Below are 267991 nucleotides of genomic sequence, written 5' to 3'. Positions count from 1 at the left end.
GGAAGACCTTAATGTTTAGAGTAAGCTTCGGAATATTTGGAGAATGTCCTTGCTTAGTTAGGAAACTCGATGAGGAACTTCAGTTGGTTGGTGTTATGCCACCTGATGAGATTGTGGCTTTGAGGTCAGAGACGGCAATATTTGTATATGTTAAATTAAAGAACGAAGGGAGGGAGGAAGAAGCAAGACACCTCAGGTTTGAATGCTTTACAATTGGCGAAATTGACAAGCATATTGATGTTGATGAATCAAATTACATAAGCTTGTTCATTCAGGTCTCTAACAAGCTTGATACAACGCTTCTTAGAAAGGTCATTGAGATAGGTATTTTTGCTACGATACCTTCTACAAAAAGAAACACTTCTGTCAAAAATATTATTTATGGTGCTATGTTGGTTTGGAAAATAGCTATATTTCCACGTACTTATCAACTTAGGGTATATAAACTTCACGAAGATGAACGTGGGAAGGTCGTTTTTTAGTGTCATATCGACGCTACGTGTTTCAATATCGATTACTTTTTGGGAGTTGGCTATGCTTCTACTTTGGCTCTTGACGAGGAATTTTGGAAATTAGCTACAATTACTCTTACTTCAGATTTGCTCGTATTACACATCACTTTCTTGCAAATTATTAAATGGTTACGTCTACCGTGGGAAGATGGCGAGATGATTGTTTTTAATTCCCTAAAGTTAATATTGAGAGAATCAGTGACATATGAGATTGGAATTGATGTTGGCGATTTCTGACAAATTGGTATCCTTCAGATTCAATGCAAAATTCGTTCAAAGTGGGAATTACGGATCGCCATGACAGATTACATCGTATGTGGGTGTATCAACTTGTTTTCTTCATCGAAATCGGTTCGGGACGAACCTTCTGGGGAACGGGGTGCTGATGCAGGCGCATAACACGTGGGCCCACGTCCACGCGTGCCCACGTCCCGGTCGGCCACAATAGTGGTCCTAATTAGTATTGGATTAGGAAGTTACTTTAAATTGGTATTTCTTTATTTAGAAGTTTCTATGTTTTAAGTATTTTATTATTTAGGAATCCTAGTTTGAGTCTATCTAGGAAAGTCTGTTATCCTATAAAAGGAGGTCTAGTCTATTTTATTATTCAGATTGAAGAGAAAAACCTTTGAAGTTAATTAAGTTTTAGTTTATTTATCGTTTTCTTTACAGTTCTTCGTTTATTTTATTGTTCTTATTTTAATTCCGCTGCGTCTACATCAGTCAAATTCTGTAAAGTAATCTGCTACCTGAAATTCAAGATCACTTGATTTTGAAGCGATTGATGTACAGAAAACAAGATCAAAAGGATTTTGATTGGTGGTCTTGGCGTGGTCCTCAACCTGACAAAGATTCATTTCACGATAACTCGGACGTTTAGATGTACTATAATAAATTATTAGGACTATTCACGTATTATACTGGGCTCAAGGATATGCGAAGGTTCCCATTTCTTGTAAAGGGTTTCTATATTGGATGACAAGAGATCACGATGAAATCGTTTCTATCGACATACACAACGAGACTTTTCATGTGATTAAGCTTCCACCAAAATGTATTCGTCACGGTCATGAGCCGTCTGTTCGTCATATAGAGTTTAGAGGAAATCCTTATCTTGCATTATTGGACAAACAACCCCTCCGAGATGATTCTAGTGCTAATCTTCGCTTGTATACCTTGAGAAAAAGCATAATGTGCAAGTTTGGATGGAGGAGTTGTTTTTAATAAACTCAAAATTGCCTCTCCATCAATATGTTCAAAATATGAGCTTCCCTAATGATATTTTATTATGTTGGTTGAATAATGATAAGGATCTAGACGTATTTAAGTTATACAGTTTACAGACGGGTCTCATAAAAATTGTGGGACACCCTTTAGGTCTTCGACGTATTAAGTTTTGTGTGTCTAGTGAAGAACAAAACTTGTTATTTTCTTTACGAAGTATGACAAAGAAAGGAATTCCAAACTACCCCATTCTTGATTAGTTTTATTTATTCAAATTTATCAACAAAGTTCAGTATTTTAGATTAAATCTTCTTAGTTTAATTTCTATAGTCTTTAGACGAAGATCTAAGACTTTTCAGAGTTTTCCGCTGCGTCAGCTGGTAAGTATTGACGGAAGTCTTCTTGTGCTTGTAAAACAAGATGTTCATCGTCCCATTCATCCCTGTAAGTTTTCGGCTGAACTTTCGATCTTTTAAGAGTTCCCATCTTCATCTGCTTTCTCCAATCTTCACAAGGCAGAATTCCACACTCAGTAGTAAGCCAATCAATGAACTCCTGAATAAACAATCAAACTCCTCTTCAGCAATCAAATATATTTGACTTTGTGTTCTTACCAAATCACTATGACTAGTATTAGATGAGACTATTTCTAAGTATACCTTAAAGTCCCTCACTCTATGAGTGTAGTGTTTTGGCACGCCTTCCGCTTCAAGTTTCGAATAGAAAGCTTCCACGTCCTCCATCATTTCTCTTTGAGATGGAAGCAAAATGCGACCAGATAGAACACCGGCTACCCACTTGCTCTCCATTTCGAATGCGAAGAAAGAAAACCCCTGATATAAATTATAGACATTAATTTATTTGTATCAAATGCGCAGCAAAATGGAAAAAAAGAAAGTACATATTGTCAAATTGGACTAACTATGACAGGTATGCCGATGAAAGCAAGCCCAGGAGCCAATAACGGAGGGAAGATTTGCTTATATAGTGGCCCGACACGATTGTCATCCACAGTCACAATGTTGTTGATCTCTAGGAAAGGAAAATCGTAGGTGTACCTAAAATGCAGTGAACAGAGAAAATTAAAAGGAAATATTATACCAAAGCAAGTTATGAAAGAACAAGACAGTTAGTCTAGTAGCTTACTAACTGTTAAGTTTGTGGCCATCTAACTCAAAACCAATTGACAATGAGTAGAGATGACCTATACATTATATTTTTGGTTGCTAGTTACCCTTCTCCCATGTAAAACTATTCTCACACGCCCCCCTCACGTGTGGCGTGGTTAGCCTAACACGTGTTTTTTTTTCGAATGACGTGGAACACGTGTGGCTTTTAAGCCTATCACGTGTAGGCTTAGCTCTGATACCATGTTAAGTTTGTGGTCATCCAATTCAACCAATCTGTTCATTAGAGTAGCCTATACAAACATCACCGTCCAAGAATAACATACACAACTAATCTGGAGATAAAGACATCAACAAAATGATTCTAGTGACACATACCCAGTGCAATGTAGAATGATATCAACAGAAACTACACTTCCATCTTCGAAAGACACAGTGCCGTCATCATGTGCACTCTTGATCTGCATTTCATTCAAACTATTGTTACTAATTAACTTCAGAAGTAATACATAACATAGATCGACTTTCTTCGAGACTGTTGAGTGATTCTCAAATGCTACAAGATGGTGTTCTTACCATAGAATGAAGCTGCATTTTATCATCGTCAAATTGATTTGCAAGTATTTCCTTTGTCAAAGATTTTGATGCAACATGAACTTCTCTTGCAACTCCGACAATTTCCTTGGATATGTCCCAAGCACTGGGACCATTCCCTATCACAAGAACAACCTATAAACAGAAGAGTAAGAGCAGATGTACAAGTCATTATGAAGAAGATTTCAAGTACTTTTCTTTGCAAAAAAATAAAGTAGTAGAAAATCCAATAAATTCTTTACGGACACATACTTGATTGCGAAAAGGTTCAGGAACACGGTAATTGTGGCTATGAATTTGCTTTCCAGGCCATGCATCAATACCTAGCAACAACACATATAAGTATACAACAACCACAAGTCACGAAAGATAAAACTGCAAGGAACATAATTAGCTTTCAAGATTCTTAAAGATCATGTATTCACAGGACAGTGTTTTTTTTTTCTTTCTTTGTAAAGGGTGGGGCCCTTCAACCCGTTCACAATTTAAAAAAAAAAGTAAACTTAGAAGTGATTTTCAGTGTAAAAACAAACGATCTAGAATTGACGGCCACACTTAATAAGTAAACGCCTTCAAAGCAAAGTACGTAGAAAACTTGAGAGGACAACCCACATCAAGTCAGAAATACCGCCAACAACCCTTGGTTGGAGTGGTAAGAGGTTTAATCTTCTACCTTAGAGGTCAAGGATTCGAGGCACGCTGACAATTCAAAAAAAAAAAAAAGTCAGAAATACCTGAAATTTCTGCAATTCTTGGTTTTGTGTAGTGCCCATTACAAACAACCACAGCATCAAACACCTCATCAACCACATCATCAGCTCCACCAAATTTTCTACTTCTAGATGATGATTTGACTAGCCATTTTTGATTTCCATTGTCCCCAATCAATCCAACATGAACAACCTCAGTTTCAAATCGAATCAACTCATGAAGATTGAAATGATCTGCAAAATTTTCTAAATAATTCAAAACCTCCCCATGACTTGGATATCTTCGAGGGTCCCTCTCGGGATCGTTATTGATAGCAGCAAATGGGAAATCACGAACACCCATAATTTCTCTGGGAAGATTAGTTCGAAGAGATTCGTATAGACTAGTATGAACTATTGTTCGAGATGGGTTGAGTCCTAATGGATCAGTCTCGACATTTGGATCGTAAACCCATAAGCCTCCCACTCTGTTACTGCGTTCGAAGACTACTACATCATGACCTTCTCTACGCAATTCTCGAGATGCGACCAGACCAGCAGCACCAGCACCGATCACAGCTACCCTTCTTGAGGTTAGGTCTGAAGAGGGAATTTTCGGGGACTGCATGGAGAAAATTTGCAGGAGATTACAAGGAAAAGCGGAGAGAGGGACAAAAACAAATAAAAAAAATAAGTTGGTGGTAATTAAAGGTTTTTTTGTTAGGGAAATGCTAAGTACACATGCAAGATTTTTGACAAAATTCTTGACTCGAAGAGACACAGGTAAAAGAATGGTCTAGATCTAAGTTAACCTTCGAAATTTTTTGAAAAAACTTTGTTAAGGACTTTTCGTTGTAGCACACTCCTTTTTTTTTGTTAAGGATTTAGTGAAAATGAGTCATTAAGCCAAGGGTTTTGTTAAAAATTTTGTCATTGTAGCACCTCCCTTTTTTTTTTGTTAAGAATTTTGTTAAAGATTTTGTGAAAATGAGTCATTAAGTCAAAGATTTCGTTAAGGATTTTGTCATTGTAGCACTTCCCTTTTTTTAAGGATTTTGTTAAGGATTTAGTGAAAATGAGTCATTAAAGTCGAGGATTTTGTCATTGTAGCACTCTCCTTTTTTTTTAGCACTTAAAAGTGATATCACTTACTAAGTGTCATGCCGTTTGTTTTCTATCACTTCTGATGTAGAAACGCAGCGGAATTAAAGATATAAAATAACTAACTAAGAACAATAAAATTAAAGATCAAATAACTCTAAATAATAAACTTTATTAAAACTTCAATGGGGTTTTTCTCTCAAATCTGAAGATAATAGACAAACTAGTTATCCCTCTTATAGGGTTTGGACTTTCCTAGATAGACTTGAATAAAAATTCCTAAATAATTAAATACTGCAACTTACCTAAATAACTGGACTAACTCTGGACCTTTCCAATTATTGGAAATATTAAAATAGCATAATTCCTAAACCAAATTAATTAATAAATATACTAAAATAAGAACTTTCTAAGTCTTCTCTCTTTGGCCAATTGGACCATGACCGGGTCCGGTCATGGAATTAGTCTCCATGCCGGGTGCCCCTGCATCAGCATCCTCTTCCCCCAAGAGGTTCGTCCCGAACCGTTTGTGAAGAGCATGTAGTTCCTCCGATCCATCTTCAATTGGTAACAATGTCACAATGTTCTTCTTCCAAGGAAATTCATAAACATTCAAACGACCACGGTAAGTGGCATCAACATCAGATTGCCATGGACGTCCTAAGATGATGTGGCATAAATCCATATCTGTAACATCACAATTAACTGCAGACACATAAGAAGAACCAATAGAAAGGTTAATGGTACACATATGATCAACTTTTGTAGTAGTACCGGACTGAATCCAAGCAGTTTTGTATGGTGAAGATTTAATCACTGTAGGAATACCCAAGAAATTGACTAGTTTAGTAGAAATTAAATTCTCTACACAACCATTGTCAATCACAATAGTACAAACTTTATTCAGTACTGTTCCCCGTGTAACGAACAAATTCTTTCGTTGAGATAAATTCCTCTTGAAAGGTGTGAAAAGAACTCGTCGAGTTAATAACATAACCCTATCACCATTGTCGGGACTAGTGTCAACTCGTTCAAATTGATCCTCATCTGTATCCGAATCAGCTTTCTTTTCTACCAAAGTAGCCTTACCGCGAGAGGGGCAAGCATTAGAATAGTGGCCTGTTTCAAAACAACGATAACACTTAACTGGTGGAGGCTTTTTATATGGATTTTCTGGTAGTGATTTAGTACCGTCTTCCGCCTGCTTTGATTGATCTAAGTCATCTGGTAGAGTTCTGACAGTTTGATTTCTTGTACTATGCCCTCGGAAAATTGAACGGGAATCAGATTCAAAAGACCGAGCTACACTAATACATTCAGAAACCGAATTAAAAGCTCTCAAATTAACCAAATCTTTAATATCATTACGAAGTCCATCCTTGAACTTTTCTACTTTCATTGACTCAGAATCTGGGAGATTGAGTCTAGTAATAAGTCGTTGGAATTCCGAAGCATATTCCTCAACGGAACGTCTTCCTTGGCGACAACGTAAATAATCAACACAAAGTTGGTTCTCATAATCCGGAGGGAGGAAACGGGAGAACATTAATGGTTTCAATTCTAACCATGAAGAAATAGGAGGGAGGTGTAATAAACGTCGATTCTCAGATTCCTGTTTCCACCAAGTAAGAGCAGTTTTAGATAAATAACCAGTTACACAACGTACCTGTTCAGGGCCTTCAACTTGCATAACGTCAAAAAAAATCTCAAGTCTAGACACATAATCCAAGAAGTCTTCAATATTAATCGAACCATCATACGAAGGCACTTCCATTCGAATACGGTATGAAGAATTAGTGTTTGAACGTTCGGTGTCGGAAAGAGGAGTGTAATTCTCACGATCGGTTTGAGTGTAATGGCCTACCAAAGGATGTCGTTGAGGTGTGTTTGTAGGACGGTTTGAAGGAGGAGTAGAGTCGCGGGTTTGGGACTGGGAATGGGTTAGGTTATGTTCTCGGTTTCGGTTGAGGGAAAGGGATTGGTCTCGGTTACGAAGGTGTGTAGTGTTGTCGGGTTGGTCATGGTGGATGGGAAACTCGGTTTCTAGTGGGCGGCGGTGAAGTGAAGGTTGTAGAACCGGGTCCATAACTGATGTGGTTGTTCGTATCTCGGAATGGGGATTTGGGTGGTTGTGATGTTGTTGGTAAATTGGGTGTTCGGTTTGGTTAGTAGTGGAAGGAGGGAATCGGGTATATGGGTATGGGTTACTTGTTTCTTGATAAGTTGTGATTGTGCCGAGAGGTGTAACCGGTTGGGTTGGTCCGGGTATGTTTCGGTTGCTGGTTTGGTGGTTGGGTTGGAGGTGGTGTTCGGCCGAGTAGAGGCTCTCGGGTGGTGGTCGGTTTTGAGTCGTTGTTGGTTCGGTGAAAGAGAATGATGGTGGGGTTGACGTGTGTGTGTAATGGTGGTATGGGGTTGTTGGAAAAGTCGAGTGTGGGGAATAGGGGTTGATGAACGGTGGTGTGATAATTGGTGGAGGGTGGCTAATGGTGTGGCCGAATAGTGGTGTTGTTGGCTCGGGTGGGAAACCTAGAGAGGGAACACGTGTGGTGGTGGTGGTGGTGGTGCCCGATAGATGTGTGGGAGTGTGATGTGTGATAGTGGTGGGAGGTGGAGATTGGTTTTTACACATACCTTCAAGTTGCTTGGAGATGATGGTGATTGATTCATTGAGTTGATCGAATCTTTTATCGATGTTGTTGAATTTTTCTGTTGTTTCCTTCTTATACTCATTGAACCCTTCTTCCAATTTTCTTCCTGCAGATAATCCTTCTTTGATGTTGTCCCATTCAGAAGAGAAAGTTGGTGATTTCTCCTTAGTTGGTGTAGTAGAGATAGTAGTATTAACCATGATGAGAAGATTGATTAAAAAAAAAAATATGGCTCTAGATACCACTTGATGTAGAAACGCAGCGGAATTAAAGATATAAAATAACTAACTAAGAACAATAAAATTAAAGATCAAATAACTCTAAATAATAAACTTTATTAAAACTTCAATGGGATTTTTCTCTCAAATCTGAAGATAATAGACAAACTAGTTATCCCTCTTATAGGGTTTGGACTTTCCTAGATAGACTTGAATAAGAATTCCTAAATAATTAAATACTGCAACTTACCTAAATAACTGGACTAACTCTGGACCTTTCCAATTATTGGAAATATTAAAATAGCATAATTCCTAAACCAAATTAATTAATAAATATACTAAAATAAGAACTTTCTAAGTCTTCTCTCTTTGGCCAATTGGACCATGACCGGGTCCGGTCATGGAATTAGTCTCCATGCCGGGTGCCCCTGCATCAACTTCGAAGTGTAATGTCGTTTGTTTTCATCACTTATAAGCGCTGTAAAAAGTGTGAATTGTCTAGATTATCCTTACACACAACCTAAAAGTTAATAAATAAGTTTGAGATGGATTATACGAAAATGTTAATGCCGAAAAAGTATATTTTGTTTACTAAAGTTTGTAATGAATTCTTTTTGTGCCATAAAGAATACATTAGTCAACAAACAATGCAAAATTAAATAAAATAATAAAGAACGAAAAGTAAAAAAGACATATTATTTGTTGATGAACCAAACTTATTTGTATATTAATCAATGAATAAGGCAACACAATGATGAATGTATCGCCTTGGAGAACGAGAGGACTAATACTCGACATTCATGAAGTATCAAGGGGCTTTGGAGACATAAGATTTCGTTATACTCCAAGAGCCTCTAGCAACGCTGCTCACTGCTTCGCGTCGTTCGCGTTAACAAATAATTGTACTGGAATAGTGATAATCCATCTTTATGTATCAAGAAAGCTATCATTGTTGATGGTCTACCAAATTTGACGCCGGTTATTAATGAATAAATAGGCAGCTAGCCTTTCTTATAAAAAAAAGAATGATGAACGTATAGCTAAAAAACAAAAACAATATTATATTAACTAATGAACAAATTTATTTAGTGTAAATAAAAATGAATACAAACAAATAACCATCAGGTAACAAACTAATTAAACAATGAATAATAAGAAAAAGATATGGACCTTATCTTAAAAGCTTTTCTTCTTTGGAATTTTTTGTCTTCTTAGAATGTCGTGCATGGTAGGGAGGGGTGTCGCTAAATTCCCTTTAATCAATAAATTTTGGAGTTTTATAATATTAATATGTAGGTGTTTTTCTAACTAAACTCTATGAACTTTGAAAGCAAATTCATAACTCTCAGAATGACACGAAATTTGGACCATTACTGTAAAATGACTTCCCCCATAAACATCCATAGCTTCGTCATGTTTTGAGACTTAGTTATAATGCTTATTTATTGAAAACAGTATTTTGAAGAAAACTCGTGTACTACCCCCACTGAATATAGAAAGAAAACTCTTAAATCTCGAAATCACACGAAATTTGGACCAGTGGTGTAAAATGACTTCCCCATCAACAGCAATAGCTTCGCCTTGTTTCAGGGATTAGTTATAATGCTTATTTATAGAAAATCGTATTTTGAATAGAACTCGTGTATTAACCCCAATGACCTTTGAAAGAAAACTCTTAAATCTCATAATGACACGAATATTTGACTCTTACTGTAAAATGACTTTCCCATAAACATCCATAGCTTGTCATGTTTTAAGGCTAACTTATTGCAAACTGTATTTTTAAGAAAACTCGTGTACTACCCCCTATGAACTTTGAAAGAAAATTCGCAACTCTCGGAATCACAAAAAAATTGGACCAGTTATGTTAAATGACTTTCCCATCAATATCCATAGCTTCGCCATGTTTTTGGGCTAACTTATAATACTTATTTATTGAAAATCGTATTTTGAAGAAAACTCGTGTATTAACCCCTATGAACTTTGAAAGAAAATTCGTAACTCTCGGAATGACACGAAATTTGGACCAGTTATGTAAAATGACTTTTCCATCAACATCCATAGGTTCTCCATGTTTTATGCCGAAGTTATAATGCTTATTTATTGAAAATTGTATTTTGAAGAAAACACGTGCACTAAGCCCAATGAACTTTGAAAGAAAATTCTTAACTCTCAGAATTACACGAAATTTTGACTATTGCTGTAAAATGACTTTCCCATAAACATTCATAGTTTTGCCATGTTTTAAGGCGAAGTTATAATGCTTATTTATTGAAAATCGTATTTTGAAGAAAACTCGTGTACTACCCCTCTATGAACTTTGAAAGAAAATATATAACTCTCGAAATCCCACAAAATTTGGACAAGTAACGTAAAATGACTTCCCTATCAATATCTAGAGCTTCGCCATGTTTTAGGGTTAAGTTATAATGCTTATTTATAAAAAATCGTACTTTGAATAAAACTCGTGTACTAACCTCTATGAACTTTGAAAGAAAACTCTTAACTCTCTGAATCACACGAAATTTTGACCATTATTGTAAAATGACTTCCCCATAAACATTCATAATTTTCCCACGTTTTAGCCTAACTTATAACGCTTATTTATTAAAAATCAGATTTCGAAGAAAACTCGTGTACTACCCCCCTATGAACTTTGAAAAAAAATTCGTAACTCTCACAATCACACAAAATTTGGAAAATTACTGTAAAATGACTTTCCCATAAACATCTACAGCTTCTCCAAGTTTTAAGGCTAACTTATAGTGCTTATTTATTTTTTCATACTTTATTTTGACGAAAACTCGTGTACTACCCCCTATGAACTTTGAAAGCAAATTCGTAACTCTCGGAATCACAAGAAATTTGGACCAGTTATGTTAAATGACTTTGCCATAAACATCCATGGGTTCGTCATGATTATGCGGAAGTTATAATGCTTATTTATTGAAAATCGTATTTTGAAGAAAACTCGTGTACTAATCCCTACGAACTTTGAAAGAAAACTCTTAACTATCATAATCACACGAAATTTGGACCATTACTGTAAAATGAATTCTCCACAAACATCCATAACTTCGCCATGTTTGAAGACTAAGTTATAATGCTTATTTATTGAAAATCGTAAAAGAAGAAAGTTCGTGTACTACCCCCTATGAACTTTGATAGAAAATTTGTGACTCTCGAAATCACACAAAATTTGGATCAGTAATGTAAAATGACTTCCCCATCAAAAGCAATAGCTTCGCCATGTTTTAGGGCTTAGTTATAATGCTTATTTATAGAAAATCGTATTTTGAATAAAACTCGTGAACTAACCCCAATGAACTTTGAAAAAAAACTCTTAATTCTCAGAATGACACAAAATTTTGACCATTACTGTAAAATTACTTTCCCATAAACATCAATAGCTTCGTCATGTTTTAAGGCTAACTTATAATGCTTACTTATTGCAAACTTTATTTTGAAGAAAACTCGTGTACTACCCCCAATGAGCTTAAGAAAACCCCTAACTCTCAGAATGACACGAAATTTTGACCATTACTGTAAATTGACTTCCCCATAAACATCCATAGCTTTGCCATGGTTTAAGCCTAACTTATAATGCTTATTTATTAAAAAACGTATTTTGAAGAAAACTCGTGTACCCCCTATGAACTTTGAAAGAAAATTCGTAACTCTCGCAATCACAAGAAATTTGGACCTGTCATGTTAAATTACTTTCCCATCAACATCCAGATGTTCGCCTTGTTTTATGGGAAAGTTATAATGCTTATTTATAAATTTATAATTCAAAATATTATTTTGAAGAAAACTCGTGTACTAACCCCCTATGAATTTTGAAAGAAAATTCGTTAATCTTGTAATGACACGAAATTTGAACCAGTACTATAAAATAACTCCCCCATCAACATTCATAGCTTCACCATATTTTAAGGCTAAGTTATAATGCTTATTTATTGAAAACCGTATTTTGAAGAAAACTCGTGTATTATTCTCTATGAACTTTGAAAGAAAAATCTTAACTCCGACAATCACACAAAGCTTGGACCACTAATGAAAAATGACTTCCCCATAAACATCCATAGTTTCTCCATGTTTGAAGGCTAAGTTATAATGCTTATTTATTGAAAACATTATTTTGAAGAAAACTCCTGTACTACCCCCTCTGAACTTTAAAAGAAAATTCGTAACTCTCAAAATCACACGAAATTTGGACTAGTAAAGTAAAATGACTTCCCCATCAACATTCATAGCTTCTCCATGTTTGAAGGCTAAGTTATAATGCTTATTTATTGAAAACATTATTTTGAAGAAAACTCCTGTACTACCCCCTCTGAACTTTAAAAGAAAATTCGTAACTCTCGAAATCACACGAAATTTGGACTAGTAATTTAAAATGACTTCCCCATCAACATTCATACCTTCTCCATATTTTAGGGCTAACTTATAATGCTTATATATTAAAAATCTTATTTTGAAGAAAACTCGTGTACCTATGAACTTTGAAAGAAAATTCTTAACTTTTGGAATGACAAGAAATTTGAACCAGTGCTATAAAATGACTTCCCATAAACATCCATAGCTTCGTCATGTTTTAAGGCTAAGTTATAATGCTTATTTAGAAACGTATTTTGAAGAAAACTCGTGGACTACCTCCTATGAACTTTGAAAGAAAATTAGCTTAATTGTGAGCCCTTGTTAACCTCTAGTTTTGTATGTTCAACGATACTTAGGATCATAGAAGAGATGTATCTCCAAGTACCCGAGAATTTTGAATATTTTTCATCATTAAGGAACCAAAGGGAGGCTCCTCCCTTATATTCTTCATGAATGATCTATTTCCGATCCATAAGCTTTGAGGCTTTAGCCCAATCTCCAAACCCATTTACCGATTAAGGCTTGGTTCAACAATTCCAAATTTTTTATACCTAAGCCTCATGGCTTTTTGCTGATATTTTTTTTCGACCAAGAAATCCAATGATTCTTCCTCTTGTTATCAGTTGAACCCCACAATTTATTTTTGATAATACTATCAGTCTTCGTCCAGATGCATACATGCATTCACTTCCATGAAACGAATCTCTTTTGAAGTTCATCTATAACAGAATCCCAGAAGGACTTGCATTTTGGGGATTTTCCTAGAGGCATCCCCAAATAGGAGAAGGGGAGGTCTTCTTGTTTGCAATGCGGTGCGCTTTTGACTTCATCTAGAAAAACTTGCTTTGTATTCACCCCAATGATATTAGTTTTATCTCTTTTGATACGCAGTCATGTAAGAGATTCGAACAATTCCAAGTTTTATAAGCTTGGGAAGTTGAGAAGCCTATAAAAATTGAAATATGGACCTATTTAATTCGGATATATACATATATGGAGTGATATTCGAGGAAGACAGAAAGATGGGTATTTGTCTCCCAGTAGTCTTGGGCATATCTTACGTCAAAAACTAGCTCAAGAGGTGCGACTTTCCCCCTCACATTTGTAACATGACTACCACCGTTCTCCCATCATTTATGAGACTAACACCAACTATCTTTCTCTCACACGTTCAACCTGGAAGACTATCTTGCCCTCAACAATAGACTCTGAAGACTTTGGGAAACCTAGACTATGATACCATTTGTAGTTGTGGTCCATAAGCCTCACTTGTCTCCAACTGGTCTTGGACTTGTCTCTCCCTAAAACCTTGCTCAAGAGGTGAGACCACCACCACTCCATTTCGTCTGAAACTAACACAAATAGGTATAGCCGAAACAAGCTCACACAAAAATGAAATCTTTTATACTAGTAGTGACAATTTAATGGGAAGTAACGTTGCGAAGAGTCCATTGATATGACGGGTGCTTCTAAAAGCACGCGACTTTTGTGCTATTAGCAAGCGGTGTATTAGTTTGTAGTCAATGAACATTTTAAGTGAAGTATATGAAGAAGTGCTTTTACGATAGTTAAGTGTTTTTTTTTTAAAAGTAGTCTGAGTGTGTTTATCGGCACCCTAAATACGAATACTTTTTCTTGACGTTAAGGTCAAGGATTATATCAAAACCCTAATGAGTCGGCACATAATATTGTATAATTTCAATATATACCATATACAACTTCCAAAGTTTATTGTTTCCAAACTAAAAAAAAAACTTCCAAGTTTATTAGGGTTTTGGAAAAGTTTCCATGAAAGCTCAAAAAGTAACCTATTTAATTCTTTCAATCGAAAGGAAAACAAAAAATGTAGATACTTCCAAGTACAAGAGAAGCTGTGATGGCGAGAAAGAGTCGATCGAAAAAGGTACAACCGAAGAATGTCCCGTCGAAAAAAGTGAATCCTTTAGATATTCTTCCTGATGGAATTTTTCTGAATATAATATCTAGGATTTCTCCAGGTCCAGGTAATGTGATTAGATGTAGTTCCGTTTGCAAGTCATGGTTCAATTCAATCAACAGTAATCTTGAATTCTTTCAATCGATAAACAAGCCACTTTTGATATTCAAGTTCTTTCGAGGTGATTATGTATATTTAGAACAACATATAAGAAACGACTTCTTTTATTTAGAAAAAGACAGTTATGATCTTCGCAAGATAGGAGAAATTAGTAGTACTTACTCAAGAGAATTATGTTGTTATTATAATGGTTTGGTTTGTTTATACATTATAGAACATGAAATTATAGAGATTTGCAATCCAACTAGACGAGAAATCCTCGCCATCGCCTCTCCTTATATCAATGATAAGTTTGTTGCTTCTAGGTATGGATTTGGGTACGCTTGTAAGACGAATGAATATAAGTTGGTCTGCATTACGAAACTGTATAAGTGCTTGGTTTTTACATTAGGAACCGATTCATGGCGAAAAGTTACTAGTGTTGTTCCTAGTAGAAAGTTATCAGGACTATTCATGAATGCTATTGACCTCGATGTTCCCATTTCTTGTAAAGGGTTTCTATACTGGATGACAATAGATCATGATGAAATCGTTTCTTTTGATATACACAACGAGACTTTTCATGTAATTAAGCTTCCACCAAAATGTGTCCGTGGCCGTTATGAGCCGTCTGTTCCTCATATAGAGTTTAAAGGAATTCTGTGTCTTGCATTATTGGACGAGCAACAGCAACCGCTCGAAGATGATTCTAATGCAAATTTTCGCCTGTATACGATGGAAGAAAAAGATAATGAGCAAGTATGGAGCGAGGAAATGTTTTTAATAAACTCAAAATTACCTCAGCAACAATATGTTCAAATTGTGAGCTCCGGTAATGATATTTTATTATGTTTGGAGAACAATAAGGAACCCGACGTATTCAAACTATACAGTTTGGAGACTGGTCTAACAAAAATGGTGAAACGCCCTGGTGGTCTTCGAAGGACTAAGATTGATGTGTCTAGTCAAGAACAAAACTCGTCACTTTCTTTACAAAATCTAATAAAGAATGGAGTTCCAAAATATGTCGACTCTTATCCCGATTTAAGAAGTTCTTCGATTAAACGATGTCAAACACCACGGGAATTATTCTTGTTTGTAGGTCGCCCTAAAAAGCAAGAACCAAGGAGCGAATTATTCTTTTGATGGTTAAATATTGTTCTCAATTGTTTTCTTGTTCCTTCTCCATGAACCATTAATCTATTAGTTGATTAGTTACTTAATGGATTGTTTTGTTTTAGTTTTTAATTTAATAACTGAAATAGACCATTGTTGCTTGTTAGATTTAGGGATGGGGTGTCTGACCGTTTTGAACAATTTTATAAAAATTGGGGAACACTTTTAATTCGGAGCCGTGGCGCGTCCTTGACACATCTGTAGAGGCCTCTAAAACTTTCCCTCTTTCTTTTTACTAGATCACATCCTAATGAGGAAAAGAGTAGTAGGGGTGGGAATCCGTCCGAGTAGAGGTGGGTTATTTCTTTCTATCAAAGATCTGCAGCAACCCCCGAGACGTTTGTATGGTCTATGGGTATTACTTGACCCAAGAGGTGAAGCTTTCTCTCACAGATCATCGTCCTGATCCACGACCAATATGGACTAAACACCAACATAAACCTGGCTGGTTTCTAAGCTGAGTCTAGGCCTAACTGACTCATAAGCTAACTGAGCCTATGCATTGCTGAATTGTAAGCTAACTCAGCCAATGACTTGTATTATAATCTAACTCAGCACATGCTTTGCTGAATTATGAGCTCACTCACTCTATGCCTCGCTGATTCCTTTATTTGGTACCAGCCCTTGGCGCCAGTTTTTGTTATCTCGATGGAGAGTTGAGAACAAAACCCCAAAAACCTTAATTGGAAGCAACTCCTACTCTTCTAATCTAGTAATTCCACATAACTCGGTGTTTCCAACTTTTCGTTGTTGTTAAACCAAGAAGACGATCTCCTCTGTTGTTTCGTTATGTATGGAACTCAGATCATAAGCTAAATTTTGTTTCGATATACACGAAGAGACTTTTCATGTAATTAAGCTTCTACCAAAATGTGTTTGTCACTGTTATTCGTTGTAGCACTCTCCTTCTTTCTATTAAATTGCATCCTAATGGTGAGAGAGTGAGAGAGTGAGAGAGAGGTAAGGGTGGGAATCCGGTGGAGTAAAGAGGGTCATCTTCCTTCACCAACAATCTAGATCAACCATTTGTAAGGTCGTCGGTGCATTCCACGGGTATTACTTGCTTAAAGTGGCTGAATGTCTATTACACCAAAAAGCTAGTTCAAGATCTGAGGTTTTTTTCACATATATAAAGTGACCACCACTATCTTCTCCAAACCACCAATGTGGGACTAACACAACAATTTTTCCCTTACACATTGGATTCAAAAGACTATCTTCTCCTGAACAGTGGACACAAAATATTTTCTGTCAACGACTTAATTTTTGTAACTCCTTTCACCTCCACCACCACCACCACCACCACTTTCCCCCTCTTCTCTCTCTCTGACGACTTTCTGTAGGCGACTATTGTGCTTTTAGCAAGTAGTTTATTAGTTTGTCTAGTGTCAATGAACATATCAACCGAATACATTTTAAGCAATTGAGCTTCTAGATTTTAAGTGTTATTTTTCTATCATTTTTCCCACCAAACTTAGAAAATAATCAATAACTGTTCTTCTGAACAATTTTTGGTCAAGGAAAAATCTACAGTGAAGTATATGAACATTGCTTAACCTATTATTTGATGTTTGAATGCGTCGTCTATAAGGGTTAACAAGTGCTTATACAAAAGTTAAATGCTAATAATTTTTTTAAAAAAATAGTCTGAGTTGTAATAGAGTCAAAAGCTTAAAGCAAAAAAGTCGAGTGTCTGTACTAGCACCCTAAATACGACTACTTTTTTTTTACGTTAAGGTCAAGGATTATATCAAACCCCTAATGAGGCGCACATAATTTCGTATCAAGTAGAAGAATCCAGATTCAGTATATTAATTTCTACGTCTGTTTTTTTTTTTTTTGAGTGGTCAGTGTACCTCGAACCCTTAATCTCTAATGTGAAAAACTAAACATCTTACCACTCAAACCAAGGGTTGTTAGCTCTAGGGTTGGTATCTTGCTGCTAAGGTAACTTCCTTATTGGTTGGGTTGATTTAAGACTTCCAAGTTCCTAAACTGTTTAATTTCAATATATACCAGTTAGAACTTCCAAGTTTGTAGGTCGCCCTAAAAAGCACGAACAAAGGAGCGAATCATTCTTTTGATGGTTAGACATTGTTTTCAACTGTTTTCTTGTTCCTTCTCCATGATTCCATGAACCATTAATCTATTAGTTGATTAGCTACTTGATGGATTGTTTTGTTTTAGTTTTCAATTTAATAACTGAAATAAATTGTTAGATTTTGGGATGAGGTGTCCGAGCGCTCTGAATAATTTTCTTTTTTACTAGATGAGGTGTCTGAGCGCTCTGAATAATTTTCTTTTTTACTAGAACACATCTGCAGCAACCCCCGAGAAGGTTGTATGGTCCATGGGTCTTACTTGATATTTCGGCCCAAAAGCTAGTTCAAGAGGTAGGGTTTTCTCTCACACCAATAAAGTGACCACATCTCCACCAGAACCACCCATGTGAGACTAACACCAGCAACTTTCTCATACACATTTGAGCCATAAGACTATTTTCTCGTGAACAATGGGCATGAAAAACTTTAGTTAATCTTGGCTCTAATATCATTTAGGTGTGGTCCATATGCCGATAGGGGTTACATGCTCCCAAGTGACCGTGGCGTATCTCACCCAAAAAAAAAAACAGTTCAAGAGGTGAAGCTTTCTCTTACAGCCCAATATAGACTACACACCAACATAATGAGCAAGTTTGGATGGAGGAGTTGCTTTTAATAAACTCAAATTGCCTCTCCGTCAATATGGTCAAATTGTGAGACTCGGTAATGATATTTTATTATGTTGGTTGGATAATGAACTAGACGTATTTAAGTTGTACAGTTTACAAACGAGTCGCATAAAAATTGGGGAACACCCTTTAGGTCTTCGACGTACAAAGTTTTGTGTGTCTAGTCAAGAACAAAACTTGTCTTTTACTTTACGAGGTATGACAAAGATAGGAATTCCAAAATACATAGACTCTTATCCCAATTTGAAGTTAAGATGATCCTAGAGGTACTTGCATTTTGGCGATTTTCTTAGAGGCATCCCCAAATATATAAGAGAAGGGAAGGTTTTCTTATTTACAATGCAGTGTGCTTTTGACTATATCTAGATAAACTTGCTTTGTGTTCACCCCAATAATATTAGATTTGTCTCTATTGATACATAATCTTATAAGAGATTCAAACTTCCAAGTTTCATAGGCTCGAAAAGTTGAGAAATCCATAAAAATTGAAAAGGGGACCTATTTAATTGGGATATATACATATATGGAGTGATATTCAAGGAAGACGAAAAGATGGGTAGTTGTCCCCAAGTGGTTTTGAGCCTATCACGTAAAAACCTAGCTCAAGAGTTCTTCCTCACCTTTGTAACATGATTACCACCGTTTTCGAGACTAACTCGAACAATCTTTCTCTTACACCTTCGACTTGGAAGCTGATCTTGCTCTCCATAATAGACTCGTAAGAGTTTGGGAAACCTTGACTATGATACCATTTGTTGGTGTGATCCATGAGCCCCACTTGTCCCCAAGTGGCCTTGACTTATTTCTCCCGAAAACCTTGCTCAAGAGGTGAGATTTTCCTTGCAGTTATAACCTGGGTGCTTCTAAAGGCACCTGACCAAAAGACTGTTAGCATCCGGAAATTTTATTGACTCGGGTCAATGGCCATTGACCCGAGTTCTCTATAAGCACCGGTTTTTAATTTGGGTGACGTTCACCTTCGCTTGCTTCTTCTATCTTCTTCTTCCAAAATAATACTTATTTATTTTTCTTCTAAAACCAACTTGACTACATAAGCTGTTCTTTTTTTTGTTAAGGATAGACTACATAAGCTGTTGTTCAAACAAAGGGAATAAAAAATGGAACAAGTAAAGGTGAGTTGGTTCATTTAGGATTCTCTATGAACTTCCTGGCTTAACTAATGAGTGCGTTTCTAATGGGTCATCCAATATATCAAACCCAGATTGTTGCTGCTATTATCAGAGTAAAGTGATTTTTGCATACTTCCCAATTCCCATTCTCTCTTATTTGTCTGGTTTAATTATTTATAATAATCTCTAGAGAGAGAAACTGAAAGTGAAAACATAGAGATAGAATTTCTTCAGTAACCTAGCTTGGACATGATTTTAGTGTTTCACTTGTTTAATTATGTTCTAAGATTAGTGACCCTAGTATGCTTACCCATACGGCCATACCCAGCTTCAAGCTTATAATCAGGGACCCCATGTCATGGCACCACCTAATTAAGTTACTTTTGTTGTTCACAATACCTCTCTATTAATTAAGGTTTTAGAGTTTTCCGAGCCTTGCCCTTGGTTATCTTCTTCAATTTGAAAAAATTATGTGATAAAAATTATTTGCAAGGTGAGGAGTCTCTTTAGTGATTCTTATGAACAGTAGAGAGAGTACAACCAGTGGAGAGAGAGTATGACCAAGGTGCCTACATAGTTGTACGGTGCTAACAGATAAATGAGCGGTTGAGTTTGGTGCTAACAGAGACGGATGCTAACAGCCTTTTGGCCAGGTGCCTTTAGAAGCACCCAAAAGTCGAGTGTCTGTACCAGGCTACCAGCTACCTAAATACGAATATTTTTATTTGACGTTAAGGTCAAGGATTATATCAAAATCCTAATGAGCCGGCACATACTAATTAGGGTGGTGATTCATTGAGCTCGAGCTGCTAGCCGTTGATTCACTGGGAAGGGAAAGTAAATCTCCCAACCGAAGCAATTCTTCAGTTGTTGACAGCTAGCATCCTATGTTGTTGTAACGGGGAAGTTATATACATAGAAATAGGCCATTTAAACTAATTTATTTACCAAGCTTGCCATTGACTTTAACTCAACTCTCTCCTCTCACACGTTCACTTATGGGGCAGTATAGTTTCACCAACTGAAATCTCATGATTTACATGTTGGCACATGCAATTTCATGTGTCACTTGGTCTTTGAATTGGTTTGGCTAATTATAATTCTAGTGATTGGAGGAGGAAGACATTGAAATTTCCAATGGTAGATCCAGAAGTATTTTCACGTGGAGGCACGTTTTAGTTTATAAATACAATTTTTGATAACACCTCTTTACTATTTCTTAATGTCCAAAAGTATAGTAATATGAATTCGATTTAGAATAACCTTTAATATATTACATTACAGAATATTAGTTGGTTGATCAAATATGTTCGACTTAAATTGGTCGGTCAAAATAGAAGACCATATCCCTGTCAATAAATTCATTAAGAGATGCCAAAATCATGTGTCTGGGTCAACGCTATTTCACCTAGATTAGTTCAAATTACTTCAGGCATAATCGCATAAAACAATTAGTCTAAGACTAGCTCTAAATTTAGAATTTGCTTCAGGTAAAATTAAACTCAAAGGAGTAAAATCTTTTGACCATATCTTATAATTTTGATACTATAATTTTAAATATTACATTCTTACTTGCAAGAACTAAACATATTTTTGTAACTTCGGTCTAGCAGAAAACACCATAATTCCCTTTACATCGACTATGTAAATTAGTTTATGTTATAAAACTAAGTATGTGGTTCTCCACACGTGTAAAATTAGCGTTTTTTACTTCAATCGTGGGCGACCAAATGGACAAAAGAAAATAATTTGAATTACTCGTATAGACGGCAGTTTTGTAATTCTTTATACATAACATGGGTTGTTATTTGTGCACATATAACAATCCCTTAAATCATGGGTGATTATTTGACGTGGGAGATATTCTCCAAAGAATTAACGAATAGGAGCTCAAGCTCATATTTTCATTCATGAGGTTGAGTTCATTGAATCACCACCCTACTAATTACTAATATTCTATTTTTTTTTTTTTTTTATGAAACATAAACATAGTGTCGTATCAAGTAGAAGAATCCACATTAAATATATTAATTTCTAGATCTGGTATTTTTTATTTTTTTAAGTGGTCAGCTTGCCTCGGACCCTTGATCTCTAAAGTGGAAAGCTAAACATCTTCCCACTCGAACCAAGGCTGGTTGGCTCTAGGGTTAGTATCTTGCTGCTAAGGTAACTTCCTTATTGGTTGGGTTGATTTAAAACTTCCAAGTTCCTAAACTGTTTAATTTCAATACACACCCGTTAGAACTTCCAAGTTTTTAAGGGTTTTGGATAGTTTCCATAAAAAATGAAAAAGTAACATATTTAATTCCGGATATTCTATGAAAACAAAAAATGGTAGATGCTTCGAAGAGAAAGCTATGATGTTGAGAAAGAGTCTACCCAAAAAGGTGAAACCAAAGAACGTCAATTCGAAGAAAGTCAATCCTTTAGATGTCATTCCCGACGAAATTTTTGTGAATATAATATCTAGGGTTTCTCCAGTTCCAGGTAAGGTGATTAGATGTAGTTATGTTTGCAAGTCATGGTTCAATACAATCAACCGTTATGTTGAATTTTTTCAATCGAAAAACAAATCACGTTTGATATTCAAGTTCTTTCGAGGTGATGATGTCTATTTACGCCAACGTATAAAAAACGACTTCTTTTCTTTAGAAAAAGATAGTGATGATCTTCATAACATAGGAGAAATTTGTAGTACTTACACAAGAGATTTTTGTGGTTATTATAATGGTTTGGTTTGTTTACACGTAAGAGAACATTATATTATAGAGATTTGCAATCCAACTAGACGAGAAATTCTCGCGATCGCCTCTCCTCATATCAATGATAGGGATGTTGCGCGTGTTGCTTTTAGATGTTGCTATGGATTTGGGTATGCTTATAAGACGAACGAATATAAGTTGGTCTGCATTAGTAAATTATATAAGTGCAAGGTTTTTACATTAGGAACTGATTCATGGCGAAAAGTTACTAGTGTTGTTCCTAGTAAGTTATTGGAAGGACTATTCGCGTATGATATTGAGGCTCCTATTTTTTGTGAAGGATTTCTATATTGGATGACAAGCGATCATGATGAAATTGTTTCGTTCGATATACACAACGAGATTTTTCATGTAATTAAGCTTCCACCAAAATGTGTTCGTCACCGTAATGAGGCGGCTGTTCCTCATATAGGGTTTAAAGGAAATCTTTGTCTTGCATTATTGGACAGACAACCAGTCGAAGATGATCCTAATGATTCTAACGTTAATCTTCGCTTGTATACGTTGAAAGAAATTAAAGATAATAAGCAAGTTTGGAGCGAAGAGTTGTTTTTAATAAATTCAAAGTTACCTCTGCATCAACATGTTCAAATTGTGAGCTGCGGTAATGATATTTTATTATGTTTGGAGAACAATAAGGAACCCGACGTATTCAAACTATACAGTTTGGAGACTGGTCTAACAAAAATGGTGAAACGCCCTTGTGGTCTTGGGAGGACTAAGATTGATGTGCGTAGCCAAGAAGAAAACTCGTCACTTTCTTTACAAAATTTAATAAAGAAGGGAGTTCCAAAATATGTCGACTCTTATCCCGATTTAAGAAGTTCTTTGATTAAACGATGTCAAAGATCAAAGGAATTATACTTGTTTGTAGGTCGCCCTAAAAAGCATGAACCAAGGAGCGAATTATTCTATTGATGGTTATATATTGTTTTCTTGTTCCTTCTCCATGAACCATTAATTTATTATTAGTTGATTAGTTACTTAATGGGTTGTTTTGTTTTAGTTTTTAATTTAGGGTTATTTCTCTAATGGCCCCCAACTTTGTGACCAGCTTCCCGCCTGACCCCCTACTTTACGAAAAATTCTCATATGGCCCCCTTCCGTTATAACACCGTTACTCTCTCTCTTCCATTTCTTTTCTCTCTCCTCCAACATGTTTTCTCTCTCTGCCACCTCGTTAAAACCTGCCAACTTATCATCTTCTCCGGGAAGGTCGCCGGCCGACCAATTTTCCGGCCGGCGACCAACCTAAAAAAAAAATTTCATCTCTCTTCTCTCTCTCTCAAAAATTTTTTTTTTTTTTTCACCTCCCTCTCTAAACTCCGGCGAGGGGGTTACCCTTCCCCGGAGGACCTTGAAGGTCTGCTCGAACAGACCTTAAAAAATGTTTTTTTTTGAGAGAGAGAGAGGAGAGATGAAAAAAAAATTTTTTTTTTTAGGTTTGAAGGTCACCGGCCGGAAAATTGGTCGCCCGACGACCTTCCCGGAGAAGATGATGAGTTGGCTGGTTTTAACGCGGTGGCAGAAAGAGAAAACATGTTGGAGGAGAGAGAAAAGAAATGGAAGAGAGAGAGTAACGGTGTTATAACGGAAGGGGGTCATATGGGTATTTCTCGTAAAGTAGGGGGCCAGGCGGGAAGCTGGTCCCAAAGTTGGGGGCCATTAGGGAAATAACCCTTTAATTTAATAACCAGAATAGATCGTTGTCAGATTTAGGGATGGGGTGTCTGAGCGTTCTGAACAATTTTCTAGAAATTGGTGAACGCTTTTAACATGGAGGCGTGGTGCGTCCTTGACACAACCGGAGACGCCTCTAAAACACATTGTAATGAGGAAAAGAGTAGTAGGGGTGGGTTATTTCTTTCTACCAAAGGTCTGCAGCAACCCCCTGAGACATTAGTATGGTCTATGGGTCTTACTTGACTCAAAGTGCTCGTAGGCCTATTTCGGCCCAAAAGCTAGTTCAATGATGTAGAGGAATTGGCCGAGAAATATATGGATGAGATCGAAGCGGCCAAATACAAGGGTGACAGACTAAAACGGCCAAAATCGAAGCTACGGGTGTCGGAATTGGACGAAATTTTGAGGGATGGTCCGAAATAGCGTTCCGGTCATTCGTCGTAGCTTCGCCACAACGGACCCACTTTGAGGGGCAAATTCCATCGTTTAGGGCCTCAAAACGGACTTTTACTAGTTTTTTTCTATTTTTGGTAATTATTTTCAGTTTAGGATTACTACTATTCTAGTATTTTATTTTTAGGACTTTCTATTGGAGTTTGACCAAGATTAGGAAACCCTAAGTCTATATAATGAGGGCTTAGAAGTTGTTTCAGTCATTCATTCAATCAATAAAATTCAGTATTTTAGTATTCTTGTTATCAATTTCGGTTCAATAGTCTTTAGACGGAGTTCTAAGGCTTTTTATCAGTTTTTTCGCTGCGTCAGTTGGCATCAAGAGCGAGGTTTCTCCTGGCTTAATGGCAGAAGACGAAGCTAGAAACGCAAACCTCGACGGTGAACGAGGTAACGATGCTTTGTGGGTAAAAGTTGACGGTTTGAGTCATCAACTAAATCAGATGATGGAGATGATTAACAACCTGAATGTCAACATAAACCCTAGGCAACCTATTAACAGAGAACGTGTTGAGGGATTCGCCCACAACCAACCTGTTAATGGAAACGAAGGCAGACCACAAATACTTCAACAATATGCTGGCAACCAAGAACGTGATGGTAACTATTATCCTAACCAACATTACCCGCGCAGAGATTATGATGAATACAAAATCAAGGCAGAAATTCCAATCTTCAGTGGCTATTTGCCGATCGAAGAGTTCCTTGATTGGCTACATGAGGTGGAACGACAAGTGGATATGTCCTATACTGTTCCTGGCGAACAGATGGTAAACATTATCGCTTGTAGACTCAAAGGAAGTGCTGCGGTTTGGTGGGATGAATTACAACGTCAAAGAAAGGGGCAAGGAAAGGCTCCAATCCAGAATTGGCCATCTATGAAAGAACACTTGAGGGAGAGGTTCTTACCCCCTGATTATCAACAACACTTGTTCAGGATCTACCAAAATTGTAAACAAGGGTTGCGTTCGGTGGGAGAGTACTACGAGGAGTTTTTAAGATTGGCCCAGAGAAATAGGATGGAACAATTGACAGAATCAAATAACGTGTTAGTGGATCGTTTTATGAATGGTTTAAAATTTAATCTAAGGGAAAAGATTGGATTGGTTACGGTTTGGACTATCCAGGACGCGTACAATTTAGCACTAAAGGCGGAATCCTGGGAGAAAGATCGTCGAAATTCAGGATTCAATTCAGGATTCAGAAGAGACGAACAACCTCGATTGACTGCTGAAAAGAGCAAGGGACTCGGGGAAAATACTGAACCCCCACGAAACGTGACAAGAAGCAGCTCCAGTACTGCTAATCAGAGACCCCCAGCTAACACAGGAGCCAATCCAAATCCATATACAAAATTTCGTGGGACTAAGTGCTACTCCTGTCAAGAAATCGGCCACACGTCAAGTAATTGTCCCCAAGGAAGGAACAGAAGGTCAGTGAACGTCGTGGCAGATAATAGAGAAGATGGTTTTCCGGAAGAAGACGAAGATGGTGGTGAAGATTATGAGGGTTATGAATGTGCCGAAGAGGAAGGTGAACGAGTAGCTTGCATGATTCATCCAGTCTTACTCACACCAATGAAGGAAGATCGTAGCCAACGGAAAAAGATCTTCCGATCTGAATGTACTATCAAAGGAAAAGTGTGTTCTCTAATCATTGACTCCGCAAGTTTTGAGAATTTTATTTCTAGAAAACTTGTTGAGCATCTACAATTACCCGTGGAAGATAATCCATCACCATACACCATTGGTTGGATAGAACCGGGACATGTTAAGAAAATTGTCAAGACGTGTCGAGTTCCTATCTCTATCGGAAAGTACTACAAACAGGAAGTCGTATGTGATGTGACCGATATGGATGCTAGTCATGTTCTTCTAGGACGACCATGGCAATGGGACACCGATTGTACCTTCAGAGGCCGATCCAACACTTATACATTCGATTGGGAGGGACATAAGATTCTCATGGTGCCCCAAGGAAGTAAGGTTAAAAGTATTTCACCTACCTCCTCATCTAAAGAAACTTTTCTTACATTGAGCAGGTCAGAGGACGAAGTCTTTGCTGATGTGAAGGAAGCGCAAGGAGTCTATGCCATTGTCGTTAAGGCAGCAGTGGAAGAAGGAGTACATAAGCCGCCAATCCAAATTCCCGAACAGGTTGAGGGAATACTGGGAGAGTTTCAGGAAATCATTGCTGAAGATTTACCTGAAAAGCTACCTCCTCTTAGGGACGTACAACATCATATCGACTTCATTCCAGGAGCCAGCTTGCCTAATATGAGACATTACCGTATGAGTCCGAAGGAAGATGAGATTTTAAGAGAGAAGATCGAAGAATTACTCAGTAAAGGATTCATCCGCCCAAGCATGAGTCCTTGTGCTGTACCTGCTTTATTAATTCCAAAGAAAGATGGAAGTTGGAGAATGTGTGTGGACAGTCGAGCTATCAACAAAATAACTGTGAAATACCGTTTTCCAATTCCACGACTAGAGGATATGTTGGATAAATTAGAGGGCTCCCAAATCTTTTCCAAAATTGATTTGAGGAGTGGATATCATCAGATCAGAATCCGACCAGGAGATGAATGGAAAACGGCTTTCAAAAGTAAAGATGGACTGTATGAATGGTTGGTCATGCCCTTCGGTCTTAGCAATGCTCCCAGCACCTTCATGCGAGTGATGAACCAGGTACTTGAACCTTGTATTACTGGAAAATTCGTTGTTGTTTATTTCGATGATATCCTTATTTTCAGTAAAACTGAGGCGGAACACCTCGTACACCTCCGAAAGGTATTGATGGTTCTACAGGAGAATGAATTACACCTGAATCTAAAGAAGTGTACTTTCCTCACACATAGTCTTATATTTCTGGGCTTTGTAATAAGTTCAGAAGGAATTCATGTTGATAACGAAAAGATACAGGCTATACAAGAGTGGCCGACTCCTAAAACAGTTACTGAAGTTCGTAGTTTTCATGGATTAGCCACCTTTTACCGAAGATTTATTCGGAATTTTAGCACTATCATGGCACCTATCACTGAGTGCATGAAGAAAGGAAAGTTTGACTGGGGTGTCGAAGCAGACGAAGCCTTTTCCCTTATTAAGGAAAAATTATGCAATGCACCGGTCTTAGCCTTACCCAACTTTGATAAACCTTTCGAAGTCGAGTGTGATGCTAGTGGGGTAGGAATTGGAGCAGTTTTATCACAAGAAAGGCGTCCTGTAGCTTTCTTTAGTGAGAAATTGAATGAAGCCCGACAAAAGTGGAGTACTTATGACCAGGAGTTTTATGCAGTAGTTCGAGCTTTACAACGTTGGGAGGTTTATTTGTACCAGAATGAGTTTGTCTTATACTCAGATCATCAGGCCCTGAAATTCATTAACAGCCAGAAACAAGTAGACAAGATGCACATCAGGTGGGCCACTTTTATTCAGAAATTCAACTTTGTTATTCGACACAAATCTGGAGCAACGAATAGAGTCGCAGATGCACTTAGTAGACGTGCCACACTGTTGGTAACGTTAACACAAGAAGTTGTGGGTTTTGAAGTATTAAAAGAGTTGTACGAAGATGATGAGGACTTCAAAGAAATCTGGGCTAAGTGTAAGGAAGATCAACCTGTGGCAGATTATCTTATTTCATAGGGTTACCTATTTAAGGGCAGCAGCTTATGCATTCCCAAAACATCCCTACGAGAAAATTTGATCCGCGAGTTACACGCTAGTGGATTAAACGCACATCTCGGAAGAGATAAAACAGTTCTGAGCTTATCCAGTCGATATTTCTGGCCAAAGTTGAAGAGAGATGTGGGGAATTATGTTCAGAAGTGTTATGTTTGTCAAGTCTCAAAGGGTCAGACACAAAATACAGGTCTTTACATGCCTCTTCCCATTCCAGCAACCATTTGGGAGGATTTATCCATGGATTTTGTGTTAGGACTCCCTCGTACACAAAGGGGAGTAGACTCAGTTTTTGTGGTCGTCGATAGGTTTTCGAAGATGGTTCACTTTATTCCGTGTAGGAAGACTTCGGATGCTACCCATATAGCAAAATTGTTTTTTCGTGAAGTTGTCAAGCTACATGGAGTACCCAAATCGATTACTTCAGACCGGGACTCAAAGTTTCTTAGCCATTTTTGGGTCACCTTATGGAAGATGTTCGGCACTTCTTTAAACAGAAGTACTACAGCTCATCCTCAAACAGATGGACAGACAGAGGTAACAAACCGAACTTTAGGTAACATGATTCGATGTATCTGTGGTGATAAACCCAAACAATGGGATCATGCATTACCTCAAGCAGAATTTGCCTACAACAATGCAGTGCATAGTGCTACTGGAAGAACTCCATTTTCTGTCGTTTACGTGAAAGCTCCTAATCACGCTGTAGATTTAGCGAAGTTACCCAAAGGAATAGGAGTTAGTATAGCAGCAGAAAACATGGCCGAGCAAATTCAGACAATGCACGACGAAGTGCGACTTCGCCTCGAGGAGACTAACGCTAAGAACAAAGCAGCTGCCGATAAACATCGTCGAAAGAAGGTATATAAGGAGGGAGATGAAGTGATGATTTTCTTGCGAAAAGAGCGTGTTCCTGCAGGCACATATAATAAATTGAAACCTAAGAAGTATGGTCCATTCAAGATCTTGAAGAAAATCAATGACAATGCTTATGTGGTGGATCTTCCTCAAGACATGGGAATTTCAAATACTTTCAATGTTGCTGATATCTATACCTTTTATCCAGATACACCACTTTATCCTAACAATCACTCGAGGTCGAGTTCTTTTCAAGTGGAGGAGACTGATGTAGAGGAATTGGCCGAGAAATACATGGATGAGATCGAAGCGGCCAAATACAAGGGTGACAGACTAAAACGGCCAAAATCGAAGCTACGGGTGTCGGAATTGGACGAGATTTTGAGGGATGGTCCGAAATAGCGTTCCGGTCATTCGTCGTAGCTTCGCCACAACGGACCCACTTTGAGGGGCAAATTCCATCGTTTAGGGCCTCAAAACGGACTTTTACTAGTTTTTTTCTATTTTTGGTAATTATTTTCAGTTTAGGATTACTACTATTCTAGTATTTTATTTTTAGGACTTTCTATTGGAGTTTGACCAAGATTAGGAAACCCTAAGTCTATATAATGAGGGCTTAGAAGTTGTTTCAGTCATTCATTCAATCAATAAAATTCAGTATTTTAGTATTCTTGTTATCAATTTCGGTTCAATAGTCTTTAGACGGAGTTCTAAGGCTTTTTATCAGTTTTTTCGCTGCGTCAGTTGGCATCAAGAGCGAGGTTTCTCCTGGCTTAATGGCAGAAGACGAAGCTAGAAACGCAAACCTCGACGGTGAACGAGGTAACGATGCTTTGTGGGTAAAAGTTGACGGTTTGAGTCATCAACTAAATCAGATGATGGAGATGATTAACAACCTGAATGTCAACATAAACCCTAGGCAACCTATTAACAGAGAACGTGTTGAGGGATTCGCCCACAACCAACCTGTTAATGGAAACGAAGGCAGACCACAAATACTTCAACAATATGCTGGCAACCAAGAACGTGATGGTAACTATTATCCTAACCAACATTACCCGCGCAGAGATTATGATGAATACAAAATCAAGGCAGAAATTCCAATCTTCAGTGGCTATTTGCCGATCGAAGAGTTCCTTGATTGGCTACATGAGGTGGAACGACAAGTGGATATGTCCTATACTGTTCCTGGCGAACAGATGGTAAACATTATCGCTTGTAGACTCAAAGGAAGTGCTGCGGTTTGGTGGGATGAATTACAACGTCAAAGAAAGGGGCAAGGAAAGGCTCCAATCCAGAATTGGCCATCTATGAAAGAACACTTGAGGGAGAGGTTCTTACCCCCTGATTATCAACAACACTTGTTCAGGATCTACCAAAATTGTAAACAAGGGTTGCGTTCGGTGGGAGAGTACTACGAGGAGTTTTCAAGATTGGCCCAGAGAAATAGGATGGAACAATTGACAGAATCAAATAACGTGTTAGTGGATCGTTTTATGAATGGTTTAAAATTTAATCTAAGGGAAAAGATTGGATTGGTTACGGTTTGGACTATCCAGGACGCGTACAATTTAGCACTAAAGGCGGAATCCTGGGAGAAAGATCGTCGAAATTCAGGATTCAATTCAGGATTCAGAAGAGACGAACAACCTCGATTGACTGCTGAAAAGAGCAAGGGACTCGGGGAAAATACTGAACCCCCACGAAACGTGACAAGAAGCAGCTCCAGTACTGCTAATCAGAGACCCCCAGCTAACACAGGAGCCAATCCAAATCCATATACAAAATTTCGTGGGACTAAGTGCTACTCCTGTCAAGAAATCGGCCACACGTCAAGTAATTGTCCCCAAGGAAGGAACAGAAGGTCAGTGAACGTCGTGGCAGATAATAGAGAAGATGGTTTTCCGGAAGAAGACGAAGATGGTGGTGAAGATTATGAGGGTTATGAATGTGCCGAAGAGGAAGGTGAACGAGTAGCTTGCATGATTCATCCAGTCTTACTCACACCAATGAAGGAAGATCGTAGCCAACGGAAAAAGATCTTCCGATCTGAATGTACTATCAAAGGAAAAGTGTGTTCTCTAATCATTGACTCCGCAAGTTTTGAGAATTTTATTTCTAGAAAACTTGTTGAGCATCTACAATTACCCGTGGAAGATAATCCATCACCATACACCATTGGTTGGATAGAACCGGGACATGTTAAGAAAATTGTCAAGACGTGTCGAGTTCCTATCTCTATCGGAAAGTACTACAAACAGGAAGTCGTATGTGATGTGACCGATATGGATGCTAGTCATGTTCTTCTAGGACGACCATGGCAATGGGACACCGATTGTACCTTCAGAGGCCGATCCAACACTTATACATTCGATTGGGAGGGACATAAGATTCTCATGGTGCCCCAAGGAAGTAAGGTTAAAAGTATTTCACCTACCTCCTCATCTAAAGAAACTTTTCTTACATTGAGCAGGTCAGAGGACGAAGTCTTTGCTGATGTGAAGGAAGCGCAAGGAGTCTATGCCATTGTCGTTAAGGCAGCAGTGGAAGAAGGAGTACATAAGCCGCCAATCCAAATTCCCGAACAGGTTGAGGGAATACTGGGAGAGTTTCAGGAAATCATTGCTGAAGATTTACCTGAAAAGCTACCTCCTCTTAGGGACGTACAACATCATATCGACTTCATTCCAGGAGCCAGCTTGCCTAATATGAGACATTACCGTATGAGTCCGAAGGAAGATGAGATTTTAAGAGAGAAGATCGAAGAATTACTCAGTAAAGGATTCATCCGCCCAAGCATGAGTCCTTGTGCTGTACCTGCTTTATTAATTCCAAAGAAAGATGGAAGTTGGAGAATGTGTGTGGACAGTCGAGCTATCAACAAAATAACTGTGAAATACCGTTTTCCAATTCCACGACTAGAGGATATGTTGGATAAATTAGAGGGCTCCCAAATCTTTTCCAAAATTGATTTGAGGAGTGGATATCATCAGATCAGAATCCGACCAGGAGATGAATGGAAAACGGCTTTCAAAAGTAAAGATGGACTGTATGAATGGTTGGTCATGCCCTTCGGTCTTAGCAATGCTCCCAGCACCTTCATGCGAGTGATGAACCAGGTACTTGAACCTTGTATTACTGGAAAATTCGTTGTTGTTTATTTCGATGATATCCTTATTTTCAGTAAAACTGAGGCGGAACACCTCGTACACCTCCGAAAGGTATTGATGGTTCTACAGGAGAATGAATTACACCTGAATCTAAAGAAGTGTACTTTCCTCACACATAGTCTTATATTTCTGGGCTTTGTAATAAGTTCAGAAGGAATTCATGTTGATAACGAAAAGATACAGGCTATACAAGAGTGGCCGACTCCTAAAACAGTTACTGAAGTTCGTAGTTTTCATGGATTAGCCACCTTTTACCGAAGATTTATTCGGAATTTTAGCACTATCATGGCACCTATCACTGAGTGCATGAAGAAAGGAAAGTTTGACTGGGGTGTCGAAGCAGACGAAGCCTTTTCCCTTATTAAGGAAAAATTATGCAATGCATCGGTCTTAGCCTTACCCAACTTTGATAAACCTTTCGAAGTCGAGTGTGATGCTAGTGGGGTAGGAATTGGAGCAGTTTTATCACAAGAAAGGCGTCCTGTAGCTTTCTTTAGTGAGAAATTGAATGAAGCCCGACAAAAGTGGAGTACTTATGACCAGGAGTTTTATGCAGTAGTTCGAGCTTTACAACGTTGGGAGGTTTATTTGTACCAGAATGAGTTTGTCTTATACTCAGATCATCAGGCCCTGAAATTCATTAACAGCCAGAAACAAGTAGACAAGATGCACATCAGGTGGGCCACTTTTATTCAGAAATTCAACTTTGTTATTCGACACAAATCTGGAGCAACGAATAGAGTCGCAGATGCACTTAGTAGACGTGCCACACTGTTGGTAACGTTAACACAAGAAGTTGTGGGTTTTGAAGTATTAAAAGAGTTGTACGAAGATGATGAGGACTTCAAAGAAATCTGGGCTAAGTGTAAGGAAGATCAACCTGTGGCAGATTATCTTATTTCAGAGGGTTACCTATTTAAGGGCAGCAGCTTATGCATTCCCAAAACATCCCTACGAGAAAATTTGATCCGCGAGTTACACGCTAGTGGATTAAACGCACATCTCGGAAGAGATAAAACAGTTCTGAGCTTATCCAGTCGATATTTCTGGCCAAAGTTGAAGAGAGATGTGGGGAATTATGTTCAGAAGTGCTATGTTTGTCAAGTCTCAAAGGGTCAGACACAAAATACAGGTCTTTACATGCCTCTTCCCATTCCAGCAACCATTTGGGAGGATTTATCCATGGATTTTGTGTTAGGACTCCCTCGTACACAAAGGGGAGTAGACTCAGTTTTTGTGGTCGTCGATAGGTTTTCGAAGATGGTTCACTTTATTCCGTGTAGGAAGACTTCGGATGCTACCCATATAGCAAAATTGTTTTTTCGTGAAGTTGTCAAGCTACATGGAGTACCCAAATCGATTACTTCAGACCGGGACTCAAAGTTTCTTAGCCATTTTTGGGTCACCTTATGGAAGATGTTCGGCACTTCTTTAAACAGAAGTACTACAGCTCATCCTCAAACAGATGGACAGACAGAGGTAACAAACCGAACTTTAGGTAACATGATTCGATGTATCTGTGGTGATAAACCCAAACAATGGGATCATGCATTACCTCAAGCAGAATTTGCCTACAACAATGCAGTGCATAGTGCTACTGGAAGAACTCCATTTTCTGTCGTTTACGTGAAAGCTCCTAATCACGCTGTAGATTTAGCGAAGTTACCCAAAGGAATAGGAGTTAGTATAGCAGCAGAAAACATGGCCGAGCAAATTCAGACAATGCACGACGAAGTGCGACTTCGCCTCGAGGAGACTAACGCTAAGAACAAAGCAGCTGCCGATAAACATCGTCGAAAGAAGGTATATAAGGAGGGAGATGAAGTGATGATTTTCTTGCGAAAAGAGCGTGTTCCTGCAGGCACATATAATAAATTGAAACCTAAGAAGTATGGTCCATTCAAGATCTTGAAGAAAATCAATGACAATGCTTATGTGGTGGATCTTCCTCAAGACATGGGAATTTCAAATACTTTCAATGTTGCTGATATCTATACCTTTTATCCAGATACACCACTTTATCCTAACAATCACTCGAGGTCGAGTTCTTTTCAAGTGGAGGAGACTGATGTAGAGGAATTGGCCGAGAAATACATGGATGAGATCGAAGCGGCCAAATACAAGGGTGACAGACTAAAACGGCCAAAATCGAAGCTACGGGTGTCGGAATTGGACGAAATTTTGAGGGATGGTCCGAAATAGCGTTCCGGTCATTCGTCGTAGCTTCGCCACAACGGACCCACTTTGAGGGGCAAATTCCATCGTTTAGGGCCTCAAAACGGACTTTTACTAGTTTTTTTCTATTTTTGGTAATTATTTTCAGTTTAGGATTACTACTATTCTAGTATTTTATTTTTAGGACTTTCTATTGGAGTTTGACCAAGATTAGGAAACCCTAAGTCTATATAATGAGGGCTTTAGTATTCTTGTTATCAATTTCGGTTCAATAGTCTTTAGACGGAGTTCTAAGGCTTTTTATCAGTTTTTTCGCTGCGTCATTCAAGAATTGGGGCTTTCTCTCACACCAATAAAGTGACCACGTCTCCACCCACAACCACCCATCTGAGACGTTTCTTGTTTTTGAAGAAGCAAAATATTCATTAAGCAAAACAAAGCAAGGGTGGAAGCCAAGATAGCTAACCAGCCCGTGCAAACAACAAAAGCTAAACCACGCACGTGAGACTAACAACACCAGCAATTTTTCTCATACACATTTGAGCCATAAGGCTATTTTCTCGTGAACAATGGACATGAAAACTTTAGTTAATTTGGGCTCGAATATCATTTAGGTGTGGTCCATATGCATTACATGCTCCCAAGTGACCGTGGCCTTTCTCACCCAAAAAAACAGCTAGCTCAAGAGGTGATGGCGTTTTCTTTCACAGACCATCGTCCTCCTCGATGGCTCCATGACCAATATGGACAAACACCAACATAACCCTGGCTGATTTCTAAGCTGAGTCTAGGCCTAACTTACTTATAAGCTGAGTCCATGACCAATGTGGTTATTTGTAATGGTTTGGTTTGTTTATACCTTAGGCATGAGAAGATTATAAATACTCGGACTAGACGAGAAATTCTCGGTATCGACCCTCCTTGAAGCAATAATTATGTTGGTCTTGGATGTTGCTACGGATTTGGGTACGCTTTTAAGACGAACGAATATAAGTTGGTGTGCATAGGTAACAATTTTGCGTGTTCGGTTTTTACATTAGGAACGGATTCATGGCGAGAAATTACTAGCGTTGTTCCTCATGAGTTATTAGGATTATCCAGGTATAATGGTATATTTGAGGATATCTACAAGAAGATACCTCATGACTATAAAATCGTTTCTTTTGATATACACAACGAGACTTTCCACGTAATTAAACTTCCAACAAATTGTGTTGGTATCCTATATTCACTGTCTATTTCACGTATAGAGTTTAGAGGAAATCTTTGTCTTGCGTTATTTGAACAACGGAGGGCATGGAGATGTTTATAATGCTAATCTTCGCTTGTATACATTGAAATAAAAAGATAATGAGCACAATTGGATCGAGGAGTTCTTTTAATAAACTCAAAAGGGCCTCGCTGTCAATGTGTCCAAATTGTGAGCTTAGGTAATGATATTTTATTATGTTGGATAAACGATAAGGAACGAGGTGTACTTAAACTATACAGTTAGGAGACGGGTCTTACAAAAATGGTGCTACGCCCTTCTGGTTTTCGAGGGACTGACTTTCGTGTGGCTAGTTAAGAACAAAACTCGTTACTTTTTTTACGAAGTTTAATTAAGGAAGGAGTTCGAAAATATGTAGGCTCTTATCCTTATTTAAGAAGTTCTTCGAATCCAAGATCACCCGTATTATTTTTGTTTCGTGGTCGACCTGAATAACAAGTACGAGAGAGTGATTTCTTCTTTTGATTTGTCAACTGTTTTATTGTTCTTTCTCCATCAACCATTAATCTATTATCTATTAGTTCATTAGTTATTAATTATTGTGTTGTTTTGTTTTAGTTTGTTATTTAATAACTGAAATAGTCTAAGGATGGAATTTTTAGTGTAAAATCTTTGTATGACATTGCTTCCAATCAAGATCATGGTCCAACCCAATTTCCAGCGAAGAAAGTTTGGATGGAAAAGGTACCCATTAAGGTCTCCTTCCTTTTATGGGCTTGTATCCTCAATTCAGCCCCCACTATGGACATGCTTCAAAGGAGGGGCTTTCAATACCCAAACATGTGTCTATTATGCAGATCGGCTGAAGAGAATGCCTCTCACTTGCTCATCTCTTGCAGCTTTATTGAAACCATATGGAGATACTTCCTCTCGGTGATCGATTGTCCGCCTCCAATGCCATCCACTTTGGATACTTTCCTCAGGTTTTGGAAGTTTGAGAAGTCAGGTACAATGAAATGATTCCTTCAGCAGATTACTCCCTTTGCCATTTGGTGGTGTATATGGTTAGAGAGGAATAATCGTCTTTTCCGTGATGTTGCTAACTCCACTGATAGAGTTATTATGTCGATCAAGGCCACCATTTTCAACTAGGGCTTGCCGACTAGGTACTTTGAGAATTTATCTGTGGGTTTTTTGTTAAATTCTTGGGAGACTATGGTTTCTAATATGTAAAGTCTCTCAACCTCCGTTGTTTTTGTAGTTATTTTTTTCGTACTTCCTGAGCACTCGGTTAATATATTATCCTTCTTCAAAAAACAAAAAATTACGAGTGGGAGTGTCGGAGCGTTTTTTCTAGATATCCAAGCCATCTTTGAGGCCTTTTCTCCAAAAGATTTCGAAAGTGAGGACAGGGGTCGACAACTTTCGAAACTCCATCTGTCATTAAGCTTTGTAGAGAAAATGAGTAATTTTGTTTTTGAAAAGCTACGTAATAATCAATATAATCTATATATTTAGGGCAATTCACTACACTCATAAATCCACTCTGCACATTGTATAATTTAATAACGCGCCGCCCCTTATCATTCTTTATTTTTCATATGAAAATAAATAATTTTGTCAAAATCGGACATCTATTACAAAATTATACATATTAGACTTTGGTTTCATAACAGAGTAAAAAATGTACTGAACCACAAATTCATCTCAGGTAGCGAGTCAGCAACAGTAAGGAGATACTGTTCTGAAATTTTGCTAATAACTTTGAGTGTTGTTTTTGTATTGAAAAAGATGTCCCACACAAAAGCGACACTTCTAAATTATTAGTGACGCCTTACTGAAGAATACAGAATAATTATACATATAGTAATAAGGTAAGAGTACCAGGAGAAGAAAGAAACTTGGAAGAATAATTATACATATAGTAATAAGGTAAGAGTACCAGGAGAAGAAAGAAACTTGGAAAAAAAAAATCTGAGTCCAAAAAGGAAACAAGTCTATCTTAGAACTTGGATCTGATTCTATTGATTAAAAAGTACAGATAATTTTTTTTTTGAACTTTTCAGTGTCTTAGATCCTTGACTTCTAGGATGGAAGACTATACCTCTTACCACTCCAACCAAGAGTTGTTGAGAAGTACAGATAAATTTACATTAAATTTTCAAAGTGTAGCAAAATAATGTCCCAACCCTTCACACTAATAAACCGACCACCACTTCTTATCATCTTTTATGGGACTAACATCAACAATATTTCGTTCAACAAAAAAAAGCATCAACAATATTTTTTCACGCATAGAATCTGAAGACTATCTTCCCTTAACTATAGGCCTCACATGCCCCCAAGTGGCCTTCGATCCAAAAACTTGGATCAAGAAGTGAAACTTTATTTATACTTGTGCCCTAACCACCACCACCCCTTTTGGCAGAGGACTAAGGCCTCATTAGATAGCTTTTTTTTTTCGGTGCTTAAACAAAAAAACTTTATAATAAACTATTTATATTGGTGTGACATAACAAAAACACTTTTTTATTTTCAATTGTTACAATGTGATGCTTGGAGGACAGTAGGTCGTGAAATCGTCTCTTTCGATATACACAAAGAGACTTTCACGTAATTAAACTTCCATCAAAATATGTTAATAACGGATGTTCACCGTTTGTTCCTCATATAAAGTTTAGAGGAAACTTTTGGCAGATGAAGAGACCTTCAAGTCTCTTCCAAAAATACAACCCCATTTCAGTTGGACACTTGAAACAAGATCATATATCTGTTCATTCTCCACATTTTCTGGTTCTGAAGATCCCCATTTTCAAACCTCAAAAACAATGGAACAAACTTCTTGTGCATTTACTAGAAAATTTGGAATTCATTCAAGGTGGGGAATAATTCAGCATTTAGTGATTTGTGTTTAATAGGTACAAATAAAATAAATATAGAAAGTTATATGATTTATTCAATTCATATAACGTTAACAGTTGGTAATCCAAGTGGTCCAAGGTGTTGACATAACCTCCAGAAATCTCTAGAGGTATTAGGTTCAAATCCCAGAGAACCTGAAATATTTGGTTATTTGACTTCGAGTCAAATTATCAAAATTACAATATACATTTTGTGGTATCCGCTTTTATTATAGCAGGGGAAATTCAATATACACTCACCATATTTTTTTTTGATAATGATAAGTGAGCAAAACCTAAACCGATTGATTACAATGAAATAAGAAATCATAAACAGCAAAGAAATCAAAATTACATAACTTCATTAGCTCCACCATTTTCTCATCCTCATTATTTCTCTAGAGTGCAATTCTACTGACAGTTGATTAATATTCAATTGAGTGACACCCGGTCCAAGCTTCATCTTTGACAAGTGATCAGCAGCTTGACGTCAGGATGATAAACATAATATCGAAGAGGTATAAGATATCAGACAAAAAAAGAAACAATAAGAACAAGGGTAGTTTTGTACTTTTAAGTACAAAAAAGGGGGCATCCCTAATATCCAATTAAAAAAGGGGACATCCCTAATTAGACATTAGGGATGAGGGGGTATCGCTAAATACCCCAAAATAAAATAAAATAGTTGACAACAATACAAAACCATCAAAAGTATAAAGCATTCCTTGGTTTATGGGTTTTAGGTGGTCTCCCTTCGTCGGAGTAGTTTTAGAGAGAGAGAGAAGAAGAGAGAATTATTTTTTTTTTTTCAGTTTGAAAGTCGCCGACCAGAAATTTGACCGGCCGGCGACCACTGTCGGAGAAGGTGATGAGGTGGCGTTACAGATGATGTGGCGTGACTTGGCAGAGAGAGAAAACATGATGGAGGAGAGAGAGTGACGATGTTATAACGGAAGGGGGCCATATGGATATTTCTCGTAAAGGAGGGGGCCAGGCGGGAAGCTGGTCACAAAGTTGAGAGCCATTAGGAAGTTGGGAGCCATTAGGTAAATAACCCAAAAGAAAAACACTGGCCTTTTTGGTTTTCTTCTTTTAAATCTGTCAATGTTCTGGCAACAATCCCACATTGACAGTGAGAAAGAGTGAGATGCTCTTCACTAGCAGTCCAGAAGGCTGATCCTCACCATCATATAACAGTCAACTAATTAAAAATTCGAAGAGAACCCAAAAAGTAGTCCCACATCTATTCAAGAATATCGTATTCGGTACCAACCCTTGTTCCTTGAGTTGGCGCCATTGTTGCTATCTCTACTGATAGTTAAGAAGAAAACCCCAAAACCCTAATTCGAAGCAACTCAAATCCTTCTTGTGTTTCAATTTCTAATCTACTAGTAATTCATAATAACTCAGATTCTTCATTGTTGTCACACCAAGAAGACTGAGCTCCTCTGTTTTTTCTTCTTCATATGTGGAACTCAAATTTTCCAACCATCAATTAGGGTTTTCATTCAAGGTACTTTTCTTGTCAAACAATTTTACTTCAATTCAGTTATGGGTAGCGCATAGAAATATCTTTCCTAATACAAATCGAATTAGTATATTATTTCCTAAATCATTAAGAACTTCTAAATTCTAGGGTTTCTAATTCTGTAAAGGTGATAACTTTAGGTTTTAGGGTTATTGAAATCTATACAAACTGAACAAGAATTAACCAATTCAGCTAGAAACAATCAGACCACCAAGATGGTGTTGAAAAAGGGTCAATCAGAGAAAGGGAGGATTATTAGTAATTTTGATCTTCTTCCGGATGAAATTTTTCTAGATATAATATCTAGGGTTTCTTCAGGTCAGTATATGATTAAATACAGTTATGTTTGTAAATCATGGTTCAATTTGATCAACAATAATCTTGATGTTCTTCAATCTAAAAGCAAACCCCGTTTGATATTTAATTTCATTAGTCGATATAAGGTAGATGATCCCTATTTAAGCATACTTGGAAGAACCAAGTTCTTTCAATTGGAAGAAAAAGATTGTGATGACAACAATGAGCTTAATAATGTACAAGATTTCATTAGTATTGGGTGTAAAAGAGAATTCATTGGTTCTTGTAATGGTTTGGTTTGTTTCTATATCGAACATCGTAAGAGTATAGAGGTTCGCAACCCGACGAGATGCGATATCAGTACCATATCCTTTCCTTATCAAAATCAATACTGCTTTGGATTCGGTTACGCTTCTGCAACCAAGGAATATAAGTTGGTATGCTTTAGTAAGTCGAATTGTATGGTTTCTACATTAGGAACCAATTCATGGCGAGAAATCCCTAGTGTTGTTCCTCCTGAGTTATTAAGAATATTCGAGTATTTTAATCCGGGTAAAGTTGAGTTGTACTCGGCTTTGTTTTCTAATGGATTTCTATATTGGTCGACTGAAAAAACTTATGAGAAGGTATCTTTCGATATCAACAATGAGACTTTTCATGTAATTCAAATACCAAAGTACATTTCTCTCGATAATTGGAGATATGTTCATGATAATATAGAGTTTAAAGGAAATTATTGTATTGCACTTTTGGAACTAGGAAAGCTAAGAGATGAGTTTGACCATTTTGATATGGGGTTCAATGGAAAGCTTATAATATATACATTAATGGAGAAAGATAATGAGCAAATATGGACAGAGGAGTTGTTTATAATAAGTTCTTCTGTTACTCGTGCTCGTGGTAAGAAAATCGATATTGTGGGTTGCGGTGATGATATTTTATTATGTTGGATGGAGAATGATAAGGGAACACGCGTGTTTAAATTATACAATGTGCAGAGGGGATTTACGAGTTCGGCGAAATGCCCTAAAGCTATTGAAGATACTTATTATAGCCCCTATCGTCTTGAAGATATTAATTATCGGATCACTAGTCAAGAACAAAATTACTTGTTTTCTTTGTATACGATAATGAAAAAGGAAAGTCCAAAATCACCTAAATCGGTGTGTTTACAAGGATGTCGAACTAAAAAGACTTGGGATAACTTCTACCATTGGTGGGCTTAATCTTTTATCAAACTGTATTAAGTTGACTAATTATCAAATTGCGAACATAAGTTTTGTTGATGTTTATAATATAAAGTCCTATTTATTTTTATTATTTACAATTTTTATGCACATATTTGGTTATTATTTTTATGGTCTGAGAACTTTTATTGTCTCGGTATCAGTGTTGGCCCAATAGAGTGTTTTTATCTGTAGTGTTATTTTTATATCTTAGTGCTAATGTGTTGTTGATTTATTTTGAGACATTTATAATTAGCGGACATAAATTGGTTGAAACTACTGAAGTTACGCTTAACAGACTAAAATCAATTAAAAAGTACGGAAATTAGTTTGTAACGCCATTTTTGATTTCATTAAGTTTAGTAGTTATCGATTCATTAGTCATTTTTGTTCATGTTAATACAAGTTGTTTTGATTAGTTACTAATTCCTTCAAAACTAATGATTTTATATGAGTACGTAAGAAGAAGACACTGGTATATTATTTCACATAGCCCGTCCCTTTCATGACTTTGCGGACCAACCAACCCGGATCTGCCCTCGCAAGTCTCTCTGCACTTTGAGAACAGAGCATGCAAAATCGAGCAATGGATCCTAGAAGAACCATTTTTTAGGAACTATCGGGTAAGGGGCGTCAAAAATCAGGGGTTCCTTCCCAAACTCAGCCAAGGGAGGCGGCAGCTCCCACCTCCACAGCCACAACACGGAGGCACAACTCCTTAATCCGCACTACAGCCAATAACTTTCTTCCTCCAGATCGATATATGTTGCTAAACACCCAGATAGAGACAGAGGGTTGTGGGTTGCCCCTGGCTCTTCGGTTTCGAGAGCCTCCCCTTCCGCAATGCAGAAGTCATTCGAGAAAGGATCTGAAATCAAATAATAGTTATTGAAAAAAAAATCAGGCCGCGCTAGCTCAACATTTGACAGACAACTTAACACAAGTTCATGTATTTGTTCATTCTCAACGTGTGGAGATACATTTTCAAACCTTGAAAACAATCGATCGAACAACTCTTTATTTTTGTTGGTTGTTTGACTATAGCTTGACCTTTTGTCAATTTTTAGGAATGTCAAACCAAAGTTACTTTCTGTCCTATCAATTTTCTATTTTGTATCGATCATATAAATTTGTGTAGTGTAACTTGAAAAAAACTATACAAATTGGGGAAGTTTAATTTGAGATACCGCAACTCTTGAGCGCCGCCCTTGACTCTCAAAGGTGCTTTCTCGCCTCTTACGCCATCATATAGTATATATATTATGCCGTAAGGGGCGCATACCCTTTCTTGGTTGTTTAAGCCAAGATTGAAGTTGCTTTCAACTAGGCAAATCATAGGGAAACGTCTTTTTTTTTTTTTTGTTGAAAGGGAATACATTAATATTAAGAAGTCTTTACAATAAACTAAGAAGAAAAACATAAATACAGTAATTAAAGAAATACAACAAAATATCAGAACTGAAGAAGTGCAAATTATAATTTCTTTGTAGAGCAGTCTTCATTCTGTAGCTTGCAAGGCTGGCAGCTCTTCTTGAGTAATATACAACATTTAAACTTGTGAGTTCGTCTGGTATCTATTAAGAGGAAGCTCGAATCTAACTTCTTGTAACACTTAAGATGGATTAAGCATACACCCAACATTTCCGGAAGAAACGAGGGTGTCTGCAAGATGGAATCATAGGATGATTCCGGGGTATCCCGCCAGTATTCTCCATGTACAGAGACCATATCCGATCGAAATCTACAATGTAGAAATAGTTCAGACACCTGGGAAATGGGATCGCCGTCATAGCCCGAGTATGAGTACCTGCTAATCCGACATAAGTACACAATAAAATTGCGTAAAAAGGTGGAAGTGAACATGTTACAGAACTTGGATTCAGAACTTGGATTCAGAGTTACACCTATAATATCACCAAATACACAAGTACTCATCAAAACGTGAGCCGGAAGATAGGTAACATAGTCTTCACGACGAGTATGGAGATTAAAATGCAAAGTATGGTGTCGTCCAGGATCAAAAGGTAAGTTAATACTTATATTGAACCTCTTATAGGATAAACGGTATGAACTCATGATCCACAAAGTCAGTCGATGGATCCACATAAATCTAATATGATTCCAGGAGGTGAAAACTATTTGGGTGCAGTAATGAAGATGACAGGATGAGATCGAGGGTTGAAATTATATTCAGTTGTGGTCGAAGAGATGTGTGCACCTAGGGTTAGTTCATCGGTTACCATGAAAGGGATGAAAAAAACCACCATATGTTAGGGTCTAAGATCGCCCTCTAACGATACAAAGCTAATCATCAACAAAGCAAATAAAAAAGTCATTCAATTCCGATTAAATGAGTATCTAAGAGGCAAGATTTGGTGTTAATAGGTTGAAGGTAAAGACTCCAAATTGATAACAGTCAAGATAGGGGTGTAATAAGTTGTAATAAAAAGACTACAAATTGATACCTAGATGAGATGAATGGTCTCTACTGGTACAAGAAGTGCAATAACCAGATCTGAGAACAACAAATCTATGGTTCGTATAGATTCAACGGAAGTAGAAAGAGATGAAAAGACGATAAAAATAAAAGAGTTAAGATTCAGAAGGACTTTCCTCTGGCCGAAATATTTAGATCTGAAGAGGATAGTTGGGTGATTCTCTTTAGTGGTTATTTACAGCATCTCTTGAGCCTTCCTTGCTTATCTTCTTCTTCTCTGATTGATTGGAGATGTCTATGCTGCTACTCTTCTAGGGTTATTGACTGTGGGTATAATTAGATGAAATCAAGCCTTTATGCATATCTATGATTGGCTAATCGTTTAATTTCGTGGGTGGATGTTTATATGTGGTAGGTGGTGTTTGATATCTGTGTTTGCATGTGAAATTTAATGGCGAGATCGTGTTGGATTTGCAGTAGAAGATAGCAGTTGTAGGTTTTGATTTGAGGAAAAAAGGAGAGTCTCTCTCTCCTCAAAAACCCAAGCTTCTTACTCAAGTATGAGCTTACAACTCTGGGTGAGACTTATAGGGAAACGTCATTAACTAAGTTTGAATTTATCTGAGATTTAATATAGTTTTTACTCGTTAATTATTTTAAATCGGTATTAATTACTTTTTGCGTTTAAAAGTTTATTTTACCTGCCGTATTTTCAGTACAAAAGGGTTCTGGTTGAAATTTGGCACCATACCCCTAAATTGTCGGCCACTGCCCAGCAGGTACAACTCCAACAAGCTCACTCAAAAACAATAATCTTTTATATCAAAACTGTAATGATAGGGCACAGAATATATTGTCAAGTATAAGAATCGGACTTCATAAAAAAAAGTAGTTTAAGAATCGGAATTACATTAATTTCTAGGGCTAGTAATCTGCTGCTGGTTGGGTTGATTAATATTAGTTATGTTTTTGAATTGCAAGTTTCTTTTTTTAGGGTTTTTAAAATTTTCCATAAACACAGGAAAAAAGGTACCTCTATTTAAGCCCCACTTATGATACGCACAGGGAGTGATTGATATGGAGAAAAACGTAAAGATAGATACTTCGAAGTAGAACAGAAATCTATGATGTTGAGAAAGAGTCGATCAAAAAAGGCGAAATCTTTAGATGTTCTTCGTGATGAAAATTGTACGAATATAATATCTAGGGTTTCAGATATGAATCTATCTGATTCAAAACGGAAGAAGTCGAAAAAGAGAGTGAATCCTTTAGATGTTCTTCCGGATGAAATTTTTGTGAATATAATATCTAGGATTTCTTTAGGTAAGTTTGTGATTAGTTGGAGTTGCGTTTGCAAGTCATGGTTCAAGTCAATCAACAATAATCTTGAATTCGTCCAATCGAAAAGCAAACCCCTTTTGATATTCAAATTCTTTGAAAGAGAATTTCATGATCAGTATGTCTATTTAGACAAAGGTGTAAAAAACAAGTTCTTTTATTTAGAAAAAGGTAGTGATGATCTTCAAAACATAGGAGAAATCCGTAGCACTTACACAAGAGATTTATGTGGTTATTATAATGGCTTGATTTGTTTACACGGCAGAAAACATGATATTATAGAGATTTGCAACCCAACTAGACGAGAAATCCTCGCCATAGCCTCTCCTCCTTACATCAATAAGTCTGATGGTTTTTGGTGTTGCTACGGGTTTGGATACGCATCTCTAACCAACGAATATAAGTTGGTCTGCATTATTAGTGACAATAAGTGCATGGTGTTTACATTAGGAACCGATTCATGGCGAGAAATAACAAGTACTGTTCCTCGTAAGTTATTAGCACTGTCCATGTTTTATATGAGCCTTAAGGATATCCACGCACGGGTACCCATTTTTTGTAAAGGGTTTCTATATTGGTTGACAAGAGATCGTAGTGAAATAGTTTCTTTCAATATACATAGCGAAACTTTTCAAGTAATTAAACTTCCACCAAAGTGTGTCAATCGTCTTGGTACTATTCCTCATATAGAGTTTAGAGGAAATCTATGTCTTGCATTTTTGGAAGAACAACAAAGTGGAAGTTATAGTCGTACACTTTACTTGTATACATTGAAAGAGAAAGATAATGACCAGGTTTGGATTGAGGAGTTGTTCATAATAAACTCAAGATTGCCTCGCCATCAATTGGTACAAATAGTGAGCTTCGGTAATGATGTTTTATTGTGTTGGATGGATTACAATAAAGGATTAACCGTATTGAAACTGTACAGTATGCAGACGAGTGTTACAAGAATTATTAGACACCCTTGTGATCTTGAATATTATAAAATTTGTGTGGCTAGTTATGAACAAAACTGGTTAATTTCTTTACAAAGTTTAATAAAGAAAGGAGTTCCAAAAGTCAAGTCTCTTCCTGATTTAAGAAGTTTTTCCAATGAACAATGCCTGACGTCACCTGAATTGTTCTTGTTTGTAGGTAGACCACCTAAAACCCATAAACCAAGGAATGCTTTATACTTTTGATGGTTTTGTATTGTTCTCGACTGTTTTATTTTATTTTATTTTCTTTTCTTACATGAACCATCAATCTAGTAGTTATTTATTTTATATTATTGTGTTTCTTTGTTATTGTTTTTAATTTGATAGTTATTTAGGATATTTATGCCCAAAGTCGCGGCCAAAAGATAAGGGCTGGTTTTCAATTTTCGGATTCAAATTGGGAGGAAAAAAGCACAAAATTGTTTAATTTCCATACCATTGAGAACTTCCAAGTTTTATATGGTTTTGGAAAGTTTCCATAAATACTGTTAAAGACACCTACTTAATTCCATAAATACACAAAAGAGTTGATAGAAAAAGGTGAAACCAATGGACTCAAAATCGAAGAAAGTGAATCCTTTAGATGTTCTTCCGGATGAAATTTTTTTGAATATAATATCTAGGGTTTCTCTAGGTAGTTTTGTGATTAGATGTAGTTGTGTTTGCAAGTCATGGTCCAATTTGATCAATCGTAATCTTGAATTCTTTCAATCGAAAAGCAAGTCTCGTTTGATATTCAAGTTCGTCAAGGAAGAAGGTGCTTATGTCTATTTACGCGAACGTATAGACAACGACTTCTTTTATTTAGAAAAAGATAGCGACGATTTTCATAACATAGGAGAAATTTGTAGTATTTACACAAGAAAATTATGTGGTTATTATAATGGTTTGGTTTGTTTAAACCTTGAAGAAGAGAGGATTATAGAGATTTGCAATCCAACTAGACGAGAAATCCTCGCCATAGCCTATCCTTATGTCAATAATTTTGTTCCTTATAGATATGGTGTGGGATTTTTGTAAAGGGTATCTATATTGGATGACAGAAGATCGTAGTGAAATAGTTTCTTTCGATATACACGATGAGACTTTTCACGTAATTAAACTTCCAACAAATAACCGTTATGAGCAGCGTGTTCTTCATGTAGAGTTTAGAGGAAATCTTTGTCTTGCATTATTGGAAGAACAACCGCTTGGAGATGATTATTCTAATCTCAGACTTCGCTTGTATACGCTGAAAGAAAAAGATAATGAGCAAGTTTGGATGGAGGAGTTGTTTCTAATAAGCTCAAAATTGCTTCGGTATCAATATGTTCAAACTGTGAGCGTCGGCAATGATATTTTATTATGTTGGGACTCTTGGAAGAGCAATAAGGAACCCCACATATTTAATCTATACAGTTTGCAGACGGGTCTAACAAAAATGTTGAAACGCCCTTTTGGTCTTCAAATGACTAAATTTTGTGTCGCTAGTCAAGAACAAAACTGGTTACTTTCTTTACAAAGTATAATAAAGAAAGAAGTTCCAAAATATGTCAAATCTTATCCTGATTTAAGAAGTTTTTCGAATAAGCGATGTAGATCACCCGAATTATTCTTGTTTGTAGGTCGACCTAAAAAGAAGAAAGCGAGGAGACATTTCTACTTTTGATGGTTTTATACCATTGTCAATTGTTTTCTTGTTCTTTCTCCATAAACCATTAATCTATTAATTAATTAGTTATTAATTAATGTGTTGTTTTATTTTAGTTTTTAATTTAACAACTAAAATAAACCAAAAGAATGTTGTGAACTTCATCGGCTGGGTGTCAGATCGTTTTTAACAATTTTCTTCAACTTGAGAGACACTTATAACCGAACGTGTCAATATCACGTGTCGAAAACGCCTGTAAAACTTCCCCTATTTTTTCCTGCTAGACTGCATCCGGTGGAGTATGTGTGTTATTTCTTTTTACAAAATATCTAGACCAACCCCCGAGACGTCGGTATGGTCTATGGACCTTACTTGCCCCAAAGTGGGTGTGTATATTTCATCCCGAAAACGAGTTCAAGAGTTGAGACTTTTTCTAGCACGAATAAAGTGACCACATCTCTTCCTACAACCACCAATGTGGAACTAACACCAACAATTTGTCCCAGGCACATTGGAGCTAGAAGACTATCTTCCCCTGAACAATAGACACCAAAGACTTTAGTAAGTTCGGGCTCTGGTATCATTTGTGGTAAGGTCCATAGACCTTACTTGCCCCCCAAGCGACCGTGCCTATCTCACCCTAAAAACTAACTCAAGAGGTGAGGCTTTCATCCACACTTACAAAATAACCACCGTCATCCTCCACAACCAATGTGGACTAAACACTCACGTAAACTTAACTGATTTATAAGCTAGTTCAACTGATGTGACGCCCAGCTTTTACTACCGCACACAGTTACGGGATTTTGTTCTTGACGAAGACTTCACGAGTCCACTTAAAAGCCCTCTTACTAAGCTCCAGTGTCGCCTATGAGTTCCTTTATTTGGTACCAACCCTTTGGCGCCATTTTTGATATCTCGACGAACTAACCAAAAAGAGTTGAAAAAAAAATCCCCACAACCATAATTTTCCCATTTTTGCCGAATTCAGACCGGTTTAGATGCACCACCAAGATTTAGATAAAGCAGTGAAATCTCTGTTAACCTAAACAGGTAAGGTAGAGTGTAATTTATGTCGGGTCAGCGCTTAGAGATTGGTGTTGACGTTCGCTTATGAGAAATTAGACTTCGGTTTATCAGAGTAGACTCAAATTGACTTAAAAAATCCCACTTTTCCAATCTAAAACTTAACAAGTTTGTTTTTACCTTCTTCATCATATATTCACCACCACCGCTTCGGGAGATAACCACCGGCTACCACCAGCCACAATCACACATCTTTTCTCTTTCTCTCCTCCCCTCGTGTATGAGTTCTTCGTCGAAGAAGGGTAAAGATGTCGAAACGAAATTATTTTCTGTCCTCCTATCAATTTTTGAATTTGCATACTCTAACTTGAAAAAAACTATACAAATTAGGGAAGTTTAATTTGAGATAATGTTGGGGCAATATTAGAAAAACGTCATTAACTGAGTTGGAATTCATCAGCGATTTAATAGAGTATAATTTTTACTCGTTAATTATTTCAAATATGTGATAATTACTTTTTACTCGTCATTAATTGTGTTTCTAAATTGTTTAATTTCCGTACCGTTTAGGACTTCCAAGTTTTTTAGGGTTTTGGAAAGTTTCTAAAAAAACTGAAAAAGGGACCTATTTAATTCCTATATATACACTAGACATAATATGAAGTGATATTCGAGGAAACAAAAAAAAGGCAGAGATACTTTGAAGTACAAGAGAAATCAATGACAAAAAAAAGGCAGAGATACTTTGAAGTACAAGAGAAATCAATGATGTTGAAAAAGAGCCGATCGAAAATTGCGAAACCAAAAAACGCGAAACTAAAGAAAGTGAATCCTTTAGATGTTCTTCCAGATGAAATTTTTCTGAATATAATATCTAGGGTTTCTCCAAGTAAGTCTGTGAGTAAATGTAGTTGTGTTTGCAGGTCGTGGTTCAATTCAATCAACGGTAGTCTTGAATTCATTCAATCGAAAAGCAAGCCCCTTTTGATATTCAAGTTCTTTAAGGAATACCATAATCGTGTCTATTTACGCCAACATAGTAAAAACGATTTCTTTTATTTAGAAAAAGATAGTGATGATCTTCACAAGATAGGAGAAATTCGTAGTAGGTACACGAGAGATTTATACGGTTACTATAAGGGTTTGTTTTGTTTACACCTTAGAGAACACGATATAATAGAGATTTGCAATCCAACAAGACGAGAAATCCTCGCCATCGCGTCACCTAATATCAATAACTATGTTCCTTTTGCATGTGGCTACGGGTTTGGGTACGCTTCTAAAACGAACGAATATAAGTTGGTATTCATTAGTCATGACCTTAAGTGCATGGTTTTTACATTAGGAACCGATTCATGGCGAGAAGTTACCGGCTATGTTCCTCATCAGTTAACAAGACTATCCGATTATTATATTCGGATTGAGGATATCCACGGGAAGGTAGCTGTTTTTTGTAAAGGGTTTCTATATTGGATGACAATTGATCATCAAATTGTTTCTTTCGATATACACAAGGAGAATTTTCACCTAATTAAACTTCCACCAAAATGTGTTCGTAACCTTTATCAGCCGTTTGTTCCTCATCTAGAGTTTAAAGGAAATCTTTGTCTTGCATTATTGGACGAACAATCTCTCGGGGATGATTCTAATGCTGAACTTTGCTTATATACGTTGAAAGAAAAAGATAATGAGCCAGTTTGGATTGAGGAGTTGTTCCTAACAAACTCAAAATTGCCTCAGTTTGATCATGTTCAAATTGTGAGCTTCGGTAATGATATTTTATTATGTTGGCAGAACTATAAAGAACCCGGCGTATTTAAACTATACAATTTGCAGAAAGGTCTAACAAAACTGGTGAAAAGCCCTTGGCGTCTTCGGCGAACTAAGATTTGTGTGGTTAATCAAGAACAAAACTCGTCACTTTCTTTACAAAGTATAGCAAAGAAAGGAGTTCCAAAATATGTCGGCTCTTATCCCGATTTAAGTTCTTCCAATAACCGAAGTCCAGGATCACCCGAATTATTCTTGTTTGTAGGTCAACCTAAAAAGGGTAAACCGAGGAATGATTTCTACTTTTGAAGGTTTTATATTATTGTCAATTGTTTTCTTGTTCTTTCTCCACGAACCATTAATCTATTTAGTTAATTATATTTATAAATTAATTTTTTTCTTTCTGTTTTAGTTTTTAATTTAAGGGTAATTTTCCAAATAGTTCACAATTTTATGATCGGTTTCCTGCCTAACCCTTTACTTTATCAAAACACCTAGATGACTCCCTTTTTAGTTACCGTTATAACTCCGTTAACTAGTCATCAACTCTCTCATTCATCTCATCACCTCTCTCTGCCACCTCATCTTCTCGGCGCCTCATCGTCTTCACCGGTGAAGGTCGCCGACCGGCCAATTTTTCGATTTGTAACGTTTAAACATAAAAAAAATTTATTTCTTCTCTCTCTAGAAAAAAATAAATAAATTTTTGTATTTTCTCTCTCTCTCTCTCTCTAAGTACTTGGACGAAGGGGGTTTCCCTTCGCTAGAAGTCTGTCGAACAATTTTCAAGGGCAGAGTGTCAGAATATCTTTAACAGTTTTCTGGAAATTGAGGACACTTATGACCGAAGGCGTAAATCACAATAGTTGGAAACACCTTTACAATTTTCCCTATTTCTATCAACCAGAGTGCGTCCTAATGAGGGGGGAATCCAGTGGACATTACTTGTCCTTGAGTGGTTATATATCTATTTCACCCCAAAAACGAGTTCAAGAATTTGATACTATCTCTCACACTAACAAAGTGATCACGTTTCTTCCCGCAACCACCAATGTGGGACTAAGACCAACAATTTATTCTCACACACACGGAGCTAGAAGACTATCTTCCCGTTAACAATAGACATCAAAGACTTTAGTAACTTTGGATTCTGATATCATTTGTGGTGTGGTACATGTGTTACTTGCCCCCAAGTGACCGTGTGGTACATATGTGTTACTTGCCCCCAAGTGACCGTGGCCTATCTCATCCAAAAAACTAGCGCAAGAGGTGAGGCTCTCATGTTTACAAAGTAACCACCGTCCTCCTCCAAAACCAATCTGAACTAAACACCCACATAAACTTAAATAATTTATAAGTTGACTCAACTAATGTGGCGTCTTGTTTTAACCACCCCATTTTTCTACATGTTTTTGTTCTTAACGAAAGTTTCACGAGTCCACCCAAAAGGCCTCTTACTAAAAACTCGAGTGTCCACGTATAGCCAAGGCTCCGAACACTCTCTGGAGTGATGTGAGACTAAAACAATCCCCCACACTGGGTGAAGCTCCAACCGCACCTCTGCTACCATTTGTGACTGATGCAGGCGCATAAACGTGTGGGCCCACGTCCACGCGTGCCCACATCCTATTTGGTTATAATAGTAGTTTATTTAGTATATGAGAAGTTACTTTAATTTGATATTTCTTTATTTTTAAAGTTTCTATGTTTGAGTAGTTTATTATTTTAGGAATCCTAGTTTGAGTCTATCTAGGAAGGTTTATTATCTTATAAAAGGAGATCTAGTCTATGTTATTATGCACCTTGAAGAGAAAAACCATTGAAGTTATTAAGAATTTAAGTTTATTTTAGTGTTTCTTATAGTTTTCTTTAATTATTCGTAGTTTATTTTATTGTTCTTTAATTATTCCGCTGCGTCTACATCAAGTGGTATTCAGAGCCATTTTTTTTTTAACCAAATCACAATGGTTAATCCTACCGTTCCTACTCCAACAATCAAAGAGAAGACACCAACTTTTGCCTCCGAATGGGACAACATCAACAAGAAGTTATCCTCGGTTACAAAATTGGAAGAAGCTTTCGAAAATTACAAAAAGGAAAATATGGAAAAATTCGATCAAGTCAATGATTCCATCATGAAGTTATCTAAACAACTTGAAGGCATATGTAAGTCTCCCTCTTTTACCACCACTCCTTCATCTACTACTTCCATTCAAACATCATCACCACAACCACTTCCAACCACCACAAACTCAACCGTTGCAACCACCACACCAATTTCAATACCCCTATTCGGTCAACCTATCACTAACCCATACCCGACCACATTCCTCCCACCGATTCACATCAACACTACACCACCACTCTTACCGGTTTTCCCATTAACATACATAAACCCTACAACCACTCCAACCACACCACCTTTTTCCTTCAACGACCACCAATCTACTACCAACCCAAGTATAACCCAACCATACCCATTCCAGACCCCTCGGCAATATTATTCACCAAGCACCATTCCACTCGAAACCCACCACCAAAACCGCAACCCCGAACCCTCATCTCTACCGACACCACCACCATCCACCGCCCAACAACCCACTTCTTACCCGACTTCCATTAGTCCACCAACAGTACCCACCAACACTTTCAACATCCCAGGAAGTTCCAACACTTATGCCACTAATCCAACTACACACACACTCTTTGGTTTTACAATATACAACCCATGTACCACAACACCCCCACCATTCCACTTTACCTACAACAGTATACCACCCACATCTTCTACACCAATTCAGACCACCAATAGAACCCCACACAACATTACTAGCCCCCACATAACCGCACCCTACCCTCCATTCTCAAACCCACTGTTTCTCGAATCTTCCGCAAACATTGGAACAATTTGCCAACCCATGCTAATATACCATCACATACCCGACCATCAGCCCCCAAACCCTACTTTTTTCGAAAACCCACTACCCACTGCCACATACTTTACAACACCATTAACCACCCTGGGCCACTCAACCCATAACCAACTCAGCTTCTCCCAATTCAACTCTTATAACCACCCACAAGTTTACAATGAGGAACAACAACTACAAGCACCTCCACATCATCTTTCTCCTCATTCTCTACAGGAACCCTTCTCCAACCAAATATTCCACCACACATACACAAACCCAGAATTTAGTGAAGGAAAAGAAGAACAAAAAGCAATTATCAAAACCCATCACAACCAAGAAGAAGAACAACAAGAGAAACAATTAAGAAAAAGAGGAACAAGAAGAACAACCCAGAATTTTCCGAATCAATTATGTCCCACGTCGCCGCTTTTTCTGTCAAATCTCTTCCTACCAAATTTTCTTCAAACAATTAAGAAAAAGAGGATCAATTTCCCAATTCTTACAATGAACCTATTCTCAATGGTCAAAGATCACATACCAATTGAACAACTTCCATCGAGGTTTCACATATCAATTGAAGAAAACAAACAGTGGGCTCTAGGTATTGATCACGTTAGAGTACATAAACTACATGAAGATGAACTTGGAAAAGTCAATTTTGCGTGGCATATCTACACTACATGGTTCCATATCGATATCTTAGTTAGCGATGGTTATGCTTATACTTTGGCTATTGATGAAGTATTTTGGAAATTTGTTACAATTACTCTTACTTCACACTTGCTCATAGTACTTCACACTTTCTTGAAGATTAAGTGGTTGTGCCTACCGTGGGAAGATGGCGAGATGAACATTATTTATTCACTAAGGTTAATTTTGCGAGAATCATTGGCATATGAGTTTGGGTACGAGGTTGACGATTACTTGCACATTAGTATCCTTCCATTCCAGTGCAAACTTCGTTCGAAGTGGGAATTACGGATCGCCATGTCAAAGTTCATCGTCTGCGGGTGCATCACCTTGTTTTCTTCATCGAAATCGATTCAGGACGAACCTTCTGGAGAAGAGGGTGCTGATGCAGGCGCATAAACGTGTGGGCCCACGTCCACGCGTGCCCACATCCTATTTGGTTATGGAGTAGTAGTTTATTTAGTATAGGAGAAGTTACTTTAATTTGATATTTCTTTATTTTTAAAGTTTCTATGTTTGAGTAGTTTATTATTTTAGGAATCTTAGTTTGAGTCTATCTTGGAAGGTTTATTATCTTATAAAAGGAGATCTAGTCTATGTTATTATGCACCTTGAAGAGAAAAATCATTGAAGTTATTAAGAATTTAAGTTTATTTTAGTGTTTCTTACAGTTTTCTTTAATTATTCGTAGTTTATTTTATTGTTCTTTAATTATTCCGCTGCCTCTACATCAGTGACCCCCCAAACCTAACCCGGTTATAAGCTAACTCAGCCTGTGCCTTGCTGATTCCTTTATTTGATACAAATCCTTGGCGCAATTTTTGCTATCTGGATGAGCTAACCAGAGAGTTGAGAAGAAAACCCCAAAAACCCAAATTTTCCCCCCATCAATTAGGGTTTTCATTCAAGGTACGTTTTTTGTTGACCAATTTTACTTGAATTCGGTTAATGGGTAGGGCATAAAATATCTTTCCTAATACAAATCAAATTATTATATTATTTCCTAAATCATTATGAACTTCTAAATTCTAGGTTTCTAATTCTGTAAAGGTGATAACTTTAGGTTTTTAGGGTTATTGAAATCTATACAAACTGAACAAGAATTAACACATTCAGCTAGAAACAATCAGACCGCCACGATGTCCTCGAAAAAGGGTCGATCAGAGAAAGGGAGGATTATTAGTCCTTTTGATCTTCTTCCGGATGAAATTTTTCTAGATATATTATCTAGGGCTTCTTCAGGTCAGTCTATGATTAAATACAGTTATGTTTGTATATCTTGGTTCAATTCGATCAACAATTATCTCCAACTTCTTCAATCGAAAAGCAAACCCCGTTTGATATTCAATTTCGTTGGTCGATTCAAGCCCAAGCCCGATGATCACTATTTAAAGTTCTTTTCTTCGGAAGAAAAAGATTGTGATGACAACAATGAGCTTACTAGTCTACAAGATTTCAATAGTATTGGGTATAGAAGAGAATTGATTGGTTCTTGTAATGGTTTGGTTTGTTTCTATATCAAACTTAATAAGAGTATAGAGATTTGCAACCCTACTAGTTGCGAAATCAGTACCATATCCTTTTCCTTATCTAGATCAATACTGCTTTGGATTCGGTTACGCTTCTGCAACTGAAGAATATAAGTTGATATGCTTTAGTAAGTCTAATTGCATGGTCTTTTCCTTAGGAACCGACGATTCATGGCGAGAAATCCCCAGTGTTGTTCCTCCTAAGTTATTCAGAATATTCAATAAGTTTTGTCAGGGTAAAATTGAGTTTTACGCCGCTTTGTTTTGTAATGGATTTCTATATTGGCCGACTAGCGAAGTTCGTCAAAGGGTACGTTTCGATATCAACAAGGAGACTTTTCACGTAATTAAGATACCAGAGCACATTTGGCGCGATAGTACGAAACATGTTCGCCATAATATAGAGTTTAAAGGAAATTATTGTGTTGCACATATGGAACTAGGAAAGCCAAGAGATGAGTTTGAAGAGCGAAGAGATGAGTTTGAACATTTTGATAAGAGGATCTATGAAAAGCTTAAAATATATACATTACTGGAGAAAGATAATGAGCAAATATGGACAGAGGAGTCGTTTATAATAAGTTCTTCGGTGGCTCGTGACATGAGGATCTATATTGTGGGTTTTGGTGATGATATTTTATTATGTTGGAAGGAATATGATAAGGGAAGACGCGTTTTTAAATTACACAATGTGCAAAAGGGATTTACGAGTTCCGTGAAATACCCCACTGCTATCAAAGATACTTATTATGAGTATATTTTTAACGATATTCCGATCATTAGTCAAGAACAGAATTACTTGCTTTCTTTGGACATGATAATGAAAAAAGAATGTCCAAAAACCACCTAAATTGTTGTTTTCTAGCTACGAGGGTCCTGGGTTAAAAAACTTGGTGATAACTTTTAATGTTGATGAGTTTAATCTTTTCTCAAACTGCATTAAGTTAGGTTTAGTAGTAGTTATCAAATTCATTATCATTTTTGTTCATTTTAATACAAGTTTTTTTTACATGAAATACAATCTTCTTCGTGGTTGACGTCTTGGCACAGAGAAAGGATGTGAAGTTAGGTAATTATTTACTAATTTCTTCGAAATAAAATTAAACTTCACCCGACATCGGGAGAGTAAGTTCCTCAGATGGAGTTTAAAGGAAATCTTTGTCTTGCATTATTGGACGAACAATCACTCGGCGATGATTCTAATGCTAAACTTTGCTTGTATACGTTGAAAGAGAAAGATAATGAACAAGTTTGGTTCGAGGAGTTGTTTCTAATAAACTTGAAATTGCCTCAGTATCATATGTCATATGTTCAAATTGTGAGCTTCGGCAATGATATTTTATTATGTTGGCCAACAATAAAGAACCCGGCGTATTTAAACTATACAATTTGCAAAAAGGTCTACAAAAAATGGTGAAATGCCCTTGTCGTCTTCGAGACAGTAAGATTTGTGTGGCTAGTCAAGAACAAAACTCAGTTACTTTCTTTACAAAGTAGAATAAAGAAAGGAGTTCAAAATATGTCGACTCTTATCCCGATTTAAGTTCTTCGAATAACCAATGTCCAAGATCACCCAAACTATTCTTGTTTTTGGTGGCCAATACGCGGACAACTAATTTTTTTATGTGGACAACTATTTTCGGTTCGGTTGCGAGTCAATTATATGTAATTTAGTTGACTTTTATTTAATAAAAGGACAACTCTATAAAGATTCGAATATTAACTTTAACTAATCTGGGGACCATTTAACAAATACAATAATTAGAAATGAAAACCCTAATTGTTGAAGTATGTAGAAGCTGAATACATCTCGTCTCTGACACTGAACAGTCAAATGATCTTTCAACCAACCAAACCTTGAGAGGTTATTAATAATAAACGATAGGAGGATGAGGATCATAATCTGTTCCATCTTTAGGGTATTAATACTAAATTGAAGGTGTTAAATTTATTTAAACACAAAATTAATGAGTAGATATATTTTATTGGTTAAGTAATTAGAGAGTAAATTTTTAGTGGGGCTAATGTACTAGTTAGTGGAGTTAATGTACTAGTAAGTGGGTTAATGTGCTAGTTAGTGGGATGATTTTAGTAGTGGTCTTAGTTAGTGCTTGAAGTTTTAGTCTATAAATAGACCAGTCTTTGTAGTTAATTTCACATCAAATCAAGTCAAGTAATTCAATTCAGATAAATATCTTCTTCATTCTTCTTTGTTTGTGCAAGTTATAATTTCCTTTATTATTCGGAAATTAAACTCTTTTAATTTCCAACATTTGGTATCCGAGCTAGAATTATTTTGTGATTACTAACCGAATTACAAAATGAGAATTACAAAATGAGTGGATCAATCCAACCTCAGCCCCTTCATCAAAAAAAAAAATCCAACCTCAGCTTCCGCGATTTTGTGTGAAAAATTTTGATCAATGGTGTATCCAAATGAAAGCATTATTTGGCTTCCAGGAAATTTGATAGGTTGTCGAATTTGGGTATGTAGAACCAGTTGATCAGGTAGCACATGAAGCTCTCTCTCAAGTCCAAAAATATAGTTGAGAGAGAACAGAAAGAAGGATAAGAAGGCATTGTTCTTTCTTCTATCAAGCTGTTGATGAGATTGTCTTCGAGAAAATCTCAAGAGCTGAAACAGCTAAAGAAGTGTGGGATTTGTTGCAAAGATCCTACAAGGGTGATGAGAAGGTAAAAAATGTAAGGTTGCAAATTTTACGAGGTGAATTTGAATCTCTTAATATGATTAACTCTGAAAATATTTTTGATTATTTTTTTAGAGTTCAATCTATTGTTAATCAATTGCGGGTTAATGGTGAAAAATTAACTGATCTACGTGTTATTGAGAAAATCATGAGATCATTGACAGGTCGTTTTGACTATGTTGTCGCTGCAATTGAGGAAGGAAAAGACCTTTCAACTATGTCAGTTGAAGGTTTAATGAGTTCATTATGTTCTCATGAACATAGGATGAACCAGAGAGCTGCTGCAGGGTCTATTAAACAAGCTTTTCAAAGCAAAGTGACTCTGCTTGAAAAAGGTGGTTCTAATGGTGAAGAGAGCCATGGTAAAGAATCCAAAAGAATTGGAAGGTATGACAAATCTAAAGTTAGATGTTTTCGTTGTAAAAAAATTAGGTCATTATAAGTCAGAATGTAAAGTTCCCAAAAAATACTCAGAGCATGCTAGCTTTGTTGAAGATGATGTAGAAGAGGGAGAAATTCTTTTATTAGCTTGCAGAATAAATGAAGATTCAGATGAAGATTCGGATGAAGACTTAGATGATTATTCGGTAGAAAGTGATGAAGATGCAGTTCGAGACTGTCTTGTTAAAGAAGATCATCAAATAAAAATTGATATTGATGATGAGACAGTAGCTTCAGGATCTCAAGTAATTGAGATTCCACCTATTTCTCTGAATATTCATGAAAACTCAAATCCAGAATTATGTTCCAGTTCAACTTGTATTCAAGTTATGTCGTCGAGGCCGTAAGCAATGATAATGATGATTTGGACGAAGATTTTGCAGATTGCAATCTTATCGCTTTTAAAGAAGTAGTAAAAAATGTGGGGCAAATTTCAGCTACGGATGATGAAATTCATTCAATTGAGAAAAATGATAATTCGGGGTTAAATTATCTTCCTACAGGAAATAAGACAATTGGGTTGAAATGGTCTTCCAAAAACAAGTACAAACCAGATGATGGTCAAGTAGACAAATTAATTGTGAAAGAGTATGATCAAGAACCAGATTAATGTGCAGTTTTAAATTGAAGAACAAGTAGCTAATATTTTTATTAAGCCATTGAAAGTCCATTTATTTTTCAAGTTGAAGATTATGATGGGCGTTATGTCGTTTGAGTTTAAGGGAGGGTGTTAAATTTATTTAAATTCAAAATTAATGAGTAGATATATTTTATTGGTTAAGTAATTAGAGAGTTAATTTTAGTGGGGTTAATGTACTAGTTAGTGAAACTAATGTACTAGTAAGTGGGTTAATGTGCTAGTTAGTGGGATGATTTTAGTAGTGGTCTTAGTTAGTGCTTGAAGTTTTAGTCTATAAATAGACCAGTCTTTGTAGTTAATTTCACATCAAATCAAGTCAAGTAATTCAATTCAGATAAATATCTTCTTCATTCTTCTTTGTTTGTGCAAGTTATAATTTCCTTTATCATTCGGAAATTAAACTCTTTTAATTTCCAAGAGAAGGAGGGGATAATAACGGTTCCAACTTCCAACTTGGGATAGCAGTGAAAAGGTATTTCATATTTTTAGAGAAAAGTCCTAAAGAGAGTGATGTCGTGATATTGGGAGACAAAAAATCTTCTCACCATCTATTGTTTTCTTAAAAAAGTTTGTGTATTTCTTAATGGATCATTATCTAATGCCCTACAATAGCCAATCTCGGATTATCCCTCTTCTTGGGGAAGAGGATGATGAAGACGAATCTAAAACGGGTTTTAATTGTTTGGTGAATTGATTTGTGGATTTGGTCGTTGTTTTTCCTGAAATCAGTTTTGGTTTCGGAGTTCTAGGGTTCTTTAATTCTTTGAACAAGAAATATAATAAAGTTAGGGTTTAAGGAAGAAAGGAGGGAGGATTTTAAATAAATCTCTAATTCTTAGAGGACAAGTTGAAAAATAACAAGACTGATGTCCCCTTAAAATGGTTGTCCATATAATTTTAAAAAAAATTTAGTTGTTCATATAAAATTGTTGTCCGTATAAAAAAATTGGTTGTCCACGTATTGGCCACCTTGTTTTTAGGTCGACCTAAAAAGCATGAACTGAAGAGTGATTTCTACTTTTGATGGTTTTTGTTGACATTTGTTACTAAAATCAAGAATATATGGTAATAGATTAATTACCGTATATTCTTGATTACCATATATTCTTGATATTCTTGCTCACAAATCACCAATATATTACCACATTATTTGTTACTAAATATATTTTTCTCAATAAGCATATAACTATCCTATATAAGAAGTGTAATGTCTCAATAGAAATAATATACATAAACAAATTTCTTCTCTTCTTTTTTTCTCTTCCTTCTTTCATTGGTGTTCAAACATGGTATCAGAGCCAAGTTTACTATGAGAAAAAAAGAAGGGAAAAAAACCCTCCAAATCATAGATCCATAGTATTATTCAAAGAAAAGAAAAGAAAAAACTCAAATCCTAACCTTTTTCTATATCAAAACCAAAACTAGATTCTTTTCTTTCTTTCGAAGACTATAATATCAATCAAATCCCTTCAAAGAGATTCAAAAAAAAGGAGACATAAAGAAGAAGATACAAAAGGACCTCAGAAGATATTGTTCAACTTGTTGCAGAGTTATCCCTTACCATCTTCAGAGTTCAACCAATAGTTTGTGTTTTTTTTATGTTTTTTTTTTCTTTCTCGATTGTATTTTCTTTAGTAATTTTTTTTTCTCTTTCTATCCTTGATTTAATAAGTATATCCACCATATATAAGAAAAAAAAAGGAAAAAGAAAAAGGGAGAAAAAAAAAGTAAAAGAAAAACAAAAATGAGTGACTCCCATATCCCAGTTGTTATTCAGTCAGAAGGTGCTTTTAATATTGGTGTTCTACTTACTGAAATAAATTATGATATCTGGTCACAACTAATGGAAATGCATATTGTTGAACGAGAAAAATTGGCTTACATAATGGGTACCACTACACAACCTACTGAATCTGATAAAGGTTATGATAAGTGGTATGCTGAAAATCAAAAAGTGAAACGCTGGCTTTTGATGTCTATGTCTCCTGATATCATGAAATGTTACCTTCGTATACCTACTGCGCGAGAAATTTGGAAAACCCTCTCTACTGCATTTTTTGATGGTAATGATGAAATACGGGTCTATTCACTTCATCAGCAGGCATTCTCTGCTAAACAAGGGTCTAGATCTCTCTCTATCTATTATGGCGAACTCACAGAAATCTTTAGAGAACTGGATCACCGTGATAAAGTGGTCATGGAAGATCCAGATGATGTGACAATATACCACAAATCCATTGAACGGATCCAGGTTCATATTTTTCTTGCAGGACTAGATAAAAGCTTAGATCAGCTTCGCCGTGAAATTCTACGACATGATCCTCCTCTGAGCTTGGAGGCATGTTATTCATTAGTTCGTCGTGAATCGGCTCGAGCTACAACTCTAAATATAGATAGTGACATTCTGATGCTTCTGCTATGCTTTCACCACATCGACCACCACAATCATCTCAAGATCGGTCAAAATCCGTCAACTACAAAAATTCTCATAATTCGGAAAAATCTAACTTAAAATGTACTCATTGTCATCAAACAGGGCATTTGAAGAATCGTTGTTTTGAACTTATAGGTTATCCTGACTGGCGGGATCCTAATCGAAACGCCAAAAGGCCTTTTACTGCTGCTATTGCTCAAACAAAACAGGATCACACACCTTCAACGTCTTCCGCATTAATCACCACTACTACAACTGAAGGTACGGTTTTAAACACCTCTTCACATGTTTCTAATAATGCATGGATAATTGATTCCGGAGCAACTGATCATATGACATTTGATGTCGGACAAGTCACAAACTTTCGATCTTCCTCGCAAAAATCTGTCTCCACAGCCAATGGGCATACCACCTCAGTACTTGGGGAAGGATCATCCCTTCTGACTAATACTTTACATCTTGATTCCATCTTAGTTGTTCCTTCTTTAGATTATAATTTATTGTCTGTCTCTCAAATTACTTCTACTTTATCATGTATTGTTATTTTTTGGCCTAATCATTGTGTGTTTAAGGATATTCAGACTCGACAGACGATTGGTTATGGTGTTAAGAAGCGGAAGCTTTACTATTTGGATTTGGAGTCAGAGCATTCTAATCGACTACAACATGCATTGGTTGTTGAGACCACTAATTCCCATAAGAGACCAACTGAAATAAAGCTATGGCATCGACGACTCGGTCATGCCTCATTTGGTTATTTAAGAAAGTTATTTCCTAATTTATTTACAAATTTAGATGATTCTTCTTTTAAATATGATGTGTGTGAACTTGCGAAAAGTCATCGCACTTCATACCCTTTGGTTTTGAATAAAAGTCCTCTTCCTTTTATGGTAATTCATTCTGATGTTTGGGGACCCTCAAAAATCCCCAGTCTAGGAGGGACACGTTAGTTTGTTACTTTCATAGATGATTGTACTAGGATGACTTGGTTATGTTTGATGAAGTCTAAATCTGAGGTTAACATGTTGTTTCAAAAATTCTATAAAACCATTGAAACACAATATAATGCTCGAGTTCAGGTGTTACGTAGTGATAACGGTGGTGAATATCGTGACGCCCAACTTCAGAATTTTTTGGATTCTAATGGCGTCATTCATCAAACCCCCTGTCCAGGAACACCACAAAAAAATGGTGTAGCTGAACGCAAAAATCGCCACTTATTAGAGGTTGTTCGCGCTTCCTTGATTGAGGCTCACATGCCTTTATGTTACTGGGGAGAAGCTCTTCTTTCTGCTGCATATCTCATCAACCGTGTACCATCACGATCTCTTAATTTCAGCACACCATTTGAGACACTTGCTAATGCAGTTATTGCTCCAACGGTATCTAATTTACCTCCTCATGTCTTCGGTTGTGTTGTTTATGTTCACACCCGAGCAGAAAGTAAGTTAATGTCACGCGCTCTAAAATGTGTCTTTGTGGGATATGCCCTTCATCAAAAGGGTTACCGGTGTTACCATCCTCCCACCAAACACATGTTTGTTACTTTAGATGTCGTCTTCAATGAAGAAACTATGTATTTTGCTAAGTCTGAATCTCAGGGGGGGTGTTTTGAGGAAATTCAGACTTTAGAATATAATCTTGAGAATAATGAGGTAGGAATTTCTGACCAAAATATGGTAGGCAATTTAGAATTAAGTGGTCAAGATACTTGTGACCTTGAGAACAATGAAGTAGAAGTTACTGACCAGTTAGTAGGTCATTTGGATCAACATAATCAAAATTCAGATGTGAATGGTGATGACTTGCTAGGCACAGTGAATACAGAAGAAAATGAACCAGAACAAAATGATCAAGTCTTGAATCATTATAATAATGGGCATCCAGAAAGACAAACAGTTCCAGAAAGCGAGTCAGAGATTTTTCCTATCAATACACAAAGTCAATCATTGCGAGAGGAGGTTCATTCTTCGACACCTAAGCCATTCCGGAGACAGTTGCCAGAACGTGTCAATAGAGGTATGCCAAAAACTTTATATGAACCTCAATTGTCTAGTAAAATAAAATATCCCATGAGTCACTATGTATCTACTCATCGTTTATCAAAAAATAATCAATCATTTGTCAATCAGTTATCTGTTGTAGCTATACCTAACAATGTGCATGAAGCATTAACTGATCCTAAATGGAAAGCAGCAATGAATGAAGAAATGACATCTTTACAAAAGAATAAAACCTGGGAATTAGTAGATCTTCCTACCGGGAAGAAGACAGTTGGATGTCGGTGGATCTTCACCATAAAATATCAAGCAGATGGTACAGTGGATCTTCCTACCGCGAAAATCAACACTGTCCGAGTTCTATTGTCCTTAGCTGCAAATTTTGATTGGCCATTACAACAATTCGATGTAAAAAATGCATTTCTTCACGGTGAGCTATCTGAAGAAGTATATATGGATCTTCCACCTGGATGCATGATAACTGAAAAGCAAAAACAGAAGGTGTGCAGACTAAAGAAATCGTTATATGGACTAAAACAATCGCCTAGAGCTTGGTTCGGAAGATTCACCAAATCTATGACAACATTTGGATACAGACAGAGCAACTCAGATCACACACTATTTCTAAAAAGGCAACACAGAAAGATTACTGCACTTATTGTTTATGTAGATGACATGATAGTAACTGGCAACGATCCAGAAGAAATGAAGGCTTTGCAAGAATACTTATCCAGGGAATTCGAAATGAAAGACTTAGGTCCTTTGAAATACTTTCTGGGAATTGAAGTCTCTCGTTGTGATAAAGGAATATTTTTATCCCAAAGAAAGTATGCATTAGATTTATTACAAGAAACAGGTATGACTGCCAGCCAGCCAGTGGAGACTCCATTAGAAGAAAATCAAAAATTGTGTATTGAGACAAATCAAGTGCCTGTCGACAGGGGGAGATACCAAAGACCTGTTGGAAGATTAATGTATCTCGGCCACACAAGACCTGATCTTGCATATGCTCTAAGTGTCGTCAGTCAATTCATGCATAATCCAGGAGAGCAACATATGAATGCTGTTATGCGAATTTTGAGGTATCTTAAATCTGCTCCGGGAAAAGGAATTTTATTCTCCAAAAATACAAATAAAAGAGATATCAAAATTTATACTGATGCTGACTGGGCAGGAGCAGTTGATGATAGAAGATCAACTTCAGGATATTTCTCTTTCGTAGGGGGAAACTTAGTGACATGGAGAAGCAAGAAACAAAATGTTGTTGCACGTTCTAGTGCGGAATCAGAATATAGAGGAATGGCTTTAGGTATTCGCGAAGCACTTTGGCTGAAAAATCTCTTACAGGATTTAGGGTACCCCCTAGAAGATCCTATCCAACTTTATTGTGACAACAAAGCAGCATGTGATATAGCTCATAATCCGGTTCAACATGATAGAACCAAACATGTCGAGGTTGATAGGTTCTTCATTAAAGAAAAACTTGACGAAAAGACAGTAGAACTTCCAAAGATTCGATCTGAAGACCAACTAGTTGATATACTCACCAAAAGCGTATCTAATCAAGTGCTTAAAAAGTTTGTGGACAAGTTGGGCATGTGTGATATATATGCGCCAACTTGAGGGGGAGTGTTGACATTTGTTACTAAAATCAAGAATATGTGGTAATGGATTAATTACCGTATATTCTTGATTACCATTTATTCTTGATATCCTTGCTCACAAATCACCAATATATTACCACATTATTTGTTACTAAATATATTTTTCTCAATAAGGATAACTATCCTATATAAGAAGTGTAATGTCTCAATAGAAATAATATACAGAAACAAATTTCTTCTCTTCTTTTTTTCTCTTCCTTCTTTCATTGGTGTTCAAACAGTTTTATATTACTGTCAATTGTTTAATAACTGAAATAGACGGAAAGAATGTTGTGAGATTCATGGGCGGAGTGTTTTTAACAATTTTCTAGAAATTGTGGACATTAATAACCGGAGGCTTAAATCACACTAAGTTTGAGCTCTGATATCATTTGTGGTGTGGTATTTGTGCCTTACTTGCCGCCAAGTCACTGTGACCTATCTCACCCAAAAAACTGGCTCAAGAGGTGAGACTCTCACGCTTACAAAGTAACCACCTTCCTCCTCCACAACCAATTTGAACTAAACACCCACATGAACTTAATTGATTTATAAGCGAAGGCTTCACGAGTCCACCCAAAAGAACTCTTACTAATCTCGAGTGTCCATGTATAGTCCAGGCTCTGGACACTCTCTCGAGCAATGTGACACTATAACAATCCTCGATGTCAGATGACGCTCCAGCCTCAGCTCTGCTACCATTTGCGGGACTCCCCAAACCCAACCCAATTATAACCTACCTCAGCCTGTGCCTTGGTGATTCCTTTAATTGGTACAAATCCTTGGCGCCATTTTTGCTATCTCGATGAGCTAGCCAGAGAGTTGAGAAGAAAACCCCCAAAACTCTAATTTTCCCCCATCAATTAGGGTTCTCATTCAAGGTACGTTTCTAGTTGACCAATTTTACTTGAATTCGGTTAATGGGCAGGGCATAAAATATATTTTCCTAATACAAATTGAATTAGTATATTATTTCCTAAATCATTAAGAACTTCATTGGTTTCTGATTTCGTAAAGGTGATAACTTTAGGTTTTTAGGGTTATTGAACTCTAGAAACTGAACAAGAATTAACACATTCAGCTAGAAACAATCAGACCGCCAACATGTCCTCGAAAAAAGGGTCGATCAGAGAAAGGGAGGATTATTAGTCCTTTTGATCTTCTTCCGGATGAAATATTTCTAGATATAATATCTAGGGTTTCTTCAGGTCAGTATGTGATTAAATACAGTTATATGTTCGTAAATCATGGTTCAATTTGATCAATAATTATCTTCAACTTCTTGGATCGAAAAGCAAACCTCGTTTGATAGTCAATTTCATTGGTGGAATCGAGGTCCATGAACCCCATTTAAGTGTAAGTGGGCTAGTCAAGTTCTTTTCTTTGAAAGAAAAAGATTGTGATGACAACAATGAGCTTACTAGTGTACAAGATTTCAATAGTATTGGGTATAGAAGAGAATTGATTGGTTCTTGTAATGGTTTGGTTTGTTTCTATATCAAACTTAATAAGAGTATAGAGATTTGCAACCCTACTAGTTGTGAAATCAGTACCATATCCTTTCCTTATCTAGATCAATACTGCTTTGGATTCGGTTATGCTTCTGCAACTGAAGAATATAAGTTGGTATGCTTTAGTAAGTCTAATTGCATGGTCTTTTCCTTAGGAACCGATGATTCATGGCGAAAAATCCCTTGTGTTGTTCCTCCTAAGTTATTAAGAATACTCAATGATTTTTACCCCGGTAAAATTGAGTTGTACGTCGCTTTGTTTTGTAATGGATTTCTATATTGGCCGACTAAAGAAGCTCGTCAAAGGGTACGTTTCGATATCAACAAGGAGACTTTTCACGTAATTAAGATACCAGAGTACATTTCGCGCGATAGTGAGGGATGTGTTCTTCATAATATAGAGTTTAAGGGAAATTATTGCATTGCATATTTGCAACCAGGAGAGCCAAAATATGAGTTTGAACATTTTCATACGAGAATCTATGAAAACCTTAAAATATATACATTAATGGAGAAAGATAATGAGCAAATATGGAGAGAGGAGTCGTTTATAATAAGTTCTTCTGTGCCTCGTGGCAAGAAGATCCATATTGTGGGTTTTGGTGATGATATTTTAATATGTTGGATGGAGAAAGATAAGGGAAGATGTGTTTTTAAATTATACAATGTGCAAAAGGGATTTACGAGTTCAGTGAAATGCCCCACTGCTATCAAAGATGATTATTCCGAACGTTCTTGTTTTAAACATTGTCGGATCACTAGTCAAGAACAGATTTACTCGCTTTCTTTGTCCAAGATAATGAAAAAAGAATGTCAAAAAATCACCTAAATTGTTGTTTTCTACAAGGGTCTTGGATTAAAAAATTTGGTGATAACTTCTAATGTTGATGAGTTTAATCTTTCCTCAAACTGCATTAAGTTATGTTTAGGAGTTATCAATTCATTTATCATTTTTGTTCATTTTAATACAAGTTTTTTTTCTTATTATTTACCAAATTCTTCAAAACTAATGATTTTATATGAAATACAATCTTCTTCGTGGTTGACGGCTTGACACAGAGAAAGGATCTGTAGTTAAGTAATTATTTACTAATTTCTTCGAATCTAACGATTTTCTTTTTCAGGTTTCAACTTTTGAACGACAACTTAACACAAGATCATCTATCTGTTCATTCTCAATATTATGGGGAGATATACAATTTCAAATCTCGAAAACAATGGAATGGAACCTTATTTTGTTGTTTTATCTTGTTGGTGTTTGTCAATTTTTGACGAATTTGTCAAACCAAAATTACGAATAGACTGTGCAAAAATATTATTGGCTTGATGTCATCCCACCAAAAATATTTTCAAGCCAAAATTTGTATATATAACATAAAATGGGACATACAAAATAAAATAAAACTTCGCCCGACATCGGTAGAGAAAGTGAGTTCTAAAGATTTCTTTTTCAACCGTGACATTATGCCCTACACCTTAGTGTAATAAACTTAGTTATACATAGTACAATGTATGTTGGGTAAGCACTTTAGAGCCTTCACTCTCGGTTATGAGGAATTAGACTTCGGTTAATCAGAAAAGAGTCTAACTGACTTAGAGAAGCCCAAGTTTCGAGTAACTTAACAAGTTTGCATTTACCATCTTCATCTTATCTTCACCGCTACCACCTTCGACTATAACCACCAGCCACCACCAACTACAACCACCCATTTCTCTCTCTCCTCCCTTCTCTTTCTCTCTTCCTTTCTCTTTCTTCGTCGAAAAAGGGTAAAGATGTCCCTGACGAAATTACTTTCGGTCATCGTTAACTTTCGAAATTTTGTGTGAAAAATGATAGAGAACAAAAAAAAAAAAACTTATTTTGATTGTTACGGTTCGTGCTCTCAATGATTTTAACCCACTAAACACCTAATCACGACAAATGATACTGATCCACTAATCATCCAATCACGACAAATAACTTAAGATTTGTGTCAGCGATAATATGTTTACTCTATCTTGTCCTCCCCTTGCAACATTTTTAGCATTGGTGGGTGGTGCCTCACGATATTTCTACTGTGCCCCATTCCGTTTCTCTTTCTCTAAAACTCTCTTTCTCTCTCTTCTGTAATTTCTAAGGAAGAAGAAGAAGAAGAAGAAGAGATGATGATCTTCAATGCAGCAACAGTAGCTCGACTGATGACTAGTAAAAGTTTGGATTTTGAAGCAACAGATGATGATATTCCCTTTGGAAGTGTTTGGTGGTTCACTTATGCTGGGATTTCATGTTTTCTTGTTCTTTTTGCTGGAATCATGTCTGGTCTTACTCTAGGGTTAATGTCTCTTGGTCTTGTTGACCTTGAAATTCTTAAGAGAAGTGGTTCTTCCACTGAAAAGAAACAAGCAGGTTCCCATTCTTTTTCTTCTAGTAAATTTTTTGCAATTTCTTGTGTTTGAGCAAATGGGGAATCAAAATATGAGATTTTCTAATGTGATTTTGATGTTTTCTCACCTTTTTATGACACAATTTGGATTTTGAAGTAATGGGTAAATCATGGATTTGCAATTCAATTTGTCTATATGAATTACCTTTTCTTGTTAGTTTTTGGATTCTAGTAATGGGTTCATGAAATTGATTTTGTTTCCCTTATCTTGATTGATGCAGCTATTATCTTTCCAGTTGTTCGAAAACAACATCAGCTTCTTGTGACTTTGCTTTTATGTAATGCTTGTGCAATGGAGGTAAACTCGCCGGATAGAAGACCTTAGTTAGTTTGCTAGAAAGTAAATCTGTAATAGTCCCACATTGCTCAGGAGAGCGTCTAGAGCCGAAGGCTATAGGTGTGTGCTCTAGTTTATCGATAACTGCCTGAGCTATAGGTGCGTGCTCGAGTTTATCGGTAACTACTAAGGCTTGGGGCGGAGCCTTCGGTGGAGCGTCTAGTACGCCTCGTCGCTTTCTTGGAGGAACGTCTAGTATGCCTCGTCGCTTTCTCGGAGAAGCGTCTAGTATGCCTTGTCGCTTTCTCGGAGGAGCGTGCCTGATGGGCTTGAGCAAAACCACCGGCTTATCGATAACTGCTAAGCCTTAAGGTGTTACGAAAGCTTTGAGTAATTGAGAAAAATTACATGGGGTTAGGTGGATTGATAAACTCAAAGTAAAAGTGTATGTTAATACAGTTCATACTACTCATATCTAATTATTGGTTGTTTCGAATTACTTAAAGATCAATATAAACTTCCCCTCGATTTCCTTAGATAGATGTGTAAAGATATGAACTTCCCCTCGATTTCCTTAGATAGATGTTTCGAATTACTTAAAGATCAATATAAACTTCCCCTCGATTTCCTTAGATAGATGTGTAAAGATATGAGGAAAAGATAGAGCATTCCAATTGTAGTTCGGTTTTTTCTTTTCGTGAGGCTCCCAAGACTCATGAATGAGCTTTCATAGTAATATATTATTCATACCAACTTATACTGTTAATTCTGCCATTCGACTTTATAATACAATTTCTTGGTTTACAATGTAGTTCTTTTCCGCTTACTGATTTTGGGGATACTTCTGGCAATGTTTAGGCTCTTCCTATATTTTTGGATAGAATATTCCACCCATTTGTTGCTGTTGTGCTGTCTGTAACATTTGTTCTAGCGTTCGGAGAGGTAATGTTCTTTTCCAAGTCATGGTGGGTCTACTATATACAGGCGAAGAAATAGTGTATTTGGATGAAAGTGAATTTGTTAGTAATATTATCTTCGACAATTGTGTCAGGTAATTCCTCAAGCGATATGTACGAGATATGGCCTAGCTGTTGGTGCAAATTTTGTTTGGCTTGTGCGTATTCTTATGATAATTTGCTATCCAATATCTTATCCTATTGGACGGGTAAGATAAATGGATTGCCTGATATGATAGTTTATTTGTTGCCTTACATTTCAGGGATGACTACCTTTGTCTATGTCGCGCGGGTCTAAATGATATTTTTTTGCTTGTTTCCTTCTATACCGTCGTACATGAGTTGATTAATGTGAAGTGTCAGCTCATGAATGTTATGTGTTTTCCAAGTTCAGTTATTTGTTGAATCACCTACAGGTTCTAGACCGGGTTTTAGGACATCATGAAGCACTATTCCGACGGGCTCAGTTGAAAGCCCTTGTCTCTATCCACGGTCAAGAGGTAAGCTCACTTGATTTGGAAGCATAGATAACATAGGAAAGATTGCGGTATATAACAATTTCGTGGACACGCTAGAGCTAGACCAGAGGTTCTTTCGGCATTCGTTCATTAGATAATATGTTTGTTTTTCTATTTAGGCTGGTAAGGGCGGTGAGCTAACCCATGACGAGACTACAATTATTAGTGGAGCACTGGATTTAACTGAAAAGGTTTGCGTTAGTGGATACATATCATGATGAGCCATGAATTTTACTCTTTATTTGCTCAAGTTGAAATTTTCATTTTATACATCTTAATTTCATCCTTCGATATCACCTTTTCTGGAGATTCTGTTGCGATTTGATTCTGGAGTATGAGGATGCTTCTTTTATGAACAGACTGCTGAGGAGGCAATGACACCTATTGAATCGACATTTTCATTGAATGTGAATTCAAAATTGGACTGGTGAGTTTTGCTTAGATTCTCTTATATTTGTGAATATAGAGCTATAACCTCTCCCCAAATTCCTCACAATTTTTTGTTAAGAAATAACGTAAAATAGAAGAATTCCAACAGCCTTTGTACAAGGGAGTGAGGGACAATACACCATGACGGGTAACAATCGACGCCTCCCAATTTACAGTGGAATCCCTAAAAGAGGAGGTCAAAACCCAAGTCGGTCGGCTTACACCAAAGGTGGTGAATAATACATGAAATATTCATTTTGTTATCTTAGGGAAGCAATTGGAAAGATTCTTGCTCGGGGGCATAGTCGAGTTCCTGTCTATTCTGGAAACCCAAGAAATGTTATTGGAATTCTGCTGGTGGGTTCAATCACCTAAAGATCGTCATTGTTAATTTGTTATTGCATTTTTGGTATAAAAAAGTTAGGCGGAATGGTAATACTGGTATCTCCTTTTCTTTTATTTGTTGGAATTAGGTGAAAAGTCTTCTGACAATTCGTGCTGAAACAGAGACCCCAGTCAGCGCTGTTTCCATCCGTAAAATTCCGAGGTAAAGTCCATTCGACTTTCATTTTCTTATACTTCATTATGTTATTATGTACTATAATGTTAACATACTAGAATCATTTTCCTAGGGTTCCAGCTGATTTGCCTCTATATGATATACTGAATGAATTTCAAAAAGGGAGCAGTCATATGGCAGCTGTAGTGAAGGCTAAAGGAACAACCAAGAATCTTAATGGACGAGAAGAATTCCATGAAAGCAAACAATTTCAAGGAGATTTAAAATTAACAACTCCTTTGCTTCCCACACAGGACAAAGAATCAGAAAACACTATCCTTGACATTGGGAAGGTTCCCAACTCCGTCAACTCTGCTCGACAAGTCTTTTTTCAACAAAATGGTCAGACTACAAATGGGTTTCCATATTCATCGGAGGATATTGAAGATGGAGATGTCATTGGCATCATCACTCTGGAGGATGTGTTTGAAGAACTACTGCAAGTAATCTGCTCTGCTCTTACTACCCTTGTTTGCTCTCCTACAAATGGCTCTCTCTTGACCATTAAACCCAATTTCTGTCATCATGATTCCTTTTAATTTTACTTATTTTTCGGCTCCCAGTTTGACATGTTTGTATTGTTTCCGATGGCAGGAGGAGATTGTAGATGAGACGGATGAATATGTTGATGTGCACAAGAGGTACTGTAGGATAAATTTCTCGAATAAACTGGTAATTATATGGTTTGTAACATGGGCTATGTTTTTATTTAGGATACGAGTTGTAGCAGCAGCTGCTGCTTCATCAGTTGCACGAGCACCACCTGCTCGGAGGATAATTACCACCCAAAAAGAACAAGTAAGTTGCATAGCTTCTTCTTCTGAACTCCGATCTTTTAAGAATTCTACTTAAATATATGTATATATATGTGTGTGTGTGTGTGTGTGTGTGTGCGTGTGTGTGTGTGTGTGTGTGTGCGTGCGCGAGCGCATGTGTGAGTCTGCTCGTGTGTGTGTGTATTATCCGTGTCTTCTAATCAAATCCATTAATCCGTTTACTGGGTGTTTGACATTGTTTTATATCATTTCATCTCAGGGTGGCCAAAACAAGCAAGGGCAAAGAAAAGGAAATCTTGCAGATCCTCTCCTTCATGGGAACAGATAAAGGGGAGAAAGCGAATTAAATAAAAAAGACAAAATGAAAAGAAAATTCTGATACCACCCGCTCCCCTTGGAACCCTCCGTTAAGAGGAAAATTCTCATTATTTTCATATGTGTTTTACTATTAGTTTCTATTATTTTTCGGGAAAGGGAGGGGGTCGGGTTGCCTTTGTTATTGAAGATATGATGGTTACTCGAGTTTTGGTCATTTTCATCAATATAATGGTTTCTGAGAACTACTTACTGTCTACTTATGAGCTACTTTCAACCTGTATGAGAAACCAGACCACACTTTCCTTTTCTTTTCAGATTTAGAAGCAAAATAGAACAATGGGTTGTCAAGTTTACTCTAGAAATCAGATTAAAAGCAAATTAGAGAAAGGAGGTACGGTACGATTTTGGTAGTAATATTCCATTTCAGTTGGAAAATGCTGTCAAATGTTTGGGTAGTATAAATGATCAATGTTTATAAATTCAAACCGGCGTGCGAAGAAAATTCATGTACTATATAGCCTCCAATTTTAGAGGATATTCTTTCAGAGTTACACAAAATTCAGACTGTTCATGTAAAGTTACTTTCCGATCAAGATTCGTAACACTCCCATGAGGAATTTTTAACTCTTGAGCCCGAGTTCTATTTTTAGATATGCAAAACAACATTTTGAAGGAAAATTCCGTGCTATAGGCTTTGAACTTTGAAGGGAATTTTGCCGATCTCAAAATCGCACTGTAATTTGTTCTCTCTTCATTCTTTTCTTCTTCTATTTTCTAAAAATTGAAAGACCGGGGACAGTGTAAGTTTGATACCTTTTTTCAACCAAAAGAAAAAGTTTTCTACCTTAAAACTTTCAGCTTAAAAAAGAAAATTTAGGTCACGATCTTGTTTCTAAAATCTGGAAGATATATACAAGTGATAATTCAAAATAATTTTTTTTTTCAAACAAATTCTAAATCTAAATAAACTTAAGCAGTGATAAATGGCCTAAAAAAAGAAGGCAACCCTAGTCCCTAGCAGATGTGACCTACCCTCATTGGTTGGGTCGTTTCTCTCTCTCTAAATGGTCGGGCCAACGAGATTTCGTCCTATGTTATCTGTCGGGTAAAATCTAGTCGTCCACATTGGATTTTGGTCAAATATTTTGTCCAGCTTTTCCTCGCTGTATGTGTTGTTTACAATTCTTGTTGCCATTTGTTCTTAGAGCATTTTTTGGTGTAGTTTTAATATTTTTCTTTTTCCGAATTTAGATTGTAATAGTTCATGGGCCTTTAGATGTTATAGACAAAGAAAGAAATTTGATTTGAAAATCCTGACAGTACTTCAAGCAGATTTCATATGATTCCTGTTTAACATCAAATTAAAAAAAAAAATCTCTCTTATCTTGATAGACTTTTTCAGTCTAGATGGACAATTGATTTCTATTTAGATCTGGAGTAAGTTTATTTTTGTAGTTTCTTCTATCTTTTTTCTTACCTGTTCTATCTTTTTATATTTTTTAACTTTTCTTTTCGCCTGACTAAGTTTTTGCAGGATACGAAAAACCCAATTTAAGGTACATGCCTAATTCTTACCAACTTTTTTTTGTTCGTAGACAAAGGTTAACATATGTTTCGATCATGTACTTGTGAAGGAAACTAGTTGATAAGATTGCAGTTGCGGGATACTATGTCGTAGCTCCTGATTTCTATAATGGGATGCTTATGTTCCTAATCCTCAGAGGACTTACGAAAGTTGGTTGAAAGATCATCCCGCAGTTAGTTTTCTTTAATTAGTTTTAACCTCAATATACAAATCTTTGATCTGGTTATTTAATCTATTTCTTGTTATGTGATAAGTATGTTTTAGTCTAGTTAGAAACTAAGATGATTTATAATATGTGCAGATACAGAGCTTTGTGAAAATATTTTCTGGAGTAGGACATGGATGGAGTCTGAGATACAACGATACTGACGGAGCAGTTGTGAGATCAGCTACAGAAGCCGGCCAAAACATTTTGGACTGGTTCAACAAATACGTTTAGGGGCGCAAAATTTGGTTTAATTAAGACAATCTTACAAAAGGTCATTTGATTCGACTACATCTATGTTCAATAATATTGACTACATCTATGTTCAATAATATCAATATACTTAAAACAAACAACTAAATTGATGCGGAAGTCGAACCTTGATGATACAAATGCTTAACATTCGTTTGGTAGACATCTTGACAGTAGAAATTAACAAGTATTCACATTTCGAAAGAGAATAAACTAAACTCCCAGGTACCTAAATTATTTTAAAGTTCCCCGCTAGAACGTGACGTCTTCTGTAGAGAAAACTTTTTGTAACGGCCGAGTGGATAATGATTTTTTTTTCTTCACCTACCTCATGATATCTTAAAGACAAAGCTTTGATCATATAAACTTCCCCGATTAGACGTAGGATTCATACTTTTGATTTGGAAAAGTACGGGACGAAATTTTTACTTAAGGGTCCGTTTGATACGTTAGAAAGTCCGAGTAAGAAAATCGTTTTCTTTCTCACAGGAAAGAAAGTCATTTTAACATGGTAAAATGCAAATTTAAGCGTTTGATACAACCCTGAATTTTCGCGAGAAATTCAAATTCAAGTTTTTGGTAAAATTGTGAAGTAGTGAAACAAAATATGAAGTTCCTACTCTCATGCACCATGGGTTGATTAAAATAACGACTTACTGTCTCTCCTGAACGAATAAAAATTAAGTTTCCATTTCGATTCTTGACGTCATGGCCGATAACAAAGAGGAACATTGCAACTTGTTCTTCAATTGTTACAAACCTTCCGTCACATAAGCCCTTCGATTTTAGATTATAACACAATATGCGGGATGAAGTCCTATTCATTCGAAGGTTTTAGATTATCAATAAGCCCTTCGATTTCGATTTTAGATTATTACACAACATTTTCCGAGATCACCATTTTAGTATATGAATCGACATTGATCCGCAAGATAGACATTTAGATTAAATACTAGTAATGTAACAACATATGAATTTAGACATAACAAAATAAACATTTAGATTAAATACTAGTATTCATAGTAACGTAGTTTTTCAGGCTAATGCTATTCAGGTAGCACACCTATCATATGACATTGTCCTATGCACAAAATGCTACATACCTATTCACAAAAAACTACAAAAAGTATTGTGTATTTCCACCACAAACTAGTACCATAAGCATCTCATACCAAAACTATTCTTCAGAAAGTATCACGACCCAAACCGTAGCTTGCACCATTCAAGTTGTTCTACCTCGTCCATCATGAAAAATATCTTTGTCATTGTGTCATTTTGCCCAAGAGCTTCAACTAGTTTCACACGTAAGGCGGCATCTATATGTGAAAGCTTGCGTAGAGACGTCAATAACTCCTCGGGGTCAGGCTTCTTGTACCTTTCAGCTATATGGTTTGCAATGGTTTTGAAAGAAGTCGTCAATTCTATCATCGATGATTCTTTTTCAACATTGTTTGGTTTGTTTCTTTTTCATTTTTCTCCGACTTGAACATGGGAAGTAGGAGACTCTGAGTGAGGAGTTGGCGTAGGTGAGTCACTCGTAACATCATCAATGCCCACTTCTTCCATACTGGGACCAGAGATAGGTGTATCAGGAACATCTGATATATCAACTTCAGCTTGTCCGGGTGTCATTGAAAATGATCCAGTTGCTTGATCTGCGCCAACTAGTGAAGCAATCTCATCCCAGTTTGTTAAGTTCATGTTTCGATACTTTTGAGCTTGAGGATGAACCTGTGCTACAAAATATGACAAACAAGTAAAGAAGTAGCATCATTATATTAAGATATGTTTGCGTCAACAAAACTGTTGTTTAACAGTATCCCTTAACAATTAACTTTAAACCTGTCATGCAAGATATTACAAACAAGTAAGAATGTATATGTCATTCAAGAACAGTCAACAACCAGCAAAAACAACTTGTGTTGTTCCCTGCTTAGACAAAAAATTAAACAAAAAAGATGAACATAACAAACACAAACATTTTCTCCACCTCTTTCACTCACTGCATACTCTCTCCAATCTCACATTTGTTCTCATGGCGATACTTCTTTTTTGCTTACACATAAAAAAAAGAAGTACGAAACAAACCACAACAGTATAGTTTTCATAAAAGAATAAAAACATACCTTGAGATAGTCGGACCACACGGAATCATCGGCTTTAAGTGTATGATTAATAGGACAAATTCCGAACCCGCTGAGATCTATCAACGCTTTTACTGCTAAGTGATGTGTCCGCCATGTCTTAAGTCGGTTCCGTATATTACCTATTGTAATATTTATGCCGACTGATTCTTTTATCTTACCACATACTGCATGATATGCAACTTGTTTCCATCCATTATCTCCTTTATTTCCCTGGGCAAGCTGTTCAATCAGAACATCAATCATGAGTCTATCCATTTCATTAGTCCACCGCACATGTTGTTTCCCTTTTCCGCTGCCATCTACGAAGGGTTGGTGGTGCATTTGAGCCATATTCATCAACCACAACTGTTATACATGGAAAAAAAAAAATAAGAGCTGGCTTCAATATAATCTAGGCTACATGAGATCAATCAAACACATATATTTAAAATTTCTACACCTTAAGGACACATAATTCTGAAATACTAGTCCAAAAATTGGTTTAGTAAATATAACAAACACCTAATAAGCATCCAAAAGCAAAAATTTCTCATAAATTCATACCAATGGAAATATGGTTATTGCAAAACTAATATAGCAACAAGATACAAACAAGATAGAAAGATGTGTATTGCAAATTCATGAAGATAGGTATGTGTTAGATTTACTGCTTACTAGATGATAGTGCAAATCTAATATAAAAACAAAATAGAAATATTTCAGAACCACCAAAATCATAATCTAAGTTGTTTGCTAGATTTGTTGCTTACTGTTGATACATCTAAGGTAGAAGTATTCAAGATTTTTTTTGTAAAATCTCTTATAAATTTGGCTCATAGATTTACCATTGACTTGTTTGTAATATACATTGGATATATTGCTTACTTGTTGATACTAAATAAAAACATTTGACCTACGACAACTTTTTCTATCATAGCTGATCAAAATCCAAGAACAATACCTAAGCTGATCAAAGTTGATCCAAATGGGTATACTGCTTTTCGATTTTGATATATTATGACAAAACAATCATGAAGAACAGAGGTTTAGAGATAAAATGATGGGATTATTACTTGCTCTATTTGTCTTCTCTTGACTCCTTTAATGGATTGAATGAGAGAAAGTGATTAATAGGGAATCAAAAGATTTAGGGTTTTTTTTAATGGATTGAGGGAGAAAAAGGGATTAATAAAGGAAAAGAAAGTCTGAAGATTAGGGAAACTTACGCGGGAGATGGAAGAATTTAGGCGGGAGAGAGATGGAGCGCAAGTTTTTTCACGGGAGGAGAGAGAGCGCGACATGGTGTGGGTAAGAAAAGCCCTTTCTCACCTTTTTCGTCGTAAAATGTTTTAGGACTTTTTCCAACTATTTTTTCCCATAAGAATTGCACTTTCCCACTATTAGACCCAACCAAACGGTGGAAAATCGATTTTCGTACGAAAATCGATTTTCTCACCTTATTTTCACACGTATCAAACGGACCCTAAAAGTCCAAAAAATGACCCTATAACTAGGATTTGGCCCACCATAGATTATTATAACTTGCAAAATCCATTTTTTCAAAAATAATCCTAATCCAACCCAATTTCGGATCCCTAGGTCACTTTTCCCGTCTCTAGGAAGCCCATACTTTAAATAATCCCTACTATACCCTTTATATATATATAAGAGAAGATGCCTGAGTTTTTTTTACTTCCATTTATACCTCTTTCCCTTCTCAAAAATTTTTTTTTTCCCTCTTCAAAACTTTCCATCCATTTTCTCTCTCCTATATCTGCTCTCTCCTCCATAAGAGAAAGAAATCTTTCCTTCCATTTTTCTCTCTCCTCTCTATCTCCTTAACAACTACTAAGCTACACGGATCCGGAAAGTTTTACAGGTTAGAGTTTCCTTATCTTCATCCCTTCATCTTCATCATAAACCCTCATCTTCATCTTCTTTGCATTTTGCTTAAAACAACATAAACCCTCATCTTCATCTTATTTGCACTTTGCTTAAAACATCATAGACACTCATCTTCTTCTGTAAATTTTCGTTTCATAAACCCTCATCTTCATCTTCTTCTGTAAATTTTCGTTTCTTAAAACATCATAAAACTTTCTTCTTCTTTATTTTTTTGTTTCATAAAACTTTCTTTTCATCTTCATGATCTTTATCATCAACACCATGATTTGTTCCATGAACCTTCTTTAGTTTTTAAAGAGTTTGTGTTCATCTTCATCATCATTATCACCAACACCATGTTTTGTTCAACCATATTTTGTTCAACCATATTTTGTTCATTAAACCTTTTTTGTTCTTCATCTTCATTTTGTTTTCCATTTTTTTTTCTTTAAACTTTGTCTATATGAAATTTCGTTTGGTTTTTACACTCAAATTTTGTGACACAACAAGTTATGTCCTAAGAAAAGTCCAATATGTTTTCTGTTTTCATAATTTTCATGTGTATAGTTTTCATAAATTTCATGAAACATATTTTCACTTCCACAAACACAAATTCCTTTGTTTAGAGTATTTTCTGTTTTCGGAAGTATATACTCATGTTTTCACCTTGTTGTGATTTCATGTTATCTGTTTTCATATATTTCATGAACATATTTCCAATTCCACTAACACAAATCTTTTTGTTCAAATTATTTAATGTTAATTTACAGAAGCATATATTGTTGTGTTTATAGGTAGTAAATATTGTCTGCGTTTTTCACATAAAAACTCTTCCTTTTAAGAACATTACATTTGAATTTGTTTTTGTCAGTTTGTTAGGATTTGTCTTCGAACCAACGCATTTTCAGAAACATAAAGTTATGTGTTCTCAGAATATATATTAATTTGAAGACATTTTTTCTACAACACTTGCATATGGAGTTTGACCTACAACCAGATCAGGCACCATGGTGAACACATAACTTTCAGAAACATAAAGATTTTAAACACCATTAATGAGGTTTTTCTTGATGTTTCTAGAAATTTCATATCTGAGTATTACTTCTTCATTAATTAATTTCTTGCATGGTGAACAACTTTTACAGAGTTTTTTGTTTAAGAATTCAAAAAGTACAAACTTAGATCTATTTTTCGGGTTCTCTCTCTAGAAATTACGTTTTAGTAGATATTGATGTTTAACAGACAAATTGACAAGTATTTTAAGCATTTTAGAATATGTTGTTAGCACGATGTTAATACAATGAGCAAATTGAAAAATGTTTTTTGTATTTTTATAGTTGTTACCATCAAAATCCAAATTTCTGTTTTCATAAATTTCTTGAACATATTTTCAATTTCACTGACATAAACTTTTTTGTTTAGATTATTTACTGTTTACGGAAGCATATTTTGTTGTGTTTATAGGTAGTAAATATTGTCTGGGGTTTTCACATAAAAACTTTCTTGTTCATCTGTATGTTTTCGTTGATGTTTCATGTTTTTCAGATTTCATGTTTTATTTTACTTCTTTGCAGGTTTGGACAAAGAAATTGATGTGCTGAAAGCAAATCAGGTAATTTCGGAAACAATTCCTTTTTGGATGTGAACATATTCAGACATGTTTCCATTTGATGAGCCAATTTCTTTTTGGATGTAAACATATTCAGATATGTTTTAAAATACCTAAAATGTGTTATTTGCATACGAAACTTTGTCTGCATTAGACAACATCTGTCCTGTTGTGCATGAAGCATATTTTAATATGTTCAGATAATAAGTCATATATTTTGTGAAATATTTTACTTTGTTCAGATAATAAAATCGTTTATATGTTCTTTAAGGTTAAGGAGGAGCTGGAACCAGAGAGTGAAGAAGAGACAAGATTGTTACAATTCAGTGAAAAGTTGGTTCATCAAGTGAATATGAAAAGTTAGTTTTTCAAGTGAATATGGAAGACAAATTAGGAAATTTATGAATATTATCTATTTTGCCTTCTACCTAATTTTAAGATGTTTTAACTTTTATTTTTGTACTCCCTAACATTTAGTTTTGTGTTCGAGTATATTATTATATCATCAAAAATATTTCCCAACAAATTAGGTTTTGTTCCAACCAAATTTTCAACATCAAAAAGGTGTTTGAACAAATCTTTGGTTGTTCTCAATAATTCTGTAATCCCGAACAAATTCATATATGCTCCAAGGAATTTTACAACCTCAAACATATTTCCGAACAAATTAGATTTTGCATGAAGAAAATTTACAACTTCAAAGATTTGTTTGAACAAATCTTTGTTTGTTCTCAATAATTTTTTGTTTCCGAACAAATTCATATATGCTCCAAGAAAATTTACAACCTCAGAAATATTTCCGATCAAATTAGTTTTTGCATGAAGAAAAATTGACAACTTAAAAATTTGTTTTGACCAAAAAAACATTCGCAACCAAAGTTAAGCAAATATTAAGTATATGCTCCAACCAAATATTAAGTTTTTCATGCCAGTATCATAAGCCAATTACTCTTTTAATTAATTAACTTCAAAATGAAGATCCTCAATATACATTCTCAGACCAGTTAACAACAGAAACAGATTTATCTAAACAAATCTAGATATGCTCTAAGCAACTATTAAATTGCTCCACCAAATATTAAGTTTCTTCGACAAGTTTTATATTGTCTTCCATATTCACTTGAAGAACCAACTTTTCACTGAATTGTAACAATCTTGTCTCTTCTTCACTCTCTGCTTCCAGCTCCTCCTTAACCTTGAAGAACATATAAAAGATTTTATTATCTGAATAAAGTAAAATGTTTCACAAAATATAGGTCTTATTATCTGAACATACTAAAATATGCTATATGCACAACATGACATATGTTGGCTAATGCAGACAAAATTTCGTATGCAAGTAACACATTTAAGGTATTTCAAAATATATCTAAATATGTTTACACCCAAAAAGAATTTGACTCATCCAAATGGAAACATATCTGACTTTGTTGACATCGAAAAATAAATAGCCCGATCCAGATGGAAACATATCTGACTATGTTGACATAAAAAAATAAATAGCTTCATCCAAATGGAAACATATCTGACTCTATTGACATCCAAAAATAAATAGCCTCATCCAAAATGGAAACATATCTGAATATGTTTACATGCAAAAAGAAATTGACTCATCCAAAATGGAAACATATCTTAATTTGTTGACATCTAAAAATAAATAGCCTCATCCAAATGGAAACATATCTGACTATGTTGACATCAAAAAAATAAATAGCTTCATCCAAATGGAAACATATCTGACTATGTTGACATCAAAAAATAAATAGCCTCATCAAAATGGAAACATATCTGACTCTATTGACATCCAAAAATAAATAGCCTTATCCAAAATGGAAACATATCTGAATATGTTTACATGCAAAAAGAAATTGGCTCATCCAAAATGGAAACATATCTGACTATGTTGACATCAAAAAATAAATAGCCTCATCCAAAATGGAAACATATCTGAATATGTTTACATGCAAAAAGAAATTGACTCATCCAAAATGGAAGCATATCTGAATTTGTTGACATCAAAAAATAAATAGCCTCATCAAAATGGAAACATATCTGACTATGTTGACATCAAAAAAATAAATAGCTTCATCCAAATGGAAACATATCTGACTATGTTGACATCAAAAAATAAATAACCTCATCAAAATGGAAACATATCTGACTATATTGACATCCAAAAATAAATAGCCTTATCCAAAATGGAAACATATCTGAATATGTTTCCATGCAAAAAGAAATTGGCTCATCCAAAATGGAAACATATCTGACTATGTTGACATCAAAAAATAAATAGCCTCATCCAAATGGAAACATATCTGACTCTATTGACATCCAAAAATAAATAGCCTCATCCAAAATGGAAACATATCTGAATATGTTTACATGCAAAAAGAAATTGGCTCATCCAAAATGGAAACATATCTGAATTTGTTGACATCAAAAAAGAAAGTGTTTCCGAAATTACCTGATTTGCCTTAGATGAAACAGATTTCATTGTTGGATTTTTAGTGATTTTCCTTGATGTTCCCATAGCGTAAAAACTTTTGCATAATCATAATTGATGATTACATATCAATGAATGTTAAAAACAAATCAACCATGATAAAAAATCATTCTTAAATGTAAAGAAGAAAAAAAAAAAACAAGTGTTCCAAACACTAGAAATCTTCAATAGAATCCTAAATATCAATCTGTAAAATATATTGTTTCCACTAAATATAAAACATAAAACCCTAGATTTCTACATTATTGGCTAATGCAAACAAACTTTCCATTAAATATATTGTTTGCACAACAGGACATATGTTGGCTAGTGCAGACAAAGTTTCGTATGCAAGTAACACATTTTAGGTATTTCAAAACATATCTAAATATGTTTACATCCAAAAAGAAATTGGCTCATCCAAATAGAAACATATCTGACTATGTTGACATCAAAAAATAAATAGCCTCATCCAAATGGAAACATATCTGACTCTATTGACATCCAAAAAGAAATTGGCTCGTCCAAAATGGAAACACATCTGAATATGTTTACATGCAAAAAGAAATTGGCTCATCCAAAACATAAACATATCTGAATATGTTTACATGCAAAAAGAAATTGGCTCATCCAAAATGAAAACATATCTGAATTTGTTGACAAATGAAAAGTGTTTCCGAAATTACCTGATTTGCCTTAGATGAAGCAGATGTCAAAGTTGGATTTTTAGTGATTTTCTTTGATAGCGTAAAAACTTCTGCATAATTAGAAATGTTGATTACATATCAATGAATGTAAAAAACAAATCAACCATGATAAAAAAATCATTCTTAAATGTAAAGAAGAAAAAAAAAACATGTGTTCCAAACACTAAGAATCTTCAATAGAATCCTAAATATCAATCTGTAAAATATGTTGTTTCCACTAAATATAGAACATAAAACCCTAGATTTTTCACCTAAAAATCAATCTATCAAATATATATTGTTTCCACTAAATATAGAACATAAAACCCTAGATTTTTCACCTAAAAATCAATCTATCAAATATATATTGTTTCCACTAAATATAGAACATAAAATCCAAGATATTTCCCAAACAAAACCCTAAAAGTGTTCAAACAGATTGCACTTTTTCACCCTAAATATAAAGAAGAAAAAAACCCTGGATTTTTCACCCTAAAAATCAATCTATCATATTGTTTCTACTAAATATAGAACATAAAATCCATGATTTTTCTCAAACAAAACCCTAAAAGTGTTCAATCGGTCGAGAAATGCTAAGAGATTCGGTCGAGAAACGCTAAGAGATCTTCCAAAATGGGTTTTGGTTTTTTGGAAGGTTTAAACTGTTCAGAGAAAGTAAAGAGAAAAACTAGGAGTGGTAATGGTTTTTGGGAAATTGTTGAGTGAGAAGTTGGAAAGGTTGGGTTGTTTTTTTAAGAAAGTTTAGGAAGAGAGAGAAACTTTTTCAGTCACATCTCAAAATCATTAATTTTGGGCGGGGAAAAGGGAAAGGATATAGGTGTTACTTTATTGTGTAACAAAGGGTAATCTTGTACTTTCGCAGAGTGGGTCTTTTTCTCATTAATATTTAAGACTGGGCCTGATCCTCTCTTGAGTCCCATGTTTTGGGCTTAATAATAACCGCTCTTTGGTCAGTGGGAAAAAATGTAGAACCACTAAGTATCTTTTTCTATGATCGTCCAAATATCAGAAATATAGAAATGTACAATTAGGTATTACGTATGAATATACAAATCCCTCACACGAAAAGTCAGTATATGGATCGAATCTGCATGATCCGCTTACATCCAAATTGTACCTACACCATTATTGCCCTTAGGTATAGTACTATCACTTTTTCTCTCCACATCTTTTTTTGTTGAAGATCTCTAAATTTTGTTTGTCCAGGTACTCTAGACTAAATTCAGACGAGAGACTATCATTTTCCTTTCCATGATTTACATTTTTTTTGAACTATTTTTATGCAAAGTGTTTTTTTATTTGTTGAAACAGAGTAAGAAGTAAAAAATGGCAAAATCTCAATGGTGGAAGAACCCATTACTTCTATTCTTCACCTTTTCTTCTCTTCTATTTTTTATGATGTTCATGGGATACCCAAAATTCTTAAAACATGAACCAGTAATTGATCCTCATGCCATCCATACTAGGATTGATGCTTCTCTATTAACATCATTTGGTTCAAGATCTTATGGTGAAGAAGGAAAAGTTGAAAACTTTGGTGGTCTCAATTCATATATTAATGGATCCCCAAATTCAAAGAAAGGAATTCTTGTTGTTACTGACATTTATGGTGAATTCTTTACTTTCAATTTTTTTTCCCTTTTTCAATTTGAAAGGGTTTTGTTCTTTTCATGTTTTTAGTTATCAATTTTGTTTTTCTTATTATGTTCTTGAATTTAATTTTTGAACTCTGTCTTGTTTGTCCCATCTTTTGCAGGATACGAAAAACCTAATTTAAGGTAATGTCATATCCTTACCCTATAACTTATTTTTATACACGAATCTCTTGTATAACTTGTTAAATATCTGTCTTGAGTGGTAGATACGTATGTTGTCAGTCAAAGTCATAGACTTGTTATCCGTATTTTAGGACTTGAAATTACAGACTGACTGACTGATAGACAGGTAGAGACTTATCGGGTAACGAGATTATACATGTGCCAATGGGTTAGCATCTATACTATACATACAGAATTTCCATATTGATATATCTATCTTGTTGTACCTTTTCGAAGGAAACTGGTGGACAAGATTGCAGGTGCGGGATACTATGTTGTAGCTCCTGATTTCTATAGTGGAGATGCTTATGTTCCTAGTCCTCAGAGGCCTTATGATAGTTGGTTGAAAGATCATCCTGCGGTTTGTTTTCCCTTCATTAGTTTTAAACTCAATATAAACATTTCTTTCATCGGTTTATTTACTCTCAAATTCATTCTTTAGGATTATGACGAAGATTTGGAAATATTATTATTATGTAGGAAAAAGGAGCTCAAGATGCCAAACCAGTGATTGAAGCTTTTAAGAGTAAAGGGATATCAAGAATTGGACTTGCAGGCTTTTGTTGGGGTGGTAAGATCTTCTCTTTTCTATAAGTTGTGTTTGTTTTAGACCATTCGCCGGGAATGAGAAATACATTTTGTTATATTTCAGGAAAAGTAGTTACTCTATTAGCGAACCGTGATGACTTAAAAGCAGTGGCAATGGCACATCCAGCATATGTCCTAGTTGATGACATCAAGGGTATGAATTGTTTTCGTATAGAACTTGAGATATGAGATTTTCGTATCCACACTACTACTAGCTTTCTTGTTGATATCTTTTAGGCTAAAAGTATGATTTTTGATTAATAACATTAGTCTTGCGCCATGTTTTATATTTATGATGAGCAGGAGTTAAGGTCCCCATCGAAATACTAGGAGGAGAGCTTGACACACTCACTCCACCAGCTCTCGTGAAACAATATGAAGAGGTTTTGGCCACTAAAACTCATGTAAGACTTCTCTATTATCTGACATTTATATGAACTATGTACAAAACCTAGTTTGGTAAGAAATTAAGACCGACGAACTCTTTCTATTTCTTCTATGTGTAGGTACATAGCCTTGTGAAGGTATTTCCTGGAGTTGCACATGGATGGACTCTGAGATACAATGAGACCGACAAAGCAGCTGTGAATTCCGCTACAATGGCCCATCGATACATTTTGGCCTGGTTTAAGAAGCATGTTTAGAATTACTATTAGTAACTAGAACATCGTAATTCTTGATTTTTAGGTAGATATATGAAATATAAATAAGCTTCGTTTCTAGAAACTAATCTTTGGAAAGCCTTTTGATTTTACGCCACCAATGTTGAATGTTGTTGTAACAATATCTTTTCAGAGTCATGATCTGCCTACGAATACTATTTATAGTTGAATGTTGTCGTGATAATATCTTTTCAGAGTCATGTTCTCTGCCCACAAATACTATTTATCGTGGTACTCTTGTTATATGCACCAAGTAGTTAGTTACTTGCTCTAAGAACCGAACCGTTCTATCATTTAAAACGTTGACTTGTTTACAAAAGTAAATAGTGTAAGAAATACTATATATGTGTTAAATGTTTTCATCCATATTTGAGCACATTGATTGGAGTGGGGACAAGAAATGGGACACAATATGGTTTGTACTTTGTCCTAACCAACCAACCCACATGAAGAACCATTCTGGCTGTTCATTGCTCAATATTGTCATGTATTGAATCAACCAGCACCATGACTCAATGATGCCTAAAAGTACAAATTTCAAGCCAATGGGGACAATAGCTACTAGCTACTCATGGCCTCATGGCAACTCCATTTCCCTGGCTAGAGGAGTCAAATATCCAATAAGAGAAAATAGGTTAAAGGAAATTATTTCTCTTTTCTTAACATCAAGAAAGACCCACATCTCAAATAAGAAGAGAGGTTACGAAAATTATTTCTCTTTTCTTAAGATCAAGAAAGACCCAACATGTAAAATATGGAACAGAAGAAAAGTGAGAGTAAGATGAAGATACACCGTACACAAGGGAGAGTTGAAAAGAAGTTTTGAAACAAGGAAAGATTTGTTACCTAATACATAGATAAGTCGATCAAATCTATATTCATCTTGTATCTACCTTTCTCACTTAAGAATTTTAGGCAACTCATGTGGATAACTATGAATTTTGAACATCTATTCGATTTTTCATGATAATATCGTTATGATATAAACATGGCCTCATTGACAACAAGATGAACAGAAAGTAGAAAGTCGAAACAAAATATGGACCAAAATGAACATAGACATAGAAAGTCAATACCGGACATAGACCGAAATAAATACATAGACGTAGAAAGTCAAAACATAACATGGACCTAAATGAAAATAGAGGCAAATGAGCATGGACAACCAAAATTGATAGTTCTCTCTTACAGTTTTGTTCAATTATTCTTACTATATAGATCATTATTTTATTCTCTCTTGGGAACTATATGTGTATATATTCCAAGTTTTGCTTGTTTAGTTGAGAGAGAAAATTTGTTGAAAGAGGGGGAAGTAGAAATGTCAAGACTTGAGTGCTCTGCCAACCCACTAGTTGTTTTCTTCTTTTTCTCATTTGTTCTGTTTCTGTCTTTCATGTGGTTACCTGATCTGTTAGATCATCCAACAACGACTAAACCACATAACCTAGTAATAGACCCCCATGAAATCAGAACCAGGATTGACACTTCTATAGTATCAATTCTGGGTTCAAATAATTACTCTGGAAAAGGAAAGGTTGAAGAATTTGGTGGTCTCAATTCCTATATTATTGGTTCTTTGGATTCCAAGAGAGGAATTCTTGTTGCTACTGATGTTTATGGTAAATACCCAATTCAGATTTCTTGCCTTTTTCATTGATTTATGATACTAACTTAACAATTGATTGGTTCTTTACTATTTCTTATAATGATTTTGATTGTGGGTTGGTTTTGTTTTGGTACAAAGTTGGGTTTTGTTTTAGGAGAAATTTAGGAGTTTGATTAGTTATGTACCAACTTGTGTGTGTTAATCATTAAGTTTGTGGTCATTTGACTCAAAATCAGTTAGCAATGAGCGGAGACGACCTAGATATTATATTCTTTGTTAGTAGAGTATTAGTTTTTCATGTCGGACTATTCTCACACTCCCCCTCACATCTGATGTTATCAGAGCCTAACACATGTCTTTTTCTTGTTGGGTGATGTGGAGAATGAGTAGCCGTTTGGCTTGTTAAATCGTGGGCTTAGCTCTGGTACCATATTAAGTTCATGCTCATCTAACTGAAAACCTGATGACTGATATTATTCATTACTAAGTTTATCATTTTCCGATGTGGGACTATTCTCACAATTTCTTCCATGATCTCTCGTTTGCAGGTATTGAAAAACCGAACTTGAGGTATGATTATTACTCCTTATTGTTTCTCATTGGATTCTTTGTCTAAAAGAGTTCATTCTAGCACTTGTAGAAAACATGACTTTGATAGTCTATATGATGTTTGTAACTTATCCTCGTTATAGAGCTCGAGTTATCTGGTTATCTTGTGGAAGTCATTTGAGCTCGAGCTATCTTTTTGTCTTGTAGAAGTTCTTCGAGCTCGAGCTATTACTGAGCTAGTGCCATCGCAACATAACGTGTATAGGCTGAATTCCCTTGAGAAATATTTTGACACATCTGAAGCTTGCTAGGGGGCCATTAATGGCCCGGGCTCAACGGAGTTGATGAACATTATGCACTTCGTTTTACAAACTTTGTCCATCTTGTTGTACTTTTATAGGAGATTCGTAGACAAGATTGCAGCTGCTGGATACTATGTTGTAGCTCCTGATTTGTTTCACGGCGATCCTTTTGTACCGGGCACCCCGAGGACTTCTAAAAGTTGGTTGATAGATCACCCGCCGGTTGGTTTACCTTTTATTATTTTAACTCAACATATATACATGTTTGATCTGATTACCCTCATGTTGATTAGTTACAATTATGATCAGGATTTCGAACTATTTTGCAGGCGAAGGGAGCTCAAGATGCCATACCTGTTATTCAAGCTTTTAAAAATAAAGGGATATCCACAATTGGAGTTGCAGGCTTTTGTTGGGGTGGTAAGATCTTTTAGTGTTCGTTTTTCTTTCGTTTTTATAGCACTTGACTCGAACAATAAGATTGCTTCTGAATATTTCAGGAAAGGTAGCTACGCTACTAGCGGCACGTGATGACCTAAAAGCAGTGGCAATGGCACATCCGGCATATCTCACCGTTGACGACATCAAGGGTATGAACAGTTTTTGCAAGACCTAAATACTTTTCATCTTCGACATTTTTAAGTTTCCATCTTTGAATTAACATTGCACTTTTCTAATAACCAGATGTTAAGGTACCCATTTCTATACTTGGAGCTGAGCATGACAGTCTATCTCCACCAGCTCTCTTAAAACAATTTGAAGAGATTTTATCCACCAAAACTCAAGTAAGACATATTTGTCTCTAGATGGTTTATATCCATCACTTGATTTTTGTTTATAACCTTTGTTTTTTGAGTATTTTTCATGTAATTCTTGCTAAGAGTGGAGAACAATCGGATTTCGGTTATTTAATTTTACCCCATTAAGGAAATTGTGAATGTCTTCAATCTCTGCTAAAAATAATACATCAACTCATACATACCATCACCCTATCTTACACAACTTGTATTATTATGGATTGTATTGTTGAAGTGCCTAGAATATGGTTTGATATCTAATCTAGTTTGCAACCCGCCAAAAATTTGGTCTGATGTGTTTACTTATGTTTGTCTTGGTCTTATAAGGGGGTTGTTATCAATGTAAAAGAGACATCCTATTTTTCCGATTGGGGAGAGAGTTAAAGGCGGCTGTGTGCTAGGATTTTAGCAAGTTACATATATCTAACCGTTGAGAAATCTTTGTAATTTTGTTCTTCAGTCATAGTGAAAATTATCGCGCCATTGTTCTTCGTAGAGTAGGTCCCACCAACCGAACCATATAAATCTCTTGTGTCATGTGTGATTATTTACTTTCGTTATCACTTCTCTTGGTTTGCTTCTTCGTCGTCATAACACATATGCTTCTTTGTTGCTAATTCGTGTCCTATAATGAGAATATCTAGAATATCTTGTACGTTGTTTGATGAATATTTGAGTATTTTTGTCTACTTTCGTTACGATTTTAATCTATAGCTATAGTTAAAAGAAAGTGTCTGGTTTTTCATTTGTGTAGGTACCTAATTTTGTGAAAATATTTCCCGGGGTTTCACACGGATGGACTATGAAATACAACATCACCGACAAACCAGCTGTGAAGTCTGCTAATGAGGCCCATGGATACATTTTGGCTTGGTTTAACAAGTATGTTAAATATTAAGTGAGACATAAGATTTCTATATCTATGTGAGAAATTGTTCGAGTTTATGCATATCTATCTTATTTATTATAAATAAAAGCCCACACACGGGCGAAGGTCGCGTGTACTCTGTTGTAAGATGGAAAGATTTCGAATTCAATAAACTAAGATCATTTGTTTCTCAATACAGTGTTGTGATATCCATGTAGGTGAAGAAGATTTTTTGCCATAACTAACCAAAATGATTGATAATTTCTGTGTATTATAATGTTTTCCTATCGTTGACCTTTATGGTAAGAGATTATAATGTTGATATTTTACATAACGACATAATTCGACAATACGCACGTTTTGGTGGTGATCCGGCTACCTCATTTTAGATGTTTGTGCAAAAACCTGTGCTATTCTTTTTATACTATAAACTATCAAAGATCCGTTCGAGGTATCGTGAAGCAGGAAAAGTGGAAGAATTTGGTGGTGTTAAATCATATATTGCTGGTTCTTTGTATTCGGAAAGAGGAATTCTTGTGGCTATTGACGTTTTCGGTAAATACCCAACTTAGATTTTTTTGTTCATTAACATTGTGTTGTGTTCTTGAGTTAATATTAGTCTCTTACTTGATCTCTCATTTGCAGGTTCTGCAAACCCAAACTTGAGGTATGTCTAATGCTTTTATGATTGATCTTTTTTATGTGTAGAACACTTAATTCTTGTCCAAGGAGCTCGAGCTATCGATTTATCTTGATTTTTTCTCTCCTCTCCTTTCCATTCCTCTTTTGACAAATCATCACCCTTGCTTTCTAATCTCGTCAAATTCTCTTTTTTGAACTATTTTTATGCAAATGTTTTGGTTACCCAAAAATCATGGTCACTCTATAACCATACTTCATCAAACATAATTCCTTTTTTTTTTAGCAACAAACATAATTCTTGTTTGTTCTCTTAGTTCCTGTAGAAAAATCTCAATGGTGGAAGAACCCATTACTTCTATTTTTCACCTTTTCTTGTCTTCTATTTTCATGATGTTCATGGGATACCCAAAATTCCTAAAACATAAACCAGTAAATGATCCTCATGCCATTAACATCATGATGTGAGTCAAAGTCATGGACTTGTTATCCGTATTTGAGGACTTGAAATGATAGATAGATTGACTGACTGACTGACAGGATTTTATATGAACAAATGGGTTAGCGTCTATGCATACAAATTTTCCATATTGATATCTTTATCTTGTTGTACCTTTTCGAAGGAGACTGGTGGACAAGATTGCAGGTGTTGGATATTATGTTGTAGCTCCTATTTCTATAATGGAGATGCTTATGTCCCTAGTCCTCAGAGGCCTTACGATAGTTGGTTGAAAGATCATCCTGCGGTTTGTTTTCCCTTTATTAGTTCTAAACTCGATATAAATTTTTCTTTAGTCGGTTTATTTACTCCCAAATTCATTCTTTACGATTATGATAAAGATCTAGAAAAATAATGTAGGAAAAGGGAGCTCAAGAAGCCAAACCTCAGTGATTGAAGCTTTTAAGAGTAAAGGGATATCAAGAATTGGACTTGCAGGCTTTTGTTGGGGTGGTAAGATCTTCTCTTATCTATTTTTTTTTTGTTTGTTTTAGTGTGTTCGTCGTGAATGAGAAATACATTTTGAATATTTCAGGAAAAGTAGTTATTCTATTTAGCGAATCATGATGACTTAAAAGCAGTGGCAATGGCACATCCAGCATATGTCCTAGTCGATGACATCAAGGGCATGAATTGTTTTCGTATAGAACTTGAGATATGAGATTTTAGTATCCGCATTACCACTAGGTTTCTTGTTGATATCTATTAGGCTAAAAGTATGTTTTTTTATTAATAACATTAGTCATTGCGCCGTGTTTATATTAATGATGAGCAGGAGTTAAGGTCCTCATCGAAATACTAGGAGGCGAGCTTGACACGCTCACTCCACCAACGCTCGTGAAACAATATGAAGAGGTCTTAGCCACTAAAACTCATGTAAGACTTCTCTATTATGTGACATTTATAAGAAATTAAGACCGACGAACTCTCTCTAATTCTCCTATAGTCCTATGTGTAGGTGCATAGCCTTGTGAAGGTATTTCCTGGAGTTGCACATGCATGGACTCTGAGATACAATGAGACCGACAAAGCAGCTGTGAAGTCCGCTACAAAGGCCCATCGATACATTTTGGCCTGGTTTAAAAAGCATGTTAAGGATTAATAACTAGGACAGTTGGATTCTTGATTTTTTAGATAGACATATGACATGTAAATAAGTTTGGTTTCTGGAAACTCATCTTTGAAAAGTCTTTTGACTTGACGCTACCGATATTGACTGTTGTTCTAACAATATCTTTCCAAATTAATATTCAAACTACGAATATTATTTATGTCGTTATCAATGAAGACTATTTATATATCACTTTAGCAAAACTGAAATGTTCCATATACTAAAACCTTTAAGAAATCTTTGTAATCTTGTTCTTCATTCATAGTGAAAATCACTGAGTCATTGTTCATCGTGGAGTAAGTCTCACCAACCGAACCACATAAATCTCTTGTATCACGTGTGATAGTTTACTTTCATTGTCACTTTTCTAGGTTTGCTTCTTCGTCGTCATATCACATACTCTCATTGCGATTTTAATCTATTGCAGTAGTTAAAAGGATCTGTGTGGTTTCTCATTTGTGTAGGTACCTAATTTTGTGAAAATATTTCCCGGGGTTTCACACGGATGAACTATGCAATACAACATCACCGACAAAGCAGCCGTGAAGTCTGCTAGCGAGGCCCATCGATACATTTTTGCTTGGTTTAACCAGTATGTTAAATATTAAGTGAGACATAAGATTTCTATATCTATGTGAGAAATTGTTCGAGTTTATGCATATCTATCTTATTTATTATAAATAAAAAGCCCACACACGGGCGAAGGTCGCGTGTACTCTGTTGTAAGATGGGAAGATTTCGAATTCAGTAAACTAAGATCATTTGTTTTTCAATACAATGTTGTGATATCCATGTAGGTGAAGAAGATTCTTTTGCCATATCTAACCAAAATGATTGATAATTTCTGCTTATTATAATGTTTTTATATCGTTGACCTTTATGGTAAGAGATTATAATGTTGATATTTTATATATCGACATAATCCGACAATAGCACGTGTTGGTGGTGATCGAGTTACCTCATTTTAGATGTTTGTGCAGAAACATGTGATATTCTTTTTATACTATAAACTTGTATTATTTCAAGTATAGAATATATCCATTCTATATAATATATATATATATAATGATCTTAAAATATATACTTGAAGACTTTTATCAAACTTCAATATTCTATATCTATTGTCATTTTCTGGTTAAGCTTAGAGAGAAAAAGTAAATCTGTTTGTTGAAGAAAAGAAGAAAGGGGAAGTAGAAATGTCAAGACTTCAGTGCTCTGCAAAACCATTACTTGTTTTTTTCTTCTTTGGTTTTGTTCTTTTTGTGAGTTTTATGTGGTTTCCAGACCTTTTAGATCACTCGATTAAGTCGAATAAGGTAGAAACTGATTCACATACTATCCGGACCAGGGTTGATACCGCTGTAGTATCAACAATCCGTTCAAGGTATCGTGAAGCAGGAAAAGTGAAAAAAATTGGTGGTGTTAAATCATATATTGCTGGTTCTTTGCATTCGAAAAGAGGAATTCTTGTGGCTAGTGACGTTTTCGGTAAATACCCAACTTACATTTTTTGTTCATTAACATTGTGTTATGTTCTTGAGTTCATTAACATTGTGTTTTGTTTTTGAGTTAATATTAGTTTCTTACTTGATCTCTCATTTGCAGGTTTTGCAAAGCCAAACTTGAGGTATGTCTAATGCTTTCATGTTTGATCTTTTTCATGTGTAGAACACTTAATTCTTGTCCAATGAGCTTGAGCTACCGATTTATCTTGTGAATGTTGCTTCATCAATTCGAGCTCGGAGTTATGACTAAGCTAGTGGTGCGAAACCCTCGCCGAGATGTTTTAGTCAAACATCCCTCACCCGATGGGTAGGGTACCGAGAGACCAAGTCCGTCTCTCTTGGTTCTACTCAGGTTTATACTTGGGTGTGTAGCGGTACGTAGACGGGCTTGCTATGCAGGTAGGCAAACGGGGTCGGACTCAGGTAAACTACTGGGCAGCCTTCTTCACGGAGCCTGTCCCGATAATTCTAGCTGCCTAGGCGGGTATTACCCTTCCACTGTGATGACAAAGAATGAAAAAAAACAAGATGAGTGATAATGAAAGTAAACAATCACACAAAACACAAGGGATTTACCTGATTCGTTTGGTAAGACCTACTCCATGTTGAACAATGGCGCGATGTATTTCACAAAGAATGAAGAATAAGATTACAGATGGATCTCAATTAGGGTTAGATATCGACCCATATTGAAGGCACTTTCAACATCTGGGCATCGGGCTTTATTCCGACCCCTATGTTTGACACGTCGGAAGCTTGTTAGAAACTCGGTGACTGCTCTGGCTCAGATGAATTGATGAATATTACATATATGGTTTAGAATTTCTTATCCATCTTGTTATGCTGTTATAGGAGACTGGTGGACAAGATTGCAGCTGCTGGATACTATGTTGTAGCTCCTGATTTTTTTAATGGTGATCCATGGGTTGAGTATTCGCAAAGGGGTTTTCAGGACTGGTTGAATCATCATCTGGCGGTCGGTTTTCCTTAAGTACCTGTTTGATCTGATTTGCCCTTCGATTTTAATTGTTTGTAGTTATAATGAAGATTTAGAACTAATTTGTAGGTTAATGGAGTTGAAGTTGCCAAACCAGTTCTTGAAGCTTTTAAAAGAAAAGGGATATCCACAATTGGGATTGCAGGCTTTTGCTGGGGAGGTAAGACCTAGACCTTTTCCTTATCCTTATCATATGCTTCTTTTTGTTTTCGTTTTCGATTTTACAGCATCAAACTTGAATAAGATATAATATTTCAGCGAAGTTAACTACGATATTGGCGGCACGTGATGACATAAAAGCAGTGGTAACGCCACATCCGACATATGTCACTGTTGATGATATCAAGAGTATGGATCGTTTTATTCGTACTTTTTATCTTTCATTCTTTTTATAAATTTACAAGCTTTAGTTATCATTCAAATTTTATGATAACCAGATGTTAGGGCACCCATTTCTATATTGGGGGGTGGGAATGACAGCATCACTCCAGCAGCTACTATAAAACAATTTGCAGAGGTTTTAGCCACCAAACCTCAGGTAAGACACCTTCGGCTTTCGCTTACATTCTTCCGAGTCTTTTTTCCTGAGTACTTCTTACTAGGGATGGACTATAGTCGCACCATATTTAGGAAATTATGAATATCTTCGATCGCTTCTTATAAGATGTTAACTTTCGAACATTATATCATTACTATCCAACCCCAAGTTGTAATAGATCGTAGTTCAAAAGTCAAAACTATATTGACTTTAATCTTTAGGCGATATTTTGTATTTTTTCGATGGATATTGAGTACTCCTAATTTGTTCATTGTTGTAGGTACCTAGTTTTGTGAAGATATTTCCTGGGTATCCACACGGATGGACTCTGCTGTACAACGTTACGGACAGACCAGCCGTGAAGGCTGCCAACAAGGGTCACAAATACATTTTGGCTTGGTTTAACAAGTATCTCAAATATTAAGTGATATGTTACGATTTCTATCTCTATTAGGGAAATTGTTTCTAAATAATTTGGGTTAATGAATAAGGTTGCAGACACTATGAATGAAAGATCCTTTATTCGTCGTTATAACGCTGTGATATGTTCGTGATGACGTTAATGTTTTCCTCATGTTTATCGTAACTTTGGCAATGCGGAAAGCTTATGTTATGACTATAAACTTGTTTTCAGCAAATTATCTTAATACTGGCCAGAACTAGCCCAGACAGAGGTACATGATAGTCGGGCAAGACTTAATACCCAAGCGCGCTCACTAAAATCTAACAGTCCAGACTCAATACCCGCTTGCAGGCTTCCGATGTCGATGGGCTCATTCAGACATGGATGAACTGTCGGATATCGGGCTTTCGCGCTTTTGTCCGTCCCGCAACAAGATAGCGTAGTTTCTCCAAATCAGATGTCTGTCTTAAACTAAAATTCCAAAATAAAACCATAGGTTGAAGTAGTGTGTGAACAAAGAGCATGATATTCATACTAAAATCAGACACGCCCTTTTGACAAAGTAGGAGGAAAATTAAAACTAAAGATTCTTAATCATAAACACCAAAATGGAAAATAAGTAAGAAGTTGAGATGAAGGATCATGCACCACGAGCTTCTCGCCTTGTTGCATCGTGAAGGATTTCTGTATCAACTCCATCTGGAGGTAGCTGAACATATCTCACGACCGATCCTCTGATGAAGCAGTTCCTCACTGATAGCTGCAGATATATCAATCAAAACATAGACAATAAACAATCAGGGCAAGTAAAAAAACTACACGCCAAAAAGCGAAGGGATAGGTCATAATATCATATCGACTGCACTATCTCACAAAACTTGTCTTGAGTTCTCGTACTTTCATGTGGTAAGCTTCTAATTTTTTTGGTCGACTTATTTGGTACTGAAACTCCCTAGTCTTAACATAACACCTCATCCCCAATACTCTTGATTTATACCAAAAATGAGGACTAACAAGCTCCGAAGCTTAATCGTTACACTTAGTATATATCGGAAAATGGAAATAACATAACATATAATCAAACTACTTCAAGATCAAATCACACAACCATGAACAACCCTAAGTCTTAAAATTTTAGTTGTCACTTGTCAATACCCTTTATACTTCTATCATCCTTCTTCCAAAACTCTAAATTTCAAATTTCTGACTACTCGAAGATTCATGTCCGAAGCAAGTTTTCAAGGCGCTGCTGGAGTGACGGATGGAGGAGGCTAGGTTAGCCCAAAGATGATTTCTGTTCAATCCGTTTTGAAGACAATATGAACTAATAATTCGAAAAATCTCATATCATATAGTTTAGACATCACAATGTTGAATAATACCTCAGAATTGAACTTTTTGAAACTGTTAAGCAACATACTAAAATCTAAACACAGTAAACTCAAACCCTAGTTTTTTTTTTCATACAAGTCCATTAAGTTTCTTCATTCCAAATACCCAGGATGAAAATTCAAACTATAAGTGAAGTTGATAGAAATTAAACAATGTGAACAAAAACCCTAAACAAGAACAACAAAACCCTAGAAATCATAGAAAGGAATGAAATAATACCATGTGAGGGTACTTGTCTTGATCAACAACCCTAGTATTCTCAAGCTTGATATTCAGGTACTGATCAACTGAATGGAGAGTACCTCTGATTGCTAAATCATTTTTCAATTCAACTGTCACTTCTCTTCCTACTAAATCCTTGAAATAGGAGAAGAACAACTTCACCCCCAAAAACCCACAAATTAAGAAAATTAAACCCCAAAATTCACAAAAAAGTAACAATTTGAATAAAATTCAAAGAGAAATTGAGATACCCAAACAAGAAAAGGGATTGACAAATCACTCACCATCTTTAGTTTTATTGGAAGAAGAAGAAAGGATTCGATCTGGTTTTCGACTTGTGAAGTTAAAGCATAAACCTTTTTTCATGTGTTCTTACTTCTTAGTAAGTAAGCTGTTCTATTCTGGTGCCAATTTTTAGTGGTTCCACAATCTATCCGATACATGGTCTTAACCGGAATGTATAGAAACTAGCCAGAGGTTGGAGATCGGACCGGGTCTGTTCGAGCCCGTGAGGGACCATAGATACCCGCTACCTCGTCTAACGCTAGTTAGTGTTCGGGAGATGGGTCAAGACCTCCAATCGAGGGATACGATTGTTTAAGCCGAGTACCTGTCTGCTTGCTAACCTAACGAAATAAGCTTGAGAGGTCGTATATTAAGATACTGATGGTTAATGACCAGCGGGGTACGTGGACCGATTAACTACACATCTTGTGTACCATTGAACTACGTGCGAGGTCGTTTCGCTCATTAAGAGACCTATGGTTAATGACCGACAGGGACATGGGACAAAACCTCCTCCAATCTTCTATTATCTTTTATTTCTTCTTCCCATCTTCGTCAACTATCGTATTCTTCTTCAAATATCTTTGGTGATTGTGAACATAAGAAAAATTCATGTCCTAGCTTCGTATGAGTGGATATGAGATCTTTTATTAAAGAAGTTAACATGTTAATTTCTTTTGAATTTTGTCTCATAGCACAAAACCGACTTCCCCTCGGACCTACCTAATGTTTGGTTGGTCCGCTAGTTAGTCGCATACCACCAGATAATAGGTGTTGAAATTCCAAAATTAGGCCAAATCCAACCGACCCGAGTATTCCAATGTTCACAGAATTTTTAGACGTGACCCAGAATGTCTTTGGCCGACTGCCCGGATCAATACCCACTACTACTGAATAGGAAAGTTTTATAGGGATCTACGATAGGTGTTATAGGCGCCTCCTTCCTTCAGAAACTCCCTCAAATTTGCCACCTACCACACTTATAGGCCTTTAAAACTACAACTAATGGAATGTCCAATCATAAAAAGAGTAATTAGAAAGGCAAATATTTCTTGACTATGTTAAAAAGTGTCACAATCTTTGAGATCCCAAGAAGCCATTCAAACCATAAGAATCTTAACAAATTGGGTATTGGAATTAATCGAATGGAAACAACAATCTACTTGGCCCAATCTTGAGTCTTTTCCAACCACCCATAACCTTTCAAAAACTAATTTAATATTTCTGGTTTGTAGAACAAACTAGGTGGGGAAGAAGATAGATACATACTCTGTCTTATTATGGAGAAGATTTTGATTCTCAATCAAGGAATGATTACTGTTCAGGAACTTCTTTTCTGAACTTGGGAGTCTTTCTTCTAGTTCTAGAGAGAGATAAGATGGTTGAGCTTTGTCTAATGGCATCTTCTACTTATCCTCATGGGGTTTTTCCCCAATTACATAGTCTCCACAATAAGACTTTCAAGGTAAATTAGGCTTTTTTTTAGTTCTTAGATTTTGTGGTTTGAATCTGCTGAGATTTGCTTATCTGGGTAGTCTTATTTTTCTCATTTCTCAATAGGGTATTGTTGATTTCTTGTGTTTTTGTGAATTTAGGGTTCATATTAGTCTAAACTTTGGGATTTTGATTAGTTTTTGTTTATATTTGTATAGGAAATCCGATCATTTACACCCATCTCTGGAACAAAACAAGAGAAGACACTAAGATCAAATTGCTTCAATCATAAACAAAGTCATATGGAGAATCCATGGACACCTATAGAATGGTTTTCAGATTCTAATCAGTTCACCAATCTTAATTCATCTAGGCAGAAACCTCTACTCATTGATCTCCAAGGTTTGCCTTTTTTTCTGAGTTTGTTAATTTTTGTGACGCCCCTAGGCTTAGCCGTTGTCGAAAATTGTGTCCGCTTTTACCACCTCACTAGTATGGGGTTTTGTTCTTGGCAAAGGCTCCACGAACACCCCCAAAAGGCACCAACACTTACTAAGCTTGAACGTACACTTCTAGCCAGGCTCCGGACGCTCTCATGAGTGTTGTGGGACTATCACAATCTCCCCCACCCTTACCAAAGAGACGTGGGGGATTGTGATAGTCCCACGTCGCTCCTGAGAATGTCCAGAGCCTAGGCTATAGGTGAACGCTCATGATTGTAAACCGTGTGGCCTTTTGGGTGGGCTCGTGGAGCCTTCCGCAAGAACAAAACCCTGTACCTGCGTGCTTGGGTCTGCGGGGACAATATCGTTAACTGTTAAGGCTTGAGAGGTCACAATTTTGCAGTTAAATGTTCTATAGATGTGTTATTGATCTTATTTACTTTTGTTTTTGTTGGCATGAATAACTTCATAGATTTAAGCTCTGGGATTGTTGAGAAGTGCACAAGGCATGATGAAAACATCTCACAATTTTCTCTCTCTAGATTTAGTGAAGCAGAGAGAGAAAGTGTAGATTATCCTCTACTATCTGACTCCATGGGTCTTCATTCATTGACAATCAAAATGAATCCAGAGTCACTATTTCCTATGACAGATGAAGTTTTTGAGTCCCATCAGCCTTCCCTTATCTATCCAAGAAGCAATTTTTTTACTCCAAATCCTTTATTGGATTTTGTTGGGGATTTATCTTCTAGCTCAAGAATGATTATGCAACAAGATGGCAGAGTATTGTTCACAGGGACTGAGGTTGAGACAAAGGATCTTCTTTCTATCATTGAGGAGTTTACTCTCTCAAGGAACTCAATTAAGAAGGATAAATTGCCTAGTTTGGTGCCATACTTCACAAGGTATGAGTTATTTGAGAATTCTTTCATCAAAATATTGTGGGTACCGTAGGGGTTATAGGGCGAGCATTATATTGGGCCGGGGTCGGCGGGCAGTCGGTTGAATGGTTGCGTTCGGCCCGTTTATTCTAGTGAGTCGTACGGGCAGAATCCTGTTTACGGGGCTGCTGATGCCACTGACTGTTATAGGGAGAGCATTACATTGGGCCGGGCATTAGGAGGACAGTTGGTTGAAAACTTTTGCCCGCATCTGGCACGTTTATTTTACTGGGTCCGACGGGCAGAATCCTATTCCCCGGGCTGCGTGCGCGGCTGACTAATTCGGACGTCTGTACCCGCGGATGGACTCCGGCCGCGCTCTTTCAGACCCCTACATGGAGTGGAACTTGAAGCTCTGTGTTTCATAAATGGGAGTCTGAACTAGAGTTGTTGGTTATTCCTTAGAAGGTTTCTTTTCTTCTTAAAGACTATCTCTCCATCTTGGAGATCAACTACCCCTTTGAAGTTTGAACCTTCATCGAGCTATGAGTCACTGGATTTAGAGTCAATATGATTATAATAGAATTCATTAGGAATGTTTTAAAAAAATTAGGAATGTTTTAATACTTTATAATTGACGTCGAAAGACAGCATATATTTTACTTGAAACATCTGAACTTTCGAGTTGATGAAGCTATTTGGTCATTATATTGCACAGACGGGGCAGGAGTGAAGCACGAACAAATGTATGTGATTCTTCTTTGAAGCTGAAAAATATCATGGTTGCTCCTGTAAAGAGGTATAAATCCTTCAACTTTTGCCACTTCCTCGTACTCGAATAGGACTATGCTTTTTGGATATCCATGAAATTATTCACCGCTAATCATTTATGACTGTCCTTCTCACTCTTGTGTCGTTTTGACAATCTAGTCCGAAGAAAACAAAGCTGAAACAATCACCGATGAAGAAAACCAGTAGGAATGGTGGAAGAGAGAGTGATATACACAGAAGAAGCTATCTTCACGCTTGTGAGAGCCTTCTATCGCTAGTCCTAGGAAGAAGAAAGGGCAAAACTTCAATCCTAACCCTAAAGCAATCTGGGCCACAACTACCTCAGCTTCTTACTCAATTCTCCGCTAGCATTGCTGGTACCGGCCTTGCTGTTCTATTTACCGTTCTCTGTAAAGTTGCCGGTGGAAGGGTACCCTTCTGCGCGTCAAAGATGTTAAACACTGGATTTGGGGTTGGGCTCGTTTGGTTGTCATGGGCAGTGAATCAACTGAGAGATAGTATTATCTATATCAGCAAGAACCAAAACAAATTGGGTCTGAAAGATGAAGAGATGATGAGTAGAGTAGACAGAAGCGTAAACGAGATTTTCGTCAGAGCAGCAACGATAATGGCAGTAATAGTGCTGAAAATTGCATGAAGGAACAAAACGTAAAGGATTAGGTTTATTTGTAAGTTGATGTAAGTAACGGTCGAGAGGAGTAAGCAATGAACATCATGTACATTGACTAAGCAAAATTTTGGTTAATTACTGTATGTGATTTCCTAAAAACTTCTATTTTCTTAAACAACACGATTCGAACTCTGATCTCCTTGCTAGAGAGACACACGTGTTACCGTCTAACGAAAGTGAGTTTCACAGATTAGACTTATAAACTTGGAGAAGAAAAATCGATGGCACAAACAAACAACGCAAAAAACACATGAAAATATTTGAACGTTCTTTATTGAACGTACAGATTATGGAAAAAGTTTGTACTCTCGACAAAAACAAGACAGAAAGAGAAAACTGTGTCAGTCTAACTCAAAACTTCATCATGGGCTAAGAGGAGGAGGTTCATTGAGGTCGAACATCAGAGGCTTGCGATGATCTTCTTCATCTCTGTCTTTTTCTTCATCTTCTTCGATTAAAACCACTGATTTAGTAATGGGGCCGGTCCAATGTAGCCTTTCGTGACCTCCTAGAGGCTTGCAATGATCTTCATCTCCGTCTTTTTCTTCATCTTCTTCGATTAAAACCACTGATTCAGTAATGGGGACGGTCCGGTGTAGCCTTTCGTGACCTCCTAGAGGCTTGCAATGATCTTCATCTCCGTCTTTTTCTTCATCTTCTTCGATTAAAACCACTGATTTAGTAACGGGGCCGGTCCAATGTAGCCTTTTGTGACCTCCTAGAGCTTGACCTGTCGAAAATATCATATTGCAAATATTACACTCATGTACACTAGACTTGTTCTTTGGCATAGAGACATCGATCTTCTTCTCCAACTCAACTTGGGTTAGAATTTTCATTGCATCCATACATGAAACTACTTCCTCACTGAATTCATTAGACGTCATTCGCGTTTTCTCGTAATGCATAATATAACTTTCAGCAACCTTCTTCAGGTACATCTCAAAAAATTTCGGTTCTATGGGTCGTTCGTCTAGTTTACCCACCACTAGATAATCATTGCCTTCCTCCTCGTTGGACGATAAATCATCTGACCCAAAGCCCAGCTTAACCATATGGTTATCTAACCAAGTTTTAGACTTCCAATTCTTGTTTTCTTTTCCAGTTTTTGCCTTCTTAGTAGGAAGTTCTGAAACTTCCATTACTCTCTTCTTCTTCTTATTGTTTGGCAAGTTTGAACTTGTCGAAACAAGAATATCGTCACCCTTACTAAGTATTAATAAAGCTTCGGCAACTTCTTCGTCATCTATGGTGGGTTCAGTCAGTAGTCTCCTAGAACCACCACCATTGTTGGCAATCATAAATAAGGTTTCAGCAGCTTCTTTCGCTAAATCTTTAGGTTTAATCCGTCCTCTCCTAGTAGTCCGTCCTCTCTTCTTCTTACCCCATTTGATATAATTCGAAAGACGAGAAGAAGAAGAAGAGTCTAAATTATCAGTGTCAACATCATCATTCTTTGTAGAAAGGAGGTATAAAGGAGAACAAGGAGAAGATTTATCAAAATCCCCATTAGAGAATAATTCCTCATCCATTGATGAATGTTGTTGATTCTTGTTAGTATTTCGATGAAAATCCTTGATTTCTAAACAAGTTTCAGTCTTTTCTTGAATATGGGTTTTTGCTTCTTGATTGATTCTGAAAACTAATCTCTGTTTTTTTGAATTTTCCATGACTATAAGAAAATGGGAGAGTGAGAAATAGAGTGAGATTAAATAAATAAAGAAAAAAAAAAACAGAGTCACTCACCAACAAGATAGGTTTCCTTTGAATTAGAAATAGAAACCCTAAAATAGAAGAATTTAGAAACCTGTAAAAAGAAGAAGAATGCTCTCTTTTTCTCTCTAAACCAGAGAACTTTCTTGCTTTTAGAAGTTTCTATTCTGATGATGATGATGATGAACTCTAGCCTTCTTCCTCCATTGAGTGTGTTTGTGTGTTTTCTCAACCAACATAATCAGGGCTTCCAGCAGCATAAACCCTAGCTTTGTTCATTCTGATGATGATAAACTCTAATTCCTTAAAATTGGAATTTAAAGAACTACTCAAGTTCAAAAAAAAAAAAAATACTCTCACTCAACGGAAAAAACGCTCTTTGGGGCCACGTCATATTTCGGTTGATGTCGGCGGCGAGACAATCGGGCCAGGTACTAGTTCTCTATTAGACCTAATTAAGCTTATTACTCACTATTTATAAAATTTAGTGATGTACATTTAATATCCGAAAATCCAAACCGGATCAAACCAATCCGATCCAAACAGATTTAGACGGTTTGGGGACCACTCCAATAGTTATCCGGATTGATTCGAATACTAAAAAGGTCAAAATCGAGGGGTTTGGTTCAGTTCATGGATTTTGTTTTGACGGATAATCGAAAAAATCAAACCAAACCATTTATTGTTATCTTTTATATATATTATATATTTAAGAATATATAATTAGCAACGATAGATGGTCGAGATTCAATTGTTTATCGTTTTTTTTTATCTTGCTCGAATGTTGATAAACTATGTCAAATTAATCAAGTACAAGTAAACTTAATGATTTGCGAGATAACACTTATTTTTAACATTCTAAATATAACTAACTGTAGCAGGTTTTTAAATCGAAATTTTTTTAATTTTATTCTTGGTAAAATTTTAATTTGGTTCGATTAGCACCCATCACGTAATGATGATAGAGAGAAGGGTAGTCAAAGGAAGGGAACGCGGCGCTCGAGCGCCTCCCCCAATCCGTGATGGGTGCTAATGGGCACCCGAATCTAATAATAGTTTCGACAAGTGCCTTTAGTCAGACCCTTTAGGAAGAGAGGAGACACCTAACTCGACCCGACAATATCCTCAAATTACACTGGGCAAAGCTGAGGAAATTAAAATCCTAACGACTATTCGACCCTCTGCTCCGACCTAACATGTGTTGGAGAAATGCTATTTGGCTTGAAATTCAGGGTCGACCACAGCTCGAAGCTAATGTGGTCGGCTCCCATTGGTCAGGTCAAATCTCTTTACACATCACCCGACTAATGGGAGCCGGCCACAGCAGCCTTTAACTTAGGGTCGGCCCCCATTTTTGGGCCAAATAGCATTTCTGGATGCCTTGGGCCTCCGCCGTCTTATGCTTGTAGTGAGCGTGCTCTCATGGCCCAAACTCACTCCTTGAATCTTTCAAAGTTAAAACAGGTTGTGACATTGCGCTATCCCATCCCACCCGTTCATTTGTGGGATTTGCCGGGCAAGGAATAGGTGGAAGTTCGGTGGACCGACGGGTTTATACAGTAAGATATTAGGTTTTATTTTCTAATATTCAAGTTTGCTTAAGAAACAACATTGGATGGTTAAGAAGACTATATGAGGCACTTAATTGGAGAGAAGCCCCCGATCCCACACCACACTCTTGCAAATGGGGGTGAATGGTTAGAAATGCAATAAGAGGTCCTTAATCGCCCGAAACCCTTCGCAATTCACAGTAGACTTGTGCAAAATCCGTGCCGGGTTTGAGCAACTCAGACTGCAAGTGCAACTTGTGTGGCATGGGTTCGCAATGCTTAAACTGCGAGTGCAACTTCTGTTGAATGGTCATGAATGCAATATGAGGCCCTTAATCGCCCGAAACCCTTCGCAATTCACAGTAGACTTGTGCAATTTGGACAAATAAACCTCTACCTCCAATTTACAGTGTTTCACTGAAATTACACAAGAAGCACGATGAAGCAACTCTTATACGCGATTTTTGGGGCCAATAACAATGCTGCAACCAATGAGATGAAACAAACATCTTGATATCTGTCTCCGAGTCAATTCAGACCTCAAGTCACAACAGATTATATTGATGTGGGAACGGCAATTTATAGAAATGCACCCTGAAATCTTCGAAAAAAAATGGGTAAAAGAGAAAGTGTGGAATATTTTTGCTTCACCATTAGATAAATAGTAGGATATAACAAAACAGGTATTTACACAATCATAACCCAACTAAATGATCAAACAATCATTAATCAACTAAGAACTCAAAAAACTTACAATGAAGTAAGAAAACATTAAGAAATAATCAGATGACTTGCAGATAAGAATGGAGTAGAATTTTGATTAACCTTAAAGAACAGATCTTCGATCAATGCTTGATAGGTTCATCATCATCTTCAATATCCCAACTCAAATCTTCATCTTCATCCGCAGTACTCAACCGTTTCTGCAATTCTGCTCTATTTGGGTTTCCTGAAAAACTTACTTTCTTCTCATCACCACTTCCAACATCTTCAATCTCATCCCACCCAAGATCTTCTTCTTCTTCCTCTGGCATCGATTTCTCACTCGGAATTACAGAGAATTCAATGCTTTTTGAAGACTCAACAGACCCATTTTTCTCTTCGACCACAACTACCACATTCTCCTCTGATTTTGTTGCAGAATCGATCTGATTTGTTTCCGATTCAATTTTCTCACCAGACCCATTTCCGCCATCGTCTTTCACAACATGAACACTCTTATCTTCAACATTAATCGCACCAGATTTCTCAACCTGCAATTCTTCTTCAACAGGTTTAGTTTCGATTTCGGGTTCCTTGATTTCTTTCTTCTCCAACTCTTGACTAACTGAATTCGAAGAATCATCCACCTTGGATTCAGACGCATTAGACCCATCATCATCAACATCCCAACTAAGATCTTCATCTTCCTCTAAAGTAGCTCTCTTTACAAGATTAGCCCTAGCATCTTCAACTTGTTTGAGCTTATAAACTCTATAAAAATACCTAGTCCAAAATACTTCCCCATCAATTTCTTTAGGAACAATTTTTGAATAAATCCCTTCCATAATCCCATTCTCATCAAGCAAATTCTCAATTTCATCACCTTTACCCTCTAAATCAAACCCTAATTTCCATTTCTCAAAATCACCCAAATCATCTGGTTGTTCTAAATATGTATTCTTATCATTTTGAATTGCATTAACATTAGCTTCAAATCTATTATACTTTTTTGAATTTCTATTAAAGTTTTGATTTTGATTATCAAAATCAACATTTTCTTGATTATTATTATCAGTACTACCAGAAAGAAGAGCATCTTTACCTAGGGTTATGATCTCTGATGTTCCACGCCAAACTGAACTTCCATATTCATCAATAACATGAGTGACGGATTCAAGCGATCCGTGAGCTTTTGATGCACCGACTTCAATTGAAGCTGGAAGATCTTTCACAGCACGACTAGCTGCTTCACGAATCGCCACAGTTTCCATTTTCAATCCAGATCCGAATTCTTCAAGATCTCGTTTGTAAGTTTGAATTACTGTTTCGGATTTTGATGTGATTGTTTTGATTAGACCACCGAAGCTCCAAGAATTACTACTAGTACTAGTAGTATCAGTTGGAGAATTAGGGTTAGGGTTTGTGAGAGAAGGATCTGTTTCGTGTTCTTGAATTGATTCGTCTTCTTGATTTTGTTGTTCGACATTTTGATTGGGAGATTGGGGTTTTGAGATTTGGGGGTCATTGAGATCTGATGGTTCTGGATCATCAGAGAAAACAGATTTGAAGAAATTCATTGAAGAATCTCAAGGGGAGAGAGAGTGAGTTAGAGAGAGAGAGAGGGAAGAGACAGAACAGAGAGAGAAAGGTATTCAGTCGGTGAGATAAATCAGTTTTAGATGTTGTCCACACGTGCGAAATGACACTCTTTAGAGGAAGCTACATGAAAGAGACAAGTGGCATAGTATAAGTGGCACAAAACAGGTCGTGTCGACAGTAATATTGTCATAATGGTGATGGAATAGTGGATACGTGTCGTTGAGGTTCAGGGCTTCAACCAGCGGAGGTGGTTAGTAGTGGTAGAGTCGTGGTGATGATGGTGGTAGTGGCAGCGGAATGATGGGGGTGGTTTGAATGTGACGGTGGTGGTTGTGGTGAATGTGTTGGTGGTGAAGTTTTGATGGTGGTGGTGGATGCGTTGATGGACCGACATGTGGTAATATCGTAGTGGTGGAGTTCAGAGTTGTGATGGTGGTGGTGGATGTGTTGACGGAGATACGGTATTGTCGTAGTGGTGGAGTTGTGATGGTGGTGGATGTGTTCATGGACATGTGGGTGGTGGATGTGTTCATGGACATGTGGTTACAGTTGTAGTGGTGGTGAAATTGCAGTGGTCATGGAGTAGTTGTGGTGGTGAAGTGATTGTGGTTGCAGTGAATGTTAGTGATGATGATAGTTGTGGAGGTTCCATGGATGGTCCAGTCATAGTGGTGGAGTTGTGATGGTGATAAAGTTGCAGTTGTCATGGAGTAGTTCTAGTAGTTGATATTGAGTGAATGTTGGTGATATCCATAGTCGTGGAGGTTCCATGAAGGTAACTTTTCGTAAACGTGCTTTATGAAATGCAATTTGTAGAAAGCCAGCTTTTGATTATCGGAGCGAATCCAGTAACTTGATCAATTTATAAATGAGTGGTTTTTCTTTATATATCATTTAAGTTGGGAGAGTTTCACAAACATTGTCATTTCACGGCTTTAAAAGGCATCACTAGAAAATGGTGCTTGAACCCTAATAAGGAGCACCACGCTTCGTCTCCACCGATGTGTGACAGTGCTTCACAGCAAAGTTTTACTTGTATAAAGAGAAGAAGAAAGTAGAAATTTCAGTAGTTAAAGATCCATATAGATCTCTGCAAAATCATAAAGTACTTCGGAAGAAGTCCAAAACAAACACAATTTGGTATTCAATGATCACATAAATGTATAGTTCCAATTTTCAGACTTCATAAACACAGTTCCTAAATAATCGAACTCGGTATTTCATAGCATTAACTTGGTAGCTAAATTCTCTCAGCGTATCACCTGCAATGTTGAGGCAATATCCTTCTTCAGACGCTTTCGAACAACCTTCCCAACATAGCTATGAGTATCTCCAAGCTTGTCAAATTTTCAGGCTCAAATTCACCTGAAAATGAACTATAGATAAGCGAAATCTCAAAATGATATATTCAGTTCGAGCTCATTCATCTTTTAGGTACTGAAACTCATTCTAATAGTGCAATCTTTAAAACAGCTGAACCCGCGGAGATCTTGAACACCCATTACATGTATAAATTAGTACGAAGTAGTTCGGATGAAATTGCCCAACAAGATACATCGGAAGCCTACGAAATTGATAGTAGCAGTAAAAGTAAGAGAAAGGATATACTTGAATATACTAGAAACTTGAGAGAGACTTAGGAGGCAAGGTTTGGTAAGCGAGATAGTCTTTCAATTTCCTTGATGATCATTTCCTTTTCCTCTTCAAATTGTTCGTCTTCGTTACCTAAAAATCAATCAATGACTATCTAAGAAACCCAATAGATACTGAAGAACGAACTCAACAAGAATAGAAAAAAGTTCATGGACGGGTCCACCCTTTTCGAGCAATTTGTGCCAAATACACGTAGTGCTCGAAAATGGTACTTTGTTTCAAAATGCGAAAATAATCACTACGAGTATTCTGCGAATGTTAGTTGTTACCTTTGCCGACAGAAAGGTTATGAAGCAAGGATAGCAATCTCTCATGGTTTTTCGCCAAAATAATGATTATCTCTCGTGGTTTGTTGGGATTAGCAACAAAAACCTGAAAATGTATAAGATGAGTAAACTAAATTTGTTTGAACTGAGATAAAACTATTACGTGTACGGAAAGAAGCAAGAAGAGCACCTTAAAAATGTGAAAAGCAGAGAGCTGAATATTTTTGCTTGAATCCTGCACAAAGTTACAACTTTCGATTACAAGGAGAACAGAAACTTATAATCACCCATAGTTAGGAAGATTTTGGACCTAATTTTCTATACGTGACGAAAAGTAATAAGCAGCATGGGATTAACATATAGTAAGGAAAAAAAATTGTATCGATACCTTGAGTAATGTCATCATGACTTTCAAATATCGAACTTCTAAGATGTATCGCTTCATTATATGGGAGTTTGGAGGCTCCAAAAGGAATTCCGAGAGAAGCTAAAAGTCATCATACCATCATCATTAACTCTTTTTCGTAGAACAAAATTAATCCAAACAAATATAGAGAAATTGAGTAGCTACTAACCTTCAACGATTGTCTTCTTGTTACGTAATTTGGAGATGTCAAGAGTTTCTCATATAGCTCAAAGAACTGAAACCCAGTATAAGAGTAAACAGGAGATTATCCATCATAACACGAGTCTTCCTAAGATGTTCAATAAAGTAAATGGTTTCACCGTGACAACAAGTTGGTATGAGCCAGAACTAAGAAGTAAAACAAGCTAGCGAACCTCTTCATAATGGGCAGTAAGATATTCGGATACGGCAGTTTCGTGTTTGATAAGCAAATCCTGCAAATTGTTCAATCAGAACATAAACTCCAAAAAACAGTAAGGACAGGACGTACATTTTGATTTGGAAATGGGATAAGATTTTAACTGACATAAAATGTTTATTTGACCTTAAAAGTAGCAAAAGCATCGGAAGCAACATCGAAGTTAGGCAGCTCCACGTATTTGAAAAATAACTCAAAGCTCGTCGATTCCAATATGTATCTGAAAGATCACTACAAAAATTTAAATGCATGAAACTTTAAAGTTTGTTCGTCAAATTACAAAACTTCATTGAATGGAACTGTCTCTAAAAGAAACAAGGAAGAAGCCAGTTTATTCCCTTGTCTTAGATAGACATCAAGTGTTTAAAGAAATTGAAACCACATTCCTCGGCTAAAAAAAATGGCACAAAGGATTTAAACTTCAACACTCAAGTGGATCATTTACATGGTGGCTCCTTGGTGATACCCATTCTTTCTTTAGACATGACGTCGAATTACAGCAAAGACGATGGATCATTTACAGGAAAAAAAAAAGTTAGAGGGGACTGATCCCTTGTTTGGCAGGCAAAATTATGGACAATGACGAATTGTCTGCAAACGTTCAAATATTTGGACAACAATTTATTGTTCTATTGCTTTCTTTTTGTAAACACAACCTTAACCTTTGAAATGATAATAAAATAAAACCAAATTAAAGTTCAGAAAAAAAAAACTACAATATGTTAAAACAGGTCTTACTTTGCAAGAGTAGGGAATTTGATGCACTCTCTCAACATACTCCCACAGTGCAAGGCGATGTCTTTGTTATCATAGCTGTTAAGATCAAATACCAATAAGTTCATCGCCGGATCGGACAAATACAGTAATATTTCATTCGAAGAGAAACTTACCACACAACAAGGAAGTCTAGTATATCTAAGTGGTTTTCAATGTATTCAACACAACAATAACTAGAGCCGACCATTTGCCGCAACAAAATGCACCAACAATGCGCTAAATCTTTTCTTGCCTGCATCACAAAAACCATGATGAATGGAAAGCACTTAGGTAAACCCAAATCTGTTAATGGTAGTTCTTACTTCCCAGCCCAATATAGGCAACTTCTGAACGAAAAGGTCAAGAACATCCTCCTTGCAAATCTCTGCGGCTACTTGTGAAACTTGATCCGGATTTGGTTCAACCTCGCCATCTCCAGAAAGGGTTTGTCTCAACGCAAGCAAATTCTTCTCGACTTCTTCTAGAGCCTGTTATTGAAAAGGACAAATAGAGATTGGCATCCTCGGTGTGAAAGAACAGCACGAGTATAGGAATTCGTCGGACCGTTATAATCACAACCTAGAGAATGCTGACAAATACGCGTAACAAGTCTGCCAAAAATACAACTATCTCTTTTACGTGTTTGTATGTGTAAAGAACTATTCCCACAAGATTACTTCAACCCTCATAGTATGCTATTTGGTTATGAATATGACATTGCCGTGTTCATATCTACTTCATGCTATTTTCATCGTTTTTCTTATATTTACGTACAAGAGTTAAATTCCGTTCCCATTCCTGTATCTAGCTTGAAAAAACACGTTGTAGAAGATAAATCATTTGGCCAGTAAGCTCGCCCGACGATTCAGCCATGACCCATGATTGACTTTAATTTGCATCAATCAAATGATATAATGTGAACGTTGTAATTCATTAATTAAGTCCATTGGCAAGTCCTTAAGATCAACCCTAATTCACAAGAGTTGCAAATAAAAGTTCCAAGTTCTACAAAATTAGCAGATGGGTAGGAAGCAAATTCAAACAACACCCAAAAGGGTATGATCAATGCTAAGTCAGAAATCACAAACAACACAATAATAATCAATTTAACCCAAATGATTTGAGCTCAAATAAGATGATCACACTCAACCCAATAACATCAAAATCAAATTTGAAGAAGCTCATTACCTAATTCAGTAAACAAATGATCATGAAATAAATAAATCATAATAAAGATGAGATTTGAATAAATGGGTATCTTAGAAAAAAATGAAATCAAACCTTTTCAAGGGCTTTTACTTCAACGACAGTTTTGGTGTCTAGGGCAAGAAGACTATCTCTGATTGATTTAACAACCTCTGTTGGGGCTTTGGTTCTTGATGGCTTGAAGAAAGAAAAAGACATGATCTTTACTTGTCTCTCTCTCTCTCGTTTGATTTCTCTCTCTCTCTCTCTCTCTCTCTAGTTTGATCTCTGTTTTCTCTCTCTAGTTTGATGATCTATATCTTGGATATTAATTCTTGTTTAGGTCAATTTGATTAACCAAGATCTAATAAAGCTTAATTACTGTTTAGTTTTACTGCAGAAACATTTTTGCTATATTTATGAATCGTTTCGTTCAGCTGGTCAGTGATCCGATTTAGTGAGGTGACTCACTGATTTTTTTTTTCTTTTTTGATAATTTAGCCTAAAAGTCCAACAAATTTATTATTATTCGAGTACTTATACATTTAAAAACCCGAACTCAATAACCATGGATTCCGCTTCCTCTGAGAATCGAATTTGAAAACAGAGTTTTGGAGTTTATGTCACCACTATCAACCACTTGGGCAACCATGTGTTGACTTAGGAGATAGTGCTGAATGGCCAGACTTTCGAGTCCGACCACGATTGAAAAGATGATGTAGTCAGTTTCAATTGGTCAGATTATTTCTCGCTCCTCACGTCTTGGGCTGGCCACATCACCATTCCAGCCGTAATCAACTTCGAAAGTCTAGTCATTTAGCATTTTTCATAGATTTAGATGAATTCGAAATGTAAATAGGCACTTCTTTGGCCTTATTTAAAAAGAAAAAAAATGATTCGTTAAATTAGGAATTAGTCCAGAGCCCATAATCTTAGGGGTAGTGGATTGAGACTTTCATAGACAAAATGTCCCTTAGACATTTCAAAACATCTCGGGTGATTTATTATAGACAAAATGTTTTCATAAACATTTTCAAGACATTGAGTTTGTAGACAAAATGTCTTTATAGACATTTCAAGACATTTGATTCATAGACAAAATGTCCTGGGGACATTTCAAGATCTTGAATCAATTGACAAAATGTGTAATGCATATTATATTTGTACTAATCAAAAATATATTTTTCGACTTTCGTAGACACCTGTGAATATTTGTGGTCATTGATGGACATTTGGTTGACATTTATTATTTTAATATTATTATTATTATTGTTTAATCACATTAAATAATATATTTGTACTAACATTTCAAAAATATATGTTTCGACTTACGTAGACATCTGTGAATATTTGTGGACATTGATGGACATTTAGTAGACATTTATTATTTTAATATTATTATTACTGTTTAATCACATTAATTGTACTAACATTTCAAAAATATAATTTTCGACTTTCGTAGACATCTGTGAATATTTGGGGACATTGATGGACATTTTGGTAGACATTTTGGTAGACATTTATTATTTTAACATTATTATTATTGTTTAATCACATGAACTAATATATTTGTATGAACATTTCAAAAATATACTTTTCGACTTTCGTAGACATCTATAAGTATTTGTGGACATTGCTGGACACTTGATGGTCATTTATTATTTTAATATTATTACTATTGTTTAATCACAGGAAATAATATATTTGTATGAACATTTAAAAAATATAATTTTCGACTTTCATAGACATCTGTAAATATTTGTGGACATTGATGGACATTTGGTGGTCATTTATTATTTTAATATTATTATTGTTGTTTAATCACATGATGAACTCCAAATGTATTTTGTTCTTGTACAGACGTTTTGGGCTCCAAATTTGTCCAAAATCCTTCACAAAATCTATCAAACAATGAAGTCTACCAAAGTCCGCGGACATTTTGTCTATAATTGAATGCTACACTTTACAGACATCCAGGGATTTGTAAATGTCTAGATTTGAATGCCTCAGACATTTCAGGATTTTCAAATGTCCGGATTTGAAGTCTACCAAAGTCCGTGTGACTTAATGCTTCTCATTGTGCTAGAAAAATTTGGTTGATGAGATAAAACAGTGGGGATTGGATTTGATCTCTAGATCAATCAAAAGGGTTGGTACTGTCTAAAATTTAGTTAGAGAGAGCTTTCGAATGATAGTGGTAGTGGTGGGGCGAGGAGGAAGGAGAAGAAGAAGAAGAAGAAGAAAAGATATGATGAAGGGTCGCTGGCAGGTGGTCGGACAGCTCCGGCACGACCCGTGGCTGACTAAGAAAAGAATTGTAGGATATGGAGGGGGAGTACGTTTGAACTGATGGAATGATACACACGGGTCAATTCGGAAGTTGATTATCTTTATGGGGTCATTTTTGGTGAGTTGGTCATCTTTAAGGGGTCATTTTGGCGAGTTGGTCATCTTTAGGGGACCAAATGGATTTAACACAAAATGTTTAGGGTTATTTCCCTAATGGCCCCCTACTTTGTGACCAGCTTCCTGCCTAGCCCCCTACTTTACAAGAAATGCCCATATGGCCCCCTTCCGTTATAACACCGTTACTCTCTCTCTCTTCCATTTCTTTTCTCTCTCCTCCAACATGTTTTCTCTCTCTGCCACCTCGTTATAACCTGCCAACTCATCATCTTCTCCGGGAAGGTCGCCGGCCGGCGACCTTTAAACCTAAAAAATCTCTCCTCTCTCTCTCTCAAAAAAAAAAAAGAAAAACTTTTTTTTTTCACCTCCCTCTCTCTCTCTAAACTCCGGCGAAGGGTAGGACCTTTAAGGTCTGCTTGAGCAGATCAAGGTCTGCCGGAACAGACCTTGAAGGTCTGTTCCGGCCGACCTTAAAGGTCCTCCGGCGAAGGGTAACCCCCTTCGCCGGAGTTTAGAGAGAGAGGGAGGTGAAATTTTTTTTTTTTTTTTAGGTTTAAAGGTTGCCGGCCGGAAATTGGTCGGCCGGCGACCTTCCCGGAGAAGATGATGAGTTGGCAGGTTTTAACGAGGTGGCAGAGAGAGAAAACATGTTGGAGGAGAGAGAAAAGAAATGGAAGAGAGAGAGTAACGGTGTTATAACGGACGGGGGCCATATGGGCATTTCTTGTAAAGTAGGGGGCTAGGCAGGAAGCTGGTCACAAAGTAGGGGGCCATTAGGGAAATAACCCAAATGTTTACTAGATAACTCATTGATTTGGGAGAGGATTTCATTACAGTGCCCAAAAGTTTCATTGGTTAAACCTCATGGATTAAGAGCTTTTCATGTTTATTGTTCGATGACAAGTCATTCTCATGGTTGAGTCAGTTTGTATGGGGAGTTTAAATGTCTAGGGTTTATGTAACTGAAGCATCTAGTTTGCACATTTAGGTATGTATTTAGTTATTACACTGCTAATTTCATAATTTGGATAGTGAGTAATCTTTTATCATCTAAGTCTGCTTCCTCAGGTGTGTTTTAAACTATTGAACCGTTTCAAGATGAGAGTTGGGCCCAACTTTCTATAATGGATACATGTCAATAAGGTGTTTACATTGTTTGCGTTCACTTTTTGTCCGCGCACTCGATATGGTTAAAGTTTTGGTCTTCTCTTCTCATGCATTTTACATGAGTTTTTATGACTTGTCTACGTTTCCACGATTTTATATTTTGATTATTGGGTTGTTTGATATTGAGGTACTTGAAGTACTTGACAAAGAAGTACTTGAAGAAGCACAACGTTCGTGATTGGCTCAGAGTGATTGCTGCAAACAAAGACAAGAATGTCTACGAGCTCCTATACTTCAACATCACAGAGAACGAGGGTGAGGAGGAAGATTAAGGATCTGTGATCTGCTCTCTTTTTTTTGTTCTGTTGATTCGAGTTTCTTATTAGGATATGATCAGATTCAATTTTAATGTTATCTTAAAATTTTGTGGAGCACAATTGAAAACCTTTAACTTATAATGGAGTTTGATTTGGTAGTAAGATATGTTGGTTGTTCTTTCATGAAAAGTTGGATATTAGGGTTCAGGTTTGGAAGTTAAAATTTGTTCCTCTAATATGGTCCCACATTGGCAAGGCGCTTGCTCTTGCCATGCTAGTCATAACATGATACTGGTTTTTTTGAAACTTGGCCAGAGAAGGGAGAAGTTTCGTTCGTGGCGAATGCTCTAAGAACTCACCTGAAAAGCGGTGACACCTACCAAGTTTAAGAAAACATATATAGCCCAGATTAGGTCGCTCTCCCAAACAATGTCCGGATGTTGGATATCACATTATGCATTTTTAGTTAGAAAAATAAAATTGGGTCCTTGATTGAGAATTAGATAGATTGTCGACCCTCACATATTGACTACTTTTTTTTTTTTGCTGTTATTAACCTCGACTTATAGTTCGGGAGATAAACACAAAGGCCAGTAGATAAAACTCGTTTCATCTTTACGCCTAAACTTGCATACCTACAAAAATTCATTGGGCGGGGTAGATTTTACTAAAAACCTTAAAAGAATTCCACACCTAAAGAGTATTAGACTGTTCATCAAAAAAAAAAAAAGTGTTAGACTCAAAAAGGAGTTATATGGCTTTATGGTCAGCATGCACAATGAAACTTCAAAAATGTGTTTTTGTTGTTGGTGGAAAAGAAATGGGAAGATGAATAAGTTGGTAAATTGACACGTAAATAACGTTACGAACTTCGAAAACATAAAAGCGAACTCTAAAAATCATAAACACGTAAATATCTACTACAGTACTTTGTTTATACATATATATATATACTTCAATCCTATGAGATAAAACTAGTTGTACATGTGGTAGTCTTTGTGACTAAGTACACCTTGATAGTCTAGAAACTTAGACATAATAGGTACGACTAACCATGCCACTTCCACCACTGACCAAAAATCACAGAAGATGTGATAAATGAATAATTTTCAAAGAAAGAAGCCCAATCCACACAAAGTATATATTATCCTCAGTAGGCATGTTTATTGAGTAAAGGATTTTCATTTTGTTACCTTAGAGAGCACACACAAACATAAAATATAAAGTAATGTGCCTTCAACAAGAATATCTTCTTGTTTAATCCCTTCATAGAAATTTGATTTATCTTACTTAACTAGTACTCAACAACATATTCATCAGACTAAAATGAATAGAATGTAAACAAATTTGAGAAGAAAAACAGTTTTTTGTATTATTTATGACTTCTTCTATATGTTACAAACATGTTCATATCTTGTCAGACGCGATCCAAAAGAAAAATACTCCCACATGAAAATTTAACTTCTACTTGATTTTCGGTGGACGAAGATAAGGTTCGCCCCACATATCCCGATTCAAGATCCTCCATAATTCATCAGGTAAGTTTCCTTCGTCAGGGTACATCACAACTTCATCTTTATTTTCATATTTTGATAAGAAATCTGCTGCACTGTTAGTCTCTCTATAAACATGCACATAAACTAATTTTGCACCTAGAGAAGCTAATGTACTTTCATACTCTCTAATCTCCTCAATATACGCCATAACGTTCGAAGGAAGACTCGATTGATCTTTTCTTGAAATATATTCGATTGCATAGACGGAATCTGATTGAACGGTAATACACTTCACACCATCTGATATAGCTAGATGAATACCAATTTGCAAGCCTTGTTTGATGGCATATAATTCGATCGCATCGACCGACTCGTGTAGACTAGCTATTGCTGCATATGCCACTACAGGTCTTCCATGACAATCTCTAAATATGCATCCAATGTCGGCTCTATCATTGCTCTTAGCTCCATCTACATTAAGAGCAAGTGATTTTGGCTCAGTTGGTCTCATCCATTTATAAAATCGGAGACCTGGATATAACGTATTTGCGTAACATTTTCTTTCGTGAAAATGATCTTGAACTTCATAATAAAACAAAGAATCTAATGAACGAGGAAGAGGATGATTTGAGGATTGTAGTGAAAGAGGATGAGAGATAGAATAAAGCTGTAATGAAGGAGGAGGAGGGAAATATGAAGATTGTAGTGAAAGAGGATGACAGATAGAATAAAGCTGTAATGAAGGAGGAGGAGGGAAATATGAAGATTGGAGTGAAAGAGGATGACAGATAGAATAAAGCATCATATTTAAACAGAAAATAAGTGAAATCACTTTGTTTAATTTCTTCTTTTTGTTGAACTAATCACTTAGTTAATTGAGAAAGATGATTCTTATTTATAGTTTTAGTATGCCCTGTCTCCAAGAAGAAATAGCATCGGTTGTCCACTTGTAATCATAATCAGATTAGGAGTGGGGGTTATTTCTAATTTTTTTTTTTGTTACTAATTTATTTCTAATTAGGAGAAATCATAGTAAAAGAAAATAGTCAGCAAAAAAGTTTAGGAGAAATCCTAAATCATCACACGCTCACTCTCACCCTCTCTCTCTCTCTCTCTCTCTCTAAATTTTCTCTTTCTAAAAGTATGAGAACCCCAATACTCAGGAGGTATGTGTTCATAAGAAATTCTAGATATTCTTCTCCTCTTCTATTTCTCTGTTTCTTTCTTTAATTGACTAAGGGAGCGTGGATTGGGACTTTCACAGACATTCATAAACAAAATGTCCCGTAGAAATTTCAAGACATTTCGGGTAATTTAGTATAGATAAAATATCTTCATAGACATTTTCATTTTTCAAGACATTGAATTTGTAGACAAAATATTTTTATAGACATTTCAAGATCTTGAATCAATTAACAAAATGTTTAACGCATGTTATATTTGTACTAATCAAAAATATATTTTTCGACTTTCGTAGACATCTGTGAATATTTATGGACATTGATAGACATTTAGTTGACATTTATTATTTTAATATTATTATTATTGTTTAATCACATTAAATAATATATTTGTACTAACATTTCAAAAATATATTTTTCGACTTTCGTAGACATTTGTGAATATTTATGGACATTGATGGACATTTATTATTTTAATATTATTATTGTTGTTTAATCACATTAAATAATATATTTGTACTAACATTTCAAAAATATATTTTTCGACTTTCGTAGACATCTGTGAATATTTTTGATCGAACAAAAAATAATGCTATGTCCGGCCGGAATCTCGGCTGAATCCCGACCGGGTGAGTTGGCTCCCTAGTCGGGCATAGCTAGTGACGTATTATGGGTTTTTGGTGATTACAAAATAATTTCTGAAGAAACATTTCATTAGGAATTAATCAAGACATCTTATATAACTTTAGAGTTATTGTTACATGTTGCAAATGCAAAATTCAACTTCATAAAAAAAAATGCAAAATTCAAATAGAGTATGATACCTTCATCAAAAAAAAAAAAAATAGAGTATGATACTTAGAACCACACGTTTAAACCAAAAAGAAAAAGAACCACACAAACTAATTTAACATAAATACTTAGACCTTCAGAGACCATGGAAAACTCTAAGGTCATGTTTGGCGAGCAAAAATCACGTGAGAATGAAATGTAACTATTGTTTGGCTCACAGGAATGCAGGGGAACTCGATTTCTCCAAGAGTGAGATTCTCCCAAATATAGTGATAGCAAAACTCAGGGAGGGGAGTGGACTTGTGATTCTCATTTCCGAGAATGATTTGGTTTAACATTTATGAACAATATTATCCTTCATAAAATATTAGAATGACTAGTATTAAAACCGTCTTTCACATAATATTCAACTAAAAATAATGTCTATTTACAACTATTAATTAAAGAACTTAAAAAAATAAATACTAATTGAGGAGCAATGTCAAATTCATGAACCTACTCGTGATACAAATGAGTAACTAATATGTTGTCTTCTTTCAACAAAAAAAACTACTCCATATGTTGTCTTTAATTAGATTTGCCTTCTCTTTAAAGAATTGGATCATGTTAGCAAAATATAACAATATTACCTTAAGACACATTTCATAATGATGTTTGGTGCACAAGTATCAGAATGCAATGACATTTGAAATCCAATACAAAAAAGAAAGGACATAAATTTCACTGCAGCCTGGTTAATATATAGTATATCTTTTTAGAAAAAATGAGTGAAAAACCCAAAAATCTAGACCCTAATAAGAAAAAAACCCACTCAAAAATAATAATGTCAAAAAAACCCATTTTTTGAACATTTTTCAAAATGTTCACAATATATGTAATTATGTTGTTAACAAGACAACATATTTTTTTCATAATTCCATTTTTACCCTTATATGTTGACAACATATATCATTGTGTTGTTATAAAATGTTGACAATATCTATAATAATGTCCCGACTTATTATAAAATGTTGGCGTCATATATAATGTTCTTAACAACATATATAATGTATTAGTCAAAATATTATTTGTTCGTTACGGATTTGTTAAATACAAAGGATAATATGCATAACATTTTAATTTTTGTAAAGGACAAATAAATAAATGCTTTAGTCTTTATATTTATGTCGAAGGCAAAACAAAAAATGCCGAAACCATTTATTTTTTCACAAGACAAATCGAAAAATGTTGTAGCCAAAATGTTTGTGTTAGTTTGTCTATGTAAAATGCAAAAGAAAAAAATGCGAAATATTTTGGCAAAACAATGTCTAAGCAAGAACGAATTTGTTCAAAAATTTACAAATTGTTGAGACAAACTAAGATTTGTTCAGAAATTTACAAAATTGTCGAAAGCAAACCAAAGATTGTTCAGAAATGTTCAAAATTGTTTTTGACGTTGATTTGGGCGGAAATTTTCATTTTGGAGGGTAAAATTGTATTTTTACCTTCTGAGTTTTTTCCTCATTATTATTTAGTATTGGGCCTGATTCTCTTTAACTTCCCCATTTTGGGCCTTATAATTACCGGCCCTATCTTTTTAAACCCAATTTTTTGTTTTAGGAAAATATTATTACTCATTAACCAAAAAAAAAGAAAAGAACTACTCCTACTTTCTAGTGTTCCAAATATTGCCTAAGCATAAGCGGCCGGCTGCCCCAGTGACGAGAAGCCAAATCAAAATTTGATACACAAAACTCAAAGAAAGGAGAAGAGGGAAAATCATGGGGATTGGTTCTTCTTCTACTTGTTCCTCTCTCTCAGTTACTAATCTAAATCCACTCATTCTTTCTCCCTGTAAATCAAAATCACCATTACTTCTCAATCCCACTAACCAAAATATATCTCGAATATTTCCTGCCCTTTTCCTTAGAAACCTCACTACCACAATCATGAACAATCAATCTTCAATTTTGTCTATGAAATGTGGAGATGTTGAAGTTGGACAAACCCAAGATGCTGGGATCAGTTCAATTGTTGATACCCTTAATTTGAATCATGATTTGGTTCATAAGTTGGTCTATGATGCTCTTGTTTGGAGTTCTCTCCATGGTCTTGTTGTTGGTCACAAAGGCATCCAGGTTTCTCTCTCTCTCTCTCTCTAACCTTCTTTCTCTCTCTACCCATTTGTTGTCTAGAACTGTTGAAATCAATATTGGGTTTGTCTTCTTTAAGTCAAGTTTTCATCTTTCTGATTAGAGCAATACTTTGTAGTTGGAAAATGGGATAGAGGGTATGTGGTTATGAATTTGATTTTAGTAGTGATGCATATTAAAGTTGCTTGTTTAGATTAAAAGTGTAGTTCTTGACCTGCAGAAATCAGGAAGAATTCCTGGGGTGGGAATGGTACATGCCCCCTTTGCCTTATTGCCCATGTCTTTCCCTCAAAGTCATTGGCAACAAGCTTGTGATGTAGCTCCTATCTTTAATGAGCTCGTCGATCGTGTTAGTTTGGATGGAAAGTTTCTGCAGGAATCTCTCTCTAGGTTCTCTCTCACTCACTCTCTCCCTCGCTCTATCTATATATATATATATTGTGAGCATTGTGCAATATGATCATTTGTTTAAGAAGCAATGATTGAATCAATGGTGATCAAATAGTATTCTCAAATGTCTTTATTCATATATTGCAGAACAAAGAAAGTGGATGCTTTTACTAGTAGACTCTTAGATATTCATTCCAAGATGATGGATATCAACAAAAAGGAGGTGTGTCCAGTGTCCTTACTTGGCATAAATAAATTTTTGGGTTATCTTGTAAAGTGATACTAATGTCGCTTCAATTACGGAAATAGGAAATTCGCTTGGGTTTACATCGATCTGATTATATGCTTGATTCTCAAACTAAAGAACTTCTTCAAATAGAGCTCAATACTATATCTTCTTCATTTTCTGGACTTAGCGGCCTTGTGAGTGAGCTTCACAGGTAAGCTACTTTCATTATCATTATGCAGAACCAGTTCTTCTTAGTGCACGGTGCACGCCCATGAAACTTTTTGCACTACTAGTTACTTACGAAACAAGTATCTTAAATCTAAGTTATTATTTTGCAGAAACTTACTTAAACACTACGGAGAATCACTTGGTTTAGATTTCAAAAGGGTTCCTGAAAATTCAGCCGCCAGTCAGTTTGCCGAGGCACTTGCTCTAGCATGGAAAGAATACAACAACCCCAGGTTGGAATTCATTACGATATGAGTCTTGTAAGATTTTTTTGATTTTACGTCTGACCAAAATATCATGACTTTTAGTTGTTCTTAGCTTCGCTATGTGTTTATACAGGTCTGTTATTCTGATCGTTGTTCAACCGGAAGAACATAACATGTATGACCAACACTGGCTTTCTGCAGTATTGAAGGAAAAATATCCTTTTCCCTTCACAATTACAGCTTACGTGAAAACGTATAGACACTTCTATTTAGTTCGTAAGAATTTTTGTTGCAGAACTATCATACGTTTTCATGATATTTATATGCTACTCTCGTTCGACAGAAGCTAGCTTAAAAACTCCATGACAAGATTTTCTGTATCTTTCTTAACTTTGTAACACACATGATGTGACAACAATTCGAAGAACTTTAGCGGAGATAGATGAACAAGGAGAGCTTCTACCAGATGGATCACTTCTTATGTACGTAATTACCTCGCATATCTATCTATTTCTTCTTATCTGTTATTTTCCGGAGATGAGCATGTGTGGTTTCACAGCAGTAGAATCGCCTTTTTCACCGTAATAGTTGGAATCTTTGTAACACAGAGGTGGGCAAACAGTTTCGGTTGTATATTTCAGAGCTGGTTATGCACCATATGATTATCCTTCAGAATCTGTAAGCACTTACCTTTCATTCTTCTACTTCAGTCTCATGATGGTTATGGACGGTGCTAAAAATGGTTTTCAGTGTGCTTATCCAGTTTATCTTCTTATCGATCAGGAATGGAGAGCTAGGTTACTAATCGAACAATCTTCTGCTGTCAAATGCCCATCGATTTCTTACCATTTGACAGGCACCAAGAAGATTCAACAAGAACTGGCAAAACCTGGTATACTTGAAAGGTACCTACATTTTCCCCCTTAACTTATCGCCTTCATAAAGATTAAAGATAGCTACTCACATTACTCATTTCTTTTGCTTCTTCTGTGAACAGGTTCCTTGAGAACAAGGATGACATTGCAAAAGTAAGGAAATGTTTTGCTGGATTATGGAGTTTAGATGATCAAAATATCGTGAAAAATGCCATAGAAAGACCGGAATTATTTGTCCTCAAACCCCAACGAGAAGGAGGAGGTTCGGCTCAGCTTTCTCTGAGCTCTACACTTTTTAATGTTTGTTTCGTTTCGAACTCTAATGTGAGTTATGGTATTCAGGCAACAACATCTACGGCAACGATGTTAGTGAAACTCTATTGAAATTGCAGAAGGAAGGAAGTGACGAACTTAACGCTTATATCCTCATGCAAAGGATATTCCCGACATCTTCTCCTGCACTTTTAGTCCGAGAAGGCATATGTCATCAAGACCATGCTATATCAGAACTGGGAATATATGGTGCTTATCTAAGGTACGATAGAATACAATCGAATAAAAACTGTTTCTTAAAATCCTTTTACGTGTTAATCAAACTTATCAAGTTTTAATCTTTCATTACCTTTCGAAGTTCAAATACTGTCACGTTTACGAGTTTGAGTCCACAGGAACAAGGAGAACGTCCTCATTAATGACAAAGCCGGTTATCTCATGCGAACGAAGGTATCATCGTCAGATGAAGGAGGGGTTGCTGCTGGATTTGCAGTCTTAGATAGTATATATCTGACATGATTGCTTCCTCTTAATGGAGTAAGTAACTATAGCGGTTTTCATCAATAGCCGGTAAACCTAGAAACTCTGTTTCCAAAATCCAAACCACATGAAATTAACTTATCCATTACAGAACATCCGACGAAGTTTATTGTGACGAACCCATGATTCTTTGACTGTAAATGTACAACCAAACTTGTTTTTTCTCCTTTTGTGTAATTTTAGTTGGAAATGCTCATGAGAACGAAATAAAGAGTTTAATGGATCTTCAATTTTACAATAAATCTTCAATTCTATTTGTCTTCATTTCTGGTTTACTTAAGTAGATAGTAAAGAGCTCAAACTGTACCGGTAAACCAATTCATTGTTATTAACATGCTTGAATAAGACGTTTTACAAGGAAAAAACGGCACAAGGATTATGTATAGTAACATCTTTCTCCTCGGCTCATGATAGATAACGTGCCATCTTCACTTCCTTCGTTTTGATCAAGTTGCAATTTAACCTATGTTTAGTTTACCTCAGACGGGGTATTCTGCAAATGTATGAATTTAGTTTTGATATATCAAACCCGGAATCAATTGTTTATTAGATACTTTCCCATCGATCTTTTACTCTGTTTTTTGCAGCCATCCCATCTGTAGACACAACACATGGTTTGAGCTAAAAAAATTTAACAGAAAAACTTCGATATGGGTTTGATAATGAAGAACCAAAAATGTACCTTCCATGCATACATCCCAAAGAATGCAATTGTATCCGCAGACCAAACAACAGCGAACGATTTCAAGAAAAACGGTATCAAAACATTTAGTAAAGGAACAAGAAGAAACAGATAGTTTAAAGCTTCCTTCTCATTTTTTGTGCAGTCACGAGCTCGTAGAGATGGTATTGCTGCAAAATCACAAGCTTGAAGTCATAAAAAGTACTCAAAGATTAGAAGAAAACCTCATCTGATCCGTGTTTTTTCGAGAAACAAAAGCGGGTAATGGGGAGAGAAGATTCGAACAAAAGAGAAACACGTCTGATTCGTGTTTTCTCAAGTAACAAAAACGGGTAAGAATGAAGTATCTAACTTACTGAACATCCAGATAGACCACATTCCCATTAATCTCCATATATCAGGCTCGTTCGATGGGAATATGACATTGAAAGAGAGTAGTCCACCTACCAACATTGAGACATATGCTTGAACTTCAAAAACAGTGTATAAAGTACTTCCAGGCACTGCTGGGTTCTTACTAGCACTAGAAGCTCTTGGTGCAAAAGTTGCAGCAGTTTTCTGAACAACCTGTTTAGTCAATTGAACATCACACAAAAACCTTCCAGTAAATGAGAAATTCCAAAACCCTAGTCTGAATTGTTTCAAGCCAAAATTCAGAATGTTTATTTTTGTCTCACTCGTTTGAATGAGTAATTCGGGTTGATTTGATTCAGACAGTTCAATTTAAGACGAGCCAGGTTCAGACAATGATAGAAAAACACAACTAAGTGAGAGCCAGATACGGGGTTTTGTTCTTGGCAAATGCTTCACGAGCCACCCAAAAAGCCTCAACCTGTGGGTTTGGGCCGGAGGTGTCATAAACGGGGACAATGTTGAAAACTGCTAAGGCTTGAGGCGCCGCAAGTAGTATTAGAGCCAAGGACGTCTCTTTGCCGACGGTGGAGGACTGTGATAGTGTCACATCACTTGCGAGAGTGCCTGGGCTATGGGTGTATGGTCAAACTTGGTTTCGCGTCACAATTGGTATCATTTTACATGAGAAATAGTGGCAAATCAAAATGACTTTAGACAGATTTTGAATTTTTCACAGAAACACAACAAACCTAAGAAGTTAAAAACCTTACCTTTTTAAGGTCTTTATCAATGGCAGGAGAAGCAGAAGGCTGAGAAGTTTTGGTTTCTTCCTTGGGTGGTTGTGATTGTTCTTGATTTTCTTCTGTTTCTTCAGCAATTGGTGTATTGGAACTGTTTGAATTTACTCCAATTTTTTTAATCTTTCTCTTGCAAATTTTGATATTGTTGTTGGGTTGGATTCTGTTTCTGGGTATGAATGAAACTGCAGCAAAATTTGAAAATCCGTTGGAAATTAACGGATACATTTTTATAATCTCTATTTCTAATGGTTTCTCATTGGGGAGAAGCTAGAGGAGATTACGAGAGCTTGAGAGAGAGAGAGAGAGAGAGAGAGAGATGAGGTGTGTATGGTGTGGTGGGCTTTTCCTTTGGGGGCAAACTCAAATGACCCATTTACCCTTGTCCTTTTTGGGAAAATTATACATATTTATGAGGATTTTGTCAAGTTACTTCCAATCATGATCTAATATCAATGTAGTCTACCTGGAGTGATTGAACGCTCACTCTATATAGAAGAGAAATCTTGAACTTGAGTATAAATAAAGTAAAGATAGAAATAAATGAACTCCGAGACCTTATATAATGGCTTTAAAGGTATTTATATAGCTTTTAGGGTTCAAAATATCTTTGTGATGACAATTATTGAGCTTACTGAATTCATGACGTATCTCATTTAATGATGTAATGACTCTTGAGTCAAGATAAAAAAAATTACTGTATGAGAGGATTGCGCATATAAGAGTTCCTTATTGTTGCGATATTGTATCTTTACTTCAGGGTCCAACGGTTTTAAAAGACAAGGAGATGCTATATTCCTTATAAAGGGCACCCAATTTGGCTTCACACAAATCTACGCTTTATATCACAATTTCCCAAGACCAAATAAGAGACTATCTCGCTGATAATATTTTACAGATGTGTGCATACTAGCCTTCTGTGCTGCTAGTGATATCGTTTGTTTGTTTCAGGGTCTCACGTTTCTAAAATGCGAAAAAAGTGTTTAATTCGTTAAAAACGGCATCACATTTTGTCTCTCACTAATTGAAAATCGCTCTATAACATAACTTCCTAAGATCATATCACAACAGAAACTATTTTGCTAACAAAGTTTTATAAGATTGTACAAATTTACTTTTCTGTTGTTACCGATATCGTTTGCTCTGACACTTCAATTATTTAAAACTTTATAATGTTTCAATAAGAGTGCTAACGAGAGTGAATTTTTTTTTTGTGAAAGTGTCAACGTGCCTCGAACTCTTGACTTTTAGGGTGGAAGACTAAATCTCTTACCATTTCAACCAAGAGTTGTTGGCGGAGCTTCGTCTCCCAGTGATGTGAGATTGTTTTAAAATATGTAGACACAAGGATTATTGCATAAATAATTAAATATGTACCACTATATGGACCAACTATTCAATTCCCCTTTTACTTGCTAACAATTCCAACAAAAAGAAAAACACAAAAGTGATTAACGAAAGTAGTTAATAAAACACGGATTACTGCATCCTAATACCAAAATTACCTTGATCACCTTTTATCACAAAAAAAAAATTACCCATGGAAAAAAAAACTCTGCATTGGTAGACAATAAATTATGTGTTTTGTGATTTTCCCAGGATGAATTTCTGTTTTTTTCTGAACTTTTTAATCGAAATCAATGAAACCCATTAAGGAATTTCTGTTTTTTCTAATCTATCATGAAATGATAAGGAAAAGGTTTTGGTGATTTTTAGAGATGGGTATTTGTTTTTCTTAGAGATGGTTGAGAGTTCATCCATTAATCTGGGAGATTTGGTGGCGATGGTTATGAAAAACATGAGATTGTGAAGATTGTAAGGAGATAGAAAGAGAGAGAGGTCATAATGGGGAACTTCCTTGGAGGGTTTCTTTTGCCTCTATTGCTTTTAACAGGTAAGAAACTAGTTTCCAAGTTGATTATTAAATTCTCATTTATAAGTTGATTTTCTCTAGTTTTAGTTGTTTTCTTAGACCTGATTTTAGTTATTGCGAGAATGATCCCACATGACAGAAGGGTGATTTAGTAACCAAGAATATAATGTCTAGGTCTTCTCGACTCATTAGCAATTGGTTTTGAGTTGGATGATTTAACATCCTATCAGAGCTACCCCACACTTGAGGAGCGTGTGCGAATAGTTCCACATGGGAGAAGGGCGATCTATTTGGTATAAGGTTTAACATGAAGATTCTAATATTTAGTAACTCATGGCAATAAGGTTTATAGTAATCATATTATAACCATGTAAGATCTGTTGGTATTTCAGTTTCTTAGTATAAGATATAAAATCGAAAGCGAAGTTGCTATGGATGATTAGGATTAGTAACCACTAGCATATCTTTTGTCTCTTGCAGCTGCTTTACTCAACTGGAGTTTGATATCTTTTGTCGAAATGTTGGTTTTTCTTACGATTCAATTTTATGCTCCCAAAACAGGTAAACTTTAATGGATTCCTTCTTTTTCTTTCCACATTCTTCACATATAGCGGTTTGATGATCTATGCCGACATTGCTACTTATCAATTTTTCTTTTTGGGGTTTGTGTACCTAAGTTTTTGTTTGTCTGTAATAACAAGTAATGAAGATGGTCTTTCTCGCCTATAATGTAATTGATAATTTTACAGGAGTATGTGGTCATAAGCACGAGACTACGTTATTCTATATTATTATCTTTTCTCTACTAGCTACCCTATCACAAGTGATATTCCTTACAATTTGGTCTATTGAGGGCGAGGATTGTGGTATAACGGAAGCATGGTGGGCAAAGCTAGTTGGATTTGTTAGGTAAATTCATGTGCCTTATCTATTTCCTTAACGAGATAGTCGTTTTCATTAGTAATATGCTTGCATTATGAAGAGAACACTTTGTGCATATTAAAGTAGAATTTTTTGCAGGGTCCACCCTTGGGGGTCTTCATCCATAGTTTATTCTATGTGTGTACAACTATTGGTGGCAATTGTTTCGTTACTTCATATCCACGGCAGTAGACTTGGTCTGGTTTCACGGAAAGGGTCTTGTTGGGGGCATTTCTCATCATCTATTGAGCGTTTAGGTTTGTCTAGTTATTCAAACCCTTCAACATTTTGGATTGAAATAAGTTTAGTAAGTGGAATGTTTTTTTATCACAAAAAGATCCAGTGGATATATTGATTTCAGAATAACTACTTCCAAACAATAGGTTTCGGTTGGTGTGCCCTCGTTAATCACCTAAAGAACATGATTTACTGCGACGCTCTCATGCGAGATTTTCAAGCCATACTGGTGGAACCAAATCTTGTAACTCGCGACAAACTTGTCAACATTTATGAATTTGCTCTCACTAATTAAACCAATACTACCATGTGGCCGAGTCCAGAAGACATCTATAGTTTGGAGTCTCCTGTCTTGTTATATCTTTTATCAGTTTAATGACGGTTGAGATGTACTAAGTCGTAAACACTTAAATTACACTTTATTTATGATAATCATCTTGAAACTTTAACTTTCGTTACTGATTTGAAATATTTCTTATCATCCTATGTGGAAGGTTCTCATCTCAGGGTCGGCTGCTGCTTATATTTGCCTGCCATTCAGCTGGTTGTTGGTATCAGTCACCCATCCTGGATTTCTCTACCGTTCTTTATATGTAGCTGTGTTGGTTTGGTTGATTGGTCTCTCACAAGCAACTTTTTGGGCCTCTTTCGGTAGGTGCTTTGATTTTTTTTCCTACTCCAGATAGTTTGATCTTTATTCGCTTTAATTTATTCTTGGTTCATTCCGTTGCTTACTTTAAATGTGGATGGTTTGGAAGGTGGTGGAGGCATCTTTTAGTATATGCAGCATTCAATCTCGTTATACTATATATATACCAACTCCCTGTGGAATTCCCAGTTATGTTCCAAACATTAGCGGGCTTTATTGGGCTGTACAAAATATCTGCATCCACAGATTGGCCGGAAATCTCTTTTTGTGCATCTCTTCTTATTTTCTACTTAATGGTATGTATCTGGTTGTGATGTCCTTATTTTTGTTCATAGGTTTCATGAGATTTTGGTATGTCAAAATATTGTAATTAGGTTAGTTTTGTCAGTGTCTCTTGGCTTGAAAGATGAACATCTCGATGCCTCTTTCGTTACCTTACCCATGCATCTTATTTGTTCTTGACAAGTTATAATTGTTTTCCTCTCTAACAGTTATCCACCGTCAAGTGCGACCTTGTGGAAATGGATTTTATTATGACCACAGAAAACAGCAGCTTGACAGAGCAACTTCTTCCATCAAGACATTCGTTTTTCATTCGTGAATCAAGGTTTTTCCTGGATTCATCTATCGTTTTTATCTTATTTGTACTCAGCAAATAGGATCAACTAAGAGACTTCTGACAGTGTAAATTAACTAAAGCAACAAAATCTGTTTACGTTGATAAAAAGGAAACGGTTGAGGTTAAGTATCTAAAGGCCATCGACTTTGCATATGTATCATGAAATTACTATATTTGTACAAATAAAACAAAGCTAAGAGAACACTTCTTCGGGACCTTATTCCAAGGTCAATAAGTTGCTCAAGATTTCTTATTTATGTCCATCTCTTCACGGCACGACCTGTGTCTGGTTGTGCCGTATCGACTCGCCATGGGTTAAACAGGGCATGTCGTGGTTGGACTTTAGGACACAAGCTATGTTTCACCCAGCCTGCCACGGACCGTGCACGGCACAACGCGTGAAACGACCCACGATATGCCAACCCGCCACAAGAACGACCAAATACGGGAAACAAATCTTTAAAGTGATTATTATTTTAAGTTGTTTTATGTCCTATTTTGGGAAGAACAACACGATCCAACCAATTAAAACTATAGACTGTGTGTCCTACTGGAGAGTTAGATGGAATTTGGTTAACCCCGAGTGACTAAAATGGCATAAGGAATGTGCTCCAAGGTATCAGGTTGCATCTTATTCATTTTGGTCAACTTATTTCAGTTTTGTATTTTGGAGCCTTATTTGCAAGATTTCATCGTACCTTGCTAAAGTTTACTGAATTTCTTTGTGATGATTTACAGATCAGGTGTAAGACACACCAATATGCTATTAAGGGGAGCAGTTTTTCGAACTTTTAGCATCAATTTCTTTACATACGGTTTCCCGGTAGGCATTTCATGACAATTTAATCTTTAGTTTTTTGAGTAATAGAGGCATACCTTTTTTTTCAAATTGGACATAGGTTCTGGCTCCTTCCATTAAAAGATATAGGCCCCCTGAGTTGTGTCGTATAAGTTTGGCATACCAAACAAAGATTTGTGGAGGGGAATATCTTTTTCCGAAGAAGAGGAACATATTGTATACTAATTAACAATACTGTTCAACAAGGAATGAGATTTCGGTTTCGGGGAAATGGAAATATTTCACTCATTTGGACCGAAATATTTCAAATTTATTTCTTTGACAATGCATTGTTAAGACAAACTTAGTTAAATTTTGGTTTCAATGGAAATTTTGGTAGGCCTGGAAATGGAAATATTTCTCTCATTTCGACCAAAATATTTCGAAAATTTTATTCCTTACTGTTCACTACTTGTGTAATTGATTTTATAGCAGTTTCTCTTAGTACTTTTATGTTTAGCTTATGTGTAAAATTTGCAGTGTTAAATACTACAGGTTTCGCTGATTGCTCTTTCTGTTTGGAGTTTCTATTTTACAAGTATATGTGCATTTTGGTTACTCGTGTATGTGGGCTACGTTCTATATGCCTTCCCCACATTCTTTCAACTGCACCATTTAAATGGGTTGCTTCTTGTCTTTATTCTCTTGTGGGCTACGAGCACCTACGTCTTCAATGTGGCATTTACTTTCCTGAATAAGGAGTTTTGGGAGGTACTACTCTAGTCTTCTAGGTTAGGGGAAATTTAGTAGCTACATTTAATAGAAGTGATCAATGATTCAATAGGGTTGTGAACTTCTTATGGAACTTTAATTGCAGGACATGGAGACTTGGGAAACAATTGGTTTCTGGCATTATCCAATTCCGGGATTTTTCCTACTTGCACAATTTTGTCTTGGAATTCTTGTTGCGATCGGTAATCTAGTGAATAATACTGTCTTTATGTACTTGTCCGACGTGGATACCCGACCTTCCAATGGAGAGCTTAACATAGAAGGTGATGACTTAAAACTTGAAATGGCTCCTGGTGGATTATTTAAGTTGTGATGTATCTGCTACGAATTCTATTTTTATTGATCGCACACTTTGTGCGGATCATTCGGTTGTATATTCATACATTTGACTTTTTGCTAGAATTTCAGAGGGAGAAGAGACCAAGGTACTGATCATCGCTACAATTGCATGGGGATTGCGGAGAAGCTCCCGTGCTGTCACTCTGGCACTAATATTTTCTCTGTCAATTAAACCTGGACTTATCCATGCTGCCTACTGTATGTACAGTCCGACTTTACTCAGTTTAGATGGTTTTTGAATTATTTGGTTGTTTGATCTTCGTCAGATAAGCTTGTGTATGTTGGTGATTAGTGTACCTTCAAAATCCGCTAATGAACAATTGGTATTAGTATGCCACAAGTTCTGAGAGGTTTCCTATTCTTGTCTTTGAGTCGGGTCTGTTGTTCCGCTGACTAATGCTAAAAGGAAAATGAGTTTCAGGGAATTTTAGTGTGGTTCATAATATAATAGCTTTTCAATATGCAACTTATTAACTATATATGGTGAGAATTCTGCAGCATTTACTAATGTTTGCCAATAACTTTTATGTTTCAGTGGTTTTCTTTATGATGTTTCTCTTGAGCCCCAATATCAATAGAAACATACGCCAATCCCTAATAATTCTATGCGAGGTACATTTCGCTCTATTGTACATCCTTCAGCTTACTCTTATCTCCAGTACTCTGGAGGAAAGAGGATCTTTCTCCATGGAAATTCTCTCACAGTTAGGTATGCGATTTTGTCTGCTCTTTCATTGTTAAATCCTGTATATCTTCACATGTAGGTTTAAACTGGTACGACGATTCATTTTTTGTATGAAATTATAAGAAATAAACTGAAAGAAAGGATCTACCATTTTTGCGAGAAGTTCATCTGAAGCTGTCTTTAACTCTGGTTTTGTCTTGTTTAATTGTGTGCACTTATTCCTAATTGATGCAGGTCTCCTGGACCCTCCTACTTTTTGGGATTTCTTGCCAATAGCTGCACTTTTGTGCTTCTGTGTGATTCATCATCACGGGTTTGAAATGCTTTTCTCCTTCTCGGCAATTGTGAAGCACATGCCTTGCACTCCTGTGGGGTTTAGCATCTTGAGAGCTGGTTTGAACAAATCAGTTCTACTTTCAGTCTTTGCATCCAAAACAGTTGGTGGGAGCCATCCCAGTAGATCGTCATATGGTAAATACTGCATTCCCAGTTAAAAAATACTGCATCCACAATTGATTTTAGTAGAGATGGGAAACAAATACTCTTTCTGACAATAGGTCAGCTGTCAGCATATTTATCTAAAAATGACAAAATTTATTGTATAAGGAGAAAATTGGCCGAAACTTCCTAGGCCAAATATTCTTTCGTAAAAAAAAAATCCATCAATCTTTTTTTAGGCTTCAGCTCCCTATGTAAGGTTTGTACTGGTTTGTACTGAGTGAGTTTGCAGATAGTATGTAAAATGAGCCCAACCCTAGAAAAACATTGACATGTCTTTTTTGACCAAGTCCAACAAGAAATTGGGTCTTCGACTCAATTTCCTATTCTTGAAAACGGAGTTTTATTTACCCACATGCCACAAGGTTTGCATCTGCATTTACATTACTTACATGATTAAGCAATCCAAGTTAATTCCATACAGGAGATTTCTCATTCTCGTTCATGTGTTCTTTCAGAGAGGAGACTAGCAACATATCTCGCTGCAATAAGTCAGATGTTTTTATCCGCTTACCGCTCTTATGGGACTTACATTTCGTTTTTGACAATTCTCATCACAGTGTACCGTATGAAGCCCAACTATATATCATTTGGTTACCTTTTCTTCCTTCTACTTTGGATAACTGGGAGACAACTTGTAGAGGCAACAAGAAGACGTTTATGGTTTCCCTTAAAAGTGTATGCTATTTTAGTGTTTCTATTCATTTACAGCTTGAGCATCTTCTCCAGCTTTACGGCATGGCTGGCAGGAATCATTGACATATGTGCTGATTTGGGCTATAATCCTGAAGCATCATTGCTGGAAAATATTAAGGAACCTCTAATTGTTCTACTTGTAATGCAACTTTATAGCTATGAAAGGAGACAGAACAGATATAACCGAGAAATTGATCCCGGGCTATCGCAAACTGGATTACTGGGGTTTATCAGACGTCTTCTGATATGGCACAACGAAAAGATTTTGTATGTTGCTGTATTCTATGCATCGGTATCTCCGATCAGTGTGTTTGGCTTTTTATATCTCCTTGGGCTTATTATCTGTTCGACTTTACCCAAAGCTTCTCGCTTGCCAGCCAAAATTTTCCTAGTTTACACAGGACTACTAGTGATAGCTGAGTACCTTTATCAGATGTGGGGTGAGCAAACTGAGATGTTTCCTGATCCAAAACAGACTACTCCGTTGACTTCCCTGGGTTTTCAAGTGTTCAATCCTGGGTTCTGGGGTTTGGAGTTGGGTTTCAGAGGAAAAATTCTCGTGATAGTTGCATGTACTCTTCAATACAATGTCTTCCATTGGTTGAAAACGATGCCAATTGCTCTGGTAAGTACAGAAAAATGGGAAGAGCCTTGTCCATTGTTTCTCTCAAGAGAAGATACTTTATATGATATTTCCATGTTTACGGAGGAAAATACGCTTCTGATGAATGAGAGTTTATTCTCTGAGAAAACTAGAGATCCTATGAGCAAACTGAGGTCATCCTTTAGCTTTGGCAGGTATACTAGACAAGATACTGCACCTTCTACAATAGGAAGCTTCGAGAGTAATATGCGGGAAAACTATGAAGAGACTAAGAAGTGGACTAAGAATCAAATTCTTGCTTCTAGAAAGGAGAGGTTTGAAATGCAAAAGACGACATTAAAAGTATACATGAAGTTCTGGACTGAGAACGCTTTCAACCTCTTTGGCCTTGAGATAAACATGATCGGTTTACTTTTTGCCAGCTTTGCCGTCTTAAATATAATTTCTATGCTTTATATTGTATCTCTTGCTGCTTGTGTTCTTCTGGGTCGTCATCTTTTACGTAAATTGTGGCCCATTTTCGTCTTTACATTTGCCTCTATTCTTACACTTGAGTACTTGGCCATATGGAAGGATCTAACATCTCGGGACCAACATGTGCCGAGTGAGACAAAAGTGCATTGCCACGACTGCTGGGCAAGCTCGATTATGCATTTCAACTATTGCAAAAGCTGCTGGCTAGGTACTTTTGCGATTCTTTCAAAAACTGATGCTTATTATGTTATTTGTTTACCTTTTCCATTGATGAGTAACACCAGCTTCATTTAGGGCGAGAAATGATCAACTCTTCAAATGGCTCTTCCATAATATAACTTTGATTTCACGAGTTATTAAAGTGAATCAGATGTTTAGGATTAAAGTTGACATCCTTGTATGGTGTCTCCTAAATCGTAATCAATTTCATAATCCAGAAAGTATAACAATATCTCTACTTACTAAGTTGTGGTATTATGCTACTGTAGGAATTATAGTCGACGATCCCCAAATGCTTATAAGCTACTATATTGTTTTTATGCTTGCATGCTTCAAACTCCGTGCTGATCGATGTGCCAGATTGTCAGGATCACATAAATTTCATCAAATGATGTCTCAATTTAGAAGTGCATTAGTTTGGAAAGATCTTTCGTTCGAAACTAGGAGCTTATGGACATTTTTTGACTACGTGAGACTTTACACTTACTGTCATTTATTGGATATTGTGCTCGCCTTGATATTAGTTACTGGGACCCTTGAGTATGACATTTTACATCTTGGTTATCTTGCTTTCGCTCTGATTTTCTTTCGGTTGAGGCTTGAAATTCTAAAGAAGAAAAATCAAATCTTTAAGTATCTGCGTATGTATAATTTCGCTCTTATCGTTCTTTCTCTCGCCTATCAGTCTCCTTTTCTGGGTAATGCCAGTGAAGAGAAGTATAAAGAAATAGGTCGTATGTATGAGATGGTTGGATTTTATAAATATGATTACGGGTTTCGTGTAACATCAAGATCTGCATTGGTTGAGATTATCATCTTTATGCTAGTCTCGCTTCAATCGTACATGTTTTCCTCCCAAGAATTTGATTACGCTTCTCGATATATTGAGGCAGAGCAAATTGATGCAATAGTTCGTGAACAAGAGAAGAAAGCTGCATGGAAAACGGAGCAACTGCGGCATATCCGCAAGTCCGAGGAAAAGAAACGTCAGCGTAACTTGCAAGTCGAGAAAATGAAATCCGAGATGCTCAACCTTCAGATCCAGCTCCACGGCATGAACTCAACAAGAAACTGTGCTAATTGCTCTCCAGAAACTGAAGGCCTCAGAAGAAGAAACTCTTCTTTAAATGAAAAAAAGGAGACGGAAATTCCAGGTGAAAAGAAAATCATCAATCGGAAGAAAGACTTGGATTATAAGTTAGATTCTTTGTTTCACTTCGAAACACAAGATTTGCTTACCAACATGGAAAGTCCATTTACTTCTGCTGTACAGTTGCTAGGTGATAGTGTATCTCAGGTACAACTTCTGGGGAATCAGGCAGTTACTAATCTTGTAAGCTTATTGAACATAGCTGACGGAGATTCAGAAACGATTGAAATCTCCTCTTCAGACGACGAGACAGAGAGACAGAAAAGGAGTTTTCACCGGTTGGATCAATCATCTCCCGTCCAATCAGATAGTGAAAGGGCGGCATCTGAAGCTGCAAGCAGGCGAATCGGGAGGGTCTTCCATTACATATGGGCTCAGATGCGATGGAATAATGACGCTGTATGTTACTGTTTCTTTGTTCTTGTCTTTGTCTGGAACTTCAGTTTGCTTTCTATGGTCTATTTAGCCGCAGTCTTCTTATACGCTCTCTGTGTAAATACTGGTCCAAGTTACACTTTCTGGGTAATTATGCTAATGTACACCGAGGTTTATATTTTACTACTCTACCTCTATCAAATTATCATTCAACACTGGGAGTTAGAAATACATTGGGAGTTACTGCATAAATTAGGATTTGCGAATCAAAAAATCGTTTCTTCTTTTGTGGTAAGGACATTACCGCTCTTTCTGGCGTATGTGTTTACTCTCTTGCAGTGCTCTATTAATGTGAAAGATGGTGAATGGATATCTGTTATGGAATTCAAATTTTATAGAAAAGGCAATAGCCGTAACGAAGACGTGATCGAGAAACCTAGTCGGACAGAGAGAGCAGAGAGTCTGTTTATAATGCTAAGAAATTCCGTCCGAACAATGGTTAGAACATTCTCCAGGTACTGGAAATCGCTGACCCATGGAGCAGAAACTCCACCTTACTTTGTACAGATCTCAATGGTAGTTAATGAGTGGCCGGATGATGGAATTCAGCCGCAGCGGATCGAGTCAGGCTTAAACAAGTTGCTTAAAATCGTTCACGGTGAGAGATGCAAGGAAAAGAACCCTGATCTGTGCAGTTCTTCAAGTCGGGTTCGGATTCAAAGCATTGAAAGAAGTCAAGAAAATCCAAAATTAGCCTTGACAGTTCTCGAGGTTGTATATGCTTCCAATCAGACAAATTGCTCTCCAACAGATCTGTATAAGTCACTAACTCCAGCAATTGATGTGGCGAAGGAGATTATAAAAGCTGAACGTGTAGGTTTAGTCGATGAAATTGGATTTCCCTACCCAATAATCTCCATAATTGGGGGAGGCAAAAGAGAACTTGATCTGTATGCTTGCATTTTTTGTGCAGATTTGACTGTCTTCTTTTTGGTTGCCATTTTCTACCAATCTGTCATAAAACACAATAGCGAATTTCTAGAGGTGTACCAACTTGAAGATCAATTCCCAAAGGAGTTTGTATTCATCTTAATGGTAAGCTTACTTTCGGCCTTTTATTGTTCCCGCCTTCTTCAAAACAAGGAATTAAATTTCGAAATATTTCGTTCGAAATGACCCAAATATTATTTCGACAGAAATATTTCCATTTCCATGACTAACGAAATTTCCACCAAAACCGAAATTTCATTCTTGGCTTCAAAATACAAGAACTTTCTTAGCTCCCTAAGATGACTTCCATTTTTGTGCAGGTAATCTTTTTCTTGATTGTGCTTGATCGCGTTATTTACTTATGTTCCTTCCCCATTGGAAAAGTTGTTTTCTATCTTTTGAATCTCATCCTCTTCACATACACAATCACTGAGTATGCTTGGTCGATCGACCCTTCACACATACATGCGGGACAATTAGCTCTTCGTGCCATCTTTCTCACTAAGGCAGTTTCTCTAGCTCTACAAGCCATACAAATCCGATATGGGGTTCCCCATAGAAGTACATTATATCGGCAGTTCTTGACAAGTAAGGTGTCACAGATCAATTATTTGGGTTTCAGACTTTACCGTGCCCTCCCTTTCCTTTATGAACTAAGATGTGTACTTGACTGGTCATGCACAACGACATCTTTGACAATGTATGATTGGCTGAAGGTAATTCTTATGTAGCTTATAGCTTTCTTTTAAACACGAACAAGAATTTTGATTTATAATTCACATGAGAAGTGTTCTTCGAGGTTTGATATTTTGATTTCTGCTTAGTTGGAGGATATCCATGCTAGCTTGTATCTTGTCAAATGCGATGCTAATCTAAATAGAGCTAAACATCAACAAGGACAGAGACAAACAAAGATGACCAAGTGCTGCAGTGGAATCTGTCTATTCTTCGTATTGATCTGTGTAATCTGGGCTCCGATGTTGGTAAGAGACTTGAGAACAGTCTTTAAACATGAAAAATAAATGTCGAATTCGATTTGTTGTTTCCTGGACTTTTAGAAGAGGATGAACTCTGATATCATTTCAATCACAGATGTATAGCAGCGGTAACCCGACAAACATTGCCAATCCGATTAAAGATGCTAGCGTTCAAATTGATATTAAAACAAACGGTGGAAGGCTGATAATGTATAAAACCACACTGTGCAAAAAAATTTCGTGGGAAGATGTTGACGTGGATGTTGATCTAGATCCTCGAGGTTATCTAAACGCGTATAATGTAGATGATATCCAACTTATATGTTGCCAAACTGATGCAAGTAGTGTATGGCTTGTTCCTCCTATAGTTCTTCAAAGATTTGTTCAGTCCTTTGATATGCAGATGCGTATTGTTTTCTCCTGGGCATTTACTAGGGATCGTCCTAAAGGGAAGGAACTCGTGAGATATGAAGTTGTTCATGATCCTTCCCGAAGGCCTTCAGAAGTTGAAGCAGTTCTTAATGGTTCTACTAACAGTTTCAAGATACATGATGTTTATCCAAGATATTTCCGGGTTACTGGTTCTGGTGATGTCCGGCTTCTTGAACAAGAGGTATTGAGTTTCTCGGCATTGAACTCAAAATCAATAGGCAATGAGTTGACAGGTCTTGCTCATGACTCATGACACTTCCGTTGTCCATGTGGGATTATTCTCAACCTCTCAAGCGTGGCCTTTTTTGACCCTATTACGGTGTCTTTTTTGTTGGACAACATGGGGAAAGTCCTTGTTGTTCAGCCTAGTATTATTAAGTTTGTGGGTGCCGCAACTCAACCAATTGGTTGGTCACGAGACTTTTGTTGGTCCATGTGGGACTATTCTCACAGTATCCCATGCTAGGGATTTCCCATCATTGCCGATGCTATTAACTTATTTGAGGTCCTCTTTGTTGATTTTCCAAACTCTTCTAATGTTTGTTTTTTGTATTTATAGGTAGATCAAGTGAGCGGGGAACTTGTTTTGAATCGTGGGAGCACCGAATGGTGGTCCTTCCATGATATACATGCATCGAATGTTAGTGGATGTGGTGGATTGACAGGACCCATGGCTGTCATTGTATCCGAGGAAACACCACGTAAGTTTTACGACAATAACCAACATTATTTGGTTATTTGGTAATATACTTTAATGCTAATAAATTTCTTGATTTCTTCTTCGGTTCTTTATCCGGTCCTTGATATTTTTCAGAAGGTATCCTTGGTGATACTCTTAGCAAGTTCAGTATCTGGGGTCTATACATCTCTTTCGTGTTAGCCGTTGGTCGGTTCATAAGACTTCAATGTTCAGACCTTCGGATGAGAATACCCTTCGAAAATCTTCCATCTTGTGACAGGTGATATATATAAGTACCCTTTTTTCAGTCTAATTTAAGTGACAGTATCTGAACTAGATTGCGAACTTGGTATATATTCTTGTGAAAATTTGTTTGGAATTATCTTTTACGTGTAGGTTAATAGCGATCTGTGAGGATATCTATGCAGCAAGAGCTGAAGGTGAACTCGAAGTTGAAGAAGTTCTTTACTGGACCTTGGTAAAGATTTACAGGTCTCCTCACATGTTGCTCGAGTACACGAAACCTGACTAGATTCTGAAACAACGATCTCCATTTATTCTAGCCGTACTGGGCCTATTGGTGCGAGGAGTTCGACTAACATCCAGCACTGAAACAAGAACATAGATCGGAGAGAGCCCGTTCGGCCCTAGCAGCATTAGGAGCTTACAAGGTTTAACTCATGGAGCAGCAACGGTTATACAGGCGCTCACCCAGCAAAGCAAAATCTCGCCCCGGTGCTGAAGCAAGCAAAGCGTCAGGTCCTGATAATTGGATATGAGTCCATCTTGTTGTGACCAAATAGAACAGAAATAACATTTATATTCTGACAAACCATTTGAAAATATCTGATTCATGAAAAGATTTGTTGCTTCTCGTGTACACTTTTTCGTATTTCTCAGTTATTTGTCCTCGTTTATTTTGGGCCTGACTAACTCAGATAAACTTCCAAAGCCAAGCGCGGAAGTTTACGTTGATACGTCAAGAAGCTGAATCACACGTAGCCGTTAAGGCTCGCAGGCATATGAAATCACAGCTCGCAAACCAACCATTTGATTTCCTTTAATAGATCAAAAGTTTGACAGTATGAAGTAATACAGAAGGGGTCATTTTGGGATCTGGTCACTTTAGTGGGTCATTTTGGAATCTTTAAGGGGGCAAAATGGAATTAACTCTCTATTTTCTTAAATCAAGAAATAAATTCTAATTGATTTTTTTAATCATAAACTTCATATAAAAAAAGATAGTAAATTTATAAAGAGAAAATGTGTTTCATCGGTAAATAAACTTCTAGACATTTCTTTTTTTAGATACTCTGAAACTGTGTGCTGGTTTTTACAATCCGACTGCTTGAATTTACTATTTACCAGGGGCGCTGTAAGTTTCTATTTTATAATCTTTTCTACAGAAAGATTGTGTCGCCCATCTATAAATACTTAGACTTCTCATTTCCATTACAAGTTTTCGTTTATGTTCTTCCCTTGTATAAGAGATCGGAAATTTTATCAAGATTTTCAGTTTGAGCTGCCAAAAAGCGATCCGTAAAACATCAACTCTCGTCAAAGACAAAATCGATCGGTATAATTCTACTCTATTTCTTTGTGATTTTTCAACTTTCACTAACAAATTTCATTTTAAGATTCTTGATTAAGAAAATTGAGATTTCCCTCTAGCTTGTGTTTTTTTTTTTGATAAGAAGCTTGTGTTGGTATATGGGCATTGCATATTTGATATTTTGATTTTGTAAGAAATACAAAGTCTTTTTGCTTGCATTTTCAAATCAAGTAAACTTTTTATATCTATTAATGAAAGGAGAAGTTATATCAAGCTAATCAAGTACAAGTAAAAGGAGTTTCTTATATGTAAAATAGAATCGACGAATATGTGAATATTTTATACCAAAATAAAAGATCGTTTTAACAATTTCTTGTACTTAACAGGTAATAGATAAATGAATCAAAAGATTCGAAAATAAGAAGACTACAAGGAGAAAGCTGAATAATCGATTAGGTCAAATTATGGATGCGAATCTTTTACGAAGGATATATGCGTTAAGGGACGATATGTACTTCAGGTGTTCTCACCTATTTACTCTTACTATGTTAGATGAAAATTGGATGTTCATTCAACCTACAAATTCAGTCACACCTCCAACTTGTTTTCTTGATCCTAAATCGGCCTTTCAGTCGATACCATTCCCAACTTACGTAAGTCTCTTCCTCTTTTTACTTTCTGTTAAATTTGACGATGGATTCTATGAAAATAACATAAAGGCGGGTTTTTTACCGTTTAAAATTTGTTTTGTCTGAATCTGACTTGTAAGAGATTGGATTACTTGATTTGACGAAAGGCACAATAGTCATTTCAGACGATGGAGTATTTAAACTTATTTTATGTCAAAGTCAATTTGACTTAAAATCAGTCTGAGAAAGTTGTCAGTTGTCAATCGTCAGATAAGTCAGCGGCACAAAGTCAACCTGAGTCAACCATTCAGACAAATCAGATTTGACTTTTAGAAAAACAAAAACCACCTAAGTCAGCTAGAATTTTTACAATTTTCTTTGTTATTTCAATGGCTTTGCTGCAGGATGGTGAATCATGCTCAAACTTCAAATTAGGTATAATTTCATCAAATTCATTCTTCTTTTCTTCTTCCCGTTTTCTTTAATATGATGAATAATTGATTCCTCTGTTTTTCTTTTTCAGTTTCATTAGGAATGGTTGAAACCCATATTGATGAAATTCAAGAAGAACTGACTGCTTTAAAAAGTATAACTGCAGTTCTGATATCGAAAATATATGAATCTATTGATAATAATAGCATTAATCGACTAAACCCGGATCAACTTAAAGAACTCATCCTAAACAAATTACATAAAATTTTCGAAACCGCAATTAAGAAGATTGTAAACTTGGGTTATAAGAAGACGGTTGCTGAAGAAGGTGTTATAAGATATGGGTTCATTAGCTATGGGTTGAAGGATCCTGTGACGAATATCGTCGATACTGTCTTATCTTTTTGGAATGATGAAAAAGAAGTAAAAGTTGATAGTGTAGGAAAAGGACTTTTTGAGGATTTAGAAGACCTAAAGGAATTTTTATTTGAAATGATGGTACACTTTGTTAAGAATGCTAGTTCTTTAAGCGAGATCGATGCAATGAGATGCATATTGAGCTCTCAAATGAGCTCACCTCGGAATCCTTACGAAAATTTAGAACAATTGTTAATGTCGTACGACAAGAAAGATGAAGTACGTCAAATACTAAAGTTGATCCCCAAAGAAGAGAAAGACAAGATCATTGATAAGACGCTAGCAAGGATCAAGGAATTGGAGAAGAAGAAAGATGAGTGGAGAGAGTTGGCTAATCGGATGGTAAAGGAAACCATAAGAAGGCTAATGAAAGACACTGAAGAACTCAAGACTTTAAGGAAAGAAAAGGAAGAAACGACGCGTTTAATGAAAGGAAAGATGAAAATGGATGAAACCTTTTTGAAAAAATCATATGAAGTCGATAAGAAACTGAGTGAGATTGCTAGTCAGATTGATTTGAATGATGAATATACTAACAAGCTCGAAGAGGAGCAATCGAATTTGTCAGAGGAGATAGTGGTTGCTGGAACAAAAGATTTTATGTCAGAAGGAAACTGCAAATCAGCTAAAAACAGAGTGAAGAAAGCTACGAACAAGCTTAAAGCTATCGAAAAACAAAACAACTTGGAGGAAATAGAGCTCAGAGCTTGTATACAGAAGCGAGAACAACTCGAGCGAGAACTACTTGAAGCTAAACAAGTTCTTGAAGAAATGGAGGTAAATTTTTTTCATTTCTTCTATTCAAAATGTTACGAAAGAATTTTAGTGAGTAAAAACGAAAGATATTGAAGTTTGTTAAGTTTGCTGAGACCCGACTCAAAACCAGTTGACAATAAGTGGAGAGGACGAGAAGACCCTTCTCCCATGTGGAACTACTCTAACGCGCCCAGCAGGTGTGGCGTTGTTTTTAGCCTTGCACGTGTCTTTTGAACTGTTGGGCCTTTCATGTGTGAGTCTAGCTCTGATACCATATGTTAAGTTTGTGGGCATCCAACTCAAAACCTATTAGCATTGAGTAAAGATGACCTAGATATAACATTCTAAGTTGTATTTTTTTTTTACAGGTGAAACTATTCTCACAAAGTTTGATTAAATGATTACAGGGTAAGAGGAAAGAAGCAGAAGAGGTGAAAGAAGAACTACTTGTACAAGTTAGTGCCATTCGAAAAGAAAGAGAGGAAATTGAGGTATTGGCAAAGTTGAAGGAAAAACAAATGAAACAAAAAGTAGAAAAAGAATTGAAGAAAGCTAAAGAGGAAATTCAAAAGCTTGAGAAAGAAATATGTGAGTTGAAACAAAAGAATGGAATGAGCTCGAAATCGCTTAGCCAAGAAGTAATCCAACTCCCTGAGGTATCACCATTGATGGACAAGTTGAGTATTTTTAAGTGGAAAGGAGAAAAAGGACGGGCGAAGGAATGTGTTTTTTGCTTTGCGGAGGAACGTTCGGTGGTTTTTCTTCCGTGCGCTCATCAAATTATATGCAGAGAGTGTAACCAGATTCATGAGACGCAGGGGATAAAGGAATGCCCTTTGTGCAAGACTCCTATCGAACAACGCATTGTTGTCCGTAATTCTTAGCTTGTTTTTAGCATTAGCCATCTTATATTCTCCCAACCTTTCTTATCTTTTTTTTTTTCTGTTGAAAAACCTTTCTTGTTATCTGATTCTGAATTTTAATTTGAATTGTGGGTTAATCTTTGGGAAATTAGTAGTACAATTATTGACATTTGGTTTTGAAATTAAACAATGTTATGTGATTAGGGTTTCTTGATATCTATTTACTATACATTCAGTTTCATAACAAAAAGGTCGATATGTCCGAGTGGTTAAGGAGACAGACTTGAAATCTGTTGGGCTTCGCCCGCGCAGGTTCGAACCCTGCTGTCGACGTTTTTTATATCTCGCCACCACCACCTTTGTCTTTCTCTCTCTCCCGGGTCTCTGATTTCTATCTCTCTCGTAAATTTTATATCTCGAAATTTTTTCTTGTTTCCTTGAAACAGTCGTCGTGGCATATACATGTTAGATTTTTTTGAAGAAAACAAGAAAATTTTCTAAGATATAAAACTTCTTCTTTGACAACCATCTCCACCTTTTCCGACGAGAGTCCACCACCATTTTTTACTTTCTCTCTCCTCCTTGCTCCCTTTCTCTTTGTCCGGCCAGGGGAGAAGACCCCTTCTCCGGATAGAGAGAGATAACAAAGAAGTAGGAGGACACAAAGACAGGGGAGAGAGATTTTGAAAAGACAGGAAGAGCGAGCGAATAGATTTTTTAAAATTGCCAGCAAAAGAAAACAAAATGAAAAACGAAACAAAAAAGTCTTTCCACTCAAAATTTTGTACTCGTGATTTTTTTTTTTCTTGTGAAAGTGGCATCCATCTGTATATCCATGAATTCATCTTAATCAAGCATCAACACTATCAAGCCACAAATCCAAACAAATAATTTACATGTATTTGGATTGATTCCAGCAGAAAAAAAAAAAAAAACATTATCACTCTAGATAAACTCACACTATAACAGTAAGATTTTGGATATCTAACTCTATTATTATTTCACAAGGTTTGGTTCTTTTTTCTTTGTTTTCATTAGACCAACATTTGATTGATTGATTTAAAAGGAATCCAACATTCATAAAATTCCAAATTAGGGCAAAAAATAAAAGCTGTCAAATTTGCTGAGATCCCTCAATACCTACCCATGAAAATTTGTCATTTTTCTTTTATTACAGCAAATCCAGCTCCATTTTCACATATAAACTCTCCTATTAAACTATTTTATTAACTTTTGTTCAAGAAAACAAAAAGGCAAAGCTAATATGAAAAGGGATCCCCTTCTATATATTCCTTCTACCACTACCACCTTTTTATTCTACTTATTAATTATTATATCTTTGTCATCCCAATAATATGTGTATTAGACAACCACACAAAGATGGTGGGTTTTGTTGTTTTGTCAAACTTCCTAAAATACCCTTCTATAGACACCCTCCACAATGTTGATGATAAATTTTTTTCTAATCTATGACAAAATTGAAGATGGGTTTTTTAAGATTGTTGGTTTCTAATGAATTTCCATTTGGACCCATTTCTTGATCTTTATATTGGAGTTTTTTTTCCTTAGTAATGGAACTTGGAAATTTCCCAAAAGTATATAAAGTATGATCATCATAAAGGTCTCCCTTACCTTTAGCTTTTATTATAGGAGATATAAGAAAATAAGTTTTAAAAGAAAAAGAAAGACTAGTACCAATCCTAAACCAAGTAAAGTTGCTCATTTGCTTAGTTAGAACTTAGCTATCTAGGCTTTTTGACAAGGAAAAAGACTCTAGGCCCCAATACTATATTGGATGAATCTAAATTGAGGTATATGGTCGGATAACTTGGTCGGAATTCAACTAGAATAGTACGGGAGAAAAAGTATTATGGTTCCCGACATAATATGCTCAAAATACACGGGACGAAATGCAGAAATTAAAACTTCGGCGTCCATGTGTCGCTATGCGCTCCCTCTTAATATATAACCAACTTCCCAAACATCTGGAAGCACAGATGACCTTTTAGTCATCTTGGCTTTGCCAATAGTGCGACATGACACCTTGGTGTCCAACCATACGAGCTACGCTCATGTTGTCCATAAGACATACCATGCTTCATTGAGTCATAAAGGATACCAACAATAGTGCTAAACATACCAAGCCACGTATATGAACCTTACCATATGATCTTGAGCTTGCCACACATATAGTTCTCGGCTTATTATCGGGATATGGTTCAAACTCTACCTCTTAAGACTATACATGCATTTAAAAGAAAAACAAAATTATTCTTAAACCAACAACTTAACATGTTTTAGGGTGAGAGTGTTTTGAGATTGAGGTCTACTCTTGTAAGTCATAATAAGGGTTATATTTGGTAGTTGGATGCTATGGGTTTTGAGCTACGTGGCGTTTCAATCAAGAATCCTTGTTTGCATGAAATGGTTTGAAGAGTAGTTAGGGTATTTGCTAGAGTAGTTGAAAACTTTGGGTCCATCTTCTTTCTCTCTCTCCTTCATCAAAAAAAATCTTCTTTCTCTCTCTACATTTATTTATTCCCTCTATCTCTCTCTCTTTACAATCTCTTCTTATGTCCATGATTGGACCCTCAAAACCTACTCTCATCCCCTCTTTCATTACCAAGTGGCAAAAATCAACTTCCAAAAGATCCTTTCCTCTAAACTAATCTCACTCTAATTATTTGATCATAAAAGAACATATAATAATAAAAGAAAAAAGACAGCTTTAAACATCAATACTATATTATTCTTATGCAACCAAGAATGAAGAAAGTTAGAATCAATTTCTTTCGATACCCAATTCTTTATCATGCTTAGTATTCTCAATCAAAAGCTTAGGCGAGTTTATTCGAGGTTCCGGTGGCCTATCCATCGTCGTTGTAAGCCTAAAATCATGATTAGAAAGTTTGGAAAATCAACCCAAACTACTCATCTCAAAGAAGAATTTGATGGAGAAATGGGTTTTTCTAAATCTGCAGAAAGACCTATTAGGTTAGCAACTTTCAATGCTGCCATGTTTTCCATGGCTCCTGCAATACCCAAGTTTGAGAATTCAATTGATTTTGATTATGGGGAAGAGGATTTTTTGAAGGTTAAGAAGTCAAGAGAATTCGAAGTTCGGTCGAAGTCTATAAATGATCAACCAAAGAGTATACTAAAGCAATCACCTTTACATTCAAATTCCTTTTCGAAATCGAAGTTAAGGGTTTCAATTAATCTACCCGATAACGAAATTTCGTTAGAACGAAGTAGACAATTAAACGACGAAAAGGGTAAGAGTTTGAAAGAGAAAACTCCTTTGTTCATGAGGTCTAGTAGGAGTCTTCCTAATAGTCAAGAGTATTGTGTGAATTTGGCAAGTACTAGTAGAACAATTTTGGAAGTTTTAAGAGAAGTTGATGCTGATATTTTAGCTTTGCAAGATGTGAAAGCAGAGGAAGAGAAAGGGATGAAACCTCTATCTGATTTAGCAAGTGCTTTAGGGATGCATTATGTGTTTGCAGAGAGTTGGGCACCAGAATATGGAAATGCTATTCTATCAAAATGGCCTATTAAGCAATGGCAAGTTCAAAAAATCTTCGATGATTCCGATTTCAGGTACTCACTTCTCTCTTCTTTCCTACATAATACTCGTTGAAAGTGTTTTGAATATGAGTAGATATCTAGCCCAATTTGCTACCCAGGAAACCATTTGTTCTAATCTTATAAAGGGTTGTCATCAATATAAATCTTTAAGTATCCTATTTTAGGATTTTCGAGAGAGAGAGAGTTAAAGGCGGCCGAGTGATATAGTTTTAGTGAGTTACAATATAGTACTGAAATCTTTGAGAAATATATGTAATCTTGTTTTTAAGTAAAACTCGTCGTGTCATTTATTCGTTGTGATCTCACCAACCGGACCACATAACTCTTTTGTGTTTTGTGCAAATATTTACTTTCATTATTGGTGTCTTTTGTTGGTTTCTTTCGCCATAAAAAACACTACCGAAATTTGCGCTTTTTTCTTAGTCTCTGGTCTTCCCCATGAATCAATATGACATTATACTTCAAAATTTACTTGTTTCTTGGTTAAAAACTAGTATACTTCTTGAACTTTTTTAGTGATCAAAATTCGATGCAGGAATGTGTTGAAAGCGACAGTGAGTGTTCCTCGAGTGGGGGAAGTAAACTTTCATTGCACACATCTTGACCATCTAGACGAAAACTGGAGAATGAAACAGATAAATGCGATTATTCAAGCTAACGATGGACCTCATATCTTAGCAGGAGGTCTTAATTCGCTGGACGAAACTGATTATTCGGCTGAGAGATGGTCAGATATAGTAAAGGTAAAGACATTCTGCACAAATTTCTTCATATCGCTACAAACGTATCTTTTCTTATTGAACTCACAAACCGAAAACTCTTTTTCAGTACTATGAAGAGATAGGAAAACCGACTCCGAAAGTTGAGGTGATGAAGTTCTTAAAAGGAAAGCAATATATAGATGGAAAAGACTTCGCAGGTGAATGCGAATCAGTTGTTATGATAGCCAAAGGCCAAAGTAAGATAACCATCTCTACCATCGGCTTTTGTTTATTCTTACACTCTGCTTACACCACATGAAGGGAAGCCATGAAAATAATCTTCTTATGTCTCATTATTTGTGTTTATATTGCAGATGTCCAAGGTACATGTAAGTATGGAACAAGGGTCGATTATATATTGACATCACAAGATTCACCGTATAAATTTGTACCAGGATCTTACTCAGTACTATCTTCGAAAGGAACTTCTGATCACCACATTGTCAAAGTCGATATCGTTAAGGTAGATAATGACAATGCTCAAGAAAATGTTAATAGACGAAGGAAGAAAACGAATAAAAAGGTATTGAAAATAACAAGATCGTCATGTACATCTGGTATATGGAGAATTAACAAGTGACGAAGGTGATTTCTTGATTTTTTTTTTCCTCCGCCTATAATTAATTTTCTTGTAGCAAAACTTTTGATTGTCAATTTAAAATGTTCATAATCACATACACTAGTAAATGGTAATTACTATATATATGTACATTTGATATTTTGATTTACTTTGAGCTCAATCTCATGGAACTTCATATAAGGCTCTATTTCGGCCTCCTACCTATTGGCCCATCTCTTTATCCTTTCTTCAAACTGACTGAAGTTGTCGAGCGGTTGGCCAAGACCGAAATACTGTCTGAAAGTTGACTTGAGTCAATTTAGATATCGAGTCAGATTTGAGATCTGAGTTAAACTTGGACCCTGACCATTATCGTACGAAATTAAGTAAAAATTCTTTGTACTTTGTAGCATTTTTATAACTTAACATGAATTTTTTAAAATCTAAATTTAGCATTTTGACATAAAAAAAAAAAAAAAGCAGAGCTGGAATTCAAAGAACATGAACAATTGGCCTCGTCGTCAATTCTTGCCGGTTCCACATTTGCAGGTGGTAGTTGTGGTGGTGGCTCCGTTCATGACACCGCCGGAATCCTTCTCCACTACTACTTGTAAATGAAAACTTCATCTCTCTAACATTACTCTGTTCACTCTCATCACTCTCTTCTTCTTCTTCTTCATCTTCTTCTTGTTCAAGAATTTCATGTGGGACTAATAGATTCAATCTGAGCCGTCCATCTTGGCGGGAAACATGAAAAATCTCAGGACGATTAATCCAAACTTCTTTTAATTCTAACCTTCCTTCTTTCCTAACTGATTTTAGAAAGAAATTAGGTTTTCCATTTTGATTCATTGAAGACAGAGGAGGTGGAAAATCTTTCTTCATTTTCTTCTTTAATAATTCATTTCTTCTCTTAATTCTATCAACCCTTAATCTTATTCTCCATCTCGATTCAACATTCGATCTTGATAACCTAATTTCCCCAGAATCCTTTTCCATTATTTGATCAGAACTTTCAAACCCTAAACTCTCTGTACAAGAACAGAACACATTGGATGGATTACTAAATTTCTTACTTTTTGAACTAGTTATTGGCCTCTTAAGGGAAGATGATTCTAAGACATTTTCGGGTCTTGGATAATCGCCCATGATTAAGGTTAATCCAGAATCCATAGAATTGAAGTTGGGGAATCGAATTCTGGGGTGATGATGATATTCAGAAGAAGAAGAAGAAGAAGGGTTAAACAAGTTTCTCTTGCAGAAACTCAGCATTTTTGGTAAGCAACCACCAAGGAGAGAATGTGAGAAGAAAGATTTATATAAGGTAGTGTTATAACTGAAAGTCGCGGAAGCTCGAACCTATCCTAGAAATCGATCCGATTATGAAGATTAATCGAAAAGCTAAGTCAAAATCAAATATGCGAACAAAATTTAACGAGGTTCGGCTTTAAAGCCTACGTCCTCGGGCGAACAAGAAATCTTTATTGAAGGATAGATGAAGACGACTAACACAACCCGCAAGTTCGTCCCAAGATGGTACCGTATAGAATTAACCTTCTATACTAAATCTTCGACGACCGAGAAATTAAACACCGCTCAAAACTATGAACAAAATCTCTCTGACTTGCTCTCTCTCTCTAGCTCTCTAAAGAAGAGTTGTTGTTGCTTGTGTTGGTGTGTTGATTACTTAGCACTCAACCCCTATTTATATATATTATAAGCCAAAAAATTGGAAACTGCCTATTGAGCCAAAAAATTGGAAACCATCCCAATTTGGAAACTGCCTATTGCTGCCTCTTAAACCTCCTCTTCAATTCTTAGAAACTGCCTCTTACAATTCTCCACCTCGTACACAATTTGATATACTTCAAATTTTGGACGAACACCAGGATACTCCTTGTAAGATATATCTTCTTTTTGTGACTTCATCTGACTGCGCCATATGACCATGGCTGCCTACGTACCCTTTTACAGGATCAAGCCTACCGTAGTTCTACCAACCCTTCACATAAAGAAAACCTTGTCGCCATTACGCCCTTTCGGGCAACTTAACACGAGCCGATTTGTAGCAATTCCAGGCAATGCTGAAACTTGCTACATGTCACCACTTTAGTCAACATGTCCGCGGGATTCTCATCTGTGTGTACCTTCATGAGAGAAACATCACCTTCCTCTATGACATCTCGTACAAAGTGATACCTGACATCGATATGCTTAGTGCGAGCATGATGAACCTGATTCTTCGCCAAGTGGATTGCACTTTGACTATCACACCATACATCCACGCACTCCTGCTTAATCCCTAGATCATCCAGAAGACCCCACAACCACAATGCTTCCTTCACACCCTCGGCCATAGCCATATACTCGGCCTCCGTAGTAGATAACGCAACTGTAGATTGTAACATCGATCGCCAACTAACTGGAGCACCATGTACCCTAAATACATAACTAGTAGTAGATCGTCTTCTATCTAGATCGCCAGCATAATCTGAGTCAACATAACCGCTTACCTGACATGTGTCTCCACCAAAGCACAAACCCGTATCAACGGTACCCTTTAAGTACCTCAAGGCCCACTTCACAGCTTCCCAATGTGTCTTCCCCGGGTTTGCCATAAACCTGCTAACTACACTGACCGCCTGTGAAATATCTAGACGAGTACACACCATAGCGTACACTGATCCTTCTCCACCGTAGTAGTGGGAGATTGTTTTCCCGAGAGCCTGAAGTGTGGTGCCAAAGGTGTTGACACCGCCTTCGCATTCTGCATTCCGAATCGAGAAACTACTCGTTCGATGTAACCTTTCTGATTCAAGTACAGTTTCTTACTTGACCGCTCTCTCTTAATCTCCATTCCCAGTATCTTCTTTGCAGCGCCCATGTCTTTCATCTCAAACTCTTGACTGAGTTGAGATTTCAACTTATCTATCTCCACCATGCTTCGAGAAGCAATAAGCATGTCATCCACATACAAGAGGAGATAAATAAAGTCACCTTCGCGAAGCTTTTTGATGTATACACAACAATCATAGTCACTTCTGCGAAAACCATGCTTTAGCATGAAAAAATCAAATCGTTTGTACCATTGGCGAGGGGATTGTTTTAATCCGTAAAGAGATTTCCTCAAACGACATACTTGATTTTCTTTACCCTCAACCTTGTATCCCTCAGGTTGAGCCATATAAATTTCTTCTTCCAAATCTCCGTGCAAGAAGGCGGTTTTAACATCGAGTTGTTCCAGCTCAAGATCACTATGAGCAACAATACTCAATAGCACCCGAATAGAAGTATGTTTCACGACTGGTGAGAAAATCTCATTGTAGTCGACCCCTTCTTTCTGTGCATAACCCTTGGCCACTAGTCTTGCCTTATACCTTGTACCCTTGATTTCGGAAGAATCCTCTTTCTTCTTGTACACCCATTTACAACCAATAACAGACTTACCTTCGGGCAATGGGACAACCTCCCATGTCTGGTTCTTGTGAAGAGACTCCATCTCTTCTTGCATAGCAACCAACCAACTCTCCCTTTCTGCCGCGGCGATAGCTTGTTTGAAGGTGACCGGCTCGTCGTCTTCCACCGAGAGTGCATATTCAACCACATTTGCCTGCCCGTAATGCCTAAGAGGTTTGTCTGACCCTAACCTCTGTACCGGCTTATATAACCGTTTCGGCCTAGTGTGTACCGAAACATCCTGCTGTTGTTGCTGTAAAACTTGTGTACCTTCCCCTTGAACCTCCTCATGATCGGGTTCATCAATTTCCTCATCCTGAGTATTATCCTGATGCTCCACCTGATCATGATTCCTAGAAACCCGTTGGTCTTCGGCTTCTACTTCCACTACTTGAGCTTTAGTAGACCCAACATCACCACAACTAGGCACCGTAGCTTTCGCCATAGCTACAATAGATGACTCATCAAACACCACATCTCTGCTGATTACAAACTTCTTGTCTTCCGTACACCATAACCGATAACCCTTGACTCCTGTAGCATATCCTAAGAAAATTGCCTTCTTTGCTCTATTGTCAAGTTTGTTACCTTTAACATGGTAATAGGCCGTACAACCGAAAACCTTAAGTCTCCCGTAATCTGCATGTTCACCTGACCACACCTCATAAGGTATGCCGCCATCTAAAGAAGAATGTGGAGACCTGTTCACAATATAACAAGCTGTAGCAACAGATTCTGCCCACCATTCTACGCCTAATCCCGAATTGGAGCGCATACATCTAGCCTTCTCAAGTAGTGTACGGTTCAATCTCTCTGCGACTCCATTCTGCTGAGGTGTGTTTACTACTGTCCAGTGCCTCACAATGCCTTCCTGATTACAAAACTCCTTGAATGCCCCATCCGTGTACTCGGTCCCATTATCCGACCTTAACGTCTTCAGCTTTCGACCAGTTTTGTTCTCAACCATTGCTTTCCACACCAGGAATGTGTTGAATACCTCATTCTTATGCTTCAGAAAATAAAGCCAGACAAATCTCGAATGATCATCAACGAATGTAACAAAATACCTGGAACCACCCTTGGAAGGTAACTTTGCCGGTCCCCAGACATCGGTGTGTACGTAGTCTAACACCTCTTTGCTCCTGTGCTTGCTTGTAGAGAACGTCACCCTGTGTGCCTTCCCGAACACACAATGCTCACAAAACTCCATGCAAGGCTTCTTCATGTCCTTCAACAAGTCTTTCCCGCACATCAAAGATAGACCCTTTTCTGACATATGCCCAAGGCGCATATGCCAAAGCCTCGTACTAGCCGTTGGATCCCTTCCACTGATTCCTACTGGTACATCTCCCGTAATTGTTGTCCCCAAAAGTTTGTATAAATTACCGTAACGAGTACCTCTCATTACCACCAAAGAACCCTTAACGACTTTTATGGAGCCATTCTCTATAATTATCTTACAGCCGTTCCGCTCCAACACACCAAGGGAAATTAGATTTTTCCGCAAATCGGGTATGTGTCTTACGTCCGTCAATGTTCTCACCACTCCATCGTGCATCTTGATCCGTATTGTTCCGAGTCCCACAGTTTTACGTATACTATCATCACCCAGTATAACTGTACCACCATCTATACTCCTATAGGTAGTAAACCACTCCCTATTTGGACACATATGGTGTGACGCCCCTGAATCAAGCATCCACTTATCGAAGATCTTCTCAGACACCTCTGTCACCGAGAAACATTCGTCCGCTTCTTCTGACACATATCCCGCCTCTTGCATCTCTTGTTTCTCCTTGTAGCCTTCGTTCTTTTGCTTCAACTTTCTCTTTGGACAAGCCGCTTTAAAGTGGCCAAACTCACCACAACTAAAGCACGTTTTCTTGAAAGAGCCTCTAGATTTGGATTTAGATTTCCCGCCCTTTCCCTTTCCCCTTTCATTACTCCTCCCCCTCGTTACAAACAACCCTTGTGCTTGTTCCTTGTCTACTCCACCCGACGCCATACTGCTAGTAGCAACCTTACGAAGGTCATCCGCTAATAGCGAATTTCTCGTCTCTTCCATGGTTAGACTATCACCAACAAGCATCAAAGTTTGAACAAGGTTCTCATAGGATTTAGGTAATGAAAGTAACAATATGAGGGCTTGGTCCTCATCCTCAACCTTAACATCAATATCCTTCAAATCTGAGATAATCCTATCAAACCTATTCACATATTCCTGAATAGAAGAACCCTCTTCCATTCTACATGTGAATAATTTGGATTTTAAGTAGACCCGATTCGTTAAAGTTTTCGTCATGAAGTTGCTTTCTAGCTTTAACCACACACTCGCCGCCGTTGTTTCTCCGTCTACTAGGAACGCCACGTCCCTCTCAAGACACAACATAATGGTTGCCCGTGCTTCGAGATCTAACTCCTCCCAATCCTCATCTGACATATCTCCTGGTTTCTTTCCCGTCAACGTCTTATGTAATTTCTGCGAGATTAACAGATTTTTCATCTGCAACCGCCAATAAGAAAAATCGTTTTTCCCATTGAACTTCTCTATCTCATATTTCCCTGATTTGACCGTACCACTTCTCGATCCCATCTTCTCTTCGTTCAATCTCAACAAGGCTCTGGTACCAATTGTTATAACTGAAAGTCGCGGAAGCTCGAACCTATCCTAGAAATCGATCCGATTATGAAGATTAATCGAAAAGCTAAGTCAAAATCAAATATGCGAACAAAATTTAACGAGGTTCGGCTTTAAAGCCTACGTCCTCGGGCGAACAAGAAATCTTTATTGAAGGATAGATGAAGACGACTAACACAACCCGCAAGTTCGTCCCAAGATGGTACCGTATAGAATTAACCTTCTATACTAAATCTTCGACGACCGAGAAATTAAACACCGCTCAAAACTATGAACAAAATCTCTCTGACTTGCTCTCTCTCTCTAGCTCTCTAAAGAAGAGTTGTTGTTGCTTGTGTTGGTGTGTTGATTACAAAGCACTCAACCCCTATTTATATATATTATAAGCCAAAAAATTGGAAACTGCCTATTGAGCCAAAAAATTGGAAACCATCTCAATTTGGAAACTGCCTATTGCTGCCTCTTAAACCTCCTCTTCAATTCTTAGAAACTGCCTCTTACAGGTAGAGAGAGTTTTAGATATAGAGAGTGTGTTAGAGAGAGTAAGAGAGAGAGTTTTAGATGCATGGGACAGGTAGGAGATTCTTTTCTTGGCTAAGGCTCCAGGAGCGCACCCAAAAATCCTCCAAGAACAAAACCCCGTACCTGGGAGCTTGGGTCTGGGGTGTCAAAAGCAGGGACAATATCGTTAGCGGCTAAGACTTAGGGCATAACAAATAGTATAAGAGTCAAGGATGACTTTGCATTGTAGGTGAGAGATTGTGATAGTCTCACATTCTTCACGAGAGTGTGCAAAGCCTAGGCTATAGGTGAAAGCTCAAGCTTAGTAAGTGGCGAAGCGTTTTATCACGCTCGTGGAGCCTTCGTCAAGAACAAATCATGTACCTGTGATCTTGAGCCTGCGATGTGGGACTATCACCATTGGAGGGATAAAGTTACGTACCAGGCCATAATGTTTAACAGGTTGAAAAAAGAGTCGACCACAGGCTAATGTTGACCAGGCCAATGAAAGTCGGCCACATCTCCTTTGTTCTGTGGTCAGTCTCTTTTTTTGCAATCTCTCAATCTAAATCATGAAGAAATTATATGTTTTTCGCTTCGCCTCATCCACTCCTATCATATGAAAAAAAAAATTGTGACTTTCTAACATTTTTTTTTGTATCTTTGTTCCTTAGAGGAAACAACAAAAAAAAAAGTAAGGTAGTAAATTGGTATTTTTCAGTAACAAAACTCCTTTGTTGTCCTTTCAAATTTTTCTAGCTGTTTTTCTGGTCTCCTGTCACATGGGAAGAGGGAGTAAACATGTGATAAATAAAAATTTGTGGGGAAGTTAGTAAATCTAACATGTGAGTAGTCCTGGTCCAAAGATAACTGAATCTTTATCTTCATAGACACCAACATTATTAGGACCAATGTCATGAATAGGCCTACTTATTTGTTCCCATTGACATGGTAACATTTATGCTAGAACTTACGAGCATAGCTAAGAGAGGCTACAAGTCAAAGCTTACTCCAGAGTCCAGATCTACATAGAATATTTAGTCTTTATTTTCGAATCAGCTCTCCTTTTTCTTGATGAATTTTTTAACTACACAAATGATTTCTATTAGAATCTGGAGTTTGACTATTATTGTAGCATCTTTTATCATTTTCAAAACCTATAGCTACCTATCTTAAACATTCATAATTCAATATGATACAGTTTTTTTATATTGACTACCATACTCATTAAAATGACATTGGTATAACAACAAACACAATCACTTCCGAATTTAAATCCTTCTACAAACTGCTGAGTCCTGGCTAACTACTGGCCTAAAGCACTATATAGTTAATATATAAGTAAAGTCTGCATATTGTCTAAAAATCTTCATCAAATTAGATCAAAACTTAGAATGTTTTGGACTAACAACTTATTATATTCGGGTTGATAAGTCGATCAAACATAAAGCACTTTATGTTGATAGATTTATCAAATTTTCAGCTTTATATGAACCTATTGGCGCAATAAAATTGTCTAAACGTCAAGTCTGGGCGTCTCACAATTTTTATGAACCTGTACTTACAACAATATCTTCAAACTGTCAACTTGGTTGATGTTGATATTAGTATATTACTGCATCAATGCATTCCCATCACACAATTTGGAAACTTGTATAAAAAAGTGAACATTAAAACCCAAAAGTGATGATTAATCTTAAAGAATGGATTGACATTAAAGTCAATTTGGAAGCTCACATGAAAGTGAATTGAATTATGCCCAAGGACATATGATGGGACCATTTGTTGTAAGTTGTAAGAGACTATGGTGGTAAGAAAAGTGGGCACAAGTACGTATGTTTATATGTGTCTAGTCACATTTAATGAAATAATGGCACATTATGTCTATGTCTTTTCCTTTTAATGGCAACCATTCATATGCTATCACCATAAAACTAATGACATTTAGATTCCTAAAGGATAAAATGTAAAGTTAGAAATTGATTGATATCTTGTGGTCCATTAGGTTGTGATTTAGGAAGCTTCCTCTTCTTCTTTCTAAATGGTGTAGGGCATTTCTAAACCCACAACTTTAGGGCAAGATAATTTAATCTGCGATATTTCCTAATATATTTGGTTTCTCTAGTCTTACGAGAAGGGCATTTCATAAGAAAATAAGTATGAACAATACATTTTATTACTTTTTATCTTCGGAATAAATTTCTCTAAATTTTCAATAACATGGCAATTCTATACATATTTTCGTGTAATTCAATAGTATATCAACCGCATATTTCATCTCGAGCACCATGTATGTGATTACCTCAATGAGGTTTGAGTTGAAGGATACCCGATCCCATGGCGCTTGTTAGGGAACATAGCGAATACTGAAGTAGCGAATGAACCAACAAGTGGAGGCAATACCATTAACAAATTTTGTTGTGTTGATTCGAAAGAAGGATAGAAACATTTTATCGTGTTAGGGTCCAACAAAATAACGACACCGAAAACTAGTAATGTCAATAGAGCATGAACCACGTCGCCTATCCGAAGTTTATGAGCCGATACATTATCGTTGAATCCAGACAAAGTCCAAAGTCCGTTTATAGTTGCAACTCCGTAATAAGTTTGACCGTCTTGACCGATATAACTATCTGTAAATGACGAAAAACCACACGAAAATCCACAAATAGCAACAAGAAAACCAGCCATGTATTTGTTAATGGTGTGACATTTTCCATTGTTGGTTAAAACTGGATTAAGGAACTGAAATAAGAAAACAGTTCCAGTAGGAAGAAGCTTGATAAGATTACCTACTCTTTTAAAAACCATATCTCTTTCGACTTCTTGGTTTATCTTATGAAGAAGATGAACTTATTTAATTTTATTGTTCTTGAAGGATTTAATATGTATTTTATGATTATTTTTTACTAGATTTTAATCAACTTTTCGGTAAGACTTTTTTAGGTATTAGTTTAAATGGAAGGATATTGATGAAATACGGTGAAGAAGGATTTACTTGTAAGCAAAAAAGATGGGTAAAGAGGAAATGGTTAGATCAATTAGGTTTTACTTTTAAACATGGAAGATGTGAATCTTGTTATATTTCTAAATTAAGGTTCTTGATGTTTCTTGGAAGTTAGGTGTATATACATAAATGGGTGAAAGTCATATCACAAGTGATAGCTAATAGCCTAATTTTACTCGTATTTCGTAGATGTTTTTATCTATGGTAAGCTCCTTCCAATTGAACTATAGAGTTCGATTTTCAAATGGTTAGCTCATTTCAATAGGTAAACGATTCCGAGATCATCCATCACATCTACTCTCACCTAACTCTAGATCTGCTTATACGTACAATATCGGTTATGACATTCGAAGATGTAATCAGTTATGACATTGGAAGATGTAAGGAAATACGCAAAAAGAATAAGCAAAATTGCGAATAGTGTTTTTCATTCTCTTCTTCTACAATTTGTTCATGGAAACTTGAATTTCTTCTAAAGTACGACCTTTCGTTTCAGGTACTATCTTCGTGATAAAAACAATAGATAGGGCATTAACCATAGCAAAGAGTAAAAATGTACCTGAAACCAACATATCATTAAGTATCAATGAGTCCATAAGAAGAAAGTAAAATCATAGTTCAAGAGTTAGACCTCTTTTTCATTTGACATTATGTACTATAGATATGAATTTTCGATCCTTACCATAAGAACTCCAACTCATTAGGAAGTTGAAAGTAAAAGACAGTGTCCATGACCCAAACCAATTCACTAAAGTCGCCAAACTTCCTGCAGTTCCCTTTACGTTTATCGGGAATACCTACAAAAAAAAAGTGATTTCGTTTGAGACTCTAAGTAGTTCAAATGAAGCATATGTCAATGAGAAACTTGTACTTGGGAAAGATAAGCTAAGCTACCTCAGACATTATAACCCACGGAACGGCACCCATTCCTACTGAGAAGGCGCCAACGTATATCTGGTAACGAAACAAAAGAGACGTTAATATATCAAAACTTTATCGATAGCTGAAAAGAATTCAATAAAGAGATTTGTGTTTATGACTTTTTCACTAACCATCATGCCGGTGAGAGCGAGTGCGGGTACCAACTCAAGAGAAAATTCATTGACCTTCATGTAGAAAGAAGTTGCAAGTATAATGCAACCAATAAACAACCCGGAAGCGGAAACCTAAGATAACAAATCGAGATGTGAAGTTAAGAAAGGAAAAAGGAAATATCGTAAGCTAGTAAGAGACTTGAGTGGTATTTGCTTTTCCGATTTTACTGAATCTGACTCGCGTGAGTTTGAATTTGAGTGGTCTACCTCTGACTTGTTTTGGTCAGAAACTCAATAGTCATTTCAGTTTATTTCGGTCAATGGGCTCTTAAAATGCAGACTTGTTTTGTGTTTGACTCAGATGGACCAAAATCAACCCGAGTTAGGCATTCAGATGAGTCAAATAAAAACAAACATTTTTAAATCTGACTCGAGTCGTTTCAGATCTAGAATCAGATATTTCATATCCCAACTTGAAAACTTACAAGTAGAAGTGGTTTTCTTCCAGCTCTATCCATTAAAATTGCTCCTAATCCTGTTATTGGTATCTGAATACACACACACACAAATATATATATATATATATATACTTGTTATTCTCTGCAAATTAGAGACCGAAAATGGAATTTGCTATGATCAAGAGAGTTGGGACTAAACCTGAATAACCGCATAAATAATAGTTCCGAGGTTGGATGGAACTCCTGAAGATTGTACAACGAGTGAATTTCGTTAACGATTATTATAATTTAAGAAATCTCAAAAGAAAAGGAAAATGAAGTTTCTTGCCTGCCGATTCGAAAATATGGCTGACATAAAAACAAACTCCACATATACCCCCAAATTGTTGACACACCATTAGTCCAACACTAACCTATTCATCAAAGATTAGTATAGAAACAATTGGTCAAGGCATGAACATAGGTATTAGTCGATGATGTCGATAGAGTTGGTTAAAAGACTCACAATGAGAGAACTCGAGTATCTCTTTTCGAATAAGTCTAGCATTTTGGCTTGTGGGAGATGTTCAAGAGTTTGTATATAGTCCTATCAAGAAATATAACATAGCAATAAGTTGGTAGTTATGTTATATGTTTAAGGCTTCAAGTGAGGAATGAGTTAAAAACTGACTAGTATATCGGAAGTTTCTTCGGAAATATCAGCGTTCTTGCCACGAAGCTTTCGTAGTGCTACTTCAAATTCCTTTCGTTCCCCAACCTTGGCCTAGAAAGAAGTCCGAAATAAGAACATGAATGTTCGAATAATATATCTATTAGATGAAAGAAGGTTATTTAGTTGCTTACTAGCCATCTAGGAGACTCGGGTATCAAAAAAAGCCCGAAAAGTAGAACAAAGCATGGGAGAATTCCTGCACGTAAATCCGTCTATGCATTACTTTTAGGTTTGGAAATGCTAAATTTGGATTACTATTTGGTATTTGAAGTACTTGAAACTTACCAATTAGTGCTAGAGTTCTCCATGATACAATTGTTCCTACGATAAAAGTAAACGAGAATCCAAGGACGATCATAAGCTGCAAAAGAAGTAAAGATCCGTAAGTATGAACGTTTCTATGTTTTAATAGACAAAAAGTGTAGGGTCTTGTTTAGAATGCTTATTTGTACTTGATGAAGTGTAGCAAGTCCTCCTCTAAGATTTTTCGGTGCGATTTCAGCTATGAAAACAGGCACAACATAAGATAAGATTCCAATTCCATATCCCATGCACAATCTCCCACTGTCAAGTAAAATAACACCCTACAATTTCGAATGACTAAATATGATTATCGATATGAGTTCATGAATATATTAACCCGAACTTTTATATTATATGTGAGTAAAGATGATGAAAACCTTCGAAAAGTAGACTGCAAGCCATCCAGTAACACAGAAAACTGACGACAACCTCATTGCCTGTCGAATTCATGACAAGAGTTCAGAAGACAAAAAAGCCATATAAGCTAACGGCTTAAATTTGTTGTATATTATTTAGATTTGTTACCCCTTTACGTCCGATGTGATCTGAAATTCGACCACTCGTTACCGCCCCCACCATGCCACCAATTGTCAGGATTGAACCGAATACGGAATACTGAAAAGTTATTCCAAAGACTGAATCCATTAAAAGGATAGTAAAACTTAAAAATAGTATAAATAAGGTCGGAGATAAACCTCTGATAAAGACAACCCGAGATCGTCTGTGATTTCAGACTGGGTAGGAGCTGAAAATCCAACCTACAAATCGACATCAATATAAAGGAATCAGACTCAAAACTCAGAGAAGGAAAATGTGAAAAAATTGTAAGATTTGGTTTAGTGATATGCTGCTTACACAAGTTCCGAATTCGAAAGACCCACAAACTGCAACTAGAGTACTAAGCAAAACCATAAATAGAGAACCTCCCCCATTCTTACTTTCCAACTGAGCTTCTTCTTCATGAAGTGAGATATCATTTTGCACAATAAGTGGTTCTGTTATCTCAGCATGTCGCCTGTCGTTACCGTTCTCTTCTTCATTGATAGCCATTTTTAACTATCAAGTTTTTTATCAAACGAAAAGAGATTAATGGATAGATGGAAGAGGATATTGTCTCCTTCTCTTCACTCTTCCATTTGGTTTCCTTATATAAGGAGGCGTCTGAGGAGCAAGTAGCTGTCATGAGTAATTTAATAACTCTAATACTAGTCTATATGAATAACTAAACTCTCTGACTGATACAATTTGTTCCATAGTATTCGGATTTTTGTTGTTAAGCTATGCATTTTATGCGACTTAGAGAGAGGAATCGAACATGGGATCGTGTTCATAAGACTGCAGATCTATAGTATAAAATGTTCTTTTGTAATCTAGCATCTGACATAACTAAACTTCTTGTTCATTAAGAAAGATTTGCCATATATGCACATGTAGTGTGTCTGTTATGTTTCGACTTAATCTGAATTCACCATTTTCTTGTTTTGGTTTTATTAGATAAGCAAGTACAATAGACTAACTATATATGGTGTAACCAAACTTGTATTTCGAGCCCAAGATATGCAGATATCTAGGTTGTTCATGTTCTAGTAGCCAGGAGCAGAAGCCCTTGATGTCGTTTAACGGAGTTCCTGTGGAGAGGTGTGATTGTCCTGCATCACATCACTTCAAAAGAGTGTCCAGAGCCTGAGTTATGTATGTGATGAAGCTTAGTAAGTCTCAAGGCCTTCTGAATGGGCTTGTGGAGAGTTTGCCAAGAACAAACCCCGTGCCGATTGGACTTGGGCCTCTGGTATCAAACACAAAGACAATATCGATAACTGCTATGCCTTGGGGTGTTACAAGACGTCTTGCTCCATCCCATTCTTTCCCCACCATATCTTAATAAGTTTTGTTTATGAGGATGCGCAGGAACCGTTCATTAATACTTATGTGTTATCATATATCAAAGGAAGATCATCCATGAAATCATCATCTAGTAACTTTCGATCACATAAGATCACCTATATTGAAACATAGGAGAATAATCCCCTGAACAATTCAGTACATAAAAACATAAACACATAAAAACAAATTGAGATCGAAACTGTAAGATGAAAAAACGAAAAGAAAAAATTGTATCGTATGCGGGTAAAATTTATTTCTCCCTAAAATAATAATTGAAAATGTGAAATCGGGTTTGCTATTCGCCACCGTCTTCGAGCCATTTTAAGGCCAAGTACACATAATGTCTGGATAATGTAAACACTCATTATTGCCATTCAAGGAACCCCGGGGTACATAAAGAAGGAACCCAGATGATGAGATTAGTTGACCACATCAAGGACAAGCTTGCGGGACTTCAAAACGGACCACCTCAGCCGTCGGTAGTAAGCAGCTTGAAGAAGTGCAAGTGACAACACAAATATCCATTTGAATCCCATCTGCAGATAAGATTTTTTTTCAAGTTTTAGGGGATATCAAATTTTGTTCGAAAATGTAAATAGAAGGATAAAGTTTTGTGTAAATCTACCAGTTTCCTCTCTTCCATTTCTGGTTCTGCTGCCCATGACAAAAATGACACAACATCTTTACCCATCTGCAGTATCATTGCGAAAAACAAATTTTATTTCTGCATCTTTCCAAGCGAAATTGCATTGGAAAATGCATCGGAGAATAGAACGATTTCAGATTGCAGTGCAAAGATCAAGACGAAGTACCTGAGCTTCTGTGGCAGGGGTGCCATCTTCATACTCAATAGCACCATCGATAAGCATCTTAGGCATAGCTATTGCGCCACCGGGGAAGTAAGGATTATAGTGCAGCCCTTCTCGAATCTACAAAGTGTAGTCTTTCACTTACTAAAAATGGGATTCTATGAAGAATTCAATTAACCATTGAGGCTTCAAAAGAACAAAAACTCAACTTCTCACTACTAAAGTTATTTCATATTTCGAGTGTTTTTTCCTATCTCGGTCTATTCCTAAATCCCTCAGCTGTATGCCTGTATGTATTGCTTACTCGTTAACTCTATGATAAATTCGGAAGAAAATAAAACATGAAACTGCACTCCACAGACATACTATTTGCATGAGTGGACGGTCCGATGGTACAGCACTAGTCCACCTTGTGGTCAATTACATTTTTCCTTCTAGATTAGCACGATATCAGCTATCTCCATCAATGCTAGAAGATGGCAAACTAAGAACTAACAGTACTTCAATTTTCTCATCTAGACTAATTTTGTACAAGACTGCATCTTGGATGCTTTGACAGAGAGAGCAAAGGGAAGCCTCTCCGGGAGATAGAGTGATAGACAAGGTGAATGTGTGTGTTCGTGTGATGTTTTGTGTTTAAGGTTGTTTGTCCAGACTATCCACATGTTCATTGTTGGGTGTGTTGAGCCTTCCCTTCATTACGGCGAAAGCATTGTGGGAGTCCTCAGCGAAATTTCCTAAGAGGTCCTAATAGTCATCTATATTTCATCAATAAGTTGGTACCTGGGGTTGCTGGAAACCAATTCAAGTCCTAACAGAAATAAGGACGAGTTAAAAAAGAACACATTAAAATTTTATATGAAAAGCGAAGATAAAGAAACTTGAACATAAAATAGCAGTAAGCAGTAAACTATGCAATCTGCACGGCCAACATAAGGAGGACAATGGAATTACCGTAACACCAGCAGGAGGCTCACGGTATCCAGTAAGAAGGGCAAACACATAGTTTTGACCATCGTGACGAGCCTGACAGAATAAAGAGAATGTAAGCCTACAACGATACATAATTATCAAAAGACGGGAAAGTCGGAATAGAGGAAACACCTTAGTTATGAGACTCAGATCAGGAGGATATGCCCCTCCATTAGCAAACCTTGCTGCCTGTTCATTCGAATATGGCTGTGGGAAGCGATCACTCAGCTTCCCAGGTCGGGTAAACATCTCCCCTTCGTCATTGGGCCCATCAACCACCTCAATCTCAGCAGCCATAGCCTTCGTCTCCTCTTCAGTGTACGCCACTCCGACAAGATCACGGTACGAAATTAGGGACATTGAGTGGCATGATGCACAGACTTGCTGGTAAACTTGATGACCACGGCGAACCCTACAAATACCCCAAAACTAATCATTAGCATTTACGTTTAGAGTCGATTTTTATGAAATAAATAATCTTACATAAATCCAAGGAGGATGGCGAAAAAGAAATCCTTCACTTACGATGCATGGTCATACGAACTGAGGATGCCTTTGTGAGGCCAAGGATAGCTTGGGCATTCCAACCCATGCTCTGCCTCATCAGCAGATGCTAACGTAGTGAAACCCAAAACCCCAGAAACACCAGCTCCAAGAAGCGCCAATGCTCTTAATGACTTCATGCCAGCAGACCCATATTCATCTTGATTCTGCTTTGAAACAAATGACGACAATACTGGAGTCGCCTGCAAATTCAGCTACTCTTGTCAAAAAATAATGAACAATCTCGTCATAACGACTCAAATTCATTGTATGGCATATAAACTACTATGCCCTCAGCCAAGAAACCACAACCAATCACATCAAATCATTCGGATCTATCTTGCGACATCCTAAACAGAAAATCCCCCGAACACGATTTCTTTCTAGTAATTCGATAACAAATGTATTATGCATATACAATACCCCAAAATGGTATTCTAAGTGGATTAATTAGGGTTACACTAAAAATGAAAAATGGGGGCATTTAGTCATATTCCAAAATTTACATTCATGAACAAAATAATTCGTTCTATTCATCTGAAACACAAAAATTCTGCCCAAGGAAGATACTGAATCAACAAACAAAAATCATGGGGAAAATAAAAATAAATAAGATTATTAGAATCAATAAATGAGCTAACTTTTATTGAGCCATGGAAATTTTAGGGTTAAGATAGATTGTTCAAATTGCTATTGGGTATGGGGATAATCTAAAGATGTAACAAAAACGTAATAAGATCGCAATCGAAGAGAGAGAGAGAGAGAGAGAGAGAGAGAGAGAGAGAGAGAGAGAGAGAGAGAGAGAGAGAGAGACTAACTGTGTGATTGAATTGAAATTTCTTCCTGAGCAATTGATGAATCGCTCTTCCAGTAGCCATTTGAGTCAAGATATTTCTGTAAAAATTCATAATCAAAAAACACAAAATGAATCTCTAATAAGACAAGATCGAATTGAGGAACAAAACGAAATAGATCGAAAACAATTAGCTAGGGTTAGAAACCTGATTGGGATCAGAAAACAATTAGGGTTAGTAGTGAAAACTTGGATCCCCAGATACAAGGAAAACGAAACAAACAATACTAGTAGTAATAATGTAGAACTAAGAAGATTGGGGATTGTGACTCTGGTTTAGCCACACAATTAGGGTAGTTTTGTCTTTTCCAAGAATAGGTTTATTATGCTTCTAGTTGAGCCCAATTCTAGGGTTCGACTTTAACCATCCTCATATTTTCCACTCGACTGATCGAGTCAGTTACTAAGTTGGTTTCCATTCTCTAAGAGCATCTCCTACGCCGCGCGGATGCAGGTCAAAAATTTGATTTTTGACCTGCGCCCAGTCCTCCAATGGCAATCGCACCTAACATTAGGGACGACTGAAGGTCTCCAACATGATCGTTGGGGACTCCCAACGGTCATGTTGGGGATGATCTTGGCCGTCAAAAAAAATCCAACGGTGAAGATCTTCTCCTATATTTTTTTTTTGTTTTTTTAATGTAATTAGTTTTAATTTTTTTCAACTCTAAGAAAAACTTCCACATTAATAATTAAAATATATTGAATACTTTCGGTCCCCGAATAATTTTTCAACCTTGAAAAAAAATATTATTTCAAAAATAGTTCAAACACGTGTTTTGTATACACACAAAACCACACACGTTTCTCGCACACCAACAAAAACGCCACACACGCATTTTCCACATAAATAAATTTTCGGCCTCAAGAGATGCTGGGGTTGGAGCTGAATTTTTTAGGCTGAGCTGAGGCTGAAAATTTTGGATAAAAAAGTGATTTTTTCGACCTAAGACAGACTGCCATTGGAGTTGCTCTAAGTCTCAGGTTTGAAACAAGTCATACACGTTACAATATGCTTGCTTATTGTTCAGAAATAAAAGGATTTGCGCAAAAAGCAAGATTACGACTAGTTTTAATCAGTCTACCAGCCACAAATCCTTGAAACAATATTAATAAGTTGTTTAGGTCAATAAGGCTATACGGTCCAATATGATATCAAAACGAGATTACGAGATTTCTTGACTTTAAGTATAGGATGAGAGGTTTGCAGAAGATTCCATGTAGTGGTGTCAATCGGCTAGGGACAAGGTGGAATGTTTGAGGTTGTCCCACCGTGACCCACATGCGCGGGACGCCCCACCCTGTGAACTAGGTCTGACTCTCCGCCTCAACCTTCCAAAAACTAGATAGGTCTCAGGTTTGAAACAAATCATACATGTTAAAATGTGCTTGCTCATTGTTTAGAAAGAAAAAGATTTGCGCAAAAAAATAAGATTACGACTAGTTTTAGTCAGCCGACCAACTACAACTCCTTGAAAAAATATTAGCAAGTTGTTTAGGCCTCATTGGCTAAACAGTCCAATATGATATTAAAACGAGGTCGTTTGACTTCAAGAATTGAATGAGAGGTTTGCAGAAGATTCCATGTAGTGGTGTCAATCGGCTAGGAACAGGGTGGAATGTTTGAAATTGTCCCACCGTGACCTAAAGGGCGGTGCATCCCACCCTATAAACTAGATCCGTCACTCTGCCTCAACCTATCAAAAACTAGATAGTGTATAGAAGGGTTGTAAACGTTAGCTTACCGGATATCAGATATATCTGATAATTACCCGACGGATATTATATATCAATAAGTTTAAGTTTTGAGTTAATTCCTATATGGCCCCCTACTTTGTGACCAGCTTCCTTTATGGCCCCTTTTTTTTCGTAAATTCAAATATGGTCCCCTATTTTCAGTTAAATGTCATTACTACCCTTCTTAATTCTAAATTTAAAACATTAAAAAAAAGTTATTTCCACCTCACCCCTCTCTCTCCACCTCATTTCTCCCTACACCACACCCCTCTCTCTCTCTCCAATTCACCTCTCTCTCTCTCTCTTACTCACCTCTCTCTCTCTCTTACTCACCTCTCTCTCTCTCTCTCCAACTCACCCTTTGCACTCCGGCGTTCGAACTGTTCACGAACAGATCTGTTCGTGAACAAATCCTCCGGCGAAGGGAAACCCCCTTCGCCGGAGTTTTAGAAAGAGAGAGATAGTGGAGAGATTTTAAAAAAAAAATTGGAGAGAGAGAAGAGAGAGAATTTTTCTTTTTTTTTTTAGGTTTGAAGGTGGCCGGCCAGAAATTTTTCTGGCCGGCCACCTTGCCGGAGAAGAAAGGGGTGAGTTGGAGAGAGAGAGAAGTGAGAGGTGAATTGGAGAGAGAGAGAAGTGAGAGGTGAATTGGAGAGAGAGAGAGAGAGGGGTGAGGTGTAGGGAGAGATGAGGTGGAGAGAGAGAGAGGGGTGAGGTGGAAATAACTTTTTTTTAATGTTTTAAATTTAGAATTAAGAAGGGTAGTAATGAAATTTACCTGAAAATAGGGGGCCATATTTGAATTTACAAAAAAAATGGGGCATAAAGGAAGCTGATCACAAAGTAGGGGGCCATATAGGAATTAACTCTTAAGTTTTTAACCATTAGATCTAAATACTAAATCTCAACCATCCATTTTATACATTATTATTAATAAAATTTATATTCTTATATATTACTGATTGGATGCGTATATTTATCGGACCAGATATTATATTACTCTTAAGTTTTTAACCATTTGATCTAAATTACTTGTAAATTGGTCTTAAATCTTAATAGAGTAGCAACGAAAAAACAAAAACGGTCCTAACAGAGGAAAGGCATATAATATTCTTTCTAGACAACCGCCTTGCTGCATCAGAACATCGAGGTCGAAAAAATTGGGACTTCAACGACGTACTAGCTGCTTCAACAACAAAAACATAACGTACTACTTGGAAGTCCAAGTTGATACTCATGACATCTTTTGACAGAGAGGCATCAAGGACAACTAGGAAAGATACCGTTGTAAGATAGTACAAAGATTCATTAATCGGAGTCAAGATATGTTGGTGTCACAAATTCACAATGGGCTTGCAAAGAGTCTTATCCATCCTCTTTGACAATTTAATGATTTTGTTAAGCAACAAGAGAGACATAAAGATCGGGCCTCTCATCATTCTTCTTTATAAAAAGTCTTATCCATCCTCTTCGACAATTTAATGATTTTGTTAAGCAACAAGAGAGACATAAAGATCGGGCCTCTCATCATTCTTCTTTATAAAAAGTCTTATCCATCCTCTTCGACAATTTAATGATTTTGTTAAGCAACAAGAGAGACATAAAGATCGGCCCTCTCATCATTCTTTTTTATAAAAAGTCTTATCCATCATCTTCGACAATTTAATGATTTTGTTAAGCAACAAGAGAGACATAAAGATCGGCCTTCTCATCATTCTTCTTTATAAAAAGTCTTATCCATCCTCTTCGACAATTTAATGATTTTGTTAAGCAACAAGAGAGACATAAAGACATAAAGATCGGCCCTCTCATCATGATTTTGTTAAGAACATGTAGATTGTCTGGACAAATGACCTTAAACACAAAACATCGCACGAACACACATTCAACTTGTCTATCTCCGGGAGAGGCTTCCCTCTACTCTTTCTGTCAAAGCATCCAAGATGCAGTCTTGTACAAAATTAGTCTAGATGAGAAAATTGAAGTACTGTTAGCTGCGTTCTTGGTTTGCCATCTTCTAGCATTGATGGAGATAGCTGATGTCGTGCTAATCTAGAAGGAACAATGTAATTGACCACAAGGGAACTGGTGCTGTACCATCAGACCATCCACTCATACAAATAGTATGTCTGTGGACTTCAGTTTCATGTTTTATTTTCTTCTGAATGTATCTATAGAGTTAACGAGTAAGAAATACATACAGCTGAGGGATTTAGGAATAGACGCAGATAGGAAAAGACACTGGAAATATGAAATAACTCGAGTAGTCAGAAGTTTTTAACCATCCATTTTATATATTATACTCTTAACTTTTTAACCATTAGATCTAAATTACTCTTACAATTTACAAGTTATTATATTTGTCAAAAAAACGTAGTGGATAAGTCCGTTTTTTTTAACGAGAAAACCGGGGCGGTAAAGTCAGTTCTCAGTCTCCCTCTTTTCTATCTGAAGGAAAAAAAACCCTAGTAATCTCTCTCTCTCTCTCTCTCTATCTGGTAGAGCTTCAAGCTAGCAGGAGAGAGGTAACAGATCGAAACGATCTTCTCTTTTCCAATTCCGATTTAATTAGATCTCTTTTAATTGCTTGTTCTATATTTTGTCATTATTGAATTTCTCATCTTTTAGTTCGTAACGATAATATGACCTAAAAGTACGGAAAGATCTGATCATTTCATGCAAGTTATGCCTTTGTTTGACCATCTCTCTGGCTTTAGATTTGGAGTTCATGATACTAATCTTAGGTGAACTGTTACGAACCTTGATTTTGTATGATTAGGGTTAGGGTAGTAATGAATTGTACTATTAACTAAATCTGCTTAAGCGAAGCTAATAGCGTGTTAATCTTTCTTCAAGAATCAAGATGATATCCAGTAATGGTTGTGTTCCCGGCCAAATTCCCGGTCGAATCCCGGCGGGGTACTTGGCCGGGCACAGTATCTTCGTGTTTTTTTTTCTTCTGAAATTAATAGTGTGATCTCTTCAAGTTAGAACTTATTCTTAAAATGTGAGAGTAATTAGATTTTGACTCATAATCTGCCGAGGCGTTCTGCCTGGATCTTAGGCTAGGAGAATCCCGACCGGTTTATGTGGGTGGATAGGATTTAGAGAGAGAAAAGGATCTCTTTGAGTCACTCCTTTCTCTCTCTCTGAATTCTGCCCGTCCACCTAAGTTGGTCGGGATTCTGCCAGCCTAAGGGTTGGGCAGAACGCAGAATAACATTTTTGCTTACTTATTAACTTCCGGAGTTTCGTACACGGTTGGTCAACATCAACATATGTTTTGCATATAACTTGCTCACTCTGTGATGTTCGCATTGCCTAGAGGCAGTGGATTACCTTTATCTAGTGCGATCTCTTGGATCTTAATACTGACAGCAAAAGCACGCAAGTGAGTGCACATCGACATATCGAGTTTCAATTATGACAAGTAACACAGAAAAGTACTATATTAGTGAATAGTAAATCGGTCAACATGAATAAAGGTTACTATCACCGTGTCATTGAGACAATAACTTAAATAGGACTGCACGTTTGGAAACCAATTTTATGTTTCATATTAGAATCAACTAAAAATATACATGATAGGATCAGTGAAGCTTCGTGTAATGCACCGCTAGTGCTGCTTGCTTGGTACTATCGCATGAATGCAAGTGAAATGTTGAACTGTGCCCTATTTGCTTGCTTGGTACTATCGTATACAAACACTTCTCTGAACTGCATATACAATCTGGTTGTGAAATTACTTGAAGCATTCGATAATATTGCATTAGATCAGATTGATCTTCATGGTCCTTTTTTTCCTCTATATATATTCAGGTGTTTTTAGGATTGTTTCCTTGTTCATGGTTTAGTAGCTGTTGTTTTAATCATGTATTATACGAACTAATATACTTTCGCTTTTAGGTTAGTATTTGCAGTTTTATTTGCAATGTCGGATGCTCATGATACTGATAAGAATATTGAGATATGGAAGATCAAGAAATTGATTAAAGCACTGGAAGCTGCAAGAGGTAATGGTACTAGCATGATTTCTCTTATCATGCCTCCGCGTGATCAGATCGCTCGGGTCACTAAGATGTTGGGTGATGAGTTTGGTACTGCTTCCAATATCAAAAGTAGGGTTAATCGACAGTCAGTATTGGGTGCTATCACCTCTGCCCAGCAGAGGTTGAAACTTTACAATAGGGTTCCTCCAAATGGGTTGGTTTTGTACACTGGGACAATTATTACTGAAGACGGAAAGGAAAAGAAGGTCACCATCGATTTTGAGCCTTTCAAGCCTATTAATGCATCCCTATACCTTTGTGATAATAAGTTTCACATAGAGGCATTGAATGAACTTTTGGAATCTGATGATAAGTTTGGGTTTATAGTTATGGATGGAAATGGGACCCTTTTTGGAACGTTAAGTGGAAACACACGTGAGATACTTCATAAGTTCACCGTTGATCTTCCAAAGAAGCACGGAAGAGGAGGACAGTCTGCCCTTCGTTTTGCTCGTCTTCGAATGGAGAAGCGTCACAATTATGTAAGGAAAACCGCTGAGCTAGCAACACAGTTCTACATTAATCCAGCCACCAGTCAGCCTAACGTTTCAGGTTTAATTCTTGCTGGATCTGCAGATTTTAAGACAGAACTGAGTCAGTCTGATATGTTTGATCCTCGTCTCCAAGCTAAGATACTCAATGTGGTTGATGTTTCTTATGGTGGTGAAAATGGTTTTAATCAAGCCATCGAGCTTTCTGCAGAAATTCTATCTAATGTGAAGTTCATTCAAGAAAAACGCTTGATTGGTAAATACTTCGAGGAGATAAGTCAAGATACAGGGAAGTACGTATTTGGTGTTGACGACACACTTAAAGCTCTGGAAATGGGAGCTGTAGAAACACTCATTGTGTGGGAAAATCTCGATATCAATCGGTATGTACTCAAGAATAGTACTACGGGAGAAATCGTGGTGAAGCACTTGAACAAGGATCAAGAGTCAGATCAAAGTAACTTTCGAGATGCAGAAACTTCTGCGGAATTAGAAGTTCAGGAAAAGACCTCTCTGCTAGAATGGTTTGCTAATGAGTACAGGAAATTCGGTTGCACGCTCGAGTTTGTGACTAACAAATCCCAAGAAGGATCGCAGTTTTGCCGAGGTTTTGGTGGCATCGGAGGCATCCTCCGTTACCAGCTTGACATTAGGTCGTTCGACGAGTTATCCGACGGAGATGTTTATGAAGATTCTGATTAGAAAAAATCTGCCATTTTCTAGAGCTAATGCAGGAGAAAACATAAGCCGGAAGCCAAGTATACCCGAATTGCTGCTGGAGTCGTTTTCACTGGAGAGTTTGAGTACGTCTTTCTTTAGCTTCATCGTTTGTTCGGATAAAGAGTTTTTGATTTTATGAACTTGTAGTGAGATATGGCTGCTTAGTTTTGTGTCGGAATTGTGGTTATATTTCTGTACTGTGGTTGTTGTTGCAACTTGGGGTTCTGATTTTGTCTGTTATCTTTTTTTTCCTCATCTCCTTTTCGTGATCAAAGAAAAAATGAGAGCGATATAAACTTTCGTGATCTGACTTGATGTCTGAATTGATTCGAGACAGATTTCAACTGATAGCTTTTGTTTGATTTCTAATGTCTGACTTGTCTGATGATTGGGGTTGGTTTTGGTCTATTTGATTGTGACCATTCAGATTTAGACAACCAGAAAAACAAATAGCATCCTGGCCATTTTTTTAGCATATCATAGCTCACATAATATATATTGCATCCCTTTCTCTCTCTCTCTCTAATATATTGTATATTACATTTTAGATGGTGATGGGTAATAGAAAGCAAGATATGATATGATTCTTCGTGTTTAGAATAATGCAAGGAAGCTTTTCCTTCACGCGCAATATTTTATACGAAGTTGTGGCATATTCGTGCATCTCCTTTGTGGGTTGTAACTCAATCAATACCAACCAAATCTTCCCCACCCCATTTATTCTATTATTTTTTTCTCCGTGATTGAGGGTGCGAAAAAAGATTTAATCCGACTCTCGGAGTGACATGGTTTATCATATTGTATTTAATTTCAATCGTGTAAAATTTAATCAACTCTCTCCGCACAGTGTAGTGAGAGAATTATATTCTCCACAACTTCACTGAAATGTTCTAAACATTGGACAACATCATCATTCACTAGATGAAATAAAAATACCAAAATTTGCCAATTAATTTTGTCCATCCCTTGAGGTTATGACACCTGTCGAATTCCTATCCTCTCAATTCCACTTCAAAATTGCTTTAATCCAACAGTTGGTATTTGACTGATAAAATGTCACCTAACAAAAGAATAGTTCTTACAGCACAAAGAAAACAAAATATACTTTAAAAGGGGTTCATAATATTTGAGAAAAAAAAGGTTCATCTTTATATCTCTCATGTTATGAAATTGTTTGACCAGTATTAATGCATCTTATGCTGTGAAAGTTGATATGTTACTAGCTCTATTTCATTTTGTTGAGTGTGGTACTAGCTAGCTCTGTTATTACTCTATATCATTTACTCTGTATTGATCGAGGAATTCTCGCAAATTTCATTGAACTCGTAGTATCATTGCTTATAAAAAAATACTACAAAGAATTTTTTTTTAAAGAAATCTTTTCTTGCTGTATCTGTTTTTTTGTTTTTGTTTTTTATTAAATATATTTTACTTTTTTTTTTTTTTTTGTTGAAATAAATATATTTTACTTGGATGAAAAAAAACACAAGAGAGAAAACAAGGGCACCCCCCTTAGACCATAATGGAAGTGTTTACTTAGAGCACTTTAGTATGAAGCATTTTGAGTAATTTTAATGCTCATAGGGACTAGGGAGTGAACAAGTATGTCTAAATGCATAGTACCCATAGACCAAGAGATCAACAATTTTGGCACTATTTTAAGGGGGACAAGATATAGAAAGGTAACATGGGTCTCAAATCACCTTCACCAATTTTAATTTTCCTTTAACCATTTTACACAACAAAGACCAATAATTGGTATACAAGAATAAGATAAAAAGTCCTATGGTTCAATAAAAGAAACAAAAAGTTCTATATATACCTCCGGTTGGACAAAAGGTCACAAACTTGAGTGCCACAAAAATTGTGTAACTGTTATGATGCATAACATTCATCGTAATACAACAAATAACGTTAGTTGCGTTATGCAACTTTATATTGTAGACAATTCGAACATTTTAGCAGAATTGTAATTGATGTTTTTTCATAGTTACTTTTTGTTTGTTAATATCTGACATTTACACTCACAAACCGTTATGCATACAACAAATCTCATTGGATTAGACCGAAATAATGTTGCATTACCACATTTTTCAAATGTTTGAATCATCTGATATTGTATATAGACATAGTGTTCGCCTTACATGAACATACAAGTATAGTCACCTATTTTACCTTTTGCATTGGACTGATTTCTCTTTTTATTTTTGACCTATAGCAAATTTAGCATTGAGTGTAGTACATTTTGGATTGATTCCTCAGGGACCATCTAGTAAAAATTGAGGGCAGGAGATTTGTATTTTTGTTGAAAAAGGATGAAAAGATCAATAGAAAGAGAATAGATAAGAGAGACAGAGAGGGGGAGAGAGCTTTTGTTGCATATTGAGTTTGTTCTCTTTTCCCACACAAATCCTTCACAAGGAATAAGTATTGCTTATTCATTATTACTACTACTACTACTAACCTTGTGAAACTTGTCTTTAGTAACATCTATTTATAATACTTTCCTAAAGAACCAACCCTTTTTTTGGTTGAGTATTTATCAAGAGAAACTAGATAGAAGAAGAAGAAGAAGAGCTCAAGAAACATGGAAGTGGTTCAATTACAAAAACAATTAGTTGATTATACAGCTTCTTTATTTCATGAGGTTAGTTCAATTCTTGATAAAAATTTATAATATGGGTTGTCTTCTCTATCTTGTTTTAGGTTTTTTTTTCTGATTAAGGATTTGGTTTGGTTTGTCAAAAAGGGGTTTCTTGATGAACAGTTCACTCAACTTCAACAATTACAAGATGAAACAAACCCAGAGTTTGTTTGTGAAGTTGTCTCTCTCTTTTTTGAAGATTCTGAAAAACTTCTCAATGAATTAGCTAAAGCTTTGTAAAGATCTAAACTTTTCTTTATTTTCCTTTCTGGGTTTGATTTGATTTCATAAATACCCAAATTTTCTCATTTTTTTAGGTTTTTTTTTTCAATTTTTGCAGAAGTCAACCTATTGTAGATTTCAAAAAGATTGATGCCCATGTTCATCAACTAAAGGGTAGCAGTTCTAGGTATACTTAATTAATGGTAGATCTTTTTTTTCCTTTAGGGTTTGATTCAGATCTAAAGAAATGGGTATTTGTTATTAGTGTTTCCCCTCTCTCTAAATTTTGATTGATTTGGGCAAACAGCATAGGAGCAAACAGGGTTAAAAATGTTTGTGTGAGCTTTAGAAATGTTTGTGAAGAACAAAACACTGAAGGGTGAGTCTTCTATAAGCCCTATAAAATGGCAAATTACTAAAAGAGTAATGAGAGAGAACAAGAAAACTAAGCGGACTCTTGGTAGAAATCCTATCTGGCTTCTCTTCATTCGTGGTTCAGTGGATCATAATCATCGAACACACGAATGACAATAAGCCACATAAGATATATGCTCAGAGTCTGTCTAGTTTTCTTGTTCCCTTGACATTTTTGTACTTGGGAAGAATTTATGACTATAGATTCATAATATGAGTGTTTTGGTTTGATTAAGATATAAATTGATTATGGTTCAGGTGTTTGAAATGTCTCCACCAAATAAACCATGAATACTCACTTGTGAAGAACAAGCTTGAAACTTTATTCAGGGTTAGTTGTTTAGAAATCCCATATTTTGATTAGAGATAGGGAACAAGAAAAACAAGACAAAACTCTAGGAAGGAATCCTATGTGGCTTGTCGTGGTTCGTAGTTTGGTGGATCAGAATCATTAGAAGCACGAATCACGACAAGCCGCATATGATTTCTTACCGGAGTCTTGCCTACTTTTTCTTGTTGTCTGACATTTTTCTTTTGATCAAGTTCACAAGTCTCAAACTTTTCTCTCCTTGTTGTGATTGTAGTTGGAGCAACAGATTTTGGCAGCTGGTGGGTCACTTCCTATAATGTAGTAAATAGTAGTGGAAGCAAAGAACAAGAGGAAGATTGGGTAGAAAGAGAGAGAGGGTAAGCTTGTATTGGTTTGATAGTTGAATACTTGTAAGCTTCTTCACTTGAAAATCTACTTAAATTTGAATTTGAGCATGTATGAAGTAATGTATGTTTATGTTAGAGAGAGAGAGAGAGAATGTGAATAACCCTTTCAATCTCTTTCATCTAATTTCATAATAAAAGTTGATAAACTTCATTGCTCTTTATAGCTTTGCAGTTTCCATCTTCCATTTCTTTCAAGTTTCACCCTTAAATACTTCCACAAATCTTTCGGTACGATAGTCTTAAAAACATTTTAAGAATTTAGACAGAAAAAAACACTAATTAGATGAACTATTGATAATTAAAGCATAAGTTCTTTTGAATCCAGCCATATTTTGAGCATCTCTCTATTCATTGTGGAGGAATTACATAAAAGGAGATCACAAACAATACCAAAGATGAGAATAGTGGTTATCTATATATTGTGATAAACAAAAAACATAGACTTCATTGTTTCCAAGACAAATTTAACTTCTGCTTGGTCTTCGCTCATGCCATAGCATTGGAAGGCAGAAGCTACTCTTTTGTTCAAATGTAATTAATAGAGTGAACTGAATCTGATTGAACTGTAATGGCTTTCACGGGTAACGATCTTTTGTTCAAATGTAATTAATAGAGTGAACTGAATCCGATTGAACTGTAATGACTTTCACGAGTAACGATCTTTTGTTCAAATGCAATTAATAGAGTGAACTGAATCTGATTGAACTGTAATGACTTTCACGAGTAACGATCTTTTGTTCAAATGTAATTAATATAGTGAACTGAATCTGATTGAACTATAATGGCTTTCACGAGTAACGATTTAGCTCAAGTAACAGCGATTTGTAAACCTCATTTAGTTGCTAATAGCTCTAAAACATCGATTGATTCATTAAGATTAGATGTTGGTGCATATGCAACTATAGGAGTTCCAATGCTCGCGAAAAATACATCCAATATCAACCCCTTTATTGCTCTGGCTCCGTCTACATTCAAAACCAACTATTTTGGGGAAGTGGGTCTCATCCACCCAACAAGGAAACATACAATTTCAAAGTTACTTCCATACAATTATCCTTCGGATAACTAATTTCTAACTTTTTTGTGTGAAGGGTGTGTATTTCGATTTGAATGTTTGAAGTTGTGATATAGAATATTTTAGAACATAGATGGATAGAGATGATGTTTGAAGAACAATCTCGAAATTGTTTAGTGTGTCCCTATGTGTTTATATAAGTTTATTTTTGTCATAGTTTTGCTTTTGGTTGCTCAAGTAAAGAGACGAAAGATGTGCTGCAATTATTAATATGGGATTTTAGACAAATTTTGAGATGTTGGAGAATGCTAAATAAAAAGAAGGACTGTGCCTATTTTGCTGAAATATAATCAATACGCTGAGCTGGATCTCACTAAAGTGTAATGAAATTTACACCTCAAGACGTAGCCAAAGTAATAGCCATTTGTAAACCTTGTTGAACAGAAAAATAAAATAACTCTAGAAGTTACTTACCACTAACTACTTTTGCATAATTATCTCTCAACTCTCACAATGAAATGGGTCTTCTTGATGGGTGCCCTAGGCGCCCCACCTTTTTGGGTAAGTGCTCGACAAGAGTCAATACCCAATACCCAATCATAGGTCAATTTAGCTTGACTAGCGTGCACTGGAGGCACCCTTCCTTCAGACTCATGGGTGGAACCATGTGATGACTAGCACATGCTATAGCCTGGGTTAGCTCTTAGGAGTTCCGCACCAAGAACCTAACTAATTAAGGTAGGGAGTTGAGCCTACTGGTAGGAGTTGGGCCTACTGGTAGGAGTTTGAGACCAGAGTGCCCATAAGGTAAGATTTCGAGTTCACCTAGAAGAGGGATTTCTATCTTTTTTTTACCTGGTTTTTTAGACAAGGATTAATGTTTTTGGCGCTCGAGTTACAACAAACTCCTGATTTACACTTAATTAGTAATAGTTGTTGTTTTGGCACTCAATTGTGTTTGTCCCCCCACCCCCACCCACCCACCCACCCATTTCGTTTTTGCACTTATAATGTTGTAACTTTGAATTTTTTTATTGTTACATTTTTTATTTTTTGGAATTGAAAAGTGAAAATTCTTATATTTCTTTTCATCTTTCTTTCACTTCATCTTTCTCTATTTCTATTCGTCTTTCTTCACTCCCAATTAATTTTTGTGCACACGTCAATTTATTTCAGTTAAAAAATTTACATTAATGTGAGATGCACCGTTAAAAATATATTCTTATCACTAGGAATTACATTTGAATAACACTTTTACATTTATTACATGTATCGTAGCTAAAAACCTACTTATAGTGACTTTTCGTTAAAAAAATTTGGCTACTATGAAGATAAAGTTTTGCCTGGCATAAGTTGAAATCCTGACTTCGCCCTTATTCGGACTATCAGTAGGAGATTAAAAGCATACTCTCGGATTGTCTAGTTTGAGATCTTCCTTATACTCTGGGACTGGCAACCCTGAGGCTTGCTTATAGTATCGGTCTATCCAGTTTGAGATCTTCCTTATACCCTAGTTTTGCGAGAGAGAAGAGAGAGAGAAAATAGAGAGGGAGAGAGAGAGAGAGAGAGATAGGAAAGAGAAAAAAAAGAGATATGAAGATTTCCATCGAGTTTCTCTGGTCGACGACTGTAACGACAACATATAAGGAAGGGTGTGTTTTGGGAGATTTTTTTGGTTTTAACCTTTGAAATTTTATTCCCACGAAACTTTTCTTATTTCTCAAAACATTGACCTAATCCTCGAAAAATAGTGAATAGGGGTCATTCAAACTTCTCTTTTTCAGATGGTTTTGCCACAATTCTCAACTTAGCCATGCAAAGTATTGTGCCCTGGGATGTCTTTATAATTTGCTTACCTCTTTAAAGATACGAGTCTATAACATGTTTACCTTTGCTTCTTTTATAATTTTTTAAACCTTTGGTTGCTATAAACTTGTAAATGAAAAAACTATTCTTTTAACAAGTCTATCCCTTACAAGAAGTCTCATTCAACAGGGTGACAGAAATATGCTTTCCTTCAATAGTTTCATTGAGGAAAGCTTTGCATATTTTGACTTTAGTCGGGAGCCTAAAGCAAAATTGGTTTAGGTCATTGACTTTGGTTGAGCGCCTAGAGCAAAATCGACATGACTACTTGCTAGGCTTTAATTTTGGGCGAGAATTCATGAGCTGGCTGCTTCAATTCGGCCCGTTAATTAAGATTAATTTAATTTTAGTCCTTCGGCAGTTAATTAATTACAATGTTGTTCCGAATTTGTAACTTATTTCGATTCGAACCCTTTGTAATTCGCTTTGTTATTAAGGAAACTTCAAAAAAAAAAAAAAATTTTGGGCGAGAATTGGAGCCGGGGAGATTATGGACCAAACACCTAAAGGACTAAGGGGGAATGTAACGTGATAGGACCTAAACCCTTTTAGGTTATCATTTTGATTAGAATTTGTAACTTCAATTAAAAAAAAACTCTCACGTCGCTGAACTTGGATATCTACGGTCGCTGATATCCAAGTTCAGTTGGAAAGATTTCAAGCTTAATACTCTACGACACGTTAACCGTCTGGAAAACTCTCACGCACATAATGTAGCTGCTTCTATTTTAGTCTCTAATTAGTTTTTCTTTTCTAGTTTAGTCCTTCCTGTTGACTGAATTAGCTGCTCAGTGTAAATTCATTGTAATACTTTTATTGATATTTATGAAGTTCTCATTCCAAAAAAAAAAAAAAATTAAATAAAAAACTAACAACCCAGAGTGAGAAAACATACAATTCCACTGTTACTTCCATACAATTATTGGTGGATAACTGATTTCTAACTTTTTGTGTGAAGGGTATGTATTTTGATTTGAATGTTTGAAGTTGTGATATAGAATATTTTAGAACTAGATAGAAAGAGATGAGAAGATCTATGTTGAAATTGTTTGGTGTGTTGGTATTGGGTTTATTAAGTTTATTTTTGCCATAGTGTTGCTTTAGGTAGCTCATATAAGTGAGAGACAAACTTTCAACAAAAAGAAGGTATAAGTAAGAGAGAAAGATGTGTGCAATTATTAGTATGGTATTTTAGACAAGTTTTGAGATGTTGGAGAGCACTAAGAATGGTTGTTTTCATTTGGCTCACGATTTGGTATTATTCCGAGCATTACAACGAGAAAATAGAGCAAGAAAAGTGATTAATGAAACCGGTTTAATCATGATAGAAAAATATTTTTGCATTTCTTGATAAAAAGTTCGATGTACGATTAGTCTCTCTATATAGATGTTGGTAATCTAATTTAGTATCCAAAGAGGTTAATGTACTTTCACACTCTCTACTCTCATTCACATATGACATGACAGTCTAAGGACGAAGCGACTCTTTTCTTGAAATATAATCAATGACGTAAACTGAATCTGACTGAGTTGTAATGGATTTCACACATACAGATCTAGCCAGATTAATAGCAATTTGTACGCAACTATAGGAATTCCACTACAATCGCGAAAAATACATCCAATACCAGCCGGGTTATTGCTCTTATACATTAACTCATTAAGAGTTAACGATTTGGTGTAGTGGGTCTCATCCATTTCTAAAAATAAATTCCCTCGCTCTGTATTTGAAATGGATAGTATATCTTATTCTGTTTAGAACTGTAATTAAAAGTTACAGTTATACGTTAAGGTTTTAAGTTTAAGAAATGTTTTCTGAAAACTCTCTCCTCCTTTTTAATTTGGAACTCTATATTGTTAACCATTAGATTTCAGAAATATAGTTTTGAATATAATTTTAAAAAGATGATGATTTGATGGAATGGGTTTAATCAAAATTAGGTTAATCTGAGAAATTTTTGTGTGATTCTTGGAGCAGATTTGTGAGGTTTGTTTGCACTCCTGAAGTCCTTGAGAGATTCGTGACAATTGAAAAAAAACAAATCTCTATCTCTATCTCAAATGAATTCAGTGATAGCATAGTACACACAGATGAAGTGTAATCGAGATTTCATCTGGCTGAAACTATCTTTCTTCATTTCTTTACCAATTAACCTGAGATTCCATTAATATGTGTTCTTATATCTAACATATTCTTGTACTTCCAAATAAACTGCGTTTTCCGGAATCTTATATCCCCAACTAAAGGTGGTGACCACTGACCAGAGTTGGTAGTGGTAGCCGGAGTTGGTGATAAGAGACGAGGAAGAAGATGATTGTTGCCCTTTAAAATTTTGCATCTCGGAAAATTCGTCAAAATTCACACCTTCCATTTAAAATTTTGAGTTATTTTTCAAATAACCCCCAACTTTGTGACCAACTTCCTACCTAGCTACCTACTTTATAAAAATACCCAGATGGCCCCTTTTCTAGTTACCGTTATAACTCCGTTAACCAGTCATCACCTCTCTCTCCTTCATCTCATCGCCTCTCTCTGCCACCTCATCTCCTTCACCGGCGAAGGTCACCGACCGACAAATTTTCAACCGACAACCTTCAAACATAAAAATTAAAAAAAAATAAATATTTTCTCCTCTTATCTCTAAACAGATTTAGAGAAAGAGAGGAGGTCTGTTCGGAGAATACAGTATGCGTTACAGGAGGGAGTGGATTCTAACCCACTCTTACCTAGTTTATCTAAAGAGGGAGAGAGAAAGAAACACATAGAGTAGTAAACTATAGAGAGAGAGAAAAAGAGAGAAAAACTATAATTGAGAAGACAGTGTGCGTTACAGGAGGAAGTGGATTCATCGATTCTTGGATCTTTGAGGGGGTTTTGGTTAGAGATGTACTTTATGCTTCTCAAGGAGTTGATGGGGGGGGGGTTTGGTTAGAGTGTTTAGAGAGAGAGAGAAAAGAGAGGGAATTTTTATTTTTATTTTTTTAATGGTTGAAGGTCGCCGGCCGGCTGCCGGAAAGTTGGCTGACCGGCGACCTTCGCCTGTGAAGACGATGAGGTGTCTGAGAGAGGTGATGAGATGGAGGAGAAAGAGGTGATGACTAGTTAACGAAGTTATAACAGTAACTGAAAAGGGGGTCATCTGAGTATTTTTGATAAAGTAGGGGCTAGCCAGGAAGTTGGTCACAAAGTTGGGGGCTATTTGGGAAATAACCCTAAAATTTTCAACTCCTTGTAATTTTCCCCCCAAATCACCCACCTTTTAATTTTATTCATTTCCTATAATACCCTTCATTTAAGTGATAATCCTCATGTTGGTGTTTCGGCGAAATAAAGAAATATTTCGGGCTACAAAATTTTGTGTGGAAACAAAAAAGAGGAAATTGGGCCGGAGGCCCAATTTCTAGTATTTTTTTGTTAAAAAGACAACCCATCTTTTTAACTAGCTAGGCCCCAAGTAAGTTATAAAAATAGGCTTGAAGGACATTTTTAAAGGCACCAACTTTTTAAGAGTCAAAAATACGCTTCATTCAATTAGAAATACCTAGTAATAATCTAACTAATAAATCAAAATTTTGAGTTTTTCTCATGACCGAACCGAGTTGGATTGTCAACGCCGATTAGAATTTCTGGGGTTTGAATCGATTTTGGCTATAAGATAGGTTGATGTTTTAGGTTTTGGTGATTTAATCTATTTGCTTGTTGTTTGAAGAGGCTTTTAAGGGGTTTGATTTAGTTTTTGGTTCTAAATTCTAGAAAGAGAAAGTTTTATATACTTTCAATTGAAGGAGAAATTGATAATGTTTCAAGGTATAATTCAACTTCTTCATTGCTTTATTTTCATTGAGTTATGAATGATGGATGACAATTTGTTAGTTTTGATGTTTATGTTCAAACTTATTTGTTGGATTTATATGGAAGTTGTGAAAGTATAGTTGATGCAAGCAATGTGTTTGATAAAATGCTTGAAAGAGATGTTGTTGCTAGGAATGCAACGTTAGTTGGTTATACAAGACTTAGATTGGTTGAAATAGCTATAAAGTTGTTAGATGAAATGCCTATGAGAAATATTTTTTCTTGGACAATCATAATTGGTATTTATGTTCAAATTGAGAATTTCATGAAAGCTTTGGAAGTTTTTCGAAGAAATGTAAAATGATGGTGCTAGAGCTTATAAAATGACTATTATGAATTTGTAGGGGTTTTAGCTAGTTTTTCGATACAACATTCTATTAGACAAAATATAATAATTTGTAACAAATTTCATGTTAAATCAATTCAAAAACTAATTTGCAAACCATTTGCATGACACTGCAAGGTGTTTGCAAGGCTCTGCAAGGTGTTTGCAAGGCTCTGCAAGGTGTTTGCAAGGCTTTGCAAGGCTCTGCAAGGTGTTTGCAAAGCTCTGCAAAGTATTTGCAAAGCTTTGCAAGGCTCTGCAAGGTATTTGCAAAGCTTTGCAAGGTGTTCGCAAGGTTGTGCAAGGTATTTGCAAAAGTCATGCAAGGCTCTGCAAAGTTTTTGCAAGGCTCTGCAAGGTGTTCGCAAGGATTTGCAATTTGTTTGCAAGGCTATCCAAGGTGTTTGCAAAAACCATGTAAGGTGTTTGCAAAGCTCTGCAAAGTATTTGCAAAGCTTTGCAAGGTTCTGCAAGGTATTTTCTTAGACTAGGGTTAGGTTGGTCATTTTACTGAAATTGAAAATTACATAATTGCCATCAGGGAGGTGAAGCCTAAAATACTTTGATGAATCCTTTTTAACCAAAGTCATAATTTCTTAGGGAGTTTTGGCCAAATTCCCTAACAAAAAAAATTAGAACTTTTTATTTCCTCCAAACATCACAACCCTTATATTTTGCAGCTTCAACTTCGCGCTTCTTCCTCTCCCACTACCACCATCAACTCCGGCGACCTCTACACCAATCCAGCTACACTTCCACCATCAACTCTGGGAACACTTCTTCCTCTCTCTTTTTTTTCTCTTCTCTCTCTTTCTCCCTCTTTCTTTAAGAACGAAATGCAGCGGATACCCTTCAAAAAACGGAAAGAAGGGTTTTATAAAGATGTAAAGGAAAGTCTCGAAAGAAAAATTAAGGAAAAAGTCAAGAGGTGCTCATCTTCAAATTGGGACGAGCTCTTAGCCTACTCAGTCTGAGACCGACTGGGAGTGACAAGAGAAAGATGAGCTAAAAGACAGGGCGCCTTTAAAGGCACCCAAACTCGAAAGGCCCATACAAGCATACCTCATTGGCTTGACCAAATTTGGAGGGAAGACCAACATGGCAACATCGACTACTAGTGTGTGGTTGGCAAAGTGGGAATAGTAGTGGCAGTGAAAGTGATGTGTCAATGAGTCTTGTTGGTCTGATATTGATCTAGTGACCCACTCTGTGATAAAGTGTATGATCGAGTGGTTGGTGTAGTGCTAGACTATTAGTTGGTGAAATGTTTGTAGTTATCTTTTGCTCCTTCTTAAGCTCCATTTTAGAAAAGAAAAAAAAAATTAGATGGATTTTGTTTTTCATGGCTAATTAGCCAACTCATATAGACCCAAAATATAGACCTCCAAACAACAAACTTTCAAAAGAAAATTTATAAAACCCCTCAAAATAGAACTTGAAGGACCATTGGTACCAAATAACTTTTTTTTTGTTAAAAGTGATACCAAATAACTCATTTTGGATAAAGACAATCCATCAAAAGACAAACTCACATCTTAAAAATTCTTCAAAATAATCAACTTTTTTTCTTGTCCTTGAAATCAAAATAATCACCTATGTGGTGATTGATTTCTTTCAAAAAAGAAAATGTGTTCATTGTTTTTATCATCCAATTTGGTTTTCCTCTTAATTTTGACGTATCTTAATCTGAAACATCCTTACTGGGTCAAGCGGAAAGTATCATTTAAGATACTTTTAGATATGTTCATAATCTTTGATGTATTAGAGAAAAGAAGTCAGTATCTTTAGTGGAGTATGAACTGTGGAACAATGATTAGGTTGTTCAGCCATGAATGAACTAATGATAGTAGTTCACTAGACAAAAAAAAGGAGTTGAGCACCAAGATTGTAGTTGGAGATTTCCACTCTTCTATGACAACTCTTACTTCAATCTTATTCGATATCCAACTTAAACAAACCCAGAATAAACTACAGTCGAGTATCCAAAGTTACTAACGCCCAAGACAAATGAGAAAAACACGAAAAATGATAAGGCAATCTAACGTCCAAGTCGATTTGGGAGAGAAAGTGGGATAAATAGTTGTGATAGAAGGGTTATATCTCTCTATTGATGAAGTTTTTTCTCTATTAAGTTTTTGTGAATCTCAGCCACACACAGGGGGCCATGGGGCCAAAGCAAACAAAGCGAATGTTTTGGACCCCAACCCAAGTTTTAGATTTTTGTACGTGAGTTTCGAAATAATAATTATATTCTAGACAAAATTATAACATGATTTAAGTTGTAGTTCAGTAGTTAAGAGTTTAGTACATATGCAAGATATAAAGGATTCAAATTGTGATAATCTTACATTGTTCGAGGATTTATCCGGAACCTAGAACATATGTCTATAAAGCGAGAACAATATCGATAACTGATAAAGCTTGGAATGTAACAAGTGGTATCTGAGTCGAAGACGCATCTTCGCTGACCTACCAAATTAGTTGGCCTACAGAACAATTATGGGTCTTAAATTAATATAGTAATAATGAAGGGACTAAAACCCCAATCTACCAAAACCACACATATAAAAGTAAGTCGACCGTGTGCTTTTCTTACCAGAGAGATTCGCAGTAATCTCCTAGTTGAAGAACGAGCCGTTAACACGCCTTCCTTCTCTCACAAGTTCTAGAAAGAGAAAACCCTAAGACTTCCTCCTCTGTTTCTCTCTCTATCATCGCCATGAAAGCTTTACCCCATTCTAACTTTTTCTCTCTATAATCAGTAAGTTCTGAGAAAACCCATCATTTTTTACTTGCTATAAACCCATTCTAGAACTACCCATTTCTCTAAAACCCCATTCTCTCTTTCTCTCTCTCTCTCTAGAAATGGTGAACCACTCTGTTATCTCTCTGTTCTACTTCTTCATCTTATTACAGAGTAGTTTAACTGCATTTTCCATTTTAGACCCACTTGATTTCTTAGCTCTTCAATCAATTCGTAAACAGTTAGAAGACATACCCGGATCAAATTTCTTCAATTCTTGGGATTTCACATCTGATCCTTGTACCTTCGCCGGAGTTTTCTGTGATTCCGATAAGGTAATTTCTTTAAATCTCGGTGACCCAAGAGCTGGTGCACCAGGTTTAATAGGTCATCTTGATCCTTCCATCGGAAAACTCACATCACTTACTGAGTTATCCATTTTCCCCGGTCGAATCTTTGGGTCATTGCCGGAAACCCTAGGTCAGTTAAAGAACCTTAGGTTTCTTGCTATTAGTAAGAACTTCATATCTGGGTCGATTCCTAAATCACTCTCAGAAATTCCTAATCTTCAAACCCTAGATTTGAGTTATAATCAATTAAATGGGTCGATTCCTCAATCAATTTCAAATCTTCCATCACTAACAAGTTTAATTCTTTGTCATAATCATCTCTCTGGTTCACTTCCAAGCTTCTCTTCACAAACCCTAACTCGTCTCGACCTTAAACACAATGATCTTACTGGTTCTCTCTCTTCTTCTTCTCTTCCTTCTTCACTTAAGTTTCTCTCTCTATCACAAAACACACTCACCGGACCGGTGGACCGATTCGTAACTCAGTTGAATCAACTCAACTACCTCGACCTGAGTATGAACCGATTCACCGGACCGATTCCGGCAACCTTATTTTCTTTTCCGTTGACGAATCTTCAGTTACAAAGAAACTTCTTTTCTGGTTTTATTCGACCGTTGAATCAAGTTTCAATCCCGACCGTTGATCTAAGTCATAATAGATTAAGCGGGCAAATATCTTCGAGATTAGCTTCGGTACAAAATCTGTATCTGAATAATAATAAGTTTATTGGTGATGTACCGAATACTTTTATTGATGGTTTGATGGCTGAGGGTATACAGATTTTATACTTACAGCACAATTTCTTGACCGGGATGGAGATTGATCGGACGGTTGAGATTCCTTCAAGTACATCTTTGTGTGTTCATTATAATTGTATGGTCCCACCAATTCATACACCTTGCCCACTTGAAGCTGGCCCAGAAAAGCCCAGGCCCACTACTCAATGTATCAAGGGCTGAAAGAAGTGTATCTTGAACTTGTCAAGGGTAGAATGGGAAGAAAAATAAATGTGTCTTGTATGGCCTTTTTGGTCATTTTGATTCTTTTATTGATTTTGTGTGTGTAAGTAAAAAATTAGTAGCTAATTTAGCTACACATTTTGGGATGTATCTATTACTATTAAATAGTGATTGTCTATTAGTTATAGATGAGTATGTTTATTAGACCGATTGGTGATGAAATAATTTTATCGTTCACACGTGCAATTTTATTCATATTACTGCAATATTAGAAAGTCGAAACTGAATAAATGAAAAGATAGGTAAAACATCTACGTTACTCACTTTTGTAGTTCCATAGCTTATCGATCTAACTTTTTTAAAGAGCTTATTGATCTTATTGGGTTTCTCGAAAGTGATATAAATTTTGATCTCATAAGCCCCTCAGAGAAGGGAATAAAAATATGATAGTTATGCCGATATTTGGGTTTATTATATTCTTAAACCCTCAATCTTAGGAAAATTGTCATATAATTTTATAAATTTTTGGATTTTATTGTTTGTCTACCTTGTTCTCTAGTTGTTCTTACAAAATATCTTCTTTATCATGCCTAAATTCTGTAAATATAATTTAGATGTTCTGTCATCTATTAAATGTCTTGTAACACTAATTAAACATTTTATCCATCATCTACCGGCCCAAGTACAAATAAATAAAGTAAACAACTCCTCATACTTATTTTCTTTTAATAGTATTAATCGCACAAAATGCTATGAGTAGTTGACAAATTACTGATCATCTAGACAGACATGTCTACTTGAAAAATCTACACATATTATTGATAAAAGTTGTTAAAGAATTACTGATTATCTGGCCGATGTTGACATAGAAATGTACTTTCATCCGTTGTACAATTCCACCATATGCAATATTTATTATACTACTTCCAAGCTGGAATGGTACTACATTACCATACGAATTAAATGGCAAAATACATCATCCATTAATACTAGGTCTAATAATATCACAAGTTCAATGAGTTAAATTTAGAGTTAATTCCTATATGGCCCCCTACTTTGTGACCAGCTTCCTTTATGGCTCTCTTTTTTTCGTAAATTCAAATATGGCCCCCTTTTTTGAGGTAAATGTCCTGATTACCCTTCTTATTAATATTTTTTCAACATAAAAAAAAAAATTGAATTCCACCTCACTTCCTACTCCCCCACACATATCTCTCCACATCATCTCTCTCTCTCCATCACACCTCTCTCTCCAACTCACCTCTCTCTCTCTCTCCAACTCATCTCTCTCTCTCTCTCCAACTCATCTCTCTCTCTCTCTCCAAGTCACTCCTTCTTCTCCGACCAAGGTCGCCGGCCGGAAATTTTCCGGCCGGCGACCTTAAAAAAAAAAAAACTTTTTTTTACCTCTTCTCTCTCTCTCTAGAAACTCCGGCGAAGGGAGTGATTTGGAGAGAGAGAGAGAGAGGTGAGTTAGAGAGAGAGATGAGTTAGAGAGAGAGATGAGTTGGAGAGAGAGAGAGAGGTGAGTTAGAGAGAGAGATGAGTTGGAGAGAGAGGTGACGTGGAGAGAGATGAGTGGTGGAGAAGGAAGTGAGGTGGAATTTAGGTTTTGTTTTTTATTTTATTTTGAAAATACATTAATCAGAGGGGTAGTAATGACATTTGTCTGAAAATAGGGGGCCATATTTGAATTTACGAAAAAAAAGAGGCCATAAAGGAAGCTGGTCACAAAGTAGGGGGCCATATAGGAATTAACTCTTAAATTTATTACTCCCTCCGTCCCAAATTAAGAGTCCCATATTGGTAATCCAACTTATTTTCACTTTTTTTCTTCTTCCAGATTTACCCTTATTTATTTGACAACTTTTCTTGAAATAATTGAAGGATTATAGTTTCCATTCTAAAAATACATGTAACTTTTCTTGAAATAATTGAAAGATTACAAATAAAAACCAACTTTTGTATTGGAAAATGTCAACTATCTTAATTAGCTTAACTAATGCACAATATATTGAAAATATCAAAGAAAGGGTATTCATGGAAAAGTAAGGGATTTTATATGATATATTTGGAATGAGACTCTTAATTTGGGACATCCAAAAAAGGAATAGTGGACTCTTAATTTGGGACGGAGGGAGTATAACATTATGGTAATTATTGTGCACGCTTTAGTTAGAGTTCCAACCCTGAGGTAGTCAATAATATTGTCTCAAAATGTGGTATGAGCTAGCATTATTTAAGAAAATCACATGGTACACCTTGTGAAATGAACAAAAGGTAGTAGTTGTGAATAAAGGGGACCATGGGACCATGAACTCAGAAGCAATCAATCAAAAGGCAAACCTCAATAGAAGTGAGGAGACTTCAATATCATCACAAGTTCACTATGGGAACTACCCTTTACTCCAACTAGTAACTTATTTAATAGACCATCTCTCAAGTACTAAATTTGTTTGGTCATTTCTCATATTTTTGTTTTTATTTAGAAAATCATAATCACTATTCAATAGGAAGGTAGTTCTGTCGATGATCATAAACCTATTATTTATACCGAGCTCGTTCTGTAACAGAAAAGATTTAGATAGTTATGGTCCTCATCAACGACATCAGAGTTGATAACTAGGTGAAGTGGTAGTGGAATGGTTTTATTACTTTGTGAGTAATACAATTTATGAGTATTTTTATGCTTAGGAAAGCATAGTTTTAACCCCTTGTATGTTTCTCTTAAGCCTTTTACTTTTATGCTTAGTGGGTCAATATCATTATTTGTGCATATAAAGAAGAAAGGTTAGTACATCATTTAATCTTTGATACAAGAAGAGCAATGATCAATGTGATTTTTGTCTTAAAATAAGTGGATATCAAGTAAACAATCTTTTTAATCTTTTGATATCTAGATATTGGGTTTGTCTTTTTTGGACTTGGTGGGGACTGTCTCCTTCTTTGTGCTAATCCCACTTATCTATCTTCTAATCATTTTATTGGCCCCATGCTTAATGATTGTTGCTTTTCTTGATAGAGCAAGGATAGACAATCCATTTCCCAACATCCCCAATGGAGTTCTTATTTAGGAAAATGCCTTATGTACTTAAACCCACACAACAAGTTATATTAATTTTTCATTCTTCACTTGTCAAAATTGAACTCTTCTAGCTGATTACATCTATTAAAAGATTCTCAATAGTATTATCACATGGTTTGATAAAATTTTAATCGGTTATAATTCTACTCTCACTCAATATTAATTTTTCATTTTCCAAGATTTCTCGAAGTGTTATTATGTTATACGAAAAAGTTATACTTCAAATTTCGAAGGAAATTTCAAAATCGTATGACCATCCATGTAAAATGATTTTCTGATTACATCCTTAGTTTTTTCATGGAATTTTAAGTTTAAAGGCCGAATTCCATTGTTTGAAGCTTCATAACCGCATTTTGGGAAAAAAAACTTGTATGTTATAACCTCTGAAGTTTGAAGGAAACTCTGCTCATCTCCGAATTGAACGAGATTCAGATCACTCGTAAGGCAGAATCGTGTTGTTTATATCTTCTTAACCGTCTTCTAGAGAAAATTCGTGTAGTCTTCAAATTCCCACCCATCTTAAAGAATGGCTTTCTGATCGGTATTAATAACTTTTCCATATAATTTCAACTTCAAATATTGAAAAGAAAAAAAGAATGGAATTTTAGTGGTACCGCGAATTCCATTGCTTATTCATTTATCACCGAAGTTTGAAGTACTGGCTCTTGAATTTTTTTCACTTCTGCATTTTGCGAATACATTTACTACCAGTTTGAAGAAGTACCATCCCTTTAATTTTGAAGAAAATTTCGACCATCTCAACATCACAAGAATCTCGGACCGTGCACGTAAAATATTATTTTGGTCAGTATCCATAGCTTTTCCATAGAATTTCAACCTTCAAGCTGCATTCTAAAGAAAATTCGACCACTTTTTTGAAGAAAATTTCCAGTCTCAAATTTTGAATTTCCCATCTCAAAGAAATTTGTACGTTTTAGCTTTTCGAAAAAGAATTCCGTTTTGTTTAAGTTCAAAAGCTAATTTGTATGTTTTAGCTTTTGAATTTTGAAGGAAAATGATTCTTTTCAGAATCGCACAAAATTCGTATTATTTTTGTAAAATTACTTCTCGATCAATGATAGTTTCACCTTCATGTGCATTTTGATGAAAATTCTTCGAAATCATACGAAATTCATCACATTCATATGTATAAAATGGTTTGCTAGTCAGGATCCATAGCTTCATTACAACGAATTTTCACTCTAAAGCCAAATTTCAATAATTTGGACATTTAAAACAGCATGGATATTTTTATTATATTTAAACTGAAGCTATTATATTTGTATAAAGTATAATAAACTAGTAGAAAGCCATGAACAAACATGAAATTTATACAATTCTACTACACAAACGTACTGTCGATCAAATTCCGTTACTACACCTCGTCATAGTCTGTCATAGTCGGCAGTTAGAAGCGAGCTTTGCTTCGCGTCTGCACCAAAACCCATTTCTCAATCAGCTCTTACCATCAGCTTCAAAATAGTCTTACTCACAAGTTCGGCTAGATCCAAACTTTAGCTCAATCGAGCCCTTCTAGTGCAGAAACTTCCTGCACCAAAAAAAAAACAACCCCAAATATCTCCATACCCAATACAATTAAATCCCGTAAGGCATTAAGAGTTCAGACCATCAATACCATATAGATGAAAGATATAAGTATAACCGAAAGTGGAACTGTTATATATCTATTTGTAAGTACACTAAGTCTGTTATTAACAACTCGAACTCACGAATTTTCTGATCTCTTCCATAACAGTATGGAAATGTTCCGTGTTCGGTAATAAGTAGAACCCGATTGTCGCTTGTTCTAGATAAATGAGTTTCACATCTTGACCAGCTTTTTTAAGTCCCTCGGCGTAAGCTAATTGCCAGTCCTGTACAAGATCCAAACCTGCCACAACAACAAGACTCTTAGGGAACTTGACCCCCTCTAGGTTTGCACCATTTGGACCAAATGGATTACAAGCAGGATGATCTCTATCAACCCCTTCGGGAAGAAAAGCCCTCCAATACCAATCTCGATCTTGAATCGTTACGAAATACTTTCCATCTAATCTCTTTTCCGACTCTGTTCTTTCTATCCCACCAAACATTGGGTTTAGTAATATATTTCCTAATACATCAGTTTCTGTTTCAACAGCTTTGCTTGCGACATGGTGAACTATATTTCCTCCCGAACTATCTCCAACTAGATAGATACAAACTTTCGAACCTTTCCCACTTCGAAGCCAAGGTCTAGAATGAACCCATTCAAGAGCCGTCCACCCATCATTGTATGCACAAGGATACCGATTCTCGGGTGCTCGACGATAGTTTACAGATATAACAACAGCTTTACAAATGCCAACCAGACGCCGACAAAGTGTGTCGTAGATTGCACTACTAGCCGAGGAGTGTGCAAAGCTTCCACCATGGAAGAAAATTATGACCGGAACGTTAATATCAGAGCTTAAGGGTTGTTCAAGATTCATTATACCAGGATTAGCCTCACCAACTATGGACGGTCGGTATATTCGAACAAGAAGACCAGTAGTTCGATCGATGATGACATCAAAGGAGAAAACACCATCAACTGGTATTATGTTTGCAGGAACTTTTCGGTCGAGAAACTCTGCTAGATGACGGTTGAAACTGCCGTCTGGCCGGCGGAGGAGATTGTATGCGAGTTTGAAATTTGAGATAAGAACCCATGTATTGAGTGGAACAACCAACTACAGTAGAGAAGCAATAGATACATAGGGTAAGAATTCAGAAACCTCTCAGGTACTACTGAAAAAGCATAAAAACCTAAAATTACCTAGGTTAATTTTCTCATTATATACCATTCAAGTTCAACAATGATAAGATAATGTCAATGAACCTAGAAACCCTAAAGATTAGAAACTGAATTTAGCCAACTAATGGGTTAATCAGCATCAACTACTATACATGAACAAAACCACCCAAATTCAAACCCTAGAAATCCTACATATATATACAAGAAACCCACCTCCAGAAACAAGATAGATCAATCCCAAACAAGATAACTAACTAAATGAAGCAAAACCCAAATCTTAACTTTCAAATTAGAGTAAGTTCATACAAGTACAACAAAAAGAAAACACAACCAAACCCTAGAAACCCTAATTCCTAAATCAGTCTCAAACAAGATAACTAACAAAATGAAGCAAAACCCAAATCTGAAATTTCAATTAGAATATATCTTCATACCATAAAAATCAAAAAAAAAAATCCTTATAGTAACAAAAGGCATATAAAAGTTTCCCCCTTTTCACTATAAATTCATGCCTTTAGAAACAAACAAAACGTAACCTAATTACATACTGAGAAAGGAAAGAACAAAACAAAGAAAGATGAAGAGAAAAGAAAATTACCCTTGACTCATTTGGACTAATTTCGTTACTTCGATCCATGATTACAGCTTTGGGTGGGTAGGCAAAGAGTAGTAGTATCTTCAGAAAGAATAAACCCTAGAAAATGATTCAAATCTTCTCAATGTTATCGGTTTCGTCACTATAATTCATACTTTGGGTAGCAAGCAAAATTTAACCTAATCACTCCATACTTGGGTGTTCAAACTTAGAGAGAGAAAGTAGAGAGAAAGAGAGAGACAGAACGGTGGACGGAATATGAACTGTGGGTGAAAGCTCACCGTCTATCCTTGAGAAAAAATAACATATTTATTAGAGTACCACCCTTTGAAATAACTATATTTAGTATTTACTCCTTTTGTACTTAGCCAATAAGTACACGTGGTGGAAAAATGGAAGTCCACATCAGGTATCATATGCTTCCTAATTAGCATCTGGATAATAGTAGTAGAGAATTTAGGTGATATAATGAAAGGGTTTATTTCTAATTAGCCCCCACTTGGTGACCTTAGCCCCCAATTTGTCCATATATTCGCATCAAACTAAAGAACCATGATATATATGTTTGGATGGGCTTCAGGCCACAGTTTAGATGGGCTATAGGCCCGGTTTGTTTGAGTTTGTATGGGTAGTATTATCACTTCTATGATGTATCAATACCAATTGTAATGGAATTACCAAAAAAGAAAAAGACATATATGTTTGGAACAGATTGTATTTGGAGAGTTTCGTAGTCACCTTTGCTGTCGCTCTACAAAATCGGACATGAGAGTTTTACTTCGTACGACTCTTCGTTCAACTCTTTCGAAGTCATTGGACCCCTTCCTGATTCCAAGGTAGGGTTGTTTCTAATTTCATTCTGAATTTGTCTAGTCCGAAATAGCTTTCAAGTATACAATTTGACTAGTGAACTTTAAAATTGATTTTTTCTGTACTTTTGCCTTCATATCTTTTTCTTATTTGGTCTTCACCAGAATCTTATCGTTTATAAACGATTGTTTTCGACTGGTCGGTCAGCTGTCTACGATTTTTACAAAACGATAAAATAAAACTTTTCCATCTCTTTCTTCTCCCCTTCTACCACCACCAGAACTTCTGTCACCACACCCCCATCTTCATCTCTCTCTTTATCTACGTGTTGTGATTAATTACAAAACTTAATCAATTACAAAATAAAATCAATATTGAAAGATTTTAATCATCTTTTATTTCTCTCCAATCAAAACCAAAACCAAAACCATTATAGTCTCTATTTCTCCATTTTTATCTCTCTCTCTCTCCCTATATTAAAGAGAAAGACGTACAAGAACTTACAGGGAAAGAATATGGCAGAATTATCACCTGAATTTTTTTTTTATGAGATACCATCGACATTTATATACAGATGAAAGATGATGATGAAGGAACCAAAATCAACATCGACATGTGATGTAATGAGAAGAAGGGGGTTTTCTTCGCGAGGAACCCCTAGACGAACATTTCCTTCATCTAAAAATCCTAGACAAAAGCCCTACACCAATGTGGCGTATTGATCACTGAAAAGGGAAAGAGAGAAGAGTGAAAGATAACACTAGAGATAGATTGATAAAAATGGTGGTTGTGGTAGGAGATAGAAGAAAGAAATATATATGCTTCAAAAATCTAGGAGAAGATAACACAATCCACAAATAGATTGTGGGATCAATGAAACACAACAATAAAAATCAAGTATAATTGTCCTCCAATCATTTCTATAATTAAAGTAAGATTGCTTAATGTTATTGACTTACTTTATTTTTACTATGTGTCAATTTGTGTACGTTTATCGTGTCACTTTGTAGCGATCATCTTTTGTGTTTTATGTTCTTTCATATATTCAAGTAATATGAGTAGTCGATTGTTGGTACATTCGAAAAGGATCTGCAAGAAATGTTGATGTAAATCTCTTAAGTTCGAATTATAGGTTTTGTCAAGTCTTGTTTGTTAGAGTGTCACAACAACCGTGATACTACAGAAATGACATCCGAATATTAGTTATTAGAATCGGTTACGTAATTAAAAGAAAAGGCTGAATTAAAACGTTTAATGGAGATGGCTACAAAATGGTAGCTTAGAATAGTTAGTCCTAAATAAGGTGATAGACATAAAATGAATTCCACACTAGGCGTGGAACTTTTCTCTTGCTTTTTAGTGTGTAATATCACTTTCGTATCAAGTCTTTATCTCTATGGTTTTGTTTGCATCGATGATATAAAACCCACCATGGAGGTGAGAAGTGGGACCATGATCTGGCTAGTCTTTTGGAAGTTACTAAAGTTAGTCACCACATACACCTGCTTGGATTAAAAGTATGACACGTCTTCCTTCACCTATGGTTCTTAGAAGATAGTTGAAATTAGGGTAATTAGTCGGCAGCGTAAGAGGTGTTGTATGTACAGACGGGTTCTAAAAAATCTCGTACGAGAAAATTATTAGATTTTGCTTTCCAAAGTTTTTTTTGGTTTCAATTGATTTGTGATCCTTTGGTTTTTCGCCTTACTCACATAAAGTGGCACCTCATTTTGACGGAATTCAATGAAAATATTGTATGTTCATATAAGGAAATTTTTTGGTAAAAAAATGATAGTTCGGGAACCGCAAATGTATATTTCAGTCATCTCTACTCATAGTCAGTTAGTTTGAGTACCATAAACTTAACATAGCATCAGAATTATGCCAACGACCCTTCGAATCTTTTCAAACACTATTTTGGTGAGTTTATCCCCGTATATGACATAAGATTCATTCCTTCGAATCTTTTCAAACACTATTTTGGTGAGTTTAGCCCCGCATATGACATAAGATTTATAGCAATGTTTGGCAACGGTTCGATGCATACAGTATTACGTCAAATCTTTTGGAACTCTTTGTAAGATAAAATAATAATATGAGAGAGAGAGAAGAGTTGTATTGATAGTTGGATCAGCTATTACATCTTTTGCCCTTTATATAGGCTCTACAAGAGAGTCACAATATTAGCCCATCCAATGTGGGACTATTCATTCAAGACACTCATAGACTATCTATTCTTTATTGTACTTATCAATATCTTGATAAGTACATTGGTTTGAGGGGGAGTGTTAAAGAATAGATAGTCTATGAGTGTCTTGAATGAATAGTCCCACATTGGATGGGCTAATATTGTGACTCTCTTGTAGAGCCTATATAAAGGGCAAAAGATGTAATAGCTGATCCAACTATCAATACAACTCTTCTCTCTCTCTCATATTATTATTTTATCTTACACTCTTTATTTGGTGAATTTAGCCCCCCATATGGCATATGATTTATAGCAATATTCGGCAACAGCTTCGATGCATACAGTATCAGAGGAGTTGCATTTCAGCACACATTTTGCATTTTAGCAAGCGCTAATTTGTGCGCGCACATTTTAGCGAGTACGCTCCATGTTAGCTTGGTCTAATTGCTCCCCGCGTAGTCTGGTGATCCGGTCTAACTTACTCCCCGCCTACTTTAGCTTACATTAACATATGCATACTTTAGCATATATTAACATATACAGAAGCAGCTTTAGGGCATTTGAACGGTTTCTGAATTTGCAAAAGAGGATGACTTTCATTTGTAACTGAGCTAACACTTTGTAAGGAACCATCTTTCACACGCTGTACTCCATGGGCTAGAGTTCGACCCACTCTGTGCTCTGGTTCGGTCCACTCAGAGGACCTTTTGCAGGCTACTCGACGGGCTAGAGTTCAACCGACTTCAGACCTTTCGCTTACTCGGAGGGCTAGAGTTCAACCCACTTCATGCTCGGGCTCGGTCTACTCAGAAGGCCTCCCAAACTTGGGCAAACATGATGGTATGCGAGCTCTCGTCCACTTTATTTGTTTCCCGCCCAATGCCTCACTTCAATTATTCTCCAAGCTGGATCGAAGTCCGGCTGGCACCAACTTTAGGTCGGCCTATCCAAGGCCAAGACTCGCCTGGCTGGATCCAAGTTAAGCAAGATGGACTGCCCATTGATCAGCCATACCATGCGGGTTGGGTTCCATTGGATTGGATTACAACTCTGGAAATATTTTACTATAAGAATTCTGATGACAGTGTTAGATTCTGTTATACCATCACAACTATTCAAGAGTAAATTTAGTAATCCAAGCAAGATTGTACAACTGATCCATAAAAATGGAAACTAGTTTCAGTTTACAGTGATAAGAAACGAAAAACATCGACTACAACAGCCGACTGCAGCAAATTTATCAAAGAAAGATGGTTTCAGAATCGAAACAAAGGCAAGATTGTTGCCTCTTAATGAAGGATCAATTTCTGACAAGTATCTGAACCCTACAAAAATAAAACAACTCAAATGCCCATACCCGAAATTCTAAGAGAATAGGTTGTTTCCGGAATTATTGATTGTGAGATAAGAAGGAAAACTTCGACTACTCGTTCCATGGGCAAGCTTTCTCAAATGCCTCTTGCTCTTTGCGACATAAATCAAACTCATTGGTGTTGTAATACATGCAACCTGCATAAGCATCCATCTCTGTTGTACACTTCTGATGAAGATCCTTTAGCCTGCGCGGCAAATAAACAACAAAAATCGAATTTGAATCGTCATAAAGAAAGAAGACTTTCGTGGTTAGGAAGTGGCATGTATGATGCATGGATGTCCACAGTGTTGGTCGATATTCCATCCTCGGTGATGAGGTTTCTAGGTCTCTAGTAAAACCATGTGAGACATTTCAAAGAGTAAAAAATCCATTACTTTAAAAGGAGCAAGACTTTCATGGATGAGAAAAGATCATGAATACGATTTGAATACCAGTATAGTGCCTAAAGCATGAATTTCTTTTACCAATCCAGAAGCCTCATTACTATTTTACATATAATGATATAAAGTCATAGCCAACCAAAAACATATAGTTGGTCGTTGGCCAATTAATTTTAAATAACCATTTAGCTTCTTGGTGGCAACTAACCACCTATTATTCACAATACATTCTTTAGTACTTCCTTCTAATATCAATTTAGCTTTATTCTTAGTACTCATTTATTGGCTTTAATCCTATTTTGTGTTCTATTTGTTCTGCAGAGCCTCATTATAGGGTTAAGAATACAAATAGGGAAAATACTGCATAGTGCATAGTAATACAAGCAGCCATTAAGGGGGGCAGCTGGCCAACCATCCTTCGGTTCGAGGTTTGTAACTTCTACTCCCCACCAGGGCTAGTCTACATGTACAAGTGAGCTGTGTTCGGCTGGGTGTACGCGAGAAAAGGCCAAGAACTCTAAGAAACCAAGACACAATTGGTCTCGATAAAAACCTTGATTAAAAAGAACTTATTACTCATAATGCTGTCGTCAAATGCACAGAGAGAATAGAAGTGACAAATTTTGATTCTCACTAAACTATATCCCACCCCCAAATAATCTCTTTCATTTCTTGGTTTTCAACAAAACACCCTCAAGATTACCGTTCTCCCTAATCACATTGGTAAGTAAAAACTAAATAATGTAGTTGCAACAAAACAAATTTGATTGAATCCCAATGTGCATTATCAACAAATAGCTTAGACAAAAGTTGATAAAATAAGTATCTTGATTAAAAAGGTAGCTTACATTCTTCCGAATTGAATGGAGTTTCCACCAATACACATTATCTTTTTCAAGCTCAAATCACAATTACTCTTCTAACCCAAAAGATGCCCTAATTATACCCCCACACTTCATAACCTAAAGCCCAGTAACTTGTTCTACAATTGCTACTTGCTGGAGAAAATTCACACATACAATCCAATCCAGAAATCAATTAATTTGTTCAACTACTAATAGCAACTAATTATACTATTGGGTCTGAAAAAAAAATCAAACGTTGCCCTAATTCAACATCAGAAATAAGAAACCCCTAACTTCTCAACAGATGATGAATTGCTACAGAAAATTCACACATTCAATCCAATCAAAACCCTATTACCCACAGAAATCAATTAATTCGTTCAATTACTAATATCAACTAACTATACTATTGGGTATGTAAAAATCAAACTTTCCCTAAATCAACATCAGAAATAACAAAACCCTAATTTCGCAATTGATGATGAAGGTTGATATTGAAAAACACAAAATGAAATAAAATTAGGGTTTATTAGGGGAAACATACAGAGTGAGAACGCAACGAGTGACATCTCGTCCCTTCTCGAGACATTTCTCAGGATTTGGATCTTTCTTCTTACAGTTGATAAAAGCCATGTTTTCTGCTCTGCATTTCGTCGCTATGTGTTTCGCTGACGCCATTAACACTGCTGATGTTGGGATCGGCTCTCCGGCTGGATCAACGGTTGGTTCCATCTCCGATCTCCGATTTCGATATTCCAATTGTTTCTTTCTCTCTCTCTCTCTCTACCAGGAGGCAGCAAATAGTGAAAACCAAATCAAGAAGAAAGAGTGGAATACGAAGAACCAAATCAAGTTTGTTTATGTATAAAACTGGAATTGGGATTATTGTGTTCGGGTTGATTCTTGTTCTGGTTCTACTCGATTTAGAACTCTTTTTACATTTTGGGTGTAATGAGTAAATAATTTGGGTCATGGGTTTAAGGTCCTAAATAAAATCAAATAGTGTTTAAGGCTCAAACATTAAAAAGAATGGGGTTTTAGTCTTTTATCGTCTTACCCGTTATGTCTTTTTAACGTTTCATTTTGAGAAATATTATTTGCATCGTGGACATACAATTTAAAATTACACATTACATTTTCTTAAATGTCATCGTGAATCTCTCATACTAAATACTTACGATAAAAATATTTCAAACAAAAAATTAACATTGCATTTTTTTTTTTGACAGAAAAGCTAATTTCATAAATAACATCCTGAGGATGACAAGAGTACAAGCTTATAAATCCAAAAAAAAGGATCAAACATAACATTCAGACAAAGTTATGGGTTCAACAGGGATTGCGCCAACTCATGTGGGGCGGAGTTAGCTTCTCTGAGACAGTGTTTTATTGCCACCTCTCTATCCGTTAGATAGCCACGTATTCGATCAAGATCATTTATCAATCTCCAAGGGGAAGCATCTCGTCCATCCAAAATTAGGTTAACCAGGACCAAGGAGTCCGTCTCTATTTCGAATCTCTGCAGCCCCAATCTCTTAGCTACAAGAAACCCTAGCTCCATTCCCCTTAGTTCACTATGAAGAGATGAAACCGGTGGGAAACTTTGTACTTCTGAATCTATCGTCTCTCCTCTCCAATTTTTTGCGACTGCTGCTGCTGCTGCTCTGTCCCTCTTGACAGCTCCATCAACATTGATCTTGATTCGTCCATATAATGGTGGGTTCCAAGCTTTGTCCTGTAAAATATTCGAAAAAGAAGAAAACACAGATAATGAAGGAAATCTTTTGAGGTCTAAAGAAATGTTGTGCCAAGTGCGATGCAAATCGAAATCTTGGTTTTGGAAGTGTTTTTCATTCCTGGCTTTCCACCAATGCCACAACAGATAAGTGTACTTGTACCATAACTCGTTCGAATCCTTTCCTTTATTTAGAATTTCTTTGAGGTTTTGAATAGGATCTTCTTTTAAATCTGTGAAATCGATATCCTGCAACGAGAGAATGAATGCTTTAAATGTCTTGCATGTCCCAAATAGATGGGTATTTGATTCGATCTCATCATCTGGACACATCTTGCAATTTTGATTCGTCTGTTGGATTCTGTGATTCATATTTGATAAAGTTGCAATCCCATTATGTATTAACCTCCATATAAACAATTGTACCTTCGGATCCATCTCTTTCTTTTTCCAGAATTTCGACCAAGGGAAATCACCAATTTCATTCGGTAATATTGGTCTGACTTTAATGGTTGTATAAAACGATTTTGTTGTGAATCGTCCTTGTTCTGTATTCTTCCAAATGAGTCTGTCCCTTTCACCTGTTGAAGAAATTGTGATGTTGGTTATAGCAATGATTGATTCTGTAGTGAAAAATTGCTGTAGCAGATTTATTTTCCAAGTTTTGGAATTTGTATCAATCAAGTCTGCGACCCATGTTAAATTTTGTGGTAGATTCTGAGTGAGTGTTGGAATATGTTCTCTCATTTCAGGAATCCATCTATCCTCCATTATTCTAGTGTCCGAACCATCTCCAATCATCCATATGGTGTTATTTTGTAAAGTTGTTCGAACTTGAAGCAATGACTTCCAAAATGGTGATGCAGGTGAATTTTTATTTACACTCCAATAGTCTTCCTTCTGTAGGTACTTAGCACTTAATAATTTAACCCATATTGCCTGTTTGTTTGTGAGAAATCTCCAAGCCATTTTTGCTATAAGAGATTCATTGACCTCCTTTAAAGATCTTATGCCTAGGCCTCCATGCTTTTTAGAACTTGTTATTATATCCCAATTGATAAAATGTATCTTCCTATCATGTATCCCATGTCCCCACCAAAATGATCTTTCTTCCCTCTCTAATTGATTAAGTACACCTTGTGGTAATAGTTGATAGCTAAATGGATACACACAGAATGGACTTAATACTGATTTTATAAGTACTGTCCTACCTGCCTGTGATATAAATTTTTGTTTCCATCCTGCTAGAGTTTTCTTAAATTTGTCCTGTAGCCAATCAAAACTCTTTATTCTATTACCTGGTTTTAGAATTAGAGCTCCAAGATACTTTGCTTGGTCCGTCATGATGGGTGCTTTCAATGTATTGACAAACTGTTGTTTGAGATCAGGAGTGACTCCAGAGCTAAAGTAAATGGAAGATTTTTCGTAATTCACTGCCTGTCCTGAAAACCTAGAATATAATTCCATAAATTCTATAATAGAAGTGAGATTAGCTGATGTTGCCTTACCAAAAATTATCAAATCATCTGCAAACAGAAGGTGTGAGATTGAAGGACAAGATGAATTTATTTTGTATCCTGTAAACAAACAATTTGACTCATAGTAATAAATAAGAAGGGAGAGGGCCTGAGAGGTAAGGATAAAAAGGTAAGGGGATAAGGGGCATCCTTGACGAAGGCCCCTTGTGCCCCTGAAATTACCATAAAGTCGACCATTTAGCTGAATGCTAAATTTAGGTGTTGTGATACACTGTAAAATGAGATTGAGAAAGGGGCCAGACAGGCCCATGGCTTTAAGCACCAATGCCAAAAACTCCCAACTTACTCGATCATATGCTTTGGCCATATCCATTTTTAGACAAAATCCCCCATTTATGGCACGAGATCCATTCATTGAGTGTAAAACCTCCTGGGTGATTACTATGTTATCTAAAATTTGCCTATTGGGGACAAATGCATTTTGTGTCCACATGATATTATCTTCTAGGAAAGGTTTCAACCTATTTGCAATTATCTTCATGATGAATTTGTAAATGGAAGTGCACAGTGAGATAGGTCTGAACTCTGAAGCGCAACTCGGAATCTTGACCTTAGGAATTAATGCTAACGTGGTTTTGTTGAGGGTTGGATCAATCATACCCGTGAGGAAAATGTTCTGAATATACCCTATGAGATCGTTGCCTATTGTGTCCCAGTTGACTTGAAAATATTCACATGGAAGTCCATCTGGACCTGGACTCTTGTTAGATTCCATCTTCATGACCACATCTTTAATTTCCTCTGCTGTTGGGATTCCTGAGATGGCGCTTAATTGTTCAGCTGGAATTACTTTATATGCACCCAAGATTTCCATTGGTGGTTGAATGACCTGTTCAGCTGTAAACAAATTCTGAAAGAAATTAATTAGTTCGTTAGCTATTTCATTCTCGTTAGAAGTAATGTTGCCAGGCTGTGTTTTTATCTGATTGATCTTATTCTTTTGTTTTCTAATTGACATGGATGTATGGAAAGCTCTTGTATTTCTGTCCCCATTAGCAGCCCATTTGAGTCTTGATCTTTGTTCACATTTTGTCCTTTCTACCTCCTCTACGTAAATAATCTCTTTTTGAATTTGGCTTTCTACTTCTAAAGATAATGTTGACGGTTGGAGTGCCTGAATAGTTAAAAGTCTTTGTCGGAGTGCCTTTAGTCTGTCCTTTATTATCCCAAACGATCTTTTACTCCAAATTAATAGTGATGATTTAACCGATTTTGCCTTTTCATAAAATGTTCCTGTTGCCGATTCCCAATTTGATGAAAATGTTTCTCTGTATTCTTGGTGGTGTGTCCAATATTTTTCGAACTTTTCAATTGTGGGGACTGTTTGACCTTGCACTTTCAATTTTAGAAGGATCGGGGCATGGTCACTTGCATATCTCGGAAGGTGAAAAACTCCTGAGTTTGGAAAGGTTAATAACCAGTCTGATGATACCATGGCTCTATCGAGTCTCTCTTGGGTCAGATGATGACGATCTCTATTATTTGACCACGTGAAAGCAGGTTCGTTGAAACCCAAATCGATTAGACCACTCTGTCGGATGAATGATTGGAAATGATTCATAAACAAATTTGGATGATTGCCCCCTCTCTTTTCTGATGCTTGACCGATTGCATTCATATCTCCGATACAGCAATAAGGATTTGTAACTGAAGAAAGAATTAGCAAGAAATTAGTCCAAAAAGATATTCTATCTTGCATATGAGGAGGACCATAAATGGCGAATAAATCCCAATCCATATTTAAATTATAATCATGAATAGTAGCATGAATTAGATTGACATCAGAGGAATTAATACTAATGTTGATATTATCTGTCCAAGCTAAATATAGGCCACCACTTCTGCCTTGGGATAGAACTTGGCGATAATTATTATATCCTAGATTAAGTAAAAAAGGAAAATTACACGAATAAGAAAGCTTAGTTTCAGAAATAAATATAATATCCGGCCTAGTGGCCTTCAGGAACTGATAAAGAGCATTTCTTGTCGGGGTGTTCCCCATTCCCCGGCAATTCCACGCAAAAATGCTCATTCCTCCATCGGCTTTGAGGTAGCCGTGACCTGTTCTGCATTGTTTCTAGTTGCGTTCTGTCTGGCAAGTCGTTTGTGAGGCCTGATTCCTTCCATCTTGTCAATTGAGATATTCTGATTTTGTACCTGTACTTCATAAAGATTATTATTTTCCAAATCATAAGAGGAAGAGGCCTGATTTGTGGGTCTGGTTCTTTTGGTAGAATTGAGATGATCGAGGACGTCTCCAAAACTTTCGTTTAGAGACACCCGGCGATCTTTCTCTGTTTCGTCTATATTCCCTAAAGGACCAGGTCCTAAAATTCCATTTGAATATGTGTTGCTAGTACTTCCAAAAGATTCTATTTCTTTGTTGTTTCCACCTTTGGACATATTTACTTTGAATTTATCAGAATATTTTGGTATCATGCTAGATGTAAGTTTGGATCGTTGACTCTCTGATAGATTCATCTTAAGGAGGTCTCCTATAAGAAGGATTATAGGGCAAAATGTGAAAGTATGTCCTATTCGGCCACAAGAATTACAAAAACGAGGCAATCTTTCAAAACGTAATTCAACTGATATTAATTGGTGGTTAGATATAGTGAGATTAATCCTGTTTGGCAAAGGCTCGGCAATAGTGATTTCCACTCTGACCCTCCCGAATACTGTCCATTTAGAAACGTCATCCGGTGTTGTTGGTTGATATCGTCCTATTGTTGAAGCGAGTCTGTTGACGTTCGTACTGTTAAGGTGTTTCATCGGGATTCCGTGCATTTGAACCCAAAACCACACTTTGTCAAATGTAAGATTAATTGGTGCGACCTGAGAATTACATTCCTGTAATACTATTAGTTCATCCATAATCACCCAAGGTGAACGAGCAATTGCCAATTCCAATTCTGTTCCTGTAGCAAACCGGATTAAGAAATGGTTTTCTTTGATTTCTGTAAGCGTGAATTTATTTGGCCCATAAAGCACCCTAGAGAGTCTGATCATGGCCTGGTTAGTGTCTATTCTCTTGTCACTGCAAAATTTGAGGACCCCATGTTTGATGACCGACTGTTCCAGACTAAGAGATTCAAATCCCTCAACTGTTTGAACCGATGGTTTGTCGGTCGTTAATTCTTCATGTTGTTGCAATAGTTCTGAATTTGTAGCATCCATGATGAATCAAAGGAGAAAGAAGAAGAAAGGAGATTAAAAATAATGAAAAGAGACTCAATCTCAACCAAAATAAAACAAGAACGAAGATGAAGAAAGACAGAAAGTTGTGACTGTTCGCCGGTAACCGAAAGGAACCGACCGAAACTGCTCAAAAACCAATTTGTAAAAAGTAAATCGCCACCAGAATTGGTGGTGCCGGAAAGGGAAGTTAACTGTCTCCGCTACAGAGCAATTCTTCATTAACATTGCATTTTCAAAAATGTATTTGCATCGTAAATATGCAATATGACAACTAACATTACATTTTCATAAATGTTTTTTTGTATTGTGAATATACAACATGGAAATTCACATTGCATTTCCGTAAAAGTTATTGTGCATTTTTTGAAAAATTAACATTACATCTTCAGGAATTCCATTTACGCTGTGAATATACATAGTGCAAATCTAAACTGGACTCAACAGAAAAAAAAAATTTAGAGAGTGTACTTACAGAGGACAAAATGGGTAAAAAGATAAAATTAGGTTGCCCGGAAGTACGATTTATGCCTTAAAGATCCGCTTTTGGACTAGATATATGTTTTTCAAATAAGTTTTTGGACTAATAATGGATTTTGGATGATGGCTCGAGTTTTGGTGATATTTGAACCCATAATTTAAGCTTTACAGCCAAACTTCTAAATAGGTAGCCCATGCATAATTTATCTCTTTGTGCATTAACAAACAAAAATTATATTGTGAGGGAAAAAGTGGGGCGAAACTAGACAAAATCAGACATTTACATCCAAATTTTGTCTACATTTCTCCCTCTATATGGGTAATACTCGTTTGTATGCAAAGAATTTCGACGACTAGAGCTTTCAAACTCAATCACGGTGAAACAGAGGTAACTCAAAAATTAGATAAAAAATCGATAGACACAATATTATATATCAATAATAGTTTGTGGTACCGTGGAACTCCAAAATTATGTGATCTAAGAGTACATAATAAGACTTCAATCTTTTCTTATGTAAGGTAGAAATCTTATAAACTCAATCAAATAAAGAAGGTGATCTTGTAAAACTAAAATCAAACAATGACTTATCATGTGCCTTTTAACCACATTGTAGAAGTACAAAACAAACTAAAAGAAGGAAAACATGATGAATGATAGATGACTTCCTAATCTTGGAATAAGATAAACTTTGTGAGCACTAAGACAAATTGGTAGTATTCAAGTATCTAAGGTAACTTATCTTTAACTAATCAAAAGTGTTAAACTGCCCCAAATCTATGCTTGATATACAACCTAGAGATGACATGGCACCAATCACGACATGCCACATCATCTTCGAACTAGATATGAGAAACAAAAATTGGGCCAAATAGAATTTTTCACAAGTAATTGACTATTTTAAAAGTGTTTTAGCATCTCGTTATCCATTTCAGATTCTGTCTGACGTGGTCCAATCATCAATGGCAAAAGTGTACTGTCACTTCTCTGTCTGCTTATGGAGTTTGGTATGGGGAAGAAAGGATGACAAGAACAACAACTTCTCTTTCTCTCTCTAACATTGATAACCCAAACTCTGTACTTTCTTCTAGCTTTGAAATAATCAATAATGGCTCTCTCTACATTTTCATTTCCTTCTCATTTACCAAGAACATTACTACTACCCTCTGATACCCACAAGCCTAATTCTCTTCTAACCCATTTATTTTGGGGAACAGATCTGAAAGAACAACAATGTCAGAATCATATTCAGGTTAGTAATATCATTCAAAATTTCTCTGTTATCAAGTGTTCGATTAAATACCAACATGAACAATTAGACCAACTATCCACTAACCATTTTTAGTCGTCACAGTAAACAAGAAAAACTAGGCAGACTCTAGGCAGAAATCTTATGTGGCTTGTTGTCATTCGCGGTTCAGTATATCAGAATCATCAGAAGCATGAATCACGGCAAGTCAGATAGGATTCTGTCCAGAGTCTGCCTAGTTTTTCATGAGTTCAATCTTGATTACAGTGAAGATTTATCAAAAAGTACTTGAATTGAAGAAGAACCCAAGAAAGAAATTTAGAGCTTGAGAAACTCTGATAACAATTGAATGGTAAGATTAGTGGATTTTGTGCAGGTAAGGAGAAGGTCAAGTGGTGTTTATGCATCATTAGCTGAAAGTGGGGAATATTATTCACAAAGACCACCAACTCCTCTATTAGATACAATCAATTATCCAATTCACATGAAAAATCTATCTCTTAAGGTAAATACATAAATCACAGCAAGGAAAGTTTCGGTTTATGTGGAAATTTCGGTAGCCATAGAAATGACCGAAATATTTTGAAATTTATTTCCTTGACAAGGCATTGCTAAGAGAAACTTAGTTAAATTTCAATGAAAATTTCGGTAGGCATCGAAATGGATTTCAAAATTTAATTCGTTGAATCACAGAACCAAAAATTCAGAGCTTAGTTTATTGAACTTGAAGATAAACCCACTAAAAGATATAATAATTTCATAATTTGGGGATGCAGGAACTTAAGCAACTTGCCGACGAGCTTCGTTCCGATGTGATATTCAATGTTTCTAACACCGGAGGTCATCTTGGTTCGAGTCTTGGTGTAGTTGAGCTTACTGTGGCTCTTCATTATGTTTTTAATGCTCCACAAGATAAATTCCTGTGGGATGTTGGCCACCAGGTTAGTTTCTTACGTAAGCTATGAAGACAGGTTTGTATTGTATAATCATGAAATGAATTGAGGATTTGAAATGAAAAGGGTTATCAAGTTACTTATTATATGGATTATATATGGTTATGCAGACTTACCCACATAAGATACTTACTGGAAGAAGAGGAAAAATGTCGACGATGAGACAGACAAATGGACTCTCTGGATTCACGAAACGAGCTGAGAGTGAATATGATGCCTTTGGCACCGGTCATAGTTCTACCAGTATCTCTGCTGCTCTTGGTATATATAACTCCTCCGTGTTTCATCTCGTGTCAGTTTCTGTGTGGTTGCAGTGTTTGTTGTTTTTTATTGTGTGAGCCTGAATCGACTGAGTCTAATTTGTCTGCATCTGAGTTGTCTGAGTCTGACTTGTTTTGATCAGGGGCATCACTAAAGTTATTTCAATCAATTGACTCTTTATCATAACATAATTTATTTCTGACTCAAATTAACCAAAACCACAAGCCCGAGTTGGCCATTCGGGCAGTTATAGGCATGAGTCAGATACCGAACAAACATTTTGAGATCAAACTCGAGTCAACCCAGACCTCGAGTCAGATTTCAGAAGTATGAGTCATACTCATACCTTAAAACATGCAGATATTCTGGTTTAAGCATTTGATTTAATGGACAGGGATGGCTGTGGGGAGGGATTTGAAAGGCAAAAACAACAATGTGGTTGCCATTATTGGTGATGGTGCCATGACAGCAGGACAAGCTTACGAAGCCATGAACAACGCTGGGTACCTAGATTCCGATATGATCGTTATCCTTAATGATAACAAACAGGTTTCCTTGCCTACAGCAAACCTCGACGGTCCAATACCACCTGTTGGAGCTCTGAGTAGCGCTCTCAGTAGGTTGCAGTCTAGTAGACCCCTCAGAGAACTTAGAGAGGTCGCCAAGGTCTGATTGTAACGAACAATACGTATATGATGATTCAACCAAAATTTCTTGACCTGAAGTGAATTTGTTGTATGAGATGATTACAGGGAGTTACCAAGCAGATTGGTGGACCGATGCATGAACTGGCTGCAAAAGTCGATGAATACGCTCGTGGAATGATCAGTGGGTCTGGTTCATCACTCTTCGAAGAGCTTGGTCTTTATTATATCGGTCCAGTTGATGGTCATAGCATAGATGATCTTGTTGCAATTCTCAATGAGGTCAAGAGTACACAAACAACAGGACCGGTCCTTATCCATGTTATAACCGAGAAAGGCCGAGGGTACCCATACGCTGAGAAAGCTGCAGACAAATACCATGGTAATTAGCTTATTTTCAGTCGATATCATTTGTCATCCACAAAATGGAAACGACTAAATTGTGAAAGTTATTTTCGTTTGTAGGGGTGGCGAAATTTGACCCAGCTACTGGGAAACAATCGAAGACGACCGCTCCTACCCAGTCCTATACTACCTATTTTGCGGAAGCTTTAATAGCTGAAGCAGAAGTTGACAATAACATTGTAGCGATTCACGCTGCCATGGGTGGAGGAACAGGCATGAACCTTTTCCAACGTCGATTCCCAACACGGTGTTTCGATGTGGGTATTGCAGAACAACATGCTGTGACATTTGCTGCCGGTTTGGCTTGTGAAGGCCTTAAACCTTTCTGTGCAATTTACTCCTCCTTCCTGCAGAGAGCTTACGATCAGGCAAGTCTATGATATTCCTCTCTTCTGTTCAATTTCAAGATTAGATAGTGACCCGATATGTTCCAACTCCACAATGTCTCGTAAACTGAGATATGGGTTGTAAACTACAGGTGATACATGATGTGGATCTGCAAAAATTGCCGGTGAGGTTTGCCATGGACAGAGCAGGGTTGGTTGGAGCAGATGGCCCAACACATTCTGGTTCATTCGACGTGACTTACATGGCATGTCTTCCAAACATGGTGGTCATGGCTCCTTCAGACGAGGCAGAACTTTTTCATATGGTTGCCACAGCTGCAGCCATTGATGACAGACCCTCTTGTTTCCGATACCCAAGAGGAAATGGGATAGGCGTCGAGCTTCCACCCGGGAACAAAGGCATCGCGCTGGAGGTAAAGTCAAGATCAGAATCCAAAAATTTCTTTTCAAAGTAAGCAAGTTACATGTTAGTAATTGCTCGGAAAATCTTTTGACAGGTAGGGAAAGGCAGAATTCTAAAGGAGGGAGAACGAGTAGCATTGTTAGGATACGGAACAGCAGTTCAAAGTTGTCTAACTGCAGCTTCTTTACTAGAAAATCATGGGTTGAGTTTGACAGTTGCAGATGCACGTTTCTGCAAACCACTTGATCAAACTCTTGTTCGTAGCTTGGCTAAATCACATGACGTTATAGTCACAGTTGAAGAAGGATCAATTGGGGGATTTGGGTCTCATGTTGCTCAGTTCATGGCTCTCGATGGCCTTCTTGACGGTACAACAAAGGTAAGCAAGACCCTTTCTTAACAATGTCATATTTAGATGAATTTCGCAACTCAATCATTAGATTACTTACTGAGAGTCTCAAACTCATTGTAGTGGCGGCCATTGGTTCTTCCTGATCGATACATCGAACATGGAGCACCAATCGATCAAATGGTTGACGCCGGCTTAACACCGTCTCATATTGCAGCAACTGTTCTCAATATCCTTGGACTAACAAGAGAAGCTCTAGAAGTCATGTCATAGAACTAAACAGATACGAGAATATGGGGAGCTATCTCCCTCACAATGTAAAATAAAAGTTATTGTACGAGCAAATAGTTTCGATATGGGATTGTAATAGTCCACTATCACTTGGGAGAGCATTCAGAGTCTGGATATAGGTGCAAGCAGGGTCCGCCCAAACATTTGGGAGATCCCAAGCGGAGTTAAAAGGGGCCTATATATCGATCCGTAGAAAAAATAATTTCCCAATGGTGCTTACGGGAGGATTGAAACCTTTGACCCCAAGCACATGATCTAATTTCTTAACGCTAAATAACTTTTTTTTTGTTGAAAGGAACGCTAAATAACTTAAATCATGTTACAAATTAATTTGTTTATAATGTAATTTTATTTCGAAAGCGGATAAAAAAAAATCCAAACACACAAGACCCTTGATTATGTTGGCCCAAAGCGGTCACCCCTGGGTGCATGCCCAAAAAAATCCAAACACACAAGACCCTTGATTATGTTGGCCCAAAGTTGTCACCCCTCGGTGCATGCCCAAGCTTAGTACGTGTCGCAGTTTTTTGGTGCGCTCGTTTCCATGCCGTACCCCTAGATACAATTTTATGTGTCAAAAGTGGGGGACAATATCAATAACTACTAAAGCTGGAGTGTCAAAAATGGTACAACGTCGAGGAAGGCTTGTGTTGCGAGATTGCAATTGTACTAGCTTGGAAAGGAGTCCAGATTGACTACAGGTGTCTGCTCAAATTAGTAAGTGTCGAGACCTTTATGTTGAGTACATGTACAACTTTCCCCCTTTAAGGTCATTTTCTTTAAACAAATAGGAGAAGCCTAGTTGTAATTGCCAGGTGGATTCCAGAAGGTATGATGACAAATCTTCCGAGTCCACGTGGCAAACAAAAGTAGTCAAAAGTAGTCAACATTTGACTAGTGTTTCTGAGTAATGGTTAAAGATATCATCCACCGTTTCCAAATTCCAACCAAACTTTCAGTTTTGGTTTTCTGGCCTGGCCTGGTATTTGAGAAATGGCTAGGCGTGCTTCTACTAGCTTTTAGAGAGAGAGAGAAACTCTCAGTTTTACTATTCCCTTTCCTCTCTAACTTTCATGGGTTCTTTGAAAATTAATCAAATTATAATTTGGGTGTGAAGAACAATCCCATATTAGAGAAAAACAATCCTATAACGAAGAATACGATGTGTGAGTGCAATTGGTTTTGAGTCAGATGACCACAAACTTAATATAATGTAAGAACTAGGTGGACACGTGATAGACATAAAAACGGTATCACATGCTTCACATCACTCTAAAAAAATTACTTGTTTTACTCGAAGAACCTCACGCATGGATGGGGATATGTCAAAATTGTCCCATGCAAGCTCATTGCCTATTAATTTTGAGTTGAAAGACGACAAACTCGTCAGTTTTCTCAAAACTCATGAGTTTTCTCAAAACTCATGAGTTTTCTCAAATTTTGTCAAAGATGTTAGAAATGGGTGAGAGAGAGAGAGAGATAGAGAGAATTTAGATGAAAACTTGACATGCAATCCATTAATATCAGAATTGAAATCAATCTTCTTTACCCAATACAAATATTTTGATTTTCAGATTTGTAAATTAAGGGTTTCTACAAACAGAGTAGAGTAATTCAATACCCAATTGTCAAGCAAGTTTCCCAAAATAATCTGTTTTTTTCTTCTTCACTCATCTTCTCCTCCTCCCCTCCTCCACCTGAACCAATACTACTCACCACATCTTCATCTTCATCTTGTTCCTGTTGTTGTTCTTCATGTTCTTGTTCTTCTTCATGTTCTTGTTCTTCTTTGTCATGTTGAATTTGGGTATTCAAAAAACATTGACAATTACAAGATTCAGCATCATTATCATCTGCCACTTTGGTATTATGGTCTGATTCAGAACAAGGGTCTGAATCAATTTCAGAGTCACCAGTTGATTCAGTGAGGAAGAAAGAAGACACATCAACAACAACACTTTTGTTGTCCTCCATATCTATAAAGACAGAGAAAGAGAGAGAGAGAAGAGTTTTGCTAAGAAGGGGAAGAATGAGTAGTAGTAGTACCCCATTTATACAAGAAAATAAAAAATTTAGGGTTTGTCAATTGTCACTTGTCAGGTTCTGCAAAATTATATTGATAATGGTTACACATGCACTTACCTGATTTTTTTGCTGGAAGAAGAAAAGGTGTCTACCTTCTAGAAGAATGCTCAAAATTGTTATAGTATCTTGGATTATTTAAATTTGCCCCCATCATATATGTGTAATTAAAGATCAACCCTTTTTAATTGTTGACTTGATTTTCTCCCCCCAATTGTCGAAAATAAGTTATAATTTTTTTTTTTGTGTCAGCTTAAGCTAAATTGTTTAATGTTCGCTTGAACTTACCTCCTTTGGCTTTTCTTCTCAATATTTTCAAATCGGTCTTCATTTTCTTTTTATTTCTGTTCTATGTACATCGTCTCTCGCCCCTTTCTTTATTTTATTTTTCTGGTTCTTTGGTCATTTGTGAAATTTTGTTTTCAGAAATGGATGAAGTTGAATAATTTAGATTTTTCTGGTTCTTTATGTTATTATTTTAGATGGGTCCATCTATATGGGTCCAAAAATTTCTGTAATCTTCAGTAATAATGGCCGCATGGGCCTATAGGTTGGTAAGTAGTTATGAGTTGAACACCATCATCTTTACATATATCTGATTTTAGCCTAAATGCTATCATATGTCTTTCAAACATATCTGCCACCACCACCTTGAATGACCACCATCTCTCGGCTCTTTGCCGACGGTAGAGGGTTTCCCTCTGCCATCATCAGCCCCTTATCCGACGGACGGTAGAGGGTTTCCCTCCGGACACCCACTTCTCTCAACTCTGCCGACAGACGGTAGAGGGTTTCCCTCCGGCCACCCACTTCTCTCAACTCTGCCGACAGACGGTAGAGGGTTTCCCTCTGCTACCAGTAGCCCCTTCATTTGGGACTCCTATCTCTCTCAACTCTCTGTCGACCATCGAGGGGTTCTCTCTGCCAACAGAAACCCAGATTCCCATCTCTCTGCCGACCTTAGAGGGGTTCCGACTCCCATCAGCAGCCCCTTCCTCTGGGTCTCCCATCTGTCTGCCGACCATAGCGGTTTCCCTCTCCCATCAGCAGCCCCTTCATCTGGGACTCCCATCTGTCTACCCACGGTAGAGGGTTTCCCTCTGCCATCAGTAGCCCTTCATGTGGGTCTCCCATCTCTCTTCCCACAGTAGAGGGGTTCCGTCTGCATTGGTTGCCACTTCATCTAGACTGTGGGAGTCCGAGAAGCAGGAGGAGAAGGTTTCATGTCAAACAAATCTCCGAAGAGAAATACACAAACACATGAATAATTGTTCCTACTATTTTACTACCAAGAGATGTCTGGATCGAAAAATCAATAAATTAATAATCAATGTCGAAATGAAGTTCAATTGTACATAAATTACAAATTGCACTGGTGAGTTTTCACCAATTGAGGGATAGTTTCAGGGATTTCAATCCCAAAAGAGAGCTAGTTTTTCCCTGCCCAAGATATGATCGGATCTGACTAACATACATATTGAGACGTCTTCATCTTTCCGTCTGCTTCCAAGGTTGCACGTGGTAAAGTGTCTGATTCTTCGATCTCTTACCTCTAATCTTAAAACGGTTTGCTCGTTTTGTTCTCTCTCTTGATCTGTACTTTTAGCTTCTTACCTCCTAATTGGTATCCATTCATCTCACTAATAGCAGACTGGGCTGAAGTTGGTGAATCATAACTCACAAAACCTACAAATAGAAGGTAATTTAGTTCAAAAATGATTCGAAAATGTGAACTAATATATCATTATATCTCAGATATGTAGGTAGCAGAGAATAGGAGATATATTTACCGAAACATTTGCTAACACCAGTCGCTTTATCGACAAAAACCTTAGCACTCAAGACTGTCCCAAACTGCTTAAAAGCATTTGCAAGTTCTTGATCACCGAACTCTTGCGGAATGTGGTAGATGAATAGATTAGCCCCCGGAGGACCTAAAAACAAACACGAGTCAGGAGATAAGAAAACTCGGCCCATGTTAATAACAACAAGCAAGTCCGAAACAAAGATTTAACGAACCTTCGGCTTGAACCCCAGCAGAGGATATAGGATACCGAAGACCTGGTATAGCAGGAAACCTAGGTCTTATATAATTGGAAGAAGGAACTGGAGGAAAATTTCTAGGTGAAATACGAGCTGCAAGATCAGGCGAGAGACCCCGGATTCCGTGTGGATACTGCATGAGTCCATAACTTCCGGGTGCCTACAAAACGAAGAGGATATAACTAGCTTTCGAGCAGATCAGAATGTGAAAAACGGAACTGAAAGATCGATACTATAAGACTAGAAAAAGCAATTTGGTGGACAAGTTCTAGTATACTTGACCAAATCTTTCTCGTAATATATAATTCATTCATATGAAGTTCCCGTAAGTATTCAGACCTGATAGCCAAATCCGTTATAAAGAGGAAGATGGTTCATTGGTAAGGCACCAAATAATGACGGCTGTTGAGCTGGATTGGTACTGGACACACCAGAAGCCATGGCTTTCTGGGCTTTTCGAGCTTGTCGTTCCTTCTCTGTATCTGCCCACTTTACAACTAGTGGAACACTTGAACCCTATACCCATAGAAATTTAGATTTTTCAAAAAACAATATTAGGGTTGGAGAAAAAGCAAGTATACGATGATCTATAGTGATATCAAAAATTATTCTAGATAATGACTAATTATTATGCACTTTTCATCATCGAAGGATAAACCAGACGTCGAGAAATCAGTCATAGATATTACTAAACGATATTTAATCCGGCGAGGCGGCGAGGAATCATCTATTAAACAATGCAAAAATGAATTATATAATCACAAACCTCCATCTTATATTTCCCGTTGATAGCGTCCAAAGCTGAAACAGCTTGTTCTTTTGTCTCATACTTCAAAAAGGCACAGCCTGATAAAATTATAACAAGTTGAAGTTCTATCTATACGATTATAACAAGTCACAAAAATAACAATAGCACGACTAGAAACGAGAATAAACGAAGAGGCCGATATAAACCTTTGCTTGTTTGTTGAGAGCCTCTCAAAATCTGCAACTCTTTTATATTTCCGTATTTGGAAAATAACGTGGAAACTTCGACGTCTGTTACATTCTTTGGAAGCATACCGACAAATAGCTTGTGTTCTGTGAATAATTCAATGATCGAAGTAAGTAGAAAAGACTAAAGGGTAGCTACTAATAGTGCTTAATGCCTTGTAACGACTAGCGTATATTGTAGTCGAATCCTCAAAAAAAATAGTGCTTAATCGATTAGTTCAAAGACCATCATGAAAAACGAATAAGTAAAGCGATTAAAATATTTCGTACCAAGCCTTTCTAACTCGCCATCTGCGTATTTTACTTGTAATGGAGTAGATGCCTGGATCAAACACAAGCAACATAACTTATTTCAAGATTCGGTTACGAGTAGAAAATGATGAAAGTTGCTATGAAGATCAAAGGGTATCAAAGATTCAAAATTGTTAAGTTTGTGGTCAACCAACTCAAAACCAATTGGCAATGAGTGCAGAGGACCTGAACATTATATTCTTGGTTGCTAGATCTCCCTTCTCCAATGTGGGACTATTCTCGCAACAATCAAGACAAGATTTGAAATTAAAATACACAAATTGGAGCTCAAATTCCTCATGCAAACTCAAAATTTTCCCATTTTCACAAAAACCCCAATGACCCAAAAGATCAAATTTCCATTCCACAAGTTTCCTGAAGTCATGAAATTATAGTAGTTCAAATAAAATTAAAACCCTAACCCTAGCTAGAAAGAGAAAGATCAAGTTAAAATTAAGTTGGAAACTTACCCCAGGAAGAGTTTTCTTATTATGAAAAGCATTGACTGCTTTATCAGCTTCTTGTCTAGATGGACAGATCAAAAAACAACAACCTGCAAAAACACATATTAGAAACAAAGTTAGGGTTTCTAACAAGTTAACTTAGACAATGTCAACAACAATTACAACAAAAAAATAGATCCAATACTAAAAAAAAAACCCAAATCTCAATAATCAAAAACAATGAAAGATGATCAAAATTGAAATGCAGAATAAGAAAATAATAAAAATTAAACCTCGTGAAGTTCGAGTAAGTTTGTCTTTAATAATGTTGATTTCATCAATCAAAGCAATTTCCTTGAATATAGAGAGAAGTTCATCTTCATTCATGTTTTTAGGAACTTGACCAACAAAAAGCTTAACACTTTCACCACTTGAAGAAGAAGAAGAATCAAACCCACTTCTTGATTCCTCCATTGATTATCAAAAAAACCCTTTTTTTTCTTTCTCTCCTCCCCAATTCAAAAAAAAAAAATTGATCTTTTTTCTTGTCTTCTCTTCTTCTTCAAATTTTCTCTCTCTAAATTTGGGGGAAAATGTTAAAAGCTTTTTTTTTTTTTCAAGGACAAACTTGGATCTTCGTGGATATTATTTTAATCAAATATTATCAAATGCCCTAAGTTTTTTGGTTTATTTACGAAAATGTACTTAACTCTTCCACGTTTCCTAAAACAAGGGGAGGAAGTACAAACTTTGAATTAAAAATTGCATGGTGGTAGTTTTGTAATTAAGAGGGAGAATTGGGGGTTAAGAATAAGAGAGCCAGACTGTCCCGCCAATCCTCATTGCGAGATATCCAGACGCGGTCAGTAAAATCTAACACACGGTAACTAACACGTGTGTTATGTGGGTACGACTTCGACCCCTCGGCCACTTGATAACAAGACAAAACCATTAAGTATATAAATACATGTTGTAGAATGATGTGAACTAGTCTTCTAGGTTATTGTCTATTTTGACACTTCTGAGTCTCACGGTTTAAAAAGGTATCGCTAGGGGAAGGAGTGTTTAACTTCTTTAGAATAGCACCACACTCCGTGTTACTATCGATACGGGATTGCTTTACAACAAACCCTCCCAAGACCACATCACAGTAGAACAAATTATTTTACAACACACACTTCCAAAACAATATCACAATAGAACGAATTGTGTTGATAACATGTTATATGATGATGTGGATCAACCTACGGGATGCTAGTGATATTGTCCACTTTGACATTTTGACAAAGTCTGATTGAAGTCCCATGAAGTTCCATATGTTATGGATTTGAACTAACTTCAAGAGCTTTGATCGAACATATCGAAATCGGAGCCCTTAAGATTTTGGTTTCAGGGTTTCGATCTGCTATGATTTAGATCGAACCTTAGGAGATTGAGTTTCGAGCTTTTCTAAGTATGATTGAACCCTAAAGGGTTGGGATTCTGCTGTGAGTGTGATCAAAAGCTCAGATCAAAATCCAACCCCTAGGGTTTTGATAAAACTTAGAGATGATGATGGGTTATAGTATGTGATGGTGATTTTTTTTTATAATGATAAGCGAGAGAAGCCCGGACCGAAAGCAAAGAAATAAAAAGTCATAAACAGCAAAGAAATCAAAATTACATTATTTCATTAGCCCCACCCCTTCCTCATTCTCACTGTCTCTCTAGAATCCACGTTAACAATATTAACCAATTCTACTGACAATTGATTAATATTCAATTGAGTGACACCCGGTCCAGAATCCACGTTAACAATATTAACCAATTCTACTGACAATTGATTAATATTCAATTGAGTGACACCCGGTCCAAGCTTCATCTTTGACAAATAATCAACAGCTTGATTAGCTTCTCTATATACATGAAAAACCTAAAAACTTCAAAATTGGCTCCGAAGCTTTTGGACTTTCGTCCATAAGCGCCTAGCCCTCCATGGTAATTTCTGATGTGGTTTTGCAAGAAGTAACTTGATGTTCATTAAATCAAGACCAGGATCAACTTCCTGCAGCCCGACACTAATTGCTAATTTCAATCACAACGCAACACCTTACAACTCATGTATAAGGATAGTCTGTCGATTAACCTGGCTAATGGCTGCCCTAACAACAATCTCTTCTAAATCTCGAATAATAGCTCCATACGCCGCATCTACCTCAATGAGTGCACCATCGTTGTTGATCATGTACTCCCCTACAATCGGCCGAGTCCACCTACATGAGATATGGACCGGCTTTTGAAGAGAAATAGTTAGATTCCAACGATCAATAGTTCTTGGTTCTCCTCTGTTTCTTTAAACCGTTTGGGAATGATGTTTGGCTCGAACTCATTGCTTTTTGTAGAGATTTTTAGACGGGGATAAAAAGATGTGTGATTGTGGTTGTCGGCCTGTAATCATGGTGTTGGTGGTAGCGATAATGGTGGTGCTGGAAAGATAAGAAGAAAAAGACGATGACGAAAAAGTAATTGTTAGTATGTACATGCTGGCGACAAGTGGCAGACGGACCATATGACGACATCCTTCTACAACAAAGAAAATGAAGAAATGATAACGAAGAAAATATTTTTAGAACAAGGATATAAACATACGGAAAAAAATAAACTGTTAACGTTGACTAACAAAAAAAAAGTCATATTAGAAGATAAGTCATATTAGAAGATAAGTCATATATATGGGGGCTACTATGGTGGTTGGTCATTTTTGGGTGGCTGAACCGAATTTAACTAATAGTGTGTTTAGATGACGGAATCATGAATCCGCGGATCATGAGTCCTTGGAACTCTTGATTCCACGGATTCATGAATCCAAGTAATATTTTTTGATTTGTTTGGCAACTAATAATAATACTATGATTTATTATTATTTGAGTATTTTTAAACGCTTCTTTAGAAAAATATTAAATAAATTTTGTTTTCGAAACTCGTTTTTCAAATATCATTTCATTCGAGAACTCCCCGTTTTCTTCGTAATTTTTTTTGCAATTAATTTTTTTTTTCAAAAATAGTTTTACCGAAACCGTTTTTTCCTCACAAAAAGATCCCCAAAATTTCTTTTTGCGAAAAGTTTTGTAGGACTGTATTTTTACGCCCCCACATACATCGGTCACCAAGGACTACTTTCCAGACATCTTAGATTAGAAAAAGCACGTATGAAGATAATTTTTAGAGAAAATGTGATTGGGAAAACAAAACAATATCAGTTGCTAAAATTAACTTGACGATTTAAAAAAGTATATTTTTGAATTTATAAAAATTAAAAGACTAAAAGAGAAGCTGGTCACACGCTAAAAGTCGAAAAAGAAAGAACCCTATTAAATAATTAATCAATGACCCCAACTTGATAAAAGCTAATGAATTCCCTTTCTTGTTTGACAATTGACAAGATTTCTGACGTGCATTAGGTTATCGTCTTAATCATTTTTGGAACGTCGTGGCGTTTGTGATTTCTCATGACTATCCATCCTTATTTTAAGTTATTTTAACTCAAGATTAGTTTAATGGCTTTTCAGATGAATCAAAATTCAAACTGAATCAAATAAATGAAACTTCGACTCAAAACAATCAAACTTTCAAAAATCAACCTTAGTCAAATATTCAAACGAATTAGGCCAAAATTTGAAGGGAAAAACAAACACCACTTGAAGAGCATATCTGATTTTTTAATATTGTTTGACTCTGAATTTTACTCGTTTGAGCATAACTTCGCCTCTAACCGACAAAAAATTCAAAAACAATACTAAATTTCAACTAACAGTTCCAAATAAAATGTATCCAATATATAAAGCTAAATTATTGACAATCAGTTGACCTACTAATGGTTGAAGTTTAGGTTTTCTTCCCCAGCTAGGCTGGCTCAAGGACGATGCAGTTTTGGTCTTCGTCTTCTGATCAAACCCTAAACCCTGAACCATAAACCCTCTAATTGCCGCATTCCACTTTCTCTGTAAGATATAAACACCAATATACTTTCCCAAACAAACTCAAAAGTTTAGCTCATACATATAATTTATAATTACATCTATACATAACTTCCACTGACTTAAGCTAAATAACAATAAGACCCGAAGAAAATGAATAAAGATTTAAGGAAGAAACAATTTCAAAACAAAAAGAAACAGATCACGATCATTTACGCTTGTTTACAGGACGAAACTGATCTCCATCTTTTTTTATCCATATAGTTGAGCGAGTTCTCTTCACACTATCGTTGAAAAGCCGATGCCTAAACAGATAACGAGAAACACAATAGAACATCGTCGATGAGTCCACAATTCACATTTGAGGCGTAATAGAGGTAAATCGGAAATAAAACAGCTCAGATTGGTGAATGAGAAGAAAACTCTCTTCGGGTTTAGAAATACTGACCTCTCATACTCAAGCTTCTGGATTACTATCCCATTGAGCAGAAGCTCTGAACTATAAATTGCTACTCCTGCAAATTGAATTTATGTCACAAACTTGTAATCCTTTTCGAGTTTGTTTAACAAAGGAAGAATGGTCGGAAATCAGAGTAAAAACTAGGGTCGAGGTTTTTTTCTCTAAGTCAAATCCGTAATCTGACTCAAGTTCTGAATCGCCTCAAGTCAGATTTCAGACTCTTTATTTTTGTCTGACTCATCTAAGTACCTGATTCCGGTTGATTTTGGGGTCCGTTAGTGTCAGACATTCAGTTTCAGAATAGTCAGATTCAGACAATAAGGAAAAAAACACCATTACCTTTCTCGAGAAGAGGTATACAGATTTCATAGTCTTCTTCACATGAAAGAACCAGTAGATCCTCAAGAACTTTCTCATCCTTCATTACAAATCTCCCTATCCTCTCCACTGCCTGAGAACATCAATCAGCAAAAGCAACACAAAATAAGTATAAAAACGAAAACATATGATCGAAGAGTAACAATAATAAATCGAACATTTAGAAAAGCGTACTTGGCCATGAACTGCTTTAACCAAGCCTGCAACAAGTTCTCTATCGGGTTTTATATTTGGAGTGAGGAAAACTTTTCTACCCTGCAAAGTCATTAAATCATCATTTTTAGAGAAGATTGTCACTGTCACGTGGAATAGGTTCATGTCGACTAAGAAATAACCAATAAACAAATGTGGGTAATGGGTATAGATGGAGAGTTCCATGGGTACCTCCAAGAGTGGACTTTGACACGCACGTGCCAATGAAACGGGCATGCTGAAGCCAATCTCTTTCTCCTTCTTGGCATCCCTCAGTATGTAATTTTTTTCATCTATAAAACAGTTAGCTTGCCCACAGCTTTCGACCCATAAGTTTGTAACCACTGGCTTACCAAGAGCAATAGCTTCCAACATATTTTTCGTTCGGACAAACTTATCCGTAACGAAGTGTGTGGCCTCTGAGGAAGAGGATGTGATAGAAACTCCAAGTCGTGCCAAAATCTGCAAAGTAGAAATTAGAAGTGCACGACTACAACACATCCTAAAAGAACAGAAGTTTTAAAAAACAGTACCTTTTTCTGATGTTTAAGAGTGTCCTGGTCCAAATGGCGACTGAACAAGACACAAACACTACCAATATCTCTCCTTTTTCTCAAATCTTTAAATTCCGGAGTACTTACACCATCTTTATATAAAGTATTGAGCTCTCTTATGAGGGATGGTTTGGAAAAACTTCTCTTGTTAGATAGTTTCAGATAGTTATTACCAATACAAATTGGCGATGCTTCATTTAGCGGTGTGGATGCATTTATAGCCTTAGTACAATTAACAGGTGTAACACAGAGCGAATCAGATGGTTTAACCTTTTCTCCTGGTGAACCTTCTAACCTGTTGTCTAGTCCAGTAACACCTTCAGGGGTTGACATACAATCTGCATTCGTCTTTGTTCCTGTATGCTTCAAAGTTTTCCCTTCAACTGGGTCTGTCGGGATTATTTTCTCAGGTACCTGTTGCTTTAATAAGTTTCCTTCAGAATTCGTTCCAGGTGAAGGTGTGGGTTTCCGTGACGTAGCTGATCGTGTTTTCCTCTTCAAATCGTAGTTAACAGGAGTACTTCTAACATCAACTTTGACCCTATTTGGTTTGCTGATGGATTGACCATTAGCTTCTACTACGACCTCAACCACTGTCGATGAACCATCTAAGTCATCGGGTTCCTTTAAGTGAACTGACACTCTCTGACATGATCTTTTTCCTCTGGGGTTCTTCGCTGTAAGTTCATCGAGATCCATATGCTCATGCTGTATCTGCTCAGTCTTTTTACCATCATTAATGCCCATCTTTCCGCGTAATCTCTTACCCCCAAGATCATTGGCCTCCGTTTGTTCATTTTTCCCTTCTCGAGATTCATTGAAGTTCTCTGTCTTCTTGGATGTATTTACAGCTTGAGATCGCCTTGTCCGGCGAGCTACAGGAGTGGGCACCCTAGAATCCTCAGCTAACGGCACCTTACTGGATAAATGATTTCCTTCTGATGCAGATGAATCATGACATTTATCAACCTCTTGGGCATGGGACTTTTCAACTGCTTTCACTTGTTTTCCCCCGCCAACAGATTTCGATGATCTTCTGCCTGATTTTTCATATCCACCGACATGATTCTTGGACCCTGCTTGTTCTTCAGCCTCTGGCCTAGCCTTCTTTTGCTTTGTCTTTACTTCTAATTCCTCCACCACCTTTGATCTATTAGAACGTGTTCGAGATGAAATGGGAACTTCACTACTTAATCTGGTATCAAGTGTCTTCTTTCTCTTGGATTGTTTGGAAATGCCTCCTTCGTCAGATCGGCACGTCCTCTTCCACCCAGAAGCCTGTTTTAGTTGAGATTTCTTCTTTCTTACCCCTCCCATATTTGGTTCCAATTCCGAAGCATCAACAGTATCAATGTGGGCTTCGACCCCAGCACCTAAGGCTTCCATCGCTTCTGCAGCCATTTGAGTATCAATACCAACGTCATACATCTCTCGAGGATTATTGCCAATATCGAGCCCTTCTGATTGCTGCCCTGAAGCCTCTGGGTTTAGCTGTTCATCCATCTCCTCGAAGAGATTCTTTTTAGTTTTATTTTCTGACACACGTACAGTTTCTTCACCCACTTTAGATTTTGGTACAAACAACCTTGAATCTGAATGAATTGAACGAGTTATTTTCTGACAGAAGCCCAATGGTTCTGTGTTCACACTCTTGCCCTTTCCAGAGCTAAGATGCCTTGGTTTTTTGGGTTGGGTAAAGGATCTCCGTCGACGGGTATCGCTTTTAAACAACACATCCTTCTTCCTGCTGAAGAACTCACCCCCACCTTCATCCTCACGATTGTCATCCCAGTCAAATGGCCCCAACTTCCCAACTGGGCTTCCAGTATTCGTTCTACAAGCCAAAGCTCGAGGACCCTTTGCACTAGGGACAGCAGGAGAACGGTTTTTTGTGGTTTTTATAGGGTAAACTTCATCTACTGGAGAACATTCAACGTTATTAACTGAAAGAAATTTATCTATCGCATCTAAAGCATTGGCTTGTGAAAGCTCCCCAGGTTCTTGGGAGTTCACATAGCTTAACCCAGCAAACTCATTACCATTATCCAACTCAGGCAAATCGATTCCTTCAGTAATACTATCATTGTCGTTTATAGCTGGATTAGTTTCACTAGGTTCATCAATTGTAAAGAGCCTTCTAACTGCACTTTTTTTTTTAATCTCGTCCTTAAGTCCATTTATATTCTCATTAACGTTCTCAACTTCGCAATCCCTATCACTATCACTATCCATTTCTTTCTTGTCAATCAAATCTTGATGACCTAAATCAGTGTTTGCATCAACAATACTGATTTGATCTTTGATGGGCTGATTGTTGCTCGGGTTAGAACCTGGTTCAGTCTCAGTTCCCTCGGTACTCTTTCTGCGAGCAGCGGCAAGACCAGCAGCTCGAAGCGATGCTGCACGAATCGACATAAAGCTCCTAGGAGCAGATCCTGAGTCAACATAACAACATTTAAGGTCCACTAGCACCATCTTGACATAAATAAATAATTTCTTCGAAAACCATGCCAATCTGCAAAAATGGGGAAATAAAAGTGCTCTTACCCGAATTTGGTTCTTCGATATTTTTATCCACCGATGGAATAGTCGAAGCCTTTTGCCCTAAAATTAAAGTAAGATACTGTATATATCACCAATATTATAGAAAACAAGAAAATTTTAGGGCATTAAAATCAACATTTTAGGGCATAATTGATTGGATTTTAATTTAAAAAGAACAATGACAATCATAAATCCAATAATACCAAAGACAAGAAATCCAACCTCTGAATTAGGGCAAAAAATGGGGATTAAAGCAGTTGTAGTAATCAAGAATGAAAAGGGGTTAAATTGTTTTACCTGAACCTCGGCATTCTTCTTCGAGTGACGGATCAGAATCAACCCTAACGTTTGTATCACCTTCATCATCTGAAACCCCATCAATATCAGTCAATGCTTCAGTTCTATCCGATCCTTCTCCATTTTCTTCATCTTCCTCTTCAGTAAAAACTTGTACTTCTGTATCATCAATCAATAACTGTGTCATTAAATTCTCATCACAACCCAAATCTTCAACTTGTTGAGTTTCATTTTCCACTGGAACTGTATCGTCAAACGGAACCGTCAATGGGTAATCAAGATCATTCAGATCTCCAAGATCATCAAAAGTAGATTGAGAATCATCGAACTCCTGGGTATAAATCTCGTTATAAAAATCATTTCTTTTGTTTGAATCCTTAGGGTTTGATGAATGTGAATCGTTATCTTCATCAGAACTCATTTTTAGGGTTCCTGAGCCGAAAAAGGTTTGATCTTTGAGTGAGATAGCATGAAGTAGAGAAAATCTGGATATCGATTTGGATTCAAAAACAAAAAAAAAAAGGATTTTTGAGAAAAGTTAACGAGAGCGAGGAGAGAGTGGGGTTAGGGTTTGAAAGAAGGTGTTATTGGGTTCCAGCGCATTTGGGGAAATTTTTGGAGGGAAAAATAATGACGAGGGAAATTTGGTTGCTTTTTTCCCGCGCCACGTGCGTGGGGAAAATATGTTGGAAAATAATTTCGTATAGGAAAAGAAAAGAAAGGGGCATTCCGAGAATCGAACTCGGGACCTCTCGCACCCAAAGCGAGAATCATACCACTAGACCAAATGCCCTTATGTGTGTGTTTGCTTCACCAAAACCTTTAACTACAAAGTAGTAAGAGTAGAATTTTGTTCCCCTTATTGTTGATACACATGTGTTCTTTCAAATCAAAAAAAAAAGAAAAAAAAATAGAGACACATGTGTTAACCGACATATTTTATCTCATTTATAAGAAGTCTAGTCGAATAATTCTTTATAAGGTATGGGCTAAGAATCACTCTGTCTATTCTAGGACTAAAAGCAAGTAAAATGACTATTATGCGCCTCAGAATAACTGGTTGTCACATATCTAAGTCGCATACGTCAAATTTTGCCAAATCTTTCGATATCGTAATCAAAACACAAGCATAGTTGTACTAAATGTGATTTGTGTGAGGAGAAAGTACATTTCAAACATTGGCTAACCTTTTTTTATTTTTTTATGTAGGATTGTACATCCGTCCTTGTTGTTACCGTATCTTCGTGAGGAGTTCATGACTTTAAAACATGTCACGATAAAAAGTTGCTCAATTGCTTATAGGGTTTTTTAGCTAACCCCCTCACAATTAATTGGTAATTGAGTTTACCCCCTTCAGTAATTGGTAATTGAGCTTACCCCTTTGAATTTAGATTTTTTTTCAAAACTATTAAGGATATGTTTGGTATGTGATAATTACATCAGAAAGTAAATAATATATACTAATTATATTCCTGACCAAATCAAACAATAAAATGAGCTAGAATCCCTACTATGAATCATATTGAAGAATAGTTGTTCTTGGCAGTGGCAATTATTTCAAGTACGCCAAACATAGCCTTTGTATTTTTGTCACTAATAGTAAATTCAAGGGGGTAAGCTCAATTACCCGTTATTGAGGGGCGTAAACTCAATTACCAATTAGTGACGAGGAGGTAAGCCCAAAAAACCCTTGCTTATAAGGGAACACCATACTCTGGCTCCTGCAATGCGAAATAACTTTATAACACCCTTACTTAATATTACGAACGTAACAAAAATTACTGTGATAATAACATGTTACTATAAGATTGTGTAAACCAGTCTTCAAATGTACTAGTAATCTTGTTGGGCTTGAGGTTTGCGGGGCTCTTGTATTCAAATTATTCCACTAAAAATGATGCTTAAACCTTTTTTTTTTTTTTTTTTTTTTTTTTTTTGAAGTGGTACCACACTTGGTCATCTACCTCCCACGTGAGATTGCTTTGTTTTCAATTTGAATTTCCCCAATTATTTTGTAAACCGTGGGCAACATCTAAAACTAGAAGACTAGATACACACGTCACCACCACCCCCCACTCTAAAATCTCTCGGTCTCTCCCTTTATACTCCAAATAAAACACCCCAAAAAAAAAAGATAAAAAATCTCTTCGAATTCATCAATCAATGGAATTCTCTCAACAACTTCGTCGCAGGTATAAACCAAATCTCCATGAGAGAAAAAAACCCTTTTTTCATCTTTCAATTTCAATCAATACCCATGTCTTCTTTTGATCTATTTGATTCAATAGTTTCATTATTTATTTTGATTCTGTTTGATCTTATTTTTTGCCCTTTTTCAATTCTTTCTCACTGTCTGTCTTGATCCTTATCTATATAGTATTTGAATTTAGTTAATCAAGATTTATCTTTTAATCTAATGGGATCAAATAAGATTCATGATTTTGACAAATTCATCATTGAATGTTTCTTGTATAACTTTTAATTTGGGTTATTGAGCAATTCAAATTAGGGTTTGGATTAGTAGTTGTGGTTGTAAATATCTGATATTTGATTATCATAACCTAAAATTTGATCTTTAAAACAGAGTAACAAATACTCATAACTCAATGAGTTTTGCTTGATGGGTTGTCACTTATACTTGTGTGTTGTTATCGAAAATTAACCACATTCTCTATGGACTTGTTAGATTTAACAATTCATAGAGGTTTTGCTTGAATTATTGTAATGTTACTTAGGTTTTTGTTAATTTTTGTATTATTTTGTTGAGACAATGTTTCGGAGATTTAGTTGAGAATTTGATATGCTTTAATATTTCATCATTTTTTATGTATATTCTTGTGGCAGTGAGAGATTGCGTAAGAAAAAGGGGATAATGGAAAACGAAGGGAAGTCGTCTACTAATATCAATGACGAATTAGGATGGTCGGATCTTCCTAGTGAACTTCTAGAGAGAATTGCCGAAAATTTATCTTTGCTTGAGCTTCTTAGTTTCCGTGGTGTATGTAAAGACTGGCGATTAGCTTCTTCGACAGCTTCTGGGGGATATGATTCATCTACATCTCCGAGATATCCTTGGTTACTACTCTACGGTAATGCTCGAAACTTGTCTCTGCATGACTTTGAATCGAACAAAGAGTTCACTATCTCTATCCCGGAATTAGCCCGTGCTACTTGTATTGCATCGAGTGGTGGGTGGCTTCTAGTATACCGAAAGGAATCGTTATTTTTCTTATGCCCATTTTCCCGAGCAAAAATAGACCTTCCGAAGTTTCCTTATGAGTTAGTTAATCATATAGCAACATTTTCGTCGAGTCCTACTTCTCCAGACTGCATCGTGTGTGTTGGAACCAAAACCGATACCCATTTTGTGTTATATGTTATTCGACGAGGAGCTAAAGAGTGGGCTAAATATGAATATCATCATGAAGGTAAAATGAGAAGAGATATTACTTGTGCTGCTTTATGCAATGAGATTATTTACTTCTTGGATTCTGAAAGTATGGCACTATTTTTTTCTCTCGAAAACGAGAAGTTTACTCAGTTTAAGTATGAGATAATATCTAGGGTTCGTGATTCATCTGCAAGTAGTCGTCAGAGTCTACCATTTTCGTCGATAATGACGACATCTTGCGATAGAAAACTGAGGTTGAAGAACAGCGGTTTATCGACTTGTGGAACAATGATGATGAATAATGGGCGTCTTACTTGCATTTATAATGAGATTTTTCACGCCGAAGAAAAGAAGGAGCTCAGGCAGAAGAAGGGAGTTTGGATTGAACCAAGATTTGTTCAGCTTCCTCCTGGTCAAAGCTGGTCTCTTTGAAGGGACTGAACTCTGACTTCATTTAAGAATTAGGGATTCAACTTTTCTCTTTTTTGGTCATTATTGATGCCTAGGTTAACTTTTGAGAAGACAATGTTTTGTTTTTTGTTTCTTAACAAAGGTTTAGGGTATATGATCATATGATATACATTTAATTAACTAGAGATATTCTAGCTTTTGAACTTTGATCGAAGGAGCTTGTGCTTTCATCTTGTTTATATTGATTATTAAATTTGATCGGCAAAGCATGTCACGAAATTTTACTGTATAAAATTTCTTCAAATCTTGTCTGAGATACATCAACGGATTGATCGGACGGTTCAAGAAAACTCCCATCTAAAATCCCACTTGTCTGAGTATGTTTCAGTTCTATTTTCCTTCATTTTACACCTTGCCGACACTTTGAACCACCATATCCGAACCAGGTACACAGGACAGAACACAGATCATCTCTCTCAAATGGTTTTCTTCCCCAACTTATCAGTTTATCTTTTACAGGGTTTTGGATGACAAACTGAAGAAATAGCTATATGAATTCTTGAAAGGAAGAGGGGTGAAAATGATGAACTTGCATATTTCTTGCAAGAACATATGAAGGAGAAATAAATGGTATTTGTTCTGAATATGGGAAATGCTCTGTTCCTCAGCGTCGTTCTGGATTGATTTATACATAATAGAGCTTCGAACTTATACCCTAACCCCTATATTTTGGAGGGGGCTTCCGGCTTCCCTGCCACGGCTCTGCCGTTACAGCAGGCAGGTCGTGGCCGGACTCGAAGGTCCTGGACGGTTTGCCATGAGCCCCGATTGTGGCACTGCAAGGGGCAACCCATGGTCCAGACTCCTTGGCCCGTTTGGCATGAGTTGTGCCTATGCTATTGCAGTGGGGCAGGCTGCGGCCAAACTCCACCTGTTTAGCATGAGCCATGTTTGTGCCATGGGGTAGGTCGTGGCCAGACTCCATGGCACCCGTTTGACCTAAGCCACGCCCGTCCGGGTCGTTGGACCATTGGCGTGCCATGTCTCCATGCCACATTCCGAAACCCCTACTTTTTTCTCATCATGAAAGGGAGATGAGCAGTGAGGCACATTAACCACGAGATGTGATTATATTCTGCCTGAAAAGCCATTAAGTTTCAGTTATGAACTTATGATTACTCACAAAAAGAAAGCCCTGTTTCCTTTTCCTTAATCGTCACTTACTCATCACATTTATCCTGTTTACCATTTTAATAAAAGGAACATTCTCAAATTCTCAACTCTAACCCCCCCCCCCCCCCCCACCCACCCACAAGATCAATCACAGGCCAAAGGGTAGAAAGTGTGGGAATAGTCCCACATTGGGGTGTACGCGAACCGAGCTTTTAACGAGCTGCTCTAGCTTGGCTCGACTATTGCTCGTGCTCGACTCGGAGATTAACGAGTACGAGCTTAACACGAGCCTAAAATGATACTCGATTATGTAAACGAGCCGAGTTTGATCATTCTTTACTGTATCACGAGCTACTAGTGAATAGCTCGTTTAACATATTATAAAATAGTGTAGTCCATAATTACTATATTAGTATTGAAATTTGTACATGAAATATCAACCATTAAAAGATTATTGGAATATGAATCATTAATCATTATTATTGTATGTGACAAATGATCATTGAAGAATTTTGATAATTTAGGAAGTTGTTTTAATTTGAAGTATTTTGAGAAACTAGCTTAAAACAATGAGCTCCAGCTCGAGCTCTTTCAAACTTATACGAGCCGAGCTTGAACAAGTGGACAATTACTCGAACGAGCTCGAGCTCGAGCAAACAGTCAAATACACAAATCGAGCTTGAACATCTTACTACTCGGCTCGGCTCGAGTACACCCCTATAGTCCCACACATTGGAAATGGACACTCAAACAACCAAAAATATAATGTCTAGGTCCTCTCTGTTCGTTGCCGCGACTACAAACTTAACAGAAAGTAGATTCTCACAAGGTTATATATAAACCCAACTTATATTGATAATAAAACCGACAACAAACATAGTTCCAGAGTTAAATGTTTCACTCTGTTCTTCGCTTCCTTTATTCATGTTTTACTTACATATACACATATAACATATTATATAGGACTCACTATTAGACCTTCTTACATACTTAGAGAGAGAGAGAGATTTACACTGGGATGGGACTTTTCGCATTAGGGTTCATCTTCTCTAGCTCATCCTTTGGGCAGATGTACATCTTCCGAACAACAAAACGGAATTCCCTGCATTTACATATATCAACAACGATTAGTTCGATTAGTATACTCGTCGAAAACAAGTTACAGAATGAAAAGTTTTTGAGATACTTAACGGCCACGGGTAATCTCCAAGTAACATTATATCGCCTTCATTGTCGGTATATATCACATTCCACCCATTACTCTTATCCATCAACCCACCTCCGAAATCAAACATTCGGTCGAGTTCTTGTACAAGTTCATCATAACATTTAAATTTCATTAAGTCTAGTGATCTCCCAAGTATAGTACCATACTTATGAACCTGAAAACCAATAATAAGATAACAAACTGAATCTTGTAATAAAAGATCAACTCAATACCATAAGAAAAGAAAAAAAAAAAATTAACTTGTAAGACGGTGCATATACCTTGGTGCATCTTCTGGTGGTGGTGGTGGTGGAAGAGCAGTTCATGCATGGTTTTCCAACTCCACTACCAGACCCACTAGAATATGAAGGATTCATGACTTTAGACGGCTCCGAAATTTGATCAGTATCTTCAGTGACTGGGTTTTTAACTAAATCAACACCAAATAGCATGCAAGAACCGACGTTCTTCTGTGGTTGAGTTGTTGGTGCAAGTATTGCTTGGTTTGGTTCAGGATCTATCAATTCTTGAACAGAGTCAAAACGTGGGAAGGACCAATTTTGACCTGACCCTGAAATTGGTGGGAAAAAGTAATTACCATGACCCAATTTATCTGGAGGAAAAGCACTCGGAATTGATAATCTGTTTCCGGCATGTAGAAGAAATGGATCCTTCATCTGAAGGAGAAGCTGGTTCTTATCCCAATTGGAGTTATCTGGAGGAACCCAGTTTGTCATTGATGCATCCAGTGCATTTACGGGTTCCCGGGTGCTTATAGCATTAATTTCTTGACCTTGCAAGACCCCTGAGTGTCCTTGAGCTGGTAATGGCGGAAGCTCGATTGAACCGACTGATAAACCTAAAAGTACAACCGGATCGTAGGCGATTGATTAATGGCTGGCCGAAAAATAAAAGACCATTTGGTTCGAACTTCAAAACTGAATTAGTTAAGTATACTAACCATCATGAATTGAAAGAGATGATGAACGGCTCGTTCTAGTTCTCTTTGATCGGGATATAGGCGATCGATAACCAGTAACGGAAATCAGTTCAATGTTCCAAGGAGAAACTCTACACGGACGTGAAATGTTCGCAGGAGATTCATCCCATTTAACCTGTTCAATAATAATATGGATAAATTATAAGTTTTCAGTTCATAATTTTGTAAATTTTTTCATTTTTTATTCGAAGTAAAGATAACAGGTAACTTGCCACGAGACATTTCCATTGAGAAACGGGCCATCGAATCGGATCAACTTCCTCAATAGCAACTATGGTACCTGAAATTCTGGTACAGACGAAACAAATATTTACATTGAAGTCCAAAAAAATACATCGGGGTTGGAACTTAATCGAAAAGATCTTAAAACCACATTGGTTGGTTTACCTTTCTTCGGGAGATTCTTCGCCCTCAATCTTCATTCTGAATCTCAATCCAACTTCATAACTGTTTCTAGATGATTTCATGTATTGATCATATGGGATCAAGAACTCAAAAGGGCTAGTTCTGTCCGAAAAAATGTAAATGGTTTAGTCGAAAATCTGCAAGAACTAAATTTCGATTATTTTTCCATCACAAGACGGTAATTGTATCCTTACCGAGGACGATAATAAACAGTGAACATACTCCCCGTAGAAAGAGCATGAGAAGCAGTGGCGAGTATGCCGAATTGCATGCTGTGAGTGGATATGACTGATGATGATGATGCAACACCTTGTAGCATGGTAGCACGACGAACCCCTACTCGAAGTTCCCCATTTTCTCCCCTGAAAAAACAAACATTAGGTTTACTTCTCCATACATAAACTTACAAAGATATAAAGCAAGGGAGAGAGAGAGAGAGAGAGAGAGAGAGCCTTAGGAAAATAAAAGTATCCCCAGCGACAAGCCTTTTCGAGCTCACGAACGTACTCCAACCAGTGGTAAGCAAGTGTCGCTTCGGCTGACCTACAATTACATATGGAAATTAACATGCATTACCTCTTTCGAAAAGAAAAACATTGTGTGTGTCTTTAAGGTCGTGTTTTTAGCAAAATTTGATTCATGGTCTTCAAGATACATGATAAAGTTACCACGGTAAATATGACGGAAGCGCCATTCCATGCCATGTAAGTCATTCGTCACGAGTTCTTGAGATGGAGGTTGCTCTGTCATGTCCTATAACAACAAACCAAAAATTTTCAATAAATTAATGAAATTCATAGAGAACATTGTCAATAAGGGAGTCGAACTTAGAACAAGGAAAACCTACCAAAGGTGGAAGACACTCATTAGCATGTCGTCGAAGAACAGAAAATCCTCCATGAGTGCTTGTATCCGATGGAGTAAGTGTCTTGCTAAATGAGTGGACTTTAGTTTTCATAGGAGGAGATTGAAGTTTTTCCTTGTTCACCCCTGGCTCCTCTTCCTGCAAAGATTCATAATTAATATTTAATACCCATTTATTTAGTTAAACAATGATTAAGAAAAAAATGATTAAAAAAAGGGAGATGCTAGAGTGCCCACTAAAATCCCAGCTGACGTGGATTCACTAAAAGACAAGGTTTTTTCAAAGTTTGACTATGGTGGGACCGCTTTTATTTCTAAATGAGGAAATTTGGGCATTTTAGTGGGCATTCTAGCTGGGCACTCTATCATTTCCCTTAAAAAAACAACCCAAATCAAGAAAATAATACCTTACAGTCCGGAAGTAATGTCACTTGTGCATAAACCTCGTCCGTTTCCAATTCAGCCTAAAAAAATAATCATATTTTCAATTCAAATTCAAAATTTAAATACTTAACTATAACGCCACCCCGCTTTGATAACCTAATCAACTCAGACATCCAAATCGTCAGTAATTATCAATATTGTGCCCGTTTTTGTTTAGAATGATTTTTATGACAGGTTTTACAGATATGACAGGTTCCGTTTATAGAAAAGACTATGTCATACATTAATATTGTCCCCGCTTTTGTTTAGAATCATTTTCATGACAAGTTTTATATATACGACAAGTCCGGTTTATAGAAAAGACTCTGTCATACATTAATATTGTCCCCGCTTTTATTTAGAATCATTTTTATGACAAGTTTTTATAGATACGACAAGTCCGATTTATAGAAAAGACTCCGTCATACATTAATCTCGTCTGTGAATTGTCAGGACGGGAGCGTTACAAAGCATGAAGAAAGAGAGAGAGAGAGAGAGGGAGAACCTTGAGTTGAACAAAAATAACTCTACAGAGAATCTTTGAAGGTAAATCACAAATTGGCATTTGAGGACTAGTTTCTTGATTTGTATAAGCTTCAACCTACAAGAAGAAAACCCCAATTCATGCAACTAACAAAACAACAAGAAAATAGCTTCTTCAAATCAAAAGAAAAATGAAATTTTAAAGGATTTGGGTTTCTAACAGACACCATGAATGAATAAATGAATCAATGTAACAGTAGAAGAGAGAGAGAGAGAGAGACCTGTTCTAAGTGACCTTGAGGAAAATAGAAAACTTTCTCTCCTACATGTGGGATATTAACTAGAGGACCAGCACATGCATGCCATAGATCACCATAGATTCCATCTCTCTCATCTATAACAACAACAAAAAAAAACCAAAAACAGAGAGAAAACAGAGTAAGAATTCAAAATCACACCCATATAGAAAAATTAAAAGATACCCAGATTTTGAAATCAAGTTGGGATTCTAAAATAAAAGTTTAGAAGTCAAGAGGAAATGACAACTGACCTCTGGATTTGGAAAGTAGGACTTGTTCAATGGAAGTAGTATCCTTAACATTAGGGCATATACCTTCTAAATTCAAACCTTCTGCTGCTCCAACAGAACCCATCATCTCTTTCTCTTTGCTCACTGTGTACAAACAAAAGAGAAGGAAACAAACAGACCCTTCTTAAATTTTACTATATTAATGGCTTCTCTCTCTCTCTGTTTCCTAATAAACAGAATTAGTCATGAATGTAGGAAGAAGGATTCTCTATCCATTTTCTCTCAAACCCTTTTTATACTTTGGAGTAGTTACTCACCCTCTGTCTCTTCCTCTCTGTAAAACTCTGAAACAGTTTTACTCTCTCTCTCTCTCTCACTCTCTCTGTGAAATGAAGGTAAAAAATGTTGGGATTGGACACTTGCTACTGTTTGATGCCTCTTATTCAGAGTAGTAAGACACCTTATTGTCTACCACGAGTCACCTTTCAAATGCCAAGGGTACCATCTCTCCTCCTCTATACTCTCTGTCTCTCTCTCTCCCTAAACTCTGTCTCTCTCTCTCTCTATATACTCTGTCTCTCTACTTTATGCCGGCTATATCCTAACCACACCTAACTTCAATAGTCATTTTTAGTATAACTTTCATGCCCGGTCACTATCTTGGATGAATCGTGACAAAGGATACGTGGTAAGGTGTTTTATTGCCGCTGTTTAGAAAACTAGTAATTGGGGATTTAATTTTGACAAATATGGACAAATTTTTATGAATGTTCACAATTCAATACTAAAGAATTTACTTAGTATAATTTTCATCTCCGAAAGGAAATGTGATAATGTCAATATCCTGACTGAATCCTGACAAAAGATGCGTGGTAAGGTGCTCTATAGCCGTTGTTTAGAAAACTAGTAAATTGGGGATTGAGTTTTGACAAATATGCACAAATTTTAATGAATGTTCACAATCCAATACTAAAGAGTTTACTTAGTATGGCTTTCATCTCTGAAAGGAAAATGTGATAATGTCAATATCCTGGATGAATCCTGAGAAAGGATACGTGGTAGGGTGTTCAATAGCCGCTGTTTAGAAAACTAGTAAATTGACGATTGAATTTTGACAAATATGTACAAATTTTTATGATAGCTCAAAATCCAATATTAAAGAGTTTACTCAGTATAACTTTCATCTCCGAAAGGAAACTGTAATAATGTCAATATCCTGGTTGAATCCTGACAAATGATACATAGTAAGGTGTTCTATCGCCGTTGTTTAGAAAACTAGTAAATTGGGACTTGATTTTCGACAAATATTATACTAGCATTTTCTGTAGTAATGACACAAACATTATATTATCTTAGGGCGAGAATAGTATGCTCGACACCAAAGTCAATATAGTCTCGAACCGCTAGGTGCGCGGACACAATTTATAAACAATCGAAATTCGTGTTTCTCTATATTTTGACTATCAAAGTTCCACCTGTCTAGATGTCAGGCATCTTTTTTTATAGAGAAATATTTTTCGTCCCTCCATTTGCTCCCTCCCCCACCCCTACGGCTGATGAGGCGACGCCTAACTTGAGTGTATTTTCTCTCCATTTACTCTAAGTTGTTTAGTTGTCAAAAAGATATACGTACAGTCTAGATATTCCAATTAAATCCAACGGTGGAAAACAAACAATAGTTTTCCTAAAAAACCGACAATTAAAAGCGCCGACTAACAAACGAAAACAACAAAATAGTAGGCAAAAAATAAGTACCGTCATCAAATCGTGTCGAAGCAGACAGGACATTTATGAAAGAGAAAAATGGCGGCTTCTTTATCTTTAACGCCGTGAAGTTGGTAAACGGAAAAAATTGTAGTTCCGTTAAAGATAACGACGTTTATCACATAACACTTGTCTATCGAAAGCGAAGGCGGTTATGAACTTATTGTTCTACTTTTTCATCAATGATTTTTCCAGTCAATAATCAGCCACCGAATTCTCAGCTACGGAAAGAATTCCTAATCAAATATCGAAATCTTTTCGTCATTAAGGATATTGAAAAGAAAAGTAATAAACCAATTTCGGCAGTTGATTTGATTTATTAGAAGGTGATAACGATTTATTGTCTTCACAATTTTACTTTCTATTAATACCCGGCAGAGAGTGTAAAAAGAGTTGAAAGAAGAAAGAGTCTTCCATCTTAGTTGAAATACATATACATATGGAAGTCAATCAAAATCAAGAGAATAAAAAAAATAGTACCACATGAATGAAGGGTAACATTGAAAGATAAAAAAACAATATAACGGGACCGAAAACTTGTTTAGGGAAAAGGCAAAATAGTATCAAACGACAATAACACAAAAAATAAATGGTTTTGAGAATAATCCGATTTATCAGAAAAGACAAAAAGCTAAACTTACAAGCTAGGCAAAAGTCGAGAATTACACATGAGATTTGTTATCATAAAATTTGTTTTTCTTTTGGTAGAAGCTATAAATCAGTTACAATTTCTTTTTGCAAAGTCTTTCTTCACAAGGACATCTCTCTTATATATTAGTAATAAAGTATGGTCTACAAGATATTTTATTTAGAGAGAAAAAAAACAAGTAAAAAAAGTTTTAAAATATGAATGCCAAAGTACGAATTATTTAGAGAGAAAAAAACAGTTTTAAAATATGAATGGCCAAAAAATTTGAGTTTTAGTTAAAAAGGATATATCAACTTTTTATAGGTTTCAACTGCCTATGGTATTTTTATAAATTATCTAATATAGGGAAAAGACGAAATTGACCTTATTGCAAACCAGATTGCAAACTAGTTTGCAATGCTCTGCAAATCAGATTGCAAAGCTCTGCAAACCAAATTGCAAGAGCTTTGCAAGACAAACCGAATTGCAAAGTAGTGCAGACCAATTTGCAAAGTAGTGCAAACCAGATTGCAAAGCTCTGCAGAGTCATTGCAAGGCAACCCAAATTGCAAAGCAATGCAAATGGGAATGCAAAGCTCTGCAAACCAGATTGCAAACCAATGCAAACCAGTTTGCAAACTAGTTTGCAAAGCAGTGCAAACCAGATTGCAAACCAGAAAGAAGTGCAAACCAGATTGCAAAGCAGTGCAAACTAGATTGCAAAGCAGTGCAAACCAGTTTGCAAAGCTTTGCAAGCTAGATTCTAAGAGCAATTTCGACATTAGAAATGAGATTGCTTTTAGAATTGTCCTTCAAGACTATTTCCAAACTATATATGGGGCCTAAAAAGAGAAAAAGATAATTTGTCTTTTTGACAAATAAAAAATTAAAATTGTTCCGACCCAGTTTCTTGTTTTTATATTTATAGTACAAAATAATCCCTAAAACTAAAATGAGAAGTTCATATAATATTTCATTTTACGGTAAATTTGAAACTCAGGTCTCTATATGTCTCACCCAACTTAAGTAGACGAGAGATTTCATTAGTGTTATGATTCACTTCGAAAGTAAAAAAAGTTAATGTAAGAACGACAAATAATTATAATTTATAAGTTAACGGTAACATGTTCAGACAAACAGTCGTTATAACGCACGCAAACGGCAAACAGCAAACGGCAAACGGAGCGCAAATATTTTGCATGTCGTGAAAACGTCGTTTACCATAACGACATTTTATAGATTTAGTAATTTTGTCGTTGACTGTTCGACAGACATCGACAAATTACAGATGCCGTATAGGTTAAATTGAATTCAACGTTAAACTGTCGCCTCATATTTCCCAAACTCTATGTAGCCTATCAAATTCGTGATATTTTAAATGTGGATTCTACATTACATCACCACGGGGTGCGAATTATCTTTGATCTTTAACCTCTTATCTTGTTCTCTATATTCACCTTGTGTTAAAGGTGCGTATCAATTTACCCTGGCCTAAGGTTATGTCTAGTTTTAGCTTGGTCTCCCGTCAAATCTAAAGAAAATGTTCGATTATTTTCTCGACGAAAACTCTTTTAACCCTAGGGAGCTTTGACAAATTTCATGACAAACAAATTTCAATTTTCTTTCTTTTCATGAGAGTTGAAAAAGGAAAAAGAAGGAAAATATTCTACCAAAAGAAGCAAAATTACAATAAAATGAAATTATGTAATATCTCCAAAACGATTGTGTTTTCTCGTGCACCGTTTCCTTCCTAATGCATCTTCTTCTTTTTTGGCTCCATTTAGGGTTTCATCACGGGATTCTCATTACCTCCTAACCTTCCACTTGTAAACATCCTATTTTATAGCACAAATGTCATACATGCAAACACCTTCACCCCCCAAACATATCTTACTACTCACATCATTCTTCATGTCTAATCTCCAAGACGGCATGAGCTATGCCCCACCTCAGCCCTTTGGGTTATCAGATATGCCAGCTAATATTTGATTTAGACACAATTTTTGTAGGGTAGTGTTCCCTTAGGGTCCGTCTCGTACGTCAGAAATGATGAGTAAGAAATCAGAAGTAAGAAAGTCATTTGCTTTCACATGTGAATTGAATTTTTTGATGTTTGATAGGAGTGTGGGAAAACCAGAAGAGTGCCTTTAGAATTAGGATTTTAAGAGTGAGTTTCATAAATTTAGGGGTTCATTGGAAGTGCCTTTAGAATTTGGTCACCATCTACCCTAAAAATGGAAGTGCCTTTAGAATTTAGGTTTACAAGATGGCAAAATAGACATATCTATATAGTAAAAAAGCAAAAGACTAAAAAGCTCTGCGGAACAAATGACTAAACTACCTTAACTATTACTATAATTCTAACAGTTTCTACATATTGTTTTTCGCATCTAGACCGAAAACTGCCATAAACGAGGGCTTTATTTCTTGTAATGCAATAACTATGGAGATATCCCGACGATTTTCAATTTGATATATACTCACCGATCAATCCAAGCATACGATTGTCTTCTTTTCGTTTATATATTTATGAAAGGATTTTAAGTTGATATGACTAAGATCAAACGAGAAAAGGGAAGGAAGAATGAGAGCATTAAAATTCGGATTCTGTAATTTTGCTATAAATGGAGTCTGGGTCGATGAGTCTTCGAGATGCTTCCCATAATTTGTTTTCGATTCCTAGCTTCCTCAGCTCCATCAGTCCTCTCTCAACTGTGACACGGAACACGAAGCATCGACAAGTGTATTAGAAAATTAATAAATGGGTGACTCTAGTATACACATTATATGTTCCAATTCCTATCATGATATATTAGATCAATATGGTTTATTTAAGAAATCATATTCTACAACACAATTAAAAAGTTAAGATTGCCGTTAAAAGCTGGCTGAGATACTGAAATCATGTGTTTGTGTACGCATATTCACTTATATCCACATCTACTACAAGCCGTGAGATCGTTAACCAAAGGTGAGAAGGGGTAGACTTTGTCGATCCCTCGGTTCATATTGGTGGGAGGAAGAAAATTTAAATAACAGCTCTTAGTATGCATGGAAAATTGTCATATAAACCATTATCAAGTTAAACAACGTAAACTTTAGCAGAATAGGCTATTTCGTAGATGTGCTCAAGACTATGTATATCGTCATATCGGGTCATTGGGAATTCGGATCACTAGATGCCAAACATATATTTTGGTTAAACAAAAGATAGATGAATGGATATGGTAGTTGAGTATACCATCAACAGCGTCGTGTGAAGTGGGTGTCCGAGTGCTTTGACTGATCCAAGATTGCAGACGTTCCTCTACAATGTCCATTTCCAATCCATGATTTTTCGCCCTTCTCCAAAAATATGCAAGCCAAGCCTGCAAGTTCATAACAGTAAAACAGTGAGCAAATTGGATAAATAAGAAAGTAATGTAAGAGAAATGACCAAGAACTCCTACGTTTTAGTTTTGGAAGAACGAAGAAATCAGACAAAAACAATAATAGGAGTAACAATTTTGGAGGCTAAGTTGTTTAGGAGAAATATAAAATTTTATTAGACGCAAAATTCCCACGGAAGCTACTTATCTGATGAAAAGTGAAAACACGATTCACCCAGTGCCCCAATTGGAACCTTAGATTTGCCAACAATTAAACCTCTCTCATATACCCAGACAAATAAACAGTACTATGAGAAGAGAATTATAACAACTCGAGGCTTTGATTGCCACATTCTAAACATTCGTATGCCGCTTGACTCGCCTTTGAGGTTTCTTTTATTTTTTCTGTTTTGAATTCGGTGTTGTAGTTATTACTTATTTCTATATTTTCTATTCATCTATCTACCTTAGAAGAAACTAAACACTTACATGGTGCCCAGACAATCGGCTAGGTTCACCGCCTATCGCCGCATACAACATAGTCACAGACTCATATATTAATAGCAATGGTAACTCGTAAAAGATTAGTTTAGGCACTAAATGAAGAATACCATCTCACTCAAAAGAAGTGGAAGTGAAGACATACCTGCTTGAATAGCACATCTTCGGACTCCTCCTGACTCAGCTCTGGGAGTAATTGAAAATATAGAAAACCAACATCAGTTTAGTTAACTATTGAAACGGATCCGCTTTAGGTATTTGAACGATACTAGATTCCTAAAAGACTAAAAGTATGGCAATTGAAAAGAAGAAGATCAACTTACCGAAAGCTTCTAATATAGTCTGACTCTCAACTGGTACTTTTTGGTCATCTGCATTAGTTATAAAAGAAATTGTTAAAAGTACAAGATTACGAATTAAATCAAGTTAACTGTAGAAGTATCGATCTAAAGACTCAACCAAGGTCAGAATAATCATCCAATCAAAATGACACAATCAGTAAATTTAAAATAGATTGTTTGGGGGAATAGCGAGAGAGGTTTTACGAAAGGTCACTAAACCTTAACACAGAAGAAGACTAGGAACCTGCCTCGCCAGGGAGAGCAAAGGCATACTGTTTGAGTTAACGACTGGGTTTAACATGAGATACAACAGAGAACATAAACCACATGACCCGTCCCAACATAGGGAGAAAAACGATTAACAAGATTTATTTACATACCTGGGACATTCTGACCATACTTAAGCAAATTCGGCTTTCGGTGTTGAGCCATTGCAAGCTTTACTGCATCCTCTACCTTCAAAAAAGTAAAGTATGACAAAATGCTGACTCAAAACAAGGGATCATCATGCAGAATGAAATTAATAGTTGTGACCTTTGTTGGGTTATTCTATAGTTAAAGTTCCTAATTGGACCTTCTCTACAGAGGGTTCAAACATTTGGTTTATTCTATTAAAGAGAAAAACGATTTCTCAATCTCAGAACTAGAACTTTGCGCTCATGTTCGGGAAATATATTATGGAAAAGAAAGCCAAGTTGAATATAAGAGGAATCCAATTTGAAAAGATTCATTTAAGTCAAGTCAGTAACTGGATTGAGTTTCATTTTTCGCCTCATATTTGCTAAATAATGAAAATTCAAATAATACTAGGAAGTGATCTTTCATTAGAAAGGGTAAGAAAGCCTAGTAAAACATGTCTGCTTTTGACGAAGTTCATACATCTATAAACTATATTTATGACACGGTGGTCTAACATTAACCAGATTACATTGTTTTAATCTATAAGCATGACTAAAACAGAACAAGAAGTTACACAATGGGTTTATAACTCGACGTTACTCCGGTAGGGCATAAGTACCTGCTCGCCTTCATACCTATCTTGTCAAAGGCATCACCCGGGCAAGTTGAGGCACCCCAGACAACAGGTAAGAAACTGCCGCATTTGATTCAGGCGAACCAAAGCAACACGCACATTCTCTTTTCTTTTTTCAACGAATCCTTAAATTTATGTTGAATAATGAAGTTTTTGTCTACAATAGTGAAAATACATGAAGGGGTTAGAGGGGGATAAGGCATGAGGGAGACTGATCCACGATATGAAGCACTCGCCTAGGCGAAAGGCTCATCATCTCGCATGGCCTAGCGCCTAAAATTACATACCCTAGGGTATACTTGTTTTCTCCTCTATATCTGAATCTGTTCTATTTTGAAAATCTAAGAGTTTCATGTGTTATATCCAGCCTATTTGTCTTACTGAGATGGATCAGAAAGCTATCTTCATCTATATTTAAAACCAAGTCTTCCTCTTAGTTCGAACCTAGGGGTCCTCATGATTTCACAAATAACAGCACAGTGAGAAGGAAAACAAAATACATTAGCACTAGAAGAAGTGACAACCAAAAGATATAAAAGTGACCTTAAGTGAAGTTAGTTCCCGAAGACCTTTTTCAACTAAAAGCATGCTCTCAATACTTCCCTCTCCAGAAAGATCATTCATGTCTAGTGGGAATTTCTCCCTCTCCTCAACGTCAGTTTTTTCTGCCAAACAATGCAAAGCGTAATACAGATTACAAGAAAGAAGCCGTGGCATATACAAGAGAAAAACATCGTGGTTCTAGAAATCAAGTAATACTATAAGGTAGAGGCAGGTTCAGAAAGAGAAAATGACTGTCCAATTAGAACTATCATAGTTCAGTTGGTCTACCAATATTCCATATTAATCCACCATTCATTTTTTTTACCACAAGTTCTGAGCTAGCCAATGCATTTCAAACCTATTAAACAACTTGAAATGTAGGCGGAATGAATGAATGTTTTAAATGGAAATTGATCTTTCCTGGTCGAAAGTCGAAGTAGATATTGAAATTTTCATTTCTTGATCCTTTCGTACATTCTAATAAGATGTAGAAAAATCTCAAAATAAGAATAGGTCTTAGAAATAGTTGCTTCTAAAAGTAAGGGGCCTAACCTTTGTTTATTTCTTCTTTAGCTTTCTGTCCAGCAGACAACACAACCTCAAGAGGAAGAGGGGCAAAGGACGACCAGTACTCATGTTTTTGTTCAGCTATCTCAGCATGAATACCTACAGGAATACCGGTGAGTTCACAAAGGCAGGTGATCCTGTACACTATTTAAATACATTTACCCATCAATATGGGAAACACGTGACAACAGTTGATGATAATCCAGGCAGATCCTGGGAATTTATTTTGGAGTGCTCAATGAGCTAATTCCTAGCTTACGTGAAGAGCAAAAAAGAAAAGCCCACGAAGAAAGGCCTGAGATATTCATCAATCAGGATTGTCTTATTCTTCATGGATCAAAGTTGGAGTATGACACTGGAAAAATTGATTTACATAATTTTTAACTTCAGGTGTTCATTTCATCACAATATCTTCTATTTCTACACATCATGGCTGGGCATCGTCGGATTCCCGCTGTTTTATTGCCTTCAAGCATGCCGGTTGCGGCTTTTCTACATTTTTGCAGAAAAAATTCAGATGAAAGAAAGATAAGACCCAAGAGCAGAGTTTTCTCCCTTTTTTTGTTTTAATCGATAGGACTAGTTTAGTTTTATCTGATGAATTCAACATGAACCTTACTACATATTCTATCTTCCAACATTAAAAGCATATCTTAACCAATATCTGTTTGATTTAAAATATGGATACTACTCTCAGTATGATTCTGAGTGTGTCGATTTGGCTGTACCCATGGTAGTCGGCTGACCGTAGTTCCAAACCATATGTTAGTTTTCAGTTTAACTTGGAGAACCTATTGTACCATGGATGGCTTGATGAATAATCCAACTTAACAAAAGATGCGTTGAATGCAAAATATATAACATATTGAAGGTAGTACAACACATGAAAGACAGGAGTTTCTTTAAAGTAACAGTGTACTTAAATAAATTACCATGTTGAACACATAAATTCCAATATCGAGCTAGCCAGCACCTCTTAAGAACAACCTCTTCCTGAGAAAATTATGGACAACCAACCACTAGATTATAACATAATGCGAATGGGGATCAAACGTAAATTATAGGCAATTATGGGAACAAACCAACCATCTCTTCCGTGGTTAATATCATTCGCCGTGTCATTGTTCTCAGTGATTTAATTTCACTTTCAGCTTCATGGAGTTGCTCCATTGCTGTCTGATTCAAGGAGGAAACGTCAAAGTTGTCAGTGATTCAGTGTAGCAACAAATTTCAGTTCAAACTTCAAAGTAGAAATCATCAATACCTCTGTTTCCACTCGAAGGGATGAAATTTCTTCACTTCTGACGCCATGAGTTTGTGCTTCAGCAGCTTTTAAAGCAGCCTGTTTATGAATTGAATGTTGGAAGCAAGAAGTCCAGCATATGTTACTTAAATATCTCAATTTTTTTTATTAAATAACTTTCCTTCAAACTCATTCTTTTTTATTTTTCAGAAGAAAAAAAAGATCCCTTCTTCAAAAAGAAAATCAATCCGTGCATTAGACACAAGTAAAACAGCACACATAAATACATACATAAACATGCTTAATCACGTCCAATCATGCTAAATGTTAGTTTGTAGGACGTATTAGCCAATGAGATAAACATTGAAAGTAGCATGTTGCAAGGTAGTAACGTGGATAAATATACCCGGTTCTTGTACCTACCTCTCTCTGCTGCAGAGCTGCCTCCTTCCTGAAATAATAGTAAGAGAAACAATAAGAATAATGTTTTTGTAGTTTTCAAGATAGAATGGCTATAAGAACTCTGAAGCTTGCCTGCTTAAAAGGCGGGCTTCAAGCGACACACCTTCTCCAAGAGTAGCAACCTAGAAATAAGAAAATATGTTGGAGTAGGGCCTTAGATGTTCAAATATAATACCACTCTCCTATTAGGAAACGTTTATTAGATTTTAGATGAGACTCAACTAAGTTGCCGGAAAAATAATGCAACAAAAGAAACAAGTAGAAAATATATTGATGTTATGGTTCTCGTAAGAATCGATTTTCAACGGATTTAAGGAAGTTTACTCAAATTACTTAGATGAAGGTAATTAGTGCTGTTCTCAGGGGGAAAAAGATCGCTTAATGCAACAAAGGCTTCCGATGTCCAAAGCATTTGGATACTTATATTGATGTCTCTCAATGACATTGCTCCAACTCAGCATAATTCTTTTGAATTCATAATTATTTCCTTTTCAGTTAGTAACCATATAATACCCGGCCCTAAGTAGGTTTTTTAGACCTGCTTTGCGTGAGTGGGTTTATAGTCGAATGAACAGTTAGTAAAATAAAACACTAATACTTGCATCTTCTACCAGGAGCTGGTTCATAGTTCATACTTCCTATTGAGGTAAACTAAGAATTAGATACTCAATGCAATTTACTTGTCTTCTTTATTTTGATTTTCTTATTAATATCGTTTTGGTCGAGAACATAAATGAAACGTCAATTACGCTCGATATAGTTTAGCAACTTGATACATAAGGTGAAGTTATATAGACGGAATATCTGTACGGATATGTAACATCAGTTACGTAAGATAATAAACAGAACCTGTTTTTCCAGTTGCTTAGCTCTGGCATCTGCTTCCTCAAACCTCTCCTCAGCGAGTCTAAGCTGGGATAGCACATAACATTACGAAGTAGTATAAATAAGAATATGATTTACAATAAGCTCCCTATAATAGTGCCTCAACTGTTATTCGACAGTTTCGGGCGTCAGGTTGTACTGTAACAATGTCAACCGTGTGCAGGCATAACCGCATAAAGGTTGGACAGAGAGACAATACCACATAAGTGGTCTGAATCTGAACAATCATAGTACTGTCCAAATTAAAATTTAAAACACGAGAATTTAAACTAAATTAAAAGACATAATATTAGATAAATTCTGATCGCACCTTCTCAAGTATAGTTTCATTTTCTTCCTGTAGCATATCAAGCTGCATGGAAGACGGGAAAAACATAAGAAAGAAATCTCTCAAGGACAACGTTCAAAACATCCAAATTGTTAGGCAAACGGAAAAATGTAAGTCAGAGAGTATCACAGAGTGTTCATAACAAATGTTAAGCTCTGCTTAATTGCCTACCTCGTCTTGAAGAGCAGAAGAAGAAAGGGACGTGGTTTCTCGTGAACTCCCCAAATCTATAGGCATCCTACATACCAACAAAAAACTTATAACAGCGTCCATGAAGATACTTTATTTAAGGAAGATCAATCTAATCACAGTAGATAACTAACTGTAATTAAGCAGAAACAAGCACATGGAGTAAATGGCAAAAGATTGAATCATCGTATAGCTTTTACAACTTGTAAAATCAATCTACTAACATGAACATACAACTATTAAATGCCTAGATGGACGAATAAAGATATTAATATTAACTTGTTATTTGGTAATATTTTATCACTTAAGTCATCCTATTACTCGTGTAAGATATGTTGTTGTCTGCAACCTTAGAATAAAATTATCTGCAATTGACAAGAAACTCTGAAAAAAGTCATTACTCTGTTTTTTGAAGATGTAAGATATTATTACGAAGTCAACTGTCAAAGAACAATAAAGGATAGTAACATTTATCATTATGAGTTTAAACAAGTCTTAGCTTTTCTTTTTGACAAGGATAAATAGCTTGAACACACCTTTTCTCCCTTCGACTATCTCGAGGTGTCTCCCTTCGACTATCCCGAGGAGTCTCCCTTCGACTTTCTCGAGGAGTTTCACGGGGAGTTATAGAAGTTGGTCCTTTCAATACTATTGGTACACTTTGTGGTACTGCCGGAACTGTTCTCACTGCTAAAGCTGGTCGTGCGAATGATGTCGAGCGAGCAGATGAAGGTTGTTCGATAGAGTTACGACCTAACTAATAGAAAGAAAATAAAGTTTTCAGCAAGCTTTATCTCATTGTAGAAGTAGGTATAAGAACTACAGATTGACCTTATGGAGCAGTAATGTTTGTTTTTGAATAACTTGGATTAATGAATTGAAGAACTATTACTGTTATAAATAAGTAAAGAATTGCTAGAGAAAGAGCTCTTCGAAACTTAAGATATTGACTTAAAGACTCGGACTTGACTATTTAAGCAGCAAATTATATGAAAAACAAAGTAAAGCTTCTGTGAGGATTGCACCTTCTCACGAATGGTTTCGCTTTCTTCCTGTAGCATATCAATCTGCAGTTGTACAAGAGAATATTAATAGGGAAAACCCGAAAGATCAGGAGGATAACATTCCAAAGCATCTACAATGTGCCACTGCATTAAAACATCTAGTATAGCTGAGTTTGGGGGTTTATCATTCTTGAATTTTTCTCATCCTCCTGGATAATTATAATTAATTTTTGCAATTTTTCAAAAAAATGTATGATATAAGTAGATCAATGTAACAGCCGAAATAAACAAATAGACAAATACAGTGATACACTCTCGGCTGATTACTTTAGATAACACAATAGGACATGCCTCAGAAAGATAATTTTTGAGATTGACTACCTCGTCTTGAAAATCAGAGGAAGAGCGAAAACTGGTTTCCCGGGCATTCGAACTCTCCATATCCATAGACATCCTACATATTAACAGTAAGATTTAGACCGAGACAGTTGAAACTTTTCCAAGAGGAAGGAAGCTCCAGAAATATCATAATCGGACTAGATAGTTTTAGAGCAAACTCGAGAGGGAAGAAACAGCAGTGTGTAGGGACGCTAGTTTTATTTCGCAACGGCTCTATTTCCTTTTTAATATTAAATGAACAGAATATAAAAAAATGTTAAAATGTACAAAGAGCATTGTATCCAGATTTTGTAACTGCTCTTATCCTGTAGCTTTTACAATGATGTAATGGACCAATGAACATGAAAGCACAGGCACATCGTCTACAATACATTGAGAAAAATTCGGAACACTATATGGATTTGTTGAAGTTATTTTTATAGAATTTTTTATTAACATTTTCTATACCTTACTAAATCCATAATAACCTTTTCCAGGGAATAATACTTAACCTGAAAAACTTAAGAGCTACCATTACCTGCAGTCAACCACAATCCCAAGATGAGGCCTTATGACAAAATGGTGTAATATAACTCTATAGCTTGAAATATACCTTTTATCTCTTCGGTTATCTCGAGGTGTCTCCCCTGCGGGTACAGAAGGTGGTGGCTTCAGTGATATTGGTACACTGGGTCGTACCATTGGAACTGTCTTCACTGCTAAAGCTGGTCTTGCAGCTGCTGTTGAACGAACAGATTGCGGCTGTTCGGTAGTATTACGAACTAACTAATAGAAAGAAAATAATCATCAGCAAGCTCTGTCACAGTAAGTATGTAATCTTGAGATCAAAGTGATGATATAACTGATGGTTATAAAGATGGAGAAGTTCAAGGAACAATTTCAGTGGTATCATAACACAGAAAGCCAACAAACAAGTAGTCATGCATTTTCACATTTCCATATCTTACTCAAGTGGCATATTTCAGATAGAACTCTTATGTGTGAAGGAATCATGAAATAAAAGTTTTCGTTCAGTTAGAGGGATTTTAAAATCAAACAGAAGAAACTCATATTGTGTAAGTAAATGAATAGCTATAGTCTATTGTCCCCTGTAACATATTTAGATTGACTTCAAGATTGAACATCATATAAACTCTCTTGTCAAGAAAACTAGCATCGCTCTCAAGTTTCTTTCAGCATGACTCCAGAAAGATATATAAGCTTCGGCCTTCATGGGAATTTTCCCGCATGGGAAAAGGGTATTGTAGTAACAAAGAATATAGTATCTAGGTCCTTTACAGTCACCGCTAATTGGTTTTGAGTTGGATGATCTCAAATTTAACATGGTCTCAGAGCTGGCCCCACACATGATAGACCAAACGACCCCACATGTTTCAAAAATATGATACATGTTAGCCTCAAAAGAACACCACATGTGAGAGGGCTTATGAGAATAGACCCACATGGGAAATGAGTTAATATGATATGTAGGTCCTCTCCACTCACTGCCAATTGGTTTAGAGTTGGATGACCACTAATTTAACAATAATACCTGGAGATTATTGAATATCAACACTAATAGGATGCATATGGGCATTCAAATAATTGTTATATGCAAAAGTCAGTGATTCGGTGAAGACTTTTTCTTGAATGCGGTTGCTAAGATGCTTCAACATAAGTCCACAGAGCAAGGTGGGTATATTTGGGTGACTGGGTAATACGTACTAGGTATTATAGTCAATAAGAGTATAAGACCCATCCTAGTAGCTAGAAAAGATTACTTTGAAAACATAAGTATTCTTGTTTCCAATTTATTGTTTGATATTGTCCTAGTTGTCGGAACTATGCCTAAAACTAGTTGACACCATATAAATGCAATACAATTTATGGAAATAAGTTAATTTATGCAAGAAAGACACCATGAAGTACAAATATCATAATTGCATTAACTAAAGCAAGTAAAACAATCCAAATATCATAATATCTACTAGTTACCGCGGGTGATCGTGATCGTATTGACCTCCCTGAAAGTCCAATGGTTGGAGTAGAATTTGAAGGGGTAAAATCAAATGAGAGATCATCTTCGTCCTCGTCGTCAGCCGGTTGATGGGCCATTACTTGTGCAAGCCTTTGAGCAGCAGCTTTTGCTGCATTATTTTGTGTTTTACGGAAATTTGCTACACCAGTAGATCCTGACCTAACATGACGATGCATCGGAGATGACATTGGAGAGGAAGGATTTCCAGATGAATTACTAGAAATACTCTTTTGCCTAACAAACACAGGACGATCCATTGTTTCTAATCCAGAAAAATAACAGTAATCTTAGTTCAGTTCTAATTTCCTACCAAAATTTATTGAATCAATCCGCTTCTAAAGTTTATTCTGACAAATTGAACATGAAAACCGCCATTAAAAGTTCCAGAATCTCAGTTTAAACCTAATAACGTGAAACAGAATCTAAAACCTGTTCTTCAAGTTTTGTCAATAAATTGAAAACACGAATCGACCATTGATCGATCGTTTCTGCCCTAGAAAAATCAAGAATCCGAAATTCAAACCTATTAACACCTAAAATTACTCAAAAATCAAGATCGATAAACAAAACTATTGTGATTTTTCAATCTTCACAAAATTGAACATGGAAAAAAAACGTAAGCATTTCTTTTGTGCTTCACCATTAACCTGATCGATCGATCGACCAATCATTTCCATAGGAGAAACAAGAATCTGAATTTGAAACCTAAAATTGACCTAGAACTAGTCAAATCAAGATCGAGCAAGAAAAGAATAGTTCATTCTGAACGAAATTGAACAAGGATTCACGTCGGCATTTCCATTTTGCGATCAATTCGATCGGAGTTTATCTTGATCTCAGAATTCTGATTCAATTAGGGTTTCTCTTTCTCTCTGTACTTTCTCTCTCTCTCTAGAACTCCCTCTTTCTCTCTCTATTAGGTTGTATTCTGATCTGGTTTAAGGGTCTCCCCGCCAAAATTTGCGAATTTTGAGGCAAAAAACAGAAAGTGGAGGGAACGGGGAATAAATAAATAAAGTTAAGGGTTTTCTTGTAAATAACTGACAAAACGGACCTTATTTGTTATTTGAAGAGAATTGGGGTACTTCCAAAATTGATATCCTCGATGTTCGTGTCAACAATGATTGGATAAATAAACTACTTTATTAATTTCTCCTTATAAGGATTTTATATGGAGTACTATATATATTCTTTTATTCTTACTTAATAAATAGTATTTTTTAACAAAAAAGGGATATTTGATTTAGGATTTTATATTATTTTATATATCAGAAACAAAAGGAAACTGAAATCAAATTATCAATCAGTTTAAGAACATAATATAGAAAGAGGTTTTGGGAGAGAGATTTGTAGTTGGAGGAATGGCAGAGGAGGGTGAAGGAAAGGGGAATGGATCCCAAAATCTAAGATCGCTTCTGGTTACCGAGGATAGAGACTTTCTTGTGCGTAACAATGGTGACAAGGTACATTCATTCTCTTGACTATTTTTTTCTCTCCTCGCGTGATAATTTGTAATGGATTATGTGAGAATAGTTCTACGTAGAAAAAAGAAACTCTAGTAACTAAGAATATAATATGAATGTTTTCGCTCTTTGTTTCTAATTTATTTTGATTTGGATGAACAAAAACATAACATATTTTAATGTTTTTGGGTTTTCATTGTTCATTTCATTAAATCATTTATTTTAATTTATTTTGCGACATGGGCAGGTTCTAGTATCAGAACTAGAAGGACATATCGTAGCATTTTACTTTGCTATAAAGGAGTATAGATCGTGCCATCAATTTCAGTCAAACCTAATAGAAATGTACGAAAAACTAAAAGAAAAAGGAGAAAAGTTTGAAGTTATATTTACTAGTATGGATAATGATGAAGAATCATACAAAAATAATTTCATGGAAATGCCATGGCTTGCTCTACCATTTGAAGACAAATGTGTAGAGGAACTTATCGAATATTTTGAACTTGAAGCAATTCCAACAATAGCTATTATTGATAAAGATGGAAAAACTCTCACTTCAAATGCATCAAATTACATTACTACTCATGGAGTTGAAGCATACCCATTTTCTAGTGAGAAATTGATGGAACTAGATGAAATTGAGAAGTTGAGAATGGAAGCACAAACATTGGAGTCCCTTCTTGTTTTAGATGAACTTGACTTTGTTCTTGGCAAAGATGGTAACAAGGTATGATTCTAATCCATTATTAGTTTAAGAACAATGATTTAATTACTCTTAGTTCAACTTAGGTCAAACTAGCTAGCCATGATTTGCTTCTTCTTTTTTCATTAGATTCAAGTAACCGAACTCGTGGGGAAAACTATTCTCTTCTACTTTTCGAGAAAGATATGCCATCAATGTGAAGTTTTCACCCCGAAGCTCATTGAAGCATACAATGCTATCAAAGCCGAGCATCCTAATGATTTTGAAACAATATTCGTCTCGGTTGACAATGACGAAAAATCGTTTGAAGAATACTACTCCCAAATGCCATGGTTAGTTCTTCCTTACAATGACAAGAGAGAAGCATCATTAAGATGTAAATTGAGAAACCATGGTCTCCTGCCTCACCTAGAAGTAGTAGGACCAAATGGAAGAACTATACTAAAAGAAGCAAAAGAGCTAGTACTGTTCTTTGGATCGAAATCATACCCATTTGATGAAAATCGAGTGAAGGATATGGATGCAATGGTTGTGGAAATGGGGAAGGATTGGCCGGAGAAAGTGAAGTTTAAGCTCCATGAAGAACACGAGCTTGAACGAGGTCGAACGAATATGTATGTGTGCCTTGGATGTGAAGAAGCTTGTCAAGGATGGGCATATAAGTGTGATGAGTGTTACTTTTACATTGATCCTAAATGTGCTTTAGAAGAGAAAGAAACATCATCCAAGGATGAGAATGAAGGTATTATTAAAGGAAGGGTATGTGAAGGGGGAGTTTGCTTATTTGGAAGTTGAATCTTTCTGCATAGGAAAATACCTATTACTACAAAGAAGAAGCTTGGAAGAATAAGACCAACAAAGGTTTCTTTTATTTTATGTTATTTTATTTTTAGTTCTTTTTGAGTGCTTGAGTAATATAATACTTTAAAGTTATTTTCGAGTTTGGCGTTGTCAACCACAAGAATGCCATAAGAAGCCGAGGTGGGTAGTTTTCGAGTTTCTTCAACCTATAAGAGAAGCTAATAACCAAATGCCAAGAGAATCAAAGAAGTTCACAAAACATAAACACAAAGAACAAAATCAAGTGAATTTATCAATTTTGATGATTAATAACCCACATAAAACAGATAGGAGTTGCTAACTAGTTCATAGTTAACTGAAAAACTAGCAAGAGTTGTTCGACACTAACAGGATTATAAACGATTATTATATTTCACTCATTTTTAGACGCCATGGTTTATTTCTTCTCAATGAGATTCTCAATCATGTCAGCTGCGTCTTGAACGGTTGCAATACTCTGTGCACTTTCTTCTTCCACACTGATTCCAAATGCCTCCTCAAGTCCCATAACAATCTCAACCTATTATCATTAAATCAGAGAAAGAGATAGATTGAGAACATCAAGATGATTATTAGGTGTGAAGTTAGATGTGTGACAGAAAGTGAGAGATATAGAACACTAAATATGATTTCGTAACCAGTTGGGAAGTTTTCAATTATCAGGTGGCAAGCTACTACACGAGTGTGGTACCCGATATTTACAACTAAATGTGTCCTCTGTACACTAAAAATGATCCCGTTATTTATTTTTGAACAGCGGTGATACTCTGCTCGACACCTAGGCGGACAAAATCCTGACTCGGTTTTGGTGGACGGCCAGAATTTAGAGAAAGAAGTGAAATTCATTTCTCTATCTAAGTCTTGTCCTTCTACCTAAGCCAGCCCGGATTCCGGTAGGTGTTGGCCGAGTATCATTTTTGTCTTTTCAAATTCTAGGATATAAAAGATAGAATCAAAGATGAAAAGAGAGTGACTCGGAAAAGCAATTGTCAATTGGATGAATGTGTATCTAATCCATGGTAAGACCAAGATTTGACAAAGTTGGTTACCGAAATTAAACAAATTCACAAGGTGATGAGTTTAAAGCCAAAAAGGTTTGTAACTACCGTATCGAGAGAATCAGCTCCAAGTGCAGAGAACTTTGATTCGCCAGACAGCTTGGAGTCATCTGCCAGTGCCAACTGCTTCTTAACGATCTCAATCACCTTCTCCACTGTATCTGGCTTGGCCTGAAAGTAGAAATTTGTCAATCAACATATAACCACAAAATAGTTTTAGTTCATTCATCGAGGATGCACGGAGAAACATTCTCAAGTACATACTAGGGACACATGAAAGTTACATCAATCAGATTTGCAAAAACCATTGAGATAGTCCAACTGATAAATGATCGACATCACCAATTGACGCACCTTTTGGGGTTAGATAATCCAGATAATACCCATCTCAGGTTAGGGTCAATCAACCCAGATTTTGCATTATGTATGTCAAACTAGAATCATTTATTTTACCATGTAAGCGAGCTTTACAACCAAAACGCGCAAGTGTGACAATGTACATATGTAAGTGTTTTTATTAAAGATATCTAACTTTGAAGATTATTCACATTGTTAATCTTCAGTTGAAGTATATGTTATCAAACTACTCAAGGTAAAATTTCATTTTTGATCTTGTTCAATAAACATTAATGATTTAAAGATAAAAAGTAGAACAGAACAGAGCCATGGAAAAAGAAGCTTACAGCACAGGAAACTTGGAGGCGATGTGGCACAAGGCTCAACCGAAGTGATGGAAAGTTCGGTTTCTGGAGGGAGAGTGAAACTGATTTAAGTCCAGAGAACTTGGTTCCCACCTGCTCAGAAAGTTCAAACACGGGTACATTGTTAAGTACAAAGAGAATAACAAAATAAGAAAAAAAACACCCATTACCTATCGATCTGCTAAAATATTTTTGTTGTAAAAATAAAATTCTTATAGAGCTTAAGCTCTGAAAAAGATGAAGGATCATGATGATATATACTCATCTCATCATCTAATCACCTTGGAACATATTACATTTTATATGTTGAATTTCTACTGCACTTTTTGGGACAATTGAACAAAAACACATCCAATGTCAATGCTCTGGTTTGAGCAAATTCAACACACGGCCTTAAAAGCTCATCGAAATCAAAATTCAAATCTTACATGTTAATACATCTAGAGCCATTAGTTTAGTAAATCCATGAAAGAAGAGAATCACCATTAACTTCATGAAATGCTACTAGCTGCTAATTGGAAGACGTAATTCTATTCTACCTTAACATGAAGGAAAAAAAACCCCGATTCTTTGGTTGTATAGTATAGAGATAAAAAATCTCCAAGAATCGAATCGAACTATATTACTCAGAGAATCGAACGGAAGCAAATTATCAGGTCAGTTACTGACGATAAAACTCAAATATAACTCAAGGAAGAACCATTAATCAACGAACATAAACATCAAAATTGTAAAATCAGAGTAGTAAAATGATACTTTAAGATCGAATCGAAATACTTTGCTTTGATAATCAAACGAAAGCAAACGATCATTGATCAGGTCAGTCACTCTCGATAAAACTCAAGGAGAAGCATTGATCAACGAACATAAACATCAAGATAGTAAATCAACGAGCATTAAAACCTAAATTCAAGACGTTTAAGAAAACAAACACGAATCAAAATGTTTTAACATCAAAAAATTGAAAGAACGAGATGATGATGATTATATTTATACCTGTTGATTAGGTTGGAAGGAGAATGAACGAATCGGTGCGGAGACTGAGTATCCTGTAGCGGAAGCCATTGATGTGTAGAGAGAGAAAGTGTAGAGAGAGAAAGAGAGAAGACGGAGATTTCTAGAGAGAGTGAGAAGTAAATGGCGATAGTTGTGAGGTTGTTGGGGTTTATATGCTGTTTGTTTGGCTTTGTTTGTATCGGCGGGAGAGTTATGAGTTGGGATCACTAGACTAATATTGAATTGTCCAAAATATCCTCTAAAATGATGCTTGATGGTCACTATTAAGGGCGATGTTTTTAGTAATTTGACTTTGTTTAGTGGTACACCAAGTTTACACTTCACCATGGTCACAATATTCTGATCGAAAAACTAAGTTATCTCAAAAAAATCCACCTAAAGAGAAAAAAATCAGACTCAAAAGTGCAGGGCCGGCCCTACCATCTAGGAGGCCCAAAACAACTTATAAATTTGGGGTCCTTAATAGCTCCCTACCAAGGCTTTACAAAAAAATTATAAACAAAAGTGCACATGAGAGGAGCCGAACCCTAGTCAATTGGGTTGCAAACAATACTTGGCCCAATTTACCAATCCATCTTTTGCGTTAATGTTGTAAAGAAGTACAGAAATAAGCCATAAAACTTAACTAGGAGGCCCTTTAAAATTGGAGGCCCAAAGCCACCGCTTTGGTGGCTTTGGGCTAGGGCCGGTCCTGCAAAAGTGGAAAGTGTTAATTTACTTTTGGACTAAACTACACACCCAACAATTTGTTAGTGTATTCCCATCACTTCTCCAATTTTGTCCAGAAAATGAGTCCCCAAAAAACTAAGTTATCTCGCTCGCTCTCTCCGGTCATCTCTCTTTGTCATTGTATCTCTCATTTGTCTCTCTCACTCCCTCGAGTAGTCTCTCTCTTTAGAAAGAGTAAATACTCCGTGGTGGTGGTCGTAGATTTTGGTAGGGCGACCACTAGCATTCTACTGACTAGTTCATTTGAGATTTCGGTAGTTCGTTACTAATACTCTGAAACGGTTTCCAGGTTCGCTGGTAACTCTTTACAGTAGAAAGAGACAGACTGGGAACCCTTGAGAGAGAGGAAGAGAGAGCAATGGTGGTGGTACGAGATTCCCTCTAGCTGCAAAATTGCTGCCATTGAGGGTATAAAACTTGGCTTCGTCATACCAAACAAGTAAAAAAATGTTGTGTACCAAACTCTCTCTTGGTGCATATAAAATTTCCCTTCGAGCACTTGACTTATATGAGCCTCAGGAACAATGGGTGTCCTTCACATTTTCTTTGACAAATGTTTTTCTATCAAGCCCAAAATGGTAATGCTACTAATATGTTATGGCTACTCGCTATTCTTTACTCTTTTGCATTATAAGTTCACAACTCTAGTTCAATCATTTGTTTTTGTTTTTCAGATCAAAAGACGTATGATGAGAGGGTTCGCGGCAAACTTTTTTACCAATTCACAATCAGAGTTGTACATGATGAAGCCATAATGAACTTCTCTACTTGTTTACGAATTGTACAAAACAAGTTAACTTTCATTTCATATTCTGCAAATTTCATGTCATTTCTTCTAGTCGAAGAATATTAATGTTATAGCACTTTAAAAACCATATTAAATTTATATTACAGAGTTACAAAATTAGCACCAGCAACAAATCAAAAAAGTTATGTCTTGCTTTCTTAAGCTTCTATCAATTTTAAACTTCAAGAATGCCATGAGGAGGATCTATGTTGGTATAGACTTAGGTGGTCAAGAGTAAATCAAGCATGTTATCTGGATTTAAAAGTGTCGTACCACCCATAATCAACTCTATATCAGGTCTCCCGCTTTCTGACAGCGCTTCTCGAGCTTCAAGTACCTTCAATGAAACAAACGAAAAAAAATATTACCCCATTACTGCTCTTTTTCTAGTTATCAATTTCTAAGCATTAAACAAGGATGGAGAAAGATATTTATCTGCACTCTATCTGAAAGCAAGGAATTTGATATTGAAATATTCAAAAATTCAAGGTGTTCAAAAGTTGTGAAGTTCTTACCTCATGACTGTTTATGCCACCGACAACAAAAACCAGGATAAGATTTTGCTCGCCTAGACTTGGTTTTGCCTGCAGAATATGAAAATGGAAATAGTTTCATCATTTAAGCATACATAGCAAAAACTCAAATATTTGGGCTCTAAATTATAGCGAAAAAGGAAAACGTCGATAATCTGGGAAAGTCAACGTTCATGTATTTGTGGCCACTGTCCATTGCCGGTGTAGTCAACTTGAGGTTCCAGATGAACAGACAGAAATGGCCAAATCATTCAAAGTTTCCGACATGTAGCGGAAAGTTCGATTTTGCTCCCTCCAGAGTTAACGTGGGAGAAGAAGTCCAAAATCCCCAAACTTTTATTTTGTTGGTTCAGTAATAGTGTTAGTTCATTTTTACATTTCTTGGACAAGACAGGTATAAGTGATTAACCCATCAAACTTGTCGGTTTGACTTTTCTGAAACGGGACGAACATAATTTGGTTCAACAATGTGCAGCCTTTTCACGATATAAGTAGATAAATAGCCATGAAGGGTGACTAGAATTGACTTAAGGAAATGTTAGGTTAAGAAAAATACCTGTCCAAGGCCGAATCTACCAAAGCCACTTTTGAAAAGGCGTCCAACTGCAGAGGAATGGTACTCCAATCCAGGTACCTCATACTTGCCAAGAACCATTGTGAGAAGTTTGTATAGTAATCCTTTACCCATAGAAAAATCGCCACCATAGTTGCTTTCTGAAGTTAATGGCCAATTTCGCAATGTAGTGTTTTTCGTCTTTAGACTTGACAATTTGTGAAAGAATTTGAGAAGGTTATCCACTCTATCACGTAATTCCAACTTTAGTTGCATGTCATCGTATACTTGCTCGTTATTTTGATCTGAATCTTCATCGCCCCAGGTACCCCACTGATCATCATCAAAGTCATCGATATGAGTAGAAGAATCTTCCTTTGGTTTCTCAGAATTAACCTTGTTTGCATTGGCTTCAAGTTCTTTCTCCATGCCACTGAAGAATTTCAATCTGGCTGCAGAGGGGTTTTCAAGGACTGCGTCCACTATGGCTTCCTTCAAGAAGTGTTCCTCTTCCCATGAAAAAGGCCCACTTGACCCGGATGTTGGAAAATTTTCACCAGCCAAAATGTATCCAATAATTGCCAGGAGTAGTGCATCTTGGAAAGACAGAAGGCCCTGCGAAGATTCCATAGTTTGCTTATCAGTTCTCACTAAAGCACTTCTAGTGATTAGATCACGGATTTGAGCAGAAAGAGCCTGACTTGTATCTCCAACACTCGCATTCAATATTCTCTCAGCACTGACGAATGCCTCCCACCGAGAGTTATGAGGTTCACTTAGAGCAAGCACTGCAGCTGCAGCTAGTTGAATTATTCCTTTGTTTTTAACTAGAGATGTTTGATCTTTAGCTAGAGCTTTGACCATGGAAAGTAACTCTGATGAAGTTGTATAATTTGGGCGAGTTCTTACATTTACCGACAGTTTCTCTTGCCGTAGAGTTTCCTGGAGCCATTTCTTAATCAGTGTAGCTCCGTCTTTTGTTCTTCTGTCAAGTAAAGCTTCTAAATATTGTGCTCCTCGATGATTTTCGGTCGAGATAAAAGAACCACTAAGTGAAGAAACATCAACATCTTTAGAAGTTTCGACACTATTTCTCGTTCTTAGATCAGTAGGATCAGTTGTTTGAGTTGCAGAAAGACTTGAACTCCAACCAGATAGAAAGGCTTCGATTCCTTCTGTTGGCCAAACGGCGGATTCTTTAGTGTAAAGTTGTTCAAGTGGTATGTGAACATCAAGTGGAGCTCGTTGAATACTAATATGGCCATGTTTGTTTTGGCTTAAAGATGCCCTTTGCCTACAAGGCAGAGATGAGAACATACGATCAACAAGTGAATCACCATGACAGCATGGAGTAAGCAGATCAAGCGTGCGATCAATAAGTAATAAACCTGCTGATCGTTTTCGTCGACCTACATCATAAAGACTTGACATGTCCATCATAATTTTCCCAATGCTTTTTGACAAGTCACCAAGAGAAAATATTTCCATTTTCAGATCCATCTACATGTTTTAGAAAACAAAGTAACGGTCATATGACAAAGAAAACTCTTACTAAGAAGAGATAGGCAAATAAAACCAGACAGAATTATATTTAGACATAGTTACCTTGGCAGCAAGATGGTAAAGTAGATTTGCAGTAAGAGTTGCTCCAGGAGGAACGTCCTCGCCATCAGAAGCCATACCTGTACTAAATGGAGGCAATCCCGGCCCAAGTGAATCATCGTGCTTATTTGATAAGCATGCTTCTGCAATTGTTCCCTGCGAAGGTAAAACAAAGACTCTCGGAGATAGAGGACACAAGATCATTGGGAAGTGGTCCACATAAATAGCCAGTCTCAGTGAACCATCCCCTTGGCGAATAATTGGGCTACCTTCTTCGACATTTCCTCTTGGGCTAGCTTCTGAACCAGGAATTTCTTCTTCAGCCAAATTAAAGTTTGACCAACCTTCATCTTCCGAACCTAAATTTTCACTAAGTTTGCTTTCTTGTGGTAGTGCAACATCACCAGATTGAGATGACCTGTTATCCTTTATCTTGCACTTCTTAACAAGCTCCTCGTAATCTTGGAGAAGTAAAGACTCGTATTCACGAAAAGCATCAGGTCCAAGAGGCGAATCGGGATATGTTGAGTGAGCTATCTGAAATTTACAAAAGCAATCAAATGTATCTAACCATCAAAACCTTAAGATATAGCTGAAATGGAAAATTTAGTCTTGGTATCAAACACTTGTAGAAGTACAAACCTAACCTCTGAAATTGATGTAAAAATGGTGCAATGCAGAACACCTTCATGCATGCTCAGACAACGAAGAATATACCGATGTGCATCGCTTAAAAGACGTGATGTTATGACCACCAGTTTCTTTGAATGCTTGTTATTTGAGTTCCAATCAACCACCTAGAGAAACACTCGATAAGATAAATAATACATCACAACTTATACGCGAAAGTATATCCTAAGATGTGATTATCAATCTATAATTAAGGTATGAGATGGCAAAAAAGATGACGCTTGATAGTCAGATGCTCAAACCCAAAATTTAGAAATTTTGGGTGAGGTGGGATAAAAACACTTGAATACACCTAAAACAGCCAAACATCTTCGGACTTTATTAGTATATTGTTTGAGTGAGTAGGAGCAAGCACGATATTATAAGATAATAGTGGAGAAACTTGAAATGTTGGACGAGGTATCAAAAAAAATTGGGTGTTACTCATAAAATATCTGACACATTGAGTTAAGAATCGAGAATTCGAGATAGATCAGAATTAAGTTGGAGGAAAAAATGTTCAAAACTGTAACTGATATGATTTCAAGTCGCTACATAATGGATACATCATACAGATAATAGACACAAATCAATCTTACCATTCAATTTCGTTGTAGTGTGAGAGAAGTTAAATTATCTTCAAATCACTAAGTTATAAGTAAAAATGTTCAAAAAAGCACAGTAGTAGTACATTTTATGTCATAATTCAATATTTATTAGTCCACTGGCTAGTTTCTTTCCTTGAAAGAGCTACTATTGACTGTAATAATGGTCATCGATAATCATCAAAGACCACATCTAAAAGAAAATCTGAGGATCTTCACAAAGAAAAAACTGCAGTCAAACACTTACACAATCAAGAGAGGAAGCATTCTCCAGGCTGCAAACAGCACGCACTCCAAGTTCCAATAACAGTGGAAATGCTCCAAGAAACTGGAAGGCCTCTGTGCAGCCAGCATCCAGATAAAGAACGGAATCTTCAATTTGCTCTGATATCTAATCAAAGGAAAACTTAATATGCGACCTTTGACAATTTTTAACTTTTTTAGATATTAAAATCAATCTCGTCTAAAACATAAAACTGCAAGAGAATGATCACCACCCCGGACATCTTAAACGTACTACTTTAGGAAGTGCAGATCCTATTGAGATAATTATAGAAGATTGAATATAAGAACTCCAACAAGTGTGACAATTAAAGTATAACTAGTGGAACTAAATTATTTGATTGTTCACATGAAAATTCTGCATGCATATCCGTCTTATCAGTCAAATGCATATCCAGTATCCCAGGAGTGTAAATTATATTTCAAAAGTACTGAGTCAACTTCGTAAGAGTTACATCCAAGATAGAAGTTACTTGACATTGACTGCCTAGAATTTTGAATTTAATGATGATCGTGTATTTAATCGAACATGCTCAATTTCAAGTAGACATGAATCTTCAAAAAATACAGGAAACTCTTATCTATACAACCTTACCTGACTAATAGAATCCAGGCAAGATTTTATCACGTCAGCCATAGCCATTCTTTATTCCTCTACTCTGCAGTTAGTGATCTTGTGAGCATACATGGGAGATATTTAAAGGAGTTGAGCTTTACATAATATAATACTTAGGTTGATAGGACAGTAACAATAAGTCAATGACAATAACAGAAAGAAGATATTCAAAAGCATCATATTCATCTTCGAAAACAATAATAAATAATCTATAAATAAATGAAAAGATGCAATCTTCAGCACTTGCAACAAGCCAAAACTAGCGTTTCCCAACTTCGAACCCCATGTACAACAATGCGATGTGCATCATTCTGTTAAATTTGTGGTTGTCCAACTCAGAAACCAATTGGCAATGAGTGCAGAGGACCTTAGACACTATATTTTCGGATTCTAACCCTAATTTCAAATTTGTAGAACCATAATTCATTAGAAATTAGGAATGCTTCTTTTACATTTCCAATTTTAACATAAGCAGCAAAAAATCGAATTCCATGATACTAAATCTTTTACAGGACTTTCACCGAACAGTTTCCGCACATCTCTCATATCCCCACAAACACCATACATAAGTATTTATAACATGAACATCTAAATGAAAATCTGTTCTATAAAACATGATTATGAATTTTTTTTTCCCTTCTTTTACAGACAATCTAACAGAACAAGCTTGATTTTAGTGTAATTGTCAGGTTCAAAGTTCTTTTCTAGCATCAATTTGTATAAGATAATAGTATATTGAGGATAATTTCTATTCAAATATGCTTTAAAAATTCTATTCCAAGTAAACCCATTTGGGCATTCAATTTGATTTAAGATGCAGAATGAGTAATTGAGATGAATGAAGTGAGAATCTGAAGTGAACTTGATAAGTCAAACTTGCGGCAAATGTGTCTCTAATATAATCCAGAAACGATCATTTGTGAGAAAATTTGATTAAATTGTTTCAAGTTTCCACATTTTTGTGAATGGGTATCTAAAAGTGAAAGATTCATAGTGGGTTTTAAGGTGGAATTTTTTTTAATGGCGGAAGGAATATAGGTTTTGACAAAATTCATTGAGAAAGAAGAAGACTAAAAGAAGAGTTTGAAACCGTATATAGAGAGAGAGAGAGAGTTACCAGGTGAAGATGTCAACACCAATGGAGGGAGAGAGAGTTGGTGCACAGTTCGAACGGAACCCTAGTTCGATTTGATTCTTCTTCCCTGATTTGATTCTTCTTCGATTTCAGGTGAAATTTGGGGATTTCAGAATGGCGTGCGATCCGGGCTTCTGTTCGATAGATCATAGATGCAGGGAGGGAGAAGGATTTATATTATAAGCGCCCCTCCATTCTCTTCTTTTTTTTTTCTTTTTTTTTTTTTTTTTTTTTTTTTTTTGATTATTCGACTAGTGAAATTATTACATTATTCATAGCCTAAATTACATAGGATAAATCTTGATGGCAACTGCTTCCACCGAGACTCGATCCTATGACCTCATGGTCTTAAGAGGGGTGTCCATCTGTTACGCCAAAGGGTGGTGGACGCCCCTCCATGCTCTTGAGAATAAACGGAAATTGTTTTTCTCCAAAATCCCTTTTTTCTCAAAATCTGATATTTCCTCGAATGAAACGATATTTGAAAAAACGAGTTATGAGAACAAGGTTTATTCAATATTTTTTCTAAAGAAACGTTTAAACATACTCAAATAATAATAAATCATAAGATTCTTATTGGTTGCCAAACAAACTAAAAAATATTACTTGGATTCAATGAATCCGTGAATCATGAATTCCCTCCGTCCAAACACACCATAAATAACTTTTAAAACAAGAGTCTTCAAAAGGCAATTCCCAATGCAAAATGCACAAGATCAACTATAAGATCTATCAAATACAAACTATATGTAAAGAAGAAAACCTATAGTTTACGCCCATCAATACGTGGTCCAATCAAAGCCCGTGATTTACCACCGCCCCATCTCAGCCCTCTACAAACACAATCGGTCAAACGAGCCTATAAAAGCAACAGGTTCACCCTAAAACAAAGGCATTGAAGGGATATCGCTTGAGCTATCTAAACTTCCGTTTAATTTAGTTTTTGTTGAAAGACGTTTAATTTAGTTGTCGGGGCATTGCTTCGGCTATATGGGTTTACGTTTAATTTAGTTATCGGATTATCGCT

At 36.5% G+C, this 267991-nt stretch overlaps 39 protein-coding genes, 1 long non-coding RNA gene, 2 other non-coding genes and 3 pseudogenes across 62 annotated transcripts; 25 read left to right on the top strand and 20 right to left on the bottom strand.

The window, feature by feature from the left end:
- Positions 1 to 1966: 1966 nt before the first annotated feature.
- On the bottom strand, positions 1967 to 5007 carry LOC147555058 (flavin-containing monooxygenase FMO GS-OX-like 3). Its single transcript, XM_086662590.1, has 7 exons — positions 4192 to 5007; positions 3710 to 3780; positions 3440 to 3592; positions 3242 to 3324; positions 2659 to 2794; positions 2396 to 2569; positions 1967 to 2291 (listed from the first exon to the last, which is right to left on the bottom strand). The coding sequence occupies exons 1-7, from the start codon at positions 4772 to 4774 to the stop codon at positions 2082 to 2084; spliced, it is 1410 nt and encodes a 469-aa protein (XP_086518716.1). The 5' UTR covers positions 4775 to 5007; the 3' UTR covers positions 1967 to 2081.
- Positions 5008 to 14235: 9228 nt separating this feature from the next.
- LOC147555057 (F-box protein CPR1-like) lies at positions 14236 to 15784 on the top strand. The gene has a single exon (XM_086657501.1). It carries the CDS (start codon positions 14373 to 14375, stop codon positions 15675 to 15677), a length of 1305 nt encoding a protein of 434 aa, XP_086513627.1. The 5' UTR covers positions 14236 to 14372; the 3' UTR covers positions 15678 to 15784.
- A 5749-nt stretch (positions 15785 to 21533) lies between these two features.
- Positions 21534 to 23318, top strand: LOC147555056 (F-box protein At3g47030-like). Its single transcript, XM_086663888.1, has one exon. It carries the CDS (start codon positions 21887 to 21889, stop codon positions 23246 to 23248), a length of 1362 nt encoding a protein of 453 aa, XP_086520014.1. The 5' UTR covers positions 21534 to 21886; the 3' UTR covers positions 23249 to 23318.
- A 1433-nt stretch (positions 23319 to 24751) lies between these two features.
- LOC147555055 (uncharacterized) lies at positions 24752 to 29670 on the top strand. The gene has a single exon (XM_086663616.1). The coding sequence runs from the start codon at positions 24811 to 24813 to the stop codon at positions 28108 to 28110; it is 3300 nt and encodes a 1099-aa protein (XP_086519742.1). The 5' UTR covers positions 24752 to 24810; the 3' UTR covers positions 28111 to 29670.
- On the top strand, positions 28465 to 36579 carry LOC147555054 (uncharacterized). The gene is made up of 3 exons (XM_086664553.1): positions 28465 to 29065; positions 29989 to 33977; positions 36202 to 36579. The coding sequence occupies exons 1-3, from the start codon at positions 28465 to 28467 to the stop codon at positions 36577 to 36579; spliced, it is 4968 nt and encodes a 1655-aa protein (XP_086520679.1).
- A 3157-nt stretch (positions 36580 to 39736) lies between these two features.
- Positions 39737 to 41602, top strand: LOC147555053 (F-box protein At3g07870-like). Of its 2 annotated transcripts, none has more exons than XM_086664385.1 (2): positions 39737 to 39972; positions 40180 to 41602. In XM_086664385.1, the coding sequence occupies exon 2, from the start codon at positions 40203 to 40205 to the stop codon at positions 41508 to 41510; it is 1308 nt and encodes a 435-aa protein (XP_086520511.1). In that variant the 5' UTR covers positions 39737 to 39972; positions 40180 to 40202; the 3' UTR covers positions 41511 to 41602. The 2 variants fall into 2 exon arrangements, with proteins under 2 accessions (XP_086520511.1, XP_086520510.1); XM_086664384.1 differs by having other exon boundaries at positions 39744 to 39972; positions 40128 to 41602.
- Positions 41603 to 49599: 7997 nt separating this feature from the next.
- Positions 49600 to 51095, top strand: LOC147555052 (F-box/kelch-repeat protein At3g23880-like). Its single transcript, XM_086657809.1, has one exon. It carries the CDS (start codon positions 49642 to 49644, stop codon positions 50998 to 51000), a length of 1359 nt encoding a protein of 452 aa, XP_086513935.1. The 5' UTR covers positions 49600 to 49641; the 3' UTR covers positions 51001 to 51095.
- Positions 51096 to 61355: 10260 nt separating this feature from the next.
- Positions 61356 to 62655, top strand: LOC147555051 (uncharacterized; annotated as a pseudogene).
- Positions 62656 to 69122: 6467 nt separating this feature from the next.
- On the top strand, positions 69123 to 73697 carry LOC147555050 (DUF21 domain-containing protein At4g14240-like). Its single transcript, XM_086663139.1, has 13 exons — positions 69123 to 69585; positions 69844 to 69920; positions 70758 to 70841; positions 70951 to 71064; positions 71272 to 71355; positions 71493 to 71564; positions 71733 to 71800; positions 72072 to 72159; positions 72276 to 72349; positions 72435 to 72804; positions 72956 to 73002; positions 73075 to 73159; positions 73397 to 73697. Exons 1-13 carry the CDS (start codon positions 69342 to 69344, stop codon positions 73463 to 73465), a joined length of 1476 nt encoding a protein of 491 aa, XP_086519265.1. The 5' UTR covers positions 69123 to 69341; the 3' UTR covers positions 73466 to 73697.
- Positions 73698 to 85381: 11684 nt separating this feature from the next.
- Positions 85382 to 87589, top strand: LOC147555049 (endo-1,3;1,4-beta-D-glucanase-like). Its single transcript, XM_086663224.1, has 7 exons — positions 85382 to 85914; positions 86062 to 86083; positions 86360 to 86483; positions 86603 to 86693; positions 86775 to 86864; positions 87014 to 87114; positions 87217 to 87589. The coding sequence occupies exons 1-7, from the start codon at positions 85632 to 85634 to the stop codon at positions 87352 to 87354; spliced, it is 849 nt and encodes a 282-aa protein (XP_086519350.1). The 5' UTR covers positions 85382 to 85631; the 3' UTR covers positions 87355 to 87589.
- Positions 87590 to 88623: 1034 nt separating this feature from the next.
- LOC147555048 (endo-1,3;1,4-beta-D-glucanase-like) lies at positions 88624 to 91688 on the top strand. Its single transcript, XM_086660431.1, has 7 exons — positions 88624 to 88991; positions 89527 to 89548; positions 89928 to 90051; positions 90159 to 90249; positions 90330 to 90419; positions 90514 to 90614; positions 91381 to 91688. The coding sequence occupies exons 1-7, from the start codon at positions 88691 to 88693 to the stop codon at positions 91522 to 91524; spliced, it is 873 nt and encodes a 290-aa protein (XP_086516557.1). The 5' UTR covers positions 88624 to 88690; the 3' UTR covers positions 91525 to 91688.
- A 66-nt stretch (positions 91689 to 91754) lies between these two features.
- LOC147555047 (endo-1,3;1,4-beta-D-glucanase-like) lies at positions 91755 to 93083 on the top strand. Its single transcript, XM_086660432.1, has 4 exons — positions 91755 to 92049; positions 92140 to 92161; positions 92757 to 92879; positions 92993 to 93083. Exons 1-3 carry the CDS (start codon positions 91884 to 91886, stop codon positions 92863 to 92865), a joined length of 297 nt encoding a protein of 98 aa, XP_086516558.1. The 5' UTR covers positions 91755 to 91883; the 3' UTR covers positions 92866 to 92879; positions 92993 to 93083.
- Positions 93084 to 93167: 84 nt separating this feature from the next.
- LOC147555046 (uncharacterized) lies at positions 93168 to 93890 on the top strand. The gene is made up of 2 exons (XR_015234427.1): positions 93168 to 93508; positions 93591 to 93890. It is a non-coding gene; the product is annotated as an uncharacterized LOC147555046 (long non-coding RNA).
- Positions 93891 to 94821: 931 nt separating this feature from the next.
- On the top strand, positions 94822 to 97421 carry LOC147555045 (endo-1,3;1,4-beta-D-glucanase-like). The gene is made up of 7 exons (XM_086660429.1): positions 94822 to 95231; positions 95349 to 95370; positions 96101 to 96224; positions 96315 to 96405; positions 96504 to 96593; positions 96683 to 96783; positions 97064 to 97421. The coding sequence occupies exons 1-7, from the start codon at positions 94940 to 94942 to the stop codon at positions 97205 to 97207; spliced, it is 864 nt and encodes a 287-aa protein (XP_086516555.1). The 5' UTR covers positions 94822 to 94939; the 3' UTR covers positions 97208 to 97421.
- Positions 97422 to 97648: 227 nt separating this feature from the next.
- Positions 97649 to 99228, bottom strand: LOC147555044 (sm-like protein LSM2). The gene is made up of 3 exons (XM_086660430.1): positions 99085 to 99228; positions 98798 to 98956; positions 97649 to 97946 (listed from the first exon to the last, which is right to left on the bottom strand). The coding sequence occupies exons 1-3, from the start codon at positions 99085 to 99087 to the stop codon at positions 97827 to 97829; spliced, it is 282 nt and encodes a 93-aa protein (XP_086516556.1). The 5' UTR covers positions 99088 to 99228; the 3' UTR covers positions 97649 to 97826.
- Positions 99229 to 100087: 859 nt separating this feature from the next.
- LOC147555043 (uncharacterized) lies at positions 100088 to 103404 on the top strand. The gene is made up of 5 exons (XM_086660471.1): positions 100088 to 100550; positions 100738 to 100921; positions 101435 to 101867; positions 102562 to 102642; positions 102774 to 103404. The coding sequence occupies exons 1-5, from the start codon at positions 100464 to 100466 to the stop codon at positions 103270 to 103272; spliced, it is 1284 nt and encodes a 427-aa protein (XP_086516597.1). The 5' UTR covers positions 100088 to 100463; the 3' UTR covers positions 103273 to 103404.
- Positions 103405 to 103555: 151 nt separating this feature from the next.
- On the bottom strand, positions 103556 to 105337 carry LOC147555042 (uncharacterized). The gene is made up of 2 exons (XM_086660470.1): positions 105113 to 105337; positions 103556 to 104977 (listed from the first exon to the last, which is right to left on the bottom strand). The coding sequence occupies exon 2, from the start codon at positions 104973 to 104975 to the stop codon at positions 103668 to 103670; it is 1308 nt and encodes a 435-aa protein (XP_086516596.1). The 5' UTR covers positions 104976 to 104977; positions 105113 to 105337; the 3' UTR covers positions 103556 to 103667.
- Positions 105338 to 107198: 1861 nt separating this feature from the next.
- LOC147555041 (uncharacterized) lies at positions 107199 to 109780 on the bottom strand. The gene has a single exon (XM_086660427.1). The coding sequence runs from the start codon at positions 108845 to 108847 to the stop codon at positions 107414 to 107416; it is 1434 nt and encodes a 477-aa protein (XP_086516553.1). The 5' UTR covers positions 108848 to 109780; the 3' UTR covers positions 107199 to 107413.
- Positions 109781 to 109930: 150 nt separating this feature from the next.
- LOC147555040 (Mo25 family protein) lies at positions 109931 to 114065 on the bottom strand. Its single transcript, XM_086660428.1, has 12 exons — positions 113650 to 114065; positions 112692 to 112856; positions 112503 to 112621; positions 112351 to 112425; positions 111739 to 111832; positions 111569 to 111628; positions 111364 to 111429; positions 111177 to 111275; positions 110979 to 111023; positions 110792 to 110894; positions 110478 to 110594; positions 109931 to 110234 (listed from the first exon to the last, which is right to left on the bottom strand). The coding sequence occupies exons 1-11, from the start codon at positions 113770 to 113772 to the stop codon at positions 110506 to 110508; spliced, it is 1038 nt and encodes a 345-aa protein (XP_086516554.1). The 5' UTR covers positions 113773 to 114065; the 3' UTR covers positions 109931 to 110234; positions 110478 to 110505.
- An 8431-nt stretch (positions 114066 to 122496) lies between these two features.
- LOC147555039 (glutathione synthetase, chloroplastic-like) lies at positions 122497 to 127695 on the top strand. Of its 2 annotated transcripts, XM_086660420.1 has the most exons (13): positions 122500 to 122969; positions 123205 to 123374; positions 123522 to 123597; positions 123684 to 123814; positions 123942 to 124064; positions 124171 to 124251; positions 124439 to 124519; positions 124646 to 124715; positions 124821 to 124942; positions 125035 to 125174; positions 125255 to 125447; positions 125581 to 125722; positions 126553 to 127695. In XM_086660420.1, the coding sequence occupies exons 1-12, from the start codon at positions 122613 to 122615 to the stop codon at positions 125702 to 125704; spliced, it is 1668 nt and encodes a 555-aa protein (XP_086516546.1). In that variant the 5' UTR covers positions 122500 to 122612; the 3' UTR covers positions 125705 to 125722; positions 126553 to 127695. The 2 variants fall into 2 exon arrangements, with proteins under 2 accessions (XP_086516547.1, XP_086516546.1); XM_086660421.1 differs by lacking the exon at positions 126553 to 127695 and having other exon boundaries at positions 122497 to 122969; positions 125581 to 125967.
- RPH1 (resistance to phytophthora 1) lies at positions 125956 to 127786 on the bottom strand. The gene is made up of 4 exons (XM_086660422.1): positions 127532 to 127786; positions 126764 to 126974; positions 126408 to 126577; positions 125956 to 126321 (listed from the first exon to the last, which is right to left on the bottom strand). The coding sequence occupies exons 1-4, from the start codon at positions 127784 to 127786 to the stop codon at positions 126295 to 126297; spliced, it is 663 nt and encodes a 220-aa protein (XP_086516548.1). The 3' UTR covers positions 125956 to 126294.
- Positions 127787 to 128975: 1189 nt separating this feature from the next.
- Positions 128976 to 142425, top strand: LOC147555037 (piezo-type mechanosensitive ion channel homolog). 2 transcript variants are annotated; one of them, XM_086663112.1, is made up of 21 exons: positions 128976 to 129452; positions 129912 to 129992; positions 130181 to 130340; positions 130452 to 130609; positions 131084 to 131240; positions 131348 to 131534; positions 131730 to 131845; positions 132596 to 132680; positions 133191 to 133406; positions 133513 to 133690; positions 133836 to 133964; positions 134302 to 134475; positions 134686 to 134922; positions 135408 to 136931; positions 137836 to 139562; positions 139778 to 140173; positions 140282 to 140440; positions 140550 to 141047; positions 141426 to 141567; positions 141681 to 141825; positions 141942 to 142425. In XM_086663112.1, exons 1-21 carry the CDS (start codon positions 129404 to 129406, stop codon positions 142075 to 142077), a joined length of 6654 nt encoding a protein of 2217 aa, XP_086519238.1. In that variant the 5' UTR covers positions 128976 to 129403; the 3' UTR covers positions 142078 to 142425. The 2 variants fall into 2 exon arrangements, with proteins under 2 accessions (XP_086519238.1, XP_086519237.1); XM_086663111.1 differs by having other exon boundaries at positions 137212 to 139562.
- A 576-nt stretch (positions 142426 to 143001) lies between these two features.
- LOC147555036 (putative E3 ubiquitin-protein ligase RF4) lies at positions 143002 to 146381 on the top strand. The gene is made up of 4 exons (XM_086663418.1): positions 143002 to 143121; positions 143484 to 144161; positions 144250 to 145352; positions 145739 to 146381. Exons 2-4 carry the CDS (start codon positions 144116 to 144118, stop codon positions 146213 to 146215), a joined length of 1626 nt encoding a protein of 541 aa, XP_086519544.1. The 5' UTR covers positions 143002 to 143121; positions 143484 to 144115; the 3' UTR covers positions 146216 to 146381.
- Positions 146382 to 146445: 64 nt separating this feature from the next.
- Positions 146446 to 146527, top strand: TRNAS-UGA (transfer RNA serine (anticodon UGA)). The gene has a single exon. It is a non-coding gene; the product is annotated as a tRNA-Ser (tRNA).
- A 2118-nt stretch (positions 146528 to 148645) lies between these two features.
- LOC147555034 (uncharacterized) lies at positions 148646 to 151269 on the top strand. Its single transcript, XM_086663881.1, has 4 exons — positions 148646 to 149794; positions 150318 to 150525; positions 150611 to 150740; positions 150858 to 151269. The coding sequence occupies exons 1-4, from the start codon at positions 149007 to 149009 to the stop codon at positions 151121 to 151123; spliced, it is 1392 nt and encodes a 463-aa protein (XP_086520007.1). The 5' UTR covers positions 148646 to 149006; the 3' UTR covers positions 151124 to 151269.
- A 215-nt stretch (positions 151270 to 151484) lies between these two features.
- LOC147555033 (uncharacterized) lies at positions 151485 to 152421 on the bottom strand. Its single transcript, XM_086663882.1, has one exon. It carries the CDS (start codon positions 152372 to 152374, stop codon positions 151595 to 151597), a length of 780 nt encoding a protein of 259 aa, XP_086520008.1. The 5' UTR covers positions 152375 to 152421; the 3' UTR covers positions 151485 to 151594.
- Positions 152422 to 159851: 7430 nt separating this feature from the next.
- On the bottom strand, positions 159852 to 160546 carry LOC147555032 (protein DMP2 pseudogene; annotated as a pseudogene). The gene has a single exon (XR_015234425.1). The product of XR_015234425.1 is annotated as a protein DMP2 pseudogene (transcript).
- A 350-nt stretch (positions 160547 to 160896) lies between these two features.
- On the bottom strand, positions 160897 to 164583 carry LOC147555031 (sugar transporter ERD6-like 7). Its single transcript, XM_086660396.1, has 16 exons — positions 164067 to 164583; positions 163907 to 163969; positions 163737 to 163826; positions 163589 to 163648; positions 163361 to 163492; positions 163194 to 163269; positions 163040 to 163104; positions 162867 to 162959; positions 162702 to 162782; positions 162525 to 162609; positions 162396 to 162439; positions 162224 to 162286; positions 161757 to 161870; positions 161599 to 161658; positions 161387 to 161501; positions 160897 to 161263 (listed from the first exon to the last, which is right to left on the bottom strand). The coding sequence occupies exons 1-16, from the start codon at positions 164259 to 164261 to the stop codon at positions 161145 to 161147; spliced, it is 1455 nt and encodes a 484-aa protein (XP_086516522.1). The 5' UTR covers positions 164262 to 164583; the 3' UTR covers positions 160897 to 161144.
- A 601-nt stretch (positions 164584 to 165184) lies between these two features.
- On the bottom strand, positions 165185 to 168756 carry LOC147555030 (cytochrome c1-2, heme protein, mitochondrial-like). Its single transcript, XM_086660397.1, has 8 exons — positions 168421 to 168756; positions 168238 to 168313; positions 167402 to 167622; positions 167009 to 167288; positions 166859 to 166930; positions 165908 to 166024; positions 165721 to 165786; positions 165185 to 165631 (listed from the first exon to the last, which is right to left on the bottom strand). The coding sequence occupies exons 2-8, from the start codon at positions 168295 to 168297 to the stop codon at positions 165515 to 165517; spliced, it is 933 nt and encodes a 310-aa protein (XP_086516523.1). The 5' UTR covers positions 168298 to 168313; positions 168421 to 168756; the 3' UTR covers positions 165185 to 165514.
- Positions 168757 to 172366: 3610 nt separating this feature from the next.
- LOC147555029 (eukaryotic peptide chain release factor subunit 1-3) lies at positions 172367 to 175638 on the top strand. Its single transcript, XM_086662855.1, has 2 exons — positions 172367 to 172534; positions 173916 to 175638. Exon 2 carries the CDS (start codon positions 173941 to 173943, stop codon positions 175249 to 175251), a length of 1311 nt encoding a protein of 436 aa, XP_086518981.1. The 5' UTR covers positions 172367 to 172534; positions 173916 to 173940; the 3' UTR covers positions 175252 to 175638.
- A 1451-nt stretch (positions 175639 to 177089) lies between these two features.
- LOC147555028 (histidine-containing phosphotransfer protein 1-like) lies at positions 177090 to 179427 on the top strand. The gene is made up of 6 exons (XM_086660771.1): positions 177090 to 177916; positions 178019 to 178149; positions 178254 to 178322; positions 178443 to 178514; positions 178808 to 178880; positions 179134 to 179427. Exons 1-6 carry the CDS (start codon positions 177857 to 177859, stop codon positions 179179 to 179181), a joined length of 453 nt encoding a protein of 150 aa, XP_086516897.1. The 5' UTR covers positions 177090 to 177856; the 3' UTR covers positions 179182 to 179427.
- Positions 179428 to 188888: 9461 nt separating this feature from the next.
- On the top strand, positions 188889 to 190615 carry LOC147555027 (uncharacterized). Its single transcript, XM_086663459.1, has one exon. It carries the CDS (start codon positions 189191 to 189193, stop codon positions 190376 to 190378), a length of 1188 nt encoding a protein of 395 aa, XP_086519585.1. The 5' UTR covers positions 188889 to 189190; the 3' UTR covers positions 190379 to 190615.
- A 4070-nt stretch (positions 190616 to 194685) lies between these two features.
- LOC147555026 (gibberellin receptor GID1C-like) lies at positions 194686 to 197164 on the bottom strand. Its single transcript, XM_086663680.1, has 2 exons — positions 196838 to 197164; positions 194686 to 196174 (listed from the first exon to the last, which is right to left on the bottom strand). Exons 1-2 carry the CDS (start codon positions 196874 to 196876, stop codon positions 195176 to 195178), a joined length of 1038 nt encoding a protein of 345 aa, XP_086519806.1. The 5' UTR covers positions 196877 to 197164; the 3' UTR covers positions 194686 to 195175.
- Positions 197165 to 200958: 3794 nt separating this feature from the next.
- Positions 200959 to 203258, bottom strand: LOC147555025 (NADH dehydrogenase [ubiquinone] 1 alpha subcomplex subunit 8-B-like). The gene is made up of 2 exons (XM_086662966.1): positions 202977 to 203258; positions 200959 to 201391 (listed from the first exon to the last, which is right to left on the bottom strand). The coding sequence occupies exons 1-2, from the start codon at positions 203162 to 203164 to the stop codon at positions 201256 to 201258; spliced, it is 324 nt and encodes a 107-aa protein (XP_086519092.1). The 5' UTR covers positions 203165 to 203258; the 3' UTR covers positions 200959 to 201255.
- Positions 203259 to 207733: 4475 nt separating this feature from the next.
- On the bottom strand, positions 207734 to 208882 carry LOC147555024 (uncharacterized). Its single transcript, XM_086664543.1, has one exon. The coding sequence runs from the start codon at positions 208880 to 208882 to the stop codon at positions 207734 to 207736; it is 1149 nt and encodes a 382-aa protein (XP_086520669.1).
- Positions 208883 to 210005: 1123 nt separating this feature from the next.
- On the top strand, positions 210006 to 214610 carry LOC147555023 (putative 1-deoxy-D-xylulose-5-phosphate synthase, chloroplastic). 2 transcript variants are annotated; one of them, XM_086660368.1, is made up of 11 exons: positions 210006 to 210111; positions 210314 to 210630; positions 211004 to 211132; positions 211404 to 211568; positions 211691 to 211841; positions 212236 to 212507; positions 212594 to 212867; positions 212951 to 213258; positions 213369 to 213650; positions 213735 to 214019; positions 214113 to 214610. In XM_086660368.1, the coding sequence occupies exons 2-11, from the start codon at positions 210487 to 210489 to the stop codon at positions 214260 to 214262; spliced, it is 2160 nt and encodes a 719-aa protein (XP_086516494.1). In that variant the 5' UTR covers positions 210006 to 210111; positions 210314 to 210486; the 3' UTR covers positions 214263 to 214610. The 2 variants fall into 2 exon arrangements, with proteins under 2 accessions (XP_086516494.1, XP_086516493.1); XM_086660367.1 differs by lacking the exon at positions 210006 to 210111 and having other exon boundaries at positions 210253 to 210630.
- A 3052-nt stretch (positions 214611 to 217662) lies between these two features.
- Positions 217663 to 220756, bottom strand: LOC147555022 (RNA-binding protein BRN1-like). Its single transcript, XM_086662224.1, has 9 exons — positions 220426 to 220756; positions 220160 to 220242; positions 219669 to 219720; positions 219360 to 219485; positions 219172 to 219251; positions 218745 to 218921; positions 218382 to 218565; positions 218153 to 218296; positions 217663 to 218048 (listed from the first exon to the last, which is right to left on the bottom strand). Exons 1-9 carry the CDS (start codon positions 220604 to 220606, stop codon positions 217921 to 217923), a joined length of 1155 nt encoding a protein of 384 aa, XP_086518350.1. The 5' UTR covers positions 220607 to 220756; the 3' UTR covers positions 217663 to 217920.
- Positions 220757 to 223925: 3169 nt separating this feature from the next.
- Positions 223926 to 229311, bottom strand: LOC147555020 (uncharacterized). 2 transcript variants are annotated; one of them, XM_086661248.1, is made up of 8 exons: positions 228514 to 229311; positions 228220 to 228276; positions 225652 to 228107; positions 225311 to 225580; positions 225101 to 225181; positions 224888 to 224999; positions 224537 to 224603; positions 223926 to 224393 (listed from the first exon to the last, which is right to left on the bottom strand). In XM_086661248.1, the coding sequence occupies exons 1-8, from the start codon at positions 228932 to 228934 to the stop codon at positions 224297 to 224299; spliced, it is 3561 nt and encodes a 1186-aa protein (XP_086517374.1). In that variant the 5' UTR covers positions 228935 to 229311; the 3' UTR covers positions 223926 to 224296. The 2 variants fall into 2 exon arrangements, with proteins under 2 accessions (XP_086517374.1, XP_086517375.1); XM_086661249.1 differs by having other exon boundaries at positions 228220 to 228295; positions 228514 to 229278.
- TRNAP-UGG (transfer RNA proline (anticodon UGG)) lies at positions 229235 to 229306 on the bottom strand. The gene has a single exon. It is a non-coding gene; the product is annotated as a tRNA-Pro (tRNA).
- Positions 229312 to 230577: 1266 nt separating the features above from the next.
- On the top strand, positions 230578 to 232549 carry LOC147555019 (F-box protein At1g49360-like). Its single transcript, XM_086663199.1, has 2 exons — positions 230578 to 230705; positions 231358 to 232549. Exons 1-2 carry the CDS (start codon positions 230677 to 230679, stop codon positions 232334 to 232336), a joined length of 1008 nt encoding a protein of 335 aa, XP_086519325.1. The 5' UTR covers positions 230578 to 230676; the 3' UTR covers positions 232337 to 232549.
- Positions 232550 to 234321: 1772 nt separating this feature from the next.
- LOC147555018 (auxin response factor 2-like) lies at positions 234322 to 239105 on the bottom strand. Of its 2 annotated transcripts, XM_086660350.1 has the most exons (15): positions 238421 to 238981; positions 238152 to 238264; positions 237893 to 237988; positions 237372 to 237428; positions 236948 to 237103; positions 236769 to 236853; positions 236553 to 236643; positions 236295 to 236462; positions 236083 to 236202; positions 235908 to 235983; positions 235657 to 235810; positions 235294 to 235554; positions 234977 to 235212; positions 234680 to 234870; positions 234322 to 234590 (listed from the first exon to the last, which is right to left on the bottom strand). In XM_086660350.1, the coding sequence occupies exons 1-15, from the start codon at positions 238524 to 238526 to the stop codon at positions 234497 to 234499; spliced, it is 2004 nt and encodes a 667-aa protein (XP_086516476.1). In that variant the 5' UTR covers positions 238527 to 238981; the 3' UTR covers positions 234322 to 234496. The 2 variants fall into 2 exon arrangements, with proteins under 2 accessions (XP_086516476.1, XP_086516475.1); XM_086660349.1 differs by having other exon boundaries at positions 234977 to 235554; positions 238421 to 239105.
- Positions 239106 to 243295: 4190 nt separating this feature from the next.
- LOC147555017 (coiled-coil domain-containing protein SCD2-like) lies at positions 243296 to 254654 on the bottom strand. The gene is made up of 20 exons (XM_086660333.1): positions 253629 to 254654; positions 252247 to 252419; positions 251637 to 251709; positions 251277 to 251318; positions 250788 to 251008; positions 250234 to 250300; positions 250045 to 250086; positions 249699 to 249761; positions 248922 to 248971; positions 248811 to 248838; positions 248409 to 248486; positions 248231 to 248320; positions 248077 to 248137; positions 247130 to 247243; positions 246578 to 246699; positions 245382 to 245457; positions 244984 to 245031; positions 244806 to 244846; positions 244033 to 244159; positions 243296 to 243503 (listed from the first exon to the last, which is right to left on the bottom strand). The coding sequence occupies exons 1-20, from the start codon at positions 253926 to 253928 to the stop codon at positions 243385 to 243387; spliced, it is 1935 nt and encodes a 644-aa protein (XP_086516459.1). The 5' UTR covers positions 253929 to 254654; the 3' UTR covers positions 243296 to 243384.
- Positions 254655 to 255003: 349 nt separating this feature from the next.
- Positions 255004 to 256632, top strand: LOC147555016 (putative nucleoredoxin 1 pseudogene; annotated as a pseudogene). The gene is made up of 3 exons (XR_015235445.1): positions 255004 to 255134; positions 255382 to 255861; positions 255967 to 256632. The product of XR_015235445.1 is annotated as a putative nucleoredoxin 1 pseudogene (transcript).
- A 282-nt stretch (positions 256633 to 256914) lies between these two features.
- LOC147555015 (acyl carrier protein 1, chloroplastic-like) lies at positions 256915 to 259774 on the bottom strand. Its single transcript, XM_086660348.1, has 4 exons — positions 259433 to 259774; positions 258419 to 258529; positions 257784 to 257906; positions 256915 to 257197 (listed from the first exon to the last, which is right to left on the bottom strand). Exons 1-4 carry the CDS (start codon positions 259499 to 259501, stop codon positions 257075 to 257077), a joined length of 426 nt encoding a protein of 141 aa, XP_086516474.1. The 5' UTR covers positions 259502 to 259774; the 3' UTR covers positions 256915 to 257074.
- A 1187-nt stretch (positions 259775 to 260961) lies between these two features.
- Positions 260962 to 267197, bottom strand: LOC147555014 (vesicle docking protein). Of its 13 annotated transcripts, none has more exons than XM_086660334.1 (8): positions 266947 to 267197; positions 265809 to 265872; positions 265179 to 265322; positions 264305 to 264454; positions 263661 to 264194; positions 262059 to 263555; positions 261485 to 261553; positions 260962 to 261306 (listed from the first exon to the last, which is right to left on the bottom strand). In XM_086660334.1, exons 2-8 carry the CDS (start codon positions 265854 to 265856, stop codon positions 261190 to 261192), a joined length of 2559 nt encoding a protein of 852 aa, XP_086516460.1. In that variant the 5' UTR covers positions 265857 to 265872; positions 266947 to 267197; the 3' UTR covers positions 260962 to 261189. The 13 variants fall into 13 exon arrangements, with proteins under 13 accessions (XP_086516460.1, XP_086516466.1, XP_086516461.1 ...); XM_086660340.1 differs by having other exon boundaries at positions 265179 to 265315; positions 266947 to 267157; XM_086660335.1 differs by having other exon boundaries at positions 265809 to 265886; positions 266947 to 267114.
- Between the last annotated feature and the right edge of the window lie 794 nt (positions 267198 to 267991).

This window comes from Eschscholzia californica, unplaced genomic scaffold (assembly GCF_041429995.1).
Source record: "Eschscholzia californica isolate CP2 unplaced genomic scaffold, dmEscCali1.0.p SCAF_2, whole genome shotgun sequence".
Classification (NCBI taxonomy): Eukaryota; Viridiplantae; Streptophyta; class Magnoliopsida; order Ranunculales; family Papaveraceae; genus Eschscholzia; species Eschscholzia californica.
Note: the sequence above shows the minus strand (reverse complement) of the source record. Positions and strands in the feature narration are given on the sequence as shown.

Excerpts from the sequence above, each read along its gene's own strand:
- LOC147555058 (XM_086662590.1), bottom strand. The coding sequence starts at position 4,774 with ATGCAGTCCCCGAAAATTCCCTCTTCAGACCTAACCTCAAGAAGGGTA. Across the intron at positions 3,593-3,709 it reads CTGAACCTTTTCGCAATCAA|GTTGTTCTTGTGATAGGGAA; the intron begins GTATGTGTCCGT and ends TTCTGTTTATAG. Across the intron at positions 2,570-2,658 it reads TCATCGGCATACCTGTCATA|GGGTTTTCTTTCTTCGCATT; the intron begins GTTAGTCCAATT and ends AATTTATATCAG.
- LOC147555057 (XM_086657501.1), top strand. The coding sequence starts at position 14,373 with ATGGCGAGAAAGAGTCGATCGAAAAAGGTACAACCGAAGAATGTCCCG.
- LOC147555056 (XM_086663888.1), top strand. The coding sequence starts at position 21,887 with ATGAAAACAAAAAATGGTAGATGCTTCGAAGAGAAAGCTATGATGTTG.
- LOC147555055 (XM_086663616.1), top strand. The coding sequence starts at position 24,811 with ATGGCAGAAGACGAAGCTAGAAACGCAAACCTCGACGGTGAACGAGGT.
- LOC147555054 (XM_086664553.1), top strand. The coding sequence starts at position 28,465 with ATGGTTCACTTTATTCCGTGTAGGAAGACTTCGGATGCTACCCATATA. Across the intron at positions 29,066-29,988 it reads AAAAGAGCGTGTTCCTGCAG|GCAGACCACAAATACTTCAA; the intron begins GCACATATAATA and ends ATGGAAACGAAG. Across the intron at positions 33,978-36,201 it reads ATAAACATCGTCGAAAGAAG|TCTAAGGATGGAATTTTTAG; the intron begins GTATATAAGGAG and ends TAACTGAAATAG.
- LOC147555053 (XM_086664385.1), top strand. The coding sequence starts at position 40,203 with ATGGTGTTGAAAAAGGGTCAATCAGAGAAAGGGAGGATTATTAGTAAT.
- LOC147555052 (XM_086657809.1), top strand. The coding sequence starts at position 49,642 with ATGACAAAAAAAAGGCAGAGATACTTTGAAGTACAAGAGAAATCAATG.
- LOC147555050 (XM_086663139.1), top strand. The coding sequence starts at position 69,342 with ATGATGATCTTCAATGCAGCAACAGTAGCTCGACTGATGACTAGTAAA. Across the intron at positions 71,356-71,492 it reads TCTCTATCCACGGTCAAGAG|GCTGGTAAGGGCGGTGAGCT; the intron begins GTAAGCTCACTT and ends TTTTCTATTTAG. Across the intron at positions 72,805-72,955 it reads TGTTTGAAGAACTACTGCAA|GAGGAGATTGTAGATGAGAC; the intron begins GTAATCTGCTCT and ends TTCCGATGGCAG.
- LOC147555049 (XM_086663224.1), top strand. The coding sequence starts at position 85,632 with ATGGCAAAATCTCAATGGTGGAAGAACCCATTACTTCTATTCTTCACC. Across the intron at positions 86,084-86,359 it reads TACGAAAAACCTAATTTAAG|GAAACTGGTGGACAAGATTG; the intron begins GTAATGTCATAT and ends ACCTTTTCGAAG. Across the intron at positions 86,865-87,013 it reads CCTAGTTGATGACATCAAGG|GAGTTAAGGTCCCCATCGAA; the intron begins GTATGAATTGTT and ends TATGATGAGCAG.
- LOC147555048 (XM_086660431.1), top strand. The coding sequence starts at position 88,691 with ATGTCAAGACTTGAGTGCTCTGCCAACCCACTAGTTGTTTTCTTCTTT. Across the intron at positions 89,549-89,927 it reads ATTGAAAAACCGAACTTGAG|GAGATTCGTAGACAAGATTG; the intron begins GTATGATTATTA and ends GTACTTTTATAG. Across the intron at positions 90,615-91,380 it reads TTTTATCCACCAAAACTCAA|GTACCTAATTTTGTGAAAAT; the intron begins GTAAGACATATT and ends TCATTTGTGTAG.
- LOC147555047 (XM_086660432.1), top strand. The coding sequence starts at position 91,884 with ATGTTTGTGCAAAAACCTGTGCTATTCTTTTTATACTATAAACTATCA. Across the intron at positions 92,050-92,139 it reads TGTGGCTATTGACGTTTTCG|GTTCTGCAAACCCAAACTTG; the intron begins GTAAATACCCAA and ends TCTCATTTGCAG. Across the intron at positions 92,162-92,756 it reads TCTGCAAACCCAAACTTGAG|GAGACTGGTGGACAAGATTG; the intron begins GTATGTCTAATG and ends ACCTTTTCGAAG.
- LOC147555045 (XM_086660429.1), top strand. The coding sequence starts at position 94,940 with ATGTCAAGACTTCAGTGCTCTGCAAAACCATTACTTGTTTTTTTCTTC. Across the intron at positions 96,406-96,503 it reads TGCAGGCTTTTGCTGGGGAG|CGAAGTTAACTACGATATTG; the intron begins GTAAGACCTAGA and ends ATAATATTTCAG. Across the intron at positions 96,784-97,063 it reads TTTTAGCCACCAAACCTCAG|GTACCTAGTTTTGTGAAGAT; the intron begins GTAAGACACCTT and ends TCATTGTTGTAG.
- LOC147555044 (XM_086660430.1), bottom strand. Across the intron at positions 97,947-98,797 it reads AAGACAAGTACCCTCACATG|CTATCAGTGAGGAACTGCTT; the intron begins GTATTATTTCAT and ends ATATATCTGCAG.
- LOC147555043 (XM_086660471.1), top strand. The coding sequence starts at position 100,464 with ATGGTTGAGCTTTGTCTAATGGCATCTTCTACTTATCCTCATGGGGTT. Across the intron at positions 100,551-100,737 it reads TCCACAATAAGACTTTCAAG|GAAATCCGATCATTTACACC; the intron begins GTAAATTAGGCT and ends ATATTTGTATAG. Across the intron at positions 100,922-101,434 it reads TCTACTCATTGATCTCCAAG|ATTTAAGCTCTGGGATTGTT; the intron begins GTTTGCCTTTTT and ends ATAACTTCATAG.
- LOC147555042 (XM_086660470.1), bottom strand. The coding sequence starts at position 104,975 with ATGGAAAATTCAAAAAAACAGAGATTAGTTTTCAGAATCAATCAAGAA.
- LOC147555041 (XM_086660427.1), bottom strand. The coding sequence starts at position 108,847 with ATGAATTTCTTCAAATCTGTTTTCTCTGATGATCCAGAACCATCAGAT.
- LOC147555040 (XM_086660428.1), bottom strand. The coding sequence starts at position 113,772 with ATGTCTTTTTCTTTCTTCAAGCCATCAAGAACCAAAGCCCCAACAGAG. Across the intron at positions 112,426-112,502 it reads CTAGACTTCCTTGTTGTGTG|CTATGATAACAAAGACATCG; the intron begins GTAAGTTTCTCT and ends TGATCTTAACAG. Across the intron at positions 110,895-110,978 it reads CTGCTTTTCACATTTTTAAG|GTTTTTGTTGCTAATCCCAA; the intron begins GTGCTCTTCTTG and ends ATACATTTTCAG.
- LOC147555039 (XM_086660420.1), top strand. The coding sequence starts at position 122,613 with ATGGGGATTGGTTCTTCTTCTACTTGTTCCTCTCTCTCAGTTACTAAT. Across the intron at positions 123,375-123,521 it reads CTGCAGGAATCTCTCTCTAG|AACAAAGAAAGTGGATGCTT; the intron begins GTTCTCTCTCAC and ends CATATATTGCAG. Across the intron at positions 124,065-124,170 it reads AAAGAATACAACAACCCCAG|GTCTGTTATTCTGATCGTTG; the intron begins GTTGGAATTCAT and ends GTGTTTATACAG.
- RPH1 (XM_086660422.1), bottom strand. The coding sequence starts at position 127,786 with ATGTATCCGTTAATTTCCAACGGATTTTCAAATTTTGCTGCAGTTTCA. Across the intron at positions 126,975-127,531 it reads TTGATAAAGACCTTAAAAAG|GTTGTTCAGAAAACTGCTGC; the intron begins GTAAGGTTTTTA and ends TTGACTAAACAG. Across the intron at positions 126,578-126,763 it reads GTGGTCTATCTGGATGTTCA|CAATACCATCTCTACGAGCT; the intron begins GTAAGTTAGATA and ends GTGATTTTGCAG.
- LOC147555037 (XM_086663111.1), top strand. The coding sequence starts at position 129,404 with ATGGGGAACTTCCTTGGAGGGTTTCTTTTGCCTCTATTGCTTTTAACA. Across the intron at positions 132,681-133,190 it reads TCTTTACATACGGTTTCCCG|GTTTCGCTGATTGCTCTTTC; the intron begins GTAGGCATTTCA and ends TAAATACTACAG. Across the intron at positions 140,441-140,549 it reads TAATCTGGGCTCCGATGTTG|ATGTATAGCAGCGGTAACCC; the intron begins GTAAGAGACTTG and ends TTTCAATCACAG.
- LOC147555036 (XM_086663418.1), top strand. The coding sequence starts at position 144,116 with ATGGCTTTGCTGCAGGATGGTGAATCATGCTCAAACTTCAAATTAG. Across the intron at positions 144,162-144,249 it reads ATGCTCAAACTTCAAATTAG|TTTCATTAGGAATGGTTGAA; the intron begins GTATAATTTCAT and ends TTTCTTTTTCAG. Across the intron at positions 145,353-145,738 it reads AAGTTCTTGAAGAAATGGAG|GGTAAGAGGAAAGAAGCAGA; the intron begins GTAAATTTTTTT and ends AAATGATTACAG.
- LOC147555034 (XM_086663881.1), top strand. The coding sequence starts at position 149,007 with ATGCTTAGTATTCTCAATCAAAAGCTTAGGCGAGTTTATTCGAGGTTC. Across the intron at positions 150,526-150,610 it reads GATGGTCAGATATAGTAAAG|TACTATGAAGAGATAGGAAA; the intron begins GTAAAGACATTC and ends ACTCTTTTTCAG. Across the intron at positions 150,741-150,857 it reads TATGATAGCCAAAGGCCAAA|ATGTCCAAGGTACATGTAAG; the intron begins GTAAGATAACCA and ends TTTATATTGCAG.
- LOC147555033 (XM_086663882.1), bottom strand. The coding sequence starts at position 152,374 with ATGCTGAGTTTCTGCAAGAGAAACTTGTTTAACCCTTCTTCTTCTTCT.
- LOC147555031 (XM_086660396.1), bottom strand. The coding sequence starts at position 164,261 with ATGGCTATCAATGAAGAAGAGAACGGTAACGACAGGCGACATGCTGAG. Across the intron at positions 163,649-163,736 it reads ATCACATCGGACGTAAAGGG|GCAATGAGGTTGTCGTCAGT; the intron begins GTAACAAATCTA and ends TGAATTCGACAG. Across the intron at positions 162,610-162,701 it reads GATACTCGAGTTCTCTCATT|GTTAGTGTTGGACTAATGGT; the intron begins GTGAGTCTTTTA and ends TTTGATGAATAG.
- LOC147555030 (XM_086660397.1), bottom strand. The coding sequence starts at position 168,297 with ATGGCTACTGGAAGAGCGATTCATCAATTGCTCAGGAAGAAATTTCAA. Across the intron at positions 167,623-168,237 it reads AATTTCAATTCAATCACACA|GCGACTCCAGTATTGTCGTC; the intron begins GTTAGTCTCTCT and ends CTGAATTTGCAG. Across the intron at positions 165,787-165,907 it reads CCCCTGCCACAGAAGCTCAG|ATGGGTAAAGATGTTGTGTC; the intron begins GTACTTCGTCTT and ends ATGATACTGCAG.
- LOC147555029 (XM_086662855.1), top strand. The coding sequence starts at position 173,941 with ATGTCGGATGCTCATGATACTGATAAGAATATTGAGATATGGAAGATC.
- LOC147555028 (XM_086660771.1), top strand. The coding sequence starts at position 177,857 with ATGGAAGTGGTTCAATTACAAAAACAATTAGTTGATTATACAGCTTCT. Across the intron at positions 178,150-178,253 it reads AATGAATTAGCTAAAGCTTT|AAGTCAACCTATTGTAGATT; the intron begins GTAAAGATCTAA and ends CAATTTTTGCAG. Across the intron at positions 178,323-178,442 it reads CTAAAGGGTAGCAGTTCTAG|CATAGGAGCAAACAGGGTTA; the intron begins GTATACTTAATT and ends TTGGGCAAACAG.
- LOC147555027 (XM_086663459.1), top strand. The coding sequence starts at position 189,191 with ATGGTGAACCACTCTGTTATCTCTCTGTTCTACTTCTTCATCTTATTA.
- LOC147555026 (XM_086663680.1), bottom strand. The coding sequence starts at position 196,876 with ATGGATCGAAGTAACGAAATTAGTCCAAATGAGTCAAGG. Across the intron at positions 196,175-196,837 it reads TTAGTCCAAATGAGTCAAGG|TTGGTTGTTCCACTCAATAC; the intron begins GTAATTTTCTTT and ends TCTCTACTGTAG.
- LOC147555025 (XM_086662966.1), bottom strand. The coding sequence starts at position 203,164 with ATGGAACCAACCGTTGATCCAGCCGGAGAGCCGATCCCAACATCAGCA. Across the intron at positions 201,392-202,976 it reads ACTCGTTGCGTTCTCACTCT|GCTAAAGGATCTTCATCAGA; the intron begins GTATGTTTCCCC and ends TTTGCCGCGCAG.
- LOC147555024 (XM_086664543.1), bottom strand. The coding sequence starts at position 208,882 with ATGGATGCTACAAATTCAGAACTATTGCAACAACATGAAGAATTAACG.
- LOC147555023 (XM_086660368.1), top strand. The coding sequence starts at position 210,487 with ATGGCTCTCTCTACATTTTCATTTCCTTCTCATTTACCAAGAACATTA. Across the intron at positions 212,868-212,950 it reads AGCTGCAGACAAATACCATG|GGGTGGCGAAATTTGACCCA; the intron begins GTAATTAGCTTA and ends TTTCGTTTGTAG. Across the intron at positions 214,020-214,112 it reads TTCTTGACGGTACAACAAAG|TGGCGGCCATTGGTTCTTCC; the intron begins GTAAGCAAGACC and ends AACTCATTGTAG.
- LOC147555022 (XM_086662224.1), bottom strand. The coding sequence starts at position 220,606 with ATGGAGGAATCAAGAAGTGGGTTTGATTCTTCTTCTTCTTCAAGTGGT. Across the intron at positions 219,721-220,159 it reads ATAAGAAAACTCTTCCTGGG|GCATCTACTCCATTACAAGT; the intron begins GTAAGTTTCCAA and ends TGTTTGATCCAG. Across the intron at positions 218,922-219,171 it reads ACGGGAAATATAAGATGGAG|GGTTCAAGTGTTCCACTAGT; the intron begins GTTTGTGATTAT and ends CTATGGGTATAG.
- LOC147555020 (XM_086661248.1), bottom strand. The coding sequence starts at position 228,934 with ATGAGTTCTGATGAAGATAACGATTCACATTCATCAAACCCTAAGGAT. Across the intron at positions 225,182-225,310 it reads GTCAAAGTCCACTCTTGGAG|GGTAGAAAAGTTTTCCTCAC; the intron begins GTACCCATGGAA and ends ATGACTTTGCAG. Across the intron at positions 224,394-224,536 it reads CAGAAGCTTGAGTATGAGAG|GCATCGGCTTTTCAACGATA; the intron begins GTCAGTATTTCT and ends TTATCTGTTTAG.
- LOC147555019 (XM_086663199.1), top strand. The coding sequence starts at position 230,677 with ATGGAATTCTCTCAACAACTTCGTCGCAG. Across the intron at positions 230,706-231,357 it reads TCTCAACAACTTCGTCGCAG|TGAGAGATTGCGTAAGAAAA; the intron begins GTATAAACCAAA and ends TTCTTGTGGCAG.
- LOC147555018 (XM_086660349.1), bottom strand. The coding sequence starts at position 238,526 with ATGATGGGTTCTGTTGGAGCAGCAGAAGGTTTGAATTTAGAAGGTATA. Across the intron at positions 237,989-238,151 it reads CTCAAGGTCACTTAGAACAG|GTTGAAGCTTATACAAATCA; the intron begins GTCTCTCTCTCT and ends TTCTTCTTGTAG. Across the intron at positions 236,644-236,768 it reads CTTCCGTCATATTTACCGTG|GTCAGCCGAAGCGACACTTG; the intron begins GTAACTTTATCA and ends ATGTAATTGTAG.
- LOC147555017 (XM_086660333.1), bottom strand. The coding sequence starts at position 253,928 with ATGGATCGTCCTGTGTTTGTTAGGCAAAAGAGTATTTCTAGTAATTCA. Across the intron at positions 251,009-251,276 it reads GCGAAACCATTCGTGAGAAG|TTAGGTCGTAACTCTATCGA; the intron begins GTGCAATCCTCA and ends TCTTTCTATTAG. Across the intron at positions 248,972-249,698 it reads CTAAGCAACTGGAAAAACAG|GTTGCTACTCTTGGAGAAGG; the intron begins GTTCTGTTTATT and ends TCTTATTTCTAG.
- LOC147555015 (XM_086660348.1), bottom strand. The coding sequence starts at position 259,501 with ATGGCTTCCGCTACAGGATACTCAGTCTCCGCACCGATTCGTTCATTC. Across the intron at positions 257,907-258,418 it reads GCCTCCAAGTTTCCTGTGCT|GCCAAGCCAGATACAGTGGA; the intron begins GTAAGCTTCTTT and ends TTCTACTTTCAG. Across the intron at positions 257,198-257,783 it reads GAGCTGATTCTCTCGATACG|GTTGAGATTGTTATGGGACT; the intron begins GTAGTTACAAAC and ends TAATGATAATAG.
- LOC147555014 (XM_086660334.1), bottom strand. The coding sequence starts at position 265,856 with ATGGCTATGGCTGACGTGATAAAATCTTGCCTGGATTCTATTAGTCAG. Across the intron at positions 264,455-265,178 it reads ATGCTTCCTCTCTTGATTGT|GTGGTTGATTGGAACTCAAA; the intron begins GTAAGTGTTTGA and ends GTGTTTCTCTAG. Across the intron at positions 261,554-262,058 it reads GTAGATTCGGCCTTGGACAG|GCAAAACCAAGTCTAGGCGA; the intron begins GTATTTTTCTTA and ends CATATTCTGCAG.